Here is a 288358-nt window from a genome sequence, read left to right as displayed (position 1 = left end):
CTGCTTAATTAGATCCTTGACAACTCCTTGTTAATGCATTTCAGCATTACTTCAGTCTTCAATATCTCCACACTCTATCTCTTCAATGATCACACATAACCTTTTCTTTTCTATCTCTCGCACATGCAAAACCCTCACATACAAAACTCTATACATGATGTCCTTATAAAGGAAACTAATATTATGTTGGTCCAATAGGATTAGGCTACAAGTTCCTAGGTTCAATGTATGTAGACACATTTGGTAACATGACACAAAAACACCACCAAAGTGTCGGTGGATGATAACTCATCACACATTACAGTAATATCAATTGGTAACTCATCATAGAGTAATACTGGTTAATACAATATATCGATTACCGGTTGTCATAAATGAAGGCTAGTAGAACGTAGTGTTCTGATCAAGAGTTAACTACTGCTTGGTTCCTTTGTACCGCTTGAGATCCTTGAACCTCTTGATGTCTTCATACCGCTTGAGATCTTCAGTCAATCTATGACCGGTAAACCTTCTTCTGCAAAATGTCGATAGTCTAAAGACTATACATTTCAATAAAAACAATATCGGTTGGAACAATTACTGGTTGATCATAACTCATACATCAAGAATGTGTGTGTCCATCAATGACAATCAAAACATTATCAAAATGCGAACAATTTCTACCACCTCTACCTCTTTGATTAGTCTCACCCTTCCTTTTGATCTTGTCCTCTACTCTCAAAGCCAATTGGAAGCATTTTTGAACTATATCAAGTGCCAACATGCATATCTCATCCTGGATGTTTTCTCTAAGTCCATTCAAGTACCTTGCAATGTTTTCCACCTCTTCTTCTTATTTTCTATCCCTTAAAGTTAGTTTGTTGAACTCCTCCGTGTAGGTGCTTACATCCATCTCTCTTTGTTTCAGATTCTGCAACTTCTTATGCATTTGTATCTCATAATCTATGGGCAAGAATTGTGTTTTGATTCTAATCTTCATCCTTTCCCAAGAAGTAATGTTCTTTCTTCTAGATTGTTCCCTTTCTTCTTGCATCATGTTCCACCACACTAGGGTTGATCCCTTTAATCTAGTTTTGGTCAAATTGACCCTCTTCTCTTCTACAATCTCGTTGTATTCAAAATGATTGGACAAAGCTTCAATCCACTCTAGAAATTTTTCTCCATTTAGACTTCCATTATAGACTAGTAACCCTTCCAAGCTATCCTTGTTGAGTTCCTTAAATATGTCCACCAAGATCTACTAATGCTTGTCCAACTCCTTCTTTTTAGTTATCTCCCCTATCACATCTTCATCATTAGTTTCATCACCCCACTCAGTGATATTGCCTTTCCCTTTCTTGGTTTCTTTCTTCCAAGCCTCTGCCAACATCTCCTGTACCATATCTCTAATGACATCTTCTCTTATTGACTTTGGAGGCATGTTTCTAGCTCCAAACACTACCTCTAGGTCTCACATACACCACTTGTTCAAATAAAAATGTCTCTGATACCACTCTGATGTAGAGGTAATGTACTCACTTCTCCAACTGGTGCTAACTGGCTTTTAGTCAAGGCTTCTATTGAACTATCTAATGGATAAATGCTATCTCACCCTCCTAGGGTCTACAAGAACTCCTCTCCGACCCTCTACAAGGTCCTTGGACTGTATCAAGTTCTAATTCTTGAAGAGAGTTCCAAACTCTCTTGGTCACACCTTGAGTACGTTCAATCTACTCACTCCACCTAGGATCTTTGATTCCTTTACATAATGTGAAATTTTAATGGTGGTATCATACCCCTAATAAACCCTTACACACTTTTAAATAGATCTTCTCTTGACCAATTTCAGGACTAGTGGTACCCTTTTGTAATTTTGATACAATATCTAAAAATTGCATTTGGGTTTTGAACCTTGGGTATCTAACCCTTATAGAGCTAAGGAGGCCCAATTTGCTCTTTCAACACCCAGACTTGGAGCAACAACTTTAAACCACTTTAACCTGATCAAACAAGGATATTTTTTATTTTTTGAGGTCTCCACACACATATTCCCTTCTCAAATCTTCTTCTACCTATGTGCATCGCCCTTTATCATCTAGGGCACAATTTAAACCTTTTCCCTATGCTTGCCAAGCTCACAAGCCAAGCTAGGGTTTGATGTCATGACCAAAATATGGCCTCCCCTATAATAAAAAAAATAAATAAATAATATTTACAGGTTCTCCTAACATTCCAACAAGTTTCATAAAGTTTCATTGGTGGAATGTTAGGAAAAGACATTTTTTCTCAAAATCCTAGTTTGTAGGGATTTTCCAACCACTTGCACTAAAAATACAATAACTTTCAAATATACAACTTCAAAACCTTAGAATTGAAGAAAATGAAATTTAAAACACATATCTACATTTCCATGCCCCTGGATTGTATCTAACGATCTGTACAAGCCGTACACACAGGTTAGAGAAGCAAAAAACGTGAAAAACTCAATAAATGTGTGAAACTAAACTTGTTTTTTTGTCAAATGATTATCAACTAGTAAAAATTGATTTTCCAAATATTTATACCAGAATTGGGGATGCTTACAACTTACTCAACCAACCTTGCATGTTGGTTTCCTTAAAGAGTTGAAAAATTGCAAAGTTGCTATGAGCAACTTTGACAATTTTGATATTTTTTGCTAGGTTGAGAAACTTTGCTCCAAACCACATTTGATCACCTCCAAATGACCCAAATCAACGTAGGAAACATTAAAACACCTCAAACAACCTATTCCAATCCAAAATTCACAATTTCATCAGCTTGCTCTACCGGACACTCATAAGAGCTTATATGCCTACATGGCTATGACAAAGGTCTCTTGTGGCCATTACAGCTCATGAAAAAATATTTATGGCCTATTGGCCTTATTAAAAACACACAAAAAGGATTCAAACATACCAAAATCAAAAGAATTAAAAAACAAGCAACTTTTGCTTTTGTGCTCCTGCACCAACAAGGCTAGCTGCTGAAGAGGTATGTTTAATTTCTCAAATTGAACTCGAATATTTTATTGAAGCAAGTAAAGATGAGAATCGGATGCGAGATATGGAAGAGGAATTGAATTAGATAGAAAAGAATAAAACATTCTAATTGGTTCCTAGGCCTAAAGATAAAAATGTTATTGGCCCTAAATGGGTTTTCATGAATAAATTAAATGAGGAAGGTTGGGTTGTAATAAACAAGGCTAAATTGGTTTGAAAAGGATATTCATAGGAAGGAGTTGATTATGATGAGACTTATGATCTAGTTGTAAGAATTCAAGTAGTAAAAATATTTCTTTGCTATGCTCCACACACGAACTACAAGGTATATCAGATGGATGTTAAATGTATATTTGTGAATGGAGATCTTTAGGAGGAAGTCTAGAATGAGAAACCTAATGGATTTTATTTATCAGAGGAAAAGGACATGGTATGCATATTGAAGAAAGATTTATATAGATTGAATCAAGCCCTTAGAGCGTGGTATGATAGATTAGATAAGTATGTTTCAAAGCTCGATTTTAGCAAAGGCAATGCTGATAGTAATTTATATTATAAGATTGAGCATGATGACATACTGATCATTGAATTCTTTGTTGATGATATCATTTTTAGAGGAGAAAAAATTTTATGAATGAAATTTGCTGATAGTATAAAGAATGAATTTGAAATGTCTATGATTGGAGAGATAAAATTTTTATTAGGTTTGTAGATTACTCAGACTAAGAAAGGTATTTTCATTTGTCAAAATAAATATGTGAAGGAATTGTTAAAGGAATTTGGTCTTGAAAATTCAAAACCTTTTGGTACTCCTATGATAATTGGTTGCAAATTTACTAAGGAAGATGAATTTGTTAGACAGTTCAGATAACCGGAAGACAACCGAGAGGGGTGGGGTGAACCAGTTGTCTCAGATTACTGAACATTTGGCAATTAAAACTTTAGTACCAAAACCCAAAACAATAATATAGGAATTCTTAAACCAAATACTAGAATAGATGTTAAACCAATTAAGCATAAACAAGAATCAGAGAATAAATACCATCTACATGACACAAAGATTTGTACGTGGAAAAAATGGTAAAGGGAAAAGCCACGGTGGAAAGCCTACCTAGAGTCAAATAATACTTCTGCTTTAAGTATGTGAATTAAAATTGAGGGGCCTGCACTTGCAAGAAGGCCAATAGCCTAGAGCGCACTACTCATCACAAAAGGAGTCTCACTGACTACATAGAAATCCATACTACAATTCAGAGAAGTGTTTGAACTACAAAGATAACATCTCCTATGCCTGAGTACAGATCTGGTTAAACTCAATACTGGAGGACTAAATACTCTTACATAAACCCAATTCAATCTCCAATGGTCAACCAAATCCTCTTCTTGAATGATATTATATTATTCCCACATTACATATCAATATCCCATACCCACACATATGATCTATAATGAGATATTACATTAAACAATCAGGTCAACCACTAGACAATAAACTAATTATATAATTACAAAACATGTTGGCCTTAGACCAAACAAATAATATCCAATACATAAGACATCCCAGAAACACATCGACAGGTTCAATCCACATGTTACATTAAATTGGTCCATAACCTAGATCAACTAGGACCCAATATAGGTCCACACTCTAAAGAAATTATCTTCATCCACCAAGTCTCAAACATGATCACCATCATTGAAAGCTACAACAACATCACTTATGCATATCATCAATGGCTCTATTGGTGAAACTATCACCAAAATCGCAAGCCAAGCCTCCAAGAAAATAGGATAGCATCAGATCATGAGACCAAAACCAAATGACTGAATATAAAAATGAGTGTCATGAACAATCCAATTCCATAACCAAACTATACCGGTGCCTACCAGGTCTTGCCAGATCCAAACCAACAAAAAACCACTCATCCTACTAGGACTAGAAGGGTGTCGGTAAAGCATCCAAAAGAGCTAGCATTGACATCAATGACAAAACATCAATGCAACACATAATCAATTCCTCCAAATGGCCAATAATATCTCCCTTTGGCATTGATGACAGCACTAGATGTGAAAAACATCTAAGTACCAAGAAATGCCAAACAAGTCTCCCCCAATGGAAGATAGCCAACAATCTCCCACTCAAAGATATAGCAATAAAATTCTAAAACAAATACCAAACTCCCCCTATGAATGATATCTCTGTAAACCTCTAAATTACACATATATGTGTCCCCCTAATGCATACAACTTAAGTTTTCTTTTTCACTTTTCTTTTTCCCTCAATATCTTTCCTCCTTTGAACTCAATGCCAGAAATCTAACAAAAGTATCAAAGCAAAAACACGAACCATTAAATCACAAAGCTAACTACTCCCCTTGAGTAGTAGCATCCCCACATCAGTGCTAGAATGAATAGTATCTCTAATAATCCATACCAGATTGATGCCAAACCGCATCAGTGCTGGAATGAATAGTATCTCTAATAATCCAAACCGCATCAATCAAGTCTCTACCGAAGGGGTAGAAACTCCCAATTTGTCTTTGAAATACTCAAATGATTCCTTAGGCAAAGGTTTAGTAGAAGATATCTACAATCTTCTCTTTAGTGTTTACATAAACCAATCTAACTTCATTTGCTTCCACCTTCTACTTTAGAAAGTTGTACTTGATGGATATGTACTTTCTCATAGAATGAAATACCAGATTCTTTGATATATCAATAGTAGTATAGTTATCACAATGAATAACTATTGAACCATTACAATCCACCTTTATATCCTTCAACATTTGTTTCATCCATAAAACCTGTGTACAATTAGTAGAAGCAACAACATACTTAGGTTCAACAACAAATAAAGAAGTACATGACTATTTCTTGTTGATCCATGAAACAAGTTTCTTTTCAAGAAAGAAAACTCCACCGGAAGTACTTTTTCAGTCATCAACATCTCCAGCTCAATCAACATCTGTATATGCACATAAGGTAAAGTCATCATCCTTAGGGTACAACAAACCATATTCTGATGTACCTTGCAAGTATCTAAAAATCCTTTTCTCTAGGATCACTTTGAAATATTGATACAATACAAACAACATTCATTATATCGGGCCTAGTTTGATTCAAATAAAGTAGACATCTAATCATAGATTTGTATCTTGTAGGATTTACCAGTGTAGAAATATTTTTCCTTGTCAATTTCTTAGTTGTAATCATAGGAGTACTTACCGATTTATAATCTCCCATATCGAATTTCTTCAACAATTCCCTAGCATACTTAGTTTGACATATGAAAATACCTTCGTCAGTCTGAATAATCTCCAAACCTATGAAAAAATTCATTTCCCCAATCATAGACATTTCAAATTCATTCTCAATATTTTTAGCAAATTCCATGCAAAACTTATCATCACCTCCAAAAATAATGTCATTAACAAATACTTGAATAATTAGTATATCATCATCATTGATCTTATAATATAAATTATTGTCAGCATTACCCTTAGTAAAACCAAGCTTTAAAAGATATTCATCCAACCTTTCATACCAAGCTCTAGGCGCTTGTTTAAATCCATATAAAGCTTTCCTTAACCTGCAAACCATGTTTTTGGCATCTAATAGTGAAAAACCATTAGGTTGCTCAATATAAACTTCCTCATTAAGATGTCCATTAAAAAATTCATACTTAACATCCATCTAATAAACCTTGTAGTTCTTATAGTAGAATATGCAAGAAATAATCTTACAACTTCAATCATAGCTACAGGTGCAAAAGTTTCTCCATAATCAATTCCTTCCTTTTGAGAATATCCTTTACAAACCAATCTAGCCTTATTCCTTATAACTTGACCATCCTCATTCAATTTATTCCTAAAAACCCATTTAGTTCCAATAACATTCTTCTTTTTAGGCAAGGGAACCAAAGTCCATGTGTTATTCTTCTCAATTTGATCTAATTCTTCTTCCATAGCTTTCAACCAATATTCATCTTTACATGAATCAATTACTGATACCGGTTCAACTTGTGAAATTACACATACCTCATTAGTTGCCCATCTTCTTCTTGTCATTACTCCATTGTTTTTATCCCCAATGATTTGATCTTTAGAATGATTCAATATCACATGCCTAGGAATCCTCTGACTCTCTATTCCTCTTGCGAGTTCTTCAATTACTATAGAATTTTCTGATACTTCTAGAGTAACTAGTTCAACACTCTATTCTAGTAAAGGTGCTACCAGTTCAGATATAATCATTTCTACTGCCAATTCCTTCTCAAAAGTTTTGATTGGACTTTTGTTATGGTCATCCACATTGACATTAGTGCTCTCCATAATTCTCTGCAATATTTTGTTATAACATCTATATGCTTTTTTTTCATTAGAATAACCAAGAGATATACCTTCATCGCATCTAGGATCAAATTTTCCAATAATATCATCTCTCCTGATATAACATTTACTACCAAAGATTCTAAAATACTTAATTGTAGGTGTATTACCAAATGATAATTCATAAGGTGTCTTATCAGTTTCTCCTTTGATATGTACTTTGTTGAATGTATAAACCGTTGTGCTCACTTCTTCTCTCCAGTAGATATTTGGTAGACTAGCTTCCATCATCATTGTTCTAGTAGAATTCGAGATAGTTTTGTTCTTCCTTTCCGCAACTACATTCTGGTGAGGTGTATGGGGAGCAGAAAATTGGCTCCTTATACCATGCTTCTCACAAAAGTTATTAAACTCATCGGATGTGAAATCTCCACCACGATCTAACCTCAAACATTTAATATTCAATTCTATCTTAGTTTCCACTTTAGCCTTAAAGATTTTAAATTTTTCAAATGCCTCATGTTTCTCCCTTAGAAAAGTAACCCACATCATTCTAGAATAATCATCAATGATTAGCATAAAATATCTATCACCTTGAAAACTTTTAACTCTAGCGAGGCCACACAAATCAGTATTAATAAGATCAAGAACATCATTAGATTTATCTTGTATACTCCTAAAATAGGTTCTAACCTGTTTACCCATTTGACATTCTTTACATGCTGGATAATAGGGCTTCACAATCTTAGGTATATATCTAACGACCTTAGTTGAACCGATCTTTACAATGCAATCAAAATTCACATGACATGACCTTTTATGCCATAGCCAACTTTCATCAATTTGTGCAATCAAACATATCTTCTCACAAGAATTCAAATGAAATATATTATCCTTTGTCTATGTACTGGTTGCAATCTCCAAACCAGATCTATTAATGATTTTGCCTTTTCCATCTTTGAACTATAATTAAAATCCCTTACCCACCAATTGTCCTACACTCAAGATATTATCCCTTAAACCTTCAACATAATAAACATAGTCGTTATTGTTTTTACCATCTAATGATATAGTTTGTTATCCTTTGATCATACATGATTTTTCATTTACAAGTCTAACCAGACTGCCATCATATTCTTGCAAAGATAGAAACTTCCCTTTATCTCCAATCATATGATGTGAACATCCACTGTCAATTACTCATTCATCCTTGTCTTCAATTTTACCAGCAAGTGCTTTCTCTTCCGGTATAATCTCTTCTAGTGACAGAACATCTTCCTTGATAGACAAGAACACCCATTACTAGAACCACTAGTAGTGTCTTCTGTCAGTTCATCATCAGAATCAGTAATGCCTTCTGCATCTACTATGTAGCATAACTTGTATGTATTTTTCCTTTACTTATACTTGTTCTGATATCTAGGGTTAGGCTTAAAAGATATTCTACCTCTTTATTTAAATAATGAATTGCTTTCAAGTAATCTAGATGCAAAATGACCAATCTCATTGCATGCAAAACATTTAAAAGGTGTTTTTCCTTCATATTTACTTCCTACCAGCCCTTTAGGTACTCTTCTAGCAAATAGTGCTTCAAGTTGCTCAAATTATTCATCTTCTCTTTTCATATCATCCAATTATTTTGCATATAAAGCTTTCCAATCTTGCTTACCAGTTGATGATGTAGATGCATGAAAAGAAGGTTCAGATTTCACAGCTCCAAAAGGTCTAAATTCTTCAAGCTCAAAAGAAGATAATTTCCCAACCAAGGCATCTCTATTGATAGAGGTATTAAACATTGTTCTGAGCTCATTAATAGGAGTAGCCTTCATCTTGTAAGATGATGGTAGGGCTCTTAGGACTTTAGAAATAATTTCATCTTCACTCAGAGTTCCACCACAACATTGAATTCCCATAATAATCTCATTTACCCTTTCCATGAATGCATTAATCCTTTCATCTTTTTCCATCTTCAGGTTTTCATATCTCACCTAGTAACCATCAATTTTAGCAATCTTCACTATTGGGTCACCTTCATTAAGAGTCTCCAACTTATCCCATATAGATTTTCCAGATGATTTATCAGTTAATCCCATTATTTGTTGATCAGAAAGTGCACACAAGAGGGCTTCTCTTTCTCTAAAATCATTCTCAAGCTCCCTATCTAGTTTTTCTGCATGAGGATTGCTAGATGGCAGATTATTAGATGTAACACCATTATGTGTGATTGCCTAAATCTCCTTGCCAAGACATCGTGGATGAGTCTCCATCTGAATCTTCCATACTGTGTAATTTGTTTCATCAAGCCTAGGAATATCTCTCTGGAAGATAGCTCCATATGAACTAGATGAACTTGAACTGCTAGTCACCATATGATCTTCCTCAAGATGTTAAGCTTCTACAAATAAGACCAAATCTCTGATACCAATTGTTAGATAGTTTAGATAACCAGAAGACAACTAAGAGGGGGGGGCTTGAATCGGTTGTCTCAGATTACCAAACATTTATCAATTAAAAATTTAGTACCGAAACCGAAAACATTAATACTAGGATGCTTAAACCAAATACCAGAATAAAAGTTAAACCAATTAAGAATAAACAATAATCAGAGAATAAATACCATCCACATGACACAAAGATTTGTAAGTGAAAAACCCGGTGAAGGGAATAACAATGGTGGGAAGCCTACCCACAATCAGATAATACTTCTGTAGTAAGTATGTGAATTACAATTGAGGGGCCTACACTTACCGGAAGGCCAACAACCTAGAGTGCACTACTCATCCTATTCCTGAGTACAATTTCGATTAAACTCAATATCGGAGGACTAAATCCTCTTACATAAGATACCCAATTAGATCCAATGATCAACCAAATCCTCTACCTGAATGATATTGCATTATTCGTACATTACATATCAATATCCCATACCCACACATATTATCTATAATGAGATCTTACATCATATATATACAAACCCTCGACCATAAACAATCAGGTCAGCCACCAAACACTAAACCAATTATATAATTATAAAACATGTCAGCCTTAAACAAAACAAATAATATCCAACACATACGACATCCTGAAAACACATCGAGAGGTCCAATTCACACATTAAATTAAATCGGTCCATAACCTAGATCAACTGGGACCCAATATAGGTCCATAGAAATGATCTCCATCTACCAAGTCTTGAACATGATCACCATCAGTGTCAAAAAACTATACCAGAAGTTGGAACAACATAACTTATGCATATCATCAAAGATCTTCATCAAAGGCTCTGCTAGTCAAACCCTCACCAGAACTGCAAGCCAAGCTTCCAAGGAAATAGGATAGCATCCGATCACCAGACCAAAACAAACTGACTGAATATGAACATGGGTGTCATGAACAATCCAATTCCATAACCAAACTATACTAGAGCCTACTAGATCATGCCAGATCCAGACCAATTAGAAACCACTCATCCTACCAGGACCAAAAGGGTAGCGGTAAAGCATCCAAATCAGCTAGTGTTGACATCAATGACAAAACATCAATGCAACACATAATCAATTCCCCCAAATGGCCAACAAAATCTCCTAGAGTGAATCCAAGTAGATATAAATCAATGATTGGTGAATTGTTGTACTTAACTCAAACTAGACCTGATATAATGAATGTTATCTACATTGCTTCTAGATTTTAGTCTAATCTGGGAGGAAGTAATGATATTGTTATTAAAAGACTATTCAAATCTTTTGCAGGAACAATAGAGTATGGGTTATGGTAGCCAAAGAATGATTATTTTAGACTGTGTACCTATACAAACTCTAATTGGGCAGGTGATGTTGATGATAGGAAGAGCACTATAGGTGGTGCATTCATTCTTGGGAAGAAATTTGTCTCGTGGATTAGAAAGAAACAATCATGCACCTCATCATCTATTGTTGAAGCTAAATATGTAGCTACTGCAACAAATTGTACTTAGATTTTATGGATGAAGTAGATGTTGAAGGATATAAGGGTAAGTTATGATGAGCATATTATTATTCACTGTGATAATACTACTGCTATTGATATGTCAAAGAATCCAATATTTCATTCTAAGTCAAAACACATTTCTAGAAGGTATAATTTGTTGAAGGAAAAGGTTAAAGAAAAGGAAATCACATTGGTTTATGTGCCTACAAAGGAATAGATTGCAGATATTTTAACAAAACCAGTGCTTAAAGATACGTTTTGATATCTTAGAGATCAGTTTGGGGTCACCACCCCTATGGCAGAGACTTGGAGATGCATGGATGCATCAATCCAGTGAGATTATGAGACATATATTATGATTTGGTTTAATGGAATGATGCTACTGCTCAAGAGGAGGAGTTAGTTGTCTGGATCAGTATTTTGGTTTGGAATCAACCCTTTTCCATTGATTTCAAAGGGGGAGATACTATTCATGTGAAAAATTGATAATATTAGGGGGAGAGATATTTTGTTGGTTTTTGATTGTTTGGGGAGATTTTTGGAATTCCTTAGCACTTGGATATTTTTCACATTCAGTGTTGCCATCAATTCCAAAGGGGGATATTGTTGAAAATATTAATTATGTGTTGTCATTTAGGTCAACAATGTATCTCGGTTGGATATGGTCCCAGTTGATTGTTGTTATCCCAATTAGTTCCTGGTCCTGATTGGACTTGGTTTTTTCTTTGATCTTTTATGATCACATCCTTGGATTCAATTTTGGATGGTTATTCATGATAGTTACATGCTTATCATAGTCACTTGCTTCATGTGTTTGTGCTCTGGTAGCTATTGTTTATGTTACTAATTAACATTTCTTGGTACCGGTTAGCTTTACTGGTTGGTGATTGTCATCAAGAAATTTGGAATAAACATCAAAAGAACAAAATTAGGTAACCACAAACTAAAATGCTAATGAAAATATCCTAATACATTGAATAAAGGAATGGAGACATGATTCTAAAACAAAAATGCAAACCAAAATGCTAGAATCTCCTTCATTTTTCCTCCATTGTTCTTCTTTCTCCTTCAAAATGATGTTTGTGGATCTCACCTACAAAGAAAATGTGATGCAAGAAAGATAATGATAGAAAATTGATAGCATAAAGACACTAGAAGTGTGGCTGAAAATCAATGAGAAAAGGGTTCAATTTATAGAAAATTTGAGATTCATTAGATGGCTTAGATTGAAAATATTTTTTATTAAATGGATAGACCTAATTGAGTGCATAGTAGAGCTTCCATTTAGGGAAAGATGAAGATAGAAGAAATAAAATGGGAAGGTATTATGAGAATAAATAAGAAAAATCTTCAATTATCTTCTCATAACTACCAAATTAGTAGGTTGGAAATATCTCCTTACAAAAAGCATATTTTTGTTGGCTTGATGATGATTGTAATGTATTCATCACTTGTTGTCATTGACGAAATACTCTCACACAAACATATGTTTATTTTGACTACTGGTATAACTTCAATTGTTTACACTATTAATCGGTATGTTAGAGGTTTATCCTTAGCCGGTACTTTGTGTCTACTGGTATGTGCATAAGAGACAACTTATGGTTATACTAAGTCGGCATCAAGATAAAGATCAAGATGGATATCAAGTGAAGAATCAAGGACAATGGTTCATATGTTTTATTCAAACTAGTATTGATTGTTCCAACTGGTATTTGTTGATTTTCGTGATGAGTTACCAACACTGACTACTTTGCGGTCATTTTTTGTTAAGTTCTGATACTAAATTTAAAGTAAAGATGCCAAGCGTTCAAGATGAGGGGTGGGGGTGATTCATACAAGCTTAATCTTCCATAAAATCAACAGATTCAACCTTGGTAGCTTTAACAGATATATGTAGCCAAAACTGTAAAACATACAAACTCATAAACAGATAACATCACAACATATTCAACACCAAGTTTAACGTGGAAACCCAAATAGGGGAAAACCACTGTGGGATTTCGGACCCACTAAGAAATATACTCTTCTAGAGTATGCTCGGTTAAAAGCAAATCCTGTTAAAGATTATAAAACACATTGCTAGATGTGACCCAGTTAAGGGATTTCCCTCAGATTTGTTAGGATCTTCACTTTGTTAGAAGTGACCTTGTCAAAGGATTTCAAACACTCAACTAGAATGTTAACTTGCTAGAGGGTTTTACAAATAAGACTGTTAAGTCCACTCGGTTAACAGATTTTCTGTCACTTTACAAAATAACAGTAATAAAAATATGTCTACAACTTCACATCTAAAATGCTAAAGCAGATTCTTATTTGCTCAATACTTCCTAGTCATAGGACTTATCTTGTCCCTCTACTGGACTCTATACTCTATTATTCAAAATAGGTCTTCAAGCTTCTATGCTCGATAATCACTATGTAGCATCCCTGTGCTTACACTTGCCTGCATACATTGTTTATCAACAATTCCTTATTTATAAATAATTGCTAACCACTGAATCTCCTTGATCATATTTCCCATGATCAATCATAGCCATCAAATCTTTAAACTTGACCAGGTTCAATGTATCCTTCAATCTAAAAATGTTTTACCTCACCTAGGAACTTGCATACATTTCTTGGAACTTGTGCTAGGGTATTGTGGTTCAATCTGAGCTGTAGATCTTCCTGCTGATCTTCCATTGCCATAGATTCTTAACAAACTTCATGCACGACATACCAATCATTTAATCAACTCTAGCTCATCAGCTTCCTTCATTAAATAACACTTTTATTCATTCAATGCATTCTTTTATTGCTCGGTTGCAACTCTGTAAATACTAAACTTTACTCAGTAGACATTCCACCTTCATTAACTGATAGCAATAAGCTTAGGGTTTACCAACTAGGTTCCTTAGGGTTTACCAACTAGGTTCTTTTCTCAATGACATAGTATAGTATTAACCTTACAATTAACAACATATGTAGTATATCAAAACAATCTAAACATCATGATCTCATCATTGTCCAACTCGGTAATAGTTGCCCATTGAATAACTTATTTCTCCCCTTATTCATCACATTCTTTCTGTGTCATTTACCGACATCTTTATATTCATCAAATCAATCTTCTCAAGATATGGCAACATCATACTTAGTCAGAAAATCAATTTCTTAACATCAATGACAAAATAATAATATTAAGACAGTAAACATCCTTAATCAGTTATATCCATAATCATCCACAACCTTCTAAATATCCTTATTGAAATGCCAACAATCTCTCAGTGTAATTGGAATGCCAACAATCTCCCCCTTTGGCATTGATGGCAAAACCAATTGATTTGATCTCATTGATTGAAATTCAGATTGTTCTGAGATTCTGAAATGCTCTCCCCCTATCATTAGTCTTCTCCCCCATACATTAGTCTTCTCCCCCTTTGACAACAATGCCAAAAAAGTAAAAGAACTAAAACATGATTTCTTCCTCTGAGAAGTGAATTCCTTGCTATTATGTATCAACTCAGTCTCGGTCAGAGAATTATGTCTTTAATTCCTATTTTCTATATTTGATTTTTGCACACCTTTAGAAAACCTCCTAAAGTGTGTAAATAAGCATCAATCCACACATAATATTTTGTAGATTCATCGAATTGATGCTTTCATCGAACTCTGTCAGTGAGTAGAAGATAGGGGTAGGACCTCTAACTTTCTTCTGAGATACTCAAAAGTGTCCCTTGGCAGTGGCTTGGTGAAGATATCTTCTATTTGTTCCTTTGTGCTTACATATTCCAACACCACTTTCTTCTCTTGAACTTCTTCTCTAAGATAATGATACTTGATAGAGATGTGCTTTGTCTTAGAGTGCATTACAGGATTCTTTGAAATGTTAATCACACTAGTATTATCATAGAATATTGTTACCGGCTCGGTAACTTTCTCATTTATGCCTTCCAACAGTTCTTTGGTCCATGCTATATTAGTACAATTCAATGTTATAGCAACATATTCAGCTTCTGCTGTTGACTGTGAAACACATCCTTGTTTCTTGCTAAGCCAACTTACTAGTCTTTCTCCTAAAAAGAAAGCTCCTCCACTTGTGCTTTTCCTGTCATCAATGTTGCCTGCCCAATCAGCATCAGTATACACTTTTAAATCAAAATCATTTCTCTTCTGATATACTAAGCCATAATCTTCAGTTCCTCTCAGGTATCTGAAAATTCTCTTAATTGCTGTCATATGAGTTTCTTTGGGATCTGCAGAAAATCTTGCAACTATACCTACTGCATTGTTATATCTGGTCTGCTGTGAACAACATATTGTAACTTTCCAATCATGGATCGGTAAAGAGTCTCATCAATAGATGTAGATTCATCATTCTTTGATATTTTACAGTTGGTAGTTGTAGACACCTAAAATTCTCCAATCTAATTAAATAAATATCTCTATTTATTTAATTATTTAAGCCTAATTCTTCTATTAATTAAATAAATCTCTATTTATTTAATTAATTCATTTATTCTCTTCTAGCCTTATTTCTCATTTAAATAAATACATTTATTTATTTAAATTATCCTTTTCCTAAATTAAATAAATATCTTATTTATTTAATTGATCCCACTTCTTCTATTAATTAAATAAATCTTTATTTATTTAATTAATTCATTAACCTTTTCTACCCATGACGCATGTCATTCATCTCTTAATTCATACACTACCTACCCCTTTCATTATTTTATTATTTCTTTTACCTACCCTCTAATCATAGCTGACCTCCTTTTACACCTCTCAATCTTATCCCTCCATTTTATATAGTGTCTTCTATATAAGGAGATGCTTCCTTCATTATCAAACCCTAACTACCTAACTACTTGATCAATTTGACTACTTGGCATATGCGATCCTACTTGCAACCACATTCCGTTCTTTGTTGAGCTCTTGTGCACATAAAATCTAAGAGAAAATATATCAAGCAAGATCAATGGAGATAGGAAGAATGGAGATCCAAACCCTATTGGACATGTGATGGTATAATCTTTGTGATTTTATTTGATTTGCATTGTCTTAGGTAATCTTCATATGTTATGGTGGATCTTTGTTGTTGTTAGGCTAGGGTTTTGTGGTTGAATTCATTTAGCCTTTCAATATCATTATTATTGTCATCCATTTTCACCATATACATTTTGGCATGCCCGGTGGGACCCTTGTCCATTTTGCATTTAACATCCTTGTTGCAGATATTGCATTTTGAAGTTGTAGATCTAACATTTTCGATGATATTTTTGTATTTTCATGCTTGCATAGTTTCGGATTGTGTTTTTTATTTTCTGTCATGTTTGTGATATCTAGAATCGCGTCTATGTCATCGACGGTATTTTATTTTGTAGATTCTAAAAACCGCGTCTGTGTTCCTCAGTCGCGTCTAAGGTGTTTTTAGACACGTCTATGTCCAGAAATCACGTTTGGGTTCTAGAACTGCATCTGTGTTTCACAAAAGTGCGTCTGCATCAGAAAGATGCGTTTGTGTCTAGGGTAACCGCGTATGTGTGCATTAATTTCATTTTTAGAGTTTTATTAATTCAGTTTTTGGTCATTTAATATTTCAAATCCGGTTTATTTTGAGCTAACATTTTCAGATCTAGCTAATGAAATTGGTGCAGCTTGTCTTGAAAGCAAAATTGTTTGGTTGAAGGCCCCTATTTTCACAAAGTCTTTTGGATTTAAAATTTACCTAACTTGTGTGCTTGCACAAAGGGGTGATTATTTCTAACAATCCAAACTACTAATAACTCTTTGTTGCAGGTCCTTGGCAAGGGTTTTTGGATTTTTATTGTGTGCTTTGTTTTCATAGACTAGCAAACACTTCAATTGGTGCACTAAAATTGAACCATTGTTTTTTTCTGTCTTGAGCAATAGGCTCTTTTTGTTTAATCTTTAGAGGGCCTGTCTTCCCGTGTGGTCATTAGGACTACTAGTGAGAAGAGAATGACCCAAGTGGTAGCAAAAGAAAAGCCATCTTCTTCCAAACCACTATAAATAACTGTATTCATTGTGAAAACTATGAATAATGTGTGTTGATTAGTTCATACCTACACTATGGCTCCCCATAAATCCATTTGATCAAATTTATTTGATCATTTGTAGGGTGTAACCCCTACCGGCTGGGAGCCTTCTGTATTTACAGAGCTAAAAGTGCCACATTTATGGCCACACGAGCGGATGCCCTTACTAGCACCTTTTTGTTTTAGAAGCCCAAATCCTTCTAGTTATTGGGGCAGGAGGTTGGACCTCTGGTAGCGGCCCACACACATACGGTTCTTAGTAGAGATACAAAGTTCACCATGGGGAGTTTTCATGGGGACTGATGCTTGGCTGACCCAAGAAGTGAGAGCCGAGGGTGGAGCCAGTGAGGTCAAGCATCTAAGTATCCACTCTGAATAGCGTAGCCTCAGGGGTAAAACCCCATGTGGGATCAACAACTATTGTCTTAGCCAGCCATAAGAATTATGCTTGACTTATTTTAAACATTCAAACATTCAAGACCAAACAGCAAAAAATTGTGTATTTTGTGTCTTCAAGTGTATGTAAAACATTTTTTACATCAAACAACACACTTTTCTTAGAGTCATTTTGAGTCTAGACACTTGCAAACATTGGGTCTTCATCAACACTGTGTCCTCTTGTCAAGACAAATAGTCAAACAGTTAGATTTGGTCACAACAAAAATGACTTCACAGATTGGAAAAAATTACACAAATTTTGCAGAGCCGCGTCTATGTCAGACATAATAGAGTCTGTGTTGTATAAGCCTGTCTATGAAGGGCAGAAACGTGTTTGTGTTTCCAGAATCAACATTGCAATTTACAAAAAAATCTCAAAAACATGTCTATGTTAAACAAAACCACGTCTGTGTCAAGAAATCACGTCTGTGAAATATATAGGCACATCTATGTTCAAAATTGAAAAACTTTTATAGTCCAGCAAATAAACACAGTCAGTTTCAGAATTCTTGAGCTTCCTATGTTATTTCTCTAGGTTTTCATCTAGCATTCAACCTGTCTTTGGATCTCACACAGTCCATCATTGCTTTACACCTTACATTACATTTACATTTGTCTAAACTTGAGTCAAAAGGTCACTTGCTTGTCCTCATCATACTTTGTCAACACACTACATACAACAACACTTTGCTAAGTGGCCCCTCATCAAGGTCTATCACCTTTGGGTCTAATTTGGTCTTACTTAGAGTCAAGGTCAACTTATCTCATCAAGAGAAACTATCCTCTCTTTGGAAGTCACACCTACTCTACTACATACATACTTGGTCTTACACTTTGGACATTGCAAGTACACCTCAGATTCATTTACATTCCATCCAACTCTTGGTCTTCCATACTCTTTCCATTTTCATCTAGTCTCACACATCTCTATAAATACCTAGTTCATGGTTGAAACCCGTCTTCAAAAATCTAGGAGAGAAACTAAAGAGGCTCAAGAGTCCGCAAACATGAGTTCTTACGAGTATGACAATGATATCTTTTTCAATTCTGATCATACTACATTACTTGACATGGATGCCTATAGAAACATTCCAAATGTTGAGAACATGGACACTACAAACAACATTGATACACACAATGATGATATGGACAACTTTTCCATACATTCAACAGATGTCGAAGAATCCATTATGGATCCCCATTTCAATCGATTGGTTGAGGAAATAATGAGGAGGGATAGACAATACTTCTTACAAATGATGGCACAAAGTGGAGCTAAGATACCTCATGATTTTGACATGTCTGAAATAATGGAACAAAGACCTTTGCAACAAACTCACTCCAACATGGATCAAAGGAGGCCTAATAGTGGCGGAAATAGAAGACCACATCTTGTGCTTGAATCACCATTATCTTTGTTTCAAAAACCAGAGGTCCCACATACACATGGTCAAGCATATGATACTCACCTTCGCAGATCATTATGGAAGTCTTATGCAGAGAAATATGCTCAATCACATATCAATGTTCTAGACCAACCACCAAAGAAATTAGATATTCAAAGGCATGCTCAAAATTTGGACACAAGGAAACCCCGTGTCAAATTTGGGGGCAACACATTAGAACATGACATGCCTGTAGAGTATGGTATACATGGACAAAATAGATATTCCGTTCCTCAAAATGAATCTATACCAAGTGGTCCATATACACAGCAGCATTATAGACCTGCTCCATATGAACATGTGTATGATCAATATCATCCATATATGCAACATGCTCCTCCTCCAATTGGTGCCTTAAGCATGGGGTATGGTCCAAGGAATCGATCTCCACCTAAGAGCAATTTGGAACAACAAATCAGGGACTTACAAAAGAAAATGGAGGACATAAATATACCGAAGCCAACATACACAATGAGAGACATATGTCCTTATCCATTTGACAAGAGCATTCCAATGCCTCTATTTCCTAAACACTTTGTGACGCCTAAATTTGATAAGTATAGAGGAAAAGGGGATCCTAAGGCACACATAAGATAGTTTTTCACAACTTGCATTGAGATAGTAGTAGAAGAGACATATTTGATGAGATTATTCCCACAGAGCTTAGGAGATCAAGCTATGGAATGGTTCACCCAACTCCCACCCAGAATTAAGTCATGGGGTGACTTAGCAGAGGCATTTATTCAACATTTCTCCAACAATATAGAGATAGACATATCAGCCACTACTTTGTGCAACACCAAGCAAAAAGAGGGAGAGTCTTTTGCATCATTTTTACAAAGATGGAGGAATCTAGCCAGTAGATGCTCCTGTGAAATTCCACAAAAACAAATGGTAGAAATGTTCACCCAAAATGTTAACAAAGACATTGGCTATGATCTAAGGAGAGCTTGTTTGTCCACCTTCAAGGATGTCATTGAAAAAGGCTTAGTGACAGAAAAGGTCCTAATTGAACAAGGAGTCATTAAGATATTCAAGGAAAACAAAGATGACTTTAAAGGAAAAGACAAGCCAAGATTTTGGAATAAAAACAAGAACACAGTCAATGATGGTATTGTTGATGCCAACACAGTACGACCCAAATTTGTTTTTTTAAGATCAAATTAGGTGAATACTCAAACAACTTCTAAATCATGAAGGAAGTACACTCCATTGGGAGAACCACTTGAGTTAGTTTTCAAAAAGCTAGTGGCAAACAAGGTAATCACTATTCCAAATTTTCCTCCATATGAACCAAAGGTTAAACCAAATTGGTGGAATGATGACGAATATTGCGAATTTCATAAGAGCAAGGGTCATAAGACAGGAAATTGTCATCGACTGAAGAACATCATACAAGATCTCATTGATAGAGGTGACATTGAGATTGAAGGACATTCCTCCAATCAAGAACATGAGATGTTTAAGGAACCATTCCCAAAACATGACAATGGAAAAGCTAAAGCCACAGATGACCAAACCAACTATACCAGAGCATCTTATAACTATGATTCAACCATCAATCACATCTCGATGGATAACTATGTCTCTACTATTATCATCAAGGACAAAACCCCTGAGAATTCTACCAAGAGACCCAAGATTGTCCTAAAAGGTGTTGGATCTTCTTCCGAACCTACCTTTGAATGTCATGTCACAACCCACCGAGGTAAATTCACTTTGCAAGGTGCTCCAGCTAAAAACATTGCTCCTTCATCAACCAAGCCTAAGTATGACCTTGTAGAACAGTTAGGGAAGACACCCACGCTCATCTCCATACTTGAACTCTTGCGCATATCCCCTGCACACAAATCCATTCTTGACAAAATCTTGAGAGATATGACTATTCCTACTGATCTGAATGTGAACCAGTTTCAAGCCATGGTGAGGTACCTTTCCATTCCACATTTCCTTACATTCACAGAAGCTGATGACACCTCTATAAGTCAGCCACATAATGCACCATTACACATTGAAGCCTTTGTACACAAACATGGAATCAAATGAGTCCTGATAGATGGAGGAGTAGGTCCAAACATTTGTACATTGAGCACTATTAAACAATTGGGATATTCCAACAAAGCTGTGAATTCTACAAACAAAATTACTATCAAAGCATATGATTATCAAGAGTGTTCATCCAAGGGTATAGTCACCTTACCTCTCAGAGTTGGGCCAGTTATAAAGGATGTGGTTTGTCAAGTACTTGATCTTGATCTCACATACAACATATTGCTAGGACATCCATGGATTCATGAGATGAATGCAATACCATCTACATATCATCGATGTATCAAGTTTCCACACAATGGAGTTGAAGTGACCATCAAAGCTGACCCAAATCCATTCATATATTGCAACAATCTACAACCTCGATCAGAAATAGCAATTCCATTTAATAGAGAATCTATTCCTTCATCAGCATATGTGGATCCAGAATCATTAAAAGCTTCTACATCAAAACAATCAAAGCTAAAAGAAAAGTTCAAGGTTAAAGACTTGGGATGTGGTGAGTATATTTTTCATGTTGATCAACTCCCACTATCTCCTAAGGTATTCAGTCAACAAGAACAACCTACAAAAAAATTGCAATGCCAAGGAATTGTGTGTGAACCACCTAGTGTTGTGGCTACTAAGTCTGAATGCAAATCTCCTCTAGTGGTGCAAGCAGCTCTTGATATCAATAGTCCTAAGAGTGGTTCCAGCAAAGAATCTATTGAGCATATCACCAACCCTCTTGAGAAATCATATAGCCTTACCATTTCATCTGCCCATTCCATTTCCACTCAGCTTCCAGACTTGGATCAACAAGAATCACAAAAGCCCTTAGTCATTGGGGATCAAGAATCAAGCTTTGAAAAGAAAAATATAAAAGTCAATAATAAAGAAAAGTCCTTTAGTCCAAATCAAAATCAAAAGCTACTGGACTCTGCAAAAATCAAAGTCAAGGATAAAAATCCTATGAAGCAAAAAGAACAAGAGTTGATCTCCCCTAATACCAGAATAACTAGGGGCAAAAGTTCTACAATTTCAAGTAAAAAAGAACACTTGTTGATCCTAAGTCTCCATCATGCTATCCTACTTTCACTTCTTTTCACAGTCATAAGCCTTCATAACTCATCTACTTGTTCCACACATCCTTTTCCTTCTGGTGATACATCATGGACCTTTAATGGAGCTTCCTCGAGGGACTTTGCTATCATTGATGCCCAAACTTCTTCAAGTGACATGCATATGGGCCTACGTAGTCCACACACTAGTAATTCTATCTCAGTTCCTTTATCAAGGAAGACAGTCACTCAAGCTACACATCATTTAGTCAAGGAACAATGTAGTTACAATCACAAAGTCAAGCCTCACACATTTGAGGTAGGGGACTTAGTTCTCAGAGAAAATCCCTAAAATCAGCAAGATAGAGAGAAGAAGGGCAAGTTCAAACCAAATTGGCTTGGTCCTCACATCATTATAGCAGCATATGGATATGGGGCATATCAGCTCTCAACTATAGAGGGTGAACCTTTGGAGGATCCTATCAATAGCATGCACCTTCGCAGGTTTTACACATAGTTCTTCAGAGTATCCTAATTCAAAAAATACAAAAAAAATTATAAAACAAAAAAATCATTACTTGGTGAAAACTTGGCAAACAGGTGCCTTGTGACACAAAGAACATTAAAAAATTGAAAAAAGTAAAGAGAAATAATTTCTTCCAATGGTGAAAACTACTTTGGTGGCACCCTGGGCAAGTACCATGGTGAAAACTAGGTCACTAGCACCATGCGTAGAGACATTGCTCCTCCCTCCTTTAGGATTCACTTGCATCCTTTCACTTTGCACACACTCACAACCTATTCGTTCATAAGAAACTTACCCATTCCCATCATGGCTTGTTATTGATCTACACAAGATTGGTTAGCCATTCATAATAAACATTCCCTTTCATCCCTTTCCATCCATAATAAATCAGATCCTATCTATGGCTAAGGCAAATCCTATGTCTAGTGATGGGTGTGGAACTGAGAACATCACATGTTTTGAAGAGTATAGTTTCTTCCAGCTTCCTTCAGTCTATCTGCATATGATTCACAATAAAGCAAAATTTGCATCATAGATCCGCAATAAAGTTTCATCTTCTCAACAATAAAGTATCAATTTCATGGATTTAGTCAGTTTCAGATGAGACACAATAGCAACAATGGGCTTCAACAAATCAAATCTTTCAACAGACTCAAACAACATATGGTTCAGTGCTATCTATCCTTTCTGTGAAAGTAAACATTGTGACCACAATCAAATAAGACTTATACAAGTGAGAAGAGACACTAAATTTGAGGACTACAGTGGATGTTGGTGTCGAGTCTTGATTTTCTTTTGATTTTATCTTTTGGTGACATATCTTTTAGCTTTTCCATAATGTCTCTGACTAGAGATTTTATCTCCAAGATGTCTTTGACAAGAAAGGCAAGGATGGGGTATCATCACCTATTTGTATTTGCTATCAGTGGATTGTCTCTTAGTAATGCTATGACTTGTCCAAGGATACGAGGACACTGCGAGTCTAGTATGAACTAGGGCATTCCTTGTTTGCAACTGTCTTATCTCCATGCAAACGGGTACAATGACTTTCTGGGTCGAACATATGCCTCGATTGTCATAACCTACTTGCCATAATAAATCTCAATGATGATAACACACAAGAAGCTCTTTCACTTTCATATCTTCTCTCTTCCATCCCCCTTTCTTGATCGACTTCCATCATCCTTCTCGAGTCTGCATAGCCTGCTATCACATGACTGAGTATAATGACACACCAAAAACATTTGCATTTCATGTAGTTGCACCTGCATTACCATAAATAAGCATTGCATACATACATATAGATATCACAATTGCATCACATTCTGCACACAACACTTGTTAGCACAATTTACATTTGCATTATCATATTCATCTGCATTACATACATTCACATTTGCACCATGCATACACATTTTTAAAACATAAAAGAACAAGAATATGGCATTGCATCATATACACATTTGCATCCATATCATAAACATCACATAAGAACATCTCATCACATAAGTACACATGCATATAGCTTCCGCAAAGGAGAATCATCTCATATATATAAATCAAAAGTGTCATGATACAATGATGTCAAAATCATATGGCTACAATCACCCGCGGGTGTCTACATCATCATACAAAAATGGTACAATATTGATACATAGGGAGCCCTCTACGGCTATGATGAACTACCTCCCTCGGAGCCGCCTGGCCTTGACAGAGTCTGAGCCCTAGAAGGACCCACCCCAAGATCATCCCTCCTATCCCCTCTATCTAGTGGTGGTGGAGGACCCATAACCCCACCACTAGATGCCTGTCTCCTCTGGCTCCCTCCCATAGCTATCATTGTCTGTGATGGTCTATGGAAGCTCCTTGCCCACTGATTAGTTGGCACTGCACCATAATAGAGATCCTGCCAGTAGGCAATCTCCTCCCCTCCCTGCAAGACATAGGCATATCCAGCCCCTATGTCCTCTGCCGCCTGCCTCCCAGCCCTTAGTGCTGTCTCAGACTCTGTGTAGTGCTGAATGGCCTGGTCCCACTCTCACTCAGTATCTTTGAGCCACCTCCTGAGTCTATCCCTCTCCCTCTCTAGGTCCTGAATCTCATCTATTTGTCCCTGGCAGATCTCCCTTAGCTCGGTCAGCTCATCCTCCTCTGTCTCGGCCCCCTGTACCTCTACCTATGGCTCCCCTGTACGGGTACCTATCCCTATGCCTATGTCTGTACTGGTGGCTATACCTATACCTGTACGTACCCCTGTCCCTACACCTGTTTGGGACCCTATGCTACTGGCACCTATAGCGGTAATCCACCATGACCCCTCACAATCCAAACCAGTTTGTCCTCTCCACCCTCCCTCTGCAGCGCCACCCTCCCCTCTCCAACTAAACCTCACCTCCTCCATCAGCCTCTACCCCCATCATCTCCATCATCATCACCATCCCCACCACCATCTCCGTCTAGTGGCTCTCCTGGATCTGTCAGGAGTGGGAATGGATGCTCGGCCCAATACGTTGTGTACTCTGCATCCATGTCGGCATCCTCGATATCTGGTCATATATCCTAAGGTAGGGGCATCATCTCCACTAGTTGTGTAACAGCCTAATCATATGATAATAACGGCCCAAACTGTGCCTGATCCCTGATTGTCTACGCGTACATGCCTGAACCCCATGGCATCCGCTGGATCCTGCCAAACTGCCTACCCACCCTATCAACTAGCTGCCTCTCTAGTACATAGGGCATCTGCCCAATCAGATACCTACTCCGAAAGGTGTAGGGTAGCTCTACTACATCATCCTCCCACTGCTTGCATCCCAGGTACGACCTCCATATAACTATATCAATCTCATCTATGGCCCGTCACCAGTACTCCAACCTGCCAATCCGTGGCTACGAGGTGATCATATCATACAAATGCACAAAACTACATCCGTGACCTTTGCCCCTGAAATGTATCGGTCATGTCACTGGTAGATGCTCATAGGCCCACACTTGTAACAATGTGACCCCATAGCCCAGTCTTACTGACCCATGGTACAAAAATTGATGAAGCTCATAATATAGGTGTGCCAGCACACATGATCCCCAGGCATATCTAGTGTGCTGTGTCACCAGTGTCTCCAAGGTGCTCCCCTAGCCCATAGCCAACCCTCGTGTCGCTCTATCTGGACACAAGAACCCACTGATTGCTCCTCCTACCACTGCTGGTAGTGCCAATCCTATCTGTGTCATGGTATCCCATGCCACATGCCCTACCCTCATCTCCAGTCCTGGATCTCGGAACACTCATCTCAGGGCATCCCTATCTCCATCTCGATCATAGGGAATCAGCTCCCCATCGATTGGTATCATCAGAATCTGGTACACATCCTCTAGGGTGACTATCATCTCACCCATCGGCAAATGAAATGTGCAAGTCTCAGAGTGCCACCTCTCCACTAGTGCAGTCAGCAATCCCATGTTTGCCCTAAACTCAGGCACATACAAAGTATGTCTCAGACCCATAGCCTCAATAGCTGCTTTGTCCTCGAAGGTCAGCTTAGGTTGCAACCTCTGAGTCGATGTGAATCTCTCCCGTGACTCCAGCATAGGCAAATACTCCTGCAGTCAAGCAAATAAATAATGTTAGTCATAGTGGCATTCACTGTTCATCACAAAATGCTACTTTTTATCTAAGTGCATATGGTACTCTATCCTAGTAACACTCACTATTCATCACAAAGTGTTGCTTCTATCCTAGTGGTACTCCCTATTCATCACAAAGTACTACATGTTTTGCACTCCCTGTTCATCACAAAGTGTTGCTCATATTTTAGTACTCCCTATTCATCACAAAGTACTATATATTGGTACTCACTATTCATCACAAAGTGCCTTGATCTATCCTATCCTAGGGCCTATGCTTGAGTGAATCCTCTTGAGTAGTTTCCTAATTGGAAACGTATGTTCTATAACAGAATTGTCAATCCTAGCCCTATTTGCTATCCTAGTCTTCCCTAGAGGACCTTCTTGAGTTTGTCCTCTCAGTAGCTTATCCAATCGACAATTTATGTTCATCACAGAACTGTCGATTTGACAATGAAGACATAAACGCGCTTAGAGTCTGTACAAACGCACCTGTTTTACACAGATGCGCCTGAAACACACAGATGTGCCTATGCTCTGCATAGACACACCTGGAAGACACAAACGTGCCTACCTAGGATAGATGCATTTGCACAGTGCAGATGCGACCGCATTATGCATAGTCGCCTTTTCCCGCACAGACACGCCTGACACAAACATAGACGCGCCTAGCGAGCACAGACGTGCCTGGCACCAACACAGATGTGCTAGACATTTTTGACATTTTTTGGACCCTAACCTAGAGTGCATTTATTACCCTATCTACCATGCATTAATGACAACAATAAATGCATCAAAGTACAAGGAGGTTTTGTGGTACTTACCAACTCTCCTACCTCTGCTGGCCTCTAATATTGACAAATGTGATCGAATCTATGAACCAAAGCCATCACTGCTGACTACTGCTGCTCTTTTCTCACTCTGCACTCTGATCTCTTAGATGTATGGATGACAATGAAGATGTATTTTCCCTCGTGATCTATCTTATAGACTACCCTAGCCCTAGCCCTCGTCTCCCGAGTCAATTTTCATTATCCCGTGACTCTGTCACTTTATCTGGTCAATCCATTCTAGCCTTTCTTTCTTATCAAGAGATTGTCTATGGTCTTTTCACACATTTTCATCCAATCTCTCGAGGGGGCATATCATTCCCATCTTGGGGCAACTCTGTATCAGTTCATCTTATCTTCTTTGAAACAACGCGATAAGTCACATTGTCTCAAAGAGGGGCAAATTGTAGACACCTAAAATTATCCAATCTAATTAAATAAATATCTTTATTTATTTAATTATTTAAGCCTAATTCTTCTATTAATTAAATAAATCTTTATTTATTTAATTAATTCATTTATCCTCTTCTAGCCTTATTTCTCATTTAAATAAATACATTTATTTATTTAAATTATTCTTTTCCTAAATTAAATAAATATCTTATTTATTTAATTGATCCCACTTCTTCTATTAATTAAAGAAATCTTTATTTATTTAATTAATTCATTAACCTTTTCTACCCATGACACATGTCATTCATCTCTTAATTCATACACTACCTACCCCTTTCATTATTTTATTATTTCTTTTACCTACCCTCTAATCATAGCCGACCTCCTTTTACACCTCTCAATCTTATCCCTCCATTTTATATAGTGTCTTCTATATAGGGAGATGCTTCCTTCATTATCAAACCCTAACTACCTAACTACTTGATCAATTTGACTACTTGGCATATGCGATCCTACTTGCAACCACATTCCATTCTTTGTTGAGCTCTTGTGCACTTAAAATCTGAGAGCAAATATATCAAGCAAGATCAATGGAGATAGGAATAATGGAGATCCAAACCCTATTGGACATGTGATGGTATAATCTTTGTGATCTCATTTGATTTGTATTGTCTTAGGTAATCTTCATATGTTATGGTGGATCTTTGTTGTTGTTAGGCTAGGGTTTTATGGTTGAATTCATTTAGCCTTTCAATATCATTATTATTGTCGTCCATTTTCACCATATACAATAGTCATAGGAGTACTTACTATTTTTGAGTCCTCCATTCCAAATTTCTTCAAGATTTCCTTTATGTACTTGGATTGAGTAATGAAAATCTCATCTTTCATCTGCAGTATCTATAAACCTATAAAATAGTTTATTTCACCGATTAGTGACATCTCAAATTCTTTGCACATTTCATTACCAAAGTTTTGTCATAGAGAATCATTTCCACAAAATATAATGTCATCAACAAAAATGACTAAGATCAGTATTCCATTATCTTCATCATTTTTCATGTACATATTTTTGTTTTCACTTGTTCTTATAAAACCAATCTTTATCAAATAAGAGTGCAATCTCTCATACCATGCTCTAGGTGCTTGTTTCAAACCATATAATGCTTTGTTCAATTTACATACCTGATCTTTATTCTTGTCTTGAACAAATCCTTGAGGTTGTTCAATTTAAACTTCTTCTTCTAATATACCATTCAAAACTGCAGATTTGACATCCATTTGATATACCTTGAAATTTTTGAAAGCAACATATGCCAACAATGTTCTTACTCCTTCAAGTCTTACCACAGGTGCAAAGGTCTCGCCATAATCAATTCCTTCTTCTTGAGCATATCCTTTGCAAAATAGTCTTGCTTTATTTCGAATGACCTCACCTTTTTCATTTAGTTTATTTCTGAAAATCCACTTTGTACCGATTACATTTTTGTCCTTCAGTCTTGGGACCAATGTCCATGTGTCATTCTTCTTGATTTGATCAATCTCTTCCGTCATAGCATTTACCCAATCTTCACTGTTAAATGCCTCTTTTACTATTCTTGGTTCAGATTCAGATATCAAACATGTGTTCTATCTTAGTTTGTTCCTTGTCATCACTGGATCATCCTTATCTCCTATAATTTGACTTGATGCATGATTCCTTTTGACATACTTGGCTAATACAAGTTCGGTAGGCTCTGTATGATCTTCTTCATCACTCGGTAACTAGATATCCTCTGTATTTTCTTTAGTAACTCTCTTGGTAGGACTTGTTGGTTGAACATAGACAAATTCTTCATAATCTTCTAGTTCCTTAGAATTTCCTTCAACATTTCTGTCTGCAAATTCATCAATTTTCACATTTGCACTTTCTACTATTTTTTTAGATGATTTGATCAGACATTTAAATGCTTTGCTTCTAGAAGAATAACGAAGAAATATTCCTTCTTCACTTTTCTAATCAAACTTTCCATTTCTATCATCTTTGTGTACATAGCATCTACTTCCAAATATTTTGAAGTAACTTACATTCGGTTTCTTGTCATACCAGATTTAATATGGTGTCTTCAAAGTTCCTTTCTTCATTTGTACTCGGTTCAGGGTGTAAACAACTGTGCTTATTGCTTCTCTCCAAAATGTTTGTGGCACTTTCTTTTCAATCATCAGGGTTCTGGCACAATCCAAAATATATATGTTTCTTCTCTTAGCTATCCCATTTTGTTGTGGAGTTCTCAGTGCAGAGACTTGTCATTTTATACCATGATCATTGTAGAATAAATTAAATTCATCAGAGGTAAACTCTCCTCCTCTATTAGATCTAAGACATTTCAGTTGTCTTCCTGTTTCATTTTCAACTCTTGCCTTATACCATTTAAACATTTGAAAAGCTTCTGATTTTTCTTTTAAAAACATAACTGACATCATCCTTGAATAATCATCCACAAATAATATGAAATATTTATCACCATAATAACTTTGAACTTTCATAGGACCACAAAGATCAGTGTGCACAAGATCTAAAATTCCCTTAGAAGTGTAGGACTTACTTTTAAAGCTTGATCTTGTCATCTTACCCATCTGGCATCCTTGACACATAGTATTCTTAGGTTTTTCCAAACTCTATAGACCTCCTACTTGTTTCTTCTTACTTATTTTGATCAAATTATCAAAATATACACGACAAAACCTTTTGTGCCATAACCAGGTATTATCTATCTTTGCATAAAGACAATTATTCCAAGTTGAGTCAACGTGAAATGTGTTACCTTTTGTTTGAGTCCCAGTAGCTACTAACTTTCCATGCTTGTCATGAACTTTGACAATTCCTTTCTAAAATTCTATTCAGTAACCTGTGTTGTTTAGTTGTGCTACACTCAACAAATTACATTTCAAACCTTCAACCCAATAAACATCATTGCATTTAGCATTGTCAAGAAGTGTTATGGATCCTTTACCTTTTACCAGACATGGTGTATCATTACCAAATCTTACATAACCTCCATCATAATCTTCTAATTTAACAAACTTGAGTTTATCACCTGTCGTGATGTGAGCATCCACTATCTATGATCCAAGAATCATTAGTATTTATATGAGATATTATATCTTTTTCTTCATACCTTTCTTCATCTGATCCATCTTTGATAGCCACATAAACAACTTCCTCTGTATCAATTTCATCTAATTTATCATAGTTGGTTTCCTCATCGACAATTAGGCGTGACTTTCTATCTCTTCTTCTAAAGTCTTGGTATCCTCTGTAGTGATTATCTTTCTGTCTGTCATCTCATTAATCTCTCTTTTTAGTAGAATCTTTCTTAGGATAGTTAGAAGCCATATGTCCTATCTTATCACAATTGAAACATTTCAAAGGTAGTTTTCCTTTATACTTACCTTTGCCTCTCGGTAACCTTCTGGCCAATAGTGCTTCAAACTCTTCTTGCTTTCTGATTTCCTCATATAGTTTGTGTACTTCCTCCATATTCTTACAAAATCTTTCACTTGCTCCACTATGATTCCTTTCTGAATACTTACTTATTCTATCATTGTAATCATTAGATTCACCAAGATGAAATAAACTGAATGTAGAATCAACTTTATTTACCAAAGACCCATTGTTATCAAAATTACTTAACTCAAATGCATGTAGCTTACCAATAGTAGCATCTAAAGAAACTGGCATATTGGGTACAAACCTTAATTCATTGATTGCAGAGACTCAGATTGCATAAGCAGGTAGAAGGGTTCTCAATAACTTACTTGTGACATCCTTTTCTTCAATAGTTCCTCCTGCTCCTTTGATTTGATTGAGAATTTCCTTTAGTCTTGTACTGTACTGGGTTATGTTCTCACCTTCATTCATCCTCATAGATTCAAGTTGTCCTCTTAGACTATCCACTTTTTCTCTCTGAACATGTTCATCACCACCATACACAGATATGAGCTTTTCCCACAAATTACTTTTGCATCACTGCAGCCTTCTAGGTCATTAAACTCTGAGTCGGTCAATGCTGATGATATTTCAATCATTGCTTGAGTGTGTTCTTGCTTTGCCTTTATCTCTTCCATTGTCAATGGATAGGTGCTCGGTGTAATGAAATCATTCTCCAGATAATATGTTGCATAGTCTCCGATTCCTGATAAGTGCAGCTTCATCCTTTTCTGCCATGTAGAGAAACTAGACTTGTTCATCTTTGGTGCATCCCTCTTATGTGAGGCCTCACCTCGGCTCAGTTTGACATTTCAGTGATTTTTATATATTGACTATCATGGATACTTTATTTTGATGCATATTGAAACTTAGTACTGATATGGTTTTAGGATTTGGATAACATTGCTATATTTTGATGATTTACTTATATGCTTTATGAGATAGAACACTACATGATTATTAGATAACATGATATTGCGATGATGATGTTGTTATTGAATTTGTAGGACTTTACTATGATAATAGAGCTATGATGTATGGTTAAGTTTATGTGAATTAGGATGAAATTGCTTATGTGATATTGCTTGATAAGAGATGTATTTAATCTATGCAGATGTAAATTGTATGCAAGTAATGATGTGTATTGTTATTCTTTTGAAATTATATTATATGTGGATATTTGAAAGTACTAATGTGTAAATTGAGATGCGCAGGAAGTTGACCATGTGACCAAGGAAAATTATGGACAACTAAACCTAGACTTATGTATGTTTGTAAGCTAGCAGTTGTCTATTTGGAGAGACAACACCCCATTTGTGTTGTATTTTATTCATAACAGTATATGCTGCATGTGTGTTAAGTGTTATTTTAAGTTATTGTGTAAAATCCACAAGAGATGATTTCATGTTTTAAATTGTAAAAGTGTTTTATTTGTGTCACTTGGCACATGTGTGGATTTAAGTTTAAATGTTTTATTTTTGTCTCTTGGTGGGAAAGTGTTCAACTATATTTTTTTCAATTAATATAACATGATGTCATAGATACCTTGGGAAAAGAATCTTTGGAGAGGTCAACATATTTTTGACCCGAAAATAAACTTCAGAGGGGTTTAAAATGGGTTAAATGAACACCTAGGGGTAGTTTAATAGGGTTTCCTAAAGCCCATAAGGTATACCTAAGGGTTAGGGGTAATTTTAGGCAAGTTTGTACTCCTAAGTGACTTTTTTGACCTTCTAAAATTTGGCTTTTCTGAGTTGTGCGAAAATTGAAATTAGAAGTTTCAACCTAGTTGTAAACTTTCCTATACGAATGAGAGTTCTCTTTCCCATTCTATCTTACTTTCCTCTTTAGTTTTTAGAAACTTGTGAGAACTAAGAGAATGAGCTTCTTAAGCAAGAATTTGAAAATTTGAGGGTAATCACCCGCTCTCCATTTTTGGAGACAAGAGAATTTTTGAAAAGAATAGAATAGATTTGAAAAATAAATAAATAAATTTGGCTAAGGGTAGAAGAAGAAGATCCGTGGATTTGGGCAGCTCTTCCTCAAATATTATCCTACCATTGGGCAGATTAAGGTTGGTTTCATTATTCTTTAAAATGACTTCTTTCTTTGCATGTGTCTTGAAAGTATGTTGGTGTAAGAAATCTGTTTTCTTGTATGTCCTTTTTAGGGATTTCATTGAGTATTTTGCACTATGGTTTGTCTGTGTTTTTTGGAGTTTTCTGAAGACCTCTTACTCTTGGGAGAGAGGAGGATCTTGTGGGTGGTAGCAGTGACAACCCTCGAGTGAGAGACTCTCATTGTTGAGAGCGATCACAAGGGATTTTTGTGTGACCCTCGCTACGTGGCCTATTTGTGCAATGGGGGTCATAAGGGCTGATATAAGGCTAGAATGCCTTGGGGGGCATAAGGAATAAGGGGTTGAAATTCTTGATGTATTTGTTGTGCCATGAGGTGGCTACATGTTTTCCATACTTCCAGTTCTCCTCAGGGTATTGGTCCAATACCACCCTTGAAAAGGTCATCACCAAAGTGTGGTGCAGTGTAGCCAAGTTGGGAGTATATTTGAAATTTGTGTGTTTCTGTCTTCTATGTGTTTGCATGTTTGTTACCCATCTAGGGCTTGGTTCTCCGAGCTTGAGGGTGGCTACCAGTTAGCCTAGGCTGGGAGGTGAGCACTCCATGGTCATATTTGTGATTTATTATGCAGGATTATCAAGAGAAAAGAATAGGACAAGTGAAAGGTTGCAAGAGGTTTGTGCAGAAAATTATTTGTATATGTAATGATTTATTTGAAAGAGTCCTCATTTATTAGTAGTGGGAGACCTATTTGTAAAATGACAAGTATTTTAAAAGTACATTAAAGAGATATAGGAATTTATATTCTGTAGCAATGAAGTGAATAATTCTGAAATTAGTTCGTAAGCATTTCTTTTGTTTTTAAATTTAATCTTTGTGGAGAATATAAAGTTTTGAAGGACAAGAGATTGATTTTAATTCCTTTATGCTTATGAAAAAAACCAAGGAAATAAAGAAATGATTTAATGATTGCATGCATGTTGTTTTGAATATAGATGTTTCAATTTAAATCCTATTACAAAAAAAAATGATTTAATGATTGCATGCATGTTGTTTCTCAATATAAATGTTTCAGTTTAAATCCTATCGCATGGTTAAAATTAAAGGATTCTGGATGATTATAGTTGTTGTTGGAATTTTTCATTATATTAAGTTGCAGAAAATAAAATCACATAGTTAATTACATTTGTATATAGTCACTGTTAAAATTTATTAAGCTCTGTTAATTAGTCATTGCAGCATATAAAATCTATAGATAACTAGATTTATTGAAATAAATAGTTCTAGGGTTACTATTTTAAGTATATTATATTCTGTTCTATACCTTATTTTTACAATAAGTAAACAAACAAACAAACAAAACAAAAACAAATGTATATTTATACTTGCTGAAAATCAAATTATTATTAAATCAACTGTGTAGGCTTTTAAAAAAATAAAATTTAAATCCCTATATATTTTGTACATAATAAAACACTATATTTAGTTTTTGTAAAAAAAAGGGGGAAAATACTGTGCCTGTATTTAATATATATATATAAACAAAAAAAAATTTACTTATTAAAAACTTTGTTTTTAAAAAAAAAAAAGTTTTGGTTTACCGCAGGCTTCAGGCCGCACCCCACTGTGTGAACACATAGTGGGTGGTGCCGAAACGCCGCCACTATGTGAGCATGCAGTGGGCGGCACTGAAGCGCCACCACTGTGTGGCCACACAGTGGGCGGTGCCCAGCGCCACCACTATGTGGGCACATAGTGGGTGGCGCCCACGCCCCATTGTGTAACCGCATAGTGGGCGGCGCTCAGCACACCCACCACCTCTTCCACACTCGGCCACTGGAAATAAAGAAGGCTGCCGATCCTACAGAAAACGCCGAGCACCCCCTACAAAACATAGGTAATAAAATGGAACTCTAGCCCAGTTAGGGCTAGGGTAAATAAGTGAGGTGTGTTGTTTTAAAAAAAAATAGTTTATATATAAAGAGGAAATAAAGAAAGGGTTAGGGTTTGGAGGAATAAAAATAAAATAAATAATTATATATATATATATAGTTATGAGAATGGTGTAGATATTAGATATTAATGGGTTTTCTAAGAGTTAAAATATTCGAACGAAAATGAGTACATTGTATTAATATTTGCTAAGGAAAAATATATCTAATTTAGTTGCATATAATAAAGATATTTTAAGATACATTATGTGTATTAATGTTTAAATTATTTTAAAACAATCAATAATAAGGATGTTTATAGGGCGGATGGTAAATCAAATAATTAATTAAGAGTTGGTTGACAATCATGGAACTATAAAAAAAAAAAAGGGGATTGGTTCTTTGATTTTAATAATAATAAACTTATGGGGGACATTTATTAAGAAATTAATAGACACTTTAACCGATTATTTTAATTATTGATTTAATAACGGATTTATGACTATATAGTCTTATTGGAGATTAAATTTATCTTCATCTACTATTTTTAATGAGTTTGATTTAATTAATCTATTGACTATGTTGATGAGAAAATAAATTAATTCATTTAGTTTTCCGCAAATAAATTTTTAATTAATTTCGTTACTTAGTTAGTATCAGAGTTAGCTCAAATATTGATATGGCAAACATGTTAATGCATGTCGAGTTAGCAAACTTTGTTATTTAATTAGTATTTAAAAAAAAAAATCATTCCGATTTTGTCCTAAATTTTGGGCATGACATTTTGGTATCAGAGCAAGGTTTCCACACTAGGAACCTTACTCCACTTACGTTTCGCCTTAGATTATTTAAATTATTAATTTTATAAGAAATTTAAATTTAATTGAATTAATATTATTCTAAAAGGAAATTAATTAATTAGTTTGCCATATTTTCTTCTTAGGATGCCTCCGACAACGTGACAAGCTTGCAAGCACGGACGGGGTCCTAGACGTGTGCGCATAGCACGCGAAGAGGTAGTGAGGGAGGCATTAGTTCTAGAAGAGAATACAAGAGCACCTCTCGAACAACCAAATGAACCTAACCGATACCTCTTAGAAGCCATACAGAATCTTATTGGCGTAGTTCAGGAAAGGATACCAGCAGAGAACCCTCAGGTTAGAAGTCATGACTCTGGGAGTCATAGATCTGTTGATAGAGAATGAAGTAGGAGCCCAGCTCCGATGCTTGTAGAGAGTCAAAGTGGAAATGAGCCAGAGTCTGTGCATATGCTAGGACCACCTCCAGTGGTGAAACTAGTTTATTTTGAGAGAGCTCATCGAGATCTAGGGGATCTTATCAGGGAGGTCATATGCCTCCAGCCACCATTCTTCAGAGGTTCTACAGATGGGGTAGAGGCTGAGGCATGGATTTTGAGTCTTGAGAGGTGCTTTGCATTGTGTTCTTATGAGAGCAACCTAAAAGCATGTGTCACAGTACATCTACTAAGAGGGTCAGCCTCCACCTGGTGGAGATAGGAGGAGTACAAATGTGGATTAGTCCTGATACTCTCACTTGGGAGATATTCACACAGAGGTTCCGTGAGAGGTACCTATCAGAACACTTCAGGCAGCGTCATATAGATGAATTTCATGATCTCCAACAAAAAGGCTTGTCAGTAACCCAATATGAGAGTAAATTCTTTGAGTTGTTGCCTTATGTAGATTATCTAAAGGATGAGAAACTTCTTGTAAACTGCTTCATCAGAGGGTTAAATGCTGGTATAGCCAGGCCTGTTAGGATGTCCACTCTAGAGAGCCTTCGGGTTGTAGTGGAGAAGGCACTGATTGCCGAGGAAATTTAGGTCAAACCACAGGACAATAGGGATCAGTTTCAGAACCGAAATCCCACACCTCAGACTTATGGATTCCAGAAACCACATTGGAAAGGAAACAATTGAAATTCTCAGGGGTTCTCCAAACCCCCTCCTCCATAAAAGACACCACAGAACTAGAGGCATAAGCCTCCATAGTATCAGTAGGGCTCCAAGCCCAAATAGTGGTAGACTCAGGGATAGAGACATGATCAGAGAGCACAGGGGCAGTACACAGAGCCGACGAGGACTCAGTAGTCCTCCAGGGGTGGGTACAACGGATCCAATAGGATAGGAGGTCAGGCTTTCTCTAGGCCTTAGGGCGCCCAGTTTCAGGCACGGGGTGCTTGCTTTACGTGTGGAGCCATGGGGCATATGGCAAGGGATTTCCCTTAGGGTCAGGTGGCAGGGAATTGGCGGATGGCCGCTTCAGAACTGACAGTTGGTGATATGGGTAGGTCCCATAGAGTATTCGCAGTAGTTGACAAACGCTAGGCTAAGCATCAGACCATGGTTATCGAATCTACAGGTATGATCAAAGGTAACAATGTATCTATTTTGTTTGATTCAGGAGCTACTAACTCCTTTATATCTCCATTGGTTGTGGAGCGTTGTGGGCTAGTGGCAACTAGATAGGGTGTCAGTTGGGAAGTGGAATTAGCTTCAGGGGCTAGAGTGTCAGTGGAATCAGAGGTTAGGGCATGTCAGCTACAGATTGGCAAGACCACCACTTTAGTAGACCTTAGAGTAACTCCACTTGGATCTTACGGGATCATACTTGGCATGGATTGGCTTTATGCCCATAGAGCCAAGATGGATTGCCGCCTGAAAAAGATCAAGTGTGAGGATGATCATTGTTCACCCATAGTTATCACTGGGATTGAGAGGCCCGTGTCTCTTCGTATGATATCTGCAATATAGCTTAATCAGAGCGTGCGAAAGGGATGTCAGCTATTTGCTATCACTATCAGTGACAAAGGAGAAGAGGAAGAAAAAGAAACATCGCTTGATGACCATCCTATCCTTAAGGGATATTCAGATGTATTTCCTTTAGAGTTACTAGGAATGCCTCCTCGTAGAGAGATTGATTTTCATATAGACCTAGTACCAGGAGCCAAGCCAGTTTCCAAAGCACCTTATAGGATGACCACAAATGAGATAAATGAACTCAAAATACAGCTTGAGGAACTTCTTGAGAAGGGTCATATTTGTCCTAGCGTATCCCCTTGGGGTGCACCAGTCATCTTCATTAAGAAGAAGGATGGATCTCTCCAATTATGTATGGATTATCGGCAGCTAAATAAAGTAACCATCAAGAACCGATATCCTTTGCCCAGAATTGATGATTTATTCAACCAGCTTCAGGGTGCCAAAGTCTTTTCCAAAATAGATCTGAAGTCAGGATACCATCAACTGAGAATAGTGGAAAGTGATATCCACAAGACCACATTTTACACTAGATATGGTCATTATGAGTTCATTGTAGTCCCATTCGGACTTACGAATGCCCCAGCAGTTTTTATGAGCCTCATGAATGGGGTGTTCTGTACATTTCTAGACCATTTTGTTATTGTGTTTCTTGATGATATACTAATATATTCTTGGAATGAGAAGGAGCATGAGGAACATCTGAAACAGGTATTGCAGTGTTTGCCGGATAACCAGTTGTTTGGTAGTTTGTCGAAGTGTGCTTTCTTTTGGTCAGAGGTCAAGTACCTTGGGCATGTTATTTCCGGTGATGGGATCTTAGTTGATCCATCAAAGATTAGGGCTATTATGGATTGGCCAGCGCCAACCAGTGTGACAGAGGTCAAGAGTTTCATGGGCTTAGCAGGGTATTACCGACGTTTTGTCGAGGGATTCTGTAGGGTCACACACCCTATTACTTCTCTTCAGCATAAAGGGAAGAAATTTGAGTGGATAGAGAAGTGCAAGAAGGCCTTTCAGGAACTCAAGAAGGCACTTACTAGTGCTCCTATCCTTGTTGTACCAGATCCTATAGCTGACTTCATGGTTTGTACAGATGCTTCAATAGAGCATTTAGGAGTAGTTCTTATGCTGGATGGTAGGGCCATAGCTTTCGAGTCTAGGAAACTTAAGACTCATGAACTTAATTATCCCACTCACAACCTTGAGCTCACAGAAGTAGTGCATGCACTTGTGAGGTGGAGACACTTCCTTTTAGGTCATCACTTCAAGTTGCATTCAAATCATTAGAGTCTTCAATACATCTTCACTCAGTCAAACCTTAATGCATGTTAGAAGAGATGGATGGAGTTCTTGTGCGAATATGATTTTGACATTCACTACATCAAAGGAAAGGAAAACATAGTTGCAGATGCTTTGAGTAGGAGACGTCACGAGATTTACACCATATCTATGGGCACGGATTTGAGAGACCATCTACTACAACACTTGCCAGAGGATGGATGGTATGCAGAGGTTGGTCAGGTAATACGATCTCAGGTTACTCTAGAAGGGAAATATGTGGATTATTCTTTGGAGTCTGATGGACTGTTACGCCACAGAGGGCGCATTTATGTACCTTCCTCTTGAGGGTTGTGAGAGTTCATTGTCACGGAGGCTCATAGAGCTCCTTATACAGTGCATCCTGGGGTTAAAAAGTTGCATGCTGACTTGAGACAGTTATATCATTGGCTGGGAATGCAGCAGCTCATTGCTAAGATAGTAGATCGATGCCTCAAGTGTTAGAGAGTAAAGGTGGAGCACTGCCATCCAGGTGGGTTGCTGAAGTCCCATGCTATACTAGAGTTGAAGTGGGATATTATATCCATGGATCTCATCATTGGTCTTCCTATGTCTTCTCATTTCCATGATGCTATCTTGGTGATAGTTGACAAGTTAACCAAAGTCACTCACTTTTCACTAGTCCATACTACATTCACAGCTCTAGCAGTAGCACAGGTGTTCTTGCAAGACATTGTTAGACTTCATGGTGTGCCCCGCAAGATTATTTATGATAGGGATTCTCTTTTCACTTCTTCCTTTTGGAAGTCATTACAGGCAGCTATGGGCACTAAGCTCAATTTCAGTATAGCCTATCACCCAGAAATAGATGGTCGGATAGAGAGGGTCAATAAGGTGTTAGAGGATATGCTTCGCATGTACGTCATGGATCATCAGACCCGGTGGGAGGAGTATCTTCCCTTAGTGGAGTTTGCCTATAACAATGGGCATCACACTTCTTTGGGGATGCCACCCTATCAAGCATTATATGGCAGGCCTTGCAGGATGCCCTTGAGTTGGGATCGCATATAGGACAGAGTTTCTATTGGTCCTGAGATAGTTCAGGATATGGAACAACAGGTGGATTTGATTAGGTAGCATCTCAGAGAGGCTCAGGATAGACAAAAGAAATATGCTGATGCAAAGAGGATAGATCATAGCTACTTGGTTGGAGATAGAGTCTTCTTGAGAGTGCGACCACATAAGAGTCCAATCCATTACGGAAAGGGTTCTAAGCTCGCACCTCGCTTTGTAGGACCTTTTGAGATTCTTGAGAGGATAGGCCAAGTTGCCTACCATTTAGCATTGCCACCTAGCCTGTCACACATCCACAATGTGTTTCATGTATCAGTTTTGAGAAAATATATCTATGATGAGTCTCACATTTTAGATTGGGATGCCTTGCAGGTGGAGTCAGACAGGCAGCTAGTTTTGGAGCCCATTCGCATTTTGACACGCTGGATGCTGGCCCTTCGAGGTCGAGAGCTAGACCAGGTTAGGGTCCAGTGGGATTGTTATGATGAGGTTACGACTTCATGGGAGGATGCAACACGTATGAGATCAGAGTACCCCCACCTCTTTGATGAACTCCAGGAGGAAGTTCATGCCTAGTGGGGGAGGGTGTGAGGCCTCACCTCGACTCAGTCTGACATTTCAGTGATTTTTATATATTGACTATCATGGATACTTTATTTTGATGCATATTGAAACTTAGTACTGATATGGTTTCAGGATTTGGATAACATTGCTATATTTTGATGATTTACTTATATGCTTTATGAGATAGAACACTACATGATTATTAGATAAGATGATATTGTGATGATAGATGTCATTATTGAATTTGTAGGACTTTACTATGATAATAGAACTATAATGTATGGTTAAGTTTATGTGAATTAGGATGAAATTGCTTATGTGATATTGCTTGATAAGAGATGTATTTAATCTGTGCAGATGTAAATTGTATGCAAGTAATGATGTGTATTGTTATTCTTTTGAAATTATATTATATATGGATATTTGAAAGTACTAATGTGTAAATTGAGATCCGCAGGAAGTTGACCATGTGACCATGGAAAATTATGGAGAACCAAACCTAGACTTATGTATGTTCGTAAGCCAGGGGTTGTCTATTTGGAGAGACAACACCCCATTTGTGTTGTATTTTATTCACAATAGTATATGCTGCATGTGTGTTAAGTGTTATTTAAAGTTATTGTGTAAAATCCACACGACACGATTTCATGTTTTAAATTGTAAAAGTGTTTTATTTGTGTCACTTGACATGTGTGGATTTAAGTTTAAATGTTCTATTTTTGTCTCTTGGTGGGAAAGAGTTCAACTATAGTTTTTTCAATTAATATAATGTGATGTCATAGATACCTTGGGAAAAGAATCTTTGGAGAGGTCAACATATTTTTGACCCGAAAATAAACTTCAGAGGAGTTTAAAATGGGTTAAATGAACACCTAGGGGTAGTTTAATAGGGTTTCCTAAAGCCCATAAGGTATACCTAAGGGTTAGGGGTAATTTTAGGCAAGTTTGTACTCCTAAGTGACTTTTTTGACCTTCTAAAATTTGGCTTTTCTGAGTTGTGCGAAAATTGAAATTAGAAGTTTCAACCTAGTTGTAAACTTTCCTATTCGAATGAGAGTTCTCTTTCCCATTCTATCTTACTTTCCTCTTTGGTTTTTAGAAACTTTTGAGAACTGAGAGAATGAGCTTCTTAAGCAAGAATTTGAAAATTTGAGGGTAGTCACCCATTCTCCATTTTTGGAGACAAGAGAATTTTTGAAAAGAATAGAATAGATTTGAAAAAAAAAAAGAAAATTTGGCTAAGGGTAGAAGATGAAGATCCATGGATTTGGGCAGCTCTTCCACAAATATTATCCTACCATTGGGCAGATTAAGGTTGGTTTCATTATTCTTTAAAATGACTTCTTTCTTTGCATGTGTTTTGAAAGTATGTTGGTGTAAGAAATCTGTTTTCTTGTATGTCCTTTTTAGGGATTTCATTGGGTATTTTTCATTATGGTTTGTTTGTGGTTTTGGGAGTTTTCTCAAGACCTCTTACTCTTGGGAGAGAGGAGGATCTTGTGGGTGGTAGCAGTGATAACCCTTGAGTGAGAGACTCTCATTGTTGAGAGTGATCACAAGGGATTTTTGTGTGACCCTTGTTGCATGGCCTATTTGTGCAATGGGGGTCATAAGGAGGGATATAAGGCTAGAATGCCTTGGGGGGCATAAGGAATAAGGGGTTTAAATTATTGATGTATTTGTTGTGCCATGAGGTGGCTACATGTTTTCCATACTTGCAGTTCTCCTCAGGGTATTGGTCCACTACCACCCTTGAAAAGGTCATCACCAAAGTGTGGTGCAGTGTAGCCAAGTTGGGAGTATGTCTAAAATCTGTGTGTTTCTGTGTTCTATGTGTTTGCATGTTTATTACCCGTCTAGGGCTTGGTTCTCTAAGCTCGGGGGTGGCTACCAGTTAGCCTAGGCTGGGAGGTGAGCACTCCATGGTCATATTTGTGATTTATTATATAGGATTATCAAGAGAAAAGAATAGGACAAGTGAAAGGTTGCAAGAGTTTTGTGCAGAAAATTATTTGTATATGTAATGATTTATTTGAAAGAGTCCTCATTTATTAATAATGGGAGACCTATTTGTAAAATGACAAGTACTTTAAAAGTACATTAAAGAGATATAGGAATTTATATTCTGTAGCAATAAAGTGAATAATTTTGAAATTAGTTCGTAAGAGTTTCTTTTGTTTTTAAATTTAATCTTTGTGGAGAATATAAAGTTTTGAAGGATAAGAGATTGATTTTAATTCCTTTATGCTTATGAAATAAACCAAGGAAATAAAGAAATGATTTAATGATTGCATGTATTTTGTTTTGAATATAGATGTTTCAATTTAAATCCTATTACAAAAAAAAAATGATTTAATGATTGCATGCATGTTGTTTCCAAATATAAATGTTTCAATTTAAATCCTATTGCATGGTTAAAGTTAAAGGATTCTAGATGATTAAAGTTGCTGTTGGAATCTGTCATTATATTAAGTTGTAGAAAATAAAATTACATAGTTAATTGCATTTGTATATAGTCGTTGTTAAAATTTATTAAGCTCTATTAATTAGTCATTGCAGCATATAAAATCTATAGATAACTAGATTTATTGAAATATATAGTTCTAGGGTTATTGTTTTAAGTATATTATATTTTGTTCTATACCTTATTTTTACAGTAAGTAAACAAACAAACAAAAAAAAAAAAAATATATATATTTATACTTGCTGAAAGTCAAATTATTATTAAATCAACTATGTAGGCTTTTAGACAAAATAAATTTAAATCCCTATATATTTTGTACATAATAAAGTACTGAGTTCAGAAGCATATAATTTATATACATATTTATATAGATATATATTCTATTAAAAAAAAAATATATATATATATATATATAAACACTATATTTAGTTTTTGAAAAAAAAAGGGGGAAAATATTGTGCCGGTATTTTATATATATATATATATATATAAATATATATTAATTAATTTTTTTAAAAATAAATAAACAAAAAAAATTTACTTATTAAATACTTTTTTTTTTTTTAAAAAAAAGTTTTGGTTTACCGCGGGCTTCAGGCCACACCCCACTGTGTGAACACATTGTGGGTGGCGCCGAAACGCCGCCACTATGTGAGCACATAGTGGGCGGTGACAAAGTGCCACCACTGTGTGGCCACATAGTGAGCGGCGCCCAGTGCCACCACTATGTGGGCACATAGTGGGCGGCGCCCAGGCCCCACTGTGTAACCGCACAGTGGGCGGCGCTCGGCACACCCACCGCCTCTTCCACACTCAGCCGCTAGAAATAAAGAATGCCGCCAATCCTGCAAAAAACGCCGAGCACCCCCCTGCAAAACATAGGTAATAAAATGGAACCCTAGCCCGGTTAGGGCTAGGGTAAATAAGTGAGGTTTGTTGTTTTAAAAAAAAATAGTTTATATATAAAGAGGAAATAAAGAAAGGGTTAGGGTTTGGAGGAATAAAAATAATTAATTATATATATTTATATATATATATATATACATAATGTAATATTGTATATATATATATAGTTATGAGAATGTTGTAGATATTAGATATTAATGTTAGATATTAATGGGTTTTCTAAGAGTTAAAATATTCGAACGAAAATGAGTACGTTGTATTAATATTTGCTAAGGAAAAACATATCTAATTTAGTTGCATATAAAAAAGATATTTTAAGATACATTATGTGGATTAATGTTTAATTTATTTTAAAACAATCAATAATAAGGATGTTTATAGGGCGGATGGTAAATCAAATAATTAATTAAGAGTTGGTTGACAATCATGGAACTATTAAAAAAAAAAGGGGATTGGTTCTTTGATTTTAATAATAATAAACTTATGGGAAACATTTATTAAGAAATTAATAGACACTTTAACCGATTGTTTTAATTATTGATTTAAAAATGGATTTAGGACTATATAGTCTTATTGGAGATTAAATTTATCTTCATCTACTATTTTTAATGAGTTTGATTTTATTAATCTATTGACTATGTTGATGAGAAAATAAATTAATTCATTTAGTTTTCCGCAAATAAATTTTTAATTAATTTCGTTACTTAGTTAGTATCAGAGTTAGCTCGAATATTGATATGGCAAACATGTTAATGCATGTCGAGTTAGCGAACTTTGTTAATTATTTAGTATTTTTTTTTTTTAAAATCATTTCATTTTTGCCCTAAATTTTGGGCATGACATCTTATACATCTTTGGATCTTTGCCTCAAGTACCTTTAAACTTTTCCTTTTGAGTCCAAAGCTCTGATACCAATTGTTAAGTTCTAATACTAAATGTAAAGTATAGATGCCAAGCATTCAAGATGAGAGGGGGGGTGAATCATACAAACTTAATCTTCCATAAAATCAACAGATTCAACCTCGGTAGCTTTAAGAGATATATGTAACCAAAACTGTAAAACATACAAACTCATAAATAGATAACATCACAACATATTCAACACCAGATTTAACATGGAAACCCAAATAGGGAAAAACCACTGTGGGATTTCGGACCCACTAAGAAATATACTCTTCTAGAGTATGCTCGATTAAAAGCATATCCTATTAAAGATTACAAAACACATTGCTAGATGTGACCCAGTTAAGGGATTTCCCTCAGATCTTTTAGGATCTTCACTTTGTTAGAAGTGACCTTGTCAAAGGATTTCAAACACTCAACTACAATGTTACCTTTCTAGAGGGTTTTACAAATAAGACTGTTAAGTCCACTCGGTTAAGAGATTTTCTATCACTTTACAAAATAACAGTAATAAAAATATGTCTGCAACTTCACATCTAAAATGCTAAAGAAGATTCTTATTTGCTCAATACTTCCTAGTCATAGGACTTATCTTGTCCCTCTGCTAGGCTCTATACTCTATTATTCAAAACAAGTCTTCAAGCTTCTATGCTTGGTAATCACTATGTAGCATCCTTGTTCTTATAGTTGCCCGCATACATTGTTTATCAACAATTCATTATTTATAAACAATTACTAACCACTGAATCTCCTTGATCACATTTCCCATGATCAATCATAGCCATCGGATCTTCAAACTTGACCTTTTCAATGTATCCTTCGATTTGAAAATAATTTACCTCACCTAGGAACTTGCATACATTTCTTGGAACTTGTGCTAGGGTATTACGGTTCAATCTGAGCTGTAGATCTTCCTGCCGATCTTCCATTAACATAGATTCTTAACAAACTTCATGCACGACATATCAATCATTTAATCAACTCCAGCTCATCAACTTCCTTCATTAAATAACACTTTTATTAATCCAATGCATTTTGTTATTGCTCGGTTGCAACTCGGTAGACATTCCACCTTCATTAACCGATAGCGATAACCTTAGGGTTTATCGACTAGGTTCCTTAGGGTTTACCAACTAGGTTCTTTGCTCGATGACATAGTATAGTATTAACCTTACAATCAACACCATATGTAGGATATCAAAACAACCTAAACATCATGATCTCATCATTGTCCAACTCGGTAATAGTTGCCCATTGAATAACTTATTTCTAACCTTATTCATCACATTCTTTCTGTGTCATTTATTGACATCTTTATATTCATCAAATCAATCTTCTCAAGATATGGCAACATCATACTGAGTCAGAAAATCAATTTCTTGACATCAATGACAAAATAATAATATTAAGGCAGTAAACATCCTTAATCAGTTATATCCATAATCATCAACAACCTTCTCAATATCCTTATTGAAATGCCAACAATCTCTCAGTGTAATTGGATGCCAGCAATTTTTATGATGAGTTATGATCACTTGTTTAGATACACTGCACCTAGGAAATTATGTTTTGATTTCCTTCGACTGACATAAGATTTGAATGTGTATTTAAAGACATCTTAGTGAATCATATGCATGAAGAGTGAAAGTTTTTGTTGAATAGAGATAAGTGTTAAGATGAAGAGTGTGTTCAAGAGCAGTGTTCAATGTACTTAGAAGGATTTGATCAAGCAAATATTGTGCTACTCAAAATAGATCAAACAATTCTTGTTGTTTTCTAACCATTACAATAGAATCAAATCGCTTAAGTCGGTAAGCTCTAACAGCCTTCAATGTACAAATCCTCTAACAAGGTGATCCATTAGTTTGAATTTTTAAATTCTCTAGTGAGGTTACTCTTGACAGGGTACAGCTCTTAAGAGGGTATAAGCTTTTAATCAAGCTTTGGGATCTCTAACAAGATTCACTCCTAGCAAAGCACTTTGTAGACCTTAACCGGTCAGTTATCTATTACTACAGATAGTTAACTTGTGAGTTCCATCTCATCATGGTTTTTACCTATTTGGGTTTTCCACATATAAACACGTGTTATGGTGGATGATTTACTTTTTGTGGATATTGTTATATCTTTTTGGATTCCATGCATTGTGTTTAAAAGCTTTGTTAGGTTCATCTACCTGTTAGTTTTTGAAGTAGTGTTTAATTTGGTGCCACTAATTCACCCCCCCACCCCCCTCTCAGTGCTTTTCAAATCCATCAATTGGTATCAGAGACTAACTTATTTGAAGCCGAACCACTTAGAAGGGAGCCTTGAAACCACCATGGTGTACAAGAGCTACTTCAAGATGGCTAGAGAGTAGAAGCTACCAGAAATGAACTTGAATCCCTTAGGGTCAAATTGAAAGCTTCTCAAGTCAAAATGAGAGAGCTAACTGAACAACTATTAGAGATATTTGACAATAGTTCTTTAGATGAAGCCAATATTGATGCTTTGGCAGAGGAAGTTGAAAAGTTGAACGATAAGAAACTGAATCTAAGGAGAGAGATAGAAGGTATCACTATCTGCATGAGTCATAAACTGGAAGTCAAAAGATCTACTGAAGATCTTATCAAGGAAAGAGATCAAGAGATTACAAATATAAAATGGGAAAAAGACACTATGCATGAGAATTTGATTGCTGAAAGATAAGAAAAGGAGAACCTACAGCTAGATCTTGAGCTTGCATCATCTCTGAAAGAGAACTTGTGTAAACATAATGAAGATCTCATCACAAATCTTATTGAAGCCAATGAGAAATTGGAGAAGTTCATCAAAAGTTATACCATGCTAGAAGAACAAATTCAATCAAAATAATGAAGGGTGATACCTCTAGACTTGGTTTTCATACAATTGAAAAAGGTGAATCCTCCAGTAAAAAGAGGAACAATCCTAAGAACAAATCTTCTCCTAAGATCAATAAGCCTACCGGTAAGAAGGTATTTACACCTATCTTCTTTGTTTTCCATAAAAGTGGTCACACTCTAAATGTTTGTAGGGACAAACCTAATGGAAATGCAAATTACAATACTAATGCTAGGTATGTGTCGAAAAAGTTTTAAGGTCATTGCTTCACATGTGGAATGTATGGACATAGATCTGTTGAGTCCAGATATGGAGAAAAAAATCTTGTACCATACATGCATCCAAGATCACATGGTGACTAGATAAGGAACTTTGAGAATCGGGTAAACCTGAACTAGCAAAGATCCTACGACAATAGGTTTAGTCCATTCAGGATGGAAAAGGTAACAAATGTTATTTGAACCTTTTGTAATAACTTTGGTCATGTGGATTTGAACTACAGAAGAAGAACATGAAGAGGAAATGCAAGACGTTGGAGATCATCTAGTATGGCCTGTTATCACTTAGAAAAATTCTCTAGATCTAGGAATAGAAAACTAGTCAACTCTTCCAAGGATAAAAAAGGAAAGAAGAAAGTTGATATTGAAGAAACCAGAGAGGATATGAATAAGATTTGGAAGAAGAAAAGTGATGACTCACCTGGATAAGAAATTGTTCCTTCACCCAGTGAAGAGAACCCTACACCAGTGACTTCAGCCTTTTTAATATGGCTAAGGGGAGCTTAACGGTAAAACATTTTCGAACCACTTGTGAAAAATGAGCGGGAAAGAATTTTGAAACATGAAATTTTGGTAACTTTTTGTTAACATGTTATCAATCGGTTTTCCACTTGAGCAGTGAAATTAGGGTTTGTAACCCTAATGGGTGAGCATTTATTGTTGTAGGTAAAAAGGATAAAAGCGATTTTTACTTTGTCATTTTTACCCTAACTCATCTGATAAATAAATTTGAAGTGATTGTAGAGCTGAGTAAGATTGTCTTGTTGGTAATTGTCAAATTGTTTCATGATTTGAGAAATTAAGTTGAATTGGAGGTTGTAGAAAGTCAAACTGGTGTATACTTGGGGATTTCAACTGGTAAATGGGAAACTTGCATGAAACAAGGTATTTCTTTGAACATACCACTTTCAATCTTTTTTTATCTAGAATGGCATCTACTTCAAAGTCTGTAGAGAGGTTGATGATCACTTTTGATCCTATGCAAGCTCTAAAGGCAAATCAAATTATGTCATATAATGCATTGTCACAAGTTTCAAGTGGCATTTTGGTCAAAGGTGATTTGTCCAGTTATATAGACTCCAAGGTAGAAGACTTAGGCTCTCTATACATCTACACACATTTGAAATCACTTTGCGATAAGAATGGCAAAATTAAGACACAGTATGCTAGCATTTTCGAAAAGGGTTTTCATAATGCCTCCTATTTGCTTAAAGATTTTGAATAAGCACATATCAGAATAATTTTGAGTAGAGTTCATGGAGAAAACATGTACTTAGAAAGGATTCACACAATTACAAAGGAATCCATTTAGACTATGACTAGTTATTTCTCTACCAATGAAGTACCTAAGCTTAGGAAAATTCTAAAGGAAACTATCTTCAAATTAACTAGTTCTACATCTGATGGGTGTGCTTTTTCTGTCAACAACATTAAGGGCCCTGCAGTAAAACTAGCAATAATGGTGATAGGATACCAAGTATTTTACTCAAGTAGACTTAATAGTATTCCATCTACAACAATTCACACAACTCACAAAATGATTATTGATAATGCAGACTGTGATCTATGTGAAGCTATCAGAAGACAACTATTTTTGAATCTTCAATATATCAAGAAGGATAGCAGTCTAAAATTCAATTATGGTCAACTATTAGTTGGTCTATTCTTTTACTTTTAGAACTTTCTACTAGGGATTGGAGACATTGAGTGGTCAAAGGACTCACCGATCTTGGCTCAAATCAAGAACAACATCAAGGCTATAAATAATACTTTACATGCTGCCAGGAATAGGTATTTCAATGAGTTCCAAAAGAAGATGAGTATGAGAATGAGGTTACCAGAAAATGTGGTAAAACACATTGAGAAGGACATAATCTTCACTATTACCACTGACTTTTTCTTAATGCAATAAATTGAGCCAAGAGAAGAAGAAATTGATGACATGAGTTATGAGGTTAACCATGATCTACTAGTTTGTTATGCTAATACCCTATTAGCATTACCTATAGACAAGAAGTACACAAAATTGGACATTGTGGCAGTCCAAGAGGCACCTAAACAAACCAGTACTACACCTATTAAAAGTCCATCAAGTGGTAAAATTACAAAAGGAAAGAATAAAAATTCTAATGAAACATCTCCAACAACAAAGAGTACTAAGGTTACCAGAAGTGTCCTAACCAAAATGGAACTAGAACCCAAATTATATACTAAGAAGGAGACAAAGAAGAGAGATAGGAAATTGATTTTGCAACCAGAGTCTGAGGGATCAAATTCTGATGAAGAACCAAAGAAGGTAAAAGCAACCGGTGAAACATCCAAGAAGGTAAAGGTAGTGCAAAAGGAAACTACACCTATTGATATATCTACTTACAAACCAAACATAATTTTTGAGAGAACAATGAAGACACTAGGAAGGAATAGGTTTGACAATGTCAAAGAGTATTTTAATTCTTTCACTAAAGATGAGAAGAAGCAAGTCATTCAATAGGTAATCACTTATTTGGGTCATTGCAATAGATTTCCGCATATGACTTGGAAAAGGATATTTCAATCTCTTTGTATAATATTTTTTTAGATAAATGGGAGGAAATTGTTCAATTGGAATATGAAATTATTAATGAAATACTTTCACAATATTTTCCTGACTTATCTACAAATGAAATTAGTGCTTTAGTTGATGAGTACAAAGAACATTTTTCTTTTAAAACAAGAAGATTTAAACTTCTTAATGGAAAAAGGGAAATTATTGAATCCGAGACACATCAGATATCCCGTGAAATCAAAAAGAGGGAAGAACTCGTCCATTCTAAAGATGAGGCTAATGCTACTGATGATGTTACTCTACCGAAAATGGGTGAAGAGGAAATTATTCAACCTGATGAGGTATATCCACTCAAGAAGAAGGATGATCCCATTATTATTGTTGATGATAATGTTCAGAACATAGTGGACCTATCTAGAGACAACACTGCACTCGATATGAAGCCCCCAACAATCATTAATGTACAGGTTATACTAGTTGAGCAACTGGCTACTCAACTAAAAGTGGACAATCCACCATCAATAGAACAACTGAAGAAAACCCCAATCTCCACTGTTCATTCAAGAAATTTAGAAGGAGACTACTAAAAATGTTCCCACACAGTCACTTGAAAAGAAAACAAAGAAGAATATAGAGAAAGCTATCATTAAGGTTGTATCCCCTAACCGGCAAAGTAGAAAAAACTTGAAGATGATGATGATGATTCTTCAATTATTTTAGGACCTATTGATATGAACACTTTGAGCGCATCATAAATGATGAAGATTCTTAATGTTGTGCAATCTAGAGCACATAAGCAGAGACTGAAAGAGAAAAGGGTTGAAGTAGAGACTATTCAGAATGCCATAGAAAATTTTTCTAGTCTACTACCATAAACATCTATAGCACATCTTTCTACACCCATTAACAAACTTGGTCAATTAGTTGCAGATGCATCTGATCAAATCAAGTCACTAGAAGATTCTACTAAACTATATGCTGAAAAGAGCCACAAGAAGAAATATGGAGACAAACTAACAAAGAATATTGAAAGTGGCAAAATGGCTCTATCTTGCAATAAAGGTCTGTTGAGAAAAGATATTGAAACTGGAGGAAAGTATCTTACCTCTACCTCCAATGTTACATTCTTTTATTCTGACATTTCAAAAATTCAAGTTGAAACTGAGAAAGAAATAGAAAGGATATGCACGACATATGTCCCAGTTCAGGACTCCATACATGCCTTTAACAAGTCTATAGATGATTTGTATAATAGTTTGGACAATTATGAAGCTATTCTTGCAACCCTTGAAACCTGCACACTAGACTCAATGGAAGAATTCCATTCTTAGCTGACATCTACATTTGAGTATACTGCAAACATATTAGAATCATGGGAAAACGCTTTGTCATAGATGAAGAGGAGCTTTAATGCTATTTTTATGCAATTAGCTAATGCATGAACTTTTAAAAAAATTATTGTTATATATGTTGAATACTTTGATACAAATTTTCTATATATATGTATATATTTTACATTTTCAATTTGGCATTGTTGTCAAAGGGGGAGTAGAAATATGTATGTGTGTTTTTGAAAATTTTGTAGTTATGCATGCATTAAGGGGGTGTATGAGTATATGTGTAAATTTGTTGTGTATGCACACTTAGTGGTATTAGTGTAAAATTTTCTAAGTGTTGTCATCAATGCCAAAGGGGGAGATTGTTGGCTTGACGATGATTGTAATCTATTCATCACTTGTTGACATTGATGAAACACTCTCACACACATATGATTATATTGACTACAGGTGTAACTTCAATTGTTTACACTATTAATTGGTATGTTTGAGGTTTATCTTTAACCGATACTTTGTGTCAATCGGCATGTGCATAAAGGACAACCTATGGATATACTAAGTCGACATCAAGATGAAGATCAAGATGGAGATCAAGTGAAGACTCAAGGACAATAGTTCATATGTTTTATTCAAATCGGTATTGATTGTTCCAATCGATATTTGTTGATTTTTCTGATGAGTTACCAGCATCAACTACTTGGTGGTCATTTTTGTGATGAGTTATGATCACTTGTCATGACACACTGCACCTAGGAAATTGTGTTTCGATTTCCTTGGACTGAGATAAGATTTGAATTTCTATTTAAAGGCATCTTAGTGAATCATATGAAATGATTTTTTATGTTAATGATGCTATGCATCAAGAGTGAAAGTTTTTGTTGAAGAGGGATAAGTGTTAAGATGAAGAGTGTGTTGAAGAGTAGTGTTGAATGTAGTTAGAAGGATTTGATCAAGCAAGTATTGTGCTGCTCAAAACAAATCAAACCATTCTTGTTGTTTTCTAACCATTACAACATAATAAAATACATTAACCGGGTAACCTCTAACAAACTTCAATGTACAAAACCTCTAACAAGGTGATCCATCAGTTTGGATTCTTAAATCCTCCAGTGAGGTTACTCATAACAAGATACTACTCTTAATAGGGTATAAGCTTCTAATCAAGCTTTGAGATCTCTAACAAGATTCACTCCTAGAAGAGCACTTTGTAGACCTTAACCAATCAGTTATCTATTACTACAGATAGTTAACTTGTGAGTTCCATCTCATCGTTCTTTTTACCTATTTGTGTTTGAAGTAGTGTTAAATTTGGTGTCACTGATTCACCCCCCTCTCAGTGTGTTTCAAGTCCACCAATTTAAAGAGATGGATACCTCATTTTTGAATTTAAAAATTAAGATTAATCAGATACTATCAAAAAGATTAATTTTTGAAAATCAAAGAAAGATATTAATTTCCGAATTTGAAAATTAAGAGGATTTTATGAGAAGATTTAATAATTAAAAGTTATTAAATATCTCCACAAAAGAGGATAAAATGGAATAATAAAAGATTAAGATAAGTAGGAATTAAAGATGAATTAATAAATAAAGTTTATTAATTATCCTTATTTTGGAGGAACATATATGTGATAAATTAATAAAAATGATTTATTAATTGATTGCTCATATTTATGAATTAGTTAATTAAATAAAATGATTCTATTTAATTAATGGACAAAAGGGACAAATAAATAAATTATTAAAATTATTTATTTAGGACTTAGAAGAATCATTAGTAAAATGATGTTTAATTAATTAATTAAAGCTAAGTGGCGCTATGCACATGATATGTTAAAAAAAAGGAGACATAGGTGTTGACCATTTTTTAGTGTCTACGTTTTGCCCCCTCTTTGAGACAATGTGATTTTGAGAATTGTTTCAAAGAAAAATTTGAAAGACAGTTCTCTAGTAGATCACGAGACAGAGGTGGAATGCCCCCTTGAGAGATTGTTTATGTATGAAAGAAATGAATGATCTCTCCAAAGAAGAGAAAATTGTTAGTTAGAAGTGAAGAATGTTAATTGATTGTAGAAAAGGGGTAATTAATATCAAATGAATAAATTCATGATTGATTAGATAAAATAGAGAGTATGATAATGATTGATTTGATGAATAGATAGAAGGATTGATGGGATAGAAGAAATGTTAGCCAAAAAAAAATGCAAATGAGAAGTGAAGAATGACTAGTGTGATGAAATCTTGCTTTCGCAAATGCAAATAGTAGGTGAGAACCTTTATTTAATATGGCAAAACAGATGTGGCACACCACGACAATGAAGGCCAGGGCGATAATGCAATCCCTTTGCATAAAAAAGACATGATGCAAAAAAAGGAATGGTTCAACCATCCTAAGACATACTTTCTCTAGAAAAATATGAAACACCCCACAAACATAAGACAAAAGAAAAAGACCATGAGCCATCCCAACCACTCTAACAATGACATCATCGAGTAGCAGAGGAACATGATTGAAGATAAATCAATGAAAAAGAAGATTCACAAATCCAAACAAGTCAAGCACCAATCTGATCTTGTTGTCAAAAGTGATAATGCTTATTTGATGATAGGACAATTATGTTGTCTAGTTTTAGGGAATGCAGTACCCCATTTAAGACAAGACATAGTCTAGTTTCGAGTATACCACACCCTGTATAAGACCCATGATAATATTTGATAAGGACCAATGATAATGATGTTGATTGATTGATAAGACAAGTTGACTAGTTTGAATGTTGGGTCGATTGAAAGGTTCATCTATTAATGCATGATTTGTTAAGAACAATATTTTATTGTGTTATTTGTTTGTTGTCCACATAAATGTTTGTGTATGTACAAAAGGGCTAATTTATTGCTGAAATCAAGCAAAAGTGATTATTTTTGGACTTTTAATGTTTTCCAATTTTTAGCATTTTTGAATATATTTGATTTTTAGGGATTTTTTTAGGACATTTTATGGGTTTTTTAAAAATTACTTCTAGACATTTTTCGATATTTTTAGATTATTTTAGGATTTTTTTTTAATGTTTTTGGATTATTTGAGGAGATTTTTTTAATCTTTTATGATTTTACCCCCTCTCTCTACCAAGGAAAGGAATACAACAAATGGATAAACAAGCTTTCTAAAATATTGGTGGATAGAAGGAGAAAGAGGCTATTTACTATGGAGACAAATTGGATCAACTTCCAACGGCTATCGCGTGATGGGATAATGGATTAGATATGACAATGTAAAGCAAATGAAACAAAATGAGGGACATGTCAAGAGGTTTTTGAATCCATGTTTTGCATTTTATGTCCTTATGTCAGATCAAGATCAAGGGACAAGTGTATGGACAATGATAGGATATGGATAGGACAAACAAGATAAAAAATGGATAAGCAATATGAAACAAAGGTTGTGATAGGCTAAGGGATAGTGTTTGAAGGTTACAATAAGCCAAGGAATATGGATGAAAGGTTGCAATAAGCCAATAGATAAAGACCAAAAGTTGTGATAGACTAAAAGATGTGAATAGGATGCATGATGCTCATGAAGATACTTATCCTTGTTAAGATCAAAGGTGGAAAAGGTAATATGGACATGAGGGTATGATATGGGTATGATAGGACATGAAGGGTATGACAAGGGTGTGATAGGATAATAGGATAATGAAGTATGATAGGATATGATAGCATGAATGAAATGTGCCCCCAAGTATGGTATGAAATAAGTTCATAGATTATGCATGATGCTTGTTTGCCAGGTTTTCATCATGGTACTTGCCCAAGGTGCTTGTTTGCTAGGTTTTCACTAGAGGATGAAATATTTTTCTTTATTTTTTTTTTTAATAATTTTTTCTTTCTTTTTTGTTATTTTGACATTATAGAAAAAATGGACGCATGATAGGGGATGGAAGAAGGACTCAAGAATCTTTTTTTTTGTATAGTAGCCATTAAAAATGGACCATGACTTTTAAAAGTATGCTCAAAGATATTGGATGGATAATTACATGGAAATCAGATGGAACTAAGGTAAGGATTTATGCAAAAGATTGGATAGAATGGATGAAAGGATAGAAAATATGCATTGGAAATGGATAGGGTATTCAAAGAATTGTAATTGACTGGATGAAAATGTTGGAAAGATCAACATTGGCACACACCTTGAGGGGTGATGGACTAATGGACGAAAAATGGATTTTGGATATTGAGATTTTGATGGAGGAAAGGCTAGGGCTTTTGGGACATAATGACCCAAAATGGATGATGGAGGTGATCAAGGAACATATTTGAAAGGTTTAGATGGAGGAATATAAATTTTGGATTCCAAGTTTGATGTTTCTTTAGACTGTTGTTCTTGAAGGAGCTACATGGAAATCCACATGGTTTTTTATTTTTCATACTTTTCTCGTTCTTTGGAATGCATTGGTTGCACAAGGAATTTAGGAACCCATATATATTTTGACTTTTATTTTATTTTCTCAGTGGGAATTTGTGGGTGTTTGGACATTTCTTTTTCTTTTTGGATCATATTTTTCTTTATTTTGACATGTCAATTAGATTGGGCATGTTGATCCTTGAATACATGTGGATTGCTAGACTTATAACTTTTATGCTTGGCATCAAAATTTATTGGAGGGGGAAAGGAATTTATGGATGGATAGGAATGATATGAAGGTCTTTTGGATAGGTGGAAAGTTCTCTAAGATGTGTGCCTTTGTTGATATTGCAGAAGGGACAAAGGGATATAAGGACCTAAAATGGATGGAAGAGATGAAGGGGAAGGCATATGTTTGGATTCATATTTGGTTGGGATACCAAAATCTTGAGGAATGTCACTGAGGCCATGACCATTAGTATTTTATTTAATATGGAGGGGTTCCTTCTTATGAAGGACTACTCCTTTGCCTTTATGGATAGTAGGATACTCTTTGCTTTGGGAAGAAGATGTGGGTCCATTATAAGGTGGATAGTATATGATGGAAATAATGAGATCATGAAGTGGATCAGATTGGCCCAAAGGAGATTCATTAACATCTTGTGTCAACATGTTAGACTCATGAGAGGGATCAGGATCAATGACATGATCTTCATGAGATGGAATATAAGGAATAATGGGATCATCAAAAGAAATAAGATCTTGAAGTATATATGGAGGAATGATAGTATATTGTGATGGACATGAAGTTAAAAGGATAGTTTGATCTTGACAAGGAGGAAGATCATTGGATTTCAATGGGATCATCAGAAAGGATCGAGGGGATATCTTGACCTTTCTCAGGATGTGAAATGTCAATGAGACTTGAAAGGGTGTTTCATTCTTGGATAGAATGGATATGAATGAGCGAGTCATCACAAATGTCTATGGAGATGGGATCCTAATCAACAATTGGATGGGATGATAAGGTTTTAGGATCTTGATCTTGATTTTATTTAGGACTCATTTATTCATGCTCTATATTATCCTCTTGACATGGGGTTGCAATTTAGATATAAATAGGCAATTTTGGCAAGGGATCAATTCTTTGACATGAGGGAGATGGACTTTGAATGAGACTCTCTAAAAGAGAAGAATCTGGTTGCATTAAATCTTGTACTTCCAGATAATACAAGGGATTTGTATAAAGATATAGATTAGTATGTAGTTATGTTGTACACAAACACTGGGAGGATGCATTATTTGATGTATCATTTGGAGGTTATTGTAGAAATTTCTCTTGTGAATCTTTAGGAGATGATATGGGAGGTTCTTGGAAAGACTGAAAATATGTAGGAGTAGAGGCCACAGGAAAGTAAAAAAAAATTTCAAGGGGATAGTGAGCCATTTCTAGACACGAGTATATGATTTTGATCTTTCTCAGAAAAATCACTTAGGACTCTCTTTAAGAGATTTGTAATAGAGCTACCTTTCTTTGGAGATGCATTTGAATCCTTGCAAGGTTTTGACATTATTCGGTTTAGATTTTGCACTTGTTTGAAAGTGACTTTGTTCTGGTTTGGTGTGATGTTTTTATTTTGAATTGGGTTTAATTAGTCTGTCATGTTTTATGTTGAAACTTTTATTTTTGAATTATTGGTTGTCTTTATATTGATTTTTTGACTGAACTTGGTGTTAATACTTAATATTTGGTTGAACCATTTGTTGAAATTATGTGTTTGGTTGGACAAATTGTTGAAATTTCACCATTGGTTGTGTTCATTGAATATGTTGAAACATTGGTTGTGTATTCTGGATGATTTTTTGTGTTGATTGAAAATGTTGGATATGTTGAACTATTGGTTGTGCTAGTTGAAAATGTTGGATATTTTGTGTTGGTTGGATCCTTGGTTGTTGTTGGATGAATGATTTTTTATCCAAAACTTTTATTGAATTGAGTTTGATCAAATGAGGTTTGACTTGGGATTTAGTTGAATGAAACTTGATTTAGAACATGGTTAACATTTGTGCTCTTTGCTTGAAATCGTTTCATCATTTCTATTTGTGTGAGGAGATTTGGTATATATGATCCTTCGATGAGAGATTTTACATCAATAGGATCAATATTTGGATTTGGACCTTGAAATTTTTAATTTTTTGGGGACTTTTGGGACCTAATCTTTTCAAGGTTTTTCACCTTTTGTTCCAAGATCTCTTTTTATTGAGCTAGTTTTTCCTCTAGTTGTCATATTTGGACACTTGTTTCATCACAAAAAGTTTTATTGATATTGCCTTGTTGTTTGGTTGGATAGAATTGTGATTGTCTTGGATAAAACCTTGATTTCATTGTGTTATTTATTGTAATAATCATCATTTGATATGTCAAACTTTGTTGCATCATAGGGGCTTGGAATATTGTATAAATATACATCTCACTATGCAATATTTTTGGGACTTTTGAATTTAGGAATGATGTATGCAACTAATACAACCTAGGTGATTGTCAATGCAACTAAATATTTTTGTACCTTTTTAATTTTTGGAGTAATGATGGTATGCAACTAAATGAAGTCAGGGAATGATCATGCAATCTAGGACAAGAATGAAATGTATGGTTTTTGTTGTTTTTGAGGTTTGGACAAACTATTAGAATGAAAACCTAAAGATGTGACCCTAGGTGAACTCACAATACTAGTTCCCACTTTTTGACCAACTTTGACACTTAGATGAACATTTTGCAAAAAACCTTCACTTTCCGACACCTATAACTTTTAAATCGTTAAGAATTTGAAGATGATGTAAACTAGTGATTTGTAACATCCTTTTTGTAGATTCTAAATATATTTTTTTCAAATTTTTTTGAATAAAATTTTATTGATTTTTCCATCTCCCTCAAAAGTAGTTTTTTACAGGAAACAACATTTTTTAAGAGTGATGTGCATCCCGAAACGTATAAATTTTTTTCTATAAATGATAAAAACTTATCTCTTTTAAATTTTGGTTTGTAACATCAATATCCAGGGCATGCAGTTGGTTTGATAGTGATATGTTGAATATTTTTTATTTTATTAAGTTTTGAAGTCCGACTAATTATAATTTCAATATAGGTGTACGTTTGAACACATAACTTGCTCTATATATATCAAAATTGAGTTTTATTTTTTTTGTTAGAAAGAAGACATCAATACCTAGGGCATAGATATTTTTTAGAATTTTTTTGAATTAGTTTGCTATTTTTCCCAATGCATTGAACAAAGAAGTTCATGTTTAGTGAAAAACCTACATTCATAAAAAATAAAATAAAAATATATTAATAAACTTAAATATATTAAAAATTATACTATTTGGAAAGCTAATAATAAGGACTAAATCCTCAAGAAAATAAAACTTCTAAATGAATTCGTTTGACCCCTCAAAAACTAATGTAAAGTTGGTTTTTTATCAGCATTTGATAGATGCAAAGGAGACTCCATTGCAAGTATGATTTAGAAGTAGAGAGGTTCTATCCAAGAAATTTTGATCTAAGAGCCTTTGATATAACTCTCTTCAATTAATTACTTCAAATGGGACCTCTTAAAGCTTAAATAATTATATTTTCCAAAAAATGTATGATTTCAGCAAAAATCAGGATGTACCAAAAAGTGGGAACCAGCTTTGTGAGTTCACCCCCCTTGGGAAATTGAAATGAAGTCTAGACCTTAAATGGACAAAGGACAAAACGAATAGGAAAAGTTTACAATGTATCACTTATACAATTGAATACTAAGCTAGGTTTGACAAAATGATAATGACAAAAGTACAAATGTTGGACAAGGTAAAGACTTCCTAAAAATAACTTAGGGTTTAATCTAAAGTTTTGATTTTGTAAGTTTGGAAAACCTAATTTTGAGACTAAATACAAGAGAACAATGATAATGACAATGACCTAAGGATATGATATGGTCTCAAGATATGATATGATATGAAAAAATGACATGAACCAAGGATATGAATGGAAATGTTTGACAATGTCAACCTAATAAAAGACCTAGGGTTTGGACTATGCAATGACAAAGCTAATGTGATAAGGATATGTGAGGACCAATGACTTTGGAAATGCAAAGTGCAGCCTAAGCCAAGAACTAATTTTGGGATGATAATAATGCAATGAAGACTTAAGAAAATGATTTTAAACCTATGAAAAATGAGGACACTACAAATAAAATGGACTAAAATGAAGAGTACTGACAATATGTTGTTCTAAGATGTAAGTTTGGACTATGAAAAGTATAACCTTAAGTGACATGTATTTTGAGACAAGGATTTCCAATGTTTTGACAAGCCATGTTTGAATGTTGGATGAATACTTGGACAAGATTTTGGACCTTTCTTTGAACCTTGTTTTGAATTTGGTTTGGAGACTATTTGAACTTGTTTGAAAAATGATATAGGACTCAAATTTTGACAAGAATAGAACACAAAGTGTTTGGACTTGGACTCAAAACAATCATGCTCATTCATAACATATCCTATGGCTATCCAGGACAATATCTGTTGAATCATCTTACTCAATACAACATTCAATCAGATAGCTAGACACTTGGTAGCATGGGCTCGCCCTTACAATGCACTCACTTCTTAGGCATACCAAGTTTCAAAATTAAGGGGTCATCACTTCCCAAGAATTTTCTATCTCTAACTAAAGAGTACATGAGAGGTATCTCTGGCATGCACATATCACAATGCCTAATCCAATAAATAAAAGGATTATGGCATCTAAAAACAAGAGGTTTGTTGGCATTTGATGCTATTATGAGAATAGTTGATGTTGTAACTAATGGTAACCAACTGGCAAGTCATCAACAATTGGTTTCTACATGCTCGACATCACAACTTCATACAACGACATACACTGGCATCGACAGGCACTTACATTGGCATTTAGATTACATCAGCAACAAATTATACTAGCACCCCAACTGATATGGGATGAAATTTTGTTTATTGTAATGTAATTATCTTTTGGAAGTTGACTTGGTATATTATAAAAGGCTCGTGTATGTATCGGATCTTACAAGTCATTTTGTAATGAGAGAAAGTGTACATGTGAAGAGACATTTTATTGTATAAGGTGATATAGTTGGCAATGAAGGTTTTGGTTATTGACTGAGCTTAAACCGGTACTAAACCTATCATTGGAGATGATGTTTTGAGTAGTACATTGTATTGGATCTGATAATCCACTTTTGTAGTTAGTGTGACTCTTTATTGAGCAGTGAGCTCTAGGTTGTTGGCCTCCCTACATGCGCAGGACCCTCATTTTAAGTAGTATTTATTCATTGGTTGGTGACTAAATATTGTGGGTCACAAATCCCACTGAGTTTTTTCCCACATTGGGTTTCCTCATTAAATATCTTGTGTTATGGTGTGTTTTTATGTTGTCTCTATTATTTCTATTTACTACAATAATTCTTATTTACCAATATATTGTTTTGGGTTGCAAAGTTATAAATAAGTTTAAATATTCTGCTAAATGGTTAGACACTGATTCAGCCCCCCTCTCAGTGTCTTTGGGACTGTCATTGAATGTAAAAATTGGTATTAGAACTTGGTCCTCTATTTTCAAAAGCCTAAAAGCTTGAGGGAGATTCTGACACCAATACAGATGGAGAACTTAAGAAAATAGTTGGAAGGAGCTCTTGAAGATTTTGATGCAGAAAAATTGAAGAATATCAAACTTGAATATGATCTGAGGATTGCACATGAATTCATTAAAGGACTTCAGGGGAACCTTGTTATAGCACAAAATAAGAGAAAATAACTTCATGAGAAGGTGCAAAATTATGATCATGAAAAAGAGACTCTTAGAGATATTGCAGATAAGTTGAGACAAGAGAACACTAATATGAACAATGAAATGCAAGGATATTGAAGATAGGAAGAAAAATGAAGAAGACTTGGCTAGGAGACTCAATGATGTAGGAAATGAAAACCTGAGACTTTGTCATGAAAATGATATGCTAAAGACAGATCTGATTCACATGCAACATGATAAAGCTGAGCTTGTGAGACAAGTTGAAATTCTGGAAAATGAGTTGGCTACTACAAATAAACATAAAGGAAAATTCAAGAAAAGTTCAAAAGACCTTGATGACATGTGTAAAAGATAGAAACCTAATTGAGATACAAATCGACTTGGATTTGAAGTTGGAGAAAGTTTTGGTATTGTAAATAATCATGATAAAAACAAACCGGTAAGATAACCTAATGCTTATAAATTTAATGGGAAATGGTTCAATTGCAATAAGTATGGCCATAGAGAAAATCAGTGTAGATTTAGAAATTATTAGAATACAAATGCACCCATTGTTCAATGTTCCAAATTCAACAAAGTTGGTCATAATTGATAAAATTGTAGAATGTATGTGAAATGTTATGTTTGTGAAAGATTTGGGCATTTATCTAATCAATGTAGATCACAAATCGATCAAGGATATGGAAAGGTTATTCAGAGGAATAATGTAACTTGTTATGCATGCAACAAGATTGGACATATTGCAATAGAAATAAGAATGCACCAGCGAACAACAAAGGATCCAATTTGAAAGGTAATGAAAATGTAGATGAAGTAAAGCAAGAATTTTCAAAATAATGGATTAAGAAGAGTGATCATAAAACTGATGAAACTATCTCTACACCAGTGGAGCAGAGTAATCCTCCACCGATAGGAGATTGTTCATCAAACTAAGGAATAATCTTTAGGGGGTATTGTAGCAAGTTGAAGATCATGAATTCTACCCTTGGTTGATGGTGAGAAGATAAATTTCCTCTTTACTGGTGGATGTGTTAAGTTTTAAATTAATCAGTGAGCATTTAATGCAGTTTTAAAGAACCTATTTTGGATATAAAGAATCGAGAAACCCTTATTTTGAATTCACCAAGCATTCAAATGATCAGAGAGCACGAAACTGAGAAAGGGCATTCTGAGGAAAAACTGCAAAGTGTTTTACATGCATTTAGAATTTCGGTTAAGATGTATTTATCTTTGAGATGGCTTCCTCATCTTTTGTTCCTAAGTTTATTTCAAACCCTACTATTGTAGAAAACATCAAACACCCTAGACCCATATTCAAGATTATCCTCAAGATTGCAAAACAAGATGATTCTGTAGGAGCTTTTTCAAAAATACCAAAAGGTGTAGCATTTGGAGAAGACCCTAGAATTTATATACATTGCAACATAGAAAACCTAGGGACTGAGGATCTAAAGAAGATATTCAATGAAGTTATTACTAATGAACATGGTGCGATTAAACTCAAACACAAGATTGTGAAAGATTTAGGTTTTGTAGAGATTCTGAACATTCTCTAATTTCCAAAGGAAGTTGTCAAACTTGTATTAATCAGAGTTCATGGAGAATTCATGTGGTTGGAAATAGTTTGCAAGATAACCAAGGATGCAATTAAGGTAGTTATTGGTTTACCTTCAACCGGTAGTAGACCCGATAAAACCAAGAAGATACCTAACAAGGGAGTTATGAATTTAATCAGAGTCACATTTGATAATAGGTCACTTAGAGTAAATGATGTTACAAAGCAACTCATGCAAATAGACTAAATTTTGTTTCTATCCTATGTATTCACAGTGCATATGTGATGGTGAACAATAATGTTAAGATTGATGTGTGTGAATGGATTAAGGATGAATTAATTGAAAATTTTAAGTAGATTAAGGGAGATAAGAAAGGTACTTTGCATTTTGGAAACCTAATAGTATGCCTAATGCTATACTTTACCAAGGAGATACCTGACATAGGTCACAAGGATTTTGGTTATGACATCCTTGTAGGAAGACAAATACAGGATGCTTTCACTGGTATGGGCACTAACAGTATTAAGAACATCACAGACTATTTTAAGACATTCCAATCTAAGATGAGAGCAATGGAGAGACTACCATAGATCATAATTGATAAATATGATAAGGAATTCTATTTTGTGATTAACAGAGATGAAACTTGGATGGAAGCAGTAAGCCCTAGAACCATTTGTGTTACTGAGATGGGTTATGAGGTAGGCCTATCTGTTATGGAAACTTATGCTAAAGCTCTACTTGATTCACCAAGAGAGCCTTCTGAAGAATTCTTTGGTAATGTAGAAACTATTGAGAGAAATATATCTATACAGAAAAGGACAAAGAGAAGAGAAAAAATTATCAGAGATACCTCCAAGAAGGTAAAGGAAATGAAAGAAAATGTCATGAACATCAGTGGTATATCAGCCAGTGAACTTGAAGGACTACAACCTAAAGCACATGTTTCACTAGTTGTAACATCCTCCAATACTGACAGTGGTAAGGTTGTTGAGTTTAAAAGAGTAGAAAGTAAGAGAAAACCCTCACTAGTATCCTTTCCTTTAGCTAAGAAAACCAGGATGCTAGGAAGAAACATCAAGTAGTTAGGGAACCGAAGAAAAAGCTTACTCCTAAGAAGAAATAGACACCGGTTACCCCCACATGGAATGATCTATTGAACGAGATAACAGAGGAAGGTAATTTGTCTAATGTAAACAGACACCGGTTACCCCCACACAATTGAAGAAAGCATTATTTTATATTTATATATTTACAATAAAGTTTTTATAGAAGTGATTGAAACCAAATGATCTATACATGAGACTAGAAGCTAAAAGGCTATCAGTGATGGAACTGGACAGAAATTTGAAAGTTGAAGCACTCTTAGCTATACATTCGGTAAAATCTAAAGAAGAGATAGATGAACTTACTTCTAAAGATAACCAGTCCGTATTTGTTAGTGGACACTGGAAAGTGAGCTTGATGGCTGGAAGGGTAAAATAAATTGCAGATGAGATTGCAGATAAATGGATACATCTAATGGAAATAAAGAGGATATAGTGAAGGTGATTGGTCAAACATCTATTGAGATGAAATCTACAACAAAACCAAGCACATCTATAGGTGAATTCAGACCCACTAATATCACAAAGGTACTTTTGGATTCTATTAAGAGGATAATTGATTGCAATACATTGGCTTTTAAGTCAATTGATAACACTTTACCTATTCTAAAGATGATTGCATGTAATTGCAAGATAGATCACATTAAAGATTCTTTAGGGAAATTGGACACATTGTCCAAATTCATTGCTAATAATGTTATTACTATAGAAAAGGTGAATGAGGATATCATAAAGGAGAGTTGAAAAAGAGAAAAATACATTCTTTGAAAACACCATAAAGAAATGTATAGATCATGTGGACACACTTTTACCAATACTCAATTCTACAATTTTGGAGTATAAGGAGTTGTATAGGTGATGCAAAGACCTTGTGCCTAGCTCTCCAATTCACCCTTACTCACCCCAACTCCTCAACTCACCCTTCTACTCAAGCTCCTCCAAGGTAACTTGTTAGGGTACACTCATTAGACCTCCAAGGCCTAAAATCTATTGGATTTCCTCCTAGGTATAGCCTCTTGAGATTTCTTATTGGTTTTGACCCCAAATCTCTGATTTTGAGATGGTCTCCTACTAGTTTCCCAAAACTCCAGCTAGGCTCCAAAGACCTCTGCTAAGGATCTTCACTCTAACCATGTTTAAAGTTTTTGGTTATGTTTTCAGGTATTTTCAAGGTCATTTAACTCATTATAAAGGTCTTCACTTTCCTCCTAAGCCCTAGGCTTTCAACTTGCTTCTACCGGCTACTATTAGGCCTAAATGACTATCCCTTCTAGGACTATTTTTTGGTCTTTTCCCCCAAAATTTCCTAACAACCCCCACATATTTTTACATATTCAGATACCCATTTGGAATTTAAACAAGATCACAAATTTTCCCATATGGGTTTATTGTACAACAAGGGTAACTCAAAACAAGCTATTTTTAAGGGGTTGAGGGCTTCCAGGCAGTTTTGGAAGATGTGCTCCAAACTCTTCACTAGTCAAAATCTACAACCAGAAAAATCTTAGATACATTTTCTAAACCCACAGAACTTTCCAAAACATAATGGGTTGCTAAGGTATCAGTTCTCCATGGCTCTGAAAATGAGGAATCTCTGTTGCCCCCCACACACTAGCTACCAGATTATGTGTGTTGGTATTTTGGTATGGTTTTGTCATTGATTTCAACACCTACTAAAACACTTATCAACTTTGGCACCTTGGAGATCTAGAAACATTCACCGACAAGCAAGTGACTAATGCACAGTCACTCGTACACTAACAAGATATAGTGATCACCAACACTTGGAATGGCATGGAAAATACTTGGTAATGTCGAAGACATTGTTTGGACATCATATCTTGGAAATTTGTTTATCAGCATATTCATAGTTTCATATTTGCTTTTACTGGAAAATAGGTCTAGGGTTATCTAGGGTTACACTGATAGGTTTATCTTTTCCAAATCAGCATGGCATGCTATGGAGATGATAAATTAATGTTGTAAATACTTTAAGCCAACCTGTTCAATTAGTTATTGCATTGTATATTGTATTGTTTGTAAAATGATTTTACTGTAATATCTTGTAGAGCTGACCTACTATAATTGGTCTTAGGTTATGATATAAATATAACATCTTAAATGTAAGATCGAATGTGGAATGCGAATAAGGTTATGTGTGGAGGTATATGCAAGTTTGAGCAGAGCTATACATGAAGACATCATTTGAAGGTGAAGCTAGGGTTTTTATGAAAGCATATCAACATTACACCAGTATTGAATCCAGCATATGAAGATGCTATTTTGTGCAGTACATTCTTATTGGATTTAACCATCCAATTGTAGGTCAATGAGACTTCCCATTTGTGTTTGAGCTGTGAGCTCTAGGTGCTTGGCCTTTCTGCATGTGCAGACCCCATTTGTGTACACTTACTATCTGCAGTAGTATCATCTAATTGTGGGTAAGGTTTCCCACCGTGGTTTTTCCCCTTACAGGGTTTCCACGTACAAATATTGGTGTTATGTGTTGTCGATGATTTTATCTTCTGGTTTCATGCATTAATCTTTACCGATATTTCATTTATTAGTTAATTTGTTTCACCGATATCATAGACTGTTTCACTAGTATTAAGTAGTAAGTTGATTAAGTTGTTTTTGGTTTAATATTATAAGACAACTAATTCACCCCCCCACCTCTCAGTTGTCCTTGGGACCTAATATTGTGTTGTTCATCTCACCCATTCTCCTCCTTGTGGCTTGCAAAAACACAAAATGCCTACTCTACAACTATTTACAGAGCCTACCCAAGCCATCCAATGGATTGCAACTTGTGCCATTCATGGATGCTTAGGTAAAATGCATTTTTACAATCAAACCCCAAATTTCAAGGGTTTGTGAGCAACTATTACAAAAATAGTGATAACTTTTGATTCAAATCACTTCAGACCTTTATATTATACTTGTTGGAAAGTTAAAACAAATTTATATCTTCCTGTGCTACTATGAGCACCGTACCACACTGTACAAGTCATACAAAATCAGAAATTCAAAGCAAAAATAGTCCAAATGTGAGAAAAAACATAGGAAACCCTTGGCAAATGAATTGAATGCAAGACAAAAGTTGATTAACCTTGTATTGGAGATGTTTAGAAGGTTTTATACACAAATTAAAGTTGGTTCCAACCAACTTCCAATGCCATTTCCTTCATGGACAACTTTTACCTAAAAATGCAAAAGTTGTCATGACAATTTTGACAACTTTTACCTATGAGTGCAAAAACACACTCCAAGGCTCTCAAGGCCTTAAAAATCACTCAAATGGAATCATAAAATGGATTTAAACCATTTACAAACATTCTAGCAAGTTTCCAGGCATCCACCTGGTACAAACCAAAAATTGACATTTTGACAATATTTGAGGATAATGACAATTTTGGATCCTGAGCACAACAAAAGTGTGGACAACCAAACTATGGATTCAAAAAGAATAATAGGATTTCTTCCACCTTATTACAACATAAAGTAACTTGAAATCATACACAAATTCTAAAATGCAAGAAAAGACAACTTTTAGTTAGGTGCTCTGCACCATACTCCCCTGGGGCACGAAACTCAAGTCCCTTGAGTTATCAGGTCTGTTAGTTGCACTCCATGATGAATTATGTTAGCTTCTAACATCCACATAGCCTTTGAATCAATTATACCTTCCCACTTCACAAGATAATGTTTGTAGATGCCCTTTCTTGTCTTCTTGATCACCTTGGTATCCAAGATGATTTCCAACTGAACCGGTTGACTAACTAGTAAATCCTGCACCCAATCCTCTTCAGATTGAAATGTGGTATCCATCTAAGAGGTATGCGATTCTCCTCTATAGTGATACAAGTCACAAATACTGAAAATAGGAGATATGGCCAAAGAAGGAGGTAGTTCAACCTCATAGGCATTTTGGACAAACTTATGCACAATCTTGAGTGGTCCAATCTTCTTCATCATCAACTTGGTTGGATGTCATTTTGGAAGTCTTTCCTTCCTAAGATAAGCCAAAAATAAGTCTCCAACCTTAAATTGCAAGTTCCTCCTTGATTGTTCAACTTGTTCCTTATATTTTTCTGATTTTTGTTGCAAGGACTATCGTACTTTGTCATGAATTTCCTTAATACCTTCAACAAAAATCTCTCCTTGAGCACTCTTGTGGGTCATTGTACTGATATCACTAAGTTCTAAGACACCTCTAGGATGCATTCCATAAATAATTTCAAAAGGACTTTTGCCTGTGCTCCAGTTGACTGAATCATTGTATGCATACTCTGCTTGGCTGATCACCAAGTCCCAAGTCTGACCATGCTGCTTAGTGAGACACCTTAGGAGATATTCCAAGGACCTATTGGCCACCTCAGTCTAACCATCTGATTGTGGATGGTAGGCAGATGAAAATGAGAGTCTAGTACCCAATGTCTTCCATAAGGTTCTCCAAAAGTGACTCAAAAACTTAACATCCCTATCACTCACAATGCTAACTGGAAGTCCATGGATTCTTACTATTTATTTGAAGAAAATACCTGCAATATAGGTGGCATCATTGGTACTCTTACAAGGGATGAAGTGAGCCATTTTGCTGAACCTATCTACCACCACATAAACACTATCAAATCCTCTTGGTGTTCTTGGTAAACCCAACACAAAGTCCATGCTCAAACATTCCCAAGGCCTTTGGGGTATGACTAAGGGCTGATATAAACCGACATTACTTGCTGATCATTTTTCTCTCTAACATATGGCACATTGTTCAACAAATCTCCTTACTTGTGATTGCATCTTGGGCCAATAGTAGAACTAACTAACCTGCTCCATTGTTTTATCATTGCCAAAATGACCTCCTAGACCCCCTTGATGTTTCTCTTGAATGATGTTTTGTCTCATAGAGAATTGGGGTATACAAAGGAGATGTCCTTTAAACAACAAACCTTCTTGTATCATATACTTTGAGTAGGAAACATGAGAAGTGTTAGAAAAATCAGAACATGTAGCATATATATAAGCAAAATCTTTGTCTTCTTTGTAGAGGTCTCTCAACTCCTCCAACCCCACACTATGCAATTTAATCTCTTGTATGGTCATGACTCTCCTACTGAGTGCATCAGAAAATTTATTTGAGGTGACCTTCTTATGCTTGATAGTGAAGGTGTAAGATTGTAGTTTTTCTACCCACTTGAGGTGCTTATGATTCAACTTCTCTTGTCCATTGAGAAAACTAAGGGCATGGTTGTCAGTATAGACCACAAACTCTTTGCGCAACAAGTAATGATGCCACTTCTTCAAGGCTTGCACCATGGCATACAACTCCAAGTCATACACATAGTACTTTTTTTTTGCTTCATTCAACTTTTCAGAGAAAAAGGCTATGGGAAGACCCTCTTGACTCAAAACAACCCCTATTGCTCTTTGACTAGCATCACACTCAACTGTAAATAACTGATTGAAATTAGGTAACCTAAGGGTAGGTAACTCAAATACCTTTTGGGCCTCCTCTGTCCACCTAAACTGACACTTGACTCCCCCTTTGATAGTATTGAGCACAGGAGCACACACATAAATAAAGTTTCTTACAAACTTCCTATAAAAGGATGCTAACCCATGAAAGCTCCTAACATCACTGATATTCTTAGGTGTAGGCCAACTAAGGATTGCCTCAACCTTACTAGGATCCATTTTTAGACAACCTTGTGAAATGAAAAAACCAAGATATACAAGTTCAGTCTTGAGAAACTCACACTTTTCAAGGTTGATTTTGAGTTGTGCCTTATTTATCTTCTTCAAGACCATATCCACATCCTTGAGATGTTCTTCTTTGGACCTGCTAAATATTAGAATATCATCAAGATATACAATCACAAATTTACCTATGAACTCAGCCAAGACTTCATTCATGAGCCTTTGAAAGGTGCAAGGTGCATTGGTAAGGCCAAATGGCATGACCAACCACTCATAGAGGCCGACATTGGTCCTAAATGATGTCTTCCATTCATCCCCTAGTCTGATTCTTATCTGATGATTACCTGATTTTAAATCCACCTTTGTGAAGTAGCTTGTACCCCCAAGATTGTCCAACAAGTCTTCTATCCTTGGCATAGGGAACCAGTACCTTATACTAATCTTATTGATTGCTCTAGAATATGTACACATTCTCAATTTTACCCATTTCTTGGGTGCTAAGATAGGTGGTAAATCACATGGAATCAAACTCTTTTTGATGAATCCTTTGTCCAAGAGCTCCTGCACTTGTTTGGCAATTTCTTTATTTTGACTAGGTGTCATTTTGTAGGTAGCCTTGTTAGGCAAACTTGCCCCTAGAATTAGATTTATTTGGTGATTTACATCCCTCAATGGTGGAAAAGAATTAGGTAGATCTTCTCCTATTACTTCTACACATTGTTTGAGTAGACCCTTCACCTCTTGTGGCACTTCTTCCACTGGATCTGCCTTACCTTCTTCACTAGGTTTGAGCATAATATCATATCCTTGATCTCCTTCTTGTTTCATCACCTTAAGAAACTCTTCCCCACTCATCATCATCACACTTGATCCCACTTTTTTTTCCTCTTTTGGATTAGGTAATGGATCCATTTGATACCTCTTACCATTCTTGATAATGATATAGCTATTCTTTTCTCCATCATGTTGAGCCTTTACATCAAATTGCCATGGATGTCCCAACAGCAAATTGCAAGCATCCATAGGCAATATATCACATAAAATATTTTCCTTATACTCACCAATCTCTTAGTTTACCCATTCTTTCTCATCAACTAAGACATGTTGGCCCTGGTTGAGCCATGACACCTTGTAGGGAGTGAAATGTGTCAGCCTCTTTAACTTGAGTTTATCCACCATTTCAGTTGAAACTATATTCTCAGTTGAACTTGAGTCTAAAATCACTTTGAAAATATTTCCTTGAGACTTACAAGTTGTTCTAAACAAACTCTTCCTTTGTGGTGGCTCTTGAGCTTGAGGAATCTTCAACAAAGACCTTCTTAGCATTAAACTTTCACCATCTGTCACTGGGCCTACCTTGCTGAGAGGGGAAGACACACTTTGATTATCTTCTTCCTGCACTAATTGTGTTCTTCTCTCGCCCATGTATGAGTGTGAAGAGATGGTTTCTTTCTTCAGACACCTTCCCATTGTATGGCCAACTTGATTACAATTGTAACATCTACCAGTGAAAACTGAATTTCCTCTTCCCGAGCTTCCAAATCTACCCCTAGAATTGTTTCTTCCTCTGAAGGATCCTCTAAATGGCCCCTTGAAGAGTCTCCACCACCTTCTTGCCTAGAGTTTTCTTCATTCCTTGATGTTTTTTTTCCTCTACTAAAAGTGCCCCTTCCTCTAAAGGATTTGCCACCTCTAAACTTTTGATTGTCTTCTGCCCTTAATGCTAACTGAAAACACTTATGAATGGTATCAGGAGTAAGGATACTAATTTCATCTTGTATATTTTGTCTCAATCCATTCATGTATCTAGCCAATTTATCCACCTCATTCTCATGCTTCTTAGCTTTGAGGCTTAGCTTATGGAATTCTTCCATGTAAGCATTGACATCTAGCTCCCTTTGTTTTAGATTTTGCAGTCTCTTATGAATTTGAACTTCATAATCTCCTGGAAGGAATTGTGCCTTAGGTCTGATCTTCATACGCTCCCATGAAGTTATCTTCTTTTTGCCTTCTTGTATCCTTTCTTCTTGCATCATATTCCACCAAATCAAAGTTGATCCTCTCATTCTTGATTTGGCCACATTAACTCTTTTTTCTTCTACTACCTCTTTGTAATCAAAGTGATTATTGAGAGCTTCTATCCAATATAGAAACTCTTCTCCATTGAAGTTTCCTCCATATGTGGGTAATCCATCCAGATTGTCCTTAGCAATGGATTTGACTACATCTAGGAATAACTTTTGGTCTTGACGCATAGCTACTACTGCTGGTTCCTCTCCATCTTCTTCTTCTTCATCAGTCTCATCACCCCATTTTGTCTTAACCTTTCCCTTCTCCTTCTTTGCCTCTCTGGTTCCTCTGCTTGCTTCTAGAGTCATTTCCTTTGGAGGCATTGAACTTTCTTCTAATTCTTGACAATCTGACATACACCAAATATTTTAAAGAATGGCTCTGATACACTTCGATGCAGAGATCTTGTGCCTAGGTCTCCAATTCACCCTTACTCACCCCAATTCCTCAGCTCACCCTTCTACTCAAGCTCCTCCAAGGTAATTTGTTAGGGTACACTCCTTAGACCTCCAAGGCCTAAAATATATTGGCTTTCCTCCTAGGTATAGCCTCTTGAGGTTTCTTGTTGGTTTTGACCCCAAATCTTTGATTTTGAGATGGTCTCCTACTAGTTTCCCAAAACTCCAGCTAGGCTCTAGCTAGGCTCCAAAGACCTCCGCCGAGGATCTTCACTCCAACCATGTTTAAAGTTTGTGGTTATGTTTTTCAAGTATTTTCAAGGTAATTTTATTCATTATAACGGTCTGGACTTTCCTCCCAAGCCCTAGGCTTTCAACTTGCTTCTATCGGCTGCTATTAGGCCTAAATGACTAGCCCTTCTGGGACTATTTTTTGGTCTTTTCCCCCAAAATTTCCTACCAACCCCTAGATATTTTTACATATTCAAATACCCATTTTAAATTTAAACAATATCACTAATTTTCCCTTCTGGGTTTTTTGTACAACTAGGGTAACTCAAAACGAGCTATTTTTAAGGGGTTTAGGGCTTCCAAGCAGTTTTGGAAGATGTGCTTGAAACTCTTCACCAGTCAAAATATACAACAAGAAAAATATTGGATAATTTTTTTACACCCATAGACCTTTCAAAAACACTATGGATTGCTAACGTATCAGTTCTCCATGGCTCTGAAAATGAGCAATCTCTGCTGCCTCCCACACACTAGCTACAAGCTTGTGTGTTGTTCATCTCACCCATTCTCCTCCTTGTGGCCTGAAAAAACACAAAAATCCTACTCTAAAACTATTTACAGAGCCTATCCAAGCCATCCAATGGATTTCAACTTGTGCCATTCATGGATGCTCAGGTAAAATACATTTTTACAATCAAAACCCCAAATTTCAAGGGTTTGTGAGCAACTATTACAAAAACAGTGATAACTTTTGATTGAGCACTTCAGACCTTCACACTATACTTGTTGGAAAGGTAAAAAAAATTATAACTTCCTATGATACTATGAGCACCATACCAGACCGTATAGGTCATACAAAATCAGAAATTCAAAGCAAAAATAGTCCAAATGTGAGAAAAAGCATAGGAAACCCTTGGCAAATGAATTGAATGCAAACCAAAAGTTGATTAAACTCATATTGGAGATGTTTATAAGGTTTTATACACAATTTAAATTTGATTGAAACCAACTTCCAATGCCATTTCCTTCATGGACAACTTTTGCCTAAAAATGCAAAAGTTGTCATGACAATTTTGACAACTTTTACCTATGAGTGCCAAAAACACACTCCAAGGCTCTCAAGGCATTAAAAATCACTCAAATGTAATCCTAAAATGGATTTAAACCATTTCCAAACATTATAGCAAGTTTCCAGGCATCCTCTTGGTACAAACCAAAAATTGACAACTTTGAATTAGGTGCTTTGCACCAATAGGGAAGCATGTATACATCATTGTTTGACTGAGGACATTGATGAGGAGATCAAGAAGACACATAAATAAATTGATGACATTGCGGACTATATTATAGGTTCATTTGGACTTATATCAATTTTTGAGCAGGAAATGGCAGTTTTTGAGGAGAAGTTAGAAAAACTTGAGAAAGAGAAGACAAGAATAAGGTCTAATGCTCGGAAATTAAAAGAAAAACTTGGTCCAAGGATGGATAATCTAATTACTCAAAGAATTGAATTATCTAAGGAAACATTTCAAGTAGAACGATCCCTAGAGAAACAAATACACTATCTCACTGGTATGATCTAGTAGACTGAGGCAACTATTACTGACAACAACAACTTTATGTAGAGTCTGAATCTAGTTGTGGAGTACATCTTTTATATTGTAACCAACTGGTTACATATAGTGAGGTAGTATTTTTGTACTCTTTTGATTATTTATGACATCCTTTGTCATTAATGTCAAAAGGAGAGTATTGGTGAGAAAATGCATATACAGAGGAGATCACTTGCTCAAGGAGAGCACATCTTTTTGGATTTCAATTTTTAATTTTTCTCATGAGTGTTGCCATCAATGCCAAAGGGGGAGATTGTGGGCATTATACACTCTTATGAGAATAGTTGATGATGTCATTGATGGCAACCAACTGGTAAGTCATTGGCAATTGGTTTCTACATGCCCGACATCACAACTTCATACACCAATAGACACGGGCACTGACAGACACTTACACTAGCATTCAGATTACATCAACAACAAAGTATACCAGCACCCCAACCGACATGGGATGAAATTTTGTTTATTGTAATGTAATTATCTTTTGTAAGCCAACTTGTTATATTGTAAAAGACGTATATATATATGAGATCTTATAATTTATTTTGTAATGAGAGAAAGTGTGTGTGTGTGAAGAGACATTTTATTGTATAAGGTGATATAGTTGACAACGAAGGTTTTGGTTATTGACTAAGCTTAAACCAGTGCTGAATCTGACATTGGAGATGTTGTTTTGAGCAGTACATTGTATTGGATTTGATAATCCACTTTTGTAGTCAGTGTGACTCTTTATTGAGTAGTGAGCTCTAGGTTGTTGGCCTCCTTGCATGTGCATGGCCCTCATTGTAAGTAGCATTTATTCATTGGCCAATGAGTAAATATTGTGGGTCACAAATCCCACCAAGGTTTTTCCACACTGGTTTTTATCGTTAAATATCTTGTGTTATGGTCTGTTTCTATGTTGTCTCTGCTATTTCTATTTACTACAATAATTCTTATTTATCAGTACACTGTTTTGGGTTGCAAAGTTATAAATAAGTTTAAATATTCAACTAATGATTTAGACACTAATTCACCCCCCCTCTCGGTGTCTTTGGGATTTTCATTGAATCTAACAAGGTTCTAGTAAGGGCATCCATTCAGATGGGTGTAGATTTTGCAAATTTAATCATCGCTACACCATTCCAACACCCATTGTCTACAACTTTTGTTGCATCCATAGTTATTTAGAGTGGTTTAGAATAACTTAGCCTTTACCCATCACCACTTTGGCTTATTCCCTCTCACCAATGCCTAGACAAAGTGCCAGACAAATCGGGAGGTAGGTATAAACACACAAGAAAAAGGAAAGAAAACATAGCACACATGGTATTCATTAACCCTTAGAAAAATGGAAATGTGCAACTATTCTAAAAATCACAAGCACTCAATTTTGATAAGATTCTTTGACTGCGTCTTGTACAAAATTGATTAGTAATTTGTGTTTGGTCTTCTCCCAACAAATGCCAAGGTGCTTCACAAAATGATTAGTAACACATAAAAACTCTAAGTTGAGTAGAAAAATCAACATGCAAAAAAAGAAACATGCAAGCAAAAAGAATAATAGAAACATGCAAACTAAAAAAAACTATAGGCAAAAAAGCAGCATGCAACTAAAAAGAAACAAACATGCAATTAAAAAAGCTACATACAAATAAAAAAAGAAACATGCAAGTGAAGAAAAGAAACATGAAATGAAAAAGATACATGAAAATAAAAAAAAGCAACAAAGAAGAAAAAGGACATGCAATTAAAAAATCTACATGCAAATTAAAAAAAGCAACATGCAATCAAGAAAAAGTAGCATGCAATGAAAAAATATACATGCAATGAAAAATGCTACATGCAAATTAAAAAAACAACATGCAATCAAGAAAAAACAACATGCAATGAAAAAAACTAAATGCAAATCTAAAAAGAAACATGCAAATCATAAAGATCCTTTATGAATTAATCACCTAATTAGACTATGTGCAATTTATCAATTAAAATGAAAATTAACTGTCTATTTATATTTATGTGCAATTTGTAACATGAAATCAAAGAGTAATCCAATCCTTATTTAAGTGAGGGTTGTTGCATGAAGCTGAAAGATTAATTCAATCCTAATTAGGAAATAAGTGTTATTTGTAGCAAAAAGCATAGATTAATCCAATCCTAATTAGGAACTAAGTGAAATTTGTTTGTTCAATTTTAAGCATTTGATTGATTAAACCCTCCAACAAGCACATTAGCTCTTCTAAAACCTGCACAAAATAGTGATGAGAATAGAGACCAAGAAATTTGGTCTTCTAGAACATGTATTTGATAAAAAATCTCACAAAAAACATTAAATTAGATGCAGTTCACGTTCGGTTTACCATAAAATATCATCAAGAAATTTGGAATAAACATCAAAAGCACAAAATCAAGCAACCACAAACCTAAAATGCTAATGAAAAGATCCTAATACATTCAATAAAGGAACAAAGACAAGATTTTAAAAATAAAATGCAAAACAAAATGCTAGAGTCTCCTTCATTTTTCCTCCATTGTTCTTCTTTCTCCTTCAAAATGATGTTTGTGGATCTTATCTACAAAGCAAGTGTGGTGCAAGCAAGATAATGATAGAAAATTGATAGCATAAGGATACTAGAAGCGTGGTTGAAAATCAATGAGAAAAGGGTTCAATTTATAGAAAAATTGAGATTGATTGGATGGCTAAGATTCAAAAGATTTTTTGTTAAATGGACAGACCGATTGAGTGCACACTAGAGTTGCCATTCAGGGAAAGATGAAGATAGAAGAAAACAAATGGGAAGATATTATGAGAATAAATAATAAAATCTTCAATTATCTTCTCATAAATACCAAATTAGTAGGTTGGAAATATCTCCTCACAAAAAGCATATTTTTGGAGATGCATACCTCATTTTTTAATTAAAAATTAAGATTAATGAGATATTGTCCAAAAGATTGATTTTTGAAAATCAAGGAAAGATATTAGTTTCCAAATTTGAAAATTAGGAGGATTTTATGAGAAGATTTAATAATTCAAAATTATTAAATATCTCCACATAAGAGGATAAAATGGAACAATAAAAGATTAAGAAAAGTAGGAAATAAAAATGAATTAATAAATAAAATTTATTAACTATCCTTATTTCGGAGGAAGATAAATATGATAAATTAATAAAAATGATTTATTAATTTATTTCTCATAGTTATGAGTTATTTAATTAATGGACAAAGGGGATGTTGGTATTATGGATAACTTCGTCATGTGTTGCATTGGTTTTGTCATTGATGTCAACACTTGTCTTCTTGGATGTCTACATTGTTGATTTGGCACTATGGTTATATTGGTTTATTGTTAAACCGACACATTATATTCACTAGTATGGTTAGTGGCTTATGCACAGTCATTGGTATATGTTCACCAACAGGTTATATTGTTCACCGGAAGCGATGATGACTTGTTATCATCTAGAGAGTAATTGGTTATGTTGAAGACATGGATTAGATGTTCAGATTTGATGTTTTTCTTATTGGTCTAATTGGGTTGACATATTTATCTTTACTGCCAGATAGGTCTAGGTTATGGACCGATACATGATATCTATTCCAGATCAACACGACATGTTTTGGAAATGGTTTACTGATTGTGTAATGTGGTAAATGTATTGAGCCGACATGTTGTATTTCATTAAGACTTATTTATAATTGATTTAATTGTAATATCTTTAGTGAGTCAACCTCATGTATAGGTCTTAGGTTTTGTATATATGATTGTAAGATCTTATTGAAGATTGACTATATGATCATGCTGAGTGTGTTCAAATATTGAAGAGCTAAAATAAGAAGATCCTTATACAAATCACACAAACATTATTTGAAGGTTGAAGGAAGGTTATGAAGGTGTTTAGCACTCACGTTCAGAGCTTAAACTAGTATTGAATCCATCATTGCAGATGCTATTTTGAGTAGTACAATTCTATTGGATTTAATCATCCAATTGTACTCAGTGTGACTCCTATTCTGTGATTGAGCAGTGAGTTCTAGGCGGTTGGCCTTTCTGCATGTGCAGGCCCTATTTGTATACACTTACTATCTGTAGAAGTATCATTTGATTGTGGGTAAGTTTTCCCATAGTGGTTTTTCCCCTCAATAGGTTTCCATGTCAAACTCTCTATGTCATGTGTTGTGGATGTTGTTTCTCTTTATGTTCCATGCATTAATTTAAACTAGTACTACTGTAACTGTTAATCTGATTTACCGACATTTAATTTTGGTTTACCAACACTAAGTTTAAGTTGGAATAATTTGTATTTGGATTATAATTTATTGACAATTGGTTCACAACTGATTCACCTCCCCCTCTCAATTGTCCTTCTCGGGTCCTAACAATTGGTATCAGAGCTAAGTCCTATTTTTACAAAAGTCTAATAGCTTGAGGAGATCCTATGGCAACAAATATTTTTCATGAAGGACAGTCTGAAACTCGATGGAACCAACAATAGTATATGGAAGATCAGAATGGAAACACATCTAAACTGCATTGGAAGAGATATATGGGATGTTACAAAGAATGACTATGTTGGTCCTACTCCAAATCAACCTCATCCACTGACATTGGCTAAGGACTTGGACAGTGATTGCAAAGCAAGAGAAGCACTTCTGAGCACATTATTAGATCTACAAATCATGGGTTTATCAGACCGATCTACTGCTAAAGCTATTTGGGATAAGCTAGAAACACTAAATGAAGGAGATACCACTATCAAAATTGTAAAATTGGAATGTTACCGAGTCAGGTATGAAAATTTAAAAATGGAAGAAGATGAAAGAATTTATGCATTTATGGAAAGAGCTAATGAAATATTTTTAGGAATACAATGTTGTGGAGGATCCTTAAGTGAAGATGAAATTGTGTCTAAATTTTTAAGATCTTTATGACCGGCTTTCAAAATGAAAGTGACTTCTATTAATGAGTTGTGAATAATGCCTAATACTTTAGTTTCTAGAGATACTTTGATTGGAAAACTTTTTACATTTGAGCTTGAAGAGTTTGGTCCTTTTGCTACAATCAAGAGTGATTTAGCTTTCAAAGCATCATCATCATCATCATCATTAGCATCATCATCATCTGACAAAACTGATTGGAAAGCACTTTATGCAAAAGAACCTGCAGATATGAGGAGAGAAAATGAAGAACTTGAAGAGCTTGAAGCACTATTTGCAAGGAAGATGCCTAAAGGTCCAATAGGAAGTAAGTATGAAGGTAAATCACCTTTCAAATGTTTTATTTGCAATAAAGTTGGTCATATAGCTTCTCTATGTCATGATAGACATGCAAGACTAAGGGAGGAAGCAAAAAGATCATATAAGCCTAACCTTGAATATCACAGATACATATTTAATTAAAAAAGAGATAAGTCATGTTACTATGCATATTAAGGTCTTAGAAATTATTCAGATGAAGATCCAATAGATAGTGGATGGGATTTTTTTGCAATAAAAGAAGATCAAGTGGCACCCATTGTTAAATCGGTTAAGCAGGCACTGACAACAAAAATTGAAGAAAAGGATGAATCGATCATAGATAGTGGATGCTCGCATCATATGACTGGTGATAAAAGAAAATTCTTATCATTTCAGGAAATTCATCGAGGTCTAGTAAGGTTTGGAGATGATAAAGCTTGTTTAATCAAAGGAAAAGGCACTGTATCTTTGGATGGTAAGCACAATACTGACAATGTTTATTATGTAGAAGGTTTAAAGCATAATCTTTTGAGTGTTGGTCAGTTAGCTGAGAAAGGATTTTAGTTACAATTCAGGAATTGAAACTACAAAATCATAAATAGAACTAGATTGGAGATTGCAATTGGTAATCAGACTAAAGGTAATATCTTTCACTTGAATACAAATGCTAAGACATGCTTAATTGCACACATTGATGAAAGTTGCTTATGACATAAAAGACACTGTCATGTGAATTTTTATTACATTATAAAGATCAGTTCAACTAAGGTAGTAAGGGATTTACCTAAGATTGTGAAACCTCATAACCCAGTATGTAAGGAATGTCAAATGGGAAAGCAAGTTAGAACAACATTTAAGAGCATTACTGAGAAATCCAATAATATTCTTTATTTAATTGATACTGATTTATGTGTTCCATCAAGAACAAGAAGTCTACAAGGTGATAGATAGTTTATGCTAATAATTAATGATTATTCTAGAATATGTTGGGTTACATTTCTCAGGGAGAAATCAGAAGCTTTTGGAAGATTCAAAATATATAGGGCAATGGTAGAGAATGAAAACAACAATAAAATCAAATCTGTGAGATCAGATTAAGGAGGAGAATTTACATCTAGAGAATTTAATACATTCTGTGAAGTGAATGGAATCAAAAGACAACTATCAACACCTCAGACACCCCAACAAAATGGAGTTGTGGAAAAGAAGAACATAACTATTCTGGATGTAGCAAGAACCATGTTAATGGAAGAAAATCTACCTCATCTGTACTAGAGAGAAGCATTGAATACAATGGTTTATACTTTCAACATAGCTCACATCAAAAGTGAAATCGATAAGACCCCTTATGAACTATGGTTTGGTCATATTCCTACTCTTAAGTACTCCAGAATATTTGGAAGCAAATGTTATATTAGAAGAGATGATTATATTGACAAAGTTGATCCTAGAAGTGAAGAAGGAATATTTCTTGGTTATTCATATAAAAGAAAGGCATATAGATGTTATAATAAAAGATTGTAGAAAATCATTGAGAGTATTAATGTGAAGATAGATGAACATTTTAGAGGAGATTCAAGATCTGTTGAACTGATAGTTGAAATGATTATAGATGAACTGACACAGATTGCACCGGTATAGAGTGAAGATCCAATCACATCGGCATCATCTAAAAACTCAATTGTGACTAAAGAACAACAACATGTAAGTGGAAATTATAACAAGCCTAGGTATTTAAGATTGAATCATTCAGAGAATCAGATAATTGGAAATAAGAATCAAGGTGTTATGACTAGAGAAAGATTGCAAAATGAAGAGGTATGTTTAATTTCTCAAGTTGAACTAGCATCTATTATTGAAGCATGTTAGGATGAACATTGGATAAAAGAAATGAAAGATGAATTTGAACAAATTGAAAAAAATAATACTTGGACATTAAGTTCCTGACCTAAAGACAAAAATGTAATCAGAACTAAATGGGTATATAGAAATAAAATTAATGAGAATGGTGAAGTAATCAGGAAAAAAACAAGATTAGTTTGTAAAGGTTATTCATAGAAAGAAGGAATAAATTATAATGAAACTTGTGCACCAGTAGCCAGAATTGAGACAGTTAGACTATTTCTTGCATTTGCAGCTCATAAGAACTATAAAGTTTATCAAATGGATGTGAAATGCACATTTTTGAATGGAGATCTTGAGGAGGAAGTTTATATTGAACAACCTGATGGATTTTGTTTGAGAGATAATAAGGATATGGTTCACAGGTTAGGGAAACCTTTATATGGATTGAAGCAAGATCTCAGAGCTTGGTATGCTAAATTGGATAAATATCTTTTGAAGCTTAGTTACACAAAAGGTGAACATGGATTATGTAAGGACTTTCCTAACCAGATGCAAAAAGAATTTGAAATGTCTATGATGAGAGATAAAAAAATTTCTAGGTTTGGAGATTTCACAAACAGATAAAGGTATATTCATATATCAAATAATGTACTAGAAGGAACTTTTGAATAAATTTGGTATGGAAAATTATAAACTAGTAAACTCCTATGACTACAACTGATAAATTAACATTGAAGGATGATTCAACTCCTATTAATCTGACAACGTACAAATCTATGATTGGAGGTTTCTTGTATTTCACACAAACTAGACCTGATATAATGAATGTAGTATGTATTGTATCTAGATTTAAAGGCAATCCTAAATAAAATCATGAATTGACAGTTAAAAGGATTTTTCGGTGCCTATAAGGCACAACAAATCTTGGTTTATGGTATCCTAAGGATGAGAATTTTGATTTGTGTGCATACATCAATGCAAATTGGGCAGGAGATGTAGATGACACATAGAGTACCACAGGCAGTGCATTCTTTCTTGGAAAAAACTTGATTTCATGAATAAGCAAGAAGTAGACTTGTACATCATTATCTACAACAGAATCAGAGTATGTTGCAGTAGCAACTAATTATACTCAGGTATTACGGATCAAGCAAATGTTGAAGGATATAAAGGTAAAATGCAAAGAACCAATAATCATTTATTGTGATAATTCAATTGATATATCAAAGAATCTAGTATTTCACTCTAAGACAAAGCATGTTTCTATTAAGTACAATTTTTTGAAAGAGAATGTTGAAGAAAATAAAGTAAGATTGGTTTATGTGAATACTAAAGAGAAAATTGTAGATATCTTTACAAAGCGTTTTCCTAAGGAAACATTTGAGTATCTCAGAGAGAAGCTTGGGGTAATTTCCCCACTGGTAGAGACTTAAATGATGAAGATCTTTTTTCCGGCTTTGATGAAGGAGAGCTACTGCTCAGGGGAAGTAGTCAGTTGTATGTTATGTTTTGAATTCTTAACTGCTTTGACATTTGATGTCAAAGGGGGAGATATATATATATATATATATATATATATATATATATATATATATATATATATATATATATATATATATATATATATATATATATATATATATATATATATATATATATATATATATGGAAAAACATTATACCTTAAGTGAGAGATATACTCTTTGGATATATGTATTTTTGGTTTTTGTTTCTATTTATGTTACAAAACTTTGTATTGATCTATCTTTGGGATATTGTTGGTTTATTGGTTTTTGGCATTCTGTTTTTTGCACTTAGATTTTTTTTCCATCTAGTGTTGTAATCAATGCCAAAGAGGGAGATTGCAGTATTATGCATGACTTCGTCATGTGTTGCATTGGTTTTGTCATTGATGTCAACATTTGTCTTCTTGGAGGTCTACATTATTTATTTGGCATTATGGTTATATTGGTTTATTGTTAAACCGACACATTATGTTCATAGGTATGGTTAGTGGCTTATGCACAGTCACCGATATATGTTCACCAGCAGGTTCTATTATTAACCGGCAGTGATGATGTCTTGTTATCATCTGGAGATCAGTTGGTTATGTTGAAGACATGGATTGGATGTTTGGATTTGGTTTTTTTCTTATTGGTCTAATCAGGTTGATAGATTTGCCTTTACTGACAGAAGGTCTAGGTTATGGACCAGTACATGAAATCAATTCCAGATTAGCATGCCACGTTTTGGAAATGGTTTATTGATTGGATAATATGGTGATTTTAGTGAGATGACATGTTGTATCACATCAAGACTTATTTGTAATTGATTTAATTGTAATATCTTTAGTGAGCCGACCTCAGGTATAGGTCTTAGGTTTTGTATATATGATTGTAAGATCTTATTGAAGATCAGATATAGGATCATGATGAGTGTGTTTAAATATTGAAGAGCGAAAATAAGAAGACACTTGTGCAAATCATGTATACATTATTTGGAGGTTGAAGGTGGTTCCCAAAACCATAGATTGGAAAACCAAAAGGCTTGCCAAATATTTAAGTAATCCAATCAACCTTGGGCAATGAATAGGGATGGTCGAAGACCAAATCCCTCTGCACTTTAGGCTCCACTAAACATAGGTGGGTGTGCCTCTTCCTCTCAAGAACAAAAGAGGTTATTTATAGTGGATTTAAACCTTTTAGAAGGTTTACACAACTGGAAAATTATTGTTCTGCAACTATGCTTTATTATGTGCTTTAACTGAATTCTTTGAAAAGAAACATGATTGTAAATGTATATTGAAAATAAGATTGCTTTCAGAACATAAATGAAATCTGCATAGGTCAGTTCATATAAGATTTGGGAAGAATGTTTCTCTATCAAGGACCTTGAATGCATATAGATCAAAACCTTAAAAGATCAATAACAGACCAGTGCCTCGATCCAAGGATATATATGACACTTTGCAGACAAAATATCTTATCAACTCAAGAGACAATTTCTCATCAAATATGAAGGTTCATTATGTGTGACACAAACAATAAGAATTCAATCTTTCATTCAATGCAATAGCATGTGATTCACATCATAGCAAATCTATACACAAATTTATCAAGAGGACAAAGATAATCATCAACACAAAAGTGTACACAATATTTAGAAAATAAACAACAAACCTTGTATATTAACCTTTAGGAAATAATTGCATACATAAGTTCCACTTGTAGGTACTCCATTATAAATTGCTTGAAAAAAATGATGCTTCTTCTTCCTACAAACTTCTCTAATACCTGTTGGGACTCATTAAAATTGAGTCAAGTTTAGAGGCCCATTTAAAAATTTTGCTCTGCATGTCAGAAAAGTACCTAAATGAGTCAGTTTGAAGGGCCTAGTTTGCAAGAGGGCAAAGTGGAGCAAGTTGATTTTTAGAGGGTAAGGCTCGGGATTCATGTCCCACACCTTTCATTTGGCCTATTCAGTGATTTGCAACTTTCAAATTTTATTTTGGATAAGTTTATGAGGTACCCAGTTTGAGGGGTGAGCTGAAAGTGCATTTTAGGCACAAATGCAGATTTTATTGAGTAGCCTACTTTGAGCGAGTACATCTTTTACCCTGTTAATCATCATGGAGAATTTCAAAATGGATTAAATTATATGCATAAATTTGAGTTATCCTACAAAATATCAAGTCTTGATGAATCCATTTGCTCAGTTTACCAAGTAAAATCCATTCGCAATTTATATGTTTTGGCTAGTCCCTGTTTCGACAGCTAGTTGGATCCCTGTTTCGCATAAGTGTACAAGTTGCCTCAGTGGGTGTCATGCCAAAATGTTCATTCTGGGCTAATTTTGGTATAAATGATGAGCTATGTTTTAATTTTCAAGCCTCTGTCAATCTGTTTGATTGGTTTTCAAAAGGGTTCATTTAGCCATCATTTTCAGTTATCCGTACTTTCAGTGTTGTATCAGTTAAAGTAGCCTTATTTGTGAGCACATCATTTGTATCCTATCAGTCTTGTGATCAAACTAAGATTTCAAAGTTTTAATATGTACTTTAAGGTACCTATGTTTCAAATTTGAGGGCCTACGGAGGTCGTTTGGTATTTTTGAGAAAGGCATCATGTGTTGCCAAAACATTGACTTCTTTAGGTTTGCAGTGTCGACAAAGCGAGTTTGTCATTTTCGGCAATTAATATCTCTTTTCTTAGGACTCATCTTGAGAAACTTCTTGGCAATGTTCATGCTTGTATATCAGAGTACACACCTGTCAGATGGCGAGCTGTAGAAAGGTGTTTTGACAGGCTTGAAAAATACATCTTCGCAATTAAATGCGAAAATGTGGCGTAATTGCCTGAAACTCGCGAAACTCATTTTAATGATTTGAAAATGATGCCGATCATTTCCAAAAGTAAGTTTAAGGTGTCTGAAGCATTCCAGGGGTCAGTTGTATGAAAACAAATTTTTTTTTAGTCAGACCCACTTTGGGGCCAGACTTGGCTCATGCCTGCGCATTAGAAGTTGAATGTTCTATATTGGCATATTAGAGATTCTTTTTTTTTCCCCCAAACTTATGGATCAGTGTTTGGTAAAGGTTTAAAAAGAAATACAATTAGCATCTAAAGCCAGTCACTCCAAGCCCCACATGTTACTAGTAGACATAGAAAACTTCTCAGCCAATGCAAATGGCAGATGTGAAGGCTTTTCTTCCTGGGGCAGCATTGAAGGAGGTATTAAAGAGTTAAAAAATTTAAATGCAAATGATATTGACAACAACTCCTTGCCTATGGTACATGATAGCTGAAGACAGGCATTTAAAACTTCATGCTAAGTCTGAACAACGGCAAATTTAATGCCATTCCAAACCCCTACGTTTTTCCTCAGAAGCTTAATGTTGGACGTGGTGTTTGAAGGCTTGCAGAAGATAATGATCACATGGTTAATGAAGGTCTGCAGGAAATTGCAAAGTAAATTCCTTTGGCAGGTGGAGGTCCAACCTCTACAACTTCCCAGCAAGCTCCCCACGCGAAGCCTCTGGTAGCAGCTACAACAGCAACATAAAATTTCAAACAAATGCAAAATGGCTGATTACGTGAGGGTTAAAGGAGTTCATGGTGAATGTGCAGAAGTCTTCAAGCAATAGCCATTGGCAAGTGTAATTGAAAGCTTCAGCAAATTAAATAAATAGCAAGATGCCATTGGCCATTGTAAAGCCCAAATTCTACAACCTTTGCCAAGTCTCCCTGCGTGGTGTGAGATGGGGAAAAGAACTAAATAAACAACAAATGCATATTGGCATATGCATTGCCTCCTCCCACATGGTAGATTCAACAGTCTCCTCCTCCCACGTGAAAGTAGCCAAAAGGAAACATTGAACACCTAATCATTTTCTGAGTATCTCGTGGTTGATGGGGAAAGGAGTTAAATACAATGGCAAATGTAAACAACAGTGTTTGGAATTGAAGAAGCCACATCAAACTTGAACTCCAGAAATTGCATTGGCATTAAAACTATTGGCATTTTCCCTTTCTACATGGAGTTTGGAGGGCAGTGATACAAACTTCTTAACCAAATGCAAGTTCATGTGAGAAGCCTCAACAACAAATGCAAACATCTCCTCCCTCTCTGCCATAGCATGGTTAATAGAATACATTGCTAGCTATGCAAAAACGCCATGAAAAGTTTCAAAAAAACCTTCAGAATGCACAGTCCCAGGCTTAATGTTTTATCCCACATTGGCTAGGAAGTGGACTATTTTGGTATTTATAAGCAAAAGCACACACATCTATAATGTCAAAGCTTTTCGGCTTTTGATGGACAGTGCCTATGGGCGCCCAAGGTGGGCCCACATGTGGGTGTGGATCCCAAGGCGACAGAGGAGGTGACTGAGTGGCGACTAGGTGGACCCCACGTAGGCACACTTCCTAAGGCAAACAGGCAAATTTTGCAGAGAAAGGCTGGCTTAACCAGTGAGCAAGTTACAGAGGATCCAACGAAGCGTGTGATTTCGGAGCCTGAAGATGCCTGCCAATTAAACCTTGCGAAACAACGGAAAGAGGTAAAGATCGTGCATGTTTTGGGAGATTGGACAATCCACACTATTTCACGAAGGAAAGTTTCTCACCGGTTAAGGTCGGCGAAACAGCAAAAAGCACATGCCAAAATTGAGATGGTTAAAGACCCTGCAGGTTCGAGAGGATCCGACGGTGCATGCGGTTTTGTGAGGCGAAGATTCATGAAACATACCGTCTGCGAAATGGAAAAAGCTAGGTGGTGATGATGTGGCAGGTCTAGTTGGTCATCCAGTAGGTGAACCCCGGTGAGGTGGTGATGACATAGCACAGAGGGGGCACTGAGGTGGTTGACAAGCATGCAGACACGTGGCGGAGTGATGAGGTGTCATCCTAGGTGGAGCCCAGTGGATCCCATCGACCAATAAGATCTCGCCACATGGAAAAGTGTCAAAGCACAATCAGAGAAAAAATCAAAATTAAATTCAGTTAATGATATAGTTTCAACTATAGAGAAAATTCAAAAATTTAAATGATTGTGCACATTGGAAGGATTAATCTGCCCAGGGCTGTATTTTTGGCCAAACTATGAAGTGTTATATATCGCCAAAAAGCTCTCAGAATGAGGAATCCGGTCAGGTAGTTAATTTTGACAAATGTGTTATATTTCGAGAGCAGTTTCCACGGGAGTGAAATTTAGTTAGAGAGGAGACACTTGGCAATTTCAGTTATAGACCTAATTTGTTCCCTCTTCCTTCTTATTCCCAATTCTTCTCATTTGTAAGGGTTCCAGAAATTTGGAGAAATGCTCCAGATTTGATGGCTTCCATTTTTTGAAGATCTTGACACAAGTTTGTACATGCTTTTGTTTGGTTTCAAGTTATAGAGATTTGAGTGTAGCATTCAAGATATGTTTTCTAGTTGCAGGCTTTACTTGTGTTAGGCATGAGTAATTTACCACCATATTGTCTCTGTGTATGCATTTTAGTATTATGAATTCAATCCTTAAGGAGGCTTATAATTTGTCATCTCAAGGAGATTGCATGATTGTTTGTGCGTATCCTTCAAGGAAGGTTCTAAATTTTGTAATCAATCATGAATAATGGAATGTGTCCCAGATTTGATAATGTTGTGAATGGATCTAAGTAATGCTTTAAAATAAGGTGTTAATGCAGGGATATTCTGTAAGAAAAACAAATTTACAGTTGTGATTGACATATTTGCTATTCTATGTGAGACTCTGTTGCCCAATGAACAAGGCACTGGTCTTGCAAATTTGGGGTTGTTTTCAGATACATATTTTAAAAGAAAATATAATTTCCCTTCATGTTCAGGGGTGTGTGTTCCATTCTTTCCAAGTTCTATTCTATCTTATTGTTTGTACAGATCTAGCCAATCTGTAATGTTTCCTAACCTATTGGGCTTGTGAAATGATCTATCTGCTTATAGTTGATGCAGTTATGTGTTCGTAATTGTTGTATTCAAAGCATCAAAGGGTGTCCCCCCTAGGTCTAGCAGAACCTGAAATGCAGGAGGATCAATTAGGGTCCTATGTTATGTTGTCCAAGCCCTGATGTGTTTTGTAGACTGAAATTGGCCATTTCATAGAAGTATTGCAGGTGTTCTTGGGTTATCACTTTTGGTGAACAACAAAAATGGCGACTCTACTGGGTAATTAAATGGATTCAAATGCCTGATTGATATGGTTAGAAGTGGAATGTATTCTTCGTCCTGTCAATTTCATATCCAGTTAGTCAGTCCATTGTATATGCATAGAGTTGAAAGTGGTTTTATGGTGAAGAAAACGTTCCTTGTTCTGGATCTGCAGAATGATATGTGTTTCATATCATATTTTATGAAGGAGTAACAGTGAATGCATTGTTGAGAGTTGTAAGAAGTCCTTGCAGCTATATGCAAAATTTTCCCCAATTCCTTATTGGGTGGAAACTCTGTGGTTCATACTAGTGTTAAATAGCCTGGAAGAGTGTTTATTGCATCAAGATTGAAAGAGAAACAGAGAATTAAATTTGTGATTGAATGGTTCTGCTGTTCAAAATATCCTTTGTGCAAGAGGTGGCAACTCTGATGTAAAAGATTGCTAAAAGTGAAGTAAATCTCCAGATCTACAAGTTTTATAGCTGCAAATCTCTAGGTATTTTTAGAGGATTTAAATGCAAGACATCTCTTTTGAAAGTTTGAATGTATAATGTAGTTTTCCCATTTAGTGAACAACACTAGTCTAGAGGGAAAGAGAGAATCTCAAAATTGATTTGCATATCTATGCTACTAAAATATTCAGTGTATGTTATCCTCCGTAGTATGCAAATTTGGAAAAAATTTGTGTCAAGCAATACTGTGAAATAGTTTCAGTATAAGGATACTTGCTTGAAGTTTTTATCCAAAGTTATATAATCATTTGTGGAAGTAAGGAAGAAATGTGTAGTAAATTTTTCAGCCCCAATCTTATCCACATATGACCATGTCCAATGAAATAGAACAACCATGTAATAGGAAAAGTTTCTATATGAAGTATTATGCTACTCTAAACATTGAAGGTATTTCAGGTTACCCAAATCCCATACCCATAGAAATTAGAAAGTATTTGCCCATATTCAGTGGGAAGAAATCAGAATTAGCATGTCAACATGTTAAAAGATTTTCAGATTTGATAGGAGAGTTCGAAATTTGCCAAGAAGATGTATGCATGAAATTGTTTGTTCAGTCATTGAAAGAAGATGCAAGAGATTGGTTTTCTTTTTTGCCAGTGAATTCTATTACCTCATGGGAAGAATTGATTTCAGATTTCATGGATCAATTCGATGAGAAGGTGAGTGATTCCGACTTGCTGAAAGAATTCACTTATATACAAATTAGGGAAGATGAATTGGTACCAACATTTAATATCAGATTTTCACAAGCTTTGTCCAAAATTTCTAGAAAATATAAACTTGATGATAAAGTATGTTTGGATGTTTACATGAGTGCATTTGATGAGAAGATGGGTTTTCTATTGAGAAACAAAGAACCCAAAACCTTGTATGAAGCTTTTAACACAACTAGAGATATGGAAAATAATTTGAAATTTGGGATAGCCAAGAAATTTGTGTCTATTGTAGTTTCTTGTCAAAGCACCTTCAATGGTGGAATACCATGTGAAGTTGAGAAAATCATTCGGTGTCTAGGTGCATCAAGCTCTGCAGTTCTGAATGGTTTTGTTGATGCATGTGTTTCAGATTTGAATGAGAGTCAAGAACCTTTATTGTTAATGCTAGTTGTCTCTCACAGTAATGATGGAGTGATTAGTGGGAAGTGTTGTGAAAATGTTGATACAAAGATAGATATATACAAGGGGTATGTACCATTTGATTTGTATGCTGGTTATGCTGATTATGTGGCTGCCAACTACCAAGTGAATCATGCATCTCTCCAGGATAATATTAATGAAAATAATGATGGTGATGACCATCAATCTTTACATGTTGCTGATGTATTTGATGTTGAAATACCAAATACAGAGGGATTACTAAGTGTTGTTGTTTGTGCAAGTGAAAATGTGCCATATGATGAAAATCAGAATTGTTTGGTGCAAACAATAGTTGACCATCACTTAAACATTGATAATGTCACTTATGTTGAGGATGAAGTAAATGTATTTTCAGATTTCACTTCAGATTTCACTTCTTGTAATCATGTTGATGATCTTTCTATTTTGAAAGTTATGCACAATGTTAATTTAGAAAATTTCAGAGGTACGCATGATTGCAATGAAAATATAGCACACATGGATGGACAAATTTTTACAAAATCTCACATGGAACAGCAAAGTGTAATACAATTTCAAAAGATTGCAGAACTTAGGAAAGCTCTTGAGGTTGTGGACAAGAAGGTTCAGATATTGGAGAGCCTTCGAGCTGTTGATGAAGACCTTCTACAATATAGTGAAGACGATTCTTCAGAAAAGGACTGTGAACTGAATGTTTGTATACCTGATGAACGACATGCTGATCTAATAGATGGCTCTATGATAGAAAATTTTAGTGAACATGCTGAAAACTCATCTGATGAAGTAAATGGTAGCGATGTTCATTTTCATTCTTGGGCTGATGACGAGTGTTCTATTGACGAGTGTTCTATTGGTGAAGAAGATCAGTTGTGGCAAGATAAGTATGATTATCTTGATTTTCAGAATGATGGTCAAAGGATGAAATCTTACGGATGTGAAACACGAAACACTGAGGATTGCTCCAGCCAAGTTTCATTTTCTTCATTGTCTTATGAAGATGATCATGATGATCGGATGGATGGTGTCTTTAGCAATTTTACTAATGCTTTATTCAATGCTGATATAGATACGGACCAGCCACTTCAGTGTCATAATGTTCATAGGGGGATTATTCATTTTGTTCCTAACCCTTTGTATGAAGAAATAACTGATCAGCTAGATGTTGTAAATGATGAACCAGTCCATAATACTGATGAAATTCCGAACAACAATAGCATGGGTTGTAAAAAATTGTTTCATTATGAAGGTAAGAAGCATGGGTTATGTGATGATCATTTAAAACCACAAATGAAAGTGTTTCATGTGGATGTAAGCCTGAAAGAGAAAGAGTTAGCTGAGGATTTGCTTCAGCCAGAGGTATGCATTCTTTTCCATGAATGGGACCTTGAGAATGCGGAAGTTTTCAGTTTGATAAGAAAGGATAGTATGAGGTGTGATTAGCATAGTGAAGTATCACATCCAGATTATAACATTCATGTTCCTTGTTTGCGTCAATTGATTAGTAATGCCCCCCATTCTATTAATTTAAATGATAACAAGGTGAGTGTTGATAGGAATTGCAATGTTGAAAATGAGTGTTTAGTTTTCAAGTTCAGCATGATGATGTCCCTGCAAATGATAGAGTTGAGTGGGATAGTGAAGTGTATGGCAACTTGTGGAAAAGCCTTTATAGTGAGTTGTCTCATGGTTTTATTTTTGTTGAAGTAGTGTATGATTACAAAGTTCAGAATCAGACAAATGGCATGCACAATAGCTGTTATAGTAATGAGACAAAAGAGGTGGGTTTTAAAAGTTATGCTCAGTTGTTACGGGAAGGTGCCTTTGTTTTGATCATGATATCAAGAGATGAGAATCAGGTTTTTGACAGAGGTAAATGTTTGTAAGTGGAGCAGTTATAATCAGTTGTGAGTTTGTTTGTATATATTGTACAGTCGCTTTGCTTCAGTTTTGTGGTTTTCAATAAAGTGCCCTGTTGTTTGGGTAGAATAAGGGAGCCCTATTTTTGAAATGAGATGAGAAGAGAAGAATTGAGAGAAGAATGATCCATTTCTAGGTGGTCTGCTTAACCATTGATTCTATGTTCTTGTGTTGATCTTGCAATCAACCATCCCCAGTCAGAGCCACGATTGGGACTCATTAAAATTGAGTCAAGTTTAGAGGCCCATTTCAAAAAATTTCTTTGCATGTCAGAAAAGTACCTAAATGAGTCAGTTTGAAGGGCCTAGTTTGCGAGAGGGCAAAGTGGAGCCAGTAGATTTTCAGAGGGTAAGGCTCGGGATTCATGTCCCACACCATCCATTTGGCCTATTTAGTGATCTGCAACTTCCAAATTTCAGTTTGGATAAGTTTATGAGGTACCCAGTTTGAGGGGTGAGCTGAAAGTGCATTTTAGGCACAAATTCAAATTTTATTGAGTAGCCTACTTTGAGCGAGTACATCTTTTACCCTGTTAATCATCATGGAGAATTTAAAAATGGATTAAATTCTATGCATAAATGTGAGTTAGCCTACAAAATTTCAAGTCTTGACGAATCCATTTGCTCAGTTTACCAAGTCAAATCCATTCGCAGTTTATGTGTTTTGGCTAGTCCCTATTTCGACAGCTAGTTGGAGCCCTGTTTCAGATAAGTGTAAAAGTTGCCTCAGTGGGTGTCATGCCAAAATGTTCATTCCAAGGTAATGTTGGTATAAATGATGAGCTATGTTTCAATTTTCAAGCCTCTGTCAATCCGTTTGATTGGTTTTCAAAAGGGTTCATTTAGCCATCATTTTCAGTTATCCGTACTTTTAGTGTTGTATCAGTTAATGTAGCCATTTTTGTGAGAGCGCCATTTGCATCCTCTTAGTCTTGTGATAGAACTAAGATTTCCAAGTTTTAATATGTACTTTAAGGTACCTATGTTTGAAATTTGAGGGCCTATGGAAGTCATTTGGTATTTTTGAGAAAGGCATCATGTGTTGCTAGAACATTGACTTCGTCAGGTCCACAGTGTCGACAAAGCTAGTGTGTCATTTTCGGCAATTAATATCTCTTCGTTCGGGACTTGTCTTGACAAACCTCTTTGCAGTGTTCATGTTTGTATATCAAAGTACACGCTTGTCAGATGGCGAGCTCCAAAAAGGTGTTTTGATAGGCTTGAAAAATACGTCTTCACGATTAAATGCGAAAATGTGGCGTAATTGCCTGAAAGTCACGAAACTCAGTTTAATGATCCGAAAATGATGCTGATCATTTCTAGAGGTAAGTTTAAGGTGTCTGAAGCATTCCAGGGGTCAGTTGTATGAAAACAATTTTTTCTTTAGTAAGACCCACTTTGGCTCATGCCTACGCATTAAAAGTTGCATGTTCTATACTGGCATATTGGAGATTCTTTTTTTTTTTTCCCCAAACTTATGGATTGGTGTTTGGTAAAGGTTTCAAAACAAATACAATTAGCATCTAATGCTAGTCACTCCAAGCCCCACATGTTACCAGCAGACATAGAAAACTTCTCAGCCAATGCAAATGGCAGATGTGAAGGCTTTTCTTCCTGGGGTAGTGTTGAAGAAGGAGGTACTAAAGAGTTAAAAAATTTAAATGCAAATGATATTGACAGCAACTCCTTGCCTATGATACATGATAGCTGGAGAGAGGCATTTAAAACATCATGCTAAGTCTGAACAATGGCAAATTCAATGCCAGTCCAAACCCCCATGTTTTTCCTCAGAAGCTTAATGTTGGACATGGTGTTTGAAGGCTTACAGAAGCTAATGCTCACATGGTTAATGAAGATCTGCAGGAAATTGTAAAGTAAATTCCTTTGGCAGGTGGAGGTCCAACCTCTACAACTTCCCAGCAAGCTCCCCACGTGAAGCCTCTGGTAGTAGCTACAACAGCAACATAAACTTTCAAACAAATGCAATATGGCTGATTGCGTGAGGGTTAAAGGAGTTCATGGTGAATGTGTAGAAGTCTTCAAGCAATAGCCATTGGCAAGTGTAATTGAAACCTTCAAGAAATTAAATAAATAGCAAGATACCATTAGCCATTGTAAAGCCCAAATTGTACAGCCTTTGTCAGGTCTCCTTGCCTGGTGTGAGATGGGGAAAAGCATTAAACAAATAGCAAATGCATATTGGCATATGCATTGCCTCCTCCCACATGGCAGATTCAACAGTCTCCTCCTCCCACATGAAAGTAGCGAAAAGGAAACATTGAACACCCAATCATTTTCTAAGTATCTCATGGTTGATGGGGAAAGGAGTTAAATACAATGGAAAATGTAAACAACACTGTTTGGAATTGAAGAAGCCACATCAAACTTGAACTCTAGAAATTTCTTTGGCATTAAAACTATTGGCATTTTCCCTTTCTACGTGGAGTTTGGAGGGCAGTGATACAAACTTCTTAACCAAATGCAAGTTCATGTGAGAAGCCTCAACAACAAATGTAAACATCTCCTCCCTCTCTGCCATAGCATAGTTAATAGAATACGTTGGCAGCTATGCAAAAATGCCATGAAAAATTTTAGAAAAACCTTCAGAATGCACAGTCCCAGGTTTAATGTTTTATCCCACATTGGCTAGGAAGTGGACTATTTTGGTATTTATAAGCAAAAGCACACACATCTATAATGTCAAAGCCTCTGGGCTTTTAATGGACGGTGCTTATGGGCGCCCAAGGTGGGCCCACATGCGGGTGTTGATTCCAAGGTGATGGAGGAGGTGACTGTGCGGTGACCAGGTGGACCCCATGCAGGTATGCTTCCTAAGGCAAACAGGCAAATTTTGTAGAGAAAGACCGGCTTAACCAGTGAGCAGGTTGCAGAGGATCCGACAAAGCGCGTGATTTCGGAGCCCGAAGATGCCCGCTAGTTAAATCCTATGAAACAATGAAAAGAGGTAAAGATCATGTATGTTTTGGGAGATCGGACGATCCACACTGTTTCGTGAAGGAAAGTTGCTCGCCAGTTAAGGTCCATGAAATAGCGAAAAGCACATGCAAAAATTGAGATGGTTAAAGACCCTGCAGGTTCGAGAGGATCCAATGGTGTGTGCAGTTTTGTGAGGTGAAGATGCATGAAATATACCATCTGCGAAATGGCGAAAGCCAGGTGGCGATGACATGGCAGGTCCAGTTGGTCGTCCAACAGGCGGGCCCCGGTGAGGTGGCGATGACATGGTGCAGAGGTGGTGTTGAGGTGGCTAACAAGCATGCAGACACGTGGCAGAGTGACGAGGTGTCATCCTAGGTGGTGCCCAGTGGACCCCATCGACCAATCAAATCCCACCACATGGCTAAGTGTCAGAGCACAATCAGAGCAAAAATCAAAATTAAAATTAGTTAATGATATAGTTTCAACTATAGAGAAAATTAAAAAATTTAAATTATTGTGCACATTGGAAGGATTAATTCGCCCAGGGCTGTATTTTTGGCCAAACTATGAAGTCTTATATATCGCCGGAAAGCTCTCGGAATGAGGAATCTGGTCAGACAATTAATTTTGATAAATGTGGGTTATTTTGAGAGCAATTTCCATGGGAGTGAAATTCACTTAGAGAGGAGACACTTGGCAATTTCAATTGCAGACCTAATTTGTTCCCTCCTCCTTCTTATTCCCAATTCTTCTCATTTGTAAGGGTTCCAGAAATTTGGAGAAATTCTCCAGATTTGATGACTTCCATTTTTTGAAGATCTTAACCCAAGTTTGTACATGCTTTTGTTTGGTTTCAGGGTATAGAGATTTGAGTGCAGCATTCAAGATATGTTTTCTAGTTTCAGGCTTTACTTGTGTCGAGCATGAGTAATTTCCCACCATATTGTCTTTGTGTATGCATTTTAGTATTATGAATTCAATCCTCAAGGAGGCTTATAATTTGTCATCTCAAGGAGATTGTATGATTGTTTGTGGGTATCCTTCAAGGAAGGTTCTAAATTCTGTAATCAATCATGAATAATGGAATGTGTCCTAGATTTGATAATGTTGTGAATGGATCTGAGTAATGTATTAATATAAGGTGTTAATGTAGGGATATTCTATAAGGAAAACAAATTTGTAGCTGTGATTGACATATTTGCAATTCTGTGTGAGACTCTGTTGCCCAATGAACAAGGCACTAGTCATGCAAATTTGGGGATGTTTTCAGATACATATTTTAAAAGAAAATCTAATTTCCCTTCATGTTTAGGGGTGTGTGTTCCATTCTTTCCAAGTTCTATTCTATCTTATTGTTTGTACAGATCTAGCCAATCTGTAATGTTTCCTAACCTGTTGAGCTTATGAAATGATCTATCTGCTTATAGTTGACGTAGTTATGTGTTTGTAATTGTTGTATTCAAAGTATCAAAGGGTGTCCCCCCCTAGGTCTAGCAGAACCTAAAGTGCAGGAGGATCAATTAGGGTCCTATGTTATGTTGTCCAAGCCCTGATGTGTTTTGTAGACTGAAATTGGCCATTTCATAGAAGGATTGCAGGTGTTCTTGGGTTATCACTTTTGGTGAACAACAATACCTATAGCATATAGCCCTTATAGGCAGTGATAGATTGTTTCTTACATACCAAAAAATGACTCCATATAAATGTGTGAGACAATATACATGAATGAAAGGACACACCCTTTCATTTACAGAAAGAAGTTAGATACATTTTGCTTCCCAAAGGACACACCCTTTGGTTTAATAAATGATTACAAATAATAACCCTAAATACATACTAAATACAAACTTTAATAATATTCTTTTCAATCTTTCACTTTGATAAAATTCCATTTTCATTTATGCATTCTTTGATATTCCTCGTCATCAAGCTTTGATGAAATATCCTGCACATAAATTAAACCAATCAATTTCATTGATAAATCATATATTACTCTTGATTAGGTTTTTCTTTTGAAGTATTAATAATCTTTATTCTCTCATAAAACTCAAAGCACTCTACACTTGTAAATATTTATTCATAATAAAGTAATAATTTACCCTAATATAGACATTTGATTTATGACCTAGGGCAAATAATAAGCATATGCAATATAAGTCCATTTTAATGCACAACTGCTTTCATCATTTTACTTAAGGTAAAAAAGAACTCTTAAAAATAAAACACCTTTTCTCTTTTGATCCAAATATAATATTTTGATCTTAAAATGCATCATCCATATAATAAAACATAATACTTTCCCCAATATGTATTCAATTTAATGATTTATGGGTAAAAATATTAATGTAGAAATAATGATAAATAGTACATCAAAATAATATTAATTATGTAATACAATATCCCTTTTGGCAAAACATATATACCTTTATAATTCCTCAAAGGAAAATAAAATATTATCATAATTATGTCAAATGATATAAATGATATTTACTTTTCATAATGTTATTGCAAGTAAATATGTGAACATCCTACACACTAAATAATGTAATTAATTTATTGGTTTATCAAAAAATCATATTTCTATGGATATTTAATAATTTTCTCCTAAATTTTTTGGAAAGTTGCAGGTGGAGAAGGTGACTTTGGTGGATAATAAACACTTCACTGGGTGGCGGCCATGGGAGGAGGTTCGAATGTTCTTGGTTTTCAGAATAGGTTGGGGGGAGGTTCGAAAGTTCTTGGGTTTCAGAACAACATTCCAAGGAATGGAAGATGGCGGGAAGATGACAGTGCATGATGGTAGGGCATGGCAAGGTTTCAAAGTAGGGTTGCAAGGAACAATAGATGGTGGCAAGGTTTCAGTGCCCCCCATCAAGCTTTCCAAGGACAGCCAAAGGATGCCCCTCGTTTTGGCCAATATTCAAAATTTTACATCAACCCCTTCGCCAAAATCTTCAGGGATAAACCTTTTATCAAACCGGTTTCAAACTTATCCTCAGGAAACTGATGGTTGAATCGTTTCGCATGTCTACAAGACTAGTCAGATAGCCTTGACACTTTTTTCAATAGTTCTCTTGCTCATCCGGCCCGCTCATTTCATTCCCATCCTCACAAAGCAATTGGTAACCTACAGAATCATCTAAACTCCAACACCTGCATCCAGGGATCTTCACTCAACCATGGGGCTTGTAAGATCCTCGGAGGACACCTAGGCCACCATCCAAATTTTTCATTTAGGTGGGAAAAAAAATTCAAAATTCATTTGGGCAGGAAAAAAAATTTCAAAATTCATTTGGGAAGGAAAAAAATTTCAAAATCTTGTGAAAAACCTTCGACTTACAAATCCATTTTGATCAAAAAACCAAAAGAAACAACCAATTTTTGAAATCTACGAAGCATCTCCATCTGTCCCTCACCAGCCTTCTCTCAAGGTTTGCCCTGCCGAAGAGAAAACTGGAGCAAACCAACAAGGAGATCATGTAGATCCCCTCAAGTTGAAATCAGTGCACTTTGTGTGGAAAAGAAATCTAGCAAATTTTAAAGAGACAAACTCCTCTTTCCCCACTCTGGCTCGGGTTCCGATTGAGGACACCTCCACTATCAAGATATCCTTTCCTGACCATGTTCTTTCCAAGTTGGTCTCTTTTCTCAAAAAATTGGCTCTCATCGGTAAGTTTAGTTCTTCAATCCCTCTTCAAACTTTGTTTTCATGGGCAAACAGTTAATGGTTGGGTCTTCGTGATATTTTCTTCATCAACAACCACTTTGAGTTTTTTATAGCTTTGTTTTATTCATCAAAAGATAGAGATGTAATACATAAGAACAAAGGCTAGTTTGTCAAGGGGCTGGTCTTTTTACCTTATCCTCGATTCCAAAATTTAAACCAGATGCTAATCTTTGCAGATTTTATCCCCATTGGATCTCTTTTCTAGGTTTGCCTTTGGAATAAAGAGACCCGGATATTGTGGAGACCATGGCCAGTCAACTAGGCATCTTTGTCGCTCACAATCTTATACCCTTTGAAAAAATCAAGAGAGATGTAAGGGTTTGCCTTCTCCTTGCCTCAAATAAGACCTTGCCAAAGCACTTAACCATCTCATCAAAATGGGGTTTGTGGCATCAAGATATCGTATTGGATAATATACAGGTCATATGTAAATATTAGCAACAATTAGGCCATTTCACAAATTCCTGTAGTGGTCATGAGTGCTCAGAGCTTTTAGTCTGTAAAAATCACTGCTCAAACCCTCTTCTGTGTAATGCCCACTAGCATGAGGTAGTTTTGTCTTCTGATCCTGTACAATCATGTAATGATCCCTCTCAACCTCAGGATGCCTTAATTTTTGAACCATCCTATGTTCAATGGATTTATTAGTTGAACCATTTTTTTATCATGTATAGCTAGATCCTTTATAGCTATAAATCTGCCTCCATGCCCACACCGGTTCTCCAATAATGTGACAAAATATCTGATGAAAGATAAGCTATAGTTTAGGACCTAATGTTCAATGAATCCCTTATTGATATCCAAAATTTAATGCAAAACTTATCAGTTTTAGGGATAGCTGTCTCAAATAAGGAGGGTCATATCCAAGAAGTAGCAGATGATATCCTGTCCACTTTAGCTGCCACTATGATTGAAGAAATTGTAGAGGAGGAAGGCATTAGTATGACAAATGTAATGTGTCCCTTACAAGAAACAAGGTGTTGTTGTTCAACTACTGACATCTCAGATAAAGGGGAACTCCCCTTGGGAATTACGTAGGAAGAAATGGAAACCCCTTCACAAGATGGTGAGACAAAAAGAAATATTTTTGACTATGCACAATCCTTATCGGTTGAGAAGAGCCCCACTTTGAAATTATATGGCTTCACAACCCCAAAAAAGAGAGGTAGAAAACCAAACTTTGCGAAGATTCAAGAAGAGATAGAGGCAAGTGTGCAGAGTACTCTAGACGAAAAATTTAAAGTATAAAAAAGAATTACAAGGAGTGCAAAAGGCACTCCTTTTTCACAATGAAAATGATTTCTTGGAATGTCAGGGGCATTAATGCCCCTGAAAAAAGAGGGAGAATCAAATCTCACCTTGATTTTTCAAAGGCTGACATTTTTTTACTCCAAGAAATGGAGCTATCATAGGAAATGTATCACAAAACAATGGCTAAATGGACACAATTTTGATTGGCCCACATGCAAGGCGTTGGGGCCTCGAGAGGATTTATTACTTTATGGAATCCTAAAAAAGTTCAAGTTCACTTGTTAGAACAAGATCTTAATTGGCAAATGTTGAAAGCAGTATGCCATGACATGACCTTTACGATATTCAATGTTTATGGCCCCATCCCCACTCTCGAAAAGAAAGACCTATGGGACAAACTGACTCTATTACTCCAACAAGAGGAAGCACAAAGTTTCATCATTGGAGGAGACTTTAATGCAATATTTTCTCATAAGGAGAAACAAGGAGGAATCTGCCCACCCCCACGATCCATGCAGGATTTTCTAAGTTTCACCATGGAAAACAACTTATTGGATGTGATCCCCAATAATGGTCTCTTCACTTGGACTAATAGGAGATCAGTCTTCCTTCAGATTGCAGAGAGGCTCAATAGGTTTTTCATTCCCTTGGAATGGCACCTTAATCAAGTCAGTCATTATTCAGACATTCTCCCTATTTCTGAATCAAATCACTTCCTAGTCCAAATTGTCCTGGAATGGCAAAAACAAAACCGCATGCCAGTTTTTGGCTCCTCCTTCAAGTTTGAGCACATGTGGTTTAGATGCCCACATTTTCAGGCTTTATTAAGGCAATGGTGGGTATCTGCCCCTACATGTAGTGGAACAAAGATGTTCCAATTTTTCAAGAAACTTCATTTTATTAAGGTCTAGGCTAAGGAATGGAATAGAAATATCTTTAAGAATTTTTTTTCTCAAAAAAATCATTTCTCAACAATTGGAAGAAGTTAACCGAAACATAATTTCCAAAGGTTTGGATCAGCTCCTACACTCTACACAAAAGGTTCTTCAAAGTGAGTGGGAAGAAGGCTGTAAGAGAGAAGAAGAATACTGGAGGCAAAAATCAAGAGAGCTCTAGTTGAAATAGGGAGACAAGAACACAAAATTATTTTATGCTTCCACAAAACAAAGAAAAGCATCTAATGTTATATTCTCAATCAAGCATGAGGACTCAGGGGTATTGATTAAAAATTTAGTACATATTCAAGAACAAGGAGTAAAGTTTTTTAAGAATCTTCTAGCCCCCCCACCTTCTAATTTAGATCCTTTTTGGAAGGACAATGCTGAACTTCTATTGCAATCTATCCCACCTCTGATCTCCGACCAGGATAACAAAACCCTACTAGCCCCATTCAGTATGGAAGAACTCCACAAAGTGGCATTTTCCCTTTCCCTAGATAAAGCCCCAGGTCTGGATGGGTTCACCACCCTCTTTTTTAAAAAGTGTTGGGATGTGATTGGTTTTGACCTCTTAGAGGTAATGGAAGAATCCAGGAAAAGGGGAGTAATGCTAAAAATCTTTAATGCAACAAATATTGTTCTCATCCCAAAAACCCCTTCCCCATTCAAACCTATTTCTCTTTGTACCACAATATATAAGATTTTAACTAAGGCCATTTACCTTAGAATGCACTACCTTATACCTAAGATCATCTCACAAGAACAAGGGGGTTTTGTTCCTAGTAGGGAGATTATGGAAGGAGCCCTAGTAGCACATGAGGTTTTACACTCTGTCCATGAGAGCCAACAAGAAAATTTTGTTATCAAACTTGATATGATGAAAGCATACGACCGGGTTAAGTGGGATTTTCTTTTTAAAGTATTATCAAAATTTGGCTTCTCAGACAAATTGTGCAAATGGATCAAAACTTGTATCTCAAGCACACATTTTTCTATTTTAATAAATGGTAATCCCTTAGGTTTTTTTCTGTGTACACAGGGGATAAGACAAGGTGACCCTTTGTCACCTTTTCTCTTCATTCTCATGACAGATACATCAATTTTCAATCTCCAAAAGGGCTTTGGCTTGCTGTCACCCTTCCAGGTACTTCAATAATAGTAGCTCACTATATTTTTGCTAATGATACATTGTTATTTTTTAAGTCTTCTCTAAAAGAAGCCAAGCTCATCAAACAAACACTAGATATCTATTCTTTTGCTTCAGGTCAAAAAATTAATGCTGCCAAGTCTAAGATTTTCATTTTCAACACACCTTCAATCTTGTCACTAAGAATATGCAAGACTTTGGGCTTCTCAATGGAACAATTGCCATCTTCCTACCTTGGCATCCCCTTTTTTATGCGATCAAACAAACAATCTTATTGGTCTGCTATCATTGGTAGAATCTAGGTGCGAATCTCATCTTGGAAAGTAAGGTGGGTTTCACTATCAGGTAGAATCCTTCTTATCTAGTCAGTGCTAATAGCAATATCGAACTATTACATGTCTATCCTCAAAGCTCCCTCATCCATCATCCAACAATTGTAGAAACTAGTTAGAGATTTTCTATGGAATAGTAATATGACAAATGAAAGGAAAATCCCCTTAACCTCTCTAGAAAATATGTCATGCCAAAAATCCCAAGGGGGAGTGGGACTTCACAATTTGAAGCATCGCAACAAGGCCTTTGGAGGGAAACTGATTTGGAAAATGTACACTAACCCTGTCTCCAAATGGTGCCAAATTATGCAAGATAAATATTTGGACAACACTCAACCATCAAGAGTATTGAGAATTTTAAACCCTCCAAAGGGGTCTGCTATTTGGAATTTTATAATGGATTCAAGAAATCTAATATCTAAGTATGTTTCATGGGAAATCAACAATGGTCTCTATGCTAACTTCTAGACAGACTCATGGTGTGGGTGTCCTCCTATTGCTCATTTGGATAACATGGAAGACATTATGAATATAGCTATAGCCCATTTGGGTACAAAATTGGGTGACTATGTGTCTGCTGTAGAAATATTTTTCAGGGAAAATAATCTAGAAAGATCCCACTCTTCTCCCAATATCCATCTAGCAATCCTCCTCATTGGCCAATATTTTTTTGAATAGGACAGTTATCATGTCTAACAGAGATGATGTGTTATTTTGGACAGCTTCAAATTCAGGGCAATATTCAATTAAAGAAGGTTACAATGCCTTACAACATGGTTGCAGCAGTAAGGTAAGTAGTCAGGCATACTCTTTATGTTGGAATGACATTGTTTTACCAAAAGCAGGTTGTTTCGTGTGGATAACATTGAACAAAAGAATCCTAACAATAGAGAGATTAGTAGAACTAGGCATTACAAAAGCTTTTAATTGTGTATTTTGTGACTTAGAGGAAGAATAAATTGATAATTTATTTTTGCACTACTCCTTTGTCTCCCAATGTTGGTTCTTCATCATGAATAAACTCCAAGTCGTGTTGCCCTTTTTGAAATCACTATGGGATATATTTAACTCTTGGCCTCTTTTATTTTCTACATCAACCTTCTCAGGTATTTGGAAATGTGCTCCTACTCACATTATTTGGGCCATTTGGTGGGAGAGGAACAAAAGAATCTTCAGAAAAACATCCTCTTCTCTGGACCAAGTTTTGATCAAATTGGAAAATTCGATTGCAGAAATCATAAAATCTTCTCTTACTAATTCCAAGGACATCCAATCATTTACCTGATGGGATAAGGCAATTCCAAAATCATGGCACGGTATTATTTTTCCAATAGGGATTCCCCCAAACTAGTCCTCAGTCCATGTGAGAGATAGGTCATCCATAAAATGGGTACCCCCAGCTCCTAATTTTTTTAAGATCAACTTTGACGGCTCTTCCCATGGAAACCCAGGGAAGTTGGGAATTGGAGTTTGCATTCAAGACCAATTTGGCAAAATCTGTGCTTTCCAACCTTCATCCATCCCTCCAGGTATGAATAACTTGGCAGAGGAAAATTAGTTGGTCTGGTGTTAGCAAGGAAGTATGGCTTCTCCAATATACACATAGAAGGGGATTCATTAGAGATTATCAACTCAATTACCTCAAAAAGATCGAAGACCTGATAGCTATCTTATGTTCTGAAGCACACCCTAGATCTTCTCGACACTTTCTTGGACTACTCTATCAGTCACACACTAAGAGAGGGCAACTTCGTTGCTGACATGTTAGCAAATATGGGCTACGATGGCATTTCAGTGGAGTCAATCGCAATTCCTACTAGACTATCTTCTTTTCTCAAATTGCTCAAATTAGTATAAAAGGAAAGTACAACACTCTTATCACAAGCTACTTCCTATTAAATACTCTCATGAAAGCATATAACCGGTGCCTGTGAACAAGAAGGCTGACAAGACACTTGAATTTATGCTTTTAAATGCATTTTGTAGATGGTATGTATGGAACTTTAGTGCGAAGTACCCAGGGATTCTCATAATGTCACTTCACATGGTGCAATATAGCCTTAGGCCTCTCACACATCCCCTTGACTATATTACAGTCACAAAATTAATGCAAGAATCGCAAACATGATCCTAAAATCCGATCATTTATTGTACTTTGAGATGGTAATTTTTGTTTATAAATGAAACCAACCTGCTCTTATACACACAGTCCTCAGTGGAAATTTTTGAAGATTTAAATTTTTGAAGTATCTCAGTGCTCTGCAATATGGAAAATGGCTCTTGTGGAGGATTCAGGCAAATACACTGGGAGTATATGCCATGGAACGACCAGGTTTTAGTAAAAATTTTAGAACCTTCGATAGCTTTTCATGGACACATCAATGACAGGGACCTTGACCAAATTTTTTTGTTACACAAACCACAATTGAGAAGAGTTTTCAAGGACTTCATCGGCAAGGAGATGTTATCCCCTCAAGCCAAAATGATTCTATATCCCTATCAACTTCTCAGTTCCTTTCTGTCAAATGCTCTGGATCTCTTGCAATCTATTCCTCTGCTGGAATTAGTAATCTTCAAGTTGGTAAGACAAGATGTACTTTCTCTGGCCTCGTTCCATGAAGCCTTGACAAAATATAATCTATGGTAGGGGTCGGCTCTCCTTGGGGGCCTCTTTCCACATCACTTTATTCAATATAGCCATGCTTACATGGTACTCTATGACCTAATAAAACATGCCCTCTAACGAAAAAACTTCCGCCATGTGAAGAACGACCTGCATCAATTCGGCAGACAATTGGACGACCACATTGTGCAAAGAGTCAAAATTAAAGTTGGGGCTCTAATGGTGATCCTGGAAATAGAAAATGTTGACCCCTGTTTACAAATTTCACAACCTATGGAAAGGGGTTAGGCTACAGATAGGGTTCCTGACCTCAACGTACTTGTGCAGGATGAAGTCATGGGATGGACTACCCCCTTTCTGCCAGCCTTCAATGCCCCTATAATTCAGTCCCAGGAAGAAGCCGCCATGGATGAGTAAAGTCATTCTGGATTTTTTTTAGCTACTTAGAATATGCTCTTTTTTGATGGGTGGAAAATCTAATGGCAATCAGTATGACACAAAAAATTTTGACTTCCCCTTGCTTTCCGATTTTGGCTCTTGCTTTTATTTCTATTGGTATATCAGAATCGGTGGAGGAGTCATCTTCTTAGCTTGTCGAATAGCATCGGTATTGGAGGCTTTTCTCTTTATGAACCGGTATCAAAGTACCAGTACAACATAACCGAAACTGGTCGTGCCAGATCTTCAGTGTTTTGACAACTAGATTCTTGATTCTTAGTCTCCACAGTAACCGGTTCTGGGGGTCAGTTTTTTTTATGGTCTCCTTTGGTCTCGCCCTAACCGGTTACTCTAATTTTGGCCCCTAAGAGGCTCATTCTATGGGAAGACCCTATCTATCTCTCCGGATTTAGGGGGCTTCTTCTCATAGCCTCCTTTCCACTTTTTCATTGTATCTGAGCAAGGATGTAGGGTTTTCTTCCTGATTCTTTCCCTATTCAGCTCTTGAATCAGTTTTCTTATTAATATATATATCAGTGGCTTGCCACTTTTTCCAAAAAAAAATAATAATAATTTGCTCCTAAAAATAAAATTCTAGGGCAAATGTTTACGTAAATAATAATCCCTAATATTCACGTGATTTTCAAATATAATTTTCAAATGTAACATTAACCACATAAATTTCCCTTTGGAAATAATCACTGTGGATAAATATTCCATCTTTGCAATAATATATTTCCACTTTCAATTTGATTAGGAAAACATTTCATTATAAAAGTGAATCAAACTCTTTATAATTTACCCTAATGTATATATTTTTATTTTAATGAATTAGGGTAAAAAAGATCATTCAAATGAAAATAATCTAAGATGACATGCTAAATATTTTAAAGGTCACTTAAGTCAAGTATGTCAAATGTATTTTTCTTTTTTGACAAAATGAACACCTTAGTACTATCTGAAAAGTAATAATATTAAAATATTATTTACATCAAAATATAATAAATAGAGTTACTTTCAAAAATGATTTTACAAATGATAAAGTTATATCCAAAACCATGATATCAGAACATTATATTAAATCTAGGTAAGAAATACTTCTTGTTGTCATCTTGTCATAATTTCCTTCTTGGTAGAATATATTTCTTTATACTTTCTATAAGGGAATAACATTGAAACATTATCATGACTATGTTATAAATAAATTTTCCTCAAAATACTTTTGCAAATAATAAACATTATTCCCTAAATAGAAATTCAAAACATTATGATTGGATAAGGAATACTCCCTTGGAAAATCTATTTACTTTCGAGTGTAACATCTTCCACTTGATGTCCATAGGTGTAGCTTTCCACTGTCGAGATAGCATGTTTTTTAGTTATACTGATGCTCGATGATATAGGTCTTCCTCATCGGCTCATTAGGGTAAGTATTTTATTGCTCTACTGATCACCCTATGCATTTTGCAAAGCTTCATTAGTATAGCCAGTCCATCGGGATATTGGGGAAATGAGTTTTTAGTTACCCCGATACCCGATGAATTAGGGTTAGGACGACAATGTTGGTTTTCAAATAGCAGGATTATCATTGAAGTCCACCCAAGGTATTTCAGATCTAAATTTTTTACTACGGTTATAAATCTCCTATAAATGACATGTGACATTCAATAATTGCACCACTCCTTTACAATTGCTCCATCTAGAAACATAGCAAAAATGGGATCACTAGAAACAACACTTTCATCCGAACAAACATCTATGACATAATGGAAAACCAAGCAGACCAGATTATTATCTAGGGCAACATCAAATAATGATTGAAGCTGTTGAACATCTTCTGTTAAAAATTTGACATCTTCTTCCATTTAATTAATGTCTTCATCATGACTTCTACAGATTAGGCCAGCTTCCAAACATTCATTGTATAAACACAACTACACACTAGCATCCTGATTTGGAATAGGAGCCCTCCATATGGGGCATATATCATATCATTGACTACACTCTGCAGAAAGAGATGCATGACCACAAGATATTAAGACATGTTGAACAATATGCCCACAACTCCTCAATTCTTTTGTAGTATGATGCTTTTTAATTTTGGCTTCACCCCATAGATCAATTGGATCGATATTTTCCAGGTGCTCCAACCATAATATACTCATCCAATTTATAATATTTCATTATGTATCTACAACTAATTGATATTTTGTTGGACCTGACAATGGACCTCTGCGTTTTCTTTTGAAACTGTTGCGGACAACATGAGTGCCCACAAGCGGGAATCCCTCATCGGGTGATTGGGGAAAGCCAAAAATATCTATGGTGATACCCGATGGGTTTCACCTTGCATCTTTAAAAGATTAAACAAATTTACTTCTGGAAATAAAACTCCTTATTTGATTGAAAATGCACCTCAAAAGATGCTTGTATATTTCTAAATCAATTTATTGAAATGATTTAAAAAGATATTGGTATTTTATTCAATGGGATAAAATGAATTGAAATAAAATTAAAACCCTATAATACATAATAAACCTTTTTATTTTTTCGTCATACAAAACCTTTTTACCTCCCTCTGCAGGAAACAAAAACTCAAAATTGTGTTAGCATCATATAGTTTCATAACACAAATAAATTAAAAACTATAATATTAATTGGAGGAAAAATATAATATTAACATTAAATATTTTCAATTAATATTATACTTAAGAAACATAATTATCAGATATAAATAAAATGACTTTCATTTAAAAAAAGTAAAATGCAAACATAGGGCTTCAAGACATAATTCATTCAACATGATACTCCTGCAAATTTTTTATCAATATCCAACCATAATCATTTTGATAAAACTTTTCAATTTCGTATTGTAAATTTGAAAAAATTTCATTTAGATTAGCCTTAGACAACATATCAAACGATATCGTATGATTCTGAAATTTGAAATGTAGATCCTCAGATATACATAAAATATAGAGGAATAATTAATTTGACATAATAGTATTTAGATAGAAAGAAAATATAATTCAAAAAAGGCATACCTAGGATGGTTCCACATCTACAACCACATACATACCTAAAAATCGACCTCTTGTCGTATGCACCAAACCTATTTTCTGACAGGTGGAAATGGGCGAACCTGCTTGATTGTAGGTGTTGTACATGATTGAACATAGAAATCCGCTTTTGTGTATAGAATCTGGAATTCTAAAATTTAAAAATTTTAGGGTTCCCACAGAAGGAACGTTATGAAGGTGTTTAGCACTCATGTTCAGAGCTTAAACCGGTACTAAATCCAGCATTGCAAATGCTATTTTGAGTAGCACATTGTTATTGGATTTAACCATCCAATTGTAGTCAGTGTGACTCCTATTCCATGATTGAGTTGTAAGCTCTAGGTGGCTGACCTTTCTGCATGTTCAAACCCCATTTGTATACACTTACTATCTACAGTAGGATCATTTGATTGTGGCTAAGGTTTCCCACCGTGGTTTTTCCCCTTACTAGGTTTCCACATCAAAATATCTATGTCATGTGTTGTGGATGTCATTTCTCTTTATGTTTCATGTAGTATGTTAAACCAATACTTCTATAACTGTTAATCTATTTTACTGACACTAATTTTAAGTTGGAATAATTTGAATTTGGATTATAATTTATTGACAACCAGTTCACAACTGATTCACCCCTCTCTTAGTTGTCCTTCTCGGGTCCTAATAGGGGACAAATAAATAAATTATTAAAATTATTTATTTAGGACTTAGAAGAATTGTTAATAAAAGGGGGTTTAATTAATTAATTATTAAACCTAAGAGGCACTATGCACATGATATGTTAAAAAAAGAAGACATAGGTGTTGACCATTTTTTAGTGTCTACAACGATATTTGATGATTTGGTTAAAAGTGATTTCGGTTTGATTTACTTTATTGGTTCCTAACATGTTGAAGGTGTTCTTGATCATGTCCTAATTGTTTGGTGGCTTCGAATTGGCTAGTGTGATGATTTGGTGGTCCTATTTGGATCCGGTAGATTATTTTGTGTTATTTCACTTATGGTTTCTATCAGTTGGTGAAACGTGTTGGAGATTGGTCTTAAAATTATTTTTGATAGATATAATTGTTTGGGAATTCGAATTAGGTCCATTCTATGTAATGTAAATCATAATATTGGCCTGGTGGTATCATGTGATGTAATTTTGGTAATTATAGGTTTATGGGTTTAGTATTTAGCTGACATTGTTGTCAAGGTTGATGGTCTATATTTATAAGTGTTTTATTCATGCAATTTAGTATGGTATATTTATTTCTGCATTTTCAAAGAAAGGTTCATGTGCAAATAAGGTTAGATCATTCAATGAAGGCTATGTAGGATTTGGTATTGTAGGGCAGACATTGGTGCTTAACCGAAACTATATCAAGCATTAGGAGATGCTACTTTCACAGTTCATTTTCTTTGGATCGTAGTCCAATGTTTATATAAGTCAATGAGACTTCTTGTTGTGATGAGCAATGAGCTCTAGGAGGTTGGCCTAATTGCAAGTGCAATCCCCATTGTAATCATTTCACATAATGCTGCACAAGTATTATCTGATTGTGGGTAGTGTTTCCCACCGTGGTTTTTCCCTTTACTAGGTTTTCCTCATCAAAATTATTGGTGTTGTGTGTACTATGCTTTCATGTTTTATCTTTCACTATACTATTCTTATCTTTCTTTGGCAAAAGGTTTATATTTTTATTTAATTGCTAAACTTGTGGGAAATCGATTCAGCCCCCCACACCCCCCTCTCAGTTTTCCTCCAGTATCAGAATATTCTAACACTATACTCTTGCAAACACTTACAATTTTTGTGATGTGGAGCTATATTATCTCATTTGGTGAGCTAAATTGATAAGGAGTAAGTATTGTTTTGAAATAATAGAGATAATTTGTTCTCTAAGAAGTCTTAACATGTGCTTCTAACTAAGGCATTTTAATATGATGCTATGTGTCTTCATGACCTTATGTATTTTATTCTCTCTCAAACAATGAACAGTCTATAGTTTTATGTGCTTATAATTTAGAGATTGTAAGTTTTTAATTATCCTTTAGAAGGAAATTTAATGTGTTGTAAAAACTTTGGTGTATTTACTTAGAGTTAGCCTTCTATATTTTTTCTCATGCAAAAGTAAATGAAGATTTGGCTTCTATAATCCCAAAGATTATTCAGTAAAGTGCACCTAGTCCCCGCTCATTGAACTTCACATGAGATTACTCCTAGGGAGTGTAAACTTTAAGGATCAACATTAGAAAAATTATATCCCTTTATAATTTCACATAGTATTTGGGACCTTCATTAGTGTAATACTTGGGCATGCAACACACTTATCTTGCTAAAATTTCCCAAAATTATAGCCAGTGTGAGTGTTGGTCTTCACATTTTCAAATATGGTTTCAATTTTTCTACTTGATGATATTATGTGAGTCTAAATTTAAATAACCTTTGCATCGCTATATAAAGGACATCTTAATATCATTTATAAGGTCTAGGTTATGATTTAATTAAGAAAGCACTTAATATTTGATTTTTCAACATATTGAGTAGTAGACTACAACTTTCAACACTTTAGTATGATTTCATGTTTGTAATTTAACTTTGTCATTGTATTGCATTCTCACTTGCAAAACTTGTCTATAGAGAAGTGAATGACCACTTTTATGTGAGAATCCATGAGAGGATTCCATATCTAAGCTATATTCTTGTAATTTTAATATTTTCATCCTCATTTAGCCTATGTCCGTTTGAGTATAAGTTCTCTTTTTAACACAATCATTATTCACAATTTTAGTTTGTGCAGATTCAATCTAGAGATTAGAGAGTGTTATAGGAATGTGAAACAAACTATAATTAACATTGCCATATTTTTAATGGTTGAAAATCCCTTGACTAGGGCTTTCAACACATGTGTCCAACACTTTTAATCTTTATTTTAAATGGGAGACTAATTATATGAATTCCTTATTGCCTTCCTACTCCATTTTGTTAGTTTAAACACCTCCTGAGCTAGGGTGCCAAGAATACCAGTCCAAAACTTTGAGCACTAAATTACATATCTAAGCTTTTCTATATTTCTAGTTTCCAAAGTTGACCTACTTTGTTATTTTTCTATAATTTACTATTATGGTTAAAAATTATCACTTTTCTATCACTAAAGATACTTGTGTTCTAATGCTATGCTACCAAAATTTGAGATATTTATTTCCATCCAATTTCTTATGATCTATTTCCATACATATCAGTTATGGAATATTATATCTGTGACTATTTCCTCGTTATGAGATATTAAATTCAATTCTTATGGTTAACAACCATCATAGATTATTGGAAGATTCATTTTGTTTGAATATATTTTTTAATATTATTAAAAATATGATGAAGCTTTATGAGATGCTACAAGAGACTATGTTAATACTAAACTAGATCAATATTATAGTTACCCTAATAACACACTCCTTTGAATAGTTAAAGAAAGCCATTTTGATAATGTGAAATGATGCAAGAGCCTAGGACTAAATGTGCTTCTAGTCAAATTCTTAAAATTTTTAAGGAATCAAATAAGGACATAACTTCTTTCAAGACTATTTGAAAATTGTATATATTTACAAAAATAAAATAGCAAGCAACTAATCAAACTCATTTAAAAAGAAAAATATCATGATACAAATGCTGGATGGTAAGTAATTGCTCTAATGAATATATTCTACAAAATATTGTAAAAAAATTGACTTGGAAAATGTAAAAATGAAGACAACAAAATACTCAAGGTACCCTATTTGTTAGCCTCAAAATTGATAGAGCATATGACCTCTAATAGCCTTTCTTACGAAATGCACTATAATATAGGTATGCCAGATCACTCCATTACTCTATTGACATAGTATGCATGCTTCTTGATACTTTCTCCTAGGTGTTAAATAGCTTGTGCTAATTTGGGGTAGCTACCTTCGATATAACTTCTTTGTCATTAGAGCAAGATAACCTTCTCTTTCTTCAAAATTTGAAATGCAAAATTTCGAGCGCCATTGAAATAAAGATATTTGCTGCCTGACCATGCCCGGATGCTTGCTTAAAGGAGACACTTAGACCATGACGTAAAACATGGCATCTTGGCGTCCATTTAGCCTAGTTGTGTGCTTGTTCCTTCCAATAACAATTAAAGCTCTATGAAATTGCTGAGTCTTAACATTCAAGAAGCATCCAGCCCTTCTTCCAACATGACCGAAAGAAAAAGTTCTGTTCTCCACATTATTAAACTGAGTGGGTGTGGAATCTCCTCTACGAATTATATACCCTCTTAAAAGTCTTAATATTCGTATGCTGTGGTGGCCATTACTTCATCATCAATTATTTGTTCGCTCCTCTCTCCATCATATCTCAGAATACCATCATCTCGGAATACCTTCTTTTAGATTGTTCTCTTTTATCTGTGTCATCTCAAAATGGATTCTGCTTTCGAACATATCCTTTGCGCCCTCTCGGGTTTTCCAAATTTATTCGTTCTACCCCATCCTAGCGTACTTCTAACGCAACCATTGCTTCTGCGACCTTTAAATTCACTAAGTTTGTTGAAATTCACAGCCGGAGACTTCGCCACTGTTAGCTAAGAATCGCTGAGCAGGTGATTGAGAAAAGATTTGTTTGAGAATATCTCTAATGTTTAACATTTGATGTTGCTGGTCTATAAATTTATTCAGTGGAATTTAACGACGTTTAGTGTTGTCTGGCAGTTTTGTGAGGTGAAATTAATAATGGGAGTCATAAATCTGGTTTTGTTTGGACGCACTGGGAATGGCAAAAGCTCGACGGGTAATAGCATCCTTGGATACAACGCCTTTACGACTAAAAGGAGTAGTAAATCTGTGACGAAAAAGTGCCAGGTTGGGCAACGCAAATGGAAGGATTGTCGAATACTAAAAGTGATAGATACTCCTGGTAAAGTTCATAACGTTTTGCCTTCGCATTATTTTTCTCATGAATCCATACAAATCGGTTTTTCTTAATGACTGTATTATGTTTAAAGTTAGTTTTTTTTTGTTTTTTTTTTAATGATCTAGCTGGCACTACAAGAACATATTTATTAAACTATACATATTTTAAGTTTGTTTTCTTTGAAATATTATTAATGCTATCAGATTTCCACAATCCATGCTGTAATTCTTATAATGCTTTTGGATTCGATTGTGTGCAAGATTTTTATCATCAACGTTTCGAATCACACTCTGTAGGATGAATCACTCTCTCATCCTCATGATGAATAAGAGTGTGATTGAAATGTTGATGACAAAAATCTTGCACACAATCAAATCCAGAAGCATTATAAGATTTACAAGATTATGTGGATGACAATGTAAAGTGGTTTTATATATGTAATAAATTTGATTTTTTCATTTTAATAAACAAGCTCAATATAAAAAGACTAAAATCTTTGGTAATAATGATATTTAAATTGCTTTAACTTATTATACATATAGGTTTCCATCCTTTTAATCAATAATTTATTTTAATAAATATAAAATAAAATTTTACAAAACTTATGGTTCGAAACTCTAGATTTATATCAAAATAAATTAATGCTATGTTACAAAATTTAAAAATTTAAATGATAGATAAAGAGGTGTTGTTTATTTTTAGTTTTATACAAACTTTGTATAAATTATATGAGGTTGTTTAGTAATACATGACAAACAACCTCTTAAAATTAGAGTGTACAAATAATTTTAGGCTACTACTTGTCAATTTGGATCTACTTGGATGATAAATTTTCAACAATGTGCTACCTTAGGAAATATTTATACTTAATCATTTCTATCAAATAAATTTTATTTCAGTTGTAAGTTTAAGATAGATTTAGTCAAATCCTATGTTAGAGACATTTAAAATTGGATATATGTACCATTTCTTAGTTTGTGTTTATAATATTTCTACAAATCTCTATGTGTTTGAAATGGGGGGATGGGATTTAATTAAAATGGAATGAGATACCTACAAAGGGTTTGGATGTAAGTTGGAGCTTTGGCAAAAGATAGTTAAAGGTAATCTAGATAGCTATGTGAATGTTATACAAGGTCTTGACCTAGAGCTTTAAAAGAACTTTGCTCAGGCTTGGAAAAAAGGGGATATGAACATTGGGAAGGTTGCCTTCAAAGTCACCCCGAACCTTATTGCTTCCATTACCGGCTTCTACGGGATGGTATTACCTTCCCTGAGATTTCAAAGGAATATTATAAGGAGGAATTCAAATGTGTTTTCAAGGCCAATGAAGGAGTGTTGAGATTGCAAAGTGGATAGAATCGAGAGAATCTTCCCAGTGAGTGAGAAGACATGACCATGTTGTGAATAAAACATTTCACTTTGGATGGGCACTTCAAAATATTTCACATCCAAATTTTCCCTACACTAAACCATCTAAGGTGTGGTATCTAGGTGAACTTCTCCTATCCGGTTTTCTCTTCTTTATCATAATCTATGGCTAGGGCTAAGGCTAAAAAATCCATGCCATTTCATTAGGCTTTCATTTTTGGGCTTTATAATTTTCATCTTTCTTTAAGCCTTCTCGATGGGTCCCTATCAATGCCTGCTAACTCTCTACCAAACCAAAATTTGGTGATTGTGATTTCTAGAGCCCATGGCTGAAAACACATTTCTTGGTTCCTCTTTTAAACCAAGGCTTGTCCCTACCTTCTATTCATCCCTTAAGATAAGTAAAGCACAAGATCTCTACCACACCTTCTGCGAAGGTGGAGGTGTTTGAGTTAGATGGTTAGGAGGAGGTGGAGGGCTAGGAGCCTTCTAATGATTTAGAATTTGATTGGTCCCCAGAGGTTTCTAAGGAGGCTACTGATGAAGAGATCCCTATTCCCCCTAACTTAGAGGTTCTTGACCATGACAAGAGCCCTATTAATTTAGAGACAACTCTAAGAAAGATGGAGGATAATGTCTAGTAGGAATTGGTTATCAAATAGCTCCTTCCATAGTTTGATATGGCCATTAGGAAAATAAATAGACTAAAGCATACGGTGTAGGTAGGGGCTATAGTGGACAAATAGATCATGGATCTACAAGATGAAGGTGTTTTATAAGAGCTGAGTAATATTGTTGAGAAACTAGAGAATTATGAGAAAGTTGAAGAGAAGATAAAGGAGCTCTTGAAAAAGGTGCTACAATAGAAAGAGGACATGATGGTTTTTGATTGAAAAGAAAAAATGGAGGTCCTAAAAGGAAAAGTTAAGGAAATATATAGTTGAAGCCAAGAGATGGTCCTCAAAAAATTGGCCTCCCTAAAGGCTATATAAGAGGAGATTGAATATAGGAAATCCAAATGAGAAATAAGTTTTCCTTTCCCTTTGGTATTTATGGAGCCCCCTATTTCTTTGGTTAAAGATACTTCTGATTTGGACCTACCCCAATCTCTTCTATTGATTCCACAAAAGAATTTCTTTTTCTCAAAAATTTATTTGTTTATGTAAGGATTGGAATGAAAGTAATGCCATTGAATAGTAGGCCACCTCTTTGTTTCTGTGGCGGTTGGCTAGTTCTAGCTTAGTTTGGGATAGTTTCTATTGCTAGTTTTGTCTTTGATCATTTTTGTGTTTAGAGGTGTTTAGCTATTTTTGGACTCATTTTGCTAGGTGTACACTTATCTTGTGCCCTTGGTGGCATTTTTTAGTTGATATTTAAAGGTACGCATATATCCCTATTTTTATTAATCAAAACATTCACTATTAGTTAATGCAAGATCCATATACAATTTACATGTTATTTTTTTTTATCTTCATGTATCCTAAATTTGTGCATAGGAAAAGAACAAAGGTTTATGTTATTTAGTAGAATGTCTAACTATATAACACTTTTTGTGTCATTCAACCTTGAGAAATCCCTACTACAAATATGTGTTTTATTTATAATCCCATGTTTAAATGTTAATGTTACTAATCTATATTGTTTATCATAGTCATAAAGGATTAACTTGCAATGTAATCCTAAGGAACACATGTCTACTCATGTTGAATGGGTGAGAGTTAGCATTGTGATGCTACTAATTATGGTCCAATTTATAAGGGAAGGGATCTCTATATGCTTTGGCCTTTTATAAGCAAATAAAAACATTTTTATATATCTTGAAAATAATATTACATAGAGATAGTAATATAAAAGCCACATAGTTTAGCCATATCATTCATATTAGAGAATCTAATTACATTCAATTGAATAACCCTACATGATCTTTCCAATATTGTAAGGATACATTTTTTGCAATCTGGATGAAGCATTCAACTAAAGATGAAAATAAATATTCCTAAGAGTAATTATATTACACTTCACCTACTTGAGTTGTAACCTACTTGAGTTGTAACCTACAAATAAAACATATAATTCTCTAAAATTATATCACAAGCTCAATAATTATTTTGCACAAATATATAACTTGAGATAATTAAGATTGTATAATCTACCCCACATCAATTTTATGCAAAAGCTAGAGGAAATAGATTTGATTAATATTAAATGACAACTTAGTGTTATAATGGCCAAGAAATTTTACATAAAATACTGATGTTGTATTAGAAAATAGACGCATAGTAAAAGCTATGAAATAGGGGAACTAGGAAATAAGTAAGAAATTCAATTAATCTCAATAATCTTAAACATACAATGGAATAAGCAATTTAGAATGCAATAGACAACAACTAGAATAGCAACAACTAGCTAGAATTTTTTCATGCACTCAATTGATTACATGTGTGCATGGAAATCCACAATGTAACTTAATTAATTTGGAAGATTAACTATGATAGAATATTGTAGGATTAACATGCCTCAGAAGTGTGCCTTGATCAGTAAGAGGAGAACTCTTATGAGGTAAAGAAAGGGATAAAAACCATTAAGAGAGAAACTACTCCCAAAACAAAGAAAATAATACTTAAACAACATCAAGTAGAAAAATTGTTTTATTAATGTAAGCTCTATACTTATGTGATGTCTCATAAAGAATACCTAGAAGAAAATAAATTTGTAACACTAGAATGTAATGTTGCAAGGTAAAATAATAGTGGAAGGTCAAAAAGTAAAATTAAGCTATTGTAGAGATTTATATGAAGCTCTCAAAGAAGATAGTGTAGCATTGCAAATTATCATCGTGCTAATTTATGCCTCATGTTTGTTCCCCTACTTTAGTGTATCTCCCCCTCATCTCCTATCCAGATTTGTTCACGTCCTTAACTCTAGTTTTCATGACATATACACCTGTCAATTGATCCTCTCAAGCTATGTCCTTCTCCTTGGAGCTAATTTGAGGTCCCTAATTATGGAGAACCAAGGCTCTAGTGCCTTGGTCCTAGGACCAGAGTGCCCAAGGCCCTGGTCCCCCTTAATGGATCCATTGTTTAGGGGGAGGAAGTGACCTATCACCCTGGTGAGAAATGAAATTGGTGACTCTATGTGACCATTGGAGGTCTTCTTAATTGGTATATTGACCTTGGCTCTTATATATAAAACCATTTGATCAGCCTAATTACAAAACTACCTATATCATTAAAGCATTGAAGTGTTCATCATCAAGCATTTCTAGATTTCTTCAATGTTTCATTATCTTCATTCAACCATTGTGTAGAAAGTTACATCATTCATCTGAAAGCATGTGTGTGTGATTATGTTTTTTTCATGATCATGCCATTTCATACAACATAAATGATTACATTCAAGAAGTAAAGCATCATTCTCGGTCATTGCAAATCTGAGTTATATCTTTCCATTGTTTATTTTAGTATTTACAATATTTCGATCAAGGTTCATTCTTAAACTAGGGTTTAACATAGGAAAACCCATATTCCCAGCTTATTTTCCATTCTCTAGTGTGTGTAAGAACAACTATCGAGTTGCAATGTTTAGAATTGGTTTTATTTGTAGTGATCAAACAATCCCCCATTGGAGTACATAAAGTGCAGAGGACTACATTAACTATTGCTATGATCTTGACAAATTGGGAGATCCTTCTATAAATAGGTCTAAATACTCTTATAATACTTAGATCTATGTTTGTGGCTCAATCTAATGAATATAACTCACCGTTCGTGCATAATTACTTCAATTTCAACTCATTTTCCCTAATTTCAAGATCTTCAATAAATCAATTCAACTCAAGGGAATGGAGAGGCTCATCCAATATCCCTAGAATCTGATCAACAATTACCCCTCTTAGGTTTAGATCTACCAAATTCTTATCATTGCCTAATGTATTGGTCCCTAAGTAGAAATTAGCCATTTTCATCCTTCATATGGCAAAAACCCTAATTTTTCACCATTACATTTTGGTGAACACAACTCACAACTTTAATTTTGATTTATATTCTCAGATCTAAGTGTTGATACAATTTAAAATTTAAATTTACAGTCACAACTTTAGTTTCCAATTGAATTTGAAAAATTTAAAGGTTAGTTTCACAAAAACGTTAATTTATAAATTCTAATATGGAGCTTGTGGGTTGTCTAATTTGGATTAATTTTTTAGATCTAATTCATTTAGATGTTTAATCATAAAAACCCTAATTTATTCTGGTTAATTAGATCTGTGGGTTGCACAAAAATTAGACAAATTTTTTAGATCTAATTCATTTAGAGGTTTAATCATAAAAACCCTAATTTATTTTGGTTAATTAGATCTGTGGGTTGCACAATTCATCACTTCAATTTTCAGATTTGATTTATTTTCTATTTCACATATGATTAATTTTTTTTTCACTTACATTTATCATAATCATGTGTTGGATAATGGCTTGTTTCACTTCACATAGCTTCTTTTCATTCATAGCACTTTGGCATATTGCTTTTTTAGAATGTCCAAATTTCTTCCTTTTAATCAAATTGATCTCAAAACTTTGATTTATAGTGCATGTTGTTTTATTGTGATATTTTTTAGGAAAATGCATTATATATATAGATCACATTAAAACTTTCGTAGACGCAATCCTAGAGATGTTTATGGAAAACCTAATACTTATACCTCTCCTATGGTATCTAATGTGAATGAAGAACAAGCTAATACAAATCAATGATTTCTCCTATGAAGAGAAATTATTCAAGATCAATTTCATACCATCTTCATCTCATGCAGATACCCTAGCGCAAGGGGGATAAGATCAAAATATTGGTATTTCAATCACTCTAGATCCTCCTTATTCTCCTAGAGCCTATCTTAGTCATCAAATTATATGTAGAGAAGATGATATTATTTATTTTATTCATGATCTATCTCCCAATATAACAATAAGCAAAGATGATGACTTAGATGATAAGGATCTTCCTTCCCAAGACGACATGCATGATGATAGAAAGTAAAATCCTCCTCCACAATATATTCTTTCTTCGTCTACTTGTCCCTTTGTTCCTTATAAACACAATTACACTAAATTTTTTAAATAAATTTATTATAATGTTCCTCCTCCTTTTCAATTAGGAGATTCTTATTGGAGTGACTTTAACATCCTAGGACATTATCATAATCCTCGTATGGATTATCTTTTTGGGATTTAGACTTGATTGATCATCTTACAATACATAAAGCTTATCATTCATCTCAAAGTGCTTCTTCTTCAAAAGATCTTTTTTTCTCATATTACCAAACTAATGACAACACTACCAATGATTGTCCTACTTTTCAAAATGGAGTGCAAGGATTCATTGATATAGCCTTAGTTAAAATCATAGATTGTAATCCTTCTTCTAACAATCCTTTTCCTACATCACAAGAGACAAGGCCTAATCCTATTGATGATCGAGAAATATTAGCAACTAGAATCTTTTGGAAATTAAATTATAATAAGAATATTGTTTTCCTGTCATAAATTTTAGCAAAAAGTGTTAACAAGGTAGTGAGAATTTTAGTTTTCATCGTGGTGGTTTTCAATCTCATTGAAAATGTAAAGCATTTAAGGAATCTGTTCAAGAGCAATTTGATAGGAAACAAATAGATCTTTCAGCTGATATTGCTCTCTTTCTTGGTGAGAAAGTAGTGTCTTGGCACTCTTCTCACCCTCCATGTTGTTGCTCACCCTATGGCATTGGTAGCTAAATTAATTGGGGTCTCTTTATCATAAGAGTTGATTCTTTTTCAATACCAAACATATTAAGGTATTAACTTGGTTCATTCTTGCATTTATCATTTTTCTTTTCTCTAAAGTATCACTATTCCTTTTAGGGGTTGCATTTTTCATGTTTTCTTATCCTTTCTTGCATAGAGTGGTATATTTTCTATGGTCAATCTTTATCTTAAGAGGAATATGTGATCCTTCATTCTAATTTTCTTTCTCTCCCTTTGAATATTACCTCTTCTTTAGAGTTGCATTTTACATATATAAATGTCTTTCCTTGCATGGAATATTATTTAATGTGATTATATTGTTCATTTTATTATGTTTAATCTCTCCTTAGAGGTTGTGTAATTCTTCTCATTGTTCTTATGCTTGGGGGGAAATAATCTCTCTCTATTATCCTTTCTATGGGTCCACATTTCCTTTGTTGAGTGGTGTATGCCTATGATTTGATGTCAATTCCTTGTGTGATTTTTTTCTCAATGATTATCTCTTATGAAAGAGGTGAAAGTCCTTGGCGACAACCTCTTTTCACTTGGCAATGTAAATATATTATAAACTTACCTCTCACATTGAGTCAATAGTGTGTCATATTTCATCAAGAATATATTTCACCTAGCAATAGGGGGAAGGTATGTATTATTGTTCTCCTTCCCTTATTTTGGTAGAAGTTGTTATGTTTGTTTAGATAACTCCTCTTTGAGGTATATTTCTTTTTGAAAAAATATCTCTTGTCCTCAAAGGGTCCTATTTATTCTTGTTTCAAGATATCTCTTTATACTTGTTGGATACATTCTGACATCTCTTTATAAATTTTCATATTAACTATAATTCTATAATCAATACTCTATTATCTTGCGACCCTAAAAATTAAAGATTATTTTTTGGGGGCATTGGTAATCATCGACAAACTTCTAATGATTTACAACCAAGAATTCAAGAGAATAATATGTTAGTATTGCCATTATATCCTCAATGCAATATAAAATATTATTCGAAGTTAGCCAAAAGGTTCTTTTACTTTGAAATTCCTATATAAGACATCACTCCTAATTTATTTCAGTATCTCATCCCTAAATCATTATTTCAATTCAAAGGGAAATTATTATGATTAAAAACAAAATCAATTTCAAGGAGAGGAAATATACAACAAGACATCTTTACTTATGAACTGTCAAGTATGATTTTATGATGGATTTTTTAACAATTTGTCATGTTATTGCATCAACATGTGGAGGACTTATTCTAATAGAATTACATCATCAATTCAAGCTGTAATAATTTCAATTCAAACTTTTATTTCATATCCAGCATTGTTGTAGGGTTAAGTCCCAACCTAGGGTTTACTAAGGAAAACTACTATATAACCCCAAATACCATTTTTCTCATCTTGTGTGTAGATCTAAGTTTAGCTGCGAGTTTTTGACAGAGAGGAAAGAAGGAAAATTGCCTAGGATCTAGTGATAGAGAACCTCTCCAAACTTCATCTAGAATCCTCTATACAAGGGCACTTAGAGTATCCATCCACTAGGACTAGGAACACTAGCATCCTTGTCCTCCATGTTCAAGCTCATATTTAGTAAGAATCTGGCATAGGGTCTTAGGGTTTCATATTGAGTTTCAATACTAAAAAACTCACTAGTTTGATGTTGATTCCCAACACCAGTATCAACTTAATTTTATCTTATACTTGCATGATAGGTTCCTCTCTATATCCTGTTACCTGTTGAATTCATGTTAGTCCATGTAAAGATCTACATTTTCTAGTTTACAATATTCATTATCAATTTTGTATCTTCTAGTTATAGTTATTTACATTTAGCTTATCCCATCAATTAATATTAATTCAATTCAATATATAATAGGATTAATCAATCAAATGCTAAACTCTCACTAATAAATTTGAATTTGATGCCTAATTGGTTGTTATCTAATGTAATCAGTGGGTTTTCTCTTAATTTTTATTTTGTCTATTAGACTAATGAATCCTTATTTCCCTCCATTACATTTTGGTGAGCCCAACATGTCTTTCACTTTCATATCTTTGATTTTTAGTTTTAACTATGATATTTGTATGATATTTTGAGATTTACATGTATTCATCCATTGCTTGTATGCTTGGATTTCTTAATTTATACACATGACTTTCCTAGTTTAAATACTTGGATTGCTTAGTGGCTTCATCAAATGTATATGTTAGAAAGAATGTTTTATTTCATTTCACTGAATCTTCCATTATAGTAGACATCACACATTTTATGCCATCAATTTTAAAATGAAATTTGTGCCTTTAATCAACTTGTATTTGCATTTTGATATTGTTTTAGATAGGCCTGTATTTTTAAATGTCTCTATGCATAAGTATATTTTGAGGCGAGAGGATGATTACATAGCCAATGTATTGATTCTCTCCCTTCTAAGGGTGAATTATTCATGAATAATGCTTGTGCTCTCCAAAAATGGTCTTACCCATGATAACATTTTGGTACTAGATGATACTATATTAATAATTATTTCAATAAACACCCTCCTAGGAATGATTTTAATCTTTCTCCTAAAATGTGCCTCCCTCATAAGGATACCGTTTTTACAAGAGGATGATCTCATGATATAATGGTTTACAAAAATTGATAGCCCCCTTTATAAAAAAATTAATGATTACAATTCTCTCTCTCCTAAAGGTGGTGATTTAGAGGATAAAGAAAAAAAATTCAAGTCAATTCCATTCATGTTTCTAGTAATTATAATCCTTAAAATTTTGCCCACCTTCATCAAGATGTTCCTCAACCTCAACAAAAACCAATGATTGTTGTTAAAGGAATGGTGAATCAACAACTTGATTATAATGTAGTACCTCACAAATATAAAAAAAAAAATTCCCTCACATATTTCACAATATTTTTGTAAGGAGTATTATCTTGTTGAGAATATTCACAATTCTCTAGATATTATCTCCCTTTGGGACATGATTGAATTTTTTCCTACATTAAATAGGATGCTCCAAGTAGCCCTACAAAATGTAGTTACCTCACCTACTATTAGATGAAATGAGATGACATCTATTCTTTATTGTAAGAATGAAACAAAGAAAAAAATTCAGTTCCACCAAAATGAATTACCTTCTTTAGAAATTCAAAATCAATGTTGATCCCCACATGATTATTATCCTCATTAATTATAATATTTTAAGATTTACTCTACTTGACAATAATTTAGGTCTTAATGTACATAGTATTGAATTGCTACATAAAATTAATGTTGATAATTCTCTTATTCAAATTGATTCTATTTTTATTTTTGGCTTTGATAATGTTGGAAAGCCATTGTTAGGTACAATTATATTTTCTATTAAAATATGACCTATGATATTCCCACAACTATTTATGTCATGGTTGATACTCTCACATACAACCTTATTCTAGATAGAGCTTGGATTCATGTTGTGCAAGAGGTCCCTTCTAGTCTTCATTACAATATCAAGTTTATTTATGACAATGAGATGTATACCTTGCAAGCTGATAAAAACATACAAATAGTAAAAAATCTTAATCTTCTTCAATTTTTTCAATACATTCTCTAATAAAAATAAATACATAATCTCCTACTCATAATACTCCTTCACCTAAAAAGGCAGGCTTGAAAGATGATCAGGGGTCATAACCTGATTACACACCTTTCTTTTGTGGTAAATACAAAGTCATTGAATCTAACATTGGAACCACAAAGGAGACTAGTGTATAATTTATTCAAGATTGTCCTAAATCTAATATAGCTTCATATTCACATACATTTATAGATGTTGATCAGGGATATTTAAACCTCTGTCCAATTCAACCTAATTTTTTACCCTCTCCTCCTTACATTTCAACACATATCAAAGGTGCTACCCTAGATTTGAAAAAAATATGGATTTGTTTTTAATATTATATCTAAAAATTAAATTAATGGACATGATTAAGGATATTTACAATAAGATCTTAACTATCATTAGAAGTATACATCATAATTTTATAAAAAAGGTTTAGGTTTCCAACCTCTTCTTCTATCGACATCCCCTCACTCACTGTCTAATTCATACATGACTTCTTATCCTAAATTTTCCTCACAACATGAGAGTATTTTGTTCAACATTCTTCAAGCCAAGTTGATCAGCCTTCTTTGGCCCAAAATATGGTGGAAACATAAACAAGATCTTGAAACTTCTTGTAAATGTGAGTATCATCAACTCCATGGTCATTCCTTTAATGAGTATCAAGAATTGCATTATAAAATTCAAAAATTTATTGATTCTAGTACTATTCAAGTAACAAGAAACAACAAGTTACATATGTGTTATCACCATTCTAAGCAACATCTATATTCCTATTATGTTGCTTCTTACTGTGTGTTGTTGGAAGATTTACTTTTGGAAGCTCACTTTCATTCATGGTGGGACAATTTTAGGTGAAATCATACTAAGTGAACAAAATAATAGCATATTTATTCTTGTTGATAATGCATAAGTAGAATAATATTTTTTAAATAATTCTCTATAAGGAGAAACATTCCTTTTGTTGATTTGCATCATTTATAACCTGGTAACTTTTCTTCCATAGGATTTATTTCATGCAAGTACATGTATGTTCCTTTATTAGGACCTCTTCCTTGAAACAATACATATTTTATGAATGATCTCTCCTTAATTATATAAAGTGTGCATTCTTTCATTAATCCACTTTTATAGAAATAGGAAAGATGTGTGTTCTTAATATAGTCCCTTTTTCAAATATAGCATCTTATTAAAGATCTAGTCTCTTTTTGGAGGTAGATATTGTAGATTGAACTACAAGGGTCTTTAAGATTCTCCTTATATTTATTTTCCTTTTATTCTTTCCTTTCTCTTGTGTTGTTGCAAAACACAACAATCCCACATGTTGATTAGGCATAATTTAGAAAGAGGCTCTGACCTAAGACTTTCCTTATGGTGGGCGCAATCACCATGTGTCTAAACAATGTGAAAGTATTTTCACAAGGTTGAAGTCCCAAGAACAACTAAAAAATGCCACCATGTGTTTCTCCTACATTATCTTTAGAAGATCGAAAGAAAAGGGAAAGAATGAAACCTCGCCATCTTCCCATGTGTCTATAATTGGTTTTAAGACCTAGCAGTGGTATGAAGTTTTGATTTTATTGCAACCTAAAGAGGTATTTAAAGAGGAGGCTAGATAGTGCCACGTTTCAAAGGTATACCAGCTAACATTTTTTTTATCCTTTCATCTTTTCTATTGTAATGGAAAGCTGAGGAGGTGTATTGGAAAGTTTTTTTTTAGAAAGGTGGTAGGCTAATGATGAGGTCAAGCGAATTTTGCAAAGGTGATTACTCTTGCCATCATGGAGATTCATCATGTCCCAGAAATACATTTTTGTTTTGTTTAGGGTTTCTTTGATTCTAGATGGGGAATCCCTTTAAAAGCCTTAAAGAATTATTTTAAATAGAAAATAATTCTAGAGAATTGAGGATAGAAAGGACTGAATATCCTAACAATATAGTGATATTCATTACTCAAACTTTAATTTTTTTCATTTCATGAAGTAGAAAAAGAAGCATATCAGGCTATGTTGTTGACTTTCTTTTGTGCATGTTTCAAACTTAAAGGATAATTAAAATTATATGAGCAAGTGAGTATGATGATTTGCTTGAACATTGCATAACACTTATAATCTTCATTTGTTTGGTGTTTGAATCATGTGATTTCACTCCTTGAGCCACTTATCCTTATTAAATGGAATATTAGTAAGAAAACCCAAAAGCATCTTATTATCCTCTTGAGTCAATAAAGGGGGGATAGAATTTATAAAAACATTATCTAAAGCAACAGGTTCTGCCATAAGAAAAGACTTAAAGAACCTAAAAGCTTCATAAGCAATATCACCCTCATCAAACAAACTTTTCCCATTACAATCAATAATACACGAAATTCTATTGCGTTGCCTCTTAAGCTTAGAAGAAGAATGGAAAAACTTGGTATTTCTATCCCGTTCTAATAACCAAAGGTCCCTAGATTTCTTCCTCCAATAAGATTCTTCCCTAGCCAAAATCTCACCCAGTTGAAGATTTAAAAAATTAAGCCTATCATAAGAAAGAGAGGACATACCCGAATTAATGATACTCTTATTAAGCTGCTCAATTTCTTCCTGAATCCTAGCCTTTTCTCCAAAGATATTCTTAAAGTGTGCAATATTCCAACTTATAATCTTATGTTTTAAGAAAGCCAATTTCTTAACAATCTGGAACATCCTAGACCCACGAATATACGGGGTAGAAAGCCACCATTGTTTTAATGAAGGCAAGAAAGATTGGTCCCTAAACCACATTAGCTCAAAGGGGAGAGCTAAGGAAACAAAACCTAGAACCAAGTTAAACCATTTTTCACAAACCAAAAACCGATCCAGTCTTTCAAAGATTTGATAAAATCTCGCTGCATGTTAGTCCATGTGAATGGCCCATTAAGAGGTTTACAGTCAACCAAATTCAAAGAATCAATAAAGTGACAAAAATATGAGATGGTATTCTTATTAGGGATGATTCCCCCGACCTTCTCATCTAAACCAGAAATAGCATTTAAATCACCCCTAAAAATAGAAAAGGCATCATGCAAAGGAGACACAACTGAGGCTAAAATCTCTCACAAAGATTTGATAAAATCTCGCTGCATGTTAGTCCATGTGAATGGCCCATTAAGAGGTTTACAGTCAACCAAATTCAAAGAATCAATAAAGTGACAAAAATATGAGATGGTATTCTTATTAGGGATGATTCCCCCGGCCTTCTCATCTAAACCAGAAATAGCATTTAAATCACCCCTAAAAATAGAAAAGGCATCATGCAAAGGAGACACAACTGAGGCTAAAATCTCTCAAAGTTTCCTTTTCTCCAACACCCTAGTCGGGCCATATACATTAAAAAGCCAAAATTTAGAGTTTGATATCCTACTCTTAACTAGTCTAAGTATCTAGTTAGATGAGGAAGAAATCAAAGAGAAGTCCACACAAGCATCTTTCCAAAGGACCACAAGACCACCTGAAGCACCTAAAGAGGAAGATGCACTAAATTTCCAAACTTTCCAAGAAGAAAATAACATATCTGCAAATGATAAACTTAACTTAGTTTCTTGTATCATCACAATATCACACTTCATTAAGTCCAGCTGAGACTTAATCAAGCATCGTTTGTTAGGGGCATTTAAGCCCCTAACATTCCAAGATATAATCCTCATTGGCCCAGAGGGGAGGCATCAACTCCCCTCGAAACACACAAAGAAACTTGAGTCCTTACCTACCAGGAAGGCCTTATGAAGAATTCTCTTAGAAGCCAAAGCTCTTGTAACCGACGGGCTGAAGGGTTTTCTTGATCATTTCTTTTTGGAAGACTCCAAAGAAGAAAGAAGAGTTGATTGAATGCCCGCATCAATTTCTAGTTTATTCTTGACATGCTTAGGCTTCTGACCTCTTTTACCAGGAGTAGTCAAAGGTGAAGTAGGAGAAAGGGGGGATTGTTTCAAATTCTCAGACTATTTTATCTCTCACTCCCTCTCTCACACATTCTCTCAACATACTATGTCACACTTGAATGTTTCCTTCTTTGCCACACCTTGCCAATTAGGCTCAACTGCAAGACTATAGTTCTGCCGGTAGAATATTCTCACTAGTGTGCTTGCTCACACATAATGCAAAGACATATCGGTACATCCCTTTGTCAGTAGAGCTTTCTTCTTCTATTAATCAGTAGAGGACACTATACCGGTATCACATCTTTACCTTTGTGGTTTGTGAAAGATTTCACATTCTTCCTCTTCATCATAAACAAGTAGCCAACCTTCAGACTGGTATGTAACTTACTGGTAGGCCTTCATTATTTATGCTCACACTCATGTGAATATCCATCATGCTGCTTGACATCAAAGACAACTTAGTGCCAAAATGCCAACAATCTCTTCCTTTGGCATTAATGTCAACTTCTCATGATTCACTTCATACTGGTACATTTCACCCCCTTTGACATAATAACAAAGGATACCATGCACTCCCTCTTTGATCCATACCAATATCCCCCTGAGCCACATAAAGCTTGCCTAGACAGATGACACAACTCCCAAATTATGTTGGAGGTACTCAAAAGTGCTTACCAGTACTGGTTTGGTGAAAATATCTTCTACTTGTCACCAGTAGGAACATAATCCACCCTTACCTCCTATCCTTCAACCTTCTATCTGAGAAAGTGATACTTGATAGCAATGTGCTTAGTTTTGGAATGCATGATTGGATTCTTTTCTATGTTGATTGCACTCAAATTATCACACCGGATGAGAATATGATCAGTGATGTCTACCTATATGTCTTTGAGAGTCTGCTTCATCCAAAGCACCTTAGAGAAGCATGTAGCAACAATAATGTACTCAGCTTCAGTAGTAGATAGAGAGATTGAGTCCTTCTTCTTGCTATGCCATGAGACCAACCGTTCACCTAGAAAGAATGCAGCATCACTTGTGCTCTTTCTATCATCAATGCATCTTGCCCAATTAGCATCAGTGTATGCTTCCCAAATAAAATCTCCTTGTTTAGCATACCACAAACCATAGTTGAGCATTCATTGTAGATACCAAAAATTTTTGCTAATAGCATTCAAATGTGACTGCTTTGGTGCAGCGTGGAATCTATCCACCATGCACATTGCCTGAACTATATCAAGTCTTGAAGTAGTTAGATATAATAGACTGCTTATCATGGATCTGTACAGAGTCTGATCCACCACCAGTGATACATCATTCTTGCTCAATTTGTTGTCAGTCACCATGGGGGTACTTACCAGTTTACAATCTTCTAGTTGGAATTTCTTTAGTATCTCCTTTGCATACTTGAGTTGTGAGATAAAGATTCCTTTATCTTGCTATAATATCTACAAACCAAGGAACTTTTTCAATTCACCAAGCATTGACATCTCAAATTCTGACTACATTTGATTAGCAAATTCTTTAGAGAGAGTGTCCTTGTTGCCTCCAAAGATAATGTCATCTACATACACAACCACAAGGATCATGTCTATTTCCACTCCCCTTTTTGAATCTGTGCTCCTTTAGGTACTGATCTAATCTTGAATACCATGCTCTAGGACCTTTCTTTAGACCATACAAGGCCTTCTTCAACCTACACATAAATGTCTCATCCTCATGCAACAAAAACCCTTCCAATTGCTCCATGTACACTTATTCTTCCAAATTTCCATTTAGAAAGGCAGATTTTACATCCATTTGATATAATTTATATCCTTTGTAAGTAGAGAAGGCTAGAAATAATTGCTTCTAATATAGCTACCGGTGCAAATGTTTCTTCAAATTCAATTCCCTCTACCTGAGAGTATCCTTTGCACACTAGTCTAGCTTTATGCCTAACAATCTTGCCTTCTTCATTCATCTTATTCCTATATACCGACTTTGTGCCAATGATTTTCTTGTCTTCCGGTCTACAGACTAATTCCCAAGTCTTGTTCTTCTCAATTTGTTGTAGTTCTTCTTCCGTGTCATCCATCCATTCTTGTCTTCTGCTAGCCTCATTGAATGTTTTGGGTTCAACTTCAGTCATGAGGCATAGGTTGACTTGTTCATCATTTTGAGCAAGTCTTCTTCTAGTCTGCACACCATCACTCTTATTTCCCATAATTTTCTCTTCTGAGTCATTCAACTGTACATACTGGTTGGGGACATTCTTAGATGCTACCTCTAGTTCAATATCTAACTAAACTTCATCATGGTCATCATCGAAGTCATCATACTAGTTAACCTATGGTTGACATCCTTTGTGCATATCTTCATCAAAGTTTACATGCAAACTCTCAATGACTCCTCTTAGTCTTTTATTATATCATTTATAGGCTTTGTTGTTAGATGAGTAACCAAGGAAGATTCCTTTGACATCACTCCTAGAGTCAAATCTTCCTAGACCATCCATATCTTTCTTAATAAAGAAGTTGCTTCCAAATACTTTGAAGTATTTGACTGATGGCTTTCGGTCATACCATAACTCATAAGGTGTCATTTTGTTGTTTGTTCTTAATTGAACTTGGTTCAAAGTATATGCAATAGTATGAACAACTTCTTTCCAATATGTGTCCAACAGACTAGCCTCATTTAACTTGGTTCAGACCATCTTCTTGACTATCCTATTCTTCTTTTCTACCACACCATTTTCATGTGGTTTCTTAGGAGCAGAGTATTGACTTCTAATTCCATGTTTGACACAATAATCTTCAAATTCATTTGATGTAAACTCTCCAACCCTGTCTGATCTTAGGCATTTTAATCTGTACCCACTTTCTTTTTCCACCATCTTCTGAAAGATCTTGAATCTTTTAAATGTTTGTGATTTATCTTTTAGAAAGGTGACCTGTGTCATTCTTGAGTAGCCATCAATGAAGAGCATAAAGTATTTTTCACCAGAAAGTGCTCTTGTTCGAGTTGGACCACACAGATCTATATGCACGATCTCAAGTGGATTTGAGGTGTTGTTCTCCTTTGTGCCGAAACTCACTTTAGTTTGCTTACCTTTTACACATTCATCACAAAATATGTTTACCGACTTGATTATGGGTGGAGTATTCCTCACACACCCCTTTTTGCTTACTGCAACTAAGTTATCAAAATTTATGTGGCCTAATCTTCAGTGCCACAACCAACTTTCATCTACTTTTCCTAACATACATTGGGACTCATAGCATTCCTTCAGATTATAAACATTTCCATTTGTTCTCTTTCCTTCTGCCACAAGTTTACTGGTACTGTCTTTCTTTATGTAGCACCGAGTTGAGTCAAAGGTGAATTTGTAACCTTTCTCACACATCTAACTCACACTCAGTAAATTATTCTTTAGGCCTTCCACATAATATACATCATGTGCCTTCAACTTTCCATCAATGCTTAGAGTTCCTTTTCCCACTGATCCACCATTCCAGCCTTCAATTTTAATGAATTTCTTTTAGTCGCTAGTCATATGGTTTGAGCCACCACTATCCACCACCCATAGATTTTTCCTTTCAGCATGCAAGGCAGTTTGTACTATGAGACTTGATTCTGCCTTTTCCTTTTCTTTCTCAACCCAAACTAGTTTGATTTCCTTCTACTTGTCAGCTACTATATTGAGCTCAAGTTCAGTTACCAGCTCTTGATCCAGATTTTCCTTCATCTGCTTGGTCTTCTTGTTTTTGCATAACTTTTCTATGTGTCCAAATTCTTTATAGTTATAGCATTTCATATTTTCTTTTAAGGGGATGTCCTTAAAATTATTGAAGGGTACTGGTTTATTCTTCCTAGAATCAAAACTCTTATGACCATATCCATTGCATTGATAGTAGACAACATTCATATTTTGGAGTGCATTAAATGGATTTCTACTTTCATAACTCATAGAGGGATTATTGATTAACCTACAGTTAGCTATTATGTGCCCAAATTTGTTACACCAGTAACGGTAACCATGAAAGTTTGAGGTTGTCTTGGTCCTAAATGGAACTGCCTCATTTGGGGTCTTCCCTTCATGTTTTTGAGTCTAGTTAATCCTTCATGTTCAATCCTTCACATAATACCACTGAGAGGGGGGTGAATCAGTGGTTCCTAACCTATTTCTCTTCTGATCTAACCTTAGAATATCAATTGTTCACTTAACCACTGAACAGTCATATCGGTAATATAAGAAAGAAGGCCGAAGATATCATTCACACACAAGTAACTCACAACACTAGATTTTTGAGGAAAACCCAATATGGAAAATACCTCACTGAGAAAAGCTGCTGGAGGCTACTACTCCAATCCAGCCTCAGAGGTAAAACACTAACTTACAAAGATTTTGGGCACTAACCCAAGAAGCACCAAGCCCTGCACCAAGCTTCAACTTGGACATGTATATTGAAATACTATTTGAATACAATTAAGGATTCTTGTTGCAAATGAATTCTGCAACTATTTAATCAAATAACTCTCTACCGGTTGACAGTCTTTTCTCCTCCACTAAATCTCCTATTGTCAGTTGTGAGATTATTATCTCTGATTCTCAGCCTCTATTATCTTTCTCTCCCTCTCTCACATAGTCTCTCAATACACTATGTCACACTTGAATGTTGTCTACTTTGCCACACCTTGCTGGTTAGGTTCAACTGTAAGACTATAGTTTTGCCAATAGAATTTTCTCACCGCTGTGCTTGCTCATGCACATTGCAACTTTCTTAGAACTCTCTCTATGGCTATCAATCCTTCTCATTTCTCACTCTCTCTACACTTCTCCTTCTTCACAACATCAACATATTTTGTCTTGAACTCTCATTTCTTATCTCGCGATTTCGTGCCAGAATGCAATTTAAAAACTAGAGCGGTAAGGGTTTCCTTTTTCTGACACAATCTTCATGAGATCCAATCTCTCTATCTTGGATTGACCACCTATCCTTCAAGGATGCACCTATGCATGATTTCCATTATCCAACACACAGTTTTTGGAAATGGGAATCTTGAATCAGATCTTCTGTCATGAAATTAGTCGACACATAAAGTGCTTGAGTAGTTTTCTTTTCTAGGATTTCTTGAATCAGATTTCCTTTGCATTGATTTAGGTGCCAACTACTCCTTGATCTTCCTCTATCATTCCTTCTTCCTTGAGCCGCAATCAGTCAGATACAATCCCATTATTTGTGGCTTCTTCATTAATGGTGATTATCTATTTCATCGACCTTGTTGATGAGGCTTCACCAACCACAATATGTTTGCCACCTCTTCTCCACATGGCATCACAATGATGAAGACATGGACCACCAACACACAGTCAGTCTGATAAACACATACCAGTACATCCCTTTGCTGGTAGAACTTTCTTCTTCTGTTAACCGGTAGAGCACACTATACTGGTATCACATCTTTACCTCAATGGTTTGTGACAATTTTCACACTCTTCCTCTTCACCATAAACAAGTAGCTAACCTTCAGACCGATATATACCTTACTGATAGGCCTTCATTCTTTATGCTTACACTCATGTGAGGATCCATCATGCCAGTTGACAACAATGACAACTTAGTGCCAAAATGGCAACACCCTCCACTTGCTAAGGGCCACATGTTCCAAGACAACCTATCCTCCCTAATATTTGATTTAACGATTTTGTTTATCCCTTGGCGGCACCCAATTTGGAAATGTGTTCTTTTTAAAATATTTATTCCATTTGACAATATTTGATGTTGCATGGTACCATTCCAAGTAATGGAAAGCCTTTTGGAAGGAAAATTTTCCATAAGGGATGTGCTCAATAGTGTATGTGGTGAGGTCTTTGTATGCATGCCACTCATTTCCCTTACCGATTAATATCTCTCCCTTGTGTGAATTTATTTCCTTTTGATATCAACACATGCTAAGGCTTATGTGAATGTGCTCATTCTCTAGCGATTCAAAATGCTTTTACTTTCCCATTCTGAAGGGATAGAGTTTTCTTGATGTTTCTTAGTTTTTTCCTCTCTTCTATCCCATTCATTGGCAAGGCTTTGAGTAAATGAAGAAATGGAGTATAAGTTACTTAATCTGAGAATAGTTATTTCTTTCTCTAGGTGGGAGTTTCTAAGTTTGGGCGTCTTCACTCTTGACAATACGATATGAATTTTCTTTTGGGATTGTAGTAAGATTCTCAGCACCATCATTACTATGATTAGTGAAGATGTAATATACCCTAAGGCTCCTCGAAACATCTACACATCATAAGTGGTTTCCATTTTCCTATCCAATGCTTCTGATATTTTCCAAAGATATGGTTCTTAATTGTTCTTAGCATTTCAATTCATCAAGCATGATTATGTTTCCCCTAAGAATCTTGAAAGGGATATGGAAAGATATGACCTATTAAATGGCAAAACCTGGGTTGGTGTCATTTTCCCTAGGAAATTCTTTAATCTTTAAAAAGAAACACTAGTACTCTACGGTTTACAATGCTATGAAAATCAGCTTGGATTCCATAATTACAATTTCTTTGAGATGGAATTAAGTATCTTTTAAAAAATAGTCTCCCTGTCAAAAGCCTCCCAATTTTTTGACCTCTTCTATGCCTTGCATCGTCTCATACTCGATCACCAATTGGCTCAAAAATTTGTTAAAATACACACCAAAGACTAGCCTCACAGGGGCCTGCAAGATTTCTTTGTGGGTTTTAAAGTTGGTGAATTATAGGCAAAGAGGGATGTGGCACTTAGCCTCGACGCTTCTCAGGCAGAATGGGACATAGATGTTGTCAAAGGTATGGGGTAAAATAACCCCCAAAACTAAAGGGCATGTTGTGGTTTTTCTTAAATCTTGTTTTCTAGAGTGCCCTACACTTTGTTACTTTGTATTCCCCTTCTATGTCTGGAGGTTCTATATTCTCGGTAAAGGTTTATCATTCCCCGTTTGGTGTTAATTTTGTGTAATATTTGTAAATTGAGCTCAACTCTTTTCCTAAAAAAATTTGTAATATATTTTTGGGTGTTAAAGTTGGGTAGTAGTTGTAGACCGAGCATGGCTCTCTACCTTTAAATTTTTGTAATGCTTCAGTAAGCCTACATTTAGTAGAGATCTTTTGTAGGGTTAGGAAATGACAAAGCCATGCTCTCAATTTTCCTTGTCTATTATTTAGCCCAATAGTATAGTCTCATGTTTAGGGCTCCTAGATGGAGCTAGGTTCTCTCTGATTTTTTGGCTAATCATGTTCATGAACTATTTTTAAATATTTTTTATAATTAATATAATCACTATATGCACTAGCGCTTTACCTCATATATAAAAATATAACATAAGCTAAAGATTTATCTCATATATTTCCATTTTGAAAGCATATCTAGAAATATATAATTTTGTAATTTTTCTATCAATTAATGATTCAAGATATATTAATTAAATTTAGAAGCCATAAATAAGTTTTAAATAGACATTATTAAGGGACACAACATTTGGTCATCATACAATATAAAATTTACACAATGCTCATTAAGTTTAATAATGTTTGAAAAACATTAGTTTTATCTTATAGATATAAGGATTACATGGTAGCTAGTTCACATGGATACTCTAATAAAATGAATGAGGTATCCTAAGCTAACATGATATATGTGGATGTAAGCTATGAATGAAATGGGACAAGACATGCATGATTAATAAGATAAATAAATTTCAAATTCAAGAATTTTAAATATTGATGTGATGCGATGTTTTATACATATATGACTAAATAATTCTTAAGTTATCTTTTTATCAACTCATAATTCATTTGTATTTAATTATTAGAATCCATTTCTCATGGGAAATAATGGCTACTTAGTACTCATTAAACCTAGGTTATTCTCATAGGAGCGATTCAACATGATTTCTAAGGAGGTCATGTATTCTAGTCATACTTCAACTTAAGTCTACTAAATAATAATCTTTTTCCCAAGGTCAAGTCCAAGTACCCTATAAATAGGGTAGTGAGGTGATTAGACTTGATCTTGATGAAATATCCATGGTTAAGTGTATTTTAGATTGAAAGTAGTATTATCAAATGTGTAAGATTTCATGAATTCTCTATGGTTCACCATTATGAAAATTACATAGGTGCAATGAGTGCTACTTGTGAATAGCAGATTCTAATGATGGGTTCTTGTGAACTTCTAGGATTTAAATATGGGTCCATGTGGATTGAACAAAATGCTACATATCTCAATCATGATAAAATATCACATAATCTAATACGATATAAGAATTCAACCTAATTGGATGTGGTAGTGGTGTACATTAGATGTAAAATTTAAACTACAATGTGTTCATCAAGAGTGGGTGAGATGGATGAAAGAGAAACAATATTCAATCTCAAAACCTTGACGTAAACTAATCTAACATTGTTAAAGTAATGAAAATAAATAGTAATAAAAAAAATGAAATAAGCACATACAATTGCAAACCTCATAACTTAATAAATATTGTAGAAACACAAAAGAAATACAATTAGAAAGGGTTCATGATCTTTGTGATAGATAATTGTGCGTGTATTGCTTTAATGATGAACTGGTGATGGAATTTTTTCTTGATTGAAATGCTTTTGGATGATGTCATTTTATAAACATCTTGGATACACAATTTGAATTTTTTGGTGCAAAATACTAGGTAATAGTTAGTTTGAATGGAATCCAATTAGGCTGATTACTAAATTTAAACTTTGCAAAAGTAAGCCAATCATTAATATGTGACCTAAAATTAAATTGAAAATATTCTCAATCTTGAATATATCAAACTTGTTAATGCTAAAATATAAGAATTTTCTAAAAGCCATTAATATTTAGTTTTGAATTTCAAAATCAAGTTTGATACTAATGAGATAAACAGAATAGTAAAAATGTAGAAATAATATAACATAAAACAAAATATGAAACACAATATTTATTTGTGACATATACCTATTATAAATTTTAAAAAATATTATGAATGGAAAAATATATAATAATATGGAAGAAATTATTTTTATGTTAAATATAATAAAATTATTAGAAAACTAAGTGGTTTCAGGATAATAGCTAAAGATAATGATTCGACATTTTATTTGTACCTATTAAATTGTGATCTAAAATTGATTGTGAAGTGTAAACATCTTTAAATTTTGAATAAGGTGTCTTATATTTTAGTTCTCATAAATCTAACCGAGGCACAGAATGAGCTGTGTGACAGGTTAGTGTTCTTTCAGAAAAAATAGATTCTTGTATTCTATTGTAGTTATTCTGTGATTCCTCAAAAGTAAATGGTTGTTTTTAGAAAGAAAATTGTATACCATTGGCGGTCCTGGTCCTTATTCTCAATATAAATATTTACGACTCTTTGAAACCTTTACACAGATTTTATGTTAAGCAATTTGCCTTCCCTTTTCCACTGCAGGCCTTTTTGACACAGAAGCCAAAAAAAACTTTATCGAGACAGAAATTGTGAGGTGTATTGATTATGCCAAGGATGGGGTGCATGGCTTTATCCTGGTGCTCTCTATTCAAAACCGATTCACAGAAGAAGAAGCTAATGCTTTTGAAAAGTTGCAATATTTGTTTGGACCTAAAATCCTTGACTATATGACGATAGTCTTTACCTGTGGTGACCTGTTGGAAGAAGATTGTGTTTCACTGGATGACTACTTGAGGGAAACTTCTTCAAATCTCAAGGTTAGATTATTATCTTGCTAGATTCTTTTAGTTTTCAGGTTTCATTTACTCTGTAATAATTGTATTTGAAAGAATGGGTACTACAAATCCCTCCGTTATTATAATTGTATTTGAAAGAATGGGTACTACAAGTCCCTCCGTTCTTATATTCAGAAAAAACAATCTTTTAAATAGATTCCTATGAGCATAATGTAAGAGAGTTTTCATTAGTCTTATTGGTGTTCTAATCTACCTCTGAAATCTGCACCCACAAAGAGATGTGCATCAATTGTTCAATGTAAATGATACAGTTTTTATAATTCATTCATTGGCTGCTCTATTTCTTCTCTGTTTCGAATCTGTGAACTGAGACAAAGTTTCATTTATGAACGGTTAATTATGTCTCTTGGCAATGATTTTCACCCATCAAGGTAATCTTAGAGAAGTATTTGTCCCAGAAATAAGGGATAAAGAATCACTGCCTTGAGCAGGATCTAGTACCCTATCTGCTTGGACTTGTTCTCGAGCCAGGTGACTATGAACAGAAAAATGTGTGCTTTAATAGTAATTACATGGTCTACGGACTAATATATATTACTATTTCTCAGGATACTCTACATCATATAGAACACACTGAGCGGCCTTTAATTGCTTGGACCATCATCCAACAATTGTATGTAGACATTGGATCTTCATCTTAAAGTGATATTTTCTTGGATGACCAGGTTCCTATGGATGATACTAAGACTCCCATTGCTCCATTCTATGTGGACACATCCTTCTGAGATGATCAAGTTATTGATAGCCCATCTGCACAAGTTGTACTTCTCAATAGTTCAAAGTTGCTTGATTGAAAGCTTCCAATGTTTCTTTGCAATATGCTCATTTATGTCTTCTAGATCTGATTCATTGAGATCCATTTCTACCAAATATTGCATCCTTGTTTGTAGTGTCTCACATTGTTGACTTCAAGGACACCATTGAGGATATTCATATCCTCTTTTCTAACTACACCTCTAGAGTTGACTCATCTTGCTTTGATGTGGTGGGTGCTTCTTCAGACCCTCTTGTTATCTAGTATCCTATTATTGCTTCAATTGCGGTACTAGAACAAATTCTCATTAGTCTAGCTATCACCATAGATAGATGATCACTGTGCTTGAATCTTTTGTGGAACTTGATTTATCTTTTTTCATTTGTCACACTTTGGCATTCGCTTAGAGACAATAGAGCAACATTTGCAAGGGTCAACTTTATCTTTGGACTATGATCTACATTTGTCTTCATTATATTCTAGATTATCGTTTTCAATAGTTTTTTATATAATTGTGATATCTTCCAACATTGGCATGGAGAGGACGGAGTAGTTTTGAAAGGAATCATCATACATTTTGATTCCACTTCCAACAAATTCCTATCTAAAATGACAAGCATTCTTGCATTTGTATCTGGCTTTGTTTTTTCCTAAGGAAAGAACATTGTTCAACAATTGTGGACCATCTTCCTCATCTAGTTTCAAGCATTTATCAGTAATTATACATTATGGAGAGAGACGTCATCTTTTCATTTTCACTTTTCTTGATACCTCCTTTAGGTGAAGTTTACTACTACATAGTAGCTGCAATGCAAAGTTAGTGTAAATTTTGAGGGGTTTTGTTCCCACTAGATTTTCTCTGTTTTCTCTTTCCTTTCACTAGGTTTTTGTCTCATTCTTTAGACTTAAGGGGGCTCTTAGTGGTACTTCTTATTTTCTTTATAATTTGTGAGTGCATCTATGCAAGCCATTTGTTAAGCTAACAAATGAGTTGTTCTAATATTAAACTCTCACTACCTCATTAATAATGACCTAACATTTCCTTCATGATTTTAGCTCTGATGGGAGTTCATCTTTATATTAAATCATGTTTTTATCTTTGGTTTTGTTTCTTCTTATGAAAAGAAACATTGCCTGATGATTGTAGACCAAGCATTTATCACTAACTACAAATTATTGAGGGATGCATCATCTTTTCATTTTCACTTTCTGCAAAACCTTTTTTAGGCCAAAGAAAATGCAAACATAATAGCTGCCATGTAGAATTAGGGTAAATTTTGAGGGTAGGTTTTGTTCCCACCACATTTTCCCTCTTGTACTTTTGTTTCATTAGGATTTTGTCTTCTTAATTAGACTTACTAGGGGTGTTAGCAATACTTCATGTTTTCCCTTTGTTGCTTCATGTTTGCTCTGTGTTGTATGGGTGTGATCTATTTGTTAAGAAAACAAATGAGATTTTCTAATATAAAACTCACTTTGCCTCATCAATAATGTCCCAACATTTCCTCCGTCAATTTAGCTCTTACAAAAATTCATCTTTGTAATTAATCATGCTTTTCTAGATGTAAATGATACATTTTTTATTTCATTCATTGGTTCTTCTCTATTTTCGATCTGCAAGTTTGTTTTCTCTGTAGACGCATAAAAATGACCATATTCCTAAATGAATATTTTATGTTCATTTCTCGATTTAATTAAATCCAATTTAATTAAATTACCCACATTCTTCTATTTAAATTAAATAAATTACTCAATTTATTTAAATTAAATTCACTAGACTTCTTTTTACCATTTAATGAATAAATCATTTTATTCAATTAAATCCCCCCTATCAACTTTTAATTAAATTCAAATTTGATTAAATAAGTTATCCTAAATTAAATAAATCTAATTTATTTAATTTCCCCAAATTAAAACCAAATTGAATTAAATTAACTTTATTTCAATTAAATCCTATTATCCCTCCATCCACTTGCAAAATCCTACATCTCCCACTTGCCATTCTAAAACCTATTTCTAATCCCTTCTAGACTCTTCTAATCGCTTCTAATTAGCCTAACCCATCTTCTAAACTTTGTCACATCCCTAAGCAAAGGGAAGTCACTTCTCAAACCCTTAAAGTCTTTGATAACCATTAAAGGCTTCAAGTCTTCAACCACTTAATTTTCCAAAGTCTCCCAAACCATTAATGGTTAATTCAACCCTCTTACATGGTTAGAGACTTTTTGCCTAACTTAACCTTCATCCAACCCAATGGTCTCATCAAGCCTTTAATGCTTTGACCATGATTATCTCTTAATCATTTGCACAAGAGTTTATCCTTGGTTTAACACTTAATCCAATAGGTAATCTTAACTTAACCTTGACCCTTACCCACTAGATAACCATAAGGTCTTCTTAGGCATTTAATGCCTCCAACCCCTTCTCTCAACCCAACCCTATGTTGACATTTGTCACCATTTCATTGGTGCAAATTGCAAACATGGATCCCCAACTTTCAAACTTAGCCCTTGATTAACTCTTTCAATCCTTACCATCCATTGCCCTATTTTTAGTATAAATAGAGCTCTCATTCCTCCATTTAGAGAGATCAATCCAAGTTTGTAGTATCATACTTATGCTCAAATACATTCAAGCTTTCATACCATTTTATGCTCATCATTTAGCCTCTCTTTTAACTAGGAATTAGTCTAAATATGCATGTTTAGAATACTTTCTTTATCATTTAGCTCAAATCATAGATTAATATATCATGTTAGGATAGTATTTATACTAACCTCATCATCTTATAATCTAGTTTATTGCATTTCTAGAATCATGCATAGCTTAGGATGCATTTCATTCTAAAATCTATCAAAGCATCCCTCGTTCTTACATTTGCCATCCCTAAACCATTTTTCTGAGTGATCTGAGAGCAAAAATATTGGTTTGAGGGAAATTGTGAGATAGAGAACCATGGGACCAACTTTGGGAAGCTAAGTGATACTTCATTACTCCATAGCTTGCACCAAGAAGTCCTTTGTGTGTGTGTGGACAAGTATTTTGGAATATTTTCATATATTGAGTTCTATCGACCTGCTTTTCCCACATACATTCTCTTTTCCAACTAGATCCTTGTTTTGCATGTAGGTTAAGCTGTGAGATTGTAGGCACGCGGGAAAAATGAATTAACACGTTAAGTTAACTATTTAGCGCATCTGGTTAATAACCTAGTGCATTCAGTTCACTGTTCAGCGCATGGAGTCCATCATCTAGCATGTGAAGTCCATATATTAGCGCATCGGATTACTGTTTTCTTGTAGGTCTCAGTGCAAGAGAAAAATAGAGTAGCGCTTTTGGCGCACATAGTAGCGCATCCCAAAAATAGGGTAGTGCGTTGAAACCTTATTTTAGCGCATCGAGGTTATATTGTAGCATGTACAATTTGTTCTGTAGCGCATCGCAGACAAAAAATAATTTGTAACTAAAAGTTAAAAATTAGACTTGTGGAAGTCCACCCAATCATCTAACGTTTTTCCTCTCGTTTTCTTGTAGGATTCTAACCAATTTGTTGCAGAAAGGAGCTTAATCTTAGAATATTTAGATAGTTAGGATTTTCACTAACTTAGTTAAGTTAGTTTAAATTTTGAACGTCTTTTATTCTTAAAATTGAACTCACTTATTTCTTTTGGGCTATAAAAAGAACCACTATTGGAAATTTTCTTGCTTTTATAGGAGAAAAAAAAAAATTATTTTAGGCTCCAAAACGAACAAAACAAATTTTCCTTTTTTGCAAAAGTAGATATAAAAAAAACTTCGCCATCCTTTGGTGTTTAAAAGGATTCACTTCATTTTGCAAAGTAAAAGAACCTCATCTTCATTTTGTGCAAGGCAAAGAGGGAAAGTTTTTCCCTATCGACTTTAATTTTGTTGACCAAACATTACGATTTACTTTGTTGACCAGGCTTGTTTTACATAAGTTTTGGAAATACACACTTTGCTATGAAAGGTTAAAAAGAACATCATGCTTGTTGGAGCAACATCTCCAAATAGAAGTTAGCAAATCATTGTCTTGAAGACTAAAAAGAACAATTTGATTGCCTTGTCTCAAAAGTGGAAGAAATATGCTTTCCCCTTAACTGGGTGATCAAAAATCCAAACCACTCTTAAAGCTTTCTGTATTTCAAGCATAAAACCTTTAGTAGGCCTGCCTTCCCGAGGAGTTGAAATCAACTCTTAACGCCATTTATGGCCGGTGTGAAGGGAACGACCTAAGTGGGGAATGACTTTGATGCCTAGAATTCCAACCCACTATAATCAAACATGGAAAGTGACGAAAGTCCTTTTCAACGGTTGCACGCAGCGATTAGCCTTCCCCCAGTATCCTTGAGATACATAAAGCCTTTGTTCTAAAGGTTGGGAAGCCTCCTGAGGGAGTTTATCACTGACAGCCGAACGAGAAGCCTGATTAGAAACCATAGAAATAGAAGCTTTGAACCGAGTCAGTAACTAGACATTTATAACATCATAGTGCAAGGGTGGGGAAGAATCCACCCCCAAGATTACTCACCATATATCTCCCAAGATAACTACTCAACTGTGAAGCAATTCACTTTGAGTTAATTTCTAGCAAAAGGCAAAAAAATGGGTGCCCTCTAGGGGGTGACACAGCTGTTTGAGCTGATGAAATATCGAGACTAGTGGGCTATGATGTTATTTATGACCTTTGAATAAAGAGTCTTTCTGAAGTGTACTATTCATATCCAAACCTGTTAAAACATTGGGGATTTGAACACATCCTCGCAGAACATACACTTTTTGTTACATTAGGCAAAATGGTTGTACTTTTTGTGTTGTGCTTGCATTTACTACTTTAGAAAATCATCCATCAAACTTGAAAAATTCACAACAAAAATTCAAAATTTGCAAAAAAACTAATCAAAAGAAAAATTAGGGCAGTTTAGCGCATAAGACCAACTTCTTAGCACGTGAGGTATTTTTGTTGGTGCATCCAACCATCAATTTAGCGCATTGGTTCCAAATAGTAGCATTTTATCCCAAGTCAAACCAGTATTGAAACATTTAGCACATCAGAAAAATAGTCTAGTGCGTGGAAGCATCAGCTTAGTGCGTGAAAACCAAAAATTAGCGCATCAAGTTCAAAAGTTAGCGCGTTACAAGCCCAGGATAGCGCATGACTTTTTAAACAGATAGAAAACAATTTTTGAACAGTCAAAACTTTAGTGCGTGTATGGGGGCAGCCTAGCGCATGTGGTCATTATTTTAGCATGTGGAGTAATTCTAGTAGCACATGTAGTCTCTGTTTTAGCGCATGACCAAAATCAAAAAGGCAGGGGGCAAAAAAGAAAAGAATTTTAAATTTTTTTGAAAACATTTTCAAAGGCCTCTCATTACCAACAACATCTTTCATCAAAGCGGAGTAGTGAAAACAAACCGTTAAAACTATTTCTTAAGCCAAATTTGTGTCAAAACAAATGTTGTAAAAATCCTAAACGAATCGCACAATAAAACATGTCTATCTTATCATAATCCGAAAACCTCATCATTAGTATCAACTAGAATCCTTTACCATCTTACAGATTTCATCTCAAAAACACTTGTTTAAAATTTTCAAGTTGTCAAATCAAGTTTCCATATTGGGAAACTTTTATCCATATCATTTGACATGCGTTGTCGTGAAGGGGCATCTAAACCTTCACTTTGATAGAGTAAGATTTGAAATTTTCCAAACAAGATCAACTAAATCTAAACAAATCAAAGGAAACTATTGATCACTCATGCATGACTAATCCACATATTCTAAGAAGAAAGAACCTTTATCGTAACATCATGTTGAAGAAACAAAAACCTAGTTTTTTCAAATTCATCAAGAGAAATAAGTTTTTATACATCAATTGTCAACTCTTCAAATCTCATCAGGTATTCCTTCATCACGTCAAATGTTATATCCAAAACAAATTTAATGAATTTGACAAAGAACTCTTAAAAACAAGAGCTTACTGTCAAAAGTCTACTTTTAATCAAATCATAAATCACGGAGGAAAAATCAATCCAGCATTCTTGCTTGACGAATGTATCACTTATAAGACATCTCGACCAGAACCACCCACCCCCGAGAAACACATCGAAGAGGATTTTGTTCCCTTTGTCACAGAAAGTTTCTACTAAAATGCCTGTTACTCGCTCTCAAAGAAACCAACAAAGTGAGACACATGCAGAGTCTAGTATGAATCAAAGATTGTCAAATCCTTTTGAAGTTCCACACTTAGAAGAAACTGAAATTTCTGAAGCGCTTCTTCAGGAATGTGAGGAAAACCCCTCATTCCAAAAACTTGTCGAAAGGCTTATGGAAAATGACAAAGAAAAGTATCTGCTCGTGCTCACAAGTAAAGGCGTTAAACTTCTCGAAGATTTAGACACAAACATCTTTAGAATCGGATCTCGACAATATGCATATCAAGAACAAAAAAGAGAAGAAGAAACTTGTAACTTTGAACAAAACATACCTGAGCAACACATTCCAGAACAACGTATACCCGAAATGCGTATACCTGAGCTAGAAACTCCAAAGCAAAATATACCATTTAACACACCTTTTCAGCTAAGAACTAATACAAGGGAAGAACTTTTCCCTCAGTAAAATAATGCACCTTTGGCTGCCCTTACTCAACAAATGCAAATGTTACAAAGACAAATACATGACATACAACAAGGGACAACAGTGCGGTACTCTTTAAACGAAATTTGTCCTTATCCATTTGATAGAAGATTGAACATGGTGCCTTTTCCTCCAAACTCAGATGCTCCCAAATTTGACAAATATGATGGAAAAAGTGATCCCTGAGATCATGTTCGAGAATTTTGCACCATGAGTCTTGAATTTGCTCATGATGACACCTATCTGATGAGGTTATTCCCAAGAAGCTTGGGAGGGCAAACAATGGAATGGCTATCCAAAATTACACCACCTGTCAGATCATTTGATGAATTGGTTAACAAATTCATAACCCAATATTCCTATAACATCCAGCACACCATAACCATGCTAGATGTTTGTAATACCAAACAAAAGAACAATGAAACATTCATGATGTTCCTTCAACGTTGGCGACGTATGGTATCCAGATATCCTCGAGATATTCCCGAAAAGGAGAAAATGGAAATCTTCATCGATAACTTGAATGGTGAAATGAGTTACAGACTAAAACTTCAATGCATACCATCTTTCGCTAAATTGATTGAAAATGGCATTCAAGTAGAGGAAGCATGTGTCAAAAAGGGAACACTCAAATTCTACACGGAAGGAACAAATTCATCAAACTACAATAACCAAAATAATAACAACTTAGACAAGTCTCGATTTTGGACTCGAAACAGAAACGAAGGCAACAATGAATCATATGATCCCAAATCTAAGCAACCAGTACTTGCATTATCCAGAAATTCTCAAAATACGAAAAATCCTAAAAATGCTAATCCACATGCTAACACATATGCACCAAACACCAATCAAGGACAACTCAACACAAACAACACCAACGATACTCAAAGCAAAAACATGAATCCAGGACCTAACAACAATTCACGCAACAACACGAACAATTTCCAAAAGTGTATCTTCACACCACTGGGGCAATCACTAAAATCAGCATTCAGAGAACTTTTGGCAAACAAGATTCTTTCTTTGCCTCTAATCAGCAACTATGAACCCCAAATCAAACCACCTTCATGGAATGATTCACACTATTGTGATTTCCATTGTAACAAGGGTCATCGGATGAACAATTGCATGAGATTGAAACACATGGTGCAAGACATGATTGATCGAGGTGACTTAATGGTGGATGGTCTCAAAACAGATGGTGATCATAGAGCCTTTAAAAATCCTCTCCCAGATTACAACAAAGATGGAGCTTCAACCTCGGATGATACACGCGGAGCTCATATCAACCATATCTACAACAACACCATAAACCACATATCAGCTGAAGATCATCAAGTAAATGTCATCACCATCCGAGATCGGCGTGATCATGAATCTGTCAATGTAACAACTCGAACTCAGAAATACATCTTAAAAGGACATACTGCTCCTACAACTACTACACCAAAAATCCAATATGACTTGGTTAGCCAACTACACAAAACTCCAATACAGATATCTATACTAGAATTACTGAAACTATCACCAAAGCACAAAGACATATTGGAACAAGTGCTATTGGAAACCAATGTACCTCAAAATCTGGATGTAGACAGATTTCAAGCCATGGTCGCCCATCTGACAGGACCTCATAACCTCACCTTCTCAGAGCATGACAATACTTCCTTAAGCCATCCGCAAAATACTCCTCTCCATATTGAAGTCATTGTTTGCAAACACTGAGTAAAAAGACTCTTAATAGATGGAGGAGCCAGACTTAATATATGTACTTTAAAGCTTATCCATGCATTAGGCTTCTCAGAAGAGTCTATTGATCCCTACAAGAAGATTACCATAAAGGCATATGATGATGAGGAAAGGTCCCCTAAAGGAACTGTGATATTACCCATTCAAGTGGGACTAGTGCAAAAAGATACTATATGTCAGGTCTTAGACATAGATCTCACCTACAATATTTTGTTAGGGCGACCCTAGATACATGAAATGCAAGCAGTACCTTCTACGTATCACCAGTGTGTCAAATTTCTGTATGATGGACAAGAAATCTCCATATCTGCTGATCACAATCCATTTCAACATTGCAACGCAATGGGGGCAGCCCAAGACAGTTTGGTTCCTCATAATAGAGAAAAGCAACACTCTTTAACATCAAATCTACAAACAACAACACCCAACTCCTTATCTAGAGATTTCAAACAACAAATGTAAATCAAAGACCAAGGTATGGGAGAATACTCTTTGGAGCCTTTATGTTTGGCCAAATTACCAATATCACCTAGATCTCATGGATTGCCTACTACATCAGCACATCTGGCCACTCAACCCATCACCAAATTTGATGGTACCTTCATCCAATTAGGCACTCTAGTGCATGAATCAGAAGACAAGGATGTTCTTAGCTAGTTATACAAAGATGAGGAAGAAGATAATAGAGCAGCTGCTCTGGACATTGTTCTACCAACACACCTGTATGGAAAAGGATACTTAATCATGCAGCAAATGGGATATGACGGTAAAGGACCTATTGGGAAACGCAAAGAAGGAGTCACTGAACCTATAGATCTTCCTTCACAGCCCAGTAGAAACAAAGCAGGATTGGGTTGTAAGCTCACTTTCCTATTAAAACAGCTGCCCATCATAACTACAAAATCTCAATGGAAAGTGAAGAAGAAGTACAAAGAAGAATCTTGGCAGGAAGCACTCTTTGAATCAGCAGAAACAATCCACAAGGCACGGGAATGTCAAGATCAGAAGTTACATCAGGGAAAACTTCTAAGCCACAAGAAGGCCATATTTGTAGCAGTAGCTCATATTCCAACACCAATATCTCAAGAACAAATCATATCATCTCCAGATACCATTATTCCTCCCCTAGGAAGCACAATCTATGAACAAATCCAGAAAGTAGAAGCCGGATCTAGCACATAATCAACAAAAACTATCAAAATGGTATCCATTATCAAAGATTTGTTTTCACCATACAACATACCTGTTTACAGCACTGATAGAATCTAGGGTGATGCCTCAGAGACTGATTCCAATGAATATGAAAGGGGTACCTACTCCAATGCTACTACAGATATCCCTAATGATACTGATTCTATATCCCTTTCTCAAGAAGAACATAACACAGAAGATAGACCTCTTGAATTTGGACTGCAGAATATTTATGATGCCAAGGAAAGCGAACAAAAACATTATGAACAAGTCTATATGGAAGATAATACCATCGAAGACCTCAACGAAATCCTGGACTTCTTTAAAACCAAGAACAATCATGATGAAAACTCTATCCTAACACTTACAATAGCAGAACTTGATCCACCTAACGATTCCTTACCACTTGTCTTTCCTGACCTCATCGACTGGGATGAACCTGAAATCCATGATATACCAATTTTCCCAGATGATGAATCTGTTATCCATTACCTATGTACCGTAAATCCAGAAACAGGCTCTACCAGTGAACAAAGTAACGATGTCTGCCAATCAAGGAGTGTCAAGTCTCTCAGTCGCAAAAATAAATCACAGGAAGGATCTAATGTTGAAAACTGGTCAACGGCAGCTCTAGATCATAAAAATGTAAAAATAAAGGATGCATCTGAGGGTGAAAACCTTTTTAAGGCACCTAACAATGGGAGACTTGACACTCTTCCTGAGCACTTTCATGAGCGATCACCCATATTGATTAAGCCCACTCAATCAATCAGCATTGGTACCACAGAAGCAGTCAGAAACCTACACCTTGCAGAATCTCTGACAGAGGAAGAAAGATTAGCATTCATCAGTTTCTTTAAAGAACAGTAAATTAACTTTGCTTGGTCATATGCTGATATGCTCGGAGTGGATCCACACTTAATCATGCATCACTTGTCCATCTCTTCAGGAGTTAAACCAGTCAAGCAAAAGCTACGAAAGATGAATCCACAGGTAGCACTCATGGTCAAAACTGAACTAAAGAAACTATTAGATGTTGGATTCATCCGACCCATTGACTATGCAGAATGGATTTCCAACATCATTCCAGTATCAAAACTAGATGGTAGTATCAGAATATGCACTTACTTCAAAGACATCAACAAAGCTTGTCCAAAAGATGACTTTCCTCTGCTCAATATCGACATAATTGTAGATCTCACAATAGGCCATGCAATTCTCTCACTAATGGATGGTTTCTTAGGCTATAATCAAATCAAAATAGCTCCAGAAGATCAAGATAAAACCGTATTCACCTGTCCTTGGGGAACGTACTGTTGGAATGTTATGCCTTTTGGCTTAAATAATGCAGGGGCCACTTATCAAAGAGCAATGACAACAATATTCCATGACATGATGCACACATTTATGGAAGACTATGGATGATTTACTAGCTAAATCCTTCACCAAAGCAGAACATCTTAGCATCCTAACAAAGATCTTTGATCGATTGGAGAAATTCCAAGTCAGGCTCAACCCTAAGAAGTGTGTCTTTGGGGTTACATCAAGCAAGTTACTAGGCTACATAGTCTCAGCTAAAGGTATCGAAGTAGATCCAGCAAAGGTACAAGCCATTATGGACATGCCACCACCAAAGAATATCAGTCAACTCAGATCTCTACAAGGATGACTTCAATCAATCAGGAGATTCATCGCTCAACTAGCAGATAAAAGTCTACCATTTAACCATTTACTACACGAAAATGTACCATTCAGATGGGAGACCAAGTGTACAGAATCTTTTTACCAAATCAAACAGTATCTGATGAATCCACCAATTCTAGTACCACCAGTCGTAGGAAAGCCTCTTATCCTATATATCTCAACAACAGATATATCGCTGGGGGCACTGTTGGCACAAGAACAACAAGGAAAGGAACGAGACATATATTACATCAGTGGGACATTGAATGGATATGAACTCAACTATACATTCATTCAAAAGGCTTGCCTAACAGTGGTCTTCACATCTCAGAAGTTCTGACATTATATGCTAGCACACACCATTAAGCTAGTCGCAAAAATTGATCCTCTCAAATATCTACTCAGCAAGGCAGCTCTTACAGGTCGATTGGCTAAATGGGTCATGATTCTCAGTGAATTCGACATACAATACATAGAAAGATGAGCCATCAAAGGATAAGCAATTGCAGATCAGCTGGCTGAAGCACCGCTACCAGGAAAACAAACCATGGAGATTGAATTTCTAGACAGGGATGTTCTTGCTCTCTCTACCAAACAATGGACCCTATACTTTGATGGATCCTATACACAACATGGTTCCGGTGCTGGTATTCTATTCATCACTCCTGAAGGACACACTATACCAAGATCATATAGGCTTATGTTCCCATGCACAAATAATGTGGCTGAATATGAGGCATTGGTTATAGGCATCAAAATGGTCGTAGAATGGAAAATCACAGAGTTAAAGGTCTATGGAGACTCACAACTAGTCGTCAATCAAATCAACAACAACTATCAGACAAAGGATGATAAACTACTACCCTAAAAGCAAATGGTGGATGACTTCAAATAGTATTTTGTGCATGTCACCTTCAAGCAAATACCAAGATTGAACAACAAAGTAGTTGATGCAATGGCTACCATCGCTTCATTACTACAAATTCCAGAGCAACAAAGTTGTTATGAGTTTCTGGTAGAGCAACTATTCTCCCCCACCTATGACCACTCTGAATCCCATGTTATCTATGCCTTGACTGGTTCAGATTCTCCGCTATATGGACCAATATACGACTACCTCAAGCACAATATCTTACCAATTGACCAATCCCGTAACCAAAAATGTAACTTTATCCAACAAGCTGCCCGTTACACCCTTACCATTGATACCTTGTATCGTCGAGGTCTAGATGGTACTCTTCTTCGTTGCCTTGATCGTAATGATTCTTATTTCGCTTTACACGAGCTTCATGAATTTATTTGTGGAACACATTCAAGTGGTACTACTCTTGCTAAAAAGCTTCTACAGATGGGATACTACTAGCCTACAATGGAGAAAGACTCATACCACTTCTCCAAGAAATGTCCTAAATTCCAGATCCATGGTAATCTGATACATGCACCAGCACAGGAACTATAGCCATTTACAACATCCTGGCCCTTTTATCAATGGGGACTAGACTTAGTGGGCAAAATTCATCCTTCATCTTCAAATGGACACAAGTTCATTATAACAGCAATAGAATACTTTACCAAATGGATCAAAAGCAGTTCCCATGACCACAGTGACTGGGAAACGAATTGCCTCTTTTATCCTCAATTATCTGATCTGCAGATATGGTATTCCAAGTTCAATCATCACAGATAATGGACAACCTTTCAAAAACCAAGATGTACAAGAACTATGTGAAAAATTAAAAATCCAACATCGGTTTTCTACACCATATTACCCACAGGGAAATGGTCAAGCAGAAACATCCAACAAGACAATCTTGAAAATCCTAAAGAAAACAGTGAATGATGCAGAAAAAGATTGGCATGTACAACTCAATCTAGCACTTTGGGCATATAGAACCAGCATCCACACACCTACAAGAGAAACACCATACTCATTGGTATATGGATCAGAAGCCATTTTACCCCTGGAAGTAGAAATCCCATCTCTCAGAGTCTCTTTGAATGGATTAATCCCAGATGAAGAGTATTGAGTTAACCAACTGCAAGAACTTGAACTATTAGATGAAAGACACCAACATGCTTACACTCATCTCAAAGCATATCAGCAACGCATGTGTAGGAGCTACAATCACAAGGTCCTTCCTAGAAACTTCAAAATTGGTGACCTAGTCCTCAAAGAAAATCCAAGAAATCAACAAGATCGAGAAAAGAAAGGGAAATTTGAACCTAACTGGTTGGGCCCCTATGTCATCATATCAGTCTATGGATTAGGTGCCTGTTAGCTAACAACTTCAGAAGGAGATGTCCTCGATGAACCAACTAACAACATCCATCTGAATAAGTACTACACTTAAGTAGCCTAGTGCACAGAAAAAAAGCCAAAACAAGCAAAAAAAATAAAAAAATAAAATAAAATCCAGAAAAAGAAAAAACACAAAATACAATAAAAACAAATGGTGAAAACCTAGTAAACAGACGCTCTTGTGAAAGAATGGCTCCTATATCTATCTATATACCATTTTATCCGTATCCTTAAAAAACACTATCGGCCATCGCCCGACACTTAGCACATATCCATTCAGGACACACTTAGCATAGTCACTATCCTGGGTTATCCATATATATCCTCTTACCACATTCCACCATGGCTTGGAAATCACTGTACATAATCATATCAAGAGGCACACTCAGCTAGGGGCATTAAAATCGTTCAAAACTTGCAAATAGTCAAGACATCAAAACTATTTACAAAACTCAGAAGCATGACATCCAACAACCAAAACTATGCTTCATCGCAAAACACAACAAAACAATTCACAGAAATACCAAGGATGGATAATTTTTTGAAATACTAAATATTGCATTATCGCATAAAAATCTTGACTATTTTTGCATTTTGAACTTTTTAAATTATTGGATTCTCTTCCTTTTCTCACTAAATGCTTCAAAGCTAAAGATCATGGGAAACTTCCAATATTTTCTTAGTCTTCTGTCTGGGAGGCGATCACTTGTACTATGTGAATAGTTGCCTCGAGACGTGATACATCAAATATTACTGAAGGCCTGATTCCACTTCACGCATACAAATGATTTAATCTTGTCTGTTTATGCAATACACACTCAGGTCATCCTGGTTCAATTATACTTTGACGCTTGTGCTATCTTGCAAAATCAAACATCATGTAAATTTTTATAAGGTCATTATGCTTCAATTATACCATTATGCTTGTATAATTTTTGAACATATCCTAAACAAATCAATGCTCAATGATGATACCTACAAAGAAAGCAAACAACATATGGCTATATCAGATGGCAAATACAGAATGAGGATGCTACCAAAAACATAGTTGCATATCATTTTAAAATAGCTGCATATCATTTTACAAATTAATTGCATCTCATTTTAAACATAGTTTCATATCATTTTACATTTAGTTGCATATAAAATCATACATCTCATTTTCAAGATACATTGCATAGCATATCATTATCATACATCTCATTTTCAAGATACATCTCGTAGCATATAAAAACATACATCCTGCATCATACAATATATCATATATTTAAGCATTGTATCATCATCACATAAACAAAAAGAGCACATAAGCACATCCATCCATATAACACACCACATGATCAAAGAAAATGGTGTTGTATATATATATATATATATATATATATATGTATATATATATATATATGTATATATATATATATATGTATATATATATATATGTATATATATATATATATGTATATATATATATATATATGTATATATATATATCAAAAATGATCAAAATGTACAAAATATATCATCACTATGTCCAGTACAAAGAATACAATGATCAAAAATACAACAGAGACCACATCTCTCATGTATGGCTATCCCGTGACAGAGATGGTCTCGCTCCAGATGTCCCCACCCCTAGATCTCTAGGAGGGTCCTGTCTCGGTGGCCCCTATCACACCTCAGCTCTTGGACCGCAACCCAATATCTCAAGATCGACTGGATCTCAACTGTGTGAAACTCTGTACTTGACAGTCCCTAGGTACCGCAGCCTCATAATGCCACCGGTAGTACTCCACCTCCTAAGCTCTCAATGCTAGCTCTCTCAGGGTGTCTCTCATCGGGCCACCCATCACTACTCTTTGCACACTGGCTGCAAGCTCCTCCGCTCACCCCCTCTGCTCTATATCTGTATCCCACTAAGTGGTCAACTGCACAATCTATCGCTGATATGTCAAAACCTGTGCCTGTAGCTACTATATAGTCACCTGCAGGGTCCGAATCTGAGCATCCTCAACATGTGTAGGGACCCGAACCCGTAGCAGTACCTGTGCAGGGGCAACCCCTCCCACTCTACCTATCCTCAGTGCTGGAGGTGGGAGCACATTCATCCTCCTCCTCTGCGCTGGTCGCCTCACCTCATCAGTACCCCCCACTGTAGCTAGCACCTCCCCCACTCTCCCCTCTCCACTAGCTCCAATAGCTAACCCAACTCTCCCCCTGTCTATCGCCCCCTGTCTAACCACTCTCTCCACACCTCTATCTCCTCTCCTCCCTCTATCTCCCCATCTCCCTCTAACTCCTCTCCCTCGTCCTCCTCCTCCATCATCTCCATCATCGTCATCATCTCCCTCTCCCTCCTCATCATCATCATCAAACACTGGCTGCATCTTCTTGGGATCAAATATCCTAGCCACCACCCACGCAGCAAGCAATCTAGCGAACTCATCGGTCGTGCCCGCATCCAGAATCTTCGGGGCATAATCCCATATCTGGCCCGCCAACCCGACAAACTCCTCCATCACCACTGTGCTATCAATGGTCGGGCCCCAATCGGCTACATCCTACCTCTGTCATGCATATAGGCAAGCTCCTTGAGGTATACCCTGCTGATGACCAAACTGTCTCAAAACTCGGGTCACCACAAACCTCTCTATAACAAATGGGGTCCTCCCAATCAGATATCTTGTCATAAATATAAAGGGCATCTCCAGCCTGTCCTCCGCCCACACCTCAAAACCTATATACGGTTGCCATGTGACTGTATCAATATCATCCAGTACTCTCCTCCAATGCTCTAGTTTGCCTAGCTTCCGCTGGACAACTAGACCCCTGTATCCATATGCATATGCGCATCCCACGTGCCTATCTCTGTCTACTAATGGCCTCGTAGTTAGAATGTACTCCCAGCACCATACCTATAATAGTGTCACACCAGCTGACAAACTGCCGTAACTGAGGTATACCACCTCATGCAGGCCCCTGTACAGATCAGCCAGCATAGCTAATCCCCATGAAAACCTTCGGCCCTGTGTAACCATCTCCTCTAAAACTAGCCCCCATCCCATAGAGAATCCCTTTGACCTGCGCTCAAAACAAAGGAATCCACCAATAAACCCTGCCAGTACTGATGGAAGGGGTGCATAATCTAGGTCTAAGAACTCCTGCCACGGGATCTCATAACCGTAGACTGTCTCATCATGAAAGATGCGGCGCAGTGCCTCTATACCACCCTCCTCTAACTACTCATATGGTAGTAGTGCACCTACTACGGGAATGCACAGGATCCTGTAACAGTCCTCTAGTGTGACTGTCATCTCTCTAGTGGCAAAATGAAAAGTGTTCATGTCACTATGCCACCTCTCTGCAAGTGTTGTAAGTAGTCCTGGTTCACAGTGAACTGAGGCATATCTAATAGGGATGTCAACCCACATCTCTCAATGATATCAAGGTCAGCTTGGGTCAACCATAGTATCAATGTCCATGGCCTCAAAAATCGCTCCCGCGACTGAACCACACCCAATCGCTTCTGTCAACAAGCAAAACAAATCCAATATCAGTTTCCATATCAAAACAACGATATCAAAATCAAACTCACATCAACAACATGAAAAAGTTTGCTCATCTACATCAAGTTCAGACTCCTATCATTTCATATCAACTTGTAAAACAACTCAAGTTCTCAAAAACCATATCAAAACTTGTCACACAACTCAAGTCTCCAAAATACATAAACTTGTAAAACAACTCAAGTTTTCCACTCATATTAGCTTGTCAAACAACTCAAGTTTCCAACCCATATCAGCTTGTAACACAAATCAGGCTTCACACATTGAACTTGAAACAAAGTGCAAAAACAAATCATATTTTGATCAACACAACACCTTAATATCTATGCATAACTTGAAATATCACTAATCAAAACAAGTTATATCAACACTCATATTGGACAAATCCATAAAAATCATGACAACATGACACAACAAATTCACAAATCACCTCATCTTGCAAAATTTTTTCAGATGCACTAAAATAGATTCTCGCTGCGCTAAAATCCACCCACGCGCTAGGCTGTTTTTCCTATGCGCTAATCTATTCACCCTATCTGCTAGACTGACTCTACATGCTAAATTTTTCCCCCCATGTGCCACCTAACCTACCCTATGCGCTAAACCCCACCCACGCACTAATCTATACCTCCCTGGCGCTACCTATTTGACCCTATGCGCTAAGTTTACCCTACGCGCTACAACCCCTTACCCATGCGAACCCCTGCGGCCCCTATGCGCTAGGTCTACTCTACGCGCTACCCTGCTGACTTGACGCACTACCCTACATTTGCCATGCGCTATTTTAAGTCCCTACGCTAACCTCAACTTTCTATGTGCTACTTTATTTTGTTTCGGACGCCGCCCTAAAACTAAACTTGATGCGCTACCTAAATTTTCGTATGCGCTAATCTATGATTTTGACGTGCTAAAATGCTAAAACCGAATTTCAAAAATCAAAAAATGACCAAAAACGACCAAATCAAAAATCCAAAAGGGGTCAAATGTGTTGACTTACTGGTGGTCCATACGCGACAGGTCTCCGGTACCTCCAAACGTGCTCAAAATGATGTCTGGAATACGGAATAGGCATTTTGACTTCAGACCAAATTCTCTTTCTCCAAAGTCAACAATGCACAAATGAATCAAATCAAAGCCTTTTCCCCTTTTATAGGAGGAAAATGAAATTAGGGTTAGCCAATCGGACATGTAATGTGGTCGCGGTCTCCCCTATACCCTCCATAATGTAAATTATCGGGAGATGAATCAATCTACACACATTTCACATAGACAAAATCATACACATCACACACAACTCATCAAATCCAATCAAAATTTTCAAAATATTGATTCATCTCCCAAGGGGGCATCACCATCAAATGTCAAATCTGGGACATCACACATAAAATCAAATCTGGGGCACAACTTGCAAATCATAAGAGCAACACAAAAATTACATTTGATCATAAATCATGATAACGCATCATTTTCTTTGAAATAACATGTGCACACACGTCACTTCAAAGAGGGACAAAATGTAGACGTATACAAATGACCATACTCCTAAATGAATATTTTATGTTCATTTCTCTATTTAATTAAATCCAATTTAATTAAATTACCCACATTCTTCTATTTAAATTAAATAGATTACTCAATTTATTTAAATTAAATTCACTTGACTTCTTTTTACCATTTAATGAATAAATCATTTTATTCAATTAAATCCCCCCTATCCACTTTTAATTAAATTCAAATTTGATTAAATAAGTTATCCTAAATTAAATAAATCTAATTTATTTAATTTCCCCAAATTACAACCAAATTGAATTAAATTAACTTTATTTCAATTAAATCCTATTATCCCTCCATCCACTTGCAAAATCCTACATCTCCCACTTGCCATTCTAAAACCTATTTCTAATCCCTTCTAGACTCTTCTAATCGCTTCTAATTAGCCTAACCCATCTTCTAAACTTTGTCACATCCCTAAGCAAAGGGAAGTCACTTCTCAGACCCTTAAAGTCTTTGATAACCATTAAAGGCTTCAAGTCTTCAACCACTTAATTTTCCAAAGTCTCCCAAACCATTAATGGTTAATTCAACCCTCTTACATGGTTAGAGACTTTTTGCCTAACTTAACCTTCATCCAACCCAAGGGTCTCATCAAGCCTTTAATGCTTTGACCATGATTATCTCTTAATCATTTGCACAAGAGTTTATCCTTGGTTTAACTCTTAATCCAATGGATAATCTTAACTTAAGCTTGACCCTTACCCTCTAGATAACCATAAGGTCTTCTCAAGCATTTAATGCCTCCAACCCCTTCTCTCAACCCAACCCTATGTTGACATTTGTCACCATTTCATTGGTGCAAATTGCAAACATGGATCCCCAACTTTCAAACTTAGCCCTTGATTAACTCTTTCAATCCTGACCATCCATTGCCCTATTTTTGCTATAAATAGAGCTCTCATTCCTCCATTTAGAGAGATCAATCCAAGTTTGTAGTATCATACTTATGCCCAAATACATTCAAGCTTTCATACCATTTTATGCTCATCATTTAGCCTCTCTTTTAACTAGGAATTAGTCTAAATATGCATGTTTAGAATACTTTTTTTATCATTTAGCTCAAATCATAGATTAATATATCATGTTAGGATAGTATTTATACTAACCTCGTCATCTTATAATCTAGTTTATTGCATTTCTAGAATCATGCATAGCTTAGGATGAATTTCATTCTAAAATCTATCAAAGCATCCCTCATTCTTACATTTGCCATCCCTAAACCATTTTGCTTAGTGATCTGAGAGAAAAAATATTGGTTTGAGGGACATTGTGAGATAGAGAACCATGGGACCAACCTTGGGAAGCTGAGTGATACTTCATTACTCCATAGCTTGCACCAAGAAGTCCTGTGTGTGTGTGTGGACAAGTATTTTGGAATATTTTCATATATTGAGTTCTATCGACCCGCTTTTCCCACATACATTCTCTTTTCCAGCTAGATCCTTATTTTGCATGTAGGTTAAGCTAGGAGATTGCACATCAATATGGAAAACCTCATAAATATGGGATGTAATTTGTGAGATAAATTTTGTTGGTGTTATTACATTAGTTTAGATTTAATTAATAGAACTACCGGCGGTTGTGTTTCCAGTTGTGCAGTTACACAACCATTTGCTGTTTTGTATTGCCTATTTAAAGCCACACATTTAGAATGAATATGAGTATCTGATAATATATTTTATCCTACAAAATTAAATCAATAATATTTTTCATTTGTGCCATTCTCTGCAATCATGGTTTAGTTTTTTTTTGTTCTATGTTGGCTCTACCATTTCAACATGGTATCAGAGCGAAAACTTGTTTCTATGATCTGTGGCTAATGGAGGAATAAGATTGGGGTTGGATTTTGCATTTTCTATGTTGCAAAGGAGACAAAGTGGCTACTGGGCATGACTTAGAAGAACTGTAGATGACAGTGATATGATTTCAGTGTTTGTAATGGTGAGAGAGGAACAATAAAAGGAAGGTGGAAGTGAAAACAGAGATATGATTCAAGTCCAAATGCCAAACTAGAATCTTGCAATCATGTTTCAAGAAAAGAGGTATGAAATGGAGTATCTCTTTATTGGGTGACATCACAAATCTTTTGTTATCATTTTATTTGTCTTTGAGTGATAAAGATTATGGGTAAAGTAGTTAAAATTCCTAAATTCGAAGGGCAAGAATTCCACACATGGAAAATTAAAGTGCAACTGTCATTAATTGAGAAAGATTTGTGGGAGATTGTGGATGGGACTATAACAAAGCCACAAGATGTAGATGCAACAATGAAGTGGATGACAAAATATCGTAGGGCCACGACATTGATTGGTCTCGGTTTATCAGATGCATACTTGCATCATATTGATTTATCAAAGACATCAAAAACAATATAGGATGGGCTCAATGTCTTGTTTGGTTCTCAGGCTTCCAGTGCCAAGATGTCTATTAAGTAGAAATTTTTCGGGTTAAAGATGAATGGAGGTGATAATATTATTTAGCATATAAGAATTTTTCGTTCTCTCCTTAATCAACTTGCAGGTATAAATGCTAATGTCGTTGATGATGATGCGAAGGCAATATTACTTAACAGTTTGCCTTCTAGTTTTGATGATATTGTCTTTACTCTACACAAAATAAATCCTAGCTTGGAAATAATAATCTCTTCTCTAATTGATGAAGGAAATAGAACTAATAAGAACTATCAACTTCCTGAAGAATGTGCTTTGGTTGCTAGGAATAAATCTAATGTTTCTAGTAGAAGATAATTCAAATGCTTTTATTGTAAGAAAAATGGGCATGTGCAGATGAACTGTTTTCAACGGGCCAAAGATCTAATCAATGGAAAGTTAAAGAAAGATACATCTTTTGTTGCAACAGAAGGTGAGGCCAACTTTTGTGGATTTATAGTACATAAAAATGACTCATTTGATGGTGATAGTCCATCAGATGATATAGGGGTTGATACATGATTTCTACTTTAGAGAATAGTGAATATTTATAGGAGGTCAGAGGCAACGGAGGTAGGAGGATCTTTTATCATCTCGAGTTAGCTTCTCGCTCATAGATAATCATTTCATGAGAAGCAACCTATCTATGTCCCTGTAAAGCTAGGGCTTGGTAGATTTGTCCCTAAAAAGGAGGCATGATTTATCTATGTTCCTGAAGAGAAGAGGGAGATTGGTAGTGTGATTGTCCCTTCTAGGAGAAAGGGGAGGGGTAGGATTGTGTAGACATAGCCATAGTGATCAAGTTTCCATAGAACTTGAGGAGGCATTAGACACACTCGGAGGAGATGTGGACTGGACTTTCAAAGGAAAGGCATCTCATGTGCACCACTGGAGGAGATGTGGAATTTCGGAGGAAATGTGTCTCATTGTGTAGGGGAGGTGGGAAATTTTGTAAACACACTTAGAGGAGATGTGGAATTTCAAAGGAAATGTGTCTCATTATGCAAGGGAGGTGGGAACTTTTGTTCTTGTGTAGACAGTTCCAAGTTTTGCGGCCAGGAGATCCATTGATGCAGTCAGTTCGGTGTTTCTTGGGCGAGTGAGGAGGATTGGTGAAGGCACTTCATCAAAGTCACCCGAGGGTTGGATTAAAACCCTTGCAAATTCCACTCTTGTTCAGATTAATGTAAAAGGGGGGGAATATTGGTGTTATTACATTAGTTTACATTTAATTAATAAAACTATCGGGGGTTGTGTTTTTAGTTGTGCAGTTACACAACCATTTGTTGTTTTGTATTGCCTATTTAAAGGCACAAATTTAGAATGAATATGAGTAACTGATAATATATTTTATCCTACAAAATTAAATCAATAGTATTTTTCATTTGTGCCATTCTCTGCAATGATGGTTTAGTTTTTTCTGTTCTATGTTGGCTCTACCATTTCAACAAATTTTGGGATTTTAGAAGCTAAATAGAATTCTTTAAACTTTGCAAGAAAAAGATAAAGTATATTCAAAATAAATACTATCTGTCACGTGAAATTTGAAAGATAAAAGAACTGATCCACAATCCTCCAATAAGAAGGAAATTTTGTTAGAAAATATTTCACCATGGTATACCACATTAACATACGATAAAAGCCAAAATGCACAATTATTAAATATTCATATGATTTGTGAGTAGCACCCATAAAGGCGTGATGTCCATTAAGGCTGCATATGTGAAATCAGAAGGGAAGAATGAATTTGCTGGCAAAAGAATGAACATAATTAAAAAATATTTTCTTAATTTAAAATGATTATTCAAGCAATATATTTAGGGTAAAGAAACATAATAAGTAGATTATAGATTATTCTTTCTAGGTGTAATTGTACACAGTATTTTTGAATTTTCCCTTCAAAGACTAATCCATTTTGACAAAGGGTTTTTTTGTTGCATAATTTTTTGATTCGATGAACAAGCTCCAATGTATATGAAAAGGAGAAGATACAAGAAGAATCTTCTCTTCCGATAAAGAATCTTTGTGCCTAATTGCATGGCAGCCACTGATCATTTCTCGAGTGAGATTTTTTCATATGCCTTGTAGCTTTGCCCATATATATCCAGAACATTTTGAATAAGAGTATGATTATTTATTTATTTTGTCTTGATAATTCTTCTATAACTTTTTCCCTTCATCATGTATTATGTGATTTAATTTTTCAATAAAAACTATTTAAAATATTATAACAAATGTAACAAAATCTAACACAAGAAAAGAGGAGGCTTATAAGTTATGGTACTTGTTCTTGGCATCTACATATCATACAGGGATAAATGAACCGATGCTCCAATGCTTATATAAGTGCTATAAATAGGATACAAATTTGTGTCCCACTAGCTAGCTAGGTGTTCGAGAGGGAATGGCAGTGCATTATTTCAATAGAAGTTATTCTCTCAAACTGATGAGGGGGGCTATCTATTGGACAAAGAGAAAAATCTTATTATTAGGATGGCTCTTATCACTTGGTAGGTCAAGTTGTCTTATCAATTTGTTCTTGACAAGTAATTGATCAATTTAACTTTGTACTTCTAATAACATTACTCTAACATGTCAATGGTGAAGGGAGATCTGATTTGGAATAAAAGAAACCAATAATGCTTATTTCTAAAATATTTCACAAGATATAAATTATGACAAAATTGGTTGGTTTGATGTTGAACTGGACTAGAGACTAACATCACATAAAATTGTTGTAATTTTTTTAAACTTGCCATATGGAGCATGTACCATTGGATGATTTGGTTTGATGGTTGAGATTTTTCTAGGAATGGGCATATCTAAAATGATTTTGATTAGATTTATTCACCTATAAATAATACAAGGGTCAATTATGCATAAACATGTTTATCGTTTTGTGCATGCAATGCAGATTATCACATCTTATTGCCATTTAATGAGTATTTGAGATAAGATGGGATACTAAAACACAAAACATTTCATCCTATTAGATTAGATTCTTCATCTATCACACCCCTCTCAATGATGGCATTATGTGTGTTCCATTAATCTTTAACCCAAAGGAAAGGAGAAGATCAAGTATGTACTTCTCCATAGACATCACTTCAAAGGAAAACATGTTACAAGTGTGGTTGTTATTGCACCAAAATATCAACCCATTAATACTCGATACAACTAGTAGACTTATAGAATCCGTAGGAGGTAGTTAAGTGATGCAGGAGCATCCTCGGTTCATGGCAATCTTGCATCAACCAAAAATATGTTCCTTTTGTTTTGTTTCTTGTTTGTAGTTTTTCTTTCTATGTGTACCGATTTTGGCTCACTAGAACCTATGGAGTTGGATTCTACTAGAAGACTTGATCGTATTTCTTGTTTGCAAACCACATCGCATTTGGATCACTTTTTGGCAAGATATTGCTACTAGTTTTCATTTACCAGTTGATAGTTCTTTGCTATAGGTTGCTTGGACCTATCTTGGATGCTCTATTGTAATCCTTCTGAAGCTTGCAAATCCTTGGGCATTGTTTTTTGTGTTCCTTGGTGTGTGCCTAATCTCCTACATTCAATCCTTTGGATTTTATGGACAAATCTCTAAGCAGAGGCTGACATCGTTCTTTTTGCACGTTAGGTCTTGTTCTTCAGGTTTTGATCCATTTTGGGTTGACTAGATCCTTTGGATTGGTATATATATGTAATCATGCTTTAGAATGTAATCAATTAGAATCATTAAGAATATCAGATAGAAGATAGATCGTAGAGGATAGAACCTTTGATTCAAGGTCCTAGTTCTGACTTATTTTGTATGTTCTTGCAGGCCTGTGTGCCAGTTTATGTAACCTAGATGATTACCAGTTCAATGTACTCATAATTCATGATATAAATCCATCAGTTTTGCATTGCCTCCATCAATCTTTGTGTTTCCATTGTTTTTACTCTTGCTGACTAGTAGGATAGATCTCTTTGAGGTCCCTCGCTTGTCGGTGGCTACACCAAGTGGTATCAAAGTGAGTTTTCATTAGATGTTGTCCTAATAATTTTAATGTAGGGTGGCAGACTATAGATCTAAACTACAACTATAGAGGACCAATGAAAGATGGTGCGAAGAGGAACTAGGAATGGTGGCTCACATGGGAATGCAGACCCAACAGTGATAGAAATATTGTGAGGTATAGAAGCCCCGTTAGAAGTCGTGGAGACAACACACAAAAGGCGTCGACGTATTGAAGATTTAAGTGAAGATGAAGCAAAAAGAGTCCTCGTGGAACAAGCGAACCCATCGGTGGTTGATCCAGATGAAGAAAGGTTTTTGAGGGTTTTAAGTAGGGCTAATACTAAACCCCATTTTACCCCTCTAGAATATGATGGAAAGTTGGATTATGATGAATTGATGGATTGGATCTTGGAAATGGAGAATTATTTTGATTTTGAGAGCACCGTGGAGGAAAGCAAGGTGAAATATGTTTGTACCCAGTTGAAAGATCATGCATCTCTTTGGTGGGAGTATTTTCAGGTTGATAGACAGAGGAGAGGTAAATAGAAGATTAAGTGATGGGATCAGTTGGTTGCTAAGTTGAAATCAAAACTTATACCAGTGAATTATCAAGTGAATTTGTTCCAAAAATTGTATAATTTGAGATAGAAGGAATCTTGTGAGAAGGAGTACACCGAAGCATTTTACAAGTTGAATATGTATTTTACAAGTTGAATATTAGATCTAGACATGTTGATGATGACGTTGAAAAAGTTGCTAGATATTTGAATGGACTACATATGTCTATACAAGATAAACTCAATTTGATCAGATTGGAGTGTTCAAGAAGCCCACCAGTACGCCTTGAAAGAAGAAGAGAAGTTAACCAAAAGACATGAGTAGAGGCAGAGAGGTAGAGGTGGAAGATTTACTAGAGGTAGATTCAAGGAGGGAGAGGATATACTGGAGGAAGAGGTACCTGTGCAGATTAGAGAAAGGATAAATAATTAAGAAATGAAGGTAATTCATACCAAAAAATGATAGAAATTTCTATCGAAGGAGAGAACCAGATGGCTACCGGAATGAGAATTTTAGAAAAGATGACAAAAGACAAGATAAGAGAGAATTTAGAGGAACTTGTTTTAAGTGTGGAGGAGAAGGACACCATGCATTTGAATGTAAGAAGACATAGCATACCAAAGAGTTTTGTGTCGTACCAGAGAAGATGAAGAACCCTTGTATAGGAGGAATTTGTTCAAGACTAGATGTAAGGTATCTGGTAAGTGTTGTAAAGTTGTTATTGATAGTGGTAGTTCAAATAATCTTGTTTTAGAAGAGATGGTTAATAAGTTGAATTAGGAAAGATTGAAAAACCCTAAACCCTATCAGATAGCATGGATTCAGGATGAACATAAGTTGTTGGTAAGCGAACAATGTTTGGAGAAACTGAAAATTGGGAAATATTATGATGAAGTCTTGTGTGATATTATGCCTATGGATATTTGTCACCCTTTTTCCAGTAGACCTTGGCAGTTTGATAGATAGATAATACATGATGGGAGGAAGAACATATACACTATAGTGGCAAATGGGATGAAGCAAATCTTGTTACCTTTAGAGGAACCATTGAAGAGTGAAGTATGTACAAATGCCAGAATTTGTTTAGTAGATGGAAGGAAATTCATGGTTGGAATAAGACATGAGAATGTGTGTTTTGCATCAATTCCTAAGAATAGTGAGAGACTATAACCGGAAGAAGAACAACCAAAGGAGATAAAATATTTGATAATAAAGTATGAGGACATCATTTCAAATAATGTACCTGATAGATTACTACCAGTTAGAAGTATCAGTCATTGCATGGACTTGATTCCTGGAGCTAGTTTGCCCAACAAAGTTGCACACCAGTTGACATCGATAGAGAATGAGGAGTTAAACTATCAAGTGAAGGAGTTGTTAAAGAAAGGTTTGATCATAAAAAGTTTGAGTCCTTGTGTAGTGCCAATAGTATTAGCACCTAAGAAGAATGGAGAATAGAGAATGTGTACTGATTCCAAAATAAATTGTAAGATCATAGTGAAATACTAGCTTCCTTTGCCTAGGATGGATGACATAATGGATTGTTTTAATGGAGAAAGATATTTTACAAAGATAGATTTGAACAGTGGATATCATGATATTAGGATCAAAGAAGGAGATGAGTGGAAGACATCATTCAAGACAAATGAAGGAATATATGAATGGTTGGTGATGCCTTTTGGGTTAACTAATGCACCTAGTACTTTTATGATGTTGATGAATGAGGTATTGAATAAATTCTTGGGTAAGTTTGTTATTGTTTACTTGGATGACATTTTGATTTTTAGTAGGACAAAAGAGGAGTGTTTGTTGCATTTGGGACAAGTTTTGGAAAGGTTGAGAGAAGAAAAGGTTTTGATAAACCTTAAGAAGTGTACTTTCATGAAGGAGGAGTTAGTCTATTTGGGATTTGTGATATCTCTTGATGGATTGAAGATGGACCCTGAGAAGGTGAAAGCAATTATTGAGTGGCCTACATCATAAAGCATTAGAGAGGTAAGATCATTTCATGGATTGGCTTGTTTCTACCAGAAGTTTATAAAAAAAATTAGTTTAGTTTGTAACCCTATGACAAAACCATGAGAGGAGATAAGAAGGAATTTAGATGGACCACCAAAGGAAACAAAAGTTTTGAGTTATTGAAGAGGAAAGTGACTGAGCAACTTGTGTTGATTTTACTAGATTTCAACAAAGTATTTCAAGTTGATTGTGATGCAAGTGGAACAACAATAGGAGCAGTCTTAAGTCAATAAGGAATAGTAGTAGCTTATTTTAGTGAGAAATTGAATGATGCTAGAAGGAGATATTTAGTATATGATTAGGAATTTTATGCCACAATTCAAGCATTGAAGAAGTGGAGACATTACTTGTTTCCTAAGGAGTTTGTTTTGTATATAGATCATCAAGCTTTGCAATATTTCAATAGTCAGAGTAAGTTGAATCAGAGACATATGAGATGGGTATAATTTTTGTAGAGTTACACATTTGTGTTGAAGAATAGAAGTGGGAAATATAACAAAATTTTTGATGCCTTAAGTAGGAGAAAGAATTTGTTGACAAAAATGAGAGTGATAGTGTTAGGACTTGAAGAATTCAATGTTGGCATTGAACACTCCAATGAGAATTGAAGGTGTTGTCATTGATGGCAACCTTGCTTGCAAACTTATGGAAACCTTGTAGTATTGTGGAAACCGGTAGGCACAACCAATGGCAAGAACCGACACTAGCACCAACACTGGCATGTAGTTCACCAGCAACAATAATAATGTTCACCAGCATCCTAGCCGACATAAACAAGTTTTGTATTTTGTATTTAATTGCAATATCTTTTGTAAAGCCGACTTGGCATATTGTAATAGACTCATATATAAGTATGAGATCTTGTAAATCATTTTCATATAGAACATGTATGTATGGATAGGACATGGATAGAATAAGTCAGAAATAATGAGCGGATATTAAGGAAGATTTTGTATAAGATTATGGTCATAGTATGAGCTTAAAAGTGTACTGAATTTGGCATGGAAGATGTTGTTTTGTAGCAGTACATTTTATTGGATTCTCATAATCCATTTTGTAAGTTAGTGAAACTTCCTTTTGTCTTTGAGCAGTGAGCTCTAGGAAGTTGGCCTTCCTACATGTGTAGGCACCTTGTTGTAAGTAATGTCCATTCATTGGCCAGTGAGTGAATATTGTGGGTCACAAATCCCACTGAGGTTTTTCCCACATCGGGTTTCCTTGCCAATAATCTTGTGTTATGGTGTTCTTTCTATTTTGTCTTTATTGTTCATATTTACTGCATTAATTGTTGTTTACTGGTACATTACTTTGGAATGCAAAATACTTAACAAGGTCAGAAATTTTGTTAACCGGTTAGATACTAATTCACCCCCCCTCTCAGTATCTTTGGGACTATCATTAATCCTAACAATTGGTATCAGAGCCTGGTCCTCAATTTTCAAAAGCCTAACATCTTGAGGAAGATTCTGACACCGGTACAGATGGAAAACTTGAGAAAGCAATTAGAAGGAGCTCTTGTGGAATTTGATGCAAAAAAGTTGAAGAATATCAAACTTGAAGATGATATAAGGACTGCACAGGAATTCATTCATGGAATTCAGGAAAATCTCACTATTGCTAGAAGGGAAAGTGCAAGGTAATGAGTCACAAATTCGCGGAAGTCTACGCATTGGAAAAAACACTCTTATAAACAGGGGTTTGTTTTTTCTTCGTGCTCCCGAGCCGAAAGGTAACGAGGGCTCGAGGCAAAAATAAATGGGGGCCCACTTTTAAACAAAACGGGGGCCTGTTTTTTAGAAACAGGGGCTCGTTTTTAAAAACGGGGGCCCGTTTCTAAAAATAGGGGCCCGTTTTTAAAAAAATGGGCCCCCATTTCTAAATCATATTTTTCCTTTTTTTTTACAAGCCACCCTTGTTTGAAAACGGGGGCCTGTTTTGTGGAATTTGATTCCACAACCCACCACTTGGCTCGGGATTAGGCCCAGGATAGGCTTGGGATGGCCACACCTAAGACATGGACCTGCAAATTTAAATCTCCATGAATGAAAGCACAAATACGATCTTCTGAAATAATTTACGTGCCTATAATTAGAGAATTTTTATACAAAATTAAAATTTATTTCAGATTATACAGTCTAGATTCTAAATATGTAAATTTATTTAAAAATTGCTTATTTTAACTATTTTTCATTTAATTTATACTAAATCGGGTCCATAAACTTGAAATATTAACTAATTTTGTTAATTTAATAACCTTTTTATTTTAATGAATTTTGAAAAAAAAATTATATGTCATCAATCTACACAAAATTCTTTTCTATTGTAAAAAAAAAAATTTAAAAATGTTTAGTTTACGTCAAATTATGTGGGCCGTACACGTCAAATTTTTAAAAACATAATTATGGTCATTAAAAAATTAATTAAAAATAAAATATTTAAAAAAAAAATATAGAAAAATATGCTCATCAATCTTCAGTGAGTTACAAACAATTTCCCAAAAGGGTTTGAGAAAATAATTTTAATTGTGTCAAAAAGTGTGGGTCATACACATACATGGTATGGTTCAGAAACAGGCATTTCTAAAACATAGTTTTTAGAACTCCATTCCAAAAGTTATTTTTTATTATGTGGGTATTAAAATAAATTATATATTTGGAAAGTAGACTCAGAGGGATATCTTTTATATTCCTGACTTTTTCCAAGATTCAATCTCCAAGTGTTTCAAAATTTAAGCTCTAATGAGACAAAATCTGAAAATTAGGGAAAACACTTCCACTTTTTGGCCAAAAAGTGGACTCAACTTCTTGCACTAACCCAAAAATAAAAGAAGAGAACTTCATCCGAATATGCAAAGTGATGATGAAAAAGAAACTCTTAATGACCTTGTGAACAAATTGAGGCAAGAAAACAGTACTATGAGGAATGAAATGCAAGACATGACAATGAGGTTTTGTAAAGACATTGAAGATAGAAATAAGAATGAAGATGACTTGACTAGGAGACTTAATGATGCTGGAAATAAAAAGCTAAGACTCAGTCATGAAAATGATATGTTGAAGATAGATCTGATTCACATGGAACATGATAAGACTGAACTTATGAGACAAAAGGGAATTTTGGAAAATGAGCTGGCTATTGCAAATCAACACAGAGAGAAATTCAAGAAAATTTCAGAAGAACTTGATGATATGCTGAAAAGTCAAAAACCTAATGGAGATACTAATGGACTTGGATCTGAAGTTGGTGAAATCATCGGTACTGCAAATGATCATGATCACAATAAACCGTAAGACAAACTAATGCTTAAAAATTTAATGGGAAATGCTTTAACTGTAACAAGTATGGTCATAGAGAAAATAAGTGTAGAACTAGAAACAATCAGAACATTAATGCACCCAGCGGTCAATGTCCCAAATGCAACAAAATTGGTCATAATTTAGAAAACTGTAGAATGAATGTGAGATGTTATGTTTGTGAAAGATTTGGGCACTTATCAAATCAATGTAGAACACAAACTGACATAGGATATGGAAAGGCTATTCAGAAGTACAATGTGACTTGTTATGCTTGTAACAAGATTGGACATATTGGAAAATTTTACAGAAGTAAGGCATCACCGACAAATAATAAAGGACCCAATTTGAAAGGCAAAGAGAAGGTAGATGAGGTAAGAGAGATCAGAATGTTTATGACATTATTCCTTCACTGGTAGAATAGAGTATTACTCAACTGACAGGAGATTCTTCATCCAACTGAAAAGAAACTTTTTGGGGGTATGGCAACAAGTTGAAAATCCTGCAAGTTTACCCTCAGTTGATGTTAAGAAAATGGATTTCTTCTTTATTGGCAGATGTGTTAAGTTTCACTTAACCGACAGGCATTTATTGTGCTTGTTGGAAGAAAAGACATTATAAATTAGTATTTTTCCCTCTTTTTCATTCACTGAGCATTCAAACTTTCAAAGAGCGTGAAAAATCCAAGCGAAGGAATCCTTAGCAAAGAAGTGAAGCAAGTTTTTTCAAGCATCCAAACCTATCAGGAAGATTAAGGTATTTATCAATGGCTTCCTCCTCTGCTCCAGAATTTATTGCAAACACTACTATTATAGAGGTAGTTAAATCCCCTAGGCCCGTTTTCAAAATCATCCCTAAGATAGAGAAACAAGATGATAACCTAGGTTCTTTTTCAAAAATTCCAAAAGGAGTTGCATATGCAGAAGACCCTAGAATCTATATTCATTGCCACATTGAGGAATTAGGTTCGAAGGAAATAATGAAAATGTATAAAAATGTTATCTATGATGAAAATGGAATTGCAAAACCCGAACATAAGGTTATTGAAACTTTAGGTTTTATGGAAATCCTTGACATCCCTGAATTTCCTAAGGAGGTAGTAAGGATTGTTCTTAGCAGAGTTCATGGTGAATTCTTTTGGCTAGACTCTATTCACAAAATCATGAAGGAAGCAGTTAGGGAAGTGACTGGCTTACCCTCCATCAGTAGTAGGCCACATTAAACTAAAAAAGCTCCCAATAATACAGTGATGACATTGACAAAAGCAACCTATGATAGAAGATCCCTGAGAGTGAATGATGTTAAAGACATAAATGTTAGATTCATAAGCATGATCAAAGGATATAAAACCACACATGCAAACTGACTGAACTCTGTTTCAAGTATATGTATTAAAAGTGCATATGATATGGTTAACAATGATTCAAAGATAGATGTATGTGAGTGGTTGAAAGATGAATTAATAGACAATCTGAAGAAAATAAAAGGAGACAAGAAAGGTACATTCCGTTTTGGCAATCTCTTGGTATGTTTGATGTTGTATCTTACAAAAGAGGTTCCCAGTAATGGAAAGAAAGACTTTGGTTATGATATATCGGTAGGAAGACAACTATTAGATATCTTCACTGGTATGGGTATAGACAAGGACAACAATATAAGTGAGTACTTCACAACATTCAAAGAAAAAATGAAAACAAGAGAAAGGTTACCAAAAAACATTGTAGATAAATATGAGAAGGAAATTTGTTTTGTGATAAAAAAGGATGAGATATGGATGGAGGGAGTTCTTACTAGAATTGTTTGGGTGATAGAAATGGGATATGAGGAAGATGTGAACATCATTGAAACTTATGCCGAAGCCCTACTAGAATCCCTTAGAGAACCAGAAGAAAAAGTTTTTGGTAATGCTGAAACAATAGAAAGTGGTGTGCAGACACAAAAACAGAGGAAGAAAAATGAGAAATACATTAGAAGTGCAACCAAGCAAGTGAAAGAAATAAAGGAAAACATAATTAACATAACTGGTATCAAGGAGAGTGACTCAGAAGGGTTACAACTGGAGGTTCATCTCTCACCAGTTGGTACATTATCAGATAGTGAATTTCCTATTGAATTTAAAAGAGTAGATAGGAAGATAAAACCCTCACCAGTAACCTCTCCTACACCCAAGAAGACAAGGAAGAAGCAACAGGCAATGAGGCCACCAGCTAAGAGGCTGACACCTAAAAGGAAAAAGAAAAAATAGGTTATACCACCATTGGACAACTTACTGAATGAGATAACAAGTGATGGTAACTTATCCAATGTGAGCAAAATGTATGATACATTCACTAATGAGGAAAAAGAAAGTATAGAGAATAGAATCATCTTACATCTTGACATATATAAGAAAGTACTAATTGAAGTTGTAGATGATTTTCCTAGTGAATTATATAGGTGGTTAGATGCTAAGAGGTTAGCTATTATGGAGCTAGACAAGAAAATTAAAATTGAGAAACTGCTAGCTATTCATCCAGTCAATTCAGTTGAAGAAATTTATGAATTGATCAGTGAAGAAAATAGAATAGTTTTTTCAAGTGGATACTGGCATGTGAACTGAATGGATGGGAGGGTCAATGAAATAGCAGAAGAGACAACAGATAAGTGGGACATATTCTTTGTAGAGAAAGCAAAACAGGAAGAGATGAAAAGGCCTAAAACTTTCAAGGCATATCAAAAGGACCGAGACACGGGGAAAGGTAAGGTAGGTACAATACCCAATATAAAAGTGACTAATAATCTACCACCACCTTTAGTTACTCCACTGGTATAGACTGACAACACACCGTCTACTAAGAATGTGGAGACACCACATGAGGATACCAACCCCGAGTCTAAAATTTTGTACACTATGAATATTGACACTCAGGAAGTTAATATTGTAGTTGATAAGGAGAGCACTAAGGAAAAGATAGATGTTGCTATCGAGCAACCAGTAGAACATATTGAGATTGGGGTATAGGCAGAGCAAGCAGAACATTCAGTGGATCCCTTTGATAGTGGTATGATTACTAATACTATTGATGCAAGCACTGAGAAACCAACAAAGATAGTAATAGAGATACCGACAATGGATAAAACTGAGAAACCGATTAAGACACTAGTAGATAACATTGTGAAACAAACAGAGACACAAGCAAAGAAACAAGCTGATTTATAGGGACACATTAAGGTAGTGCAACTGGAAACCACTGAGAAGGAAAAACCTTTGATAGTCAAAATACAAACATAAAATAACCCACCAAAGGTCGAGACAAGCATAGTGATTACTCCCACCAGAAACACTAAGATGTTAAAGGTATTTGGTCAGACATCCAGTACTTCATTGACAAAATTTAGACCTACAAATGTGACTGAAGTACTTCTTGATTCAATTAAGAAAATTATAAACTGTAATGCTTTGGCCTATAAGGCAATAGATGATAAAATTCCTATTCTTAAGTTAATTGCACCAAAAAGAAATGTAGATAATAAGGATTGTTTGAGTCAGTTATACACATTGTCTAAATATATTACCGGAAATATATTGACAGTAGATTAAATAAATGAAGAATCATTCAAAGAGATAATGGAGAAGGAAAAAGAGAAATTCTTTGAGGAAACAATAAAGAAGTGCATAGAAAACATTGACACTCTTTTTACTGACACTGAGAATAGCAATTTTGGAGTATAAGGAAATGTACAGAGATACTTGCAAGACAAATCTTTTGACAGTGGATATTGATAAGGAAATCAACAAAGTTCAAAAGGAAATTGATGGCATAGCTGATAATATCATTGGTTCATCTGAACCAATATCAGTTATTGAGCAGGAAATTGTTGGATTTGAGGAGAAATTGGAGAAGTTAGAAAAAGAGAAGGAAAGAATAAAAACAAAATCCCGAGAGATAAAGTGCAAACTTAGTCCTAAGTTAGATAATCGTATCTCTCTAAGGAAAGAGATCTCTGAGGCACTAATTCAAAGTCAAAATACACTAGAAGAACAAATGCATCATATCACCGGTACTATTCAAAGAATTGAGGCAGCTTTGAAGGACAGTAATAGGTTTATTCAGGGTTTGAACATGGTTTTAGTAGACATATTCTAGATTGTAACCAACTAGTTACAAGGTTCAAGCTGAAAACTACACTCATTTGACAGCTTTGACAACCCTTTTCATTGATGTCAAAGGGGGAGTAGTAGAATAGAGAAAAATTACTTTCTGAAGAGATCATCTATTCAGGGGAGCACACATTTTTGGTAAGATTTTTGGACTTCATTTTGGGACAGATTTTGGATTTTTCTCATGACTATTGCCATCAATGCCAAAGGGGGAGATTGTTGGCATTGCACACTCCAATGAGAATTGAAGGTGATTGAAGGTGTTGTCATTGATGGCAACCTTGCTTGAAACCTTATGGAAACCTTGTAGTATTGTGGAAACTAGCAAGCACAACCACCAGCAAGCACTGACAATGGCACCGACACCAACAAGTACTTCATCGGTAGCAACAACAATGTTCATCGACACCCCAAATGACATAAACAAGTTTTGTATTTTGTATTTAATTGTAATATCTTTTGTAAATCCAACATGGAATATTGCAATAGACTCATATATAAGTATGAGATCTTGTAAATCATTTTCATATAGAACATGTATGTATGGATAGGACATGGATAGAATAAGGCAGAAATAATGAGCAAATATTAAGGCAGATTTTGTATAAGGTTATGGTCATAGTATGAGCTTAAACCGGTACTCAATTTAGCATGGAAGATGCTATTTTGTAGCATTACATTATATTGGATTCTCATAATCCATTTTGTAAGTCAGTGAGACTTCCTTTTATATCTGAGCAGTGAGCTCTAAGGAGTTGGCCTTCCTGCATGTGCAGGAACCTCATTATAAGTAACATCCATTCATTGGCCAGTGAGCGAATATTGTCAGTCACAAATCCCACTGAGGTTTTTCCCACACTGGGTTTCCTCGCCAAAAATCTTGTGTTATGGTGTACTTTCTATTTTGTCTTTATTGTTCATATTTACTACATGAATTCTTGTTTACTGATACATTGCTTTGGAATGCAAAATACTTAACAAGGTTAGAAATTCTTTTAATCGATTAGATATTGATTCACCCCCCCTCCTAGTATCTTTGGGACTATCATTAATCCTAACATTCAAGAGCTTGTATGATGAGGACCCAAATTTTGGAGAACCTTGGAAAGCATGTAGAGAACTGGTTATGAAAGATAGGAGTAAGTGGTTGGACTATTTCTTGCATGATGGGATGTTATTCAGAGGAGTTCAATTATGCATACCTAAGAGTTCTATGAGGGAGAAACTGAGTAAGTAGAAAAATAGTGGAGGATTAGCCAGACACTTTGGTATTGAAAAAATAGTATCCTTGGTGAGTGAGTAGTACTTTTCATCCCAGATTCATAAGGATGTTAAGAAATATGTGCAAATTTGTAGAGTTTATCAAGTTGCAAAGGGTATTAGTTAGAATATGGGATTGTATAAACCTTTGACAGTACCGGTTAGACCTTGGGAGGATATAAGCATGGATTTCATACTAGGATTTCTTAAGAAATAGAGGGGGAATGATTCAATATTTGTGGTGGTGGATAGATTCTCTAAGATGGCTCATTTCATACCTTGTAAGAAGACATTAGATGTAGTGCATGTAGCAGACCTATTTTTCAAGGAAATAGTGAGATTGTATGGATTACCTAAGAGCATAGTTTCAGAAAAAGATACTAAGTTTGTCAGTTACTTTTGGAGAACACTTTGGAAGAAGATGAAGATGGATTTGCAATTAAGGTCTACTTTTCACCCACAGATTGATGGACATACAAAGGTAGTTAACTAGAGCTTGGGAAATTTGTTGAGATGTTTGGTTGGAGATGAAACCAGAAGTTGAGATTTGATCCTTTCCCAAGCAAAGTTTGCCTACAATAATTCGGTGAATAGGAGTATCAAAAAACACCTTTTGAGATAGTTACTAGAATGTATTCTAAAGGTATATCATATCTAAGGGATATTAGCAGTGATGATAGGAGAAGTTCAGAAGAAAAATATTTTGTAGATCACATGGCAACCTTGCATGCTCAGGTTAAACCACATTTTGAGGACATGAATAACAAGTATAAGGAAAAGGAAAATGAGAAAAGGAGACATAAGGAATTTGAAGGTGGTGATGAAGTGATGGTATATCTAAGAAAAGAGAGATTCCCAGTTGGAACCTATAAAAAATTACAAATGAAGTTTAGCCCCTATAAGATCTTAAGGAAATTCAATTCTGGAAATGCATACAATACTCTCACAGATAAATTCACTTCTTCACACATACAATACTCTCACAGATCATAAAATACTCACAAACACACAACTTAAATGATTAGAATGCTTATTTATACAAATCATCAACCTAAACCTTAGGGTCATCTCAACACATAAGACCTAATTATAAAGTTCCATCACATGATACATAACTATATAACTAGACAAATACAATGTTGACAAGGGCATATCATGGACCTAAATCAAATCCTTGAACATGCTACACCACCAAATAATTTTCCAAGATCATCTGTGACATGATACACCATAAAATATGTTGCATAAAACTAAGAATACAAGCAAACCAATAAAATATTTAATAATGCAGACCACGATCAATGCAAATAAGCAAAATGCATAGAAAATGATTAGAGAAAGTCAATGAGTAATTTTAATTCCACCGCAATCACTGCAACAACTCGAACAATATGAATCATCATTATTCCATCATTGGAGCTCAAGAAGACCACCTGATTAAATGAAAGATATGCTTGAAAATTTCCAAATAATGAACCATTTGATCTGAGGACACACTTGAACATCCCAAATAGTTTCCCAGATCTAAAAATCAAGAGATAATCATTTTGGAGCAATATGGATCAAATACCACAACTCTGGAACATTGAACACTAAAAAACCAATCTACATATAGAACCACATAACTTGACCAAATCATCACATAGCATCATGAAAATCATACTAAATCAACAAGAGATAATTATCTCAAAACCCATTAAACTGCATCAACACAAGTCCAATAGATCACCCAAACAACTCTCTACAACACAGAAATATGATGACATCAATGACAACAACACATTCCAACAACTCTAATATCCAACATTGGGATACTCTAATCCTACGTTTCTCACCCCTTAAAATTATCCTCTCAGAACCATCCTAGGTTATTTTAACCTAAGCCATCAATATTTAATGTAAACCTATTGAGCTACATGGGTCTAATGGGTAGTATTTTTTTAAACGAGAATTTAAGAGGGTAAAGTACAAAGAGTCTACATGATGTTTTCATAATTTAGAAATATTAGATTCAAGAGAAGAGATGATACTTTAGGCTTATTCGAGGACAAGCCTTTTAGGTTATCCTTGATATTGTAGATGATAGAATCAACAAAAATCTCCCATGCCTTCTTTTTATCTCTTTAAAATCTAAGTTTGCATTCTTTCTATATTACCCATCTAATATGAATGAAATCCTATTAACAATGATCAACCAAGAGAGAGTAGGAGAATGTAGGATCCATCGATAAATATCATGGTTTAGACAATAATTCCAAACCCAAGACAATGAAAAAGAGGCAACAATTTTTTTCTTGACATTTGAAGAGTAAGCATAGTGGTAGAGAAGGTGATTAATTCTTTATTCATATTCTTCACAAAAAGAATCTATTTATAAGATACATTTCTCTTCTCTAGAGATTGTCTCTAAGGAGCATATTATTATACTAAGCTACCCATAAAAAACCAGTATTTTGAGATATATTTTCACTCACTAATATTCCACCAATTGAATTAAATATGTCATTTTGTAGAGATGAACTTTAAACAAGATTTATTAATATAATTACCATTTTTGAATTTTAGCCAAACAATATTATCTATAGAATTAATTATAAAGAATGTATCATTTTAAGAAGATAAATGTCTTTAGTGATTAACATGAGTGATCACATCATATTAATCTGGGTCTATTCTCCAAATGGATGGAAAGAAGGAAACATCTTAGTACTGTTGAACACTTCTGAATGTGGAGAGGAGGGGTGAAACAACATATTTTAAAACTGAACCATTCATTAATCATTCATTTTGAATATCACATGCGAAAAAGTAAATAATTAAAAACAAACAGATTTGTCACACATGAACACTAGATTTTTTGCTTGGAAAATCCAATGTGAGAAAAACCACAATGATAACTATCTCATTATTTAAAAAACTAAATACAAAGTTTTAGTCTCTTGGCCAAGGAAGCTCACTATTCCTTATTTGTACATGTAGGTTACAACACAAAACCCTAGGGAAAGATACAATGCAGTTGCAAGACACTGAAGACCACTTCTTCAAGGAAAGATAAAACATATATATTTAAACAATGATTATAGTTATTACTAAACTAAGGAGATATGCATCCTCTAAGATGCTAATTATAGTTCATCATTCTAAACATCGATAACTTATTTTATTACTACTTTCTTCAATTGCATAACTTTTCTTTTACACAATACACCACACACAACTTCTTATTAAACATGTTCAATTCTCTAAATATCTCATCCCTTATATACTATTGACATAAATGGATATTGTTGTCACAAAAAATTTTCCGCTTGATGAACAACCTTGATCATAAACCATGTGACACATAAAAACAACCTCCAAGTATGGGACCTTGCATAATTGAGGTTGAGTCTCTGGAGAAGGTCGACATCTTTTCTAATCTAAATGCAAGTGTTGGACTAACCCAACACATATAAATCTATTCTAATGATCTAAGGGAGAAAAGGGGAAGAAGGAATGATTGAAAGGGGAAATAAGGTTTTTACCTAGACTAAATTTTTACCTAAATTATCTCCCTATTGTATGACTGAAGGTTGGATTTCTTGGAAAATGGAAAAAGAAATTTATTTACTTCATAGATTAAATCTACAAAGGAATCAACACAATGACTTATGCTAAGGAAAACAAATTGAGATGCATTCAGATAAGAAGGCAAGAAAATCACACAACTTGTCTAGATTGCAATAAGGAAAGATAGGATAACTTATTCATGTAAAGGAAAAGTAATTTTTTTTAACAAATCATAGAAAACATGTACTCTTAGATAGAAAAGAAAATAAGATACTCTAACAAGGCTACAAAATTGCCTTTATGTTCAAGTATAACTCAAGTTAAACTATAGTAAGAAACCCTAACCCTACTAGGATTAGGTTACAAAACGTTAGAAAAGATCATATCAAACTAACTAATTTGATGGTGTTTATAAAAAAACATTCCCCTTATTGGGAAGAAGAAATATTTGTAGATAAGGGGAAATCCTTGTGAAAAATGTATTTGGATGGCATGTGTAGGAGTTAAAGTCTTCATTGTGCATTAAATGACCATGGGTGGCATCAAGAATCAACTTGCAAAATCATGAATAAAGTAATGGCACAAGTTCTAAGAGTTGTTGAGTAGAATATAGATCAGAATTAGCCCACTCATAAGACAAAACTAGATTATTGACCATCAAATAAACAACCATCTCTGGAAGAGAAAATAAATGCTAACATCCTATAGAGTTTGAATTTTGGCCATTTGATCTTCCTTGTCACACATAGATGGATGCCTTAGATTGTGCCATGAAACCCACCAAAGGGCTCAACAAATTTTTAAAACATGACCATTGATATGGCTCTTTCATGTAATTGAATTTCTCAGATCGCACCGTATCACCCTGGTCCTCTAGCATAGGATGGTAGGCAACATCAATCTCCCTGTGTTTTGCTACCCTGTGACATCCATTTGGACTCCACATTTATCTTGCAGAATGGAAAGGAAGAATGTGTTAGGCCCAATATGGAAAGCTAATGTACTGAGAGGGGATGGGTGAATCAGTACTTCAAATCCTTTTCTCAACAATATCTTTACTGTTATGCATAAACCAAAAAACTATTGTAACATAACATAAAGCTAAAACAAATGAGTAACAATCATACATGATTCACTCCATAACACATATATTTTGGTTACGTAGAAACTCTTGGTTAGAGAGAAAAAATGCGATGGGGATGGCACCCACAACTTCACTACTACAATAATAAAGAGTGCTCGGTTAGAGCTACATATTTAGCTATTTCTGATAGCTTACCCTATTAGGAGTAACAAGATCTATTAGATCTACCTTGCTAAATAATTTTACAACACTATATATATGTTGCACCTGGTTAGAGGATTTACAATTTATAGACTTGATTAGAGTCTTTTACCTTGTTAAAGGTTTCTCTTACAACTTCAAAATATTACAATAAGACTTTAAAAATATCTGCAACTTTACATCTGAAATGCTATAGCAGATTCTATGTGCTCAAAATAAGATTACCTTGCCTATAGCATACCTCGGTAACTCATAAAGTAACTCGGTAAACCCTTCTATTTACTCTGTTCCTTGACTATTCTTTGATAACCTTCTCGGTGACCTCTGTGTCTCTGTAACAGTCATAATACTCTATGATTTCTCATGTATCACATAAGTCTTGCCTCATACACATATGCACACACATTTCTCACATTCACACATATTTCTAACCCTAAATTCATGCTGTATAAATAGGATTCTTATGTCGGTGATTTGATTCATTGCTTCGATCTTACAAACATGATTTCTTGAATAAATAACCATGCAAAATATTTCATTGGTTAGATGACCTCAAAATTATATAAAATCTGTATGTCCAATTTCCAATGTGATAACGGTTCTGTGTGCCTCGATCTTGTAACACGTTTTCATTTGTGTGTCCAAGTTCAATGAATCTGGTAACACGTTTCACTCGGTGTATATCAACTTGGTGTATTATCTTTATTGCTCAGTAGACATGAAATAACACTCGGTAGACAGCTCGGTGTATACTGGGCTTTGTGACTATTTTCCTTTTGTAACGGACTAGGCTGTTCATACCGACTAAATATTTCGGTAGTGGTAACCGACTAGAGTATATAGAATGACTTTGTATATAAAACTAATGGAAATTTGATAAGTAGTAAAAATCTCCCCTTTTGACATTAGTTGAGATGTTTGACAAAACTACTTTCAAAGTCATTACTCAAAAATCTGTATACTTTACAAAATTTGACTAAAAATACAGTATATACATTGGTCATTGAAATAGTATAATCAAATATACTCCCCTTATCAATATGTTGTACAAAACTCTGTAATCACTATTCTTTCCTCTGTTCATTGTTTGGTTCACTGCTCTTGGATACTTTGCATATTCTACTCATTCTTTACTCGATATAATCCCCCTGTATACTACACTCTAGTTGTTTGATACTTTGAATACTATAGACTCCCCCTGTGTACTTTGATTCTATATATACTCTTGATGATATACTCTGATATAAGCCCCCTTTTTGACAAACATCAAAATTTAGTTACCATTGGGAGGTGGCAACTGATCAAAAATGGATTTATACTTTGTCTTGGCTTCGGTGAGAGCGACAGAGAGTGCATCCTTTATACTGTCCATTAAAGAACTTTGTGCATTAATATAAGCCAATAATGAAATTAAGCCATCTAAAGTGCTTCCCTCTTGTGTAGTAGAGAGATAAGTGGCTCGGGTTAGCTGTTCTTGAATGGATGAAAGATGAGGAAGGAATAATGTTTGAAGTGTCATTATGTCCATTGTGATCTTGTGTTCTTCATTCCTTAGTTCCAATTGTTGAGCCATGAGCTATTGTAGCTTAGTATAAAAATTCTAAACTGAATTGGGCTCGGGGGTCAACTTATTTGAGAGATTGGTGATCTCTTTCTCAATTGTTTCTATTTTATTCTTAATGTCCCTAAGAAACAAAGAAAATGTGTAGAGTTTTTGAAATAATGAAAGAATGTGCTTGAGTTGAGGGGACAACTCAGTAATAAATTTGACAAGTTTTACCTTGCCAATAGAAATGGATTTCTGTACTTCCTCTATCATTTTAGTAGTTAGCTCCTTGTCTTTTAGTTTGCTCAAGTATTTGGATGCATCTACTCTAGATGTCTCAATCTGATTTAGGAGTTCATCCAATTGAATATGGATGGCTACATCGATTGATACTATAGCTGAAGGTAGCATATCTGGTAGTAAGATCTTTACCTTTTGAAGTACTTTATTCTTCTTTTGTATGGCTAGTTGCTTCTCCTGTTCAACCTTTGCTTTGCACAGTTCACCGAATTCAGTGAGTGCTTTCCCTTTCAATTTGGAGATGTCTACCTTGGGCAACACTATTGGTTTTGATAAATCAATTTTGAAACTATGCTTTTTCAACTTCTTTTCTTTACCTTTCACTGGGTGAACCACTATAATAGCTTAAGAGGCTTGAGAACCCTCAGTAGGTTGCTCGGTAGAGGCAACACTTTTGTTGATTTCTTTAGCCTTGGTAGTGTCCTTCGGTGTCTCGGTGCTTGGTGTCTCAGCTGTAACATTTTCCATGCTAGAAGGTGCTTGAGAGGTTTGTTCTTGTGAAGTACCTTCTGCTATAGACTTTTCACCTTCGGTGCCTTCACCTATAGCCTAAGGAGCTTCAGTTGTAGTAGGTTGATTGATCAGTGGGTACGGCTAAACTTGTTCCAAAATAGATTCACTAGAGACAAGTTTTGCATAAGCATTGCCTTCTATCATTTCTTGTTCAGGTGCCTTTGCATCCATGATATCTTCATCTATTTGAATGGTGTCAGCAGGGTCTTGCTTGGTGACACCAGGCTCTTGGTCAGTGACATCGACTATTTCCACTGTAGATTGTTCACCAGCATGCTTTCTTTGAAAGATGGTCTTCCATTGCTCTTTTGTTTCCTTCTCCACTTCTATATACAGGCCATTCATCAATTTCAAGGCCTTTTGTTTTACTATAAATTGAGTTTGGTTGTTTGTCAGATGTTCTTTTATTTCATCAACCGACATATCAGGAAAGAGATGCACCAAACTTCTTTCTCTGATTTGTTTCTCCGAGTCTAGGGCATATTGCCATCTGGTTTCAATATGTGCATATAATTCCTTAGGAATAGAATTACATACTTCTAATGGGACCACTCAGAATTTGAGAAGTGTGCAAATGACAGCTTCTTCAATTTGCCTCTTTTCATCGACAGATCTGGATTCATATTTGACAAATCTGAATCCACCAAATCCACCATATTCCTTTAGATTATTACAAAAAATTTCTACACTATGTACATCTACCTTCTTGCTTTTCACAATTTGAAATTTATTTGCATCTTCAGATTCGGTATCACTCGACTCTTTTGGAAAAATGAGTCTTCGAGTAGATTTCTTGTAAGTTCTAGTTACCTTAGGAATGACAATAGTCTTTTGTTTCTTACTTGGTGATGCAACAAATGCCCTTGTGTTAGGTCTCTTTGTTGGAGGGGTCGGTAGGGCCATTGAAGTGTCCTGTTTCTTTCTCTTCAACACTTTTCCCTTAGGCAATTTGGTGCTAAGTGTTATGGCTTCTTCTTGGGCTTCTGTCTCCTCTTCGATGATGGCTAGAACTCCTTTGACAGGTGTGGAGGAAGAGTCTTCTCCAAATTTCTCAGTTAATGCCTTAATCATCTTTGTAGCTTTTCTTGTAGCCTTAGGTACTACAATGCTCATTTTTACTTTTTCCTTCACCTCTTCATAGGTTCCATACCTCAACTTGGTAGTATGTCTTGGCAATGATAGATAGGCCTCAATTTGTTGTTGTGTGATATCAAAATCAATCTCGTAACCCATAGGTGACAAAGATTGAGTCCTTGATTCCACAACATTCACATAATAGTAATCGGTGTTGACCTCAAAACATATTTCATCTTTGTATTTTTCTACTAGCTGTGGTGGAATCCGATACCTATTATGCATTTTCTCTTGGAACTTGTTGAAGTAATCATCCATTATATCATTAAAGTTATCACCTAACTTTTTGATGAAGTCATTGATCTGATGGGTGATTGGTCGGTGTAGTTCCCAAACAACTTTACCGACTGTTGGAAAAAACTTCTCAAAGTAGAAAAACATACATACAAGTAGTGATCCAAATTTTAGAGTATTTGTCCTATTGTTCTTCTTCGGCTTCCTGATTGTGTTCATATTTTCAAACAAGTTCTTCAGCAATACTTCACACAAGTCAATTTTCATGCCTTTCTTAACAATTTTGTATGCTAAGTCCATTGCTGCACAGGGTACACTATTTTCCCTTGCCGATTGGAAGAAACAATAACCAATTACTCTAATGGAAAATTTGAGTTCAGGATCAGTGACATTGTTCAACTTCATACCTCTGCAATTCGATTCAACTCTAGTCAAACTGATCAATTCCTTTTGTGATATCATTTTTTGTGCTCGGGCATGATCATAGATAGGATAACCGGTGATCAGATGAATGATTTCTTTAGTGATCTTAAATGGTCGCTCTTGTAGCCACATGAAATCATCATGCACTCAGCTTAGTACAAACTTGACCCACTGGGGTTTGAACACACGGGGATAGGTTAGGGCTTTAGTCAATCCCTTGATTTTGATATGCTCATACTTGCTATCCATTTTACCATCTGTGCACAATTCATCATATGCATCTTTTATCTGAACATGACCGAGTTCTTCAACACAACATTTTGTGAAGAATCTCACATCCTCGACTAACAAGACTCGATCCAGGATGAGTGAAAAAGCAGTTTTGTCATCCAGTTGAGATGTAATTTTGGGAGTCAAAGAGTATTTTAGTGAGGGATTTTCTACATTTGTGACAACAATGGGGTCTTGGATCTTAGATGCCATTTTGATTTCAGATAAAAATTGACACATGAACCTTAGGGTTTGAGAACTTAACAAATGGCAGACGCTTCACACTCAGCAGATAATAACAACTTAATGAGTTCGGTAAACTAGCTTAGCAATGCGATGAGATTTGATGTAAATACCTTAGATTTTTCTTTGAAGATGGTTTGATCGCCTTGATTCGCTCTGCTCTGCTTCTCAAAAACTTAGTGAATGAAAATGATGGCAAAAAACCTTTTAAGTACTCAAAAATACCTTATCGGGGTCCGTGCAAGTTAGGTCAAAGATATTAAATGTACTTGGTTCACTTAACTTTTTTTCCCTTTGTTTTTTTTTGCACTTTAACCGAGTAACCAGATTTCCTTCATATACCGACTTGATAGGCTTCCTGAATTCACCGACTTAACAGTTTTCCTGTAAAGTGCTCCAAAAGACTTTGATAGAATTTCAAACTTACTAATACATCTTACTATGTATATTTTGAATTCAGTACATACTGAAATAGGAACTGTTTAGGATTTAACCTTGTGAGAATGCAGTCCCTTCATACCTTTACTGATTAATTTGGAGTGGGAGCACCTAACTCGGTAGGTAAGGTGCTTTCTTTATCTGACACAAATTCCTTCTTTCTCCAGATCATCTTTAATTTCTCTTTTATTTCCTCAGTGTTTTCTCTAGGTTGATCTCTACAATCTCCAGCCAAGTGTCTAGCTTTGTGACAATGAAAAGATGTCATACCAGGATTTCTCCATGATCTCTGGTTATTCATTCCAAACCTTATAAAGTAGTTGGCACTTATATGTCCATATCTTCCACAACATTCACACCATATCCTTGTATTGTAATCCCATGGTACTGCAGAATATTGCCGGTAAGGATCTGTGTGAGTTCGGTAACCTCTAGTATTTGCTCGGTGCGCAGACCACATGTGGTTCTTTTGCTTAAACCAACACTTCTCGGTACTATGTCTATATCTATTGCAGTTTTTACAAAACCCTTTAAATTTTGCCTTCTGATAATTGTTAACAGACTTTGTCCTACATTGACTAGATGTGTGACCATATTTATTGCAATTGTAACAATAACCATTGGTCTTAGTGGTATTCGGTTGCTTACCTTTTCTGATTTGACACATGTTGGTAGTATGACCTTAATTTCCATAGTAGTAGCAAATAGGCTTCTTCCTTTTGACGTTATTCCTTTTTCTAGCTTGTTTTGATGATTCTCCTCTCTCGGTAGTGTAGATTCCCTTCTCGATAGAGTCTTTTCCTTTGTAACCGAGTCCTCCTTCTATGTAGGGTCATCTTGTGTTCAGTTGCTCATCCAACATCTTTGATGCTTCATAACTCTTCTTCAGTGTTTCCTTGGATTTCTTCTCTGTTTCAAGTTCATTGCTCAGCCTTGATACTTCAAGTTTCAATGCTTGATTCTCATCATCTTTCAGATTTGCTTCATGATGCGTATAACCTAGTTGATCTGTCAGATTTTGTTGAATACCAGTTAGCCTTATGATTTCATCATTCTTATCAGATAATAAGACTTCAAGTTGTTGTTTCTCTCTTTGTAGATCTCTTGCTTTATCCTCGGCTATCCTTAATGCATCTAGATTTTCAGTCATCTATGTACTGAAATGTTCATGTTCTATTTTCATTGCTTTTAGTTGATCAACCAATGCTTTGTTATTTTATTTCAACATTCCAATCATTTCTTCAATTTCTTTAGATATACTATTCTCAGATGATGTCTCGATTTGTTCCACTAACTCTTGAGAATCTTTCAAGTCATCCGATAATATTCTCCTTACTTTCAGAGATTTTTGCATTTGCCTTTGCATGTCTGCAATCACTTGATTTGCATTATCCAGCTCTTCTTGTAGATACACAATCCTCCAAGATTGTTTATATCCTTCCATTGATAAGATCTTTCTCTTTAGGTAGTTAAACCCTTTTCCAAGATTCAATGCTCTAATACCAATTGTTAGGCCCAATATGGAAAGCTAATGTACTGAGAGGGGAGGGGTGAATCAGTACTTCAAATCCTTTTCTCAACAATATCTTTACTATTATGCATAAACCAAAAAACTACTGTAACATAACATAAAGCTAAAACAAATGAGTAACAATCATACATGATTCACTCCATAACACATATATTTTGGTTATGCAGAAACTCTTGGTTCGAGAGAAAAACTACAATGGGGATGGCACCCACAACTTCACTACTGCAATAATAAAGAGTGCTCAGTTAGAGCTACATATTTAGCTATTTCTGATAGCTTACCCTATTAGGAGTAACAAGATCTGTTAGATCTACCTTGCTAAAGGATTTTACAACACTATATATATGTTGCACCTGATTAGAGGATTTACAATTTATAGACTTGATTAGAGTCTTTTACCTTGTTAAAGGTTTCTCTTACAACTTCAAAATATTACAATAAGACTTTACAAATATCTGCAACTTTACATCTAAAATGTTGTAGCAGATTCTATGTACTCAAAATAAGATTACCTTCCCTATAGCATACCTCAGTAAGTCATAAAGTAACTCGGTAAACCCTTCTGTTTACTATGTTCCTCGACTGTTCTCTGATAACCTTCTCAGTGACCTCTGTGTCTCTGTAACAGTCATAATACTTTGTGATTTCTCATTTATCACATAAGTCTTTCTTCATACACATATGCACACACATTTGTCACATTCACACATATTTCTAACCCTAAATTCATGCTGTATAAATAGACTTCTTATTTCGGTGATCTGATTCATTGCTTCAATCTTACAAACATGATTTATCGAATAAATAACCATGCAAAATATTTCATTGGTTAGATGACCTCAAAATTATACAAAATCTGTATGTGCAATTTCCAATGTGATAACGATTTTGTGTGCCTCGATCTTGTAACACATTTTCATATGTGTGTCTAGGTTCAATGAATTTGGTAACACGTTTCACTCGGTGTATATCAACTCAGTGTATTATCTTTACGTCTCGGTAGACATGGAATAACACTCGGTAGACAGCTCGGTGTATACTGGGCTTTGTGACTGTTTTCCTTTTGTAACTGACTAGGCTGTTCATACTGACTAAATATTTTGATAGTGGTAACCGACTAGAGTATATAGAATGATTTTGTATATAAAATTAATGGAAATTTGATAAGTAGTAATAGAATGTGCCTCATAATGTTTTTATTACCTCATGAGGTATTTTGATCTTTTGTGTTTTCCTCTTGGAATGGCAAGGAGACATCTACTTTACAATTTTCTTCCACCATGAGACTACTGCCAAGTTCAGATTTATCTTTTGAGGTGGAAGGGAAAGGACTTCCATTCTTCCTTTTAGCCTGTGCTACTCTTCCCTTGGTGTTAATCTTCTCAAGATGTAGTAGGAAAGTCATTCCTCTCCTACCCGCTATCCCATGGTCTTTATCTCCATCTTGCACTATAATAAAGGGATAGATGGTGGGGTGGTAGATATGATGGTGGAGAGTGAAATTTTCTTGTGGGATATCTCATGAACTTATGGTTGAATTTTCCTTCATTCATGCCATCCTATGCCATCACTTTTTTGCTTGATTTTTCTTGTGGAATGACAAAAGAACTAATTTTGCTTCTTTCCTTCCATATCACACTGCTTGTTCCTGTTCTCAACTTCCACTATGATCACTAACATGGTACTAGCCATAATAAATTTTTATATTAGTAATTTTGATGGCTAGGGTTGACATAAAATTAGTCAATATTTTTGGCAACTTAGAGGGATGACAAGTCTACTTGGCACAATGACAAGTAGCCTTAAAGAATCTATTGGGCACAAAGTCAAAACATGAAACAAGATAAGTAACCTCTACCCCTGCAACTTGCAAAATATAAAAAATCTACCACTCTAGAAAAGGAATAGCTCATGATCATGCACATCTTGGGAAAATGGAAAAATATTTACAAGGGCCTAAATTAAACTTAAGCATAAGATTTAAGGTGGATTCCATTAACTGCAATAGGGAGGGCTTCACTACTAATCTTGTCTAAGTTGAAAGAGTTTTCCTCGATGCAACTACTAATAATATATGGGCCACTCCAAGTTGTATCAAATTTGGAGTGCCTAACTAGTTTGGCTCTATCCAAATCTAACTTTAGGGAAAGGTCAACAATCTTGAAGGTCCTTAAAGTGACACTTTTATCAGAAATCTTCTTGACCTATCCTTCATGGACATCAAGGTTCTACATGGACCTAATCCTAATTTCTTCCAGCTTCACTAGCTCGACATATCTAATTGTCATCATGTCTTTCTCCAAGAGCTCTAAATGGTGTGTTAAATCAAGAGAGGTTAATTTAAGAGATAGGGGAAGCCTTTCTTCCCTTCCATATACTAACATAAAGGGTGAATTACCAATGGATCTCCTAGGTGTGATCCTATTGGCCCATAGGGTTATTCTCAATTTTAGATGCCAAGACCTTTGATTATTATCTAAGGTCCTCTTGATGATCCTAATAATATTTTTATTAGATGACTCAACCAGACCATTTCTCTGGGTGTAATAATTTGATGATATCTTCAACTACGCATAAAATGGCTTGAGGTCCACTAGAATCTTTAGCATTATCTAATATGTTTATAGAAGGGAATCCAAATCTAGTTACAATACCCCTAGGAATTGAACCATTGAATTCTGAGTTGCATCTCTTAAAGCAACTGCCTCTATCCACCTTGTGAAAAAGTCTATAGCGGCCAAAACCCACTAATGGCCCAAACTTGATATAGGATTGATTGGGACAATAAAATCAAGTCCCCATTGGGCAATAGGTTGATTAGTTTGAATAGGATGAAGAGGAAGGGCATCCAATATTTGTTTTCCTGAGAAAAGGGCACACTCTTTATACTATCTCACCCACTTGTGGGCATTAGTAAATAAGGATAGCCACTAATATCTTTCCCTAATAATCTTCATGGGCATCGTCCTATATGAGAAATGTCCACCTAGGGGGCCATCATGAAACTCCTCTAGTAGTGTATGAATGTAATAATCTTTTATGCATCTTAGTAGCACCACATTTAGGTCCCTTTTGAACATAATTACATCCATTAGTGCATAAGGGATGGACTAAAGTCTAAGATGTATTCTTTTTGGTTCTATCAAAATGAGGAGGATAACTACCATCACTTAGGAAGATAGTCATCTTGCAATAAGAGAGGGACATTTGGATCTTTTCCAAATGTTTAAATAAACTACTCATAGAGTCCTCTACCTCTTCCTAGATTAGTAATATTGATGTTAAGATTGAATTACATGACCTTTATAATCCATCCAACCCTCTTCCCAACAATTTCCTTATTTAGGAGGAAATATTTAATGCTATCATGAGGGACTAAGATTTGGATTCGATTGTTAGAGAGCATATGTCTAAATTTTTCCAATTCTCTAACAATTGTGATGACTTTTTTTTCAACATAACTATACTTGAGTTCATAATATTTCAAGCCTTATCACTGAAAAAATACAATGGGTTGGTCCAACCCATCCTCATTAACCTATTTCAAGACAACTAATATACTTGCTTCTCCTCCAAAAGTGTATTGAATGAAGTCCTTCTCATAGTTTGGATTGAACAAGGTAGGATCCTAAGAAATGGTTTGTTTGATTTGATCAAATCCTTCCTTACTTGAACCTTAGTCCATTTAAAGATCATGACTTTTTAAAACATGGTTGTGAGAGGTTTCACCATAGAAGCTAAATTGGGGATGAACCTTATTACAAAATTAATCCTTCCTAGGAATCTTTGTAACCCTTTCTTCTCACTTAAGCATGGGAGAGACACAATGGCCTCCACTCTCACTAAATCAATGGCCAAACTATTATTAGATACAATATTTACTAGAAGCTTGCCCCGATCAATGGAAAAAAGAACATTTGTTGGGGTTCAAGGACACATTATATTCTTGCACTTCTTGAATACTTTCTCAAATTGAGCGAAGTTGTTTGTTGTATGTTTGGAGTATACAGTCATCTCATCAAGATATATAAGCATAAGTTTTTCTAATACTCCCCTAAAGGCCATATCCATGGTTCTTTGAAAAGTGTCACCTATATTTGTTAGTCCAAAAGGCTTCTTGTAATAGACATAAGTGCCCCATTTAATAGTGAATGTTGTTTTATATTGGTTTGATTCTTGGACTAGAATTTGGTTATATCCTGAGTATCTATCCAGAAAGAGGATCTCTCTGAGCCACTAACTTTGGCTAAAACAATTTCCATGGAAGGGATAGATAATGGTCCTTGAGGGAGGCTCTATTGCGATCCCTAAAGTCTACACACAATTTGACTTCCTCATTATTTTTCCTAGTAAGAACAAGATTGGTTACCCAAGAAGAATGCATAATTGGAAAAATAATGCTAGATTCTATAAGCTTGGACATTCCTTTCCTCATCAAGGGCTCAACCTTTGTGTTTATGGTTCTTTTCTTTTGTCAAGCTGGCTTAGCATTAGAATCAAGCTATATGTGATGCTACACTAAGCTAGGGTCAAACCCTTGGAGATCCTCACATGTAAAAGAAAAAAAAATCACCATATTCTTGACAAAGGTTGATAAAAATATCTTGATCTATTTGGGAACATACTTTTCCCAAGTTAAGAGCTTTTCCCTTCACCATTGTGATTGATTTGTAGTCTCCTTTCCTTGTGGCTAGGTTCATAGCTCTACCCTTCATTTTGTCATCTTGTAAAAAGTTCATAATTTGCTAATATGAGTCAAAGACCGACCAACTCACTTGGTTATTAGGTACTAGAGGTTGCACCATAAGTTTCATTTGAAGTTCTTTCTTTGTTGTGACATGAGATGGAATATCATTTTGAGTGCCTACTCCCTAGGTAAACAAATAGCAACATAGGTCATGAGGTCAATGACTGAGATGTCTTGCAACACACTGCAACCTAAACATGCATGTAAGATCAAATTTAGGTCCTTAATGACACCTATAGTATGAATCAATGTGTCATCAAGTTGTACACCACCTCTAGATATAGGTTCATATTTTCTTCCAACCAATCAACTATTCCCTTTCGCATAAGTGAAGTATTAGCCCCACTATTTATCATACAATTACAAACAATATTATTTTCTATAATTAAGGAAAGATAGAATGGAGGCTTACTAATTTATTTTTTTCATCTCTGCCTCTAAAGGATACACTAAACTTGTAGGAGTTGAAGGGTTACAACCTCTTGTTGCCACCTCTACAATATTTATGATCTCCAAGGCCTCTTGAAGGAGGTCTCTTTCAAATGGAATACAAAGAGAATTCAACACACATACATTAAGGCTATCTTTCTTCATTTTCTCCACTATGATGAATGGAACCACAACCTTAGAGGAAGCCCTTGTAGTGATAAGATCTATTTTTGACATTGTAGGAGCCTTAGGTGGTTCTCCCTCTGTGACATTTGTATTGGTATTTTGGATATGTTGATACAGTTTTGTCAATGATGTCAACACTTGTCAACTCTTATCAGCACTTGGAGATTTTGTTATGTTCACCAGCAAACAAGTAACTTATGCACAGTCACCAGTATTTGGTTCACCGGAAGGTTATATTGTTCACCAACACTTGGAATGACTAGGAAACTACTTGGTTATATTGAAGATATCATTTTGACACTTTGTCTTGGTGATTTGTTCATTAGTTTGATTGGGTTTGAATATTTCCTTTTACCAGCAAATAGGTCCAAGATATACACCGACAGACATATCTATTCCAGATCAGCACAACACATCATAGAAATGATTTGTTGTTATTGTAAATGTATTGAGCTGACATCATGCATCAGATATTGTTTCATTTGTAATTGAATTTATTGTAATATCTTTAGTTAGCCGACCTACTCAATTGGTCTTAGGTTATGGTATAAATGTAAGGTCTCATTTGTGAGTTTAATATATGCAAGAAAAGATATTGTAATAAGGTATATATGACCTATACATGTAGACATCATTCAAGATTGAAGGAAGGTTTGAAGAAGACATATCAAAGCTAAACCAGTACTGAATTTAGCATATGAAGATTCTTTTTTGAGCAGTACATTATCATTGGATTTAACCATCCAATTATAGTCAGTGTGACTCCCATTTTATGATTGAGCAGTGAGCCCTAGCCTCTTGGCCTTTCTACATGTGCAAATACCTTATTGTAGACACATACTATCTATAGTAGTATCATCTGATTGTGGGTAAGGTTTCCCACCATGGTTTTTCCCCTTACAAGGTTTCTGTAGCGTCGTAAATTGTATGCACTTGCTAGGGTGGTACAATTTCACACCTAGTTTAGCACCCGCCTTGGCGCATTTTGCATTTTGCATTGCATTTCCTCTTTAGCACTTAATTAATCAAATTAATTAGGTCTAAGGTTCTATTTTATCATCTCCCACATCATAAAGTTGGGCCCTTTCATTAAAGTGTGCCCTTTTCATTTTATTCCTCCTATACATCATTTAATCAAAAACCCTAATTAGGCCCTATTTCAAACTTGGGGGCTTGGTTTCGGGGGTCAAAACATCTCGAAATCACCTGTAACTTCGGGATTCTCTCTAAAATCATCATATCCAACGGCCCTGAAAATTTGGTGAAAAGTTGTCGGGACCATGGCGCCCGGAGAGGACCATGGCGCCCAGAGTGCACATGGTCCCGGACATTTTTCCCAAAATTTTAGGAGCGCGATCCAATCATAAAATAAAGCTTAACCCCAAGAAATTGGTGGGATATTCAATCTCTAGGTTGGCCAAAAGATGAAATTAAGACCTAGGGTTTCATACATAAGAGCTCTCTTTCTTCATTTGAAAGGATCGGATTTTTGATTTTCAGGACCTCATATGCAGCGAAAGAGAAGATCTTTGAAGACTTCAAAAACAATCAACATCCATCCATCAAGAATTCATCAATTTCATTCATTCATTTATGGCTTGGAAGACATTGAAGAACAATAGGAGATTACCGACTAAAGATTGGCTTGTACTCCTCCCTTGAGGGTTGGGTATGATTTCATGTTGTTTTCATGTCTTTGCATAAGCTTCAATATATCATTCATACATGCTTTAGATCACTTTGCATCTTGATTTAGAGCATTTACATTATCATTTACAAGCAATTAGGGTTTACTTTCTAGGTTGCTCTAGCTTGCTTTCTTGCATTTTAGGACCTTGCACACACACTAGGTCTGCACACACAATACATTTTACAATACAACTTGGCTATTCGTGGAGGTGGAAATCACCGAGGCGGGGGTTTGACTAAGGCAAAACCCTATATAGCCACCCAAAACACCTTTTCAGATATAAGTGCAGGTTTCGGGACTCGGACGACGCCGCAGGGTACAGATCCGGGAAGAGCAGACTGAGACAGAACTCCACACCAAATTTTAGAGAAAAAGACCAGGACAGGGGCGTGGGGCGTGGGGCGCCCTGGTCCTGCTAGGACAGGGGCGTTGGGTGCCCTGGTCCCTAGGATAGGGGTGTTGGGCGCCCTGGTCCTCCTGACAGGCAGCATTTTCAGCATTTTTGATAGCTTTTTCCAAAGTGCAAAAACAATAGTTTCCAGAGCAGTTTCAGGGGCAGAATCAGGACAGTGGCGCCCGCGCCCCCGTCCCGAACATTTTCAGTCAGATTTTAACTCCAGGTACACATTTGCATTCTTGTCTTGTCCTTGTGTTTATAGCTTTCCATTGTTTAAGTTCAATTCTGCAATCGTGTTATTAGTTCATACTTGCACTTTGGGTTAGGGATTGAACTTGCATCATTTCATCTTTCAATTACAACAAAGGAATAGAAATCCTAATAGGTAGCCCATGGCTCTCTCTTCCACAAAAAGAAGTAGCCAATTGTGTGATACCTCTAGGCTCTTTCGTATTCCACAAGTGTGTGGTTGAAAGTGAGATTAGGGCATGTTTGCTTAGTGTCACTTTTTCTCCCACACATTTTGGTGAACCCGACGTGAACTCCAATCTTCTCTAATTCTGATTTATGTTTTCAAATTTGAGTGTTTATGCTATTTACAAGTTTTAATTTCTTGCAAGATTCAAAAATTTAGAGGAAATTTTTGCTAAAACCCTAATTTTGTTGAACTTGTGGATAGCTTAATTGGGATCAATAATTTCAAATCTGATTTAGGAACTCATTTGAATCATAAATTTCATTTTCTAAATTTATATTCTAAGTGCTTTCATTGAACATTTCCTTTTATTTTGCATGTGTTATCATTTGAAAGAGGAAAATTGTTGTCATGATGCATTCATTTCATAGATGTGATAATGGGTTAGCTTCCCTTGTTTCAATTTTTCCTTCTCCTAAAGAACCTCCTCCTATCTATAACAACATTTTAGTGCCTAGAAAAGTTTCTACCAATCCCTTTGAGACTCTCCCATGCTCTAAGGATGAAGACTTTAAGAGTGATCTTGACAATTCTCCTAAGATGTGCCCTTCCTATTTAGCTATCCTAGAGGAAGAGAATGATATCATAAACACCTTTCTTAATGTTACTTCACCTTCCCTACATGATGCCTCTTTAAGTGAAAAAGTATTGATGGACATTGACTTATTTTCTCCTAAAGTTGGTCCTTCCAATGGGGGCATGTTAGTGCAACAAGAGGTTATGAACACTCATTTCAAAGATCTCCTTCCTAAGCATGAATCTTTGGAGAAATATGTTCATGTTCCTCCTAAAAAACACTCCCTTCATGAGGATCCTTTTGTGCAAGAAGATGACATTATCCCTACATTTCCTATTGATGGCATTTCCTTTTCCAACAAAATTCCCACTAGAGATGATGAATTAATGATAAAGGCTTACCCTTCTCCTAAAGTTTGTCTTACTCATAAGCATCCCTTAGAGAAAGAAGATGAAATAATAAGCAATTTCCTTAATTCTCTCTCCCCTAAAGATCATATTGAACATATTTTGAGGAAAGAGGATGAGTTTAACACATCTATTGATGCTCTCCCTTCTAAAGATGAGGAATTAATAAACAATGTTATCTCCTCTCCCGAAATTAACAATACTTCAAACATTCCTTTCAACAACTTCACTATTTGGGATGAACTATTAGAAGAAGGTGTAGATTATTCTCTCTCCCTTGATAATTTCTCACCTTCCTTGAATCTGAATTATTCTCCCTCTAAAAATAAAGTATCTCCCTCTCCTCAACTTGGTTCTACTCATAAGGATACCCTAGTTCAAAGCAAGATGGTTAACATCTCTTTCAAAGATCTCCATCTCAAAAGTGAGACTTTAGAGAGTAATGTTGATCCTTCTCCTAGAGAGTTTATTCCCCATGTAGATCCTTTAATGATAGAGGATGATATGACCTTTCCTAGAATTACTTTTCCCACTAGAACATCAATGCCTACCCCTTGTCTCTCTCCTAAAATTGATTTAATCCATGATAAGATTTTAGTGGAAGAGAAGACTATTAATAATTCTTCCACCACTTTTGTGCTTTCCCCTAAACCATCCTCAATCAATTTGATACATGTGAATGAAACACCTAACAAACCTCTCTTCACTGTCCAAGGTGCTTGTCCTTCTCAAAATTATCAACCTTTAAATAAGCCTATCTTAGTGGTTCAAGGTGGTTATGCTAATGATTCTTTTTGCACTCCTAAGAAACCTATTATTACTATGCAAGGAGGTTATTCTACTAAGAGCCCTTATGAGTATGCTAAGAAACTGACTAGAGAGAGTTATCATGCGGTTGCTCATACCTATAACACAAGAAACAATAGGCAACCTAATCCTCCTCCAGTTATCCCAACTTCGCTTCCTCCTTCCCAACCTATTCTTCCTCAAGCTCCTCGGATTTCACAAATGCTTAGTAAGGACTATGATCTCATAGAACAACTTAAAACTACCCCTGCTAAGATATCCCTTTGGGATTTGATCCAAACTTCTTCTGCTCATCATGGAATGTTACAAGATGCCTTGAAAGATTTGAATGTGCCTCCACCTAATACATCTAGTAATATAGTGTCTTTGGTTAACTCTGTGATGAATCATAAAGCTCAAATTGTGTTCACACAAGATGAGTTGCCTACTAGTGAAATTCAACATCAATATGATCCCTTGATGATTGCGGTTATCATAAATGACACTTCTATAAGACGAACACTGGTAGATAATGGCTCTGGCCTTAATGTGTGTAGCATTAATCTATTGCATAAGATGAATGTGGATACATCCCTTATTGAGCCTGACTCTCGTCCCATTCGAGGCTTTGATAATGTGGCTAAGTCTTCATTAGGTATTATCACCTTACCCATCACAGTGGCACCTGTTACTTTGCCTACTCCTATCCATGTTATGTCAGGAAATCTAACATACAACTTGTTATTAGGGAGACCTTGGATTCATAGTATGCAAGCTGTCCCCTCTACATTGCATAGACAAGTTAAATTCATTTATAACAATAAGACATATACCTTGATAGGTGATACTAATCTTCAGGCTTGTTCGCAAACATCTACTTCCAAAGGGAGTTCTTCTAAACCTTCCTCTTCTAGTGATGACTCTTTAAACAAGATACCTATGGATGAATCATCACCCTCTGATAATCAAAATTCTTTGGATGAGCCTAAAGCTCTTGAAGAAGATCCTTCTCGACTTGAGTCTACACATGAAAAGGCTTTTGATCCTGAGAAGGTTCTCCCAGAAGATGATTGGGGATCTCTTGATTTTAATTCCACCTTTGTAGGTGAGTATAGGGTTCCTCCTAGAGTGCTTAAAGGTAAAAAGAAGGAAGAAACTAGAGATCAATCAGTCTTACCTGAATCTATGAGCAATAATTTTGTGGCCACTTCTCAAACTTCTTCTCCTCACACCTCTAATTATGAAGAGTTTGATTCTTTGTCTTATGAAAAACCACCTTCTCTTCCTGAAATGGCTGATCGTTATGGTCGTGGTTTTCGCATTTTTGCTAAGCATGGGTATCACGGAAATGGTTGTGGTGCTCATGAACAAGGGATAAAAGTTCCTCTAGAGACTAATTTTCACAATTATGCCTTTGGACTCGGCTATAATCCCTGCAAACGTACCAAAGCATCTAAAAGACCATCTCTCAATGTGAATGCTATATTTAGTAGTGATGATGATCTCACTTCAACTAAATCATCCTCTACTTCTATCAACTCTCATTCCCCTCATAAGGAAATCTTGGCGATGAACAAATCTCTTTATGAATCCCCTCAAATTTCTAAATCCACTTATGAATCTTTATCTCCTATTCATCATAAAGTCCTTTCTTTTAGGGATAAGGCTCTAATAAATTACACTCATCCCTCTTCTAAGATTTCTTGTGACTTTTCTTTTTCAATTTTTATCACTTTATACATGTTTTTGATCTCACTTATAGTGGAGCATTTAGCATGTCATATTCAAATACCTCATTCAGTCTATCATGTCTTTAAATAACATTAATGGCTATTATGTTGCTCATCATTATGTGACATTGGTAGCTCATTTACTGGGGGCTCATTGTCATTCATGATGGTACAATTTCAAGTGCAATCATATTTTTGAAGCAACATAATAGCCTAATTTTCTATGTTATCTCTTGTTCCTATGGGGGCAAGAGTGATTTCATACATCTCTTCTTTTTCTTATGTCTAAATCTCTCCCTAAAAGATTGTGTAAGTCCTTCTCATTATCCTTATCCTTGGAAGGCAATGATCTTTCCTTATTTTTATCTAAGGATCCACTTTTTTCTATTTCGTGGATGGTGTGAACTCTATTACTTGATGTTATTCCATGTATGCATTTGTTGTTGTTTGTTCAAGGATTCTCTCTTACAAGAGGTGTAAGTCCTTGACTACAACCTCTTTTGCACTTGGTAAAATACATCCATAATGAATTCACTCTCCCAATTGGGTTAAAAAGAGCGTCATCCTTCATTAAGAATCACTTTCACCTCGCAAAAGAAGGAAGTATTGCATTCTTATTCTCTTCTTTGTCTTATTCTAAGAAGATGTTATATTTGTCTAAGACAATTCCTCTTGGGGATAGGTATCTTTTGTACAAATATCTCTTCTCCTCTAAGGATCTCCTTTACACATACTACAAGATATCCCTTTTCAAATATCTTATCCTTGCTTAAAGAGTGTAAAACTCTCTTGCTTGAATCTATGATATTGTTGCATTTTTTTGGGGTATCTTCTTTTGTGATGAAGGTAGGTATCCTTGTTCTACTTTGCTTATGACATAAACATTACACTTTTTGAGCAATGGGTCATTCTCGAAACCAGAGCACAGACTCTTAGAGCGAGATGTCACACTTTTGTACTATACATATATAGGTTGTAGCATACTCGGGCATAGACTCCTATGAGGTGCTTCTAACCTCCCTTACACACACATGCACGAGGTTGAGTGGAACTAGCATCATAAGGCTAGACTTTCTCACTCTCCTCCCTTACATGGATCACCTAGACAGACTCTAGGGGCTAGTTTTCCATGTCCTCTTTCCCATGGATCACCTAGACAAGATCTAGGGGCGAGAAGTCCATGTTTTCTCTCTCACTATTCTTCTCATGGATCACCAATGTGTGTATTCATGCTTTTTTCCTTTCTTTTCTTCTCTTTGCAATTTGTTTCCATTTACATCCTTCATCTTGTGTTAGAGAACTCTCAAATCCTCACACTCTTTGTTGTGTCGGAATTGAGATTTATTCCTCTTTCTTACCAAATGATTCTCCATTAGTTTTTGATCTCATATCAAATCTTCTTGTGAGCATTTGTCATCAATATTCTTTAACAATTCGAAGTGGTAAACATGATACCCTGTTTCAACTCACTAAAATTAGCAAGCCGAAATAGGGGGGGGCATATAGCTACCCTTGAATTTTCATCACCTTCCTTAGTAAGCATTAGGTGATTTTGTGATCTAACGTGTTCTTTGTAGGGTGCGGTTCCTAACTGTGTACTGCAGATACCGCTGGGGGCTTCGTTCGACAGACTTATGGATATATCCTTTTTCAAATAATGTTTACTTTTCTGTACTTTAGCTTTCATATGCACGTAGTGTTCATATGACCGCTAAAGTGGGGGCTAAATGTAGCGTCGTAAATTGTACGCACTTGCTAGGGTGGTACAATTTCACACCTAGTTTAGCACCCGCCTTGGCGCATTTTGCATTTTGCATTGCATTTCCTCTTTAGCACTTAATTAATCAAATTAATTAGGTCTAAGCTTCTATTTTATCATCTCCCACATCATAAAGTTGGGCCCTTTCATTAAAGTGTGCCCTTTTCATTTTATTCCTCCTATACATCATTTAATCAAAAACCCTAATTAGGCCCTATTTCAAACTTGGGGGCTTGGTTTCAGGGGTCAAAACATCTCGAAATCACCTGTAACTTCGAGATTCTCTCTAAAATCATCATATCCGATGGCCCTGAAAATTTGGTGTAAAGTTGTTGGGACCATGGCGCCCAGAGAGGACCATGGCGCCCAAAGTGCACATGGTCTCGGACATTTTTCCCGAAATTTTAGGAGCGCGATCCAATCATAAAATAAATCTTAACCCCAAGAAATTGGTGGGATATTCAATCTCTAGGTCGGCCAAAAGATGAAATTAAGACCTAGGGTTTCATACATAAGAGCTCTCTTTCTTCATTTGAAAGGATCGGATTTTTGATTTTCAGGACCTCATATGCAGCGAAAGAGAAGATCTTTGAAGACTTCAACAACAATCAACATCCATCCATCAAGAATTCATCAATTTCATTCATTCATTTAGGGCTTGGAAGACATTGAAGAACAATAGGAGATTACCGACTGAAGATTGGCTTGTACTCCTCCCTTGAGGGTTGGGTATGATTTCATGTTGTTTTCATGTCTTTACATAAGCTTCAATATATCATTCATACATGCTTTAGATCACTTTGCATCTTGATTTAGAGCATTTACATTATCATTTACAAGCAATTAGGGTTTACTTTCTAGGTTGCTCTAGCTTGCTTTCTTGCATTTTAGGACCTTGCACACACACTAGGTCTGCACACACAATACATTTTACAATACAACTTGGCTATTCATGGAGGTGGAAATCACCGAAGCGGGGGTTTGACTAAGGCAAAACCCTATATAGCCACCCAAAACACCTTTTCAGATATAAGTGCAGGTTTCGGGACTCGGACGATGCCGCAGGGTACAAATCCGGGAAGAGTAGACTGAGACAGAACTCCACACCAAATTTTAGAGAAAAAGACCAGGACAGGGGCGTGGGGTGCCCTGGTCCTGCCAGGACAGGGGCGTTGGGTGCCCTGGTCCCTGGGACAGGGGCGCTGGGCGCCCTGGTCCTCCTGACAGGTAGCATTTTCAGCTTTTTTGACAGCTTTTTCTAAAGTGCAAAAACAGCAGTTTCCGGAGCAGTTTCAGGGGCAGAATCAGGACAGTGGCGCCCGCGCCCCTGTCCCTAACATTTTTAGTCAAATTTTAACTTCGGGTACACATTTGCATTCTTTTCTTGTTTACAGCTTTCCATTGTTTAAGTTCAATTCTGCAATCTTGTTATTAGTTCATACTTGCACTTTGGGTTAGGGATTGAACTTGCATCATTTCATCTTTCAATTACAACAAAGGAATAGAAATCCTAATAGGTAGCCCATGGCTCTCTCTTCCACAAAAAGAAGTAGCCAATTGTGTGATACCTCTAGGCTCTTTCGTATTCCACAAGTGTGTGGTTGAAAGTGAGATTAGGGCATGTTTTCTTAGTGTCACTTTTTCTCCCACACAGTTTCCATGTACAAATATTGGTGTTATGTTTTGTGGATGTTATTGTCCTTTTGTTCCATGCATTAATCTTTACCGATACTGCAATTAACTGATAAACTATCTACCGGCATAAAGTTTGGTTTACTGGTATTAAGCATTTAGTTTTGGTTGAGTTAATTTTGGTTTGAATTTATTGGACAACTGATTCATCCCCACCCTCTCTAAGTTGTCTCCGGGACCTAACAATTGGTATTAGAGCCTTGTCCTCTTTTTGCAGAAGTTTAACAACTTGAGGAGATTGAATGTCTTCAAACTATTTTAGGAAGGACACTCCTAAAATTAATGGAACTAACTATGGCATATGGAAGATCAGGATGGAGACACATTTCAATTGTATTTGAAAGGACATCAGGGAAGATACAAAGAATGGTTATGTTGCTCCTACTCTAGGTCAACCTAATGCACCAACCTTGCGTAAAGATGAGGAAAATGATCACAAAGCAACAAAAGCACTATTGAGTGCATTATCAGATCAACAAATCATGGGATTATCAGATAGGTCTACTGCTCAAGTTATTTGGTATCACTTGGAAACATTGAATGAAGGAGATTCCATAGTCAAAATTGCAAAACTTGAATGCTTCTCAGGTTAGGTATTAAAATCTGAAAATGTAAGAAGATGAAAGGATTTCTGGTTTTATGGAAAGAGTAAATGAAATTATTTTGGGTATTAAATGTTGTGGAGGAACCTTAAGTTAAGATGAAATAGGTTCAAAAGTTTTAAGAGGATTTCCACTGGCATATAAAATGAAATATACTGCTATAAATGAATTGAGAATGATGCCTAATACATTAGTAACTAGACTTACTCAGATTGGAAAACTTTTAGCTTTTGAACTTGAGGAATTTGGTCATGTTGCTACTATAAAGACAAATTTATCTTTTAAGGCATCCACATCATTTGACAAATCTGATTGGAAAGCCTTTTATGAAAGAGAACTTGAAGAAAGTAGGAGAGAAAATGAAGAACTAGAAGAACTTGAAGCACTATTTGCAAGGAAAATGCCTAAAGGTCCAGTTGGAAGTAAGTATGAAGGTAAAGCACCCTTTAAATGTTTTAACTACAATAAGATTGGTCATATGGCATCAAGGTGTCTTGATAGACATGCAAGATTGAAAGAAGAAGCTAAAAGAACATACAAGCCTAACCTTGAATATCAGGTATACAGATTTCAGAAGAATAGAGATAAATCTTGTTACCTTGTTGATGAAGGAGTCAGTGATGATTATGATGAGGATCTGACAGATAATGGATGGGTTTTTGTTGCTATCATAGAAGATCAACTGGCACCTACTGTTCAACTGGTAGAGCAAGCCCTGACAACTAAAATTGAAGATAAGGATGAATGGATCATTCATTCAGGATGTTCACATCATATGACTATTGATAAAAGTAAATTCTTAACCTTTTAGGAGTACAATGGAGGTCTAGTGAGATTTCGAGATGATAAAGCTTGTTTGATCAAAGGAAAAGGCACCATATCTTTTGATGGTTAGCACAATACTGATAATGTTTGCTATGTTGAAGGTTTGAAGCATAATCTTTTGAGTGTTGGTCAATTAGTTGAAAAAGGATTTCAGTTACAATTCAAGAATGGTAAATGCAAAATCATGAACAGAACTGGTTTGGAAATTGCAACCGATAATAAGACTAGAGATAATATTTTTCATCTGAACAATAGTGAAAAGACATGCTTGATTGCACACATTGATGAAAGTTGGTTATGGCATAAGAGACTATGTCATGCAAATTTTAATTTCATTGTGAAAATCAGTACAAGTAAGGCAGTAATAGATTTACCTAAAATTATCAAACCTCACAATCTGGTATGTAAGGAATGTCAATTTGGAAAGCAAGTTAGAGCATGGTATGTGCAAGCTAATGAGTCACAAATTCACGGAAGTCTGTGCATTGGAAAATGCGCTCCGCAAAACGGGCCCCCGTTAATGGTTTGGCCTCCTGAGCCAAAAGGTCACGGGGTGCCGAAGCTAAATAAAACGGGCCCCCGTTTTGTCACAAAATGGGCCCCTATTTTGTCACAAAACGGGCCCTTGTTTATTAAAAAATGGGCCCCCGTTTATAAACAAAATGGGGGCCCGTTTTTAAAAAAAGGGCCCCCATTTTTAAATTCTATTTTTACCATTTTTTTGGACAATTTTTCATTTTCACTGTGATAGTAAGTTGACAAGAAGAGATCAAAAATGAGCCCCCGTGCTGTGGTTTCCACTTCAAGCCTCCACCACTATCCCAGGTACACATTCAGTCATCTATTTTCACATTTCATAATTTTCTTGTATATTTTTCTTGTTTTTTAATGTATTATTTAGTTTTTTTTTTATTATTTTAGTTTTTTTTTATAGTAGCATATAAATAAATTATTTTTTATATTTGTAAATTCTTGATTTTGATCTAAAATATTTTTGAACAGTTAACCCTAAACCGTAATCAACAAATTTAGAAACCAAAACCAAACCTAGATAATTAACAAAACGAAATCGACACAAACAAAAAATCGAAAATGAAATGGAAACAAAAACAAAAATGTTCAAAAATGAAATTGAAATAAAACCGAACCTATGTACCTAAATTGTTCTTAATCCTCATTAGGCAATACAAAAGTTACCACTAAATTAGTATAACCTTAAAAGTAATTAACATTACTCTTCAAATTTTAGATATGAAAGTTTAGGCTTAGGTTTATGCCATGTCATGGCATAAGGGTCCTATTATGGTCCTATTATGTCATGTGATGGTATAAAAGGATCAATTATGGACACAATTTTAGAGAAAAGCTAGATAAGTTACTAAAATTGGAGTTTGGTTTACATAGGTTCATAAAGGAAGCTCCATCGTGTTCCCCCTTACCATGTCCCGCTTCAAAAAAACTCCATAAATGTTGGACATTGGTTATCTTGTGAACTTTGCATAGCCAATAAAACATTCTTGCATTTTTGAAATGTCCAGTGTAGTTATCTGACCATATCATATGTTGTTTAATGTCAATTTCTCTTTCCTTAAGATTATCATAAAATACCTCGAAGCAATGTTGGACAAACTCTGAAGAGTGTAATCGAATATCGCTAACATAGAAATGATACTCCCTCAAAAATTTTCTGTTATCTTCTGTACTGTCATGGTCATATCTATATATAATGTGCACAAATATGGCTACTTGCACTGAGTTGTAGTATTGTGATTGAGTTTCCTCTTGTGGTTTTAGAGTATAATTGTTTGCAAAATCCACAGCTGATACTATTGTTCCAACTGGAAATGTGTTCTTGCATATGCGAAACTGTCCATCAAGCCATTGGGCATGTTGGGAATGTTTCACATATTTTGGAACAATATGAGTTTTAAACTCACTAATAAATGCATTCACACTATTCTGTTCTGTAATCAATTCTAAAAGTTTCCCCATCTTTCCATCCTTTAGAGGGTATTCTATATTTTTAAATCTCCTAACATCAACCATTTTTTGTCCAAACTCAGATGAAACATGTTCATGCAAACATTCACCTATCGAAGAATAGTTCCCACATAAATTGCAAAGACCATAAATGCATGAACTGGAAAGAAATAATTGTTCATTAGGTGGTTTACAAAATAAACTTCCAATAAAATCTTTTATAGTTTCAGGTGGAACATAAACACCACAATCCTGCACAAGATCATTACCATGCAACATACAACGAATATATCAAAAAACATCATAATAGTAACGAAACTGGACATGAGTTTTACAACAACAAGATATTCTTTGTTTATTTATTTTAACATACCAGGGTTTGCATTTTTCAAATGATCTTTGACTAATTCGTAAATTCATTAACATAGATTCATCACTAAATTTTTTAAAGAATTCAGTTTGAGTCATGTCAAGAAGATGTTTTGGATGAGGATCATGAATTTTTGATCCCGCCCTTAACTTTAAAACATCTCTAGCATTTGATGAAACTCTACTGTTATCATGCCAAAATTTTGCAATTAATTGTTTAGTTTCATCATTTAATTTCATGTCCGACCTTTGAAGTCTACCACTAAAACTCCAACAATGGTTTAGTGGATCAATTTCAATTGTGTCTCTTCTTTTGGCCGCTCTTGACAAGGTTCTACGATGTAAGTTCAAATAGCCACTTATATCACTTAACATTCTTTTACTAACAATCATTTTGTCAACTATAGCAGTCGTTATAACTCTACGTGCTGCATTCTTATCTTTAGATTGACTTGTTTTTCCTATAGAATCGATGGCACTGGCAACACTAGATACAACTTGCTTATATGATTCATCTTTTCTTTTTGGTTTTGCATAAATACCTATTTTTTTCATGACTTTACGCATTTTTAACATTTTTATTAATTGTAGCATTAATTGACATTGGAATCCTAACTTTTTATTATAGAAAAATTGTTTATATAATCTGTTTGCATGTGTTCTAATTTGTCTCCAAGAAACTAACCCATTAAGATTATCTAGCACATTGCTATCAATAGTAAACAAATTACATTCATTTTCTTTTAGAGAGGGTGGTGTAATATTTTCAATTTTTATTTCTTTTCGTATTGGTGTATGAAATTTATATCCAGCTTCATTTAAATCAGCAATTTGATTGGCATCATAGTCATCGGGATTTAAAAACATACCAGGATTCGCATCCACATCAACATTTGCATCAACAGTCATACCCATGTGTGGTTCTAATTTCTTGCATCCATCATGATGTCTTCAATGGTCTCATCTACAACGGGCACTGAACTAGATGCTTCAGAAGTGTTATTCAATTGTCGTTGTTGTGATCTTCGATCTCTTTGGCATTTTTCCTCCTTCTCTCTTTGTGCTTGAATTTCGTCCACTGTCATTGTCCTCTTTTTTTTCTTTTGACATTGCTTAGAACCCATTTTTACAAACTCGTCTTCAAAAAATAATATCTTTTTATTGAGTTCTTCAAAAAATCATGTAAAAAATATTAAAAAGTACTGCCAAATGATGTAAAAAATCTTTGTCAGTATGGATTTCAATGATAGTGTCATAAATCGATGCAATCTATCTTCTTTTTTACAGTAATGGTTATTTAGAAACGGGGACCCGTTATTTAAATAACGGGCCCTCGTTTTTAAAACGGGGGCCCGTTGTTAAATCTAACGGGCAAAAAATGAAACGGGCCCCCGTTATGCAAAATTTGAATTCACAACCCACCTCTTGCCTTGGGATTAGGCCCGGGATAGGCCTGGGATGGCCACACCTAATACATGAACCTGCAAATTCAAAGCTCCATGAATGAAAGCACAAATATGATGAAATGAAATAGTTTACGTGCCTCTAATCAGAGAATTTTTATACGAAATTGAAACCCATTTCAGATTATACTGTCTAGATTCTAAATATGTAAATTAATTTAAAAATTGATTATTTTAACTATTTTTCATTTAATTTATACTAAATCAGATTCATAAATTTGAAATATTAACTAATTTTCTTAATTTAATAACTTTTTTATTTTAATGAATTTTGAAAAAAAAATTATATGTCATCAATCTACACAAAATTCTTTTCAATTTAAAAAAAAAAATTCAAAAAATGCTAAGTTTACATCAAATTATGTGGGTCATACACGTCAAATTTTTAAAAAGATAATTACGGCCATTAAAAAATTAATTAAAAAAAGATATTTAAAAAAAAAATACAGAAAAATATGCTCATCAATCTTCAGTGTGTTACAAAACATTTCCCAAAACGGTTTGAGAAAATAATTTTAATTGTGTCAAAAAATGTGGGTCGTACACATGCATGGTATGGTCTTGAAACAAGCATTTTTAAAACATAGTTTTTAGAACTCCATTTAAAAAGTTATTTTTTATAATGTATTAAAATAAATTATATATTTGAAAAGTACACTCAGAGAGATATCTTTTATATTACTGACTTTTTCCAAGATTCAATCTCTAAGTGTTTCAAAATTTAAGCTCAAGTGAGACAAAATCTGAAAAATAGGGAAAACACTTCCACTTTTTGGCCAAAAAGTGGACTCATCTTCTTGCACTGACCCGCATCTTTCAAGAGTATTCTAGAAAGGTCCAATAATTTTCTTGACTTAATTCATACTGATTTATGTGGTCCAGCAAGAACTAGATGCTTACAAAGAGATAGGTATTTTATGCTAATCATTGATGACTATTCTAGAATGTGTTGGGTTACTTTTCTCATGGACAAATCATAAGCTTTTGGGAAATTCAAGCTATTCAAGGTAATGGTAGAAAATGAAACTGGTAAGAAAATCAAATGTCAGAGATCAGATCAAGGAGGTGAATTCACATCTAAGGAATTTAATACATTCTGTGAAGTGAATGGGATCAGAAGATAGCTATCAGCACCCCAGACACCCCAGCAGAATGGAGTTGTAGAAAGGAAAAACAAAACTATCTTGGAGGTAGCTAGAATTATGTTATCAGAAGCAAATCTACCTCATGTATATTGGAGAGAGGAAGTAAGTACAATAGTCTACACATTCAACAAAGTTCACATCAAAGGTAAAATCGGTAAGACCCCTCATGAACTATGGTTTGGTATTACTCCTACTCTTAAATATTTTAGAAAATTTGGAAGTAAATGCTACATTAGAAGAGATGAGTTTATTGGCAAATTTGATCCTAGAAGTGATGAAGGGATATTTCTTAGTTATTCATCTAAGAGAAAAGCATATAGATGTTTTAACAAAAGATTCTAGAAAATCATTGAGAGTACAAATGTGAAGATTGATGAATAGTTTAGAGGAAACTTAAGGTACATAGACTCTAAACCGGCAATAGATAATATCAAATAAACCTACAATGAGTACATCGGTACAAAAAGATGATCCAGTTACACTGGCATCATCTGAAAATTCCACAGTAACTAAGGAACAATAGTAAACAAAGATACCTCGGTATGTAAGATTGAACCACTCTAAAGGCCAAATAATTGGGAATAAGTATCAAGAAGTTATGACTAGAGGAAGATTGGAAAATGAAGAGGTATATCTTATTTCTTAAATTGAACCAGCATCAGTTAATGAGGCATGTGAAGATAAATTTTGGATTAAAGCTATGGATGATGAATTCAAACAAATTGAAAAGAATAACACATGGACATTAGTTCTCCGGCCTAAGGACAAAAATGTAATTGGAACTAAATGGGTATTCAGAAAAAAACTTAATGAAGATGGTAAGGTAATTAGAAATAAAGCAAGATTAGTGTGTAAGGGATATTCACGGAAAGAAGGAATTGACTATAATGAAACCTTTGCAGCGATAGCTAGAATTGAGGCAGTCAGATTATTCTTGGCTTTTGTAGCACACAAGAACTATAAAGTATATCAAATGGATATTAAATGTGCATTTTTGAACGAAGATCTTGAAGAAAAAGTTTATATTGAACAACCTGATGGATTTTCTTTGACAGATGACAAGGATATGGTTTGCAGGTTAAGGAAAGCTTTGTATGGGCTAAAGCAAGCTCCTACAGCTTGGTATGCTAGATTGGATAAATACCTTTTGAAGATTGGTTTCACTAAAGGTAATGCTGACAACAACTTGTATTACAAAGTGACTAATGATGACATCTTGGTTATAGAAGTTTTTTTTGATGATATAATCTTTGGAGGAGAAGATGGATTATGTAAATAATTTTCTAATGAAATGCAACATGAATTTGAAATCTCTATGATTGGGGAGATAAATTATTTTTAGGTTTGCATATTTCACAGATTGATAAAGCTATATTCTTGACTCAATCTAAGTATTTGAAGGAGTTACTAAGGAAATTTGGCATGGAAAACTCTAAATCGGTAAGCACACCTATGACTACAACTGATAAATTATTATTAAGGGATGAATCAACACCTATTAATCCAAATAGATACAAGTCTGTGATAGGAGGTTTACTATATTTGACACAAACAAGACCTGATATTATGAATGCAGTATGTATTGTTTCAATATTTTAGAGTAATCCTAAAGAAAATCATGAATCAACAGTAAAAAGGATTTTCTGGTACTTACAAGGCACTACAAATCTTGTCTTATGGTATCCTAGAGATGAAAACTTTGATTTATGTGCATACATAGATGGAAATTGGGCAGGACATGTAGATGACAGAAAAAGAACCACCAGTGGAGCATTTTTTCTTGGTAGCAGATTAATTTCTTGGTTGAGTAAGAAACAAAGTTGCACATCTTTATCAACAACATAATTAGAATATGTTTCAACAACAACTAATTGCACCCAGGTATTATGGATTAAACAAATGTTAAAGGACATAAAGGTAAAATGCAAGGAACCTATAACAATTTATTGTGATAATATGATAGAAATTGATATATCTAAAAATCCGGTACTTCACTCAAAAACTAAACTTGTTTCTGTCACATTAAATTTTCTGAAAGAGAATGTTGAAGGAAAAGAAGTGAAATTGGTTTATGTGAATACTAAAGAGCAGATTGTAGATATTTCTACTAAGCCTTTGTCTAAAGAGAAATTTGAATATTTTAGAGAGTAGCTTGGGGTTATTCCCCCACCAGTAGAGACTTAGATAGTTGATGTTTGTCATCAACCGACAGAATTAACAGAGAAATCTTTTATTTTGTCTTTGATGAGGAGAGCTACTTCTCAAGGGGACTAGTTGGTATTTTGTAATGAGTTGGTATTTTGTATATGAATCTGGTTTTTATTACTTTGGCATTTGATGTCAAAGGGGGAGAGATTAATATGGAAAAACACATTGTCCCTTGGGGGAGAGACTTTCACATTGGGGAGAGATTGATTACTCTCTATATCTATATTTTGATTTTTGGTTAATGATCTCTTTGGGAGATTGTTGGTATTTAGTTTTTGGCATTTCTGTTTTGGCTCTTTGATGGTTTTTCCATCTTGTGTTGCCATCAATGCCAAAGGGGGAGATAGTTAGTATTTTGGATATGTTGATACAATTTTGTCATTGATGTCAACACTTGTCAACTCTTATCAACACTTGGAGATTTGGTTATGTTCACCGACAAAGAAATGACTTATTCACAGTCACCGGTATCTGGTTCACCGATAGGTTATATTATTCACCAACACTTGGAATGACTTGGAAACTACTTGGTTATGTTGAAGACATCATTTGGACAATTTTTCTTGGTGATTTGTTCATTGGTTTGATCAGGTTTGAATATTTGTTGTTACCAGCAAATAGGTCCAGGATATACACAGGCAGGCATATCTATTCCTGATCAGCATGACACATCATAGAGATGATTTGTTGTTATTGTAAATGCATTGAGTTGACATCATGCATTAGATATTGTTTCATTTGTAATTGATTTTATTGTAATATCATTAGTTAGCCAACCTAGTCAATTGGTCTTAGGTTATGGTATAAATGTAAGATCTCATTTGTAGGATTAATATATGCAAGGAAAGAGATTGTAATAAGGTATATATGAGATATACATGCAAACATAATTCAAGATTGAAGGAAGGTTTGAAGAAGGCATATCAGAGCTAAACCAGTACTGAATCCAGCATATGAAGATACTATTTTGAGTGGTACATTATCATTGGATCTAACTATCCAATTTTAGTTAGTGTGACTCCCATTTTGTGATTGAGTAGTGAGCTCTAGGTGCTTGGCCTTTCTGCATGTGCAAACCCCTTATTGTACACACATACTATCTGCAGTAGTATCATCTGATTGTGGGTAAGGTTTCCCACCATGGTTTTTTCCCTTACATGGTTTCCACATACAAATATTAGTGTTATGTGTTGTGGATGTTATTGTCTTTTTGTTTCATGCATTAATCTTTACCGGTACTACAATTAATTGATAAACTATCTACCATCATAAAGTTTGGTTTACCAATATTAAGCATTTAGTTCTGGTTAGGTTAATTTTGGTTTGAATTTATTGGACAACTGATTCACCCCCCTCCTCCTCCCAGTTGTCTCCGGGACCTCACAATTTGTGTCAAATCTTTCTCTTTATTTTGAGGAGTCACCTTATCAGATGTCTTTGGCATTGAATCTTGATTTGTAGCCTATGAAACTTGGGCTACTATTGTATTTGTATTAGGATATATGGCCTTATTCTTACATCTATTATTGTTGGCCATAGGATCACTATTAATCTGATTTATACCACAAAAATAGCCTTTATACAATTCATGGAAGAAGAATATGCTTGTGGATGGTTCGAACGATCACTAAACTACTATTTCTATGAATATTATGGTTCATTTTGTGCCACTAAGGTCCTAGAAAACTCACCATTTTGACATGAGATTTGATTATGTGGCTGATTGCATTGATTACACCAATCTTAGTCTTGAGACAGTTTTTTTTCCATTGGTACTAATGTTTTTGAGGTGCTTGCAGCCATGGTATTCAAGTTATTCAAGGGCCTATTATTACTCTATTATTTTTTCCCTTGAAAGTTAGATCTATTATGTTGATAGCCATTATTTGATGATTTATAGGGATCTTTGTTAGCCTACGACAACTTCCTTTTGACTAAAAGGAATTCATTTCAAAACCCTCGCATTTTTCGGCTAATTTTTTGCATTCAAGGAAAATATTAGTGGCTAATATTCACCAATTAGCTATTTTTTAAAATTTGGAAATCAAGATTTTTCTAATAAATTCATATTTTGAGGTGACCCAAATCACCACATTTTTACAAATTTTTATTGTAGTGGCATTTAAATTGCTAGAGAACTTTTTTTTTTAGTTTTTTTAACTGAAAGTTTCACCACAATATTTGATACATGTTTGGATCATATTTGTCAACATTTAATAATTTATTATAGAAATATAAATTAATTTGCCAATAATATATCATAATTATTAGTTACTTTAGGTTTATATCAATAATATTTAGTTGCCACCATTTTAGCTACAAGTTGCAATGGCCTCAATGAAAACCAATTGTCTAAAAGAAATTTTTTGTCCCACGAGTATAACAAATTGTTCATACATTGTATCTCACAAAATACAAAGAGGGCTATTAGATTATTTTATGTTAATGGTAAAAACTAAATAAAGTAGATTCTACCCCTTAAACTCATTACTGATTTCCACCTTTAGGCCTTTACTTTTCTATAAAAATCTATTTTTTTAAATGAAAGGATTTGAAATAGTAATTAATGCACAGTCTTATTATTTTCCAAGATTCACCAAAATTTGCTAACAAAATAAATTGATACAATAAGGTTCGCCAACAAAATTAATATTATTCTTTAAACAAGGAAAGATTCACTAATTAAAATAAATAATGTTTTTTAAGAAACTTAAATATTCATCAAAATTTTATACAATTTTATTATAGGGGGTTTCTTAAAGTTATCATTGTTTTCATTGAAGCCTCCAAAGAAACCTTCAGCTCTTGAATCTCAGAAGGTGGTTGAGTTTGTGCAGGAATGAGCCATTGACTTGTTGATGCCATTGGTATGGGTATCAAATAGGTTGTTGTATAGGAACCTCTGGGTATAAGGGCATTGGAAGGATAGGAGACAACTTCCCATCTTGTATTAAGAAATTTTCTACCTTTATGGTAGTTTCATAAGCTATTGGAAGATTATCTCCTCCCATTGACAAAATTACTGCAACAATATCATTATTTAAAGCCCTAAAAAAATACATTAAAGTCTAATTTGAAGAGGGTTTCACTAACGCTAGGATCCTATGCAAAGTATTTTAAAATCTATAGTTAATGGCATGGATGAATTCATGGGGTTCTCTCTTAATAGTAGTTAGTTTCTCAACCAATGACAAATGGTCACTTTTTTCTTCAAAGTGCTTACACAACTTTTATCCTAATTCATCCTAGTTATGAATGAATCGAAAGGGAATACCCCATACCATTTTAGGGTATTTTCTTTAAAAAATGAGGCAAGAAGCCTCATTCAAATATTATTCTATGTGACATCAAACACCATGCACATACTCGCTACATATTGAATGTGTTTATTTGGGGTAACAAAGGTTTCCCTAATAAAGAATGGTATATATTTAGTGATACAACTATGATATCATTATTTTAGGTTATAATTAAGGGGTTTTCATCATTAAAGGTTACATATTTATGTTTTCTAGGGACTACCATTAAAAACAGTGGCCTATTGTTATGGATGACAAGGCCTTTAGATTGTGTTGATCTTATAATAGGAGGGGCAGAATGGGATTGTAGGGGTATGCATGCTTTTTCTTGGGTTCCCCTAATAGGTGATAAAGAATGTCTACCTTATCTTCTATTATTTAAATATGGTAGTTGAATATATTAAAAGTTACCTCTAGAAGATGCTCGAGTTTAAGCTCTTGGTATGAAAGCAGCAACTAGTCATCACTAAGAGATTGGATTTGTTGCCTAGAGTCATCAAGTTCTTTTATTGATCGCCTCCAAAGTCATGATCACTAAGAGAAGCACTGTATTCTTAGTAAATATGTTGAAATATGGGTCTCATAGGTGTGCCATTAACTATTTTCACAAAAAAATTCTTTCTTGATGAATAACCTTGATCATCACCTTGTGACACATTGAAATAACCTCCAAGTATGAGACCTTCCATAATTGAGGCTAAGTCTCTGCATAAGGTCGACTTCCTTTCTAATTTGAATACAAGTGTTGGAATAACCCAACACATGTAAATATATTCTAATCATCCAAGGTGAAAAAGGGAGAGAAGGAATACTTGAAAGGAGATATGAGGTTTACATCTACATTGAATTTTGATCTTCTTTCTTATAATGACACAAAACACAAATAAAGCCCCCCAAGGTATGCACTAATTTCTACCTAAATTATCTCCCTATTGTATGAGTGAAGGTTGGAATTATTTCAAAATGGAAAGAGGAACTAATTTAGGGCACATATGACACCTACAAAGGGATCAACACAATAACCTATTCTAAGGATAACAAAATAAGATGCATTTATATAAAAAAGGAAAGTAAATCACCCAATTGTCTCTACTAAAATAAGGCAAGATAGGATAATTTATTCATGTAAAGGAAAAGCAATTTTTTTTATAGATTAGAGAATATATGTATTCTGAGATAGAAAAGAAAAGGAGATCCTCTAACAGGGCTACAAAATTGCATTTATAGTTCAGACACAACTCTAATTAAACTATAGTTAGAAACTCTAACCCTACTAGGGTTAGGTTATAAAATATTGGAAAAGAACAGATCAAACCAATTGATTTGATGGCGTATAGAAAAAGGATTCCCCTTACTAGGAAGAAGGAAAAAGATCCCTACAGTTGATGCATCTTGATGGCATGTGCAAGGGTAAAAGTCTTTTTTTTTGTATTAAACAATGATGGGTGGTATCTAGAATCAACTTCCAAAGTGATATCTAGTGTAATGGTGAGGGTCCTTAGAGTGGTTGAGTGGAAAATAGATCAGATTTAGGCCACCAATGAGGCGATACTTGATTATCGATCATCAAGTAGACAACCACCTCTACCAAAGAAAATAATTTCTAATATCCTTTTGAGTTTTAATTTTGACCATTTTATCTTCCTTGTCATGTGCAGATGAACATCTCAGATTATTCCATGAACCTACCAAAGGGCTCATCAAAATTGTAAAACATGGTCATTGACCTGACCCTTTAATGAAATTAGAAAGTTGAGATTGTGCCATATCACCCTTTTCCTCTGACACAAGATTGTGGGGAGCATCAAAATCCCTATGTTTTGTTACCCTATCAGGTCCATTTGGACTCCACATTTGTCCTGTAGGATGGTGGGGAAACATGTCCCTCATTATGCTTTTGTTACCCTGTGAGGCCTTTTGATTTGTCACATTTGGCTCGCAGGATGTCAAGGAGACTATTGCCAAGTTCAAATTTATCTTGCAACGTGAGGGGGAAAGGAATTCCTTTCTTCTCATCAAACCACACTACTCTTTTTCTTGGCACTAATCTTCTCACAAGGTAGTGGGGAAAGCCATTCCTCGCTTGCTCGCTATCTCACGGTCTTTATCTCTAGCTTGCATAGGGTGAAGAAAGAACTAAATTTCCTTCGTTCCTGCAGTCCCACACCATCATTTTCTTCTTTAGTTTTCATTATGGGGTGTGAAAGAACTAATTTTCCTTCTTTCCCACCACCTTATATTGCTTGTTCCTCTTCTCGGCTTTCACTGCGGTGACTAACACGATACTAGTCATGATGAATTTTTTAATTGATATTTTGCATGGCTTGGGTTGACATAAATTTAGTCAACGGATATATCAATTAGGTTAGCCTAATTAGATATAACATGTAGAGTTTAAATATTTGGTCCTAAAAAATTCCATAAATAAATATGTAATGAAAATAAGACATGTGACAAATGACACAATGTTGACACAACTTCCTAACGATCTCAAATCATTGCCTTCAAATTTACAAGCTACTGCATAGACCAAATACACTCAAGTTAGCTATGAAAGATAGAACCAATAATGAAATACAACCAAACATACATAAAATATGATGTAGGCCTTTATAATTTATGTGGATGCACAACATAATGTCACTTGACACCAACAATACAATATCATTGATCCATAATACCAAAGATTTAGAAGGTAGAGGAATACAAAGAATTCTTATAGCTAAATACACTAAATTTTTATGACCAACACTCAAACCATCACCAAATCAGCTATGAATCAAATAGCACCATAAAATTTGAGTTACAAAATTATTTTTCATCCACAAATATCATATCACAACTACCGAAAAAAGGTGAATCAATGAGACATAATGTAAACTAGAATACTAAGTCATGTCTTACATATTATTCACCTAAATAGTCATACATAGCCATAATCTATTTCAAATACCCGAGCACTTCTTTAATACTATAGAATAAATATGATTCAACTAGATATATCATCTATAGTCATTGCCATCAATCTCCATCTGTTAATATGAACACAAGAAATCTTTTGATACAACATTGTTCAAGAACACAACTAATCACATACTTCTAAACCTTAGTTGACATTAATGGTAACAAGTTTGACATCAATAGAAACACTTACTCATATTTGACGAAAGTATTAGTTAACAACAACCCCTAATCTCCTATTAAAGTTTAGTTTAATAGTGAATCAATTAGGGTGATATATTAAAGATAATAAAGAAATGGAGGAATCCTTTTAGAATTAAAACAATTGTTTATTTCCTATGTACCAACAAAACACCCTTAAACACAGAGGCTTTGGTTTCAAGTAGGTTAGTATTGATGTATGATCCTTTAGGGAGAGAGTCACGATTGATGAAGGATATTCCATCTTGAACATTTAAATATTTGGATTTCATTATGTGTTTCCAATCTAATGGATCTTTAACAAGTATCCACCTAACTTAGGAGAGGAGGAAAAGATAAACCTTTTGTAGTTATTAATGCATAAACCCACATTTTATTTATAAATGTTTTTTATAACAATGCACAAGAGATGTATCTTTATTCTCCTTAACGTAAGAACAAAGTAAGCATATTTGAATATGGTCAAACTTTTTCATCCATGACAAAGGCATAAGAGAGAGAGAAATAATGTAGATAGGAACATCATGAAGGGAATATTTTTGGATCTAGACCTTTCTAAAAAAAATTATGTAAGAGAATATTTCCAACTCTTAATCTTTTCTCAGGTCCATCACTATAAATATGGCCAAAGAGAACTATCAAATTTTATAAAAAGTTAAGGCCATTACCAAATAGGAGGTAGGGAGATTTTGAATAAACTTTTTTGGTGACACAACAATATTGACCTATAAATTGAGATGAGAACACAATAAATAAGTAGCAATTTTATCCAAACTAATTCTTTGGCCAATATCCAAGGCATAATTAGAAAATAATAGAAAACTATTATTTATCCTTTGTCAAGATACCATCCCCTAGAAGGAGAGTGTCATTGAAAAACCATTTATATGACATAATTTTCCAAAAGGAAAAAGGCATGAATCCTTTAAGTATGTTATGATAACTTAATGATGAACAAATAGTACCAAACCGGTACTAAGAGGGGGGGGTGAATCAGTATAGACAAAAACACAAGCTTAAACCAGTTTGTCAGCAGACACTATGCATTGGCAGACAAATAGTAACACCAGTCCTTCAACAGAGTTCAACCGACAAAACCCAGAATAACTGAGACAAGCATAGACCGGTTGACACTTATCTTCTCATAAAATCTAACACTTCATTTCCACTTCACCCTAATGCATGAGCAGGTAATCTACCATCACAGATGTACACATTACTGCAAGATCAACATGCATCAACGCTTAAAAGAAAATAATCATAATCATCACATGAAGAAAACATCACACTTGACACACATATTTTTCATGTGGAAACCCAACTAGGAAAAACCATAATGGGAATAAATACCCACAAGCTTGTTTTCGAACTCTTTAGAAGTCTGCTCTGTTAGGAGCCTTGTCCAGTTAAAGATAGATACAATAGGTTTTGTTAGGAACTGATCCTGTTCGGGATCACCCGATTAAGGGATGGCTACAATACTCGGTTAAGGGTTAAACCCTGTTAAAGGTTACCTTGTTAAAGGATTTCAAGAACTCAATAGCTAAAGGATATCAATGACTCAGTAGCTTCGAGTTACCCTATTAAAGGATTTTCAACAAGCCCTTTAAGGCTACCCTATTAGGGGATTTCACAACTATTGAAGTGGTTAAAGATCAATAGGTATATCAATGACCTAATAATAGAACTCAATGCCAATGTAGATCCGCTTAAGCTCCTTTTCACCTTCTGCACTTACACTCTGTAGATATGACTTCTCTCCTTTGGTCTGGCAAGAATCACGTATCTCTTCTGTTAGACACACACACAACTTTTTTCCAACAACATCTGGATGAGTCACAACATTGACCTTATAGGACAACAAACAAGTCGATAGCATAAACCCTAAACCCTAAAATTGATAGGTTAAGGAATTCAAACGGTTCAATCTTGACCGTTGAGTATACTGCATTAAATGCAACAGTCTTGATCCAATCTCAAGACATTCTCCATCATTCATTCTCCACCGATTTCATGGTGGCTGATAACCCATCACACATTATCACCGCTTACAGACTTTGTACATTCTCGAGGTAGATAGGAACAAACTCCTTCATACAAGATCCTTCACATACACAAGACTTACGTGGCAACACGATTTGTTCATTGTTACCATGCTAACTCATCACACAAAGTCACTGGTTGAGCCACATAGGCTTGAAGCACACCAACCAGAAACCCTAAAGTTGAGACCACCAACCGACAGTCATACACCAGTTCCATGTGTCGGTTCCCATAACCTTATGCCGGTTCATCTTTAAACAAACACGTTGCTTCACTTTGGCACAGATGCTGGTTCCCAGTGAATGTCAGTTCACAGTGTTATACTGGTTCTTCTTCTCTTCATCATATTGACATCAATGACAACACATAATGTCATTATGTCCTCATATCGGTTCACATAATGCCAACATGTTCTAATGCTATCATCAATATTCCTCCCAAAAAAATGCGCAAAAAAGTAAACAAATAAGGTTAGAGGGGGCCCCCCTGCCTGATGCCCCAAAATAATAAGAATTGGTTACGAGAGGATCCACTAAAAGGACCAAAAAAAATGAGAGAAGAGATACCAATATCAATTAACTTTATATTCTTCCCTTTAAACCCATACTACTGCAAGACTTATTAATAAAACTCTAAAAGCACAAAAATCGAGGACTTAGAAATGCCTAACATAAATTTCATACTTTCCCTATTTGATTTCTCATTGAATAAACAATCTAATATTCAAGGAGGAAAAAAATTGAGATTTTTAATCTGTTCCTTTGAGAAATACCTTTCAAGGTCTTCTAGGTTAGATGGAGATGAGGATTTGTGGATCACCTCATCAATCTTATCTAAGGCATGGTCATTTAGAACATTAGTATTTAAAGGGGGGTTATGTTGATGCAATAAGAATGTTAAACCTTATGCATCTATATATTCATCATGAGTAAGGATACAACCATTAATACTAATCAATTTAGATATAATGCTTCTTTTATTATGCCTCAAGTCTAAGAGGTAAAAAAATAGAGTATTCTAGTATCCTTTGACCCTATATATTATAGATCTTTTCTTCTAGAGAACTTCATTTTTTTAAACTAGATTATGAGATCACTTAATAATATCCCCTAGCAAGTCATTTTGTCTTGGATTTTAAATATTTCTATCAAAGAAATTGTTTTGAGAATATATTGTCAAGTCGATGTTTTTTATAGATTATTAGGTTTCCTTTGATAATTTTATTCTTTTGAAACACCCTAAACAGGGTACTCCCCTTGATATCAAATTCACACCATCCTTTTAGTAACCCTTCAAAATCTAGGTTATAGGATTTCATAATTTCAATTTTTATAGGGTACTTGATGGTAGACCAACCTCAATGCCAATTGACGAAAAGTAGAGAACAGAAGAATCAAAGATATAATAAAGAGGAGAGATTTCCATGATGAAAAATATTATAGTTCATTCAAGTAATAAAGAAGTCAAGGAAAACTTGAATGAGGTTAGCTCCCCCTTTTATTTTTGGACCATTCAAAATTTCTTCCTTTCAAGATTCATATCAATTAAACTTCCTTAGATGAATAGATTTTTGAAATATTGCATACTATGTCAAAAATTAAACTCACTCCCATCCTCTTGGAGAGAAATAGAGGATAAATGAAATCACCCATTATAATGCAACTGACATCCAAAGAGGAATTTATAAGGGACAAATGATTAGAACATGTTCCCAGACTCAATACAAGATTATTGGGGGCATAGGTACTAGAGATGACCTATTTTGATTGGCGAATAACATCATTAAAGACAATATTGAGAAAAAATTAATCCTAATATTCTATGGTTTCATTTACAGATTGATGTTTCCATGGTTTAGCCAATCCCCTAGACACTTCATCAAAATCCACTACTAATAATTAAAAAAATGGCCAAATTAACTTACACACATTGACAAAGACACTAATACTATATTTGTTTCTTTAAGCATTATAATCCTAAAAATTATTCCTTTAGTAATATTTTTAGCAATATTTCTCTTATGGTGCTATTTAAGACCATTATATTCCAAGAAAGAAAACTATTTTTTTAATATTTGTAAGAAAGGATGGTCCAACATACTGTAGCTCTCATTTGCCAATTCTCTCATTGCATTTTTCTATCTTGTGTTACTAGTTGAATTACTATGATGTTTACACCCATTACCCACAACAACTAGGTTCCTTAATTTATTGAGATAGGAGGAAGAGCTAGAATGGATCCTGTTCCCAAGAAGTGAACACTTTATAGTTACCAAAGGGGAAGATGTTTCAAGAAGCATAATAGGAGAAGAGAATACCTTAGAAGGCACCTTGATAGAGATATATATATTAAAGAGATGATGATGTTTGAGCAACATGGAAGGAGATTAACAACCACATCAAATAAAAAGAGGAGTGGGAACGGATAACACTATCAACAAGGGATAAAGGAATAGGTCTACTATCATTGGAAAAGAGATTTAATGGGGCCTCAAAGGAATACTCACCCAAACCATTAGTAAAGGGTTGGCGGGAGATACAACCAACAACTCAAATGAAATATAGGTGTCTTAGTAGACTACAAGGGATCAATGCCATCCAAGGGGGCTTCCAGATCACCAAGTAGAAATGAACTAGATGGAAGAATCATATTAATCTCAATAAAAATGAACATAAGACTCGAAAAAATTTGATGGGACATATGAAATATCTATGGAAGACAATAATACCTTCCTATTCAAGATGGGGAGATGAATGGTTTATACTTATTAACATTGTGAAAGACATAATTGAGGTGACCTATGGAAGAAAATTTTTGGTAGAACAAACTTGAGTTTCCAAATACAACTAGCTAGGTCCTTTTCGTATATAGGATTCTAGGACAACTAATGATGATGATTTTTTATGAAGTTGAATAAAAAAACAAAACCCAACAAAAATAATAATAGCCTTGGATTTTGTGACAAAATCAATCAATATAAATGACTTAAATGAATTAGAAATCCCAACAATCATCTTTTCATCCTAGAACTCGAAAGGTAGACTAAATAACCACATTCAAGTAGGAATGAAGCTATTGAGATGTGTTCATGAAGGTCAAACACTAGGTGTGACTTACACATAGCAAGGCTTTGCATACAAAAAAATTATACCCTAATGTGAGAAGAAGGAGCTAGTATACTTTAAAAGAAAAAGTTAAGTAGAGTATGCCCTTCATAAGTGCTAAGAAAAATAAGTTACCTTTCATGATCAAATGAGTAGAATACCATTTTCTAACAACCTTTATTTTGAGACCAATAATCCATCCACCTAGAGAGTTTTTTATTTTATCCAAGGATCATTCTAGGGAGAGGCCCTTGACTTAAATATATTTTTCATTTGTTTAATGAACAAATTGTACACGAGTAGAGAGTATAAACTAACCACCATTAAATTTTTTTTTCCAACAAAATAAGGGGTCTTCATCGTTAGAAGTATCAAGTGAAAAAAATTTGGGAGTAGAGGGAGACCTAATCACCTTATTTTTGGTCCTGCCTATTTACCCAACATTCAAAAAAAGAAACATCAACCCAATTTGGGAGTCCTACATATCAAAACAAGGAACATGCTTGATTTCACATGAACTAGTGCTATCTATTGTCAAGCCCTATAATCAAGTACAATAATCACTAGATTGAGGAAGCTCTAGCACATAATGGGAAATCCACATGCCTACATTTAAATAGGGAGATTTGTGCCCATTTCTTGCACCACTTATTTTAAAACAATAACATGATTTGATAGGCATAATTTTCAAAGCCTTGATATTGATCCTATTTAAAAGGGATACTCCAAGAGCTTAGTTTGTTCCTTCACTATTTATCCAAAATTGGATGATTATTCTCTAAGATTATCCTTATTTAAAATTTGTTCTATTTCTCTTATATTGATTTTGAATTCTGAACTTACTAAAAAATGATCTGCAATGATAATTTAAGACTAGGATACAAAATAGATATGGATTTTAGTAATTCTTCTTAAGGGAATTGATCTATATTCTCTAGGGAAATAGATCTGGAAATAATCTTTCAAGTAGTACTTACAAACATAAGAATATTTTTAAGACATTTCCTTGTAATAGTTACTTGTTTCAATCTGAATGAGTTCTCGACAATGGTTGTGGTATAATGGTGGTTTGGTACCTAAGAACCACATAGAAAGAAACATAATTTCCCATTTAGATTAAACTATTAGAACATTAGCAAGATTGTCTACACTTGAAATGACTTATTAGATACATTTTTTTTTACTTATGAAATGTATGCTTTGATAGATACAAATTATTGAGGGCCAGCCATGTCATATTACATATTCAAGTATATTTTTAAATATACATAGTTATTTCTTGAAAAAATTTAAATGAATTTTAATTTTATACAATGCATGCCAAAATACTTAAGAGAAAATGACTAAACTATCTAAGAAAGAGAAATGATTTAAAAAAAAAAATCAACTAGTGCAACATAATAACTATCATTACTCAAGTTCATAGATTAACATCTACATAAATGATTAAGACATCATGATCATAACCATATTCATAGAAAACTATAATGCAAGTAGAAATAACATTGTGACAATTATCACCTCAAGTCATTCATATAATTATTCATTCACTAATCCATTCAATCATTCCCTATGGTACTTCAATGCTATCACTTACTATGAATAACACATGAAAATACCCATTTCATTTAAGTTCTTCTCATATAATTTCTTCCTAAGATGAGAATCATTCTTTTTTAATGCATACCTATCATAGCCACATTAACTCTTGGATTCATTTTAAACACCAAACTATATGTTCCTAATTCCCTTGTCTTTATCCATCTATTACAACATGAGTCTAATTAACCATTTTCTATGACAGAACTAGATCATTTCTTAAGAATCACATGTCATCTCATAAATGTCCTACTCACATACATGTTCATGGATTAGAATCACAAGTATTAAAATCCTTCCAAATAGAATTATGTATATATTCAAGGATAACTCATGAAGTCATACACTACAGGAACACATATAAACTAATCATCCATTTTTTGATCCAATATATCTATAAACCAAATCTCCATCTCCTACACATTGAATAATTATTACAATACATTTCAATGGAATGATTAAAAGATAAGAGTACATAATCTCTTTTACAATTGAAACTCATCATGATATAATATACTATCTCAACCCCTATAAATTATATCGGCTTAATGAAGAATCATGGAGTGTATACACATCTACAACTATTCATTCATTCCCATAACTGAAGGATATCTAACATTAAAGATTAGTATATTTCAAATCAATACATAAATAATCATTAACATATCCACTACCATCAATAAGATATACATAAGATAATCCAACTGTGTCACTCAATAATTCAATTACTTTCTAATCTAGAATTGCATACACATTGAATATCCATTTTCAGCAATCTCATAATATATCCCATTCTAAAATTAACCTACTACAATTCCTAATACATATGTTCACAAGATACTAATTACATAGTCTTCTTTACTATTACATCTTTTTCAAGATACAAAACACATGATATCAACTCCAATTACATAGATTATACTCCAAGATCCATTCACATGGTGAGATAATATAAATCCATGTCCATGAAAACAAGCATCCAATAAAGAACATCCCAATGTGACAAGACATCAAACCACCTGACCATGTGGAACCAATTAGGAACCACCCCCCATGCTAGGAGATGACATGGGGTTCAAAATCACACTCTAGGCCTAGGTTGACATCTAAAATCCAAGGGACTCAACATGAACATTAAAATATGACAACCAAGAGAAATAATAAAATCACATCACAAGGCTAAACATAAATCAATAAAATCCCAAAGGCATAGCAATAATTAAGGCATAAGGATCATGGACACATGTAGGGAAAGAGTGTCATCACATGCTATCCTTACAAAGAAGTGGAAAAGACAAACTCTGATAGAAATGTGGAGCCATCTCAACATTAGATCCAATCAATGGAATTTTCCTTACCACCATAATTGTCTTTCCAATCTCATCCCAAGCCTCTCCTCAAGGTCTGTGAGTGGGGCACACCAACAACTTTTCATTATCTTGATTTTGTGAATCCTTATCACCTAACTCACTAATCAAATTATACTAGTTCTCACATGAAAATTAAACATAAATCCTCCATGTGGTCCCATGACAGGTCTAGACTGTAAGCATCCTCTATAGGATCCTCTTAGAGCCTAGTGGTTATGACCCTAGTCCTATACATGCAAGAGCCCACTATCCCTATCCATGGATCAAGACCTTAGTTTTAATCATAGCCATAACAACAAAATAATAAGATAACTATAACATCATGAAGTATCAACATAAATTGATTCCATAATCACAACATCACCACTACAAAAATGAAGCATAAAATGAACAATAAAGTCAACATATAAAGCAGGATCCTTCACCTTCGAAAGAATAGAAAAAGAAAGAGCAAGGAAAACAACATCTTACTCAAAAATATACAAATACATCCTCAATAGTGAGGCACAATCCTCCCACTAGAGCTCAAATAATCCTCAAAGACAAGGCATATCAACTTGTCAGAGAAAATTAAAATAATAAAATAGACAAAAGTAAGACATAATCTACCCTAAGAATCACAAGGAGATCATGAAACACCTCTAGTACAAGGGTAGGCCAAAAAAAACCAACCCAAAAAGCTAAAATCATAAGAATTACCATTAACATGGTAGTTTAGTGCACCCATAGAAAAGAGTGGTGCATAGATCACTTCTTTTAGTGCATAGAGAACTTATTTTAGTGCATAAGTGCCAGAGATAAAAAACAACAAAAATGAAAGAAAATAAGTTATGAAACCACCTAGAGTTCGTCATAGACTCACATAATTACTCAAAAAAACTTACAAAAGGGGCGAAAGACCAAATTAGAGCCAAAGATTGACACAAATAATGTCAACAAGATCATACCAACTAAATTTAATATCATTACTTGGCAAAATTCATACATAGCTGGTCATGGACAAAGCCTAGACTCAACAATCACTGGCGAAACTTCAAGACACCAAAATTCCAAATCAAATAGGATGGAGAACCATGATTACCATCATTCCTAATCCAAGGGCATACACAAAACCTCCTATAGTAGTCATTGAGCATACACAAACACTTCTCAGGAAAATACATAAAAGCTCTCAATGTCATTCATGAAAATAGTCATATAGTTAATGAAATATAAAAAAGATTAAACCCCCCATAGGATATAATATAGCTATATCATTTAAACCCATTCTCAATATTATTTCTCACCAATTCCACATGCACCAATAAAGACATGGAGAGGACAATCTTTTCCTAATGAAAATATTTAGAGAGAGGACATCAAACCAACCTAGAAATCGAAGCTATGGCAAATGAAATCCGAAGAAGAGCTCGAAGACAAAATTCCAAACCCAGCAATATTAAAGCAATCTAAATCCAAGATCAAGAAAACAAAAATCTTCAAATACATAGGAAAAATCTCTCGAAAGCCAACCCGACAAACTTCTTAGGAATTTCTATGAATAAAAATTACAATTAAAAATATAGAAAAATATCGACCAATGAAAAGATTCCTACAAACCATATATTATACCTACCATGCATAAATCTGAGGTAAGTATTATTCAATAATAATATTTACGTATCCCCACAAAACCAAATCAAATAAAAGTGTATGTAACAATTAACCATGTAGTACCAAGATAGCAATATTATAAACATAGTAAATTAATAATAAATAATACCCAATTAATAAATAAACAAAGTAAATAAATGAAAGTCATCGTAAATAAAATCCAATTAAATATTAAATCAACCAACATAAGAAAACATTAATAAACAATGAATAATTAATAAATAACCAATAAATAATAAATCAATTTATCAACTAAATTAAGCTCAATAATCATTATTAAAGCCAATAAAAATAAATATTAAATAATCGTGCAAATAATCAATTATCAAATAAATCAACTATACTATTCATACTATTTTAATCAAATATTAATTAAAGATTAAGCACACTCATAACACCTTAAGGAAACCCGACATAGGGTCAAACATCAACACAAGATTCTAGCCACCAACTTGGGCCACAGAACACACTAACAAAGTAGACAACTTAAGCCTAAAGTATGAAGAGGGAAACACAATGCCATCTCCACAACTTGCCATTGGGATAAGACACCCTCAGATCTGTGAGACTAGGTGGAGTCGATATCTGGTACCTACAATCCTGTGATCACCAATGACCATGATATAACATATACAATAATATATCATAAATAATCAGGAAACTGATAGATAATCGTAACACCATAGCATGCTCACAATGATTGGTATGACATCATCCCTATCACGAAAAAACTAGAAGACAGTCACAATCATCATAACGTCAACTCAATCATTGTCATAATCATGAAATAGGGTTAGCATAATCAAGATGTCATCATAAACTCATAAGCAATATAATCCATACATGAATAGTGATTGCATAAGCCTGGTCAACATATTAGTCCAAGACATAGCTTCATCCACATAAATCATAATGAGTCCACTAATGTCAAAGAGACTATCAAAGCGCAAATCTAAAAGTGTATATCACACCCTCTCATAAACGATGAGTCAGGGAGGGGCACTACATTTTATCAAGTATGGGGAGAATGTGAGATACTATTTATAGTGTCTCTATAACACTTAACCTATATTTAAAACCTCATGATCTTTGGTAAATTGAGTCACAAATTTTGTGCATTAGTCAAATCAATAATCCATATTTGGAAGAAACTTATTGTAGTTGTCCATGGAAGCAGATCCATTATCTATCAACATCTTAATGAATATTATTTCCAAATATTATTTCTTGAGCAAAATTATGGGCAATTTCTAAAATTGTTTAAGACTTTGGTATAAATATGTGTAGATCTCACTAACTAGGTTTTCAACTTCAACTACTAAACCAAACTTCCTCACAATTATAAATAGTAAATTCATTTTCTGGGCCATGCAACAACTCACAATCATGTATGGTGAAGTAGCTTGTAGATTTATTGAAATATCATTACTCGACCAAGTGCATCTCTACACTATTATTTGCTCTTATATAGACCAATGTTTTGATAGTTGTGAAGTCGTCCATACTATCAATTTCATTGAAAGATTTCTCAGCTAGTTCAAATAATTTTTGTGATGTGAGATTCTCTTTCATTTTAAGAACAATGATTATATGATTTCAGTAGACATCTTTATGTGTAATACACAAATGAAATTATATGTAATAAGTATTATCAACCACAATAACTTCATCTAAAGATAATGTAAGAAATGATTGATTCTTTTTTTTTTTCCTATATATATTATTTTTCAGCTCAACATGAAATTTTGCCCAGTCTCATCCAATGTCTATTGATCAATATCTATAAGGAAATTTATAAAAACTCACATAAGGTAAAGCACTATTATATTCAAGGTAGTCTATGAAATCAAGTCCTCTAGTCAAAACATTAAAAATGATAGTCAACCAAATAGTTTTGGTCTTAGTTGTTTATTTATATGTTTCAAAACTAGTGCATCTTTACAGAAATGATGTATAAGCTACTTGACTATGTTCATTTTCTCTGTAAATTCTATGTTAATGTCTTGCAGAAACTTGTTAGCCGTTGCGAGAAGAGAGTTGTTATTTTTGATAATAAAACTAAATCAGAAGCAAAGAAGGAAAGTCAAATATCTAAATTACTACAGATAGTGGAAGCAAATCTGGCTGAAAATGGAGATAGCCCTTATACTAATGAGGTGTTCGAAAAAGCAAAGGTGCGTTGACGTTGTGGAACTGAGTATTCAAATGAAAAATACAATATTTCCTTCGTTCCTCACCTCATTTGTTTTATTTCTTCAGAGTATGGCTTCACAATATTACTACATGCAAGACAGCGAAAGAGGATGTCAGGAGAAGGTCAAGGTTTTAAATGAGATGGTAATATAATTTACTGTTCAATATTAATCTGCTTAAAAAGGCCATCAACTGTTCAAGTGTTCTAGCTTTCTTCTCGCAAATTTAAATTGTATATTACTACTGTTTCAACAACATCTGTGGTATGCTGTTATTTAGGCTTTGAGTTCATTCTATCGTGGTATTCTACATGACGTCTTTAAATTCAATTTACTATTCTTATCGAGATTTTACGTTTGGTATTTCTATTTGCATGCTAAGTTTGTATTAATGCTCTAGGGAGTACTACGCATTTTCACAGACTATTAGTTTATTATTTTGATATACTAATGATTTTATACTAATGTTCATTTTATTTTCTTTCAGTTCTGCCATCGAACCAATTTCTTGATATACTACAATTAAGAGAAAGATAAGCTATGGATAGGATGAAATTGAGTAGAGAGAAGAAAGCGCCAAAGCTTAGGACACCAAAACCATTCTATATAGAGCAAATAATGTTAGTAATAGAAAAAATAAAAGATTCCAAGTGAACTAGGTAAAGAAACCACAATGTCAAAGGGATCAAGCTAGTAATCCATGCAATGCTAGATGATAAAAACAAAGGTTGTATCCCATGTAATCTGGCAGAGATAGATGAGTAACTACACCTTAGGGGGTATTATGCAATACAACACTACCACTTCAGGGATATAAAAATCAATAACATCAAGAAATAAGGAGGCCTCATATGCTACCTTAAGAGGTTTACATGATAGTATGTTGATATCTTAAGTAAGATAGAGAAACAAATCAAGGATAAAAACCCTCAATGCTAAGGAGATATTCTTTCTGAAAATTAATGCATTCCAAGCTAGGAATAAGATCCTTATAAAGGATATAAATATATATGAAAGGAACAGATCATTGTAAAGAGAACATTTTAAAAAAGAAAGAGTAAATATATGCTTATCAATAATACATAGCTGTCAAAGAGAAGAAAGGAGGGGAGGATCCTTACCTAGGGACACCTATTTCTACAAGGAAATGGGATCTTTAAACAATAATGTACAAAAGAGGAGGACATGCCTTAGATAAGTTGTCCATAACCATAGTGTGTGAGCAAGAAAAACTACACTAGATATTATAATGTTTCTTACCCTTGAAATAGATTTTTTTGTACTCGATAATGTACCACTAGAAATGATAATGAGCCCCTATATAGAGCTTATGAATGTCACATAGCGAGGAGTAAGATAATTGAAAGTAATTATTGTATAGAAGGGACATGACAAATGGCCAACTCATTATCGTATGTAAATTAATTGATACCAGATATGATAAGTTATTAAATTTTAAACTTGAAGGCTTGACATTCATGAGTGGAATGGTCATGCATTTGATGATACACAAAAAAATGAAGTCTTTCTACATTGTATTTATTATTTTTATTTCATTTTTTTGGAAGAGTAATAAATTTAGATTTAAGAAGTGTTAACATGATACAATCGAGGTTATACAATTTGGAATGGACTATCCAACCTTATAGTCCAAACACACAAAAATATAGCTTAATTGTAGTGCCTATAAAGATAGTAACTTTTTTCCATGAAAGTATATTGGTTAGATGCTCCGAAGCCCTCACATACTCATTAAATTTGGCCCTTTGACACTACATGCAAACATATAGGATGTCATGGGCTTATTATAGACAAAATACTAAACTAAAGTCTTAAGGATTAGTTCCTCCAAATATATTATTTCTTAACTACTCCCTAGCTATTGTTGATAATCTCATATTCCTCTTGATATGTTTAAATATCAAATTATATTATTAGAAGTGATTGGTGATAGATTCCCTTATCCCATAACTGGTGTAACATGTGCACAAGCTACAAATTCTAGGAGAGTGTCCAAATCTAGGTGTAGATAGGTGTGGAAATATTTAGATATTTACTGGTCATTTTTCAACTATGTGACATACTCCATTATCTCTACAAGGAATGGAAGGGGTTTGCATTCTTACAACAATAGGTCTAGTCTGAATTTTTCTAGAACACTCCCTCATTAGACTCCCAAGTTTACTTTTGTGATGTGGTGAAAAATTAGGGTTTCCACCATAAAAGGAAAAAAAAAACCAATGATTTTTACTTGGGGACCATTACATTCAAAAGAGGGCTTGCAATCCAATAGGTCTAGTCACAAATATATAAAGATTAGGAAGGAGAACTCTAATTGGATTGGGTTAAACCTTCTTTTGTGAGATGAATTGTTGAAATTAGGGTAAAAGTGTTGTAAAAGAAAGTAAAAACACAACTGGATCTAAGTAATGTAAGAACATTTATATTTGATCCTAGTGTCGTGTATTGTGAAGTGTACCTATACCTGCAAACACAAAACACTCAATAAATCATTACAAGCATGGTTAATGAATTTAAATCAAAGAAAGATAAAACCATAGCTAATCGATCTATTGCCTCCTAGTAAATGTGAGTATGAATTTTGCTCTTAGATCTTGTTATGCAAATTCTAGTGACTTGACTACACTTAGATGGAGGATTTAAATGAGGAAGATGCATGATCTAGTAATAATAGCATGATTAAGATATATGATTTCAAGATTGATCTAGAAAATATGCTAAGATTTAAGCTAGGATTGAACATAATAACATTGCTAAGTGATAAACTAGAAGCTAGATGCCTATAGTAACAATGGATGAATGCAAACGAGATAAGATCATTATTTCTCCAAAATGGGGTCTATTTATAGGATTTCCAAGGCTAGGGGTGAGGTGGCAAGAATCAATGATCAAGATTAAGTCTGAAGATATCAATGGTGAAATTGCAGGAGGTTGGCAAAGACGTTGGATTAAAGGGAACATATGTCATCTCTATGGTGATAAGTGTCAAGAGGTTTCTAGAAGAGGTTGGATGAAAGGGAACACTTAGTGACAAGTGTCACAAATCTTCTAGAAGAGGTGGGAGGAAAGGGAACATGGGGGTAGGTAGAATGGATTAGGTTTAGGAATGGTTAGGTTAGGTGGTTAAAAGTTAGGAGAATTTGAATTTAGAAATTCAAATAATAAGAAAAAGGCTAATTAATTTCAACAAATCATAATTGATTTGTTTTAATTAATCAGATATTAGAAGAAATGATTTTCATGGGGAAGAATTAATTAATTTGAATTAATTAATCAAAGGGGATTATTGAAATGATCCTATTAAATAAATACTTAGATTTATTAATAAGTAGATGAAAAAGGGGGATTTAATCAAATTGTTGATGAATTCAATTAAATAGGGAGGGAGATTAATTAAATAATTTCTTATTCAATTAATTATCTTCAGACCATTTTTAGGTGTATACATTTTTCCCCTCATTGAAGCAAGGTGTGATGATGCATTGTTTCAAATAATAATCTCATTTTGATGATGTTGTCGGTTTGATAGAATGCCCTAGCTTTTGATTGCTGAATTTCGGTATGATTATGCCCCCTCGGGAGATCAATTGAGATAAGTGATCTTTGGAGTTTTGCGAGATTGATATCTCAATAGATTCGATTTGATTTCTGCGACTGTGTTTGATGAAAATGTGAGTTCTTTGATTAGCTTGATTGCTTAGATTGATAAGATTCAAAAATCTTGATTGATTAGATTCAGCCTGGTTTTAGGAATGACACCTCCTGTATAAGGCATGAATGATCACAACGTCTGGTTTCAAGAAGGATTCATCCTGTATAAGACATGATGAGAGCATCTAGTTTGAGGAAGGATACATCCTATATAAGACATGAATTAGAATCAGATCATCCCATTTCAAGAAGGATACATCCTGTATAAGACATGATAGATTGATTAGATTTGATAAGCTTGATTAGATAAAGAACTGACAGTTTGTTGATATCAAGTTGCAGAAATATTGGGATATGCTGATGTTGATTTTGTTGATGGAGATGGCATAAATTCTTCACTGGGTCGATAATATCTGAAGAGATATGAGTTATTATTATGATTGTGTATACACTTGTGATAATACTTTGATGATTCCTGTGATATATTTAACCTTGGATAAAAGGAGCGTGCGGGATCCCATGCAAGAATGAAATGAAAGCTAAAATGCAAATGAAATGCAAAGCTACGACCAAACCAGTCACTAGATTATTTTGCATTTTTGTCATCATTGAGCTTTTTGAAATGTGGGAAGTGAGTGCAAACATCGATGGTATAATTAAACCATGATGACCTGAGCACTTCTTTCTTGGATTTTAATATAGCAAGTTAGTACAAGCATCGAGGTATAATTGAACCGAGATGACCTGGGTGTTGCTTGCGTAAAACTAGTAGTATTAATCATTTTAATACGCAAATCAGAAATGCCTTCAATGATACTCTAATGATCATGTCTCGAGAAAAATTTGCACATATTAATGATTAATTTTCAAATAGAAGACAAGAAAAATATCATGCTCCTTCCTTGTTCCTCTAGTCAAAGACATCTTGGAGTCACTCAGAAATCATGACAGTGAAAAGCAATATAGAAAATTTGAACAATCATGTTAAAATCATTATCCAAAAGATATTATCCATTGAAAAGTGTGTGATGTGCATAGATTGACTTCGTAATAGCATGATAGTTGATAGTTTGATCTTATGTTCAATGTTGGATATGTCTCAGTTTTTGCTTGATAGGAGTTGTCCAACTGTTGTTCTATCTATTTGATTAAGCTTAAAATGATCAAGAGTTTGCCCCCATCTAGGCGTAGGATTTTTCCCCAAGCCTAGAAACAAAGTTGTTATGATATATCTAATGATCCAAACCATGGCAAGAAGCCACCTGGGATGTTTGCGTATGTACAAAGGCTTTATGATCAATGTTGATGAAAAATGAATGAATGCAAGCGATAAAATACATGAACTAATAGATGGAAGAGCTAGCGGACAGATAGCACATGTTTTCCAGGTTTTCACCATTTATTTTTATTGCACTTTTTCTCATATTTGATTTTTTTTTTTTTCTGATTTTTCACTGTTTTTTATTTTTTATTTTTTTTCAGACATAAAAGATTTTTAGATGCATGCTATTGATAGGTTCCTCGAGCTGATCCCCATCCTATGTTGATAATTGATATGCACCTGATCCAAATACTACTGTGACCACAAATGGACCTAACCAGTTTGGTTCAAACTGTCCTTTCTTTTCTCGATCTGCCTGGTTGCATGGATTTTGCTTTAGCACTAGGTCTCCAACTTGAAAGACTCTTGGTTTGACCTTATGATTATAGCTTTGACACATTCTTTGCTGATATACCTTTAAATGATCAAAGACATTTTGTCTTCATTCATGGATTAATTCTAACTCTTGCAGTCTCGTAGATAGGGTATCTCTACTTCGATTAGTAATATTTCTTTTGATCTGTATACAAGAGAGAAAGGTGTGGCACCTGTTGGTGTGTAGATACTGGTATGGCAAGCCCATAGAGTAGGGTTTAGTTGAATATGCCAATCTCTTCCAGCATCGTTCACTGTCTTTTTGAGGATTTTCAGAATAGTTTTGTTAGATGCTTCTACCTACCCATTTCCCTGTGGATAATAGGGTATGGAGAATCTGTGCTGGATTTTGAACTTCTTACATGGCTCTTGTACATCTTGATTTTTGAATGGTCACCCATTATCAGTGATAATTGTTATTGGTATTCCATAGCAACAAATAATGTAATTAAAGATAAATGCAGCAATTTGTTTTCCTATGATATTTGTGAGAGGTACAACCTAAATCCATTTTGTAAAATATTATGTAGCTACCAAGATGAATTTATGTCCATTAGATGAAGAACGATTTACCTTTCCTACTAGATCAAGACCCCATTGACAAAAAGGCCAAGGTGTTGCTAAAGAATGAAGTTCTTGTGCTAGTGCATGAATCAAATTCCCATGGATATGATATTGTTTGCATGTTCTCGCTATCTGAAAAGAATCTCATTCCATAGTCCGCTTATAATAGCCCAAGTGTATGAGTTTTTTTGAAAGGGTAAGACCACTTGAATGAGTTCCACAAATATCATTATGGACTTCATGTAAGGCCTTCTCAGATTCTTCCTATTTGAAACATCTTAAGAGACCACCATCCAGACCTCGTTTAAATAGGGTATCCATAGTGAGAGTAAAATGGGAGGATTGGCGAATAAAATTTCTCTTTTGGTTTTTTATAAATCAGGAGGTAGGGTGTTGTCTTTCAGGTATGTGTAATTTTTGCCATAGTGGGAGGAATCATGCCCAACAAGGTGACAAATAGTTTGGAAATCAAGACAATTATGAGCGAGGTAAAACAATTCTTCCACCAGGAATCCATAACGTTGTTGATTTTCTTGTGTTTGAAGGAGAGAAGCAAGTGTAGCCATGGCATATGTTGCTTTGTTGTCATTTCTTGCAATCTACTGAAAAGTTATTTCTACAAAATACTTTATGATATCATCAATCATCTTTTTGTAAGGCATCAATTTTTTATCTTTTGTTTGATAGTCATCATTAATTTGATTGATGACAAGCTGAGAGTCTCCAAAGACTTTAAGTTGTGTAATGTTCCATTATATAGCCATTTTGATACCTATAACCAAAGCTTCATACTCTGTTGTATTGTTGGTGCATGGAAACCTTAATTTTTATGCTTTTGGAATTGTATGACCTTGTGGTATGATGAATAGAATACCTTCTCTTGATCCATGTTGGCTTGCATTAGTGATGCTTTCTCCCAGACTGATATTCGGGTGATGTATTGTAAGATATGGATCAAACCCTAGAATGTTTGTATATGACCAGGTAAAATTGATTCGCCATCTTTTAAAGGGTTCCAAATATTTTTGTCTTGCTAGTTCTGATAAAGAGATTGTTGGATGTAGATCAATTATGTCAATGATAATTGCCTCTGTTGATCTCATCAAAATGGATGACTTCTCTTGATAAAATTTAGGTAAGGTGTCAAATCTCCCATCTACCAGTGCCTTGAGGAGGTTTTCACTGTTAGATGCATCCTTTATTTTTACTTTTTCTCGATCTAATGTTGCCAATGAATGGTTTTCAGCATTAGACCTGATATTGTTTTCTTGGTTTTCATTTTTGTGACTAGGAGATTTAACACCGACTTGACATGAAGATACCTTAGCCGAATCCTTGGTGAAAGTTGTTGTGGGTTTGATTTCATTAAAATATAAGGATGTGGCCTGGTCATTAAGAAAGGTATCAATGGCAATATGTCCTTCATTTTTCCAGTCCATAGGTTCAGGAGGGATAAAGGATAAAGGGTCCTCATGTTGAATAGTTTCAAAGATATTAGGGGTCATGATAATGATGTCAGAGCTTTTAGTATGTATTTCCATGTCTAGAACCATGCTCTCATCAGAATGACCTCGCATAAGAAACTCTTGATCATCCTCGGTTAAGTCCATGTTAGCCAAATGTGATTCTGATTCAAGTAGGCTAGTTCCTACTATTTTTCCTGCATATGTGTGAAATACATAAACTTCTACATCTGCTTCTTCCCTTTCCATTTCAATTTGCTTTGGTTTGTTTTTCTATGATAACAAATATTCTCTGGTCCCTCGGTCTCCTAGCTACATTTTTTTTTCCATGTTTGATAGAATTTATACAAATGATTGTTCCTTGGATTGTGTTCTTGAAGATGCTACCTCTTTGTTACGTGAAACAATAACCTCTTGGGTTGGTTTCAGATTATTACAACACTGCAATGGATTTGAGTTTGCTGATATTATGATTTCCTATCCATTGTATGCAAACTTTAAGCACCGATGACATGTTGATGTAATAGCTTGTATGTCCTATATCCATGGTCTTCCCAAGAGCATATTGTATGGTAGGTCCAGCTCAAGAACTTGGCATGCTATGTCTTTTTGCAAAGGTCCTACTCTAAGAGGAAATACCACAATTCCTTTAGAGTAATGTTCTTCTTCACCATATGCTTTGATTTTTATCCTTTTCTGGGGATCGACTACATCTTCTGAATATCATAGAGCACGGACAAGACTTAAAGAGAAAATGTTCAAGCCAACTCCCCCATCTTTTAAGACTCATTTAACAAGCGTTCTATGAATGGCACCATCAATTTGCAAGAGACCATTATGGGAATGTTGCAATGAATTAATGCTTAGATATGAAGGATATGAACTTTCAATAGGATCCTTTGAAATATGTTTGATGAAAATTATGTATATCCCTTGGGGAACTTCATATTTGGATGTATTCTTTGGTGATGATTCTATGGAAGGTTCTTGCAAGCTTTTAGGAGGTGTAGGAATAGATGCCTTTGGAGAATCAATTGGTTTATGGGGGGATGAGCCATTGCTAGATATAGGTGCACAATTTTGATCTTTCTTAGCCAAATGCTTTAGAGATCTCTTTAAGAGTTACATAAAAGAGCCACCTTTTTGAGATGTATTTGAATCCTTGTGAGGTTTTAACATAGTTGGATTTTCATTTTGAACTTGTTTGATTTCTCTGATATGTTTGTAATAATGAATTTGGGCATAAGATTAATAACTATATTAGCTAACCATAAAAACTAACATGCTATGAAAGAAATCCAAATACATGCAATAGAAGAAGGAAAAGCAAGATTTCAACATAAACATGCAAACCATATGAAGAAAACTCCTTCCTTGACCTCCATTGTTCTCCTTTCTCCTCCAAATAGCGGATTTATGTGGATCTCACCTACAAGTACAAAAACATGAAGCAAGATTCATTTTGATAACGCGAGGATACTAGAAGCATGGTTGATCAATCTCTTTCATTGAAGAAAATCATCCAATTTATAGACAAATTGGAGAGAGGACAAGATTAGCATGAAGAGATTTGAAAGGAAATTCAAATCAAGAATGGCAAAATTATGACAAATGTATGACAATTTGCTATGCAAGGTGTATAACAAATTATGACAAATTATGACAAGATTGAAATGCCATTCCCATGACAAAAGGGAAGGGAGAAAATAGCTTCCATGATTGCAACAAATGGAAGCATAAACATAGGAGAAAATGAGGGAATGAATTTAGAGGAAATATTAGAAAAATTAAAGAAAATAGGAGAAATAGAAATTAGGTGAATTAATTAATAGGTTTTCATCCATTAATTAAATCATGAAAGAGACCTAGGATTAAATAAATAGATTTATTTAACCCATAAAGAAGAAGAAAAGGATTATATGAACAAATCATAAAACCCTATAAATAAGAGGACAAGGAATTAGGTCAAGACAATAAGAAATTAATGTAGGTTCGATCATGATTCTGACTGAGAAAAGACCAATGTTGACAAATGATTGAGATTGGTTGACAAAAATCAATGACAAATTGACCAAGATTGACAAGGAGATCAAATCGATAGGTGCCAATTCACGAGGAACAATGATTAATTGATCCAAATTGACTTGATTGAAAGGGACAAGGATCGATGACGAATCGATCAAAAAATGACAAGATTGACAAGGACAAGGATTGATGACGAATCGATCGCAAAATGACGAGATTGACAAGGACAAGGATCGATGACGAATCGATTGCAAAATGACAAGATTGACAAGTTGATAATTGCAAATGATTACTAACAAGATAAAGATGATTGAAAGATTGACAAGAGGACAAAACCCTAATTCTATCATCAATTAGGATTGATGATGTCCAAAATGATGATAAATGAGCATGCACCATGATGCGATAGGATAAGATCAACCAAAATCATGACTGAAGATTGCTATCGACAACACCTAATTTGAAAGTGATAAAAATGAGGAATGCAGAAGAAGGACTCGATGCTCACAAATGATAAAGACCAAGTGCACAACATAGAAGAAATGTTAAGGTGACACAAGAACCCTAAAATAAGGCAATGCGTAAATGTTAAAGTATGACTCCACAAGCGTTGACCATTTTTAGATGTCTACATTTTGCCCCTCTTTGAGACAATGTGATTCTAAGAATTGTTTCAAAGAACAATAATGAAAATTCCCCAAACAATAACAATAACATATGCATGCCCCCTCGAGAAATTGGATGGAAAAATCCAGAAAAGAGGCCAAGTGATCAATAAGAATGACAAAAGATGACAGGTTCGACTGGACTACCAAGACTGGTGGAAGAAATGTTAGTAAGAAGAAATTAAATAGAGGACAGCTAGAGATGAAGGAAAACTTGCTTTCACAAATGCACATAAGTAGATGAGAACCTTTATTTATTGTAGCAAAGTGGATGCAGAGCATCCTGGCATTGAAGACTAGAGCTAGAACGCAACCCCTTTTGCAAAAGATAGACATATCGCACACAAGGAATGAGTGAAGCATCCTAGGGTGCATACATCAAGGGTCAAGCTATGTGTGACATTCACAAAGAAAATGTACTTATCACAGACACTCAATGATATAGTTGCCCCAGTTTGTGACAAACATTCCACAAACAACAAACACAACAAAAAGGAAAGGGACCATGAACCATCCCGATCACTCTAAATCACTCAGTGACATCATCGAGCAACATAGGAACATGATCAAAGCCAAAGATAAATCAGTAAAAAGATAAGACGCACAAATTCAACCAAGTCAAACAAACAGTCTGATCGTCATTGTCAAAAGTGGAAAACAAGAATGATCATGCTGTTTGGTTTCAAGGAATGCAGTAGCCTGTCGAAGACAGGACACAGTCTAGTTTCGAGTATACCACACCCTATATAAGACCCATGATAATGTTGACAAGGACCAATGGTAATGTTGACACTATTTGGATTGATGTGACAACTGTGATCAGGTTAAATGCTTGCTTGGTCGAATAGTTTATCTGTTAATGCATGATTTCATTAAAGCACAATGTTTGATTGAGTGTCATTGGATGTATGCTCAACAATCTATCTATGCACAAAGGGGACCATTTATTGAAAAAATGCAAAATGCCAAAGAAATTGTTTTTGGGTTTTGATGTTTTTCACTTTGTAGGAATTTCGAGTTTTTTACAACTTTTTTTTGTTCATTTTTCAGGACTTTATTTGACTTTTTAGGGATTTTTTCAGGACATTATTTGATTTTTAGGGATTTTTTCAGGACATTTTTTATTTTTAGGGACTTTTTTAGGACATTATTTGATTTTAGGGATTTTTTTCAAGACATTATTTGATTTTTAGGGATTTTTTCGGGACATTATATGAGTTTTATGATTTTTTCAGGATATTATATGATTTTTATGATTTTGCCCCCAGTGTCTAGCAAGGCAGGGAATATGGCAGGTGAATAAATAGGCTTTCTAAAATGATGGTGGATAGAGGGAAGACAAAGGCCTTTTATCATGGAGACAACACGGATGCAATTTTCAAGGGCTATTGCGTGATGGGACAAGAGACTAGTTATGACAATGTAAAGCAGGAACATGGCATGAGGGACATGTCAAGAGGTTTTTGAAACCATGTTTAAATTTTGTGTCCTTATGTCAGATCAAGATCAAGGAATGAAGAAGAGTGTATGGATAGTGATAAGATATGGATAGGATAAGAAAGACCAAGAATGGATAAGGGACATGGACTGAAGGTCGGGATTGGCTAAGGGATAGTGGCAGAAAGTTGCAATAAGACAGGGAATATGGATGAAAGGTTGTAATAATCAAATGGATAAAGACCAAAAGCTATGATGGACTAAAAGCTCCAAACAAGATGCATGATGCTCATGACAATCCTCAGCCTTGTCAAGATCAAAGGTGGAAAGGGAAACTGGACATGAGGGACAATAGGATATGAAGGGTAATGACAAGGGTTCGCTAGAATAATGGAACAATGAAGGACAAAAGGATATGATAGGATAAAACTTGTCCCCAAGTACGGTATGCAAGAAGTTCATAAATTACGCATGATGCCTGTTTGCCAGGTTTTCATCACGATACTTGCCCAAGGCACCTATTTGCCAAGTTTTCACCAGTGGAAGAATTATTTTTGTTTTACTTTTTTTTTCTTTTTCTTTTTTTCTCACTTTTTTTTTTTTTGATTTTGACATTTTCAATAGAAGTTGGACACATAATAGGGGATGGAAGAAAGACTCAAAACATCTTTTTGTTTGGATAGTAGCCTTGAAAAAAATAGACCATGACCTTTAAAAGTATGCTCAAAGATATTGGTAGGATAAGGACATGGAAAAAGAGATGAAATTAAGGCAAGGATTTATGCAAAGGATGGGATCAAAGAGATCAAAGGATGGAAAATATGCATTGGATAATGGATAGGGTATTGGAAGAATTAGGCTTCACTGGATGGAAATGAAGGCAAGATCAACATTGGAACACACCTTGATGGGTGGTGGATTGATGGAGGAAAAATGGATCTCAGATTGTGAGATTTGCATGGAGGAATAGCTTGGGATTTTGGGACATAAGGGCCCAAAATGGATGAAGAAGGTGATGGAGGAATAGAAACTTTGGATGCCAAGTTGGATGTTTCTTTAGGATTTTGTGCTTCAAGGAGCCGCTTAGGGATCCACATGGTTTTTAATTTTTCATGCTTTTGTGGTTCCTTGGAGTGCATTGCCAACACAAGGGATTTAGGAACCTATATAGGTTTTAATTTTTGTTTTTGAGAAATGGGCCTTTGTGACCTTTTGGAATTTTCCTTTTCTTTTTGGATCAAATTTTTCTTTGTTTTGACATGTTGATTATATTGGACATGTTGATCCTTGAATATATGTGGATTTCTAGACTTGTGACTATTATGCTTGGCATCCAAATTGCTTGGAGGGGGAAAGGAATGCATGGATAGATAGGAATGAAGTGGATGTCTTTTGCATGGATGAAAGTTACTCAAGGATGTCTGCCTTTGTTGACCTTTCATAGAGGATGAAGGAATATAAGGACCTAAGATGGATGGAAAGTATGATGGTGAAGGGATATGTTTGGATTTTGAAGGGATGTTGGATTTAGTAGGGGTACCCACGTCTTGAGGAATTTCACTGAGGCCATGACCCTTAATATTTTATTTAACATGAAGGGATTCTTGCTTATGGAGATCTACTCTTTTTCCTTTATGAATATCTTGACTTGTAGGATACTCTTTTCTTTGGGAAGAAGAGGCAAGTCCATTATGAGGTGGATATGATATGAAAGAAATAATGAGATCTTGAAGTGGATTGAATTGTACCAAAGTGTAAGAACCCATTATTCATGTCGAGGGTTCATGAACATCTTGCACTAACACGTTAGAATCATGAGGGGGACTAGGATTGTGTAGTGGACATGGTTTAATGACAGGCTCTTCAAGAGATGGAATGGGAGAAGTAATGGGATCATCAAAAGAAATGCAATCTTGGAGTGTATATGGAGCATTAAGACAAGGAGATGGAGGAACAAAAGGATCTTGTGGAGGATTTAAAGGAATAATTTGATCTTGAAAAGGAGGAAGATCATTGGAATCCTCTTTAAAGGTGCTTTGCTCTTGACTTTTAATGGGATCATTGGAAAGGATGGAAGGGATATCTTGATCTTTCTTAGGAAGTGGAATGTCAATGGGATTTGAAAAGACATTTTTTTCATGAAATGGAAGGGGATCATTTGGGATTGGATGGACTAGGATATCTTGATCTTGCTCAAGGAATGGAGTGTCAATAGGACTTTGGATAGGATGGACAAGAATAGGGGAATCATCGTAAGTGTCTGGGGAAATTGGATCTTGGTCAACAATTGGATGGGATGATAAGGTTTCGGGATCTTGATCTTGATCTATTTTAAGACACGTTTCTTCATGCTCTAAATTATCCTCTTGACATGGGGTTGGACTTTGGATATGCATGGGGGATTCTGACAAGGGATGAATGTTTTGGCATGAAGGAAATGCACTTTGAACATTTGTGATGGATTCTGGCAAGGAATCAATGCTTGAACATGAGGAAGAGGGACTTCAAATGGGGTCCTCTAAAACAGGTAATCTCAATAAAGTGAATTGTGGCATTAGGTCTTGTATTTCTAAAACATGACAAGGATGTGCATCATGACTTGGACTATCTTGGCAATCAATTATGGATAGCCCTTGGATAATTTCATCCTTGGGTGTATTGTTTGATGAACACAATAGGGAAGGTTCTTGTGAAACTTCTAAAGGTGTAGGGATAGATGCCAATGGAGAGTCCATTTGTTTGTGGGGAGATGAGGCATTGCTAGACATAAGTGTATTATCTTGATCTTCCTCAGAGAACTCACTTGGTAATTTCCTTAAGATCCTTGCAATAAGGCCACCTTTCTTTCAAGATTTTGACATAGTTGTATCTGGAATTTGAACTTGTTTGGAAAGGAGTTGGTTCTGGTTTGATGTCAGGTTTTTATTTCGAACTAGATGTTGATCAAATTGGTTTAAAATGTTCAAAATTTGGCTTGGTGCATGTTGCAAGTTTTGTTTTTGAATTTGTGATTGTAGTTGTTGATACTAAGTTTGTTGTCGATAGTTAATAGTTGGTTGGACATATTATTGAAATTGGATCATTGGTTGTGTCTGTTGGATATGTTATTGATTCGAGATTTGATTGAATGAAATTTGACCAAATGAATTTTGATTTGGGACCTGATTGAAATTTGTGCTTATTTTTTGAAATTGTTTCATCATCTTTATTTGAGAGATGAGAGCTAGTATGTCTGATCGTTCGATAAAAGCTTTTACATCAATTGGCTCAAATTTTGGGTTTGGACCTTGAAGTTTTTTAAATGTTTTGGACATTTGGGATCTAATATTCCCACTATTTTTCACTTTTTGTTCCAAGATCTCTTTTTCTCAAACTAGTTTTTCCTCTAGCTTTTGTATTTCGAGTCCTATTTCACCATAAAAAGTTTGACCGATATTGCCTTGTTGTTGGGTTGGATATAATTGAGATTGCCTTGGATTAAAATTTGATTGCATTGCTGGTTGATACGTCAAACTTTGTTGCATCATTGGTGCTTGGAACCTTGTTTCAATAGACATGTCACTATGCAATGTTTTTGGGATTTTTGATTTTAAAAGGATGATGTATGATATGCAACTAAATGCAACCTAAATAAATGAAAATGCAATTTATGGCAAGAATGCAACCTATTTTTTTGTTTTTTTTCAAGATTTGGACAAAAATTTTGGAATGCAAACCTAAAGACTCATCCTTGGGAAGTTGAAATGAAGCCAAGACCTTAAAGGACAAAGGACCAAATGACAATAGGACAAACTGACAATGTCTCACCTATATGCCTGGATATTAAGCTAGCTTTGAAAAAAATGGCATTAATGAAAGGACAAATTTTAGACAAGGTCAAGACTCCCTAACAACAACTTAGGGTATCATCCAAAGTTTTGATTTTTCTAAGTTTGACAAACCAAATTTTTGAGACTAAATGCAAGAAGGCAATGATTATGACAATGACTTAGGATATGACATGAAAATGATCTAAGGATATGATATGACAAGATGAAGCAAGGACAAGATGACAATACAATGATAAGGATATGCGAAGACCAATGACTTGGAATATGCAAAATGCAACCTATGCAAGACCTAATTTTAGCATGACAAGGATAATGCACAAATGTCACCTAAATGGAAATCTATCTTGGATATGACAATGAAATGCAAACTTAGGGAAATGATTTTGAACCTAAGTGAAAAATGAGGACACTTGCAATGAAAAGGACTAAAATGAAGGGAGATGACAATATGCCCTAGGACCTAAGTTGGACTATGCAAAACCTAGCCTAAAGTGACATCAATTTTGAAACAAAGATATTCAATGTCTTGACAAGCCATGTTCAAATGTTGGATGAATACTTGGACAAATGTGGACTTTTGTTTGGATTTTGTTTTGAATTGAAGGTTGTTGATTTTGAAAACCCAAGTTGATTATGAGAACTTTTGAAAGTTTGTATTTGATTTAACTTTTGACAATCACAGAAGACAAAATGTTTGTTTGACTTTGACTCAAGACAATCAAGCACATTCACAACAAATCCTATGGCTGGCAAGAGCAATATCTGTTGAATCCTCTAACCATAAAATACAACACTCAACTGGATAGCTAGATGCTTGGTAGCACTAGCTCCCCCTTATAGTGCACTCACTTCTTGGGCATACCAAGCTTCGAGTTCAAGGGGCATCACTTCCCAAGAACTTTCTATCTCTAACTGAGAAGTACATGAGAGGTGTCTTCGGCATGCACATATCAAAATGCCTGAGCCAATAGATAGAAGGATTTTGGCATCTAAAAATAAGAGATTCTAGTAAGGGCATATGTTCAGGTGGGTATTGATCCAGTGAATAAATCATTGCAATACCATTCCAGCACCTATTATCTACAACTTTCATTGCATCCACAATTATTTAGAGTGGTTTGGAAGAGCTTAGCTTTAGCCCATCACCACTTTAGGTCATTCCCTCTCACGAATGCCTATGCAAAGTGCTAGGAAAATTGGGAGGTAGGCCCAGTTCTAAGGGTTAAAACATACAATCAAATTAAAAATAGACAAAGCATGCATGGTGTTCATTAACCTTTAAGAAATAAAATGTGCAACTACTTTAAAAAATGCAAGCAAGATGTTCTAATGAGAGTCTTTGACCGCGTCCTACATAAGATTCATTAGTAGTTGCATTTTAGTCTTCATCACATGTAAGGCCAAGATGCTGCACAAAGAATTAGCACCAAAGAAAAACCAAAATGCAAGAAACAAAATGAAAACAAACAAATTTGCAAGTAAAAGCAATTGATTTCACCTCTGTTTCTGGCCTTGCATAAGCACAGGATGCCTCAACACAGGGGCAGAATGCCTCAACATAGGTGTAGAACCCATCAACATAGGCGTAGAATGCCTCAACACAAGCGCATAACCCATCAACATAGGAGCAGAAGTGCCCAGAGAGCTCTGAGTTGCCCTATTTCTTGAGTTTTTCACTTGCAAACAGCTCAAAAGCACTCAAAACATCGTTAAGGGGTTAGTTCATGTCGGGTTCATGAGAAAATGTAATAAGGAATTTGAGCATAAGATTCATAAACTATATTAGCTAACCACAAAAACTAACAGGCTATAAAAGAAATCCGAATACATGCAATAGTAGAAGGAAAAGCAAGATTTCAACATAAACATGCAAACCATATGAAGAAAACTCCTTTGTTGACCTCCATTGTTCTCCTTTCTCCTCCAAATAGTGAATTTATGTGGATCTCACCTACAAGTGCAAAAGCATGAAGCAAGATTGATTTTGATAGTGTGAGGATACTAGAAGCGTGGTTGATCGATCTCTTTCATTGAAGAAAATCATCCAATTTATAGACAAATTGGAGAGAGGACAAGATTAGCATGAAGAGATTTGAAAGGAAATTCAAATCAAGAATGGCAAAATTATGACAAATTATGACAAGATTGAAATGCCATTCCCATGAAAAAAGGGAAGGGAGAAAATAGCTTCCATGATTGCAACAAATGGAAGCATAAACATAGGAGAAAATGAGGGAATGAATTTAGAGGAAATATTAGAAAAATTAAAGAAAATAGGAGAAATAGAAATTAGGTGAATTAATTAATAGGTTTTCATCCATTAATTAATTCATGAAAGAGACCTAGGACTAAATTAATAGATTTATTTAACCCATAAAGAAGAAGAAAAGGATTAAATGAACAAATCATAAAACCCTAGAAATAAGAGGACAAGGAATTAGGTCAAGACAATAAGAAATTAATGTAGGTTCAATCATGATTCTGACTAAGAAAGGACCAATGTTGATAAATGATTGAGATTGGTTGACAAAAATCAATGACAAATTGACCAAGACTGACAAGGAGATCAAATTGATAGGTGCCAATTGACGACGAACAATGACTAATTGATCCAAATTGACATGATTTAAAATGACAAGGAACGATGATGAATCGATCGCAAAATGACAAGATTGACAAGGACAAGGATTGATGACGAATCAATCGCAAAATGACGAGATTGACAAGGACAAGGATCAATGACGAATCAATCACAAAATGACAAGATTTACAAGTTGATAATCGCAAATGATTAGTAACAAGCTAAAGATGATTGAAAGATTGACAAGAGGACAAAACCCTAATTCTATCATCAATTAGGATTGACGATGTCCAAAATGATGATAAATGAGAATGCACCATGATGCGACAAGATAAGATCGACCAAAATCATGACTGAAGATTGCTATCGACAAGACCTAATTCAAAAGTGATAAAAATGAGGAATGCAGAAGAAGGTCTCGATGCTCGCAAATGATAAAGACCAAGTGCGCAACATAGAAGAAATGTTAATGCGACACAAGAACCCAAAAATATGGCAATACATAAATGTTAAAGTATGACTCCACAAGTGTTGACCATTTTTAGACATCTACAATGTTGTCTTGTTACTTGTATTTTTCTTTTGTATTCCATGTTGATATGATTTTCAGCTATTTCAAATGTTTCGATTCTGTTTCAAGGGTTCGATTGTCCAAAAGTTGTTTTGATAGGTGATCAATTGTCAAGGTAGATATGATAGAATGATATGACACAAAAAGATGATTCAACTTTTTAAAAGTTTGCATGTTTTTTGATCTTTGATTTAGGAGTGCAATGATGATGATTTGATAAGAACCAAGTCTAGTAAGAATGATATATCCTACGATGTGGGACAAGATTATCCTGACCAAACATTTCAGTTTCATGATAAAGGATGATTGATCATGATGAGAAACTATGTTTGAGTGATCAACTTATCAAAAAGGGTGATAATGCACTTTGAGGTGTTTAGATCTTGAACTTGTTGGGGGTGAGCACTTGAAAATCTTGAGGTGTTTATCTTCTAGAGTTTGATTTTGATGGATGATAACCTTGACCAAGCCAACCAAGTAGAAAATTTAAGCACAAAGAGATAGATAACAAGTGTTTATGAATACTGCAAATTGATCAAGCATAATGATAGACCTGAAAAAGTCATGCAAAGAGACAGCTTTGAAGTGATAAAAATAGAGACTCGTATGACACTTCTTCATGAACTATATGACAAAAGATACAAAAGCAGATGACAAATCAGAAGTTTCCCTTGAAAAGGTAGAGACTCATACGACACACCTTTATGAACCATATGATAAAAAAACTTTCCCGTATGACAAATAACCTAATTCCTATGACAGAGAATAGAGCAGAGATAAAAAGTGTTTGTTTTGCCGGATTTGATTAGTGAATTTTGGTGTTTTGCTTATGTTTTCCAGTTTTAGATGTCTTATTTTTTAATTTAGGGATGAATACATAGCAAACACATGATGTGATAAGTGACTCCAAGCATGCTAAACCCTAAGGAAATTGGCTGAGAATGAAAACCTTTGATTGCTGACTTAGGTACACACCCAATAGCTAATCATAATATGACCACTAAGTCTCACGCAATGGATTCTCAATGCTATATTATCAGACTCCAAACACTAATGGGGGCACGATATGGCAAGTGTCTTGGGAGAGTTACTTTCTCTCTTGCACAAAGATTATCACCCTTTCAGAGGTGAATTGGGTAGCTTTTAATTTAACCAGAACTAGTTAGGGATCCATTCAGCGCGTCAGGGTATAATACTCAATTAAGAGGTCTCCCAGGCTTGAAAACCAAGCTTTTCTATACCCAAAGGTACGAAGGAGAGCTATTCTTGAGTAGTGTCATTGACTTGATTTTCATCAAATAACATTTATTTTATAGTTGGTTGGATTACTTGGCATTAGTCATTCCCACTTAGGTCATTCCCCTCACACTAGTCATAATGGCTTTAAGAGTTTTTAAGCTCCTCAGGAGGGCAGGCCTACTAAAAAATGCACTAATGAAAGAAAAAGATGAGTGTAGATTTTTGATCACCTAAGAAAGGTGAGAGAATACTCACCTATCATCACAATCACATAAGACATGATGGTTCATTTCCCTTAGCAAAATTGAAGTGTTCCTAGAAAACTTAAATGAATACACAAAGTTTAGTCGAATTTGTAGGCAACCTGGAAAATAAATCTGTTAGTAGTCATGATTGGCCAACCAAGAAAAAGCCCCTACTTTGGGAAGACAGGCAGCGTGCCAAAATAAATTAGATGGCAAGTCCTCCTCCTTAACATCTAAAGACAAATAATTATACCCTTCTTTAACTAAGTACTCCCCTAATTTTTTAATAGGTCCAAATAAGCTCATCATCCTCCTCTGAAAATAGTAATGGACATCTCCTAAGCTCATCCATAGAAGTGGACTTAATATCTTGGTCCACTAGAAGAGAATCAATTGATTTCCATCTCACCATAGATAAGAGGATCGGGGAATCCACAAAAAATTAATCAACCACAAATATACCCCAAGAAGATTTGAGGGAAGACATAAGAGGTGACCAATCCCTAAGGCTAGAAAGTGTAGGGAAACCATTCTAGACTTCCTCCCAAAACCTATCCTTTCAACCATTATGAAGGACAACCCTAGAAAAATGATAGACCTACACTCAACCATGAAATTCCAGATTACAAACCCTTTAGGTAATAAGGAAGCAATAAAGATGGCCTCCCTAGAATAGTTTTTCAAGTATTTTGTAGACAAAATAGATGCCCACTTAGAGGAGGGTTGTTTATATAGCTTCCAAACCAATTTAGCACCTAGGTCCAAATTCTACTTACCAAGATCCTTAACCCCTGCACCCCCTTTGTCTATTGGAGCACAAACCCTATCCCATGCCAACAAAGGGATCCTACCTTTCTTATTAACATTATCATTCCATTAAAAAGACCTTAAAGTTGAATGTAGAGAAACCACAGTCTTCTTAGGATCCTTTAAAACAAATAATAGATATATAGGAACCACATTCAGAACAACTTTAATAAGCACAATTTTTCTAGAAAAAGATAACCACTTATGCGACCAAGAAAGAATTATTGAAGAAATATCCCTCGAGATCCGCTCCCCAAAATTATGCTTCTTTGAACCAATAAAAAATGGAATCCCTAAATACTTAAAAGGGAACTGGCCAACAAAGAAACCCCAAAAGCAAGACAACTTGGACTACACTAGAGGGGAAACATTAAGAAAGAAAATTTTTGACTTGGCCTGATTGACCTTCTGTCCAGAGAAAAAATAATAGTCCATAATGATCCTATTAATGACCTTAAATTCCCCCATGGTAGCTTTGCCAAACATCAATGTGTCAACTACAAATACACAATGAGTATGACTCACAACCATATGAGGAATGGAAATCCCCTTCCATGTGCCACCATCCCTAGCTCCTAAGATGGCTCTACTAAGAGCTTTAGCTAGAATAATAAATAAAAAAGGGGACAATAGATCCCCTTGCCTAATCCCTCTAGATGAGACCAAAAAACTACATGGAGAACCATTCAAAATCACTGACAACCTAGTCATGCTAATACATGCCTTAATCCATTTGACCCATTTAATCCCAAACCCAAATTTCTTAAGCACACACAAGAGCACCTACCAACTTACCCTATCATAAGCCTTCATCATATCCAACTTTAGAATCATAGCTAGAATAGACAACTGAGAGATAGAATGCAGAATCTCATGGGCCACACTGACCCCTTTAGTCATTTCCCTACCAGTGACAAAACCCCCATGTTCTCCCGAGATTCACAATAAATATTAATTATTAATTATACATTTAAACTTATAACATTATTAATTAATTAATTACCACAATGAAACCAACATGCATAATAATTAAATAAATATCACATGACAACTTAACCAAAATGCTAGAACTGACAAGATATCGACTAGGCCTTGAATGTGATAGGACATTATATCATTCTCCATTTTAAATTTTTATTGTGATTAGTGACATGCTCAAATGTATGAAGTCAAGTAGAATTGATATCTAGCACCTGCAACACACACACACACATATATCTAGGTATATATATGTATGTATAAATATATATGGATGTATGTATATATATATATATGTATGTGTGTGTATACAATCATAGAGTAAACAAAATGGTTGTGAAAGAATCACAATGGCATAGCCCGATTGCAATGGGTGGTATGACATTGTCCATTCCATGTACATAATATCAATACATTATAAAGACACAACATCAATAATCAAATCATACCCAACATAACATGAAGTAAAGTTATCACATAACACAATAACATCATGGGTAAACATAAACCACTGAATATGCATAAATGTCCAAACATGTATCTCAACATCAACATACTACATATTGTATCATCATCTAGATATAACATAATGTATCATCTATCAACATGTAATAATTTTCATCAACTAATATCATCAAAATATAATCAAGAACCATAAGTATCTTGAATGTATCTACACAAGTCCATGAATGTCTATCAGTGCATCAAAATAAAAGTATTTCATGGAGGGACACTACAATAATAACATTTATATAGTAATTTCCAAACTATGGATACATACAAAACAATAATTAGAGTGATCATAATTATCACAACTTCATGGAAAACACAAAAACTACTCTGAAAACATAACTGATCAACTACAACTTCTTCATCTCATTTGTCTTCAGTACACACAACTGTGGTACCAATGGAAAAATGATGCAAACCGCAAACAATCTCCATGAGAAAGTTTGACATCAATAATAATAAACTCATGTTTGTAACAATCTCCCACTTTGTTGTTGATGACAACACTTATACCACCAACCAATGATAAACTCTCCACTCTTTAACTGTAACTTTGCCTCCCCCTTTGATATTAATGAAAAATGGTATAACACTTCAAACCACAATTCCTTAATAAATACTACCCATTATAGGAGTATCTCTAATATTTGCAACACTCCCCCTATCACGAATATCACTCTTTTGCATATATTTTCCTCCAACTAGGAAATCAAAACATTTACTACTTCTCTTAAGATTAGCCATAACATCAATCCAAGAGACAAAATATACAATCTTAATCTTGCCTAATAAAGATGCATCACTTCTATTCATCTAGTTTGAGGTAGGAGGGACTATGACCCCTAATTTATATTGGGGATACTCAAAAGTATCTTTTGATAGTGGCTTGGTGAAAATATTTGCAATCTAATCCTTTCTAGGCACATAGTTCAATATTATTTCCCTCTTTATAACCTTGTCTCTTAACACATGTTCTTACATCTCAAAATGTTAAATTTTGCACTTGTATTATCATGCTTAATAAGAATTTCAACATCATACATCAATGCCTCATTGGGGAACTCTAAAGGAATAACACGTCATAAACCAAAACACATAGAATATATATTAAGGAATCATTATACATTAACTATCATTTAACTCAATACAACAATAGGTAAATTTATTACATAACACAGGTGAATCTTAATAGTGTCTACATGAAGACTTAATCATAATTCATAACAATCCTCTAAGGGTTCCCTAAAATTACTACTAGGCTAAAATTACTAACATGTAATAGACATCACTAAGTTACTCACATGAAGATAACTTTATTCCATAACATTATTCCAAATCACATAAACATTCCTAATAGGATACATTGACTTATCTTAACCAAATAATTTCCTAATCATGAATCATCTTACTCATCATATAAAGACCTATTCTAAGTTCATTTTAAAACATCAAATGAAAGATTCCTATGATAACCTTTATCAAAGAATACAAAATCATCAAAGAATAAGAAAATACATATAATCTGCATGAGTCCATTCACTTACAATTTATCCATTAATAAAAATGCATCTCTCATAATAGTATTATTACAATCCTTTCCACTATGAGTATCCAATTACATATATCCTCTCAATTACAAGTACAAACATACAATTACATATACTTTTATAATATTCTTGGAAGATAGATATAAAATACAATTACAATGGTAGAACAATCTACATCTCAATGTGAAAATACTAGAATTACAAGATTATATCCATCTAGCTACATACAAACCAGAATTCCAAAATACCCCAATAGATGGCAAACACTAGAACCTTCCTATGTGGAATATAAAGGTGCACCCCCATGCCAGAGATAGACAGAAGGCCCTAAAAAACAAGCAAGAGGGATAGAGATATAAGAACTAAACATACACCACAACTAAGAAACACAACATAAGAAAGTAAGGGCATTATCCAAAGGACTTAAAAAGTACATCCAAATAACTTCCAAAGAAAACCAAAAGAATTCCAATGTAATCTTAACAACTAAAAATCTTACAAAAAACTTCAAAGTTACTCCAAAAGAACATTGAACTTCCAGAGGCTTCTACATAAAAGGTGGCACAATAGGATACTAGGATATGTACTTGGACAAAGTTTTATCACATATCCTCTCAAGAGTTACCCTAGCAATCTGACCCTCTCCTAACTCCATATGTTGACCCCCATGAAAAACTAATGTGGCATCATATAATCCTTTCCTAATGATAAGGTATTTCATGACCATGCAAAATCCAAAAATGTCTCCAAATTAGCAGGCCTTACCAATCTCATCCTTTGTTTGTATGATCACATGACACCGTGAAGGACACAAAACATTATCTTATTAGTGTCTTAAACTGAACACAAAAAAATATTAATGTTATCACTTATTAATCCACTCTCCTATGGTTTATCTTGGTAGCCACTTTGGGCCTTGACCCCCATTAAGAGCTACTCACCTTTAATGCACTTATACAGCTTATCCTTTATGGGTCAAAATAAGCATCATAAAATATTTTTTATATAAATAGGAATATGATGCAAGAGAATCTAGTGGTGTAAGGGCAATCCTACATCACCCAAAAAAATTTCTTTTTTTTTAGTTTTTTGTTTATTTGTTTTGTAGTTTTTCATACCCATTTGGACGAATAAGAGATTCCAAATATCAGAATTGACATGTTTCTTTTTCTAGCCAAATTCCAAAAATAATAGGTTTTTTATCTAAAGGTGGACAGAGCCCAAGCACATTGGTTAAAGGATCAGGTCAAAAGCATTAACAACTTCAAAGTTATTAGATTTTTAGTTTCTTGAAAAACCAAAAAAAATTATTTCAAGTCAAATTTGAGGCATTAAATGATGTCGAACAGGTCTGAAAATAATAGGATAGATAGAGATGATTCTTAGAATATTATTCATTCAGAGATATTTTCGACACTTCAAATGGTTCATTAATTTGATTCCCAGATCAAAAGTTATGGTTGTCAGAAGTTGGACAATTTTTTAGAAAGTTTCAATTTTTGAATCTAGCTGCATTTTCAAATTTCCAATTTCATGTTTTGGCATTTTTTTGCAATTTGGTAATTTCTATATTGTAATTTCAGCTCCAAAATACAAGAAAGTCTATTTAAGACTCATTTGTAGAAACTAGGGAGTTAGTTGTTGGATTTGTTGTATGAGAGTTTTTGGAGAGGTTAGTTTATGGGTTGGGAAATTGCTTTGTAAAGGGTTTCCTGAAAATCCTATAAGCTATGTGTTGTATCCTTTAAGTATTTATTCCTCTTATTGTAGAATATAAGATATCACTAAGAGCGGGTTAAATCAACAATTATAAATAATTTCAAATAGTGTGTGTAACTGATAATATAATGAAAAGACTAACAAGCAATCACACACAAGAGAACATCACATAACACTTGATATACAAGGAAAACCCAATGTGGGAAAAACATCAGTGAGAAATATTGCTAGAGATCTACTACTCCAATCCAACCTCATAATGAAATAATAATTTAGAATGTTTTAGGTCACCAAGCTAAGGAGCACCAATCCCTAGCAATTTATGGGCACCTAACTAGAGGAACACCAACCCCTACTCTATTCTAAGCACCAACTCAAGGAGAACCAACCCTTGCACTAAGCACCCACTCATTGAAGTACAATGATCAACACATTGTTACAAATGAGTTTTATAAGAACTGTAAACAATTCTCTCAGTCAGTTAAATTTTTCTCTATCACATTGCTTCTTTTCTATATCAATTCTTTGTTCACTCTATCTGAATCTTTTTCAACTCATCTTCTACCTTGCTAGATCTCCTCTCGCACTTCATCTTCTCTCCTTCACTCTCTACTTCTATCTTACTAGTTCATACACTGCCAGTTAGATGAATTGTTAAACTCTGTAACTATTTACTGGTAACCTTAAACCTTGTCAGTTAAACCCTTCTTGCCAGTTCTTTTTCTAGCACATAGTCACTTTAATATTTTTTCTATCAAAACTCATACTGATAAAATCTCACCTAGAAGATTTACATTTTCTCATCATTAGTCAGCCTAAGTCTTGATCTACACATTTATAAACATGCTCTCCCACCAAAATGGAAATTCAAAGTTTACATGCCTAGGGTTTTCTTTAGCAACCATGATCCATATCAAATCAAATTAGATCTTATCTATGGTATTGACAACCTGCAACAAATCAAACATCACCTCAATTTCTAATCCATCCAATACACATTTATTATATTTATCAAACTTGATCTTGTTCGTCGACCTTGAATTTGTCAATCCACCCGTTTCCTTTGAACTTCTTCAAGTTGCAATCCTTGAAAATTGATCTGTGATTTTCACAATCAAGACATTTAATATCAACCTAATCAACAACTACCTTGCTAATGCCCTATTCACCTACCACTACATGTTTGCCACTTGAAGTCCACCTATTATCATTATCAGCATCAAACTTATTTGATTGTGTTGGTTCAAACTCAATCACCGACCAAACATACTACATGTATACACTAACTGGTTAACATTCATATCATGCACTTCTATGTTCTATTAGTTAGGACATGCTATCCTAGATAGCTCTTGCTAAACCATGAATCACAATCAGAGGTCTTCATTATTTATCGATGGAAGTGCTCAACCTTGGCATCAACAATTATGCTACATCTCCATCTGATGGGACTTCTTCACCTTGCTTCTTTTCTTTCTTACCCATTGACATACTTACCAGTTGGCTTCAACATGTCAACAATCTCCAATATTCCTTATTGCATGTCAATAATCTCAAAACTTGTATACCGGTTGACATTATTAACAACACAATGCAAACTATCTCCAACTTGCATACTTGTTAACGTCTCATACAGGTGACATGGTATATCGGTAACATGTTATACCTATTGAGATCAATGACAAAAGAATAGAAATGATATGCCCCTTTGGCATTGGTGTCAACACACATATTATTCACAATATGGGCTCTTCCACCATAATCCAGGCTCTTTCTCCACAATTCGGGCTCAAAATCTAGGCTCTTTCTCCCCCTTTGACAACAATGACAAAGGGTCAAGAAATCACTTTGTGGTAGGTCAGACCACTTTAACCTTTCTCCCAATAGGCCAATTGTAACTTTTGTAGATAGAAAAATTGAATAGACAAGTATAAAATTCACAAACAAGAATTAATGACCGAGTTCTCCCCCTCTGAAGTTACTCTTCCCATCAAGCTTATTGTGACTTTGGTATATAAACAAATTGAATAGACAACTCCCCAAAGTCTCAAACTAGCTGGTACTACCACATAAACACCTGATCTCCCCCTATGTCTAGCATATGGTCCAAGAGCCAAAAATTATGGCAGAGAACTCCCCCTGAACCATAGATCTCCATACACATTTATATGTATAAAGATGGTGGGAAAACTATTAACTTGTGTCTTAGATACTCAAATGTGTTTATCGATAGAGGTTTTGTGAAGATATCAACAACTTGGTCACTTGTAGGAACATATTCTACCTTTACTTCTTGATCTGCAACCTTCTCCTTGATAAAATGGTATTTTGTGGGAATGTGATTTGTCCTTGAGTGCATAATCAGATTCTTTGAAATTTTGATTGCACTTGAGTTATCATACTAGATATAAATAGGGCCAGATATTTTTATCCAAATGTCCTTGAGGGTTTTCTTCATCCATAACACCTAAGAACAACATGTAGCAGCAACAATATATTCTAACTTAGGAGTAGATAAGGAGGCTAAATATTGCTTCTTGTTGTACAATGAAACTAATTGGTGACCTAAAAAGAATTCTCCACCACTTGTGCTTTTACAATCATCAATGTAGGTGTGTAAGGTGAAATCTCCTTTCTTTATATATCGTAGGCCAAAATGAAGTGTACCTTGTAAATACTTGAAGATCCTTTTGACTACATTCACATGTGACTGTTTGTGTGTAGCTTAAAATCTTGCCACCATAAATATTATCTGCACTATATCTAGTCTTGAAGGAGTAAGATATAACACACTACCAATGATTGATCTATACAAGGTCTGATCCACTTTCGGTGACTCATCAACCTTTCTCAATTTGCATCTGGTCACCATGGGGATACTTATCATTTTGTTGTCTTCCATCTAAAAATTCTTCAACATATCTTTGGCATACTTTTTTTGGGATAAATATTCCTTTATTTTATTGTGAATTTGCAAACCAAGAAAGTATGACAAATATCCAAGCATTGACATCTCAAACTCTAACTGCATCTAATTGGCAAACTCGTTGCAAAAAGTATCCTTGTTGCCTCCAAATATTATATCATCCACATACATAAAAACAATAATGATTTGACTTCCATCTTCTCTAATGTACAAATTATTGTCTTCTCTTCCCTTTCTAAAACCTTTCTCCTTAAGGTACTTATCTAACCTTGAATACCATGCTCTTTGAGCCTACTTTAAACCATACAATGCTTTCTTCAATTGGCACACAAAATTTTTATCATCATGCAGCAAAAAACCTTTTGTTTGTTCTATGTAGATTTCTTCTTTCAAATTGTGATTCAAGAAGGTAGATTTAGTGTCCATCTTATATAACATGTATCCTATGTAGGTATAGAATGCTAATAACATTCCAATAGCCTCAAGTCTTGCAGTTGATGCAAATGTTTCTTCAAAATCAATCACTTCTACTTGAGAATACCCTTTGCACACTAATATTTCTTTATGCTTGACAATATTACCTTCTCATTCATCTTGTTCTAGTAAAACCATTTAGTACCAATGATATTTTTATGTGATGGTCTTGGAACTAGCTCCCAGATCTTATTCTTTTCAATCTGTTGGAGTTCTTCTTCCATAGCATCCATCCATTTCTCACTTTTGCTAGCCTCATTGAATGTTTTGGGTTTCATTTCAGTCATGAGATACAAATTCACTTGTTCATTGTCCTGGGAAAGTCTTCTTCTAGTCTATACATCATCATTTTTATTTCCTATAATCTTCTCTTCCAAGTAATTTTTCTACACATATTTGTTAGGGGTATTGTTGGGTGCTTCTTATGGTTCACTTTTTGAGTGCACTTAATCTTCTTCACATGAATTATCATAGTTGTTTACTTTTGTTTGTTTGTCTTTATGAAAATCTTCATCAACTCTTGCATGCACACTCTCAATGACTCTTCAGAGTCTTTTATTGTAGCATTTGTAGGCCTTGTTGTGAGTAGAGTAACCAAAGAAAATACCTTCATCATTCCTAGACTCAAAACAACCTAAACTATCTTCATCTCTCTTGATGAAGCATTTACTTCCAAAAACTTTGAAATGTTAACTAATGGTTTCTGGTCATACCACAATTCATAAGGTGTCATTCTTCTATTTTCTCTCAGCTGAATCTGGTTCAAAGTATATACAAGAGTATGAATTGATTCCTTCAAGTACATGTATGGTATGTTTGCCTCATTCAACATAGTTATTGCCATCTTCTTGACATTCTAGATTTTCCTTTCTACAACACCATTTTGTTGTGGTGTTCTTGGGGTTGAATATTGTCTTCTAATTCCATGCCTCTCATAGTAATCTACAAACTCATTTGATGTGAGATCACCACCCTGATCAGATCTCAAACACTTTATCCTGCATCCACTTTCCCTCTCAACCATCTTCTGAAATATTTTTACCTCTCATATGCTTGTGATTTATCATGCAGAAAAGTGACCAATGTCATTCTTGAAAAATCATCAATGAACAACATGAAATATCTCTCATCGACTAAAGCTCTAGTTCTAGTTGGACCATATAGAGCTATATGCATAAGTTCTAAGGGCATTAAGTTTTGTTTTTTTCTTGAAGGTTACCTTAGTCTTCTTACCTCTTAGACATTCATCACAAAAGGTGCTTTCTGATTTTACGATCAGTGGTATATGCCTTGCATAGCCTTTCTTGCTTACCTTAACAGATTATCAAAGTTTATATGGCCTAATATTTTGTGCCACAGCCAACTCTCATCTACTTGTTTTTTGTATTGTATTGTCATTGATGTCAACTAATATTGTCAACTGGTATAGCATAACCAGTCTGTATAGTATGTGGGACCCTAGGGAAACATCGATTTAGGGCCACATCTTGGCCAACTCATTATAGGTTGAAGTGAATTGGTAGGTGTATCGATATTTAAGTTTGGTATGCAAGTAGGTGTTGTATCAACTGGTAAACATGTCCACTGATAGGCATGAAAGGGACAAGGAGAACATAGAGGAACAAGGTATTGGGTCATATGAAATGAAAACATATTATTTTCAAATTGGATGAACAAAGAAGAGTATGGCTTGAGTTTAACTGGTGATTGTATAACTGATAGAACAAGATGAACCAGTAGGTAGAAACCAATTTTATTCTTGTTCAATGACTCATTCTAAACTGACAGAGGCAATTGAGCTAGATGCTAACAGTAATAATGTGTGGACTCTAGGTGGAAAATAGACAGTGGAAAATGAATAGTTCTGTAGCGTCGTAAATTGTACGCACATGCTAGGGTGGTACAATTTCACACCTAGTTTAGCACCCGCCTTGGCGCATTTTGCATTTTGCATTGCATTTCCCCTTTAGCACTTAATTAATTAAATTAATTAGGTCTAAGGTCCTATTTTATCATCTCCCATATCATAAAGTTGGGCCCTTTCATTAAAGTGTGCCCCTTTCATTTTATTCTTCCAATACATCATTTAATCAAAAACCCTAATTAGGTCCTATTTTGAACTTGGCGGCTTGATTTCGGGGGTCAAAACATCTCAAAATCACCTATAACTTCGGGATTCTCTCTAAAATCATCATATCTGACGGCCCTGAAAATTTGGTGAAAAGTTGTCAGGACCATGGCGCCCGTGCAACATGGTCCCGGACATTTTTCCCGAAATTTTGGGAGCACGATCCAATCATAAAATAAAGCTTAACCCCAAGAAATTGGCGGGATATTCAATCTCTAGGTCAGCCAAAAGTCAAAATTAAGACCTAGGGTTTCATACATAAGAGCTCTCTTTCTTCATTTGAAAGGATCCGATTTTTGGCTTTCAAGGACCTTCTATGCAGTGAAAGAGTAGATCTTTGAAGACTTCAACAACATTCAACATCATTCTATCAAGCATCTATCAAATTCATTCATTCATCCAATTAGGGCTTGGAAGACATTGAAGAACAATAGGAGATTACCGACTGAAGATTGGCTTGTACTCCTCCCTTGAGGGTTGGGTATGATTTCATATTGTTTTCATGTCCTTACATAAGCTTTGATATAACATTTATTCATGCTTTAGATCACATTGCATCTTGATTTAGAGCATTTGCATTATCATTTACAAGCAATTAGGGTTTACTTTCTAGGTTGCTCTAGTTTGCTTTCTTGCATTTTGGACCTTGCACACACACTAGGTCTGCACACACAATACATTTTACAAAACAACTTGGCTATTCATGGAGGTGAAAATCACCAAAGTGGGGGTTTGACTAAGGCAAAACCCTATATAGCCGCCCTTCCCCCTTTTCAGATATTATTGCAAGTTTCGGGATTCGGACGACGCCGCAGGACACAGATCCGGAAAGAGGAGACTGAGACAGAACTCTGTGTGCAATTGTAGCTCAGAAGACTGGGACAGGGGCGCTGGGTGCCCTGGTCTTGCTAGGATAGGGGCGCTGGGCGCCCTGGTCCCTAGGACAGAGGTGCTGGGCGCCCTGGTCCTCCGGACAGACAACTTTCCGACAGTTTCCAGACAGTGTTTCAGGGTGCAAAACAGCAGTTTCCGGAGCAGTTTCAGGGGTAGAGTCAGGACAGTGGCGCCCGTGCCCCCGTCCCGAACATTTTCAGTCAGATTTTAACTCTGGGTACGCATTTTCATTCTTGTCTTATCCTTGTGTTTATAGCTTTCCATCATTTAAGTTCAATTCTGCAATCTTGTCATTAGTTCATACTTGCACTTTGGGGTTAGGGATTGAACTTGCATCATTTTATCTTCCAATTTCAACAAAGGAATAGAAATCCTAATAGATATTCCGTGGCTCTCTCTTTCACAAAAAGAAGTAGCCAATTGTGCGATATCTCTAGGCTCTTTCGTATTTCGTAATGTGTGTCAAAAGGTAGGATTAGGGCATGTTAACCTAGTCTTGCTTTTTCCCCTACACATTTTGGTGAACCCGACGTGAATCTATCATTGCTTCCTCTTGCATTGCATTTGTTAGATCTAGATCTAGATTTAGTGTGTTTTCATTTCATTTTCATTAAAAAGAAAAAAAGAAAAAAAAAGTGTGTTTCTTTGCATTGTGTGTTTAAATTTTATGCAATTTCAAAATGTTAGATTTTTATTTGCAAGATGATCATATTTGTGATGATTATGAGTTAGATGAAGCTTTAGATGAATTTTTGAAACCTAAATATACCAAACCTTCATTTTACCAAAAACTCATAAACCTTGTTACTATGCCATTTAGATGTGATGAGAAAGATAAGTCAAATGGTTCCTCTCAAGGGTACATTCCTATCAACTCTTCCACTGAATCTAGTAACATGGTTGTGTTCAATAATCCCCTCTATGAGGAAATATCTCCTTTTGAATCAAAAGATAAACCTTTTAATAGATATGATCATGCTTTGTGGGATGATGCCCTTAATGCCTTTGTGTCTCCTAAAAAATGCTCCCTTCATGAGGATCCTTGTGTGCAAGAAGATGACATTATCCCTACATTTCCTAGTGATGGCCTTTCCTTTTCCAACAAAATTCCCACTAGAGATGATGAATTAATGATAAATGCTTACCCTTCTCCTAAAGTTTGTCTTACCCATAAGCATCCCTTAGAGAAAGAAGATGAAATAATAAGCAATTTCCTTAATTCTCTCTCCCCTAAAGATCATATTGAACATATTTTGAGGAAAGAGGATGAGTTTAACACATTTATTGATGCTTTCCCTCCTAAGGATGAAGAATTAATAAACAATGTTATCTCCTCTCCCGAAATTGACAATACTTTAAACATTCCTTTCAACAACCTCACTATTTGGGATGAACCATTAGAAGAAGGTATAGATTATTCTCTACCCCTAGCCAAAGGGAATGAAATCAAGATTGGAAACTCCCTTGATAGTTTCTCCCCTTCCTTGAATCTCAATTATTCTCCCTCTAAAAATAAAGCATCTCCCTCTCCTCAACTTAGTTCTACTCATAAGGAAACCCTAGTTCAAAGCAAGATGGTTAACATTTCTTTCAAAGATCTCCCTCTCAAAAGTGAGACTTTAGAGAGTAGTGTTGATCCTTCTCCTAGAGAGTTTATTCCCCATGTAGATCCTGTGATGATAGAGGATGATATGACCTTTCCTCTTCCTACTAGAACATCAATGCTTACCCCTTGTCTCTCTCCTAAAATTGATTTAATCCGTGATAAGATTTTAGTGCAAGAGAAGACTATCAATAATTCTTCCAACACTTTTGTTCATTCCTCTAAACCATCCTCAATCAATTTGATACATGTGAATGAGACACCTAACAAACCTCTCTTTACTGTCCAAGGTGCTTGTCCTTCTCAAAATTCTCAACCTTTAAATAAGCCTATCTTAGTGGTTCAAGGTGGTTATGCTAATGATTCTTTTTGCACTCCTAACAAACCTATTATTACTGTGCAAGGAGGTTATTCTTCTAAGAGCCCTTATGAGTATGCTAAGCAACTAACTAGAGAGAGTTATCATGCGGTTGCTCATACCTATAACACAAGAAACAATAGGCAACCTAGTCCTCCTCCAGTTATCCCCACTTCACTTCCTCCTTCCCAACCTATTCTTCCTCAAGTGCCTCGTATTTCACAAATGCTTAGTAAGGACTATGATCTCATAGAACAACTTAAAGCTACCCCTGCTAAGATATCCCTTTGGGAATTGATCCAAACTTCTTCTTCTCATCATGGAATGTTACAAGATGCCTTGAAAGATTTGAATGTTCCTCCACCTAATACATCTAGTAATATAGTGTCTTTGGTTAACTCTGTGATGAATCCTAAAGCTCAAATTGTGTTTACCCAAGATGAGTTGCCTACTAGTGAAATTCAACAACAATATGATCCCTTGATGATTGTGGTTATCATAAATGACACTGCTATAAGACAAACACTGGTAGATAATGGCTCTCGCCTTAATGTGTGTAGCATTAATCTATTGCATAAGATGAATGTGGATACATCCCTTATTGAGCCTGGCTCTCATCCCATTCGAGGCTTTGATAATGTGGCTAAGTCTTCATTAGGTATTATCACCTTACCTGTCACAATGGGACCTGTTACTTTGCCTACTCCTATCCATGTTATGTCTGGAAATCTAACATACAACTTGTTATTAGGGAGACCCTAGATTCACAGTATGCAAGTTGTCCCCTCTACATTGCATAGACAAGTTAAATTCATTTATAACAATAAGACATATACCTTGATAGGTGATACTAATCTTCAGGCTTGTTTGCAAACATCTACTTCCAAAGGGAGTTCTTCTAAGCCTTCCTCTTTTAGTAATGACTCTTTGAACAAAATACCTATGGATGAATCATCACCCTCTAATAATCAAAATTCTTTGGATGAGCCTAAAGCTCCTGAAGAATATCCTTCTGGACTTGAGTCTACACATGAAAAGGCTTTTGATCCTGAGAAGGTTCTCGCGGAAGACGATTGGGGATCTCTTGATTTTAATCCCACCTTTGTAGGTGAATATAGGGTTCCTCCTAGAGATCTTAAAGGTAAAAAGGAGGAAGAAACTAGAGATCAATCGGTCTTACCTGAATCTATGAGCAATAATTTTGTGGCCGCTTCTCAAACTTCTTCTCCTCACACCTCTAATTATGAAGAGTTTGATTCTTTGTCTTATGAAAAACCACCTTCTCTTCCTGAAATGGCTGATCTTTATGGTCGTAGTTTTCGCATTTTTGCTAAGCATGGGTATCATGGAAATGGTTGTGGCGCTCATGAACAAGGGATAAAAGTTCCTCTAGAGACTAATTTTCACAATTATGCCTTTGGACTTGGCTATACTCCCTGCAAACGCACTAAAGCATCTAAAAGACCATCTCTCAATGTGAATGCTATATTTAGTAGTGATGATGATCTCACTTCAACTAAATCATCTTCTACTTCTATCAACTCTCATTCCCCTCATAAGGAAATCTTGGCAATGAACAAATCTCTTTATGAATCCCCTCAAATTTCTAAATCCACTTATGAATCTTTATCTCCTATTCATCATAAAGTCCTTTCCTCCAAGGATAAGGCTCTGATAAATTACACTCATCCCTCTCCTAAGATTTCTTGTGACTTTTCTTGTTCAATTTTTATCATTTTACACATGTTTTTTATCTCACTTATAGTTGAGCATTTAGCCTGTCATATTCAAATACCTCATTCAATCTATCATGTCTTTAAATAACATTAATGGCTATTATGTTGCTCATCATTATGTGACATAGGTAGCCCATTTACTGGGGGCTCATTGTCATTCATGATGGTACAATGTCAAGTGCAATCATTTTTTTTTTTGAAGCAACATAATAGCCTAATTTTCTTGTTCTTATGAGGACAAGAGTGATTTCATACATCTCTTCTTTTGCTTATGTCCAAATCTCTTCCTAGAAGATTGTGTAAGTCCTTCTCATTGAGGCAATAATCTTTCCTTATTTTTATCTAAGGATCCACTTTTTCCTATTTTTTTGGATGGTGTGGACTTTATTACTTGATGTTATGCCTTGTACGCATTTGTTGTTGTTTTTTCAAGGATTCTCTCTTACAAGAGGTGTAAGTCCTGGACTACAACCTCTTTTGCACTTGGTAAAATACATCTATAATGAATTCACTCTCCTAATTGCGTTAAAAGGAGCATCATCCTTCATTAAGAATCACTTTCACCTCGCAAAATAAGGAAGTATTGCATTCTTATTCTCTTCTTTGTCTTATTCTAGAAGATGTTATATTTGTCTAACTCATGGATCACCAATGTGTGTATTCATGCCTTTTTTTCCTTTCTTTTTCTTCTCTTTGCATTTTGTTTCCATGTACATCCTTCATCTTGTGTTAGAGAACTCTCAGATCCTCACACTCTTTGTTGTGTTGAAATTGAGATTTAGTCCTCTTTCTTACCAAATGATTCTCCATTAGTTTTTGATCTCATATCAAATCTTCTTGTGAGCATTTGTCATCAATATTCTTTAACAATTCGAAGTGGTAAACATGATACCCTGTTTCAACTCACTAAAATTAGCAAGCCGAAACAGGGGGGGGCATATAGCTACCCTCGAATTTTCATCACCTTCCTTAGTAAGCATTAGGTGATTTTGTGATCTAACCTGTGTTTTGTAGGGTGTGGTTCCTAACTGTGTACTGCAGATACCGCTGGGGGCTTCGTTCGACAGACTTATGGATATATCCTTTTTCAAATAATGTTTACTTTTCTATACTTTAGCTTGCATATGCACGCAGTGTTCATATGACCGCTAAAGTGGGGGCTAAATGTAGCGTCGTAAATTGTACGCACTTGCTAGGGTGGTACAATTTCACACCAAGTTTAGCACCCGCCTTGGCGCATTTTGCATTTTGCATTGCATTTCCCCTTTAGCACTTAATTAATTAAATTAATTAGGTCTAAGGTCCTATTTTATCATCTCCCATATCATAAAGTTGGGCCCTTTCATTAAAGTGTGCCCCTTTCATTTTATTCTTCCAATACATCATTTAATCAAAAACCCTAATTAGGTCCTATTTTGAACTTGGGGGCTTGATTTCGGGGGTCAAAACATCTCAAAATCACCTGTAACTTTGGGATTCTCTCTAAAATCATCATATCTGACGGCCCTGAAAATTTGGTGAAAAGTTGTCGGGACCATGGCGCCCGTGCAACATGGTCCCGGACATTTTTCCCGAAATTTTGGGAGCACGATCCAATCATAAAATAAATCTTAACCCCAAGAAATTGGCGGGATATTCAATCTCTAGGTCGGCCAAAAGTCAAAATTAAGACCTAGGGTTTCATACATAAGAGCTCTCTTTCTTCATTTGAAAGGATCCAATTTTTGGCTTTCAAGGACCTTCTATGCAGTGAAAGAGCAGATCTTTGAAGACTTCAACAACATTCAACATCATTCTATCAAGCATCTATCAAATTCATTCATTCATCCAATTAGGGCTTGGAAGACATTGAAGAACAATAGGAGATTACCGACTGAAGATTGGCTTGTACTCCTCCCTTGAGGGTTGGGTATGATTTCATATTGTTTTCATGTCCTTACATAAGCTTTGATATATCATTTATTCATGCTTTAGATCACATTGCATCTTGATTTAGAGCATTTGCATTATCATTTACAAGCAATTAGGGTTTATTTTCTAGGTTGCTCTAGTTTGCTTTCTTGCATTTTGGACCTTGCACACACACTAGGTCTGCACACACAATACATTTTACAAAACAACTTGGCTATTCGTGGAGGTGGAAATCACCAAAGCGGGGGTTTGACTAAGGCAAAACCCTATATAGCCACCCTTCCCCCTTTTCAGATATTATTGCAGGTTTCAGGATTCGGACAACACCGCAGGACACAGATCCGGAAAGAGGAGACTGAGACAGAACTCTGTGTGCAATTGCAGCTCAGAAGACTGAGACAGGGGCGCTGGGTGCCCTGGTCCTTCCAGGATAGGGGCGCTGGGCACCTTGGTCCCTGGGACAGAGGCGCTGGGCGCCCTGGTCCTCCGGACAGACAGCTTTCCGACAGTTTCCAGACAGTGTTTCAGGGTGCAAAACAGCAGTTTCCGGAGCAGTTTCAGGGGTAGAGTCAGGACAGTGGTGCCCGCGCCCCCATCCCGAACATTTTCAGTCAGATTTTAACTCTGGGTACGCATTTTCATTCTTGTCTTATCCTTGTGTTTACAGCTTTCCATCATTTAAGTTCAATTCTGCAATCTTGTCATTAGTTCATACTTGCACTTTGGGGTTAGGGATTGAACTTGCATCATTTGATCTTCCAATTTCAACAAAGGAATAGAAATCCTAATAGATATCTTGTGGCTCTCTCTTTCACAAAAATAAGTAGCCAATTGTGCGATATCTCTAGGCTCTTTCGTATTCCGTAATGTGTGTCAAAAGGTAGGATTAGGGCATGTTAACCTAGTCTCGCTTTTTCCCCTACACAAGTTCATCAATGAAGTTGTTGTTGATTGGGTTGACATTAAATGAAGAATGTGATAATCATGGATCGATTGTTGAGGATTGTGGTTCAAATTAGATCAAAGGACGAGAATCTTGGTGAGTTGATCAAGGAAGCACATCTGATCATCTTATTGACCTCGAGAAGGAAACAACTAGATCATTTAATATGACTGATAAAATCAAGGCCCATTCTTGCTAAAGATATTAAATGTGTATTGGAAGAATAAAATATGGTGGTGTTGTTTGATTTATTGCAGGCTATCAATCTTTAAGATGAGATCGAATTTGAATTGATATGGATTGGGTCGGTCAATAAAACCCTAGGCACATGAAGTTTGATTTTCTATTTTGGTGGGAAAGAATGAGTATAAATATGCCAATTGTAGATCTCAAATGGTGATGCCACTTGCCAAAGAAGAGAAGTTGATTGTTGAGAGTAGAAGAGTAATCAATCTAAGTGCAAGAGAGAAATACATGAGTCAATGAGTGTTACAAAAGAACCGATAAGAGATGTGTAACCGGAAAGGGTTTAAGCAAATGGTAAACTGTCACAGAACACAATAATTTGTTAAACTGGCAGTGTCTTGTGATAGAAAAGATTAAAGCAATTGAGTATTTGAATGAGAACTGGTAGGAAAGGTGTAACTGATAAGGGTTGAGGTTACTAGTAAACAATTGCAGAGCTTAATAGTTTTTTTAACTGATAGTGTCTAAACTAGTAAGATTGAGGCAGAGAGGCATAGGAGAGATAAACCGGTAGAGAGAATTAATTGGAAGTGTTATAAAATCCATTTGTAACAAGGTGTAGATTATTGTATAAATTTTATCTTATTGTATTTCACTGAGTTGGTTCTCAGTGCAAGGGTTGGTGCTCCTTGAGTTGGTGCTCAAAATAGTTCAGGGGTTGGTTCTCCTTTATGTAGGTTCCCATAAATTGCTAGGTTTTGGTGCTCCTTGGGTTGGTGCCTTAAAATATTGTAAAATTGTTATTCCATTGTAATGTTGGATTGGAGAAGTAGCCTCCAACAACATTTCTCACCGAGGTTTTTCCCACATTGGATTTTCCTCATATATCCTATTTTGTGTGATGCTTTCTTTGTGTGTGATTGATTATTAATGTTTTCATTACTTTACCGATTGCAAACACATAGTTGAAAATTGTTCATTATCACTGAATCGCCCTACTCTCAGTGATATCTTGTGTTCTATAATTGTTATCAGAGCCTTAGGTTCCCTTTTGTTTAAATATTTCTCTAGCTTGGGTAGATTTTGGTTTAAGAATACAATGGAAAGGAATTAATCCTCCTCCTCCAAAGGTCCTATTTTTTATGGAACCAACTATACCTTTTGGAAAAAAATAATGGAAACCTATCTATCCTCCCTAGGTTTTGATGTTTGGGTGTCTATAAAGAATGGTTATACGATCCCTAGTGTTCCTCCTATAGATCCAGATTATAAGGAGTATGAAAACAATGGAAAGGCTAAACATGTTATTCTGAGTGGGTTGTTTGATAATAAGTTTGTTAAGTTTATGCACTACTCATCCACCAAGGAGATTTGTGATAAGATGTAGAGGTTATTTGAGGGAGATGTCAAGGTCAAGGAGGCCAAGCTACAAACACTAAGAGGTCAGCTTAAAGGATTGAAGATGAAATGCGAAGAAATGATTGCAAATTATTTTCAGAGAGTAGATGAAACTGTGAACACCATCAGAGGACTTGGAGAGGATATATCTGATGAAGTTATTGTCAAAACGGTACTTAGATCACTCACATTTAAGTATGATACAAAGTTATTTTCTATAGAGGAAGCCAAGGATCTGATCAAAATTTCAATGGATGAGTTATTTGGTTCCCTAACTACTTATGAGATGAGGAGAAGCGGTGAAGGAACTTCTAAGAAAGAGGTTACTTTCAACTCCACCAAAAAGAGTAAGGAAGAAATTACTCTTAGAGAATCTAGTGAAGACTTGGATATAGCGATGGAAAAATTTGTAAGGAAGCTCAAAAGAGGATCCGGTAAGTAAAAAGGAAAATTTCCTTTCAAATGTTTTAACTATGGTAAAATTGGACACTTTGCTTCAAAATGTTCCTATGGTGAAAATGGTGGAGAGGAGCTACAAAACACCAGCAGACCATTGGGGAAGAATAAAGAGAAGAAGGTCTACCAACAAGAAAGAAGAAGCTATCAGAAGTAAAATAACTTGTATACTTTTGAAGATGATGCCATAGATGAAGAAAGTGCCTCAGAAGATAACTGGTGTGAGGATGAAAGAGAAATTACTCTCTTTATGGATGTAGATGACCAGTTAATGAAGTTGATGACGATGAAGACATTGAAGCTGAAGTGGGTTTAAAAGGTGAGCTCATAAGTACCCTTAAGGAGTTAAGTAAAAAAATTAAAGAACTCTAAAAGGTCAAGCATGTTGATACAGAGGAACAAGAATAGTTGTAGAAATCTTTAAAGTAATCTAAGAAAACAATATCTGATCTTAAACTCTAGTTGGAAGAAGCTAAAAGGATATGTGAGGTTGCATGCCTTGATGCATTAGAGAAGAAGGAGCATAAAAAGTTAGAAGAAGAGATTGCAAGGCTCAGAAAGGAGCTTGAAAAGAGAAAGGATGAATTGAAGATGAGAAGCAATTATGAGGGAAACATTGAAGCCTGAGACAAGGTGTTGAGAAATCAAAAGCATTCAAAAGATATCGGTGGTATAGGATTTGAAGAAGGAAAGAGTTCAAACAAAAAAGATACATTTGGTAAGGAGATACAATTTACTTCCTCTAGTGAAAGTAAAGAGAAACAAACCTTTACAGTCAACAAACATACTAAAAAGAAGACCTATGCGAAAGCTACAATAAATCATCCTGTGAACCGGAATGCTTAGAATCTGAAGAGTCACACATTATACTAGAATGCAAATCATAAAGGAAAGCACAAATTAGATGATGAAGGATTCAATAGAATCGAAAACATGAGAGGAATACATCCAGTGAGAAAAGGATTTTCTAGTCCAAAGCAACAGGACTGGTATGTACAAAAAAATTGGGGTTACTACTACCGATGTAATAAGTTTGGATATAGAATTGTTGATTGTAGACTAATGAATAATCCCCCTATTAGTTTTGAAACTAGAAATTATTTTGCTTCACTCTAGGAGATAAATGTTGTGTGTTATCAGTGTAATGATTTAGGTCATGGGAGTTATTATTGTAGAAAAAGTATATTGGTATCCTAAAATAGGTTATCAAATTCATCACATAATGTCAATGTGAAATGTTATAATTGTCAAAAGTTTGAGCACATTGCAAAACATTGCAAGCTCAAAACAACCAAGAAAATTAAATCAGATCATAAACTGATAACAAAACTAGAGCATGAACTTGGAGCAGAAAAGAAGAAAGAAGCCAACTCAGTTTGGGTTGAGAAGGACAAGAATAAAGCAAAATCAAATCTAATTGTTTAGACTTCCCTAAATGAAGAAAGAAGAAACTTATGTGTTATAGACATTGGATGTTCAAATCACATGACTGGAGACAAAAATAAAGTTATTAAGTTTGAAGATTGGAAAGGAGGTTCAGTAATATTTGGAGACAACTCTTCCATCGAGATAAAAGCAAAAGGTACTTTGAATATAGATGGAAAATTGAAGGCACATGATGTATATTATGTGGAAGGTTTAAAGAATAACTTACTTAGTGTGAGTCAAATGTGTGATAAAGGATACAAATTCATTTTTGACTCTATTGGCATTTGCATGAAGATTGCATTAATGATATATTATGTTGTCATTGATGTCAATTGAATCGATAATGGCATTTAGAATATTGTTGATATTGTTGTTATTATTGATATTGTATTCTAACCAGTAGAAAGAGCTTTGAGGAAGATTTTGTAAACTGATATATAAGATTGTGAGTTGAATCAGTAACTAGTGTATAAATTTAAACCCTTTCTATGCAATGTAACTAGTAAACCCTACCAGTTGTTAAACCCTAACCGATTAAGTTTGCTGAAATGGTTATGTTAGTTTATTATCTATTGAGTTGTAATGATGGAGACACGTGTGATCATTATATAAAGATAAGTTCAGATTATTTTGCCACATTTGCTTGATTGTCTAAGGATTGAGAAAAGTAGATTGCATCTAATGCAAAGCACATGATGAGTTAGAAGTCTGATGAAGCAGTGATGATGGAGTGGTTGGAATTTTCTTAATGAATGTGTTTATATTTATATGTAAATCCAACGATCACTCTTGAACTGATTTGTTTGTAATCTCTATGAGAGAATTTGGATTTTGTTGTGTTACCGACCTAATTAGTTTATATTTAAGGTCAATGAACCTTTTTACTTAAGAGTTGGCAAATTGTTTTCTTAAATCAGTTGAGTGTGTGGTTTCCTAACTGGAGAATGGATCTGTAGTTTGAGTAAAGGTAGATTGAAACTTAAAAGGATCTGATCGAGCAAATGTAGTTCTATTCAAATAGATCAAGAAAAACCTATTGTCTTCTAACAATTACAACATAATTGAAATCCCCTAACTGAGTAAGCTCTAACAAGCTTGGTTACTTCTTAAATCCTCTAACAAGGTGGTCCATTAGCTTCGATTCTCAAATCCTCTATTGAGGTTACTCCTAACAAGGTATTTTCTTTTTATCAAGGCATTTTGTAAATCCTTTAAATAGGTGATTCCTAAAAGGATCAGTTCTTAACAAGACTTATTGTAAAAGCTTTAACAGGTTTGGCTCCTAATAGGGCGAACTTGAGAAGAGTTCAAATAGCTAGCTTGTGAGTCTCATCTCACCATGGTTTTTACCTATTTAGGTTTTCCACATAAAAGCATTTGTGTCATGTGGTGAATGTTTTTGTGGTTATGATCTTATTTGTTGATTTAATTATTTCTGATAAGGCATGATAACTGGAAGCATTGAAAGATGGAGTGTGTTGATATATGATTAAGCATTTGGAAGTTTACAAGTTGAATTTTGTTTACTATTAAGTTGTTATAACAGTTAGCTGGTTGATGTTGAGTATTGATCTTGACAGTGATATTTCATTGATAAATTTACTTTGTGAGTTTAGGTTTAAGATTCCGAAGTTTGTATCAGTTTTTCAATTTACCGATTCACCACCCCCCCCCTCTTAGTAATCTACTAGATACTTATTCTTTTATCATACCATCAATTTCTATCAGAGTATCTTAGGTCCTCTTAAATCTAAAATCCTAACAACTTGAGGAAAAGATCTTGTAGATCATGATGAAGAAGGAAATTCCAAAGTTCAACAAAGATAACTATAAGATATAGAGTGATAGAATGAAGATTTACATTAAGAGTCTAGGAAGTCAGTATTGGGATCATGTAGAAACTCAGTATGTTACACCTACTAGAACTCTGACTGATTATTAGAAGAAAGAACAACAAGAAAATAATCAAGCATTGGAGGCTATTATTAGTTCCCTGTCTGATGCTAAATATGTCAATGTTCATGGTCTTGAAACTACATATGAAGTATGAAAAAAAATTGAAGATATTTATAGTGGTGATGAATATGTTAAGATTTCTAAAGAGGAGAGCCTTAAAGGAAAGTTTGATGACAAGAGAATGTCTAAAGGTAAGAATATCCAACAGTATGGTCAAAGGATGAAAGAGACAGTTAGTAAGGTATTGAGAACCCTGCTACTAGCCTATGTTATCCGAGTTGCAGCTAGTTAGGAGATAAAGTCCATTGACAAAACTAAGGTAACTCTAGACTCTATCATTGGGAAACTTACTACTTTTGAATTAAACAGCTATGATGGTAGTGTACAAAAATTAGAATATGCATTCAGAGCTTCCATCTCTAACACATCTATGAGAAAAAGTAGAGACACTTGTCATGGTTATGAATCTAAATCAAGCAGAGATGTTGATGATGAAGACAACTTAGTGGAGCTTAAAGCATTATTGGCAAAGTGACTACCTAGAGGCACCGGTAAATATAGAGGTAAACTACCTTTAAAATATTTTGCATGCAACAAGATTGGTCATATAGTAGCTATTTGTGCTAATGTTGAAAATGAACACAAGAGAGACAAACTCAAGAAGTATAAGGGTAAAGGAAAAAGAGATTGTCTTATAGTTGTTGATATTAGTATCACTAATGAAAAATCTGATGATGATGCTAGTGAAGATATTGTGTTTTTATCTATTAAGGAAGAGATATCATATTACAAGGCACTAGTGTCTATAATGGATAACTCTAATGATTGGATAATTGATAGTGGTTGTTCATATCACATGATTGGTGATCAGAGAAAATTTCTTTCCTTGAAAGAATTTGATGGTGGTGTTATCAGATTTGGCAATGACTCACCCTATATGGTTAAAGGCAAGGGAGTTATTTCTCTTAATGTGAAGAGCAGTGTTGATCATGTCTATTGGGTTGAAGGTCTAAAGCATAATCTTCTAAATATGGCACAACTTAATGACAAGGGATACCTAATAGAGTTTAGAAATGGCATGTGCAAAATATTTGACAACAAAGGTGAATTGATTGCAACTGAGATATAAACCAGAGGTAATATGTTCCATATTAATCCTAAAGTTAGCAATGTTTGACTGCAAAGGTAGATGATAACTGGCTTTGACATTGGAGATTTTTTTATATAAACTATGATAATATTGTCAAAGTGAGCAAGTCCAAGATAGTAAGAGGTCTACCTCAGCTAGACAAACCGGTTAATGCTCTTTGCAAAGAATGTCAATTAGGAAAGATGACTTCTTCAACTTTCAAGAGAAAGTCCTTCTTAGCAAAGTGCTTTTTAGATTTGGTTCATACATATCTCTATGGACCAATAAGAACAAGAAGCATTCAAGGTGATAGATATTTCATGATCTTCACTACTGATTGTTCAAGGATGATGTGGGTCACATTCTTGAAGGATAAAGATGAAGCTTTTGGTAAGTTCAAGGCATTCAGGGCCTTAGCTAAGAAAGAGAGTGAAAAAAAGATAAAATGTCTGAGAAAAGATCAAGGTGATGAATTTACTTCTGAGGAATTCACTAAGTACTATGACAAGAATGGTATCAAACAGAAACTTTCTACACCAAGGACACCACAACAGAATGGTATCACATAGAGGAACAATCGGTCAGTGGTTGAAGCTGCTAGCACAATGTTGATACAAGGAGGTGTATTGAAAACATTTTGGAAAGAATATATAAGTACAACTATCTACACAATGAACCGAGTTCTGGTGAAAAGAGGTAAGGACAAGACAACTTATGAATATTAGTATGGAAGATCACCTGATGTTAGCTATTTTAAGACAACTTATGAATGTTTTATTAAAAGAGGTGATTACATTAGAAAGTTTGAAGCTAAGAGTGATGACAACATATTTCTTGGCTATTCCACCAAGAGTAAGGCCTTTAAATGCTTCAAAAACCAGACACAGAGAATTGTTGAGAACGCTTATGTTTGAGTAGATGAATGTCTTGAAGTCTCAGAAGGAACTAGTTTAGAGAAAAAGGATGAAGATCCTTGCATTTTTATTTTGGAACCTGAAACTATTAAATCAGAAACTAGTAAACAAAATTCCAATGCACTTGTTCAACCAGAACAAATAAATTCAGAAGAATGATGATGAAGAAGTTGAACCTAAAGAGGATAATCATGCTATTCCTAGGTATGTGAGACTGAACCACAGTCCTGAACAAATTATTAGGGATAAGGATGTTGGAATATTAACTAGAAGAATAATATGAGAACTCTTTCATGATCTCCACCATTCAACCTAGGAGTGCTAAGGAGGCATTTGGTTATGATTATTGGGTTAAAGCTATGGAGAAGGAATTGGACCAAATTGAGAAGAACAACACTTGGACCCTAGTACCCCGATCGGTAAATAAGAATGTTATAGGTACTAAATGGGTATTAAAAAATAATTTAAATGAAGATGGTGTTGTAGTTCACAACAAGGCAAGATTACTCTGCAGGGGTTATGCTCAAGAAGAAGGAGAAGATTATGGAGAAAAATTTGTTAGAACTTTACTTGCATTTCTAGCCCATAAGAAGTTTAAGGTATACCAGATGGATGTTAAGTCTGCATTTTTGGAAGGGATATTGGAAGAAGAGGTATGCATGGAGCATCCATATGGTTATGCTTTGACAGATGAGAAAGATAGGGTATGCAGATTGCATAAAGTTGTGTATGGATTAAAGCAGGCACCCCAAATATGGTATGATCGACTTCATACACATCTGATGAAGATAAGATTCACAAGAACTAGTCATGATAGTAATATTTATCTCAAGTCTGAGGAGATGAAATAATGGTTAGTGAAGTATTTGTTGATGATATTATTTTTGTAGGTAATGATGTCATGAGAAATAGTTTTGTAGATGAAATGAAAATAAAGTTTGAAATGTCTTTAGTAGGGGAAATGAAAAAATTCATAGGCTTGCAGACACAACAAATGAAGAATGGTATTTTCATTACTCAATCTAAGTATGTGAAAGAGGTTTTGAAGACTTTTGGCATGAGTGACTATAAACCAGTGATGGTTGTAAGTTGTCCAAGGAAGATGAATCTAAATCTATTGATGAAAAGGAATACGGGTCAATAATTTGCAAATTACAGTATGTTGTTCATAGTAGATCGAATATTGCCCATGTAGTTGGTATAGTTGCAAGATTCCAAAAGAATCCAAAGGAGACACATCTGATAGCAACCAAGATAATTTTTAGGTATCTAAAAGGTACTATTGACTATGGATTATGGTATCCATATAGAGGAAAATTTGATTTGAAAGCATATACAAATGCTACTTGGGCAGGAAATGTTGATGACCAGAAAAGAACTACCAGTGGAGCATTATTTCTAGGAGGAAAGCTTGTTTCATGGAGTCATAAGAAGAAGAGTTGTACTTCACAATCTACTATTGAAGTTGACTTTGTTGCAGCTTATATGAATTGCACATAGCCTATTTAGATGAGGTACATTTTGGAAGGTTTTAAGATGAAGATCTCAGAACCTATAAATATTTTATTTGATAATACAAGTGCCATAAATATTTCTAAGAATCCTATTTTGCACACACGAACCAAGCACATTGAATTGAAGTATCAAATTTTAAGGAAAAATTTTCAAAGTAAAGATGTTATCTTAGAGCATGTTTCTACCAAGGAGTAGCTTGCAAATATCTTTACCAAACCTCTGCCTAAGACCACTTTTGAGTATCTTAGAAGTTAGTTGGGGGTTGTCCCTCTTCATGTAGTTATTTGAGCATGATGCTAATTGCATCAGTCCCTGAATCACTTGCAAAACCTTAGAAGGATTGATGAAGAAGTGGATGTATTCCACAGGGGGAGCATCAAGTTGTAGTATGTTATTGATGCACAGTGAAAATTTGCAATTGCATATTTTACTTTCAATTTGGCATTGATGTCAAAGGGGGAGAAGAATTATGTGATTAGGAAAATAATTATGTGTTGGCAAAGGGAAACTAGGGACAGGCTAAAGACAAACAAAGCATGGTGAATTTTTGGTAATGTAAACTAGGATTCCTATTCACCATTCACAGTAGCAATCAGAGGCATTGATATTTGTATTGCCATCAATGCCAAAGGGGGAGATGTTTGGCATTTGCATGAAGATTTCATTAATGATATGTTATGTTGTCATTGATGTTAATTGAACTAGTAATGGTATTTATGATATTGTTGATATTATTGTTATTATTGATATTGTCTTATAACCGGTAGGAAGAGCTTTGAGGAAGATGTTGTAAACTAGTATATAAGTTTGTGAGTTGAATAGGTAACCAGTGTATAAGGTTAAACCCTTTCTATGCAATGTGACACCTAAAGCCTACTAGTTGTTAAACACTAAGTGATTAATTTTGTTGAAATGGTTATGTTGGCTTATTATCTATTGAGCAGTAATGATGGAGACATGTGTGATCATTGTATAAAGATAATTTTAGATTGTTTTGGTGCATTTGTTTGATTCTCTAGGGAATGAGAAAAGTGGATTGCATCTAATACAAAGCATGTGATGAGTTACAAGTCTGATGAAGTGGTGATCATGGAGTGGTTGGAATTTTCTTGAGTTAGATTTCTATGTAAATCCAATGGTCACATTTGAACCGATTTGTTTGTAATCTCTATGAGAGATTAGGTTTTTGTTGTGTTACCAACCTAATTGATTTGTATTAAAGTTTGACTAAGTTATTTTGTTAAGTGTTAGCTGAAATCAGTTGAGTGTGTGGTTGCCCAATCAGAGAATGGATTTGTAGTTTGAGTAAAGGCATATTGAAGCTTAAAAGGATTTGATCAAGCAAATGTAGTGCTATTCAGACAAATCAAGAAAAACCTATTGTCTACTAATAATTACAGTAGAATTAAAATCCCCTAACTGGGTAAGCTCTAACAAGCTTGGTTACTTCTTAAATCTTCTAACAAGGTGGTCCACTAGCTTGGATTCTCAAATCCTCTACCGAGGTTACTCCTATCAGGGTATTTTCTTTTTATCAAGGAATTTTGTAAATCGCTTAACTGGGTGATTCCTAATAGGATCAGTTCTTAACTTGACTTATTGTAAAATCTTTAAAAATCTTATCTCCTAACATGGAAAACTTCAAAAGAGTTCACATAGCTATCTTGTGAGTCTCATCTCACTATGGTTTTTACCTATTTGGGTTTTCCACGTATAAACATTTGTGTCATGTGGTGAATATTTTTGTCATTATGGTCTTATTTGTTGATATGATTAACTTTTGATAAGGCATGATAATTGGAAGCATTGAGAGATGGAGTGTGCTTATATATGATTAAGCATTTGGAAGTTTACAAGTTAAATTTTGTTTATTGTTAAGTTGTTATAAAGTTGTTATAATAGTTAACTAGTTGATGTTTTTTAGTTTACGGATTCACCCCCCCCCCCCCCCACTCTCAGTAATCTACGAGATACTTATTCTTTCATCATACCATCAGAATCTACTAGTTTCTAGATAAGAAAAGAGAGTACTAGAAAAATTGTAGCTGAAGGAAAAGGACTGATGGAAATGTGTACAATATGAAGGAATGCTTTGAGTCCCAATACATGATGGGACACGTGGATGAGAGTTGGTTGTGGAATAGGAGATTAGGCCATATAAATTTTGATAATCTAGTTAAATTAACTAAAAGGGGCTATGTGAGACATATACCACCAATCATCAAATTGGCAAGCACATTCTGTGATGAATGTGTAAGAGGAAATAAGACTATGTTGAACTTCAAGACTAAAGAATATAATACTTCAAGGATACTTGAACCTATGCATATGGATCTATGTGGACCAACAAGAATAAGAGCTCTAGCCGATGAAAGATATTTCATGCTCCTCATTGATAATTTTTCAAGAATGACATGGATCACTTTCCTACATGACAAATCTCAAGTGTTTGAAAGATTAAAGATTTTCCAGAAGATGGTTGAGAGGGAAAGTGGATGAAAACTAAAATTTATAAGATTTGACTAGGGTGGAGAGTTCACATCAAATGAGTTTGAAGATTACTATGAGAGACATGGAATCAGAAGACAATAATCAGCTCCAAGGATACCACAACAAAATGGTGTTGTAGAAAGGAAAAACTAGACTATAAAGGAGATGGCAAGAACAATGTTAAATAAAGCAGACGTACCATATATGTATTGGAAGGAAGCAATGTATAGTATTGTATATACTTTGAAATAGGTTCAGTTGAGAACGAATAGTAGAATGACACCTTATGAACTATGGTATGACTGAAAGCCATCAGTCAAATATTTCAAAGTGTTTGGAAGTAATGCTTAATCAAGAGAGATGAGGATGGATTAGGTGGATTTGATTCTAAGAGTCATGAAGGCATCACCTTGGGTTACTCAACTCACATCAAAGCCTACAAATATTATAATAAAAGACTAAGAAGAGTCATTAAGAGTATGCATGTTAGAGTTGATGTAGATATGCATAAAGGTAGATAAGAAAAAGTAAATCGACATGATGATTCATGTGATGAAGATCAAATGGAATCAAAAAGTGAAACAAAAGAAGCACCTAACATGTGCCCTAATAGATATGTGCAAAAAAGTCACATGAGAGAGAAGATTGTAGGTGATAAAAATGATGGTGTACAAATAAGAAAAATACTTTCCTCAAACAATGAACAAGTAAAGTTTTTCTTCATGACATAAATGGAACCCAAAACATTCAATGAAGTCAACAAAGGTCAAAAATAGATGGATGCAATGGAAGAAGAGTTGCAATAGACTGAAAAGAACAAAACTTGGGAATTAGTTCCTAGACCGACAGATAAGAATGTCATTCACACTAAATGGGTCTACTAGAACAAGATGAATGAAGAATGTAGTATTGTTAGGCATAAAGCTAGGTTAGTTTGCAAAGGGTATTACAAAGTATAAGGAATATATTTTGAAGAAACATATGTTTTGGTTGCAAGACTTGAATCTATTAGAATATTTTTAGCATTCTCTACCTACAAAGGATAAGGTATATCAAATGGACATTAAATTTTCTTTCTTAAATGATAACTTAGAAGAAGAAGTCTACATAGAACAACTAGAAGGTTTTTTGCTACACGATGATGAAAATTTTGTGTGAAGGTTGAAGAAAGAATTGTATGGTTTGAACAAGTCTCCAAGATAATGGTATTCAAGGTTAGGTAAGTATCAAAAGGAGCACGGTTTCAGAAAATGAAGTGGAGATAGTAATCTGTACATTAAAGTAGATGGAAACCACATGATTATTGTTGTTGTATATGTGGATGACATAATTTTTGGAGGCAACAAGGACACTTTGTCAAATGACTTTGATGATCAGATTCAATCAAATTTTGAGATGTCAATGCTTAGAGATTTGTCATACTTTCTTAGTTTTTATATTTCACAGCAAGATAAAGGAATATTTTTCTCTCAAATCAAGTATGTCAGAGATATGTTGAAGAAGTTTTAGATAGAAGACAACAAACCAATAAGTACCCCTATGGTGACCAGATTCAAGTTGAGCAAGGCTTATGAGTCACCAGTAGTGGATGAGACACTATATAGATCCATGATTGGAAGTCGATTACATCTTACTACTTCAAGACATGATATCATGTAGGCAGTATGCATGGTGGAAATATTTTAGGCTGCACCCAAATAGTCACATCAAAATGCAATCAGGAGAACCTTTAGGTACCTACAAGGAACACTTAATTATCAACTATGGTATACTAAGGAAAATTTAGCATACAAGCCTACACTGATGCTGATTGGGTAGGATTCATTGATGACCAGAAGAGAAAAATTAGTGGTGCATTCTTCTTAGGTAACTAGTTGGTTTCATGGCACAACAAGACATAGGATTCAATTTCCCTATCTACAGCCTAGGCAAAATATATTTTTGCTACTACATATTGTTCTAAGGTGTGATAGATGAAGCAAACCGTCAAGTTTATTAAGATATACATATCAGAATCTATTTCTATTCGGTGTAATAATTCAATTGTAATCAACATATCAAAGAATCTAGTTATGCACTTCAAGGACAAAACACATTACCATTAAATACCATTTTCTCAAGGAGAAGGTTGAAGAGAAGGAAGTTGAGGTAAAATATGTCCCTACAGGTGAACAACTGGCTAATATCTTTACAAAACCTCTACTGGTAACCTCATTTGAGTATCTACACCATAAGTTAGGTGTAGTTTCACCAGCTTCATGCACTTAAAATGTGTATGGAGATCTATGGTTCAAGGGGATTTCACTGCCATATCATTTGCTTCTTGGACCATTTATTGGACACAAGGGTAGATTTGGTATTTTTGTAATAGTACCAACTAGTCTGAGAATTTGGGAAATGTTCATCGGTCCTTGATTGTGATTTCTCTCAATGTCTATTTAATTTGTACAAGAAAATTTACTATTGGAATGCCAAATGAAAGGAATAGTTGTCTTTTCTACCAGGAGAAATACCTTCAAAGAGAGAGAAAAGTGCTAACTAAACCAGTTGTGAACAAAAAGAGGAAGATTTAATCAAGTGGGAGATTGTACTAGTTGAGTAAATAAAGTCTTGTGGTGTGCTCTACCAGAAAAAGGGATAAAGTTTTCAATTTGTCTTCTTTGTCATTGTTGTCAGAGGGGAGAAGGAACTAGTATGATAGTGAACACTATGTGTGTTGCCATCAATGCCAAAGGGGGAGATTGTTGGCATGGTATTATCATTGATGTCAACTGGTATTATCAATTGGTATAGCATAATTAGTATGCTACTGGTTTGTAGGTAGGTGTTGTACCAATCGGTAAACATGTGCACATTATGTGTCTTGACATGATAGTGAGCACTTTATGTGTTGACATCAATGCCAAAGGGGGGGATTATTGGTATTTAAATGTCATTGATGTCAACTAGTATTATGAACTGGTATAGCATAACTAATATGTATGGTATGCTACTGGTATGCAAGTAGGTGTACCGGTATGCGCGTCTAGTATGTAGGTAGGTGTTATATCAATTGGTAAATGTGTCCACCAGTAAGCATGCATGGGACAAGAATAACATAGAGGAACAAGGCATCGAGTCATATGCAGTGAAAAGGTATTATGTTCTAATCAGCCAAACAGAGAAGAGAATGTCTTGAAGGTTAACCAGTGATTGTATAACCAGTAAGACAAGATGAACCAGTAGGTAAACACCATTTTTATGATTTATCGATGACTAATCGTAAATCAACACAATCAACGAAGTTGGATGCCGACAATAATAACACGTGGACTCCACATGGAAAACATACAATATCAAATGAACAGTGCATCGATGAAGTATTTGTTGATTGGGTCAACATTGTGGGAATCACAGATTGATTGTAGAGGATTGCAGCTTGAAGTAGATCAAATGACAAGAACCTTGGTGGGTTCATCAAAGCAGGACATCTAATTATCTTATTGAACCGAAGAAGGAAATTACTAGATCATTTATTGTGATTGACAAAAGCAGGCCATTGTTTGCTAAAGATAGTAAACATGTATTGAAAGAATAAAATATGGTGGTGTTGTTTGATTTATTGAAAGTTGTCAATCTCAGAAATGAGATCTTATTTGAATTGATACAGATTGGGTCGGTGAAGAAAACTCTAAGTGTGTGAAGTTCAATTTTCCTTTTTGGTGGGAAAGCATGAGTATAAATATGTCGACTAAAGATCTCAAATGATGATGCCAGTTGATAAAGAAGAGAAGGTGATTGTTGAAAGAAAAAGAGTGATTAGTCTGAGTGCAAGAGAGAAATATAGAAGTAACTGAGTGTTACGAAAAACTGGTAAGAGAGGTGTAACCAAAAAGGGTTTAAGCAACTAGTAAACTATCATAGGACATAGCAGTTTGTTAAATTGGCAGTGTCTTGTGATAAAAAGATTGAAGCGACTAAGTATTTAAACAATAACCGATAAGAAAGGTGTAACCGATAAGAGCTGAGGTTACTGGTAAATGGTTTCTGAGCTCAATGGTCTATTTAACTAGTACTGATTGAACCTGTAAGACTGAGGCAGAGAGGCATAGGAGGGATAAATAAGAAAAAAGAACTCATTGGAAGTGTTACAAAATTTATTTGTAACAAGTTGTAGATTATCATATTTATCTTATTGTATTTCAGTGAGTGGGTGCTTGGTGTAGGAGTTTGTGCTCCTTGAGTTGGTACTCAATATAGTTTAGGGGTTGGTGATCCTTTGGGTAGGTGGCCATAAATTGTGAGTAATGCGGGAGCATCCCTAGTCGATGAGTAATCTTGCATCAACCAAAAATATTTCCTTTGAGTTTTGTTCTTGTTTAGTTCTTTGAGAAGTTTTTTGAATTCCTACTAGTTTGTAACAATAGTTTCTTGTTCTTCATGGAAGATCCTGTTTGCAGTTTCCTGGTGGTTTCATGTGGTTGATTATAGAATTCTTGTTTATTTGGGTTCTTCTTTGGTTAGTTATCGCTTATGGTTGGCTGTTTCTGGGTTCCCAGGACAGTTCTTGTGCTTACCAGTTGATTTTCCTTCATTACCGATGTGATTCTTGGCATGTGGATCCATCTTGAGTCTTGTCTATTTTTCTTTGGTGTGTTGTCGACCTTCCTACTTAGCCACATCACTTGATTGTTATATTCTAGAAAGACTTCTTAAATCTTAGGGTTGACCTAATTACATGTTTCATTTTCTTGCATTGGTGAATGTAATCTTTTGAGGCTAACTCGGATATGTTTCGATGGGTATAAATATGATGTTATTTAATCATTTGTAGGGGCAGAGTAAGTATAACTTAGAATAAGGATTGATATTTGCATGTTTTGATCTAGTTGGTTCTTAGCGTCCTAGTTGGATTGTATCTAGCTTGAAGCTTGCATGTAATCGGTTAATTACTGGATGTTCTTTGATGATAATATGATTATTGTTGGATGAATTTTAGAAGTTTCAAGCCTTTAATATGATATGTTTATGTGAACTTGTTGTGTTTTATTTCTTATTTTGTTGTGTCACTCTTGCTGCATAAGCTAGTTGACTCTTTTGAGGGAGTTTTATCTATTATGGCCACATCAAGTGGTATCAAAGCTGGTTATGGACTGACTAGTGGGAGAATTATTTGTGAATATTGAAGCATTCTTTGTGGTGGAAAAATAATCAATCGGAGGCACGTTGTGTGTCTGTTCAATAAATCACCAAGGGGGTGCAATTGAAACTCAGATCATCAAAGTGGAAGGAGAGATGCCTTTGAGAAGGACAAACTACTAGAGGGTATAGTATATGATGGGAGATTTTAGGAATGAATTAAGGAATGAAATCCAAAATGCTTTGGCTAGTTTGTGAACAAACCTTAATTCTAAGGATGAATATGAGAAAGTCAGTGAAGAGATTGAGAAAGATGATTGACCAAAAGATGAGAGAGAGGAGAGATTACTAAGAGTAGTGGTGCAAGCAAGTAAAGTGCATTAAGTTGAGGTATCCAAATTTTCTAGAATGCTAACCCAAAGGATCTAATCAATTGGATCAGAGAGTTGGAGGACTACTTTGAGTTTGAGGATGTCAAGGACCTACAGAGAGTCTAATTAGCACAAACCAAGTTGAAAGAGCATGCTTCCTTGTGGTGGAAAGAGTTGCAGAAAGACAAAGTGGAGAATGGTGAATTGAAGATCACACAGTCGAGATAGATGGTTGCAAGGTTGAAGGCCAATTTCATACCAAGAGAATACAACATGGAGTTGTTCAAGAAGTTGCAAAACTGGAAACAAAGAAACATTATGGTGAAGGAATATATTGAGGAATTCTACAAGGTGGTGATTAGATTTGGACATAGAGAGATGTATAGAGAAAAGGTGGCAAGGTATATCACTGAGCTTTCTTTTAACATTCAAGATGAGATAAGTATGTTCAAAGTTTCCACAATTGAAGAAGCTTACCAGTATGCTTTGAAGGGTGAGGAGAAGGTGAGAAGAAGACAGTCAAATAAGGGAAAGGATAAATTCAAGATGAATTGTAGTATGAAGAAACAAGTTGAATAAGAGGAGTCAAAACCTAAGTGGAGTAAAGAACTGAAATAGAAGACACCAAGGAAGGACAACAACAATATTAGTAGATAATTCCCTAGAAAATGCTTCAAATGTGGAGAAACTGGATATAGATTCTATTTAAGCAAGGAATGTCAAGAAGTTGTGTGACAAGTGAAGAACCAGATGGTACAAAATCTGACTGTACACTAGAGCAAGGAGAATCCCTTATGTTCAGAAGAAAGGATACTAGATCTACTCAAAGGATGAGTCTTTTTTGGATGGTATGTGAATCAGGTGGTAAGTGTTACAAGGTCATTGTAGATAGTGGAAGTACTGATAATTTAGAATCTGAGAAGATGGTTGAGAAGCTTGGGTTGAAGAGCCTTGAGCCTTGAGATAAAAGAGCAGTTTTGGATGAGTTTCAATATTGGGCCTTTTAGAGGAATTTTTATGTGATATTGTATCAATGAATATCTCTCATGTCTTGTTGGTAAAAACTTGGTAGTATGATAGAGGATCTCTTTATGACTATAGAAGAAACCTAGTTACTATTGAAAAGGATGGGCAAAAGTTCACATTGATTTATTTGAAGGAGAAAGAGAAGGAGGTGAAGAATTTGAGTCCTAAGAAAAGTTGTAGGAAACCAGTGGCAGAGGTTATACCAAAAGGTTTCAAGGAATCAGTTGTAGAGGTTATACTAGAGGTTTTGAATAAATATTTGATAGAACCATTTGCAAAGATTATATCAAAGGGTGACATGAGTTGGTAGAAGGATCTGACAGATGAGTTTGATGAATAGATGGAATTGGATTATAGGGAGTTGATGGTAACAAATTGGATAAAATATTGTGGAAGAACCAAATCAGAATTGCAAAAATAAAGGCAATGTGCAGATTTGAAGAAAATAAAGAGAAACTAAGAAAGACATAGGTTAGAGAAGTCAGTTCAATCACTAGGAGATATAGAGAAGAGATTGATAGATGAAGAAGATGTTTGGATCATAAATGAGCAATGAGAAGTTCATGCCAAATTATTTTAGATGTTCATGAGTTGCCTCTCATGGAACATATTTTCTACTTGGGTTGTCTGATGCAATATCATCCCCAGTCAATGAGAAATCTTGCATCAACCAAAAATATTTCCTTTTATTTTTGATCTTGTTTAGTTCTTTGAGCAGGTTTTTGTATTCTTACTGATATGTATTGCTAGTTGCTTACTCTACGTGGTAGATCTTTTTTGTAGTTTTCTAGTGGTTTCATGTGGTTGATTCTAGATTTATTGTTCATTTGGGTTCTTCTCCAGTCATTTATCGCTTTTGGTTGGAAGCTTTTGGGTTTCTGGGACAATTCTTGTGCTTACCAGTTGATTTTCCTTCATTACTGGTGTGATTCTTGGCATGTGGATCCATCTTGGGTCTTGCCTAATGTTCTTTAGCATGTGGTCAACCTTCTTGCTAAACCACATCACTTGATTGTTATTTTCTAGAAAGATTTCTTAAATCTTAGGGCCAACCTAATTACATGTTTCATTCTCCTACATTGGTGAATGTAATATTTTGAGGATGACCCAGATATGTTCCAATAGGTATAAATATGATCTTATGTAATCATTTGTAGGGGCTGAGGAAGTAGACCTCAAAATAAGGATTGAGATTTGCATGTTGTGATCTGGTTGATTCATAGTGCCCTGGTTGGATTGTATCTGGCTTGATGCTTGCGTTTAACCGGTTAATTACCGCATGTTCTTTGATGATAATATGCTGATTTTTGGATGATTGTGAAAAGTTTCAAGTCTTTTATATTATATTTTTATGTAAACTTGTTGTGTTTTCTTGCTACTTACATTGTGTAACTCCTGTTGCATAAGACGATTGACTCTTTTGAGGGTTTTTTACTGGTTATGCCTACATCATCTAGGGGTTGTGTTGATGTGTCTTTTATACATGATCAAATACAGAATAAAATACCCATAGGCATCTTATACTCTTTTTAACAAAATTTCCTTGAATGCTGAAAATTTTGCCTAAGGATAAATTGACGCAACTCCAAGGTTTTGGTATGTAGGTTCTCTACATGTGGATAAGCACTAGTGCTCATTGTTTTTGTTGTTTCATCAAGGGACCTTGCATAATTTCTATGAAAGATGGTTCTTGCAACTACTTGACCAATGAGAATCTAGATTTTTATAATACTAACTAATGTTTAAAAAAGGACAAAAGATAATGGATTAGAGAAGACTGCTAAACTAGGCCTATGAATGACTAAATGGAGGATAATCTTAGTGAACCTCTACCAATTTTAGTATTGCCATAGAATAACAAGTCTACTACAATTAGGGTGATCTTCAAAGAGAATTCAAATATTTTTAAATAATTCATGAACATAGATACCATCAATAGGGTGCATATCTACACTCATGTAGTGATTGAACTTTAAACAATTTTAATATCTCCAGTTGACCAGACAAGGCAGAATTACAATCAGTAAGAGGCTAGTGGTTTGGACTATGAATTGATGAATACTAAGAGGGGGGGTGAATTAGTATGCCAAAAATTACTATACTTAAACACTTTAATAGACTACCAGTAAACCGGTAAAACTGTTTAGCAAACAAACTAGTTAACACCCATGCAAACCAAATAGCAAATAATGCATTCACCCACAAAAGAACAAACACCATAACACAAGAGATTTTGATGTGGAAACCCGAATGGGAAAAACCATGATGAGATGAAACTCACAACTAACTATCTGCAGAAGAGGAACCAAATTAGTTAAGGTTAGACC

At 35.0% G+C, this 288358-nt stretch overlaps 1 protein-coding gene across 1 annotated transcript; it reads left to right on the top strand.

Annotated features, from left to right (window-relative positions):
• Nucleotides 1-114236: 114236 nt before the first annotated feature.
• Nucleotides 114237-229729, top strand: LOC131030651 (immune-associated nucleotide-binding protein 8). Its single transcript, XM_057961562.2, has 5 exons — nt 114237-114363; nt 114473-114677; nt 138766-139040; nt 229340-229504; nt 229590-229729. Exons 2-5 carry the CDS (start codon nt 114494-114496, stop codon nt 229674-229676), a joined length of 711 nt encoding a protein of 236 aa, XP_057817545.2. The 5' UTR covers nt 114237-114363; nt 114473-114493; the 3' UTR covers nt 229677-229729.
• Nucleotides 229730-288358: the final 58629 nt, after the last annotated feature.

Source organism: Cryptomeria japonica, chromosome 3, assembly GCF_030272615.1.
Source record: "Cryptomeria japonica chromosome 3, Sugi_1.0, whole genome shotgun sequence".
NCBI lineage: Eukaryota > Viridiplantae > Streptophyta > Pinopsida > Cupressales > Cupressaceae > Cryptomeria > Cryptomeria japonica.
This window is presented reverse-complemented; position numbering and strand designations above follow the sequence as displayed.

Bases quoted from the DNA above. Each gene is read 5' to 3' on its own strand.
- LOC131030651 (XM_057961562.2), top strand. From the start codon at position 114,494: ATGGGAGTCATAAATCTGGTTTTGTTTGGACGCACTGGGAATGGCAAA. The intron at 114,678-138,765 runs GTAAAGTTCATA...TTTCCACTGCAG, and splicing joins AAAAGTGATAGATACTCCTG to GCCTTTTTGACACAGAAGCC. The intron at 229,505-229,589 runs GTGCGTTGACGT...TTATTTCTTCAG, and splicing joins AGGTGTTCGAAAAAGCAAAG to AGTATGGCTTCACAATATTA.